This window comes from Podarcis cretensis (assembly GCF_951804945.1).
Source record: "Podarcis cretensis genome assembly, chromosome: 13".
NCBI lineage: Eukaryota > Metazoa > Chordata > Lepidosauria > Squamata > Lacertidae > Podarcis > Podarcis cretensis.
This window is the reverse complement of record NC_137182.1, coordinates 42,629,879-42,873,671: the sequence shown is the minus strand read 5'-3', so window position 1 is coordinate 42,873,671 and position 243,793 is coordinate 42,629,879. Positions and strand designations below refer to the sequence as shown.

Here is a 243,793-nt window from a genome sequence, read left to right as displayed (position 1 = left end):
TGATTTCTGCATATATTTTGTAATTATTGTTGAGCTATGGTCTTCAGCTAGCATTTCTTCATTCTTCATTTTTCATTCATGTATATTTTCTTATGCATCCCTAAGAATATGGCAACCAGGGCAACCAGCCCTGTGGCCCTGCCCATGCTACACCACTACTTACGGTGAAGGTATGGGATTTTGCAGATAACTGGGAATGAATGAATGAATGAATGAATGGAGAAAGAGTTTGTTGGGGGTATGCCAGCGCTTGAAGTAATAAAAACCAAGGTATAGGTATCTGTGGTTTTTTCCTGTGTTTGTTTTATTTATGGTGAGCCCCAGAGTGTCCCAATTCTGTGGGGAAGGTGGAATGTAAGTAAGTACACAAACAAACAAACCCAAAACAGACACACAAAAAATATGTTTGTGGGAGGGGAGGTTATAGGCTTATTTTGTTGTTGTTTTTATTATGTATTTCATAGTTTTCTTTTGTATTTTTGTGCAATGACCTGCCCTGAGATCGTTGGATGAAGGGTGGTATATGAATTTAATGAATTAATTAATCAATCAATTAATAATTATTAATAAAAATAACAATGCTGGCAAAACAGAAAACTAATGACTCATGGAAGTTAAGTTTACTCTCCCCAAAACATTTTAAAAGATGTGTTGGGAGCTATTAGGACCCCCTTTCTCCCCCTTTCGATGGGACCAAGGAAAATGGACTTTTGCAGAAAGGAATCTCCCACTCATGTTTGCCCCTCTCCTGACTGTGAGACTTTGTATACTTAAGCCAGAGTTTTCTGAACAAACAAGAATAAAACACACTGTCCTGTTTATGCAGGGAAAATGTTTATTTTAGCAAAGTCAGAAAGGCCTGTAAACTCACACATTGAGGAAAATAAGCCACAACATACAAAAGCTATGTAGAAACTAGTTAACATGAATGTTGCAAAGGGGATTTAAGGACTTGGCCAAGATGGTGGGTCCAGTTCAAGTGAAATCTATTTCCCATGGTTTCTGGACCCTGCCAGTTGTGGGTCCTAGATTAGGAAAACAGCCTTTGATGGAGCCATCCTGTGTCTTCTGGAACTCATCCTGCAATAAACTGTTGCATTGTGGAGTGCTTTGGCTCATTGATCTAGGCAACCAGTTGTTACATTCTCCTACTCCGTTTTGCTCCCATGCCAGTCTGTGGGAACATCTTGAATTTTGCTTTTACATCTTAGGCTGTGGTTTTCCCCGCCTAAGATTTCTTTTTGTACATCTGTACATGTTGGAGTTTCAAAAAGGATGTTGAGAGGTGTCCCTTGTTTCCCAATGAAGTGGTTCTTTTTCTGAGTATAATCCTGTCAACATAAACCAAGTAAGTTTATGGCGTGCAGCAATAAATCAAAGCAATGCCCATAACCAAAGGACAGTGGAAACTTGGTTTTCGACCGTCTCGGAAGTCAAATGTTTTGGCTTTGGAACGCTGAAAACCCGGAAGTAAATGCTTCTGTTTTTGAATGTACCTTGGAAGTCGAAAGGCTTCCACTGAGTGTTACTCAATTTTTAAATTAAATCTGCAGGCTGCCCTTTGCGCCTTGTTTTGGAAGTCAAACGGTTTTCTGGACTGGATTACGGTTGAAAACTGAGGTTCCACTGTATGCCATGTCTGCTTATCTGAGTCACAAGGTGGAAGAGTTAGAAATGAGGCTGGATTTTAATAAGCATCCAGGGACATGCATTGTACATACATGTCTGCCTTACTGGTTTCTATTTAGGATAAAAGGGGTTTTTTTGGAGTGAAATATAACAAAATAAACAAGACTTCAACTATAATATCAGGTGCTTCAGGCATCTCTTTAGAAAGTTATTCAATTAAAAGGCATCTGAAAAACTAGTTAGGCTTTTCTTTTAAAAATGTATTCAAAAGCAGATCAAAAAATGGTGCTTTTGGAAAAAATGGGGTATTCCTAAAGAAAGGTCAATAATTTGAGGGTGTCCTGCTGGTTATTCATTTCTGAAATATGGCAATCCCATGTCAACCCAGAGTGCAGAAGTCCAAAGAGCTGAATTCCATGTTAGGAAAAAGCTCATTCTATATCTGGAACACTCACATGACTCACGAGACTAGCTTGAAGACCTGAACAGACACCAACATTTATCTTGCTACATCCACAGTGGATGCAATATTTTCATTCATAGATTGTGCAAAAGCACTTCGCCTGCCAAAAACCCTCCAACACTGCCATTAAGAAGCACATGTTCTCCTGTTAATTAGAGCTTAATTTGGAATAAAGTACAGGCGTGTGCTAGAAATGATGAGATCACAAACGTCGGAACAGCACCTGATGCAAGGTCATTAAGGTTTGAGCTTGAGGTAATGTTCCCCTTGACAAATGTTCCCCTTGAAAGTGTGTGGGGATATTCAGACCCACATGGGACTCATACTTCCAAGTCAACTTGGAAGTCTGACATCTTCAAATGGCATCAATATAACACCAACCCCAAGGTCAGAGGTGTCTCTGCGGGAGATATTTCCCTGACTGGTAGACAGGGAGGCACAGGGCAGCCAATCAGAAGCCCTGCCTTGGTTTCTGAACGTTTTGAGAGTCGAACGGAGTTCCAGAGCAGATTCCCTTTGACTTCTGATGTACCACTGTACTGAAGTAGATGGGCCAATGGTCTGACTGCAGCCTCATAACTACCTAATTAGGGAATTAGGATTACAATTTGAGCAGGGTTGTCATAGCCCTTTTCAGATTCTCCCTTGATATGTCCTAGGAAGTGGGTTATATAATAAATCTGATCAAAAAAGGGAGAGCATGAAAATGCCCTGTTGAACTTAACACCGTTTCCTGTTTTTTCTGCGCAGAACAACCACCAAGAGCCACAGAGAGCCATGGCTGCCAAGGGGCCCTGTCCTGTATGGCTGCTCTTGGTTTTGCTCTCCTGGATGCTGCTGGGGACTGAAGCCTCCTGGGACTTCCAATCCTTCAAACACGAGTATGTTGATTACCCGAAGACTGAAGTCAAAGATTACTGCAACTATTTAATCAGGAAAAGAGGCCTGGGTTACCCAATAGAACACACTTTTGTACATGTCTCAGACCAAGATCTTAAAGACATTTGCACTGTTTGGGCATACCAGAAACTGGTCCAATGTCGAGCTCATCTCCTGTTCCAATCACCATGTGTTATAGATATGATTTTATCTACCACACTTATGAATTTACTAAGAAAATTGAACTTTCATGTAGGAATTGAATTAACATTTTGAATGCCATTATTGCACAAGCAGACTTCTGTGCAGGCAACAAATAATCCGCTACCATCCTCTCAGACACTCAGCAGCCCCCTACACTTCCCCCCTCCTGGACTCCATCCCTCTCAAGAAACCTCTCAAGGTGGTCCCCCAATCTTCCAGGGCAGGTCTGGGCAAAGGCAAGAGGATTGCAAGAAGGAGGAGTTGATGAAGTCCTTTTACATAAGCAAATATCTGTTTTACCTGCTCACAGTCACCATTGGATTGCCACCAGGATTCCTGAGGGTGAAAAGGCCACTCTGATCACTTTGGGTCTCCACTTTGTCCCACTGCTCATCTCCTACCTCACTTTTCATCATATAAAAGTATGATCTCATTCCTTTTCTCATGATTCTTGCTGCTGTGGGATCAAGCAGTTATTTGTGGTATCCCTGGTTGCCTATTTAAACCCAGCCTCTTTTCTCACTCTTCCAGATAAGCAGACATAGTATATACATTTCTGATATACAGCTTTGTTCTTTCCCCCTTTTTTTCTCTGAAGCCAGGCTATATCTTGACTCCTGCCTGTCTGCTGGGAGTCCATCTAAGGGTAAACCACCATTAGGCGGCGCCCTATGACATCAATTAGGGACATGCTGAGGGGTCCCCGTAAGGGTTGTGACATGGCCCTAGCCCACATCCCAGCTTTGGACAGAATTCACAACCCCGGATCCCTTTAACAGGATACCCTTACTGAGGAGGGGCAGGCGGAGGCCACAACCTCCCCTCCATACAAACAAAGGCTTACTGCCACTCAAGCCCAAAGGGCTTGCCGCCAACACCCTTACATCTGCAACCAATCCCTGACACACTCTGAAGTGTCATTCAACAGGCTATCATTGCCGACATCGGAAAGGTGTACCCCATCACTGCGAGACAAGACTTCCTTGTCAAAGGGGAAGACAGGTGATTGCTTTCTTTCTGGCTCTATTAATGGCCAGAAAGGAAAGCTTAGACCAGGCACCCACAAACTCAGCCCTCCAGGTCTTCAGGGACTACAATTCCCATCATCCCAGACCACTAGTCCTGTTAGCTAGGAATGATGGGAGTTGTAGTCCCAAAACCTCTGGAGGGCCGAGTTTGGGGATGCCTGGCTTAGACCATTGTTTAAGCTTTGTTAAAGCTGCCAACTGGGAAAGGTGAGCAGACTTATTATAAGGGGAATACTTTTTTAAAAAGAGGGGTGAAAATACAGCATTAAACCACTAGATGGGGGAGCTGTTGTGTGTCCGAATTGCAACATGCAAAAGTGACTCCGATTTAGGTCTCATTAAATGCTACTAGGCAAGGGGAAATTACTTAAACTGTATGTTTCAAAGTTCCGTTTATTGAAAAGGCTATGTGAAATATTGATGATTGAAGGAAAATTTAATAAAAGTTTGCATGCCTACACGTTAGAGTGAATATGCCTCTCCCCTCCCCCCACAATCACCAGCCCCCAAAGATTTAACTTCCATGGACACTGAGGTGGGAGCACCCAACCCTGAATATGGCAACTTCAGAAAAGGAATTATTTCACCTCCACAAATCTCCAACAGATACATGTTTTTCCTAAAATGCAAATGAAATACTAAGCACAGGAATTTGCATATCTGTCCCTTGTAAATGTAGGTAAATGTACATTTTCTCTGTCTCTGGCCAGAGGAGGATAGAACCAAGAGACCCTATTTTTTGTCATCCTACATTAAATCTGCTATATCTGTCTCCCCTCTCTATGGTTTAGGGTCAGAGGTGGAGCTCAGATTCATTCATTCAGTCCCTTGCTCAGATCTCGCTTCAGCGAGAAACTTACACGGTTTATACAAATATCCTATCTCTTGGCCAAATCTCCCTGACCCTCAACAAAGGTCTAAGCTTCTTGTCTTATGTAGCATAATGCCAGAGGCATGGTGGGTAATTAATACAGTAGTCAACATCCGTAAGGTGGATGATGTTAATTATTTCACCGCCCGCACTTGAAATTTGTCCCGTTGTCAAAAACATAATAATAGCCAATATTCTACCCACTTGTGAAGGGTGTGCACAAATGGAGTGGTCATGCTCTATAAAATACACTGTGTGGATACTGTCCTCCATAAACTGTTGTTGCACGACATTCACCACATTGTCGTTTATCAAGTACTGACTGGCAAGTGTCAATATTCACACGGATATGTGATCATAACTAGACAACATCCACCACCACATTTGCACATGAGAATTCGAAATGATATACAGTGGTACCTCAGGTTAAGAACTTAATTCGTTCCAGAGGTCCATTCTTAACCTGAAACTGTTCTTAACCTGAGGTACCACTTTAGCTAATGGGGCTTTCTGCTGCCGCCACACTGCCACCACACGATTTCTGTTCTCATCCTGAAGCAAAGTTCTTAACCCGAGGTACTATTTATGGGTTAGTGGAGCCTGTAACCTGAAGCGTCTGTAACCCGAGGTACATTGCAACCTTATTTTGCTAATGTAAGTACGTGAAGTTTTCAGGAAGGATAAAGCATTAGGAGAGATTTGTGAGGGTTCCAGTTCCATTTTGGCCCAGAGAGTTGAAGATGAGTTAATCATGTGCGTCAACTGTTTTAATTGGAAAGCCTTGGAGTACGTCTTATGATTTGGGTGGTGGATACAGCTTTTACCTCTAGAAATAATATCTTAATACAATAATAATGCTTAAGAATACAGTATAAAAAACACAAAACACATACTGAAAATAAGAACCAAAAATAAATGCATAATCAATAATCCCCCATCCCATGAGTTGGGCCTGGAAATGAGTGCAGTTGGGCTTGGTGTAATATGACCGAAGAATCTTGCCCTGGCCACCAAGTTCTGCACTAATTGAAGATTCTGAATTGTCTTCAGAGCTCTGAGTAGAACACCTGACAGTAATCTAACCTAGAGGTTCCCAGAGCATAGACAATAGTAGTTAGGCTGTGTCCAGATAGTCATAGAGCTAGGCCATCAGCTGAAGTCAATGGAAGGTACTCTGTGCCACTGATGCCACCTTAGCCTCAAGCGACAGCAAAGGATCCTGACGTACCCCTAAGTAGAATATATCTGCCTCTTGGGTCTTCCAGTGAGTCTTTAATAACAAGGGGGAACATTCATGCTATAAGCACTGTATCCACTGTAGAGAATCAGGATTAGCCCTTATCAGTATGGGTGGATGAACACTTTCCCATGCATTGCATTATGTAATATGTCTGTCTAGAGTGAGTAAAAATATTCATGTGAGAATATAGACATCAGCTGTACCATCAACCTGTTGGGTACAGAATGCGTCCTACCAGAACATTCAAGATCAATTAAATTAGACCTACATGTTTTTCTACTAATGATGCTTCATTTCCATCTCCTTGTATCCCCCTCCCCCCGGAATTTTATTTTTGTATGCATATATTCATTTTTGTGAATAAATATTTAACCTTTGTGTGACTCCTTCTCCTAAGTATTAATCATGGCAGCCATATTCTTTACCTGCATTTCACTGGCAGCCAATCATCTTTGAGCACAAGCTCTCTGACTATAGATGTGGTGGCTGAGCTGTGGATTGGCTGCATCAGTTCAGAGTAAAGAAGGCTGATGATAACAGCCATGTTGAAATCTTGGTTACAATGCTTTATCTTGAATTTAAATATTGCTATATGCAGAATTTGTTTAATTTTTGGAGGAAGATTAAGTCATGTAAGTACCACCACCCCTGTACAAGGAAGCCCAGTATGCTTATATACAAATGTCCATCTTGAGAAGGTGTGAATAGCAGAAAGTAGGAAGTAAAGCTCTACGTACATAGAAATGAAGCTTCATTGGAAAAAGCTACTTTCCTAGATTTAGGATAATTTTACAGTCACGAAAGGTGCCCATTTCAAAGGTGTTTACACATTTTTTATCTAGAAATCTAGAAAGTAGATGCCAAGTCATCATTGGGATGTCTCAAAGAGAAAGCAGGGTCTGACTTGAACAAATTTTATAAATTTCTTAGTCCGTCTGTTTGACTTTAAGGATGGGCTCAGAGGTCTGTCTTTTTCTTCTTCACTCATCCCTTTGTCCTTTTGTATCATTACAATCTGCAGCCTGCGAGTAGGGACTACTTTTTTTTCAGTTGGTTGTACTAATGTTGCCCTGGGAGTCAAAGACTGTTCCTTCTTTCTGGCAATAAAAATACATTGGCAATAAAATCAATAAATTGCTATTATTTCATGACAACCTGAAGCAGCTCCCTGAGGAGGCCACCACACTCTGACTAAGGTTAACAGTTTGGCACTTAGGGAATCTCAGTATCCTAATTTGGAGAACTCACGTCTGTTTATTTCTGCTGTTGTGACATGAAGAATAATGGTGTCATTCATTGTCTTTGCAGAGGCTAATTTTTGTGTGATTTTTGAGGTGCTGATTAGTATCTGGAACCGAGCTTTATTTATTTCTTCAATCTGCCTGTCAGCTAAACTATAGTTTCATAGTTGTAATGGGGTGGAGGAGGAGAGATGGGAATGGGGAAGGGCCACAACTCAATGCTAGACAATAAAGGCGTACCTTGGATCCGAACACCTTGCGAGTCAAACACTTTGGCTTCTGAATGCTGTAAACCTGGAAGTGAGTGTTTCAGTTTTCGAACATTGTTTGGAACCCAAACGTCTGATGCAACTTCCCACCTTCCGATTGGCTGCAGGAGCTGCCTGCAACCGATTGGAAGCTGTGCCTTGGATTCTGAACATTTTGGAAGTCAAACGGAGTTCCAGAAGGGATTCTGTTTGACTTCTGAGGTACCACAGTACTGAGATAGATGGGGCAGTGTCTGACGGCAGCATTAGACAGCCTAATAACTACCTAATGAGGGAATTAGGATTACAACTTTCTTTACCTCGCAGGGGGTCGACCTGGCTTGTGTGACGGAGACCTGGGTGCGCGAAGGGGTAACTGTTACCTTACGAGAGATGGCGCCCCCGGGTTTCTCCGTCCTCCACCAGTCACGGACTGTGGGCCGGGGGGGAGGGGTGGCATTATTAATCTGGGAAGATTGTTCTTTCAGGGCTCTACCATCGCCATCGATCCCCGGCATTGAATGTGTTGGCCTAGTGTGGGGCTCCGAGGAGAGCTTGGCTGTCTGGCTGGTGTACCGGCCACCTAGCGCACCAGCAGCCACCCTGTCAGGCCTGCTGGAGGCAGTGGCCAGCTGGGCCTTGGAGTTCCCTAACCTATTGGTATTGGGAGACTTCAACTTCCATGCTGATGCCGCTCCCTCCTCACAGGCTCTGGACCTGGTGTCTTCCATGGCGACACTAGGGCTCTCCCAGTTTGTTTCGGGCCCCACACATCAAGCAGGCCACATGCTGGATTTGATCTTTGGTGCCGGTATAGATGTGATCATGTCTCCTTCGATGAAGGTGCCATGGTCTGATCACTACGCTCTGAAAGCCAGGATTGACTTTCCACCCCCACCCTGCTTAGGTGGCGAGCCGATTTGGGCTCACCCGTAGAGGCTGATGGACCCTGATAGATTCCGTCAAGCCTTGTGGGACCTTGCTCCCCCTGGCGACTCATTGACTGAGCTTGTTGAGGCCTGGAATACCCAGCTCCTGGCAGCCATCAATGAGATCGCACCTAAGCGCCCTCTGCGACCCCGCAGAAACCGGGCTCCCTGGTTTACCGAGGAGCTCCGGAAAATGAAGCGGGACCTCAGACGGCTAGAGCGAGTATGGCGGGGTGCCCGTGACGGAGCCTCAAGAACATCTTATAGGGTTTTTATGAAAACCTATGAGATGGCTGTAAAGGCCGCTAAGAAGTCTTACTTCTCGGCCTCCATTGCATCCGCTAGCTCTCGCCCGGCGCAATTATTTAGTATAATTCGGTCTTTAACGTCCCTTGAAGGACAGCCAAATTTAAATAACAATCTGACACACAGCTGTGAGGCATTTGCGAGCTTTTTTGCGGAGAAGGTCCTGTTGCTCCGCCGTGACCTCCCTGCCAATTTGGATACAATAAAGGAACTGGAGGCCCCTCGACTGTCCTCGGGTCCAGTATTGGACCATTTTGACCGGATATCTCCAGCCGATGTGGACAGACTCCTCCGAGCTGGAAAGCCCACCACCTGTCCTCTTGACCCGTGCCCGTCATGGCTGATTAGAGCGTGTCCAGACGAGGTGCGGGCCCCCCTGCGGGATATCATCAATTTGTCCCTTGGCACCGGGATATTCCCAGGGGAACTGAAGGAGGCAGTGGTGCGTCCGCTCTTAAAGAAAACATCATTAGATCCCTTAGATCTATCCAATTACCGCCCGGTCTCGAATCTTCCATTCCTGGGTAAGGTGATTGAGAGAGCGGTTGCTGAACAGCTTGGTAGGTTTTTGGATGAAACATCTGCTCTAGATCCATTCCAGTCCAGCTTCCGCGCTGGTCATGGGACCGAGACGGCTCTGGTTGCCCTAACAGATGATCTCCGCAGGCAGCTGGATCGAGGTGGGTCGGGGCTGCTGATTCTTCTAGATCTGTCAGCAGCCTTCGACATGGTCGATCACGAACTCTTGGACCACCGCCTTGCCGACGTGGGGATCCAGGGCACAGTCCTTCAATGGCTGCGCTCGTTTCTCTCTGGTCGGGGACAGAGGGTGGTGCTCGGGGGGGAATTGTCATCGAGCCACTCCTTGGTGTGTGGAGTGCCTCAGGGTGTGATTCTCTCCCCGATGCTTTTTAACATCTTTATGCGTCCCCTCGCCCAGCTTGTCCGGAGTTTTGGGCTGGGTTGCCATCAGTAAGCTGATGACACCCAACTCTATCTGTTGATGGATGGCCATCCTGACTCGGCCCCAGACACACTGGCGAGATGTCTGGAAGCTGTGGCTGGATGGTTACGTGGGAGCCGGTTGAAGTTAAATCCTTCAAAGACAGAGGTCCTCTGGCTGGGGCGGGACGATATGGGATTGAGGGGGCAACTCCCATCTCTTGCGGGGGTGCAATTAGTGCCAGCACCATCCATTAAGAGTTTGGGTGTAATCTTCGATACCTCCCTCTCTATGGAGGCGCAGATTACAGCTACAACAAAGGCGGCATTTTTTCATCTCCGCCAAGCTAAGCAGTTGGCCCCTTATCTCTCTCGCCCTGACCTAGCCACTGTGATCCATGCGACGGTCACCTCCAGACTGGATTATTGTAACTCGCTCTATGTGGGGCTGCCCTTGAGACTGACCCAGAAACTCCAGCGGGTGCAGAATGCCGCGGCGAGACTTCTTATGGGGTCTTCGCTGCGAGATCACATTCATCCGGTACTATACCAGCTGCACTGGCTCCCAGTGGAGTACAGGATCAGGTTTAAGGTGCTGGTTTTAACCTTTAAAGCCCTATACGGCCTAGGACCCTCGTACCTACGGGACCGCCTCTCCTGGTATGCCCCACAGAGAAACCTACGGTCTGCAAACAATAACATCCTCAAGGTCCCAGGCCTCAGAGAGGTTAGGCTGGCCTCAACTAGAGCCAGGGCCTTCTCGGCTGCGGCTCCAATCTGGTGGAACGCTCTGTCACAAGAGACTAGGGCCCTGCGGGACCTGACATCCTTCCGCAGGGCCTGCAAGACAGAGTTGTTCCACCAGGCCTTTGGTCAGGGCACAGCCTGACTCCCCCCTCTGGCAACTTGCACAGAATCTTGCTTAATCAGTTGCCATTAATTTGATTTTAATTTGATTTTAATTTGATTTTTATAATGAAATACTTTTAGAATGTGTGATTATCTGATTATTTGAATGTTTGATTGTTGTTAGCCGCCCTGAGCCCAGCTTCGGCTGGGGAGGGCAGGATATAAATAAAATTTATTATTTATTATTATTATTATTATAATTACAACTTGAGCAAGGCTGTCATAGCCCTTTTCAGATTTTCCCTTGATATTTCCTGGGAAGTGCGTTATATAATAAATCTGATGGGGAAAGGGAAAGCATGAAAATGCTCTATTGAACTTAACACCGTTTCCTGTTTTTTCTGCACAGAAAAACCACCAAGAGCCACAGCGAGCCATGGCTGCCAAGGGGCCCTGTCCTGTATGGCTGCTCTTGGTTTTGCTCTCCTGGATGTTGCTGGGGACTGAAGCCTCCTGGGACTTCCAATCCTTCAAACACGAGTATGTTGATTACCCGAAGACTGAAGTCAAAGATTACTGTGACTATTTAATCAGCAAAAGAGGCCTGGGTTACCCAATAGAACACACTTTCGTTCATGTCTCAGACCAAGATCTTAAAGACATCTGCACTGTTATTGGCATACCAGAAACTGGTCCATTTTCGAGCTCATCTCCTGTTCCACTCACATCGTGTTATAGATATAATTTCCTCTACCACGAATATTACATTATTAGGAATATTTCGCTTTCTTGTAAGAATGGATACCCAATTGAATTAAGATTTTGAATGCCATTGTTGCACAAGCAGACTTCTGCTCAGGCAACAAACCTCCGCTACCATCCTCTCTGACACTCAGCAGCCCCCTACACTTCCCCCCCGTCTGCACTGCATCCCTCTCAAGAAACCTCTCAAGTTAGCCCCCCAATCTTCCAGGGCAAGTCTGGGCAAAGGCAAGAGGATTGCAAGAAGGAGGAGTTGAAGAAGTCCTTTTACATAAACAAATATCTGTTTTAAAGGTAAAGGTAAAGGTACCCCTGCCCGTACGGGCCAGTCTTGACAGACTCTGGGGTTGTGCGCCCATCTCACTTAAGAGGCCAGGGGCCAGCGCTGTCCGGAGACACTTCCGGGTCACGTGGCCAGCGTGACATCGCTGCTCTGGCCAGAGCCAGAGCCAGAGCCAGAGCCGCACACGGAAACGCCGTTTACCTTCCCGCTGGTAAGCGGTCCCTATTTATCTACTTGCACCCGGAGGTGCTTTCGAACTGCTAGGTTGGCAGGCGCTGGGACCGAGCAGCGGGAGCGCACCCCGCCGCAGGGATTCGAACCGCCGACCTTTTGATCGGCAAGCCCTAGGCGCTGAGGCTTTAACCCACAGCGCCACCTGCCCCTAAAAAATATCTGTTTTACCTGCCCACAAATCACCATTGGATTGCCACCAGCATTCCTTTCTTCTTGAGGGTGAAAAGGCCACTCTGATCACTTCGGGCCTCCACTTTGTCCCACTGCTCATCTCCTACCTCGCTTTTCATCATATAAAAGTGTCATCTCATTCCTTTTCTCATGATTCTTGCTGCTGTGGGATCAAGCAGTTATTTGTGGTATCCCTGGTTGCTTATTAAAACCCGTCCGCTTTTCTCACTCTTCCACCTTGTGACTCAGATAAGCAGACATGGAATATATATTTATTATATACAGATTTGTTCTTTCCCCCTATTTTCCTATGTATCATTCTATTTCTTTATAACTGAAATTATGTCAATAAAATAAGAACACTGAAAATCCATGAAAATGTCTGTGGCTTTCTGGTGCACTTCCATTTGTTTTTCTCACAGCACTACCAGTTCTGTGTTTTTCTCACTCACCAAAATAATGTTTCCAAATTCCTTCCAAGTACCAGAAATTTAGTTTTCAAGTTGTATTGGCTACTATTACTAAAAAAAACCCAACCCAGATTTGAGCACCAGCAGAAGTATCAGGTCCTCCTGCTCCCTACTTGATGAAAGGTGTCTCCCTGGAAGACAAAACACTAACTTTTTAAAGAGGTGTCTGTTCAGATTTTGAAAGCTGTGCTATGTGGATTGTAGATATGGCCTCCTCTCTTGATGTTTTGACTCTGTCGTTCAGCTCCAAAGCCCAATGTGGATCTGTATGAACATTTCATCCCCATTAATGTAGGGAGATACACCTGGCATCCTCTCTACCTTGCCCCAGACCTTTTCCCCTGGGGTCCCAATCCTACCATTAGGGACTTTGCAAAGGTGTTTTGTGTGTGTGTGTGTGTGTGTGTGTGTGTGTTAAACACTCCTAGTAGGAAATGTCCAGGGCAACCCTGAGATGGAGAAGATGTCACAGGGATGCCACAAGACCAGCCAATGAAAATCTAGACTTTGCTCCTGTGTGAACAAGCCTTACAAAACTACAGAAGGAAGGCAGGGATTGAGCCTAGTGTGGCTTCATTCGATGGGGCGTTGGTGGCTATGCCCTATGCAAATGATGAATGAGGAAGATGTGCCATCCAGTGTAAGCTGGAGATAATGGTGGGACATTCAAGTGGGGTTCAGAAGTATTCACAGCCAGCTTATCTGAATCACAAGTGAGAGGGCCAGGAAAACAGAAAGGTATTAATTCACAACTGGGAAACATGACTGCTGCAAGATGGGCTTTGTGGAAATGGCTTGTACCAGGGTGGACCTGGATGCCTGGTAACTCCCTTCCAGCCTGTGGCCAATGGAAAGAAGATGAGATATTGAGCAGAAGGCAGCCTACCTGTTACCGGAATGCTTTCCCTATGCCAGAATCAACCTCTATAATGATTGGCATCAATAATAATGAAAAATAAATGTGGCTATGTTTTACCCACTATGGGTCACCAATAGTAAATACATTAATGTAGCAGACCGTAACAACATTTGCTTTAATAGCATGTCGGCAACAGTCTATGAATGGAAATATTACTGGCTGCCAGCCCATAAAGTTGGTTTTTCTGTGGTCTTGCCTAAGTTTTACAAGTTGCCTCATTTTTAATTATGTATGGGCTGTAGATAAATGAAAACATTAATTCTGAATTATGATTGCTGAATCATAAATGTAGAGAAGAAAACTTTATATAAAGAAACTGTAGGCTCCCCTGCTCCCACACTGTCTTTTGCACTGAATGAAGTGTTAACTCAAGTTCAAACCTTAATGACCTTCAAGCTGGTTCTGTTCTGCAGTTTGTGATCTCATTACTTCCAGCACATTAATCCAGATTAAGCTCTTATTAACAGGAGAACATGTGCTTCTTAATGGCGGCGTTGGAGGGTTTTTGGCAGGCGAAGTGTATTTGCACAATCTGTGAATGAAAATATTGCTGGGTTTCCCCAGCAGAACACGAGGTTTTTTGCGGTCTTACCTAAGTTCTAAAAGTGGCCTTATTTTTAATTAAGTAGGGGCTAAATAAAAGTATTAATTCTGAAAATTAAAGCCTGTAACCTCAGACATTTTGGCATCCAATGTGGATGTAGCAAGATAAACGTTGGTGTCTGTTTAGGTCTTCAAGCTAGTTTCGTGAGCCATATGAGTGTTCTGGGAAACCACTGACAGTAATTAGCTGCCAGTACAAAATGGAAATACAGAGGTACCTCGGGTTAAGTACTTTATTCGTTTCAGAGGTCCGTTCTTAACCTGAAACTGTTCTTAACCTGATGCACCACTTTAGCTGATGGGGCCTCCTGCTGCCGCCATGCTGCCTGAACACGATTTCTGTTCTCATCCTTAAGCAAAGTTCTTAACCTGAAGCAGTATTTCTGGGTTAGCAGAGTCTGTAACCTGAAGTGTATGTAACCTGAAGCATATGTAACCCGAGGTACCACTGTAGATTTCCTTCAGGTAAATATGGCTGCTTTTTTTTATTGGTACACATCCATGTTTGGGAACTCAGTGCATTGATTGGTAAATCCAAGCACGAGTATTTCCAGATATAGAAGGAGCCTTTTCCTAACATGGAATCCAGCTCTTTTGACTGCGGCACCCTGGGTTGACATGCGACTGCATGATTTGCATCAAATAGTGTAATGAATTCAGGCAGGCAAACAAACCCTGACAAGAATTAATGAGTCTGGCAGTTATATGACATGTTTATTGACAATTAACATCCAGAGAGCAGCTCCGAGCCTGCCACTCTTAGCTATGAGCTGGTCACTTTGAGTTTCGGAAGAAGGTGGGTGAACCCCCCCGCCCCCCCCCCGCTATCAAACGAAGAGCCCTCTAAATGCTGCCTCCCTCCTTGTTGCATAGCAACCCCCTCAATGTCATCCATCTCCTCCCCTCCTTTCTCCTGCGAGCTTTCCGAGGCTGGGACCTATTAGGACCCCCTTTCTCCCCCTTTCAATGGGACCAAGGAAAATGGACTTTTGCAGAAAGGAATCTCCCACTCATGTTTGCCCCTCTCCTCACTGTGAGACTTTGTATACTTAAGCCAGAGTTTTCTGAACAAACAAGAATAAAACACACCATCTTGTTTATGCAGGGAAAATGTTTATTTTAGCAAAGTCAGAAAGGCCAGTAAACTCACACATTGAGGAAAATAAGCCACAACATACAAAATACAAAAGCTATGTAAAAACTAGTTAACATGAATGTTGCAAAGGGGATTTAAGGACTTGGCCAAGATAGTGGGTCCAGTTCAAGTGAAATCTTGATATTTCCCGGGGTTTCTGTACCCTGCCAGTTGCTGGAGCCATCCTGCGTCTTCTGGAACTCATCCTGCAATAAACTGTTGCATTGTGGAGTGCGCTTGTTCATTGATATGGGCAACCAGTTGTTACATTCTCCTACTCCATTTTGCCCCCGGGCCAGTCTCAAGGAACGTCTTGAATTTTGCTTTTACATCTTAGGCTGTGGTTTTCCCCACCTAAGATTTCTTTTTGGACATCTGTACATGTTGGAGTTTCATACGGGATGTTGAGAAGTGTCCCTCGTTTCCCAATGAAGTGGCTCCTTTTCTGAGCACAATCCTGTCAACATGAACCAAGTAAGTTTATTGCATTCAGCAATAAATCAGAGCAATGCCCATAATCAAAGGACAGTGGAAACTTGGTTTTCGACCATCTCGGAAGTCAAATGTTTCAGCTTTGGAATGCCAAAAACCCGGAAGTAAATGCTTCTGTTTTCGAATGCACCTTGGAAGTGCAATTTGCGCTGTGGTTTTCAAATGTTTTGGAAGTCAAACGGTTTTCCGGAATGGATTACAGTCAAAAACTGAGGTTCCACTGTATTCCATGTCTGCTTATCTGAGTCACAAGGTGTAAGAGTTACAAATGAGGCTGGCTTTTAATAAGCAACCAGGGACATACATTGTACTGGGTTCTAGTTAGGATAAAAGGGTCTTATTGGAGTGAAATATAACAAATAAACAAGACTTCTCAAATATAATATCAGTTGCTTCAGGCATCTCTTTAGAAAATTATTCAATTAGAAGGCATCTGAAAGACTAGTCAGGCTTTTCTTTTAAAAATGTGTTCGAAAACAGATTGATAGTCAATCAAAAATGGTGCTTTTGGAAAAAAATGGGGTCTTCCTAAAGAAAGCTCAACACTTTGAGGGTGTCCTGCTGGTTTTTCCTTTCTGAAATATGGCAATCCCATGTCAACCTAGAGTGCAGCAGTAAAAAGAGCTGAATTCCATGTTCAGAAAAGGCTCATTCCAGGGAAGATTCTGGAGCAGATCATTAAGCAAACAGTCTGTGAGCACCTAGAAAGGAATACTGTGATCACCAATAGTCAGCATGGATTTCTGAAAAATAAGTCATGTCAGACTAACCTGATCTCATTTTTTGACAGAATTACAAGCCTGGTAGATGAAGGGAGCGCAGTGGATATAGCCTACCTTGATTTCAGCAAGGCATTTGACAAGGTGCCCCATGATATTCTTGTAAAGAAGCTGGTAAAATGCGGACTTGACTATGCTACCACTCAGTGGATTTGTAACTGGCTGACTGACCGAACCCAAAGGGTGCTCATCAATGGTTCTTCTTCATCCTGGAGAAGAGTGACTAGTGGGGTGCCACAGGGTTCTGTCTTGGGCCCCGTCTTATTCAACATCTTTATCAACGACTTGGATGATGGACTCAAGGGCATCCTGATCAAATTTGCAGATGACACCAAACTGGGAGGGGTGGCTAACACCCCAGAGGACAGGATCACACTTCAAAACGACCTTGACAGATTAGAGAACTGGGCCAAAACAAACAAGATGAATTTTAATAGGGAGAAATGTAAAGTATTGCACTTGGGCAAAAAAAATGAGAGGCACAAATACAAGATGGGTGACACCTGGCTTGAGAGCAGTACATGTGAAAAGGATCTAGGAGTCTTGGTTTACCACAAACTTGACATGAGCCAACAGTGTGATGTGGCAGCTAAAAAAGCCAATGCAATTCTGGGCTGCATCAATAGGAGTATTGCATCTAGATCAAGGGAAGTAATAGTGCCACTGTATTCTGCTCTGGTCAGACCTCACCTGGAGTACTGTGTCCAGTTCTGGGCACCACAGTTCAAGAAGGACACTGACAAACTGGAACGTGTCCAGAGGAGGGCAACCAAAATGGTCAAAGGCCTGGAAACGATGCCTTATAAGGAACGGCTAAGGGAGCTGGGCATGTTTAGCCTGGAGAAGAGGAGGTTAAGGGGTGATATGATAGCCATGTTCAAATATATAAAAGGATGTCACATAGAGGAGGGAGAAAGGTTGTTTTCTGCTGCTCCAGAGAAGCGGACACGGAGCAATGGTTCCAAACTACAAGAAAAAAGATTCCACCTAAACATTAGGAAGAACTTCCTGACAGTAAGAGCTGTTCGACAGTGGAATTTGCTGCCAAGGAGTGTGGTGGAGTCTCCTTCTTTGGAGGTCTTTAAGCAGAGGCTTGACAACCATATGTCAGGAGTGCTCTGATGGTGTTTCCTGCTTGGCAGGGGGTTGGACTCGATGGCCCTTGTGGTCTCTTCCAACTCTATGATTCTATGATTCTATCTGGAACTCTCACATGACTCACAAAACTAGCTTGAAGACCTGAACAGACACCAACATTTATCTTGCTACATCCACAGTGGATGCCAAGATGTCTGAGTTTACAGGCTTTAATTTCCAGAATTAATGTTTTTGTTTAGCTACAGCCCAGACTTAATTAAAAATAAGGCCACTTGTAGAAACTCTGCCAGATTCCCCAACCCACCTGGGGAGGCGTTGCCAAGGTGATCAGGCCAGGTAGGGGGAGAGACCACCCTGTCCACACAATAGATGGAGGAACTTACCTGGGAACCGTCAGTTGGCTCCAGAGCTTCTCCCACCCTAACCACCCTCAGTTATGCCTTCCTTTTCAGGTTAACCTTTTCTAGACAGGTACGTGGGCGCTTTATACATCAAGATTGCTGTTGAATGGCAAGAAAAGAATTTCCCTGCCTTGGCAGGTTATGCCTTTCCCATAGCAAAACATCACAATGTTGGCGGTTTCAGGCCTTGGGCGGAATCCTTTAGTCTATCTTCCCTAGATAGGAGTTGGCGTGTAGCAGTGACCCACACTCCCTTCCTCTTTGAGACAGTGATCACGGGGTTCCCCGTTAAACGGGTTGTTTGAGGGGAGGCATTGGCCGCACACGTACAGGTTGTCATTGCTCTCCCCTGCGACAGCGGCATGACACGGGAGTGGGCTCTCTGCTTGAACATATGTTCTCTAGAGCCAGCCCATCCCCCACACACTCTGGATAAACCTGATGTTCCTCAGATCCCCAGACTGGGAAGGATAACGCCCAGTGCCTAAGCCAAAGTCTACCTTCATCTGAAACATAATAAAGTTGTGGCCAATTTTAATCCCATAGCACGTTGTCTTGAGTCATTATTCCACTCAGGGGCCACCTGGGGTTGGGGGGACTCGGCATGTCCACGCAAAAAAAACCCCCAGCAATATTTTCATTCATAGATTGTGCAAAAGCACCCTGCCTGCCAAATAACCCTCCAACGCTGCCATTAAGAAGCACATGTTCTCCTGTTAATTAGAGCTTAATTTGAAATAATATACAGGGGTGTGCTGGAAATGTTGAGATCACAAACGTCGGAACAGAACCTGATGCAAGGTCATTAAGGTTTGAGCTTGAGGTAACACTTCAATTGGCGCAAAAAGGCGGTGTGGGCAGAGGGGATCCTACAGTTTCTTAATGTTAAGTTTTCTTCTGTATATTTAGGATTCAGCAATCCTCCTTTGAATGCTAGTTCAAATCTTATTTATACAAGAGAGGTGGGAAGAAATTGGTTTCCCAAAGAGCTTCACAGCTGAGTGGGGATTTGAACCCTGGTCTCTCAGTGCTAGGCAGGGGGTCAGAATCACAGTAATGAGTTCCCTCCTCAGACCTCACTTTGGGATGAGGAAAAATCACGTTAGATTATTCCACCAACAAGAAACTTGATTGATTGACTGATTGAAATCTCTACCCCCAGGGTGTTTGAACACGGAATTAGATTTCAGCTGTTTTACTGAAGGTTTCTGACACATGGCTTCTGTTTGCATTTACTGTGCTGTTTTTTGGATACTGTATCTTTAAATTGCCATTTGTATCTCTGTGGGAGCCTGGAGGCCTGGAAATAAATAGAAAGGAGAATGTAAACTCCCTTCTTTGGGAGACAAATGTTCCCCTTGAAAGTGTGTGGGGATATTCAGACCCACGTGGGAATCACACTTCCAAGTCAGCTTGGAAACCAAGAGAGAGAGAAATCTTCAAATGGCATCAATATAACATCAACCCCAAGGGCAGAGGTGTCTCTGCGGGAGATATTTCCCTGACTGGTTGGCAGGGAGGCACAGGGCAGCCAATTAGAAGCCATGCCTTGGTTTCCGAACGTTTTAGAAGTCGAATGGAGTTCCGGAAGAGATACCCTTTCACTTCTGAAGTACCACTGTACCGAAGTAGATGGGCCAATGTCTGACTGCAGCCTCATAACTAAATAATGAGGGAATTAGTATTACAATTTGAGCAAGGTTGTCATAGCCCTTTTCAGTTTTTCCCTTGATATTTCCTGGGAAGTGGGTTATATAATAAATCTAATGGGAAAAGGGAAAGCATGAAAATGCCCTGTTGAACTTTACACCGTTTCCTGTTTTTTCTGCGCAGGGTGTATCTGAAGAAGTGTGCATGCACACGAAAGCTCATACCAAGAAAGAACTTAGTTGGTTTTTAAGGTGCTACTGGAAGGATTTTTTTGTTTTGTTTTGACTATGGCAGACCAACACAGCTACCTATCTGTTCCTGTTTTTTTCTGCGCAGAACAACCACCAAGAGCCACAGCGAGCCATGGCTGCCAAGGGGCCCTGTCCTTTATGGCTGCTCTTGGTTTTGCTCTCCTGGATGGTGCTGGGGACTGAAGCCTCCGGGGACTTCCTTTTTTTTTTATTATATAATTTTTATTAATCAACATCAGCAAACAAAATAAAACAAAACAAAATACATTGATTCACATCATTTTCATAACTTATTTCTCTTTTGGACTTCCCTCAGCTGTCCCGTAAATCATCCACAGTCATAATTTTAATTACACATTTCTCAAATTTATATTGACATTATTTTATCTCTTTTTTTCCTATTCCCTTTAGACAATATTTCTTACTTTTTTACAGAGCTTCTTTGAATCCCTTAAGCGTTTATGGCTGCTCTTGGTTTTGCTCTCCTGGATGGTGCTGGGGACTGAAGCCTCCGGGGACTTCCAATCCTTCAAACACGAGTATGTCGATTACCCGAAGACTGAAGTCAAAGATTACTGCAACTATTTACTCAGGAAAAGAGTCTTGTATTACAAATTGGCACACATTTTCGTTCAAGTCTCTGACCAAGATCTAAAAAATATCTGCACTTTATAGGGTGCCCCAGTAACTGGTCCCAAGTTGAGCTGATCTCCCGTTCGAGTCACCAACTGTATAAAATATAAATTCAGCTACCACACTTTTGAGGCAACTAGGAATATTTCCCTTTCATGTGAGAAAGGATACCCAATTGAATTTAGATTTTGAATGCCATTGTTGCCCAAGCAGACTTCTGCTCAGGCAAAAAACGTAAGCTACCATCCTCTCCGACACTCAGCAGCCCACTACACTAACCCCATCCTGCACTCCATCCCTCTCAAGAAACCTCTCAAGTTAGCCCCCCAATCTTCCAGGGCAGGTCTGGGCAAAGGAAAGAGGATTGCAAGAAGGAGGAGTTGAAGTCCTTTTACATAAGCAAATATCTGTTTTACCTGCTCACAAGTTACCATTGAATTGCCACCAGGATTTCTTCCTTCTTGAGGGTGAAAAGGCCACTCTGATCACTTTGGGCCTCCACTTTGTCCCACTGCTCATCTCCTACCTCGCTTTTCATCATATAAAAGTGTCATCTCATTCCTTTTCTCATGATTCTTGCTGCTGTGGGATCAAGCAGTTATTTGTGGTATCCCTGGTTGCTTATTAAAACCCTGTCTCTTTTCTAATTCTTCCACCTTGGGACTCAGATAAGCAGACATGGAATATATATTTCTTATACACAGCTTTCTTATTTCCCCCTTTTTTCTCTGTATCACTCTGTTTCTTTTAAAACTAAAAATATGTCAATAGAATAGGAACATTAAAAATCCATCAAACTGTCTGTGACTTTCTGGTCCACTTTCATTTGTTTGTCTGGCAGCACTGCCAGTTCTGTGATTTTCTCACCTCACCAAAATAATGTTTCCAAATTTATTCCAAGTACCAGAATTTTAGATTTGAAAATGTATTGGCTACTCTACTAAAAATTCCAAATTTCAGCACCCGCAGAAGTCTCAGGTCCTCCTGCACCCTACTTGTCAGGGAAGTGGCTGAATAGAACACCTGGGAAGAGTCTGACTCTGGAGAGGAGGGACTGCAGCCACAGACACAGCAGAGTGGGTTAGTTCAGTCCCCCTTCATCAAGAGTTCCCAGACTCAGATAGAGCAGCAGACTTGGAAAGCTCGCAGGCAGAGGGAGGGGAGGAGATGGGTGACATTGAGGGGGTTGCTATGGCAACTTCAGAAAACACTCCCCAAAGGCATTATTTCACCCCCACAAAATATCCAACAGATACATTTTTTTTTTCTAAAATGCATATGAAATACTAAGCACAGGAATTTGCATATCATGAGGACTGTCCCTTGTAAATGTAGGTAAATGTACATTTTCCCCGTCTCTGGCCAGAGGAGGATAGAATCAAGAGACCCTCTTTTTCGTCACCCTACTTCAAATGTGCTATTCCTGTATCCCCTCTCTATCGTTTAGGGTCAGAGGTGGAGCTCAGATTCATTCATTCAGTCCCTTGCTCAGATCTCGCTTCAGCAAGAAACTTATGCGGTTTATACAAATATCCTGTCTCTTGGCCTCATCTCTCTGACCCTCAACAATGGTCTAAGCTTCTTGTCTTATGTAGCATAATGCCAAAGACATGGTGGGTAATTAATACAGTAGTCAACATCCGTAAGGTGGATGATGTTAATTATTTCACCGCCTGCACTTGAAATTTGTCCCGTTGTCAAAAGCATAATAATAGCCAAAATTCTACCCACTTGTGAAGAGTGTGCACAAATGGAGTGGTCATGCTCTTTAAAATACATTGTGTGGATACTGTCCTCCGTAGACTGTTGTTGCATGACAGTCACCACATTGTCGTTTATCAAGTTCTGACTGGCAAGTGTCAATATTCACACGGATATGTGATCATGACTAGACAACATCCACCACCACATTTGCACATGAGAATTCAAAAGGATATACAGTGGTACCTCGGGTTAAGAACTTAAATCGTTCCAGAGGTCCGTTCTTAACCTGAAACTGTTCTTAACCTGAGGGACCACTTTAGCTGATTGGGGCTTTCCGCTGCCACCACACCACCACCACACGATTTCTGTTCTCATCCTGAAGCAAAGATCTTAACCTGAAGCATAATTTCTGGGTTAGTGGAGTCTGTAACCTGAAGCGTCTGTAACCCAAGGTACATTGCAACCTTATTTTGCTAATGCAAGTATGTGAAGTTTTCAGGAAGGATAAAGCATTAGGAGAGATTTGTGAGGGTTCCAGTTCCATTTTGGCCCACAGAGTTGAAGATGAGTTAATCATGTGCGTCAACTGTATTAATTGGAAAGACTTGTAGTACAACTTATGATTTGGGTGGTGGATACAGCTTTTACCTCTAGAAATAATATTTTAATACAGTAATAATGCATAAGAATACAGTATAAAAAACACAAAACACATGCTGAATATAAGAACCAAAAATAAATGCATAATCAATAATCCCCCATCCCATGAGTTGGGCCTGGAAATCAGTGCAGTTGGGCTTGGTGTAATATGACCGGTGCCCTGGCCACCGAGTTCTACACTAATTGAAGATTCTGAATTGTCTTCAGAGCTCTGAGTAATCTACAGTAATCTAACCTAGAGGTTCCCAGAGCATAGACAATAGTAGTTAGGCTGTCTGTGTCCAGATATTCATAGAGCTAGGCCATCATCTGAAGTCGATGGAAGGTACTCTGTGCCACTGATGCCACCTTAGCCTCAAGCGACAACAAAGCATCCAGACGCACCCCTAAGTAGAAGATATCTGCCTCTTGGTCTTCCAGGGAGTCTTTACTAACAAGGGGGAACATACATGCTATAAACACTGTATCCACTGTAGAGAATCAGGATTAGCCCTGATCAATATGGGTGGATGAACACTTTCCAATGCATTGCATTATGTAATATGACTGTCTGGAGTGAGTAAAAATATTAATGTGAGAATATAGACATCAGCTGTACCATCAACCTGTTGGGTACAGAATGTGTCCTACCAGAACATTCAAGATCAATTAAATTAGACCTACATGTTTTTCTACTAATGATGCTTCATTTCCATCTCCTACGGGGGGGGGGGGGAATTGGCTTCCAGCCGTTGTCCCAGGACATCCAGTAACAATTTTCCACGTATCATCATCCACCATAGCTGAATTCTCTCTATATAAGGTTTCTCTTCCTGAAGGATGCTCAGAGGCACATACGAGCGAAAGAAGATATTTCGATCAACACTTTGGGAGACCAATTTCTATTACACTAGGTAAGAAAAAGGTTTGGACATGCTCATCTACGAAGCTATGTTCATTGTTTTGTTCAGGAGTGAGAAAGGTGGCCTAGAAGGCACACTGCAGGCGGGTTTTAAATCAGCCAGCTTTTTGAATAGCTAAATTTGTCTGTCATTTCTTTTCTTCCATGCTTGATTTCAATTTCCCCCCGTCTTCGATAGAATAAACCTTTTCCATGTTTAACAACACTTTTCTCCTTGTATTCCCCCGCCCGCCTGGATTTTTATTTCTCTATGCATATATTCATTTTTTTGAATAAACATTTAACCTCTGTGTGACTCCTTCTCCTAAGTTCTAGTCATGGCAGCTGTCAGGGAACTGACATCGGAGCCAAGTGGAGAGGTAAGGCTCCCTAATGATGCCGGAGAGGGAACCAGCAATGATTCCCATTACAGCAATCCGTCAGTCCTCTAAGTTGTGTGTGCGCAGAGCAGCAGAGGCAGCATCATGAGTCAAACCAGAGGAGCCAGGGGAGGACCAACTCTGGAGGAGAGAAACAGAGATTTGGAACAGCAACTGGCTCTACTAGCGGCACGGCTGGATGAAAGGCGGACTCAGGATGCCCAGGGGAAGCCCACCCCCATCGCAAGGAAGGTACCAGGACTAGTGCAGAAGTTTGGGGGCAACCCCAGAGATTATAATGCATTTAAGACAGAAGTGCAGTACGCGCTGGACCTGCAGTATAATGACTTTGTAGACGATGGGGGAAGAGTCGCTTTTGTGGTGGGGCACCTGGAAGGGAGGGCCCGAGATTGGGTCAGACCCTTAATGGCGGCGGAGAATGCTGCCTTGAAGGATTTGAGAAAGTTTTTTAGCGCCATGGATCACATGTTCTCTAGTGATGTGGAGCAAAGCGTGACCCGCAAAGAACTGATGGGGTGCAAACAAGGGAACCAGTCAGTGAGAGAGTACTGGTCGCGATTTGCGATGCTGATCCATAAACTTGGGTGGGAACTGAGTTCAGAACCAGTGCAAATGTTTTTTGAGGAAGGCTTATCCCCTTGGGTGAGAGATGAACTTTCCCGCTCACCCCGTCCGGAATCGATGGACCAGCTGACCAAGTTGGCGCTTGCTGTGGGAGTAAGGCAAGAGACGCGCGCTCTGGAAAGGCGGGAAGGGAGAGCAGAGCGTTGGTATGACAACCGCATTCCGGACGTGCCGTAGCCAACTGCGCCGCCCGCGGAACCAATGGAGATTGGAGGAGCACGCGCGCGGGGTTTCAAACTCCAGAGAGGTTCGTAAGAAGGAGGGGGAAGCGAATTAGAAGTGTTTCCTCTGCCAGCAGCCAGGACATTTTGCCAGAGTCTGCCCTCAGAAAAAGGCATGGCAAGGAATGGTGGGGGCAGTTGGGAGTGAGGAGGAAAGAGATAAGGAGCTGGGAAACGGCAATGCTTGGCTGCAGGAAAGTGGGCACAGCAGCCAGGCGAGCAACCAGTAGAAGTGCCCAAACCAGACCCTCCCCGAGCAGCCATAGCCATAGAGGTGGTGCTAGAACTCCCCAACGGACACCCAATCAAGGTGAAGGCGCTGCTGGATTCAGGCAGCTCTTGCAACTTCTTTAGCAAGGATTTTGCGCTGGAACACCAGCTCCATGTGGTGCCTCTAGAACATCCCTTGCAAGTAACAACTATTGATGGGAGAGAACTCTTGGAGGGGGAGTTACCCACCAGACCCCGCCCATGAAAATGATGGTCTCCAGACACACAGAGACAATTGCCTTTCACGTAGCCACATTAGCAGGACCACCTATCATACTGGGAATCATACTGGGAATAAGTTTGCCGCTGGAGACATTTTCTAATAGGTGCACAGCACAAGATCCAGGTGTGTACGGACCATAAGAACCTGGAATATTGGAGGACTGCGTGAGTCCTGAACCAAAGACAGGTGCGGTGGGCACAGGAGTTTTCCAAGTTTTATTTTGAGATTAGGTACGTGCCTGGGAAGGAAAACGTCAGAGCAGACGCTCTCTCCCGCAAACCCGAGTACTTGGAAGGAGAGGGAGTGCCGGAAGTACGTCACGTCATACCCGAGGACCGATGGGTGTGTGGGGGAGTGTTGGTAGGGAGACAAGAACTAGCCGGGTTGACGAGGGAAGACCAGTACGCCCAAACCAAAATCAGGGAGATCCGAGATGCAGAAGAAAATCAGGGGGGGGGTTGAGGTAAAGGAGGGGGCTTTGTACTATAAGGGTGCATTGTACATACCCGAGGGGGACTTGAGGAGAAGAATACTGAAACAACTTCATGACAACCCCACAGAGGGACATTTCGGTCAACACAAAACAATGCTACTTGTCACCAGGCAGTTCTGGTGGCCAAGGGTGAGGGATGATGTGAATGAATACGTACGGGGGTGCGAGCGCTGCCAGTGAGCTAAGGGGGAGAGGGCAGCACCCGCGGGGTTACTGGAGCCTTTACCCACACCAGAGAAACCATGGGAGGTGGTATCAATTGATTTTATGACCGATTTACCCAAGACCAGGGGGGAAACGGCAGTAATGGTGGTAGCTGACTTGATGACCAAAATGTGCCATTTTATTGCTTGCTCGCATGCAGTGACAGCAGAGGAAACAGCTAGGCTGTTTGTAGAGCATGTTTTCTGGTTGCATGGCGCCCCCTTGAGGGTTTTGTCCGACCGAGGCAGGCAATTTACTTCCAGATTCTGGAGGAAGCTGATGAGCCTGCTGGACGTCGAGGTGAGCTTCTCGACGGCCAGACACCCAGAGACCAACGGACAAGCAGAAAGAGCTAATAGCATACTTCAACAGTACCTACGCTGCTACGTCAACGAAAGAGAGAACGATTGGGTGGACAAACTAGCGTTGGCTGAATTTGCATACAATAATGCGGAACATGTGTCCACGGGGATGAGTCCATTCATGGCCAATTACGGGTGCCATCCCAGGGCCTTCCCAGGGGAGGGGGAGGGAAGGGAAGGTGGAGTGTACCGGCGGCCGAACAATTTGTGGAAGAAATGGAGGCTTTACACCAACAGCTTAAGATTAACCTGGAAAGGGCAAAAGAAGCGTACAAAAGGCAGGCTGACAAGCACCGCAGAGAAGGTGAAACTATAAGAGTGGGGGACCAGGTGTGGTTGTCTACCCAAGGGTTACCGTTCAAAGGGGGGTGTAAGAAATTACGGCCAAGGCGATTGGGACCTTTCGAGGTAACCCAACAGGTGACTCCTGTGACCTTTAGACTCAAATTGCCCTCCAACATGAAACTGCACCCGGTGTTCCACAGGTCCTTACTCTCACCGTACAGGGAGGGGAGGGAATTTCTGGGTCAAGAAAGAGAAACACCCCTGCATCCACAGATGGAGGAAAGGGAACTCAGTGGTCATGCAGCTGAAATTCTCGATTCAAGGTGGAGAGGGAGGCGAGTGGAATATTTGGTGGCTTAGGAGGGGGAGTCAGAATCGGAAAACACATGGGTTCCAGCAGAAGAGATCAGGGATGAGTATTTGCAGGAGAAGTTTCATAGCAGGTTCCCAAGGAAGCCCAAACCACTAGGGAGGTTCTGGGTGGAGCAATTTGGTCCCACGGATGATGAAGAAGAGTTTGTGGCATTTCCCGCCTCCGAAGAGGAGGAAGGGGAGTTATCCGAGGGAGAGGAATCTGACTAGGGAGATTAGGCAGCAGGAAGAGACAGCAGCAGGTGGAGAGCGGTGTTTGAATCATCAGAGGGAGGGGATAGCTCCTTCCAGGGGTTCCCTGCGTCTCCGTCCAAGGAACGGACTGGGGAGGGGGAGGGCCCTGGGAGGAAGGTGGATGTCAGGGAACTGACATCGGAGCCAAGTGGAGAGGTAAGGCTCCCTAATGATGCCGGAGAGGGAACCAGCAAGGAGAGAGAGAGAGAGCTTCCGCTGGGGAAGGTAACCAAGGTGACACCAGGAAGAAAGGAGAGGCTGAGAGTACTTCGGAGGGGAGGCTCCGAGACTCTTCCAGTGAGATCAGTGAGGAGAGTGCAGGACCACTGCTTAGCACACCCACTCTGCGCAGAAGGTTTCCACGCAGAGAAGCAAGGCAGAGACTTGCTGTTAAGGAATTCTTATGTTGGAAGAAGTTTAGGAAACGCCCACTGACGGATTCTGCCAGTGACTGAGACAGTCGTGCTGTTAGGGCTGTCAAAACGGGGAAAGGTCCAGCTATACAACCAGCTCGGAGCAGTTTGGAATTTACGCACAAGCAACCCCAATTCCCATTACAGCAGCCATATTCTTTACCTGCATTTCACTGGCAGCCAATCATCTTTGAGCACAAGCTCTCTGACAATAGATGTGGTGGCTGAGCTGTGGATTGGCTGCATCAATTCAGAGTACAGAAAGCTGATGAGATGACTGTATGTAACAGCCATGCTGAAATTTAGGTTACAATGCTTTCTCTGGAATTTAAATATTGCTATATGCAGAATTTGTTTAATTTTTGGAGAAAGATTAAGTCATGTAAGTACCACCACCCCTGTACAAGGAAGCCCAGCATGCTTATATACAAATGTACATCTTGAGAAGGTATGAACAGCAGAAAGTAGGAAGTAAAGCTCTACGAACAGGGAAATGAAGCTTCATTGGAAAAAGCTACATTCCTAGATTTAGGATAATTTTACAGTCATGAAGGGTGCCCATTTCAAAGGTGTTTACACATTTTTTATCTAGAAATCTAGAAAGTAGATGCCAAGTCATCATTGGGATGTCTCAAAGAGAAAGCAGGCTCTGATTTGAATAAATTTTATGTATTTCTTAGTTTGTCTGTTTGACTTTAAGGATGGGCACAGAGGTCTGTCTTTTTCTTCTTCACTCATCCCTTTGTCCTTTTGTATCATTACAATCTTCAGCCTGCGAGTAGGGACTACCTTTTTTTAGTTGGTTGTACTTATGCTGCCCTGGGAGTCAAAGACTGTTCCTTCTTTCTGGCAATAAAAATACATTGGCAATAAAATCAATAAATTGCTATTATTTCATGACAACCTGAAGCAGCTCCCTGAGGAGGCCACCACACTCTGACTAAGGTTAACAGTTTGGCACTTTGGGAATCTCAGTATGCTAATTTGGGGAACTCACGCCTGTTTATTTCTGCTGTGGTGACATGAAGAATAATGGTGTCATTCATTGCCTCTGCAGAGACTAATTTTTGTGTGATTTTTGAGGCTCTTATTAGTCTCTGGAACTTAGTTTTATTCATTTCTTCAATCTGCCTGTTAACTAAACTATAGTTTCATAGTTGTAATGGGGTGGAGGAAGAGAGATGGGAATGGGGAAGGGCCACAACTCAATGCTAGACAATAAAGGCGTACCTTGGATCCGAACGCCTTGCGAGTCAAACATTTTCCTCCTGAATGATGTAAACCTGGAAGTGAGTGTTTCAGTTTTCGAATGTTCTTTTGAACCCAAACTTCTGATGCAACCTCCCACCTTCCGATTGGCTGCAGGAGCTCCCTGCAACCAATCGGAAGCTGTGCCTTGGATTCTGAACATTTTGGAAGTCAAATGCAGTTCCGGAAGGGATTCTGTTTGATTTCTGAGGTACAACAGTACTGAAGTAGATGGGGCAGTGTCTGACGGCAGTATTAGGCAGCCTCATAACTACCTAACGAGGGAATTAGGATTACAACTTGAGCAAGGCTGTCATAGCCCTTTTCAGATTTTCCCTTGGTATTTCCTGGGAAAGGGGTTATATAATAAATCTGATGGGAAAAGGAAAAGCATAAAAATGTTCTGTTACAATGTTTCCTGCTTTTTCTACGCAGAACAACCACCAAGACCCACAGCGAGCCATGGCTGCCAAGGGGCCCTGTCCTTTATGGCTGCTCTTGGTTTTGCTCTCCTGGATGGTGCTGGGGACTGAAGCCTCCTGGGGTTTCCAATCTTTCAAACATGAGTATGTCGATTACCCGAAGACTGAAGTCAAAGATTACTGCAACTATATAATCAAGAAAAGAGGCCTGGTTCCCCATGCCATACGCGATTTCATTCATGTCTCAGACCAGGATCTTAAAAAAATCTGCACCTTTTATGGCCACCCATACACTGGTCCCATGGAGAGCTCATCTCCAGTTCCAGTCACCTCATGTTTAAAATATAAATTCATCTACTACACTTGGGAATCAACTGATAAAATTTGCCTTACATGTGAAAACGGATACCCAATGCGATTAAGATAATGAATGCCAAGGTTGCACAAGCAGACTTCTGCTCAGGCAACAAACCTCCACTACCATCCTCTCCGACACTCAGCAAGCCCCCTACACTTCCCCGCTCCTGCACTGCCTCCCTCTCAAGAAACCTCTCAAGGTGGTCCCCCAATCTTCCAGGGCAGGTCTGGGCAAAGGCAAGAGGATTGTAAGAAGGAGGAGTTGAAGAAGTCCTTTTACATAAGCAAATATCTATTTTACGTGCTCACAGTCACCATTGGATTGCCACCAGGAATTCTTCCTTCTTGGGGGTGAAAAGGCCACTCTGATCACTTTGGGCCTCCACTTTGTCCCACTGCTCATCTCCTACCTTGCTTTTCATAATATAAAAGTATGATCTCATTCCTTTTCTCATGATTCTTGCTGCTGTGGGATCAAGCAGTTATTTGTGGTATCCCTGGTTCCTTATTAAAACCCGGACTCTTTTCTCATTCTTCCACCTTGTGACTCAGATAAGCAGACATGGAATATACAGTTCTTATATACAGCTTTGTTCTTTCCCCCTTTTTCCCCTCTGTATCACTCTATATCTTTATAACTGAAATTATGTCAATAAAAGAGGAACATTAAAAATCCATGAAACTGTCTGTGACTTTCTGGTCCACTTCCATTTTTTTTCCTCACAGCACTGCCAGTTCTGTGCTTTTCTCACTCACCAAAATAATGTTTCCAAATTCCTTCCAAGTACCAGAATTTTAGATTTCAAGTTGTAGTGGCTAACGTTACTAAAAAAATAAGAACCCAGATTTGAGCACCAGCAGAAGTATCAGGTCCTCCTGCTCCCTACTTGATGAAAGGTGTCTCCCTGGAAGACAAAACACTAACTTTTTAAAGAGATGTCTGTTCAGATTTTGAAAGCTGTGTATCTGAAGAAGTGTGCATGCACACGAAAGCTCATACCAAGAACTAGCTTAGTTGGTCTTTAAGGTGCTACTGGAAGGAATTTTTTTATTTTGTTTTGACTATGGCAGACCAACACGGCTACCTATCTGTAACTGTTTTTAAAGAGATGTCTGTTCAGATTTTGAAAGCTGTACTATGTGGATTATAGACATGGCCTCATCTCTTGATGTTTTGACCCTGTGGTTCAGCTCCAAAGCCCAATGTGGATCTGTATGAACATTTCATCCCCATTAATGTAGGGAGATACACCTGGCTTCCTGTCTACCTTGCTCCAGATCTTTTCCCCTGGGTCCCAATCCTACCATTAGGGACTATGCAAAGGTGTTTGTGTCTGTGTGTGTTTGAAACACTCCTAGTAGGAAATCTCCAGGGCAACCCTGAGATAGGGAAGATGTCACAGGGATGCCACAAGACCAGCCAACGAAAATCTAGACTTTGCTCCTGTGTAAACAAGCCTTACAAAACTACCGAAGGAAGGCAGGGATTGAGCCTAGTGTGGCTTCATTTGATGGGGCGTTGGTGGCTATGCCCCATGCAAATGTTGAATGAGGAGGATGTGCCATCCAGTGTAAGCTGGAGATAATGGTGGGACATTCAAGTGGGGTTCAGACGTATTCACAGCTAGCGTATCTGAATCACAAGAGAGAGGGCCAGGAAAACAGAAAGGTATTAATTCACAACTGGGAGACATGGCCACTGCAAGCTGGGCCTTGCAGAAATGGCTTGTACCACGGTGGATCTTGATGCCTGTGGCCAATGGGAAGAAGATGAGATATGGACCAGAAGGCAGCCTACCTGTTACCGGAATGCTTTCCCTATGCCAGCATCAACCTCTATAATGATTGGCATCAATTAAAAATAAAATAAATGTGGCTATGTTTTACCCACTATGGGTAACAAATAGTAAATACATTAATGTAGCAGACCGTAACAACATTTGCTTTAGAAAGCATGTCGGCAACAATCTATGAATGAAAATATTACTGGCTGTCAGCCCATAAACTTGGTTTTTCTGCGGTCTTACCTAAGTTCTACAAGTTGCCTCATTTTTAAATATGTATGGGCTGTAGCTTAATGAAAACATTAATTCTTAATTATGATTGTTGAATCATAAATGTAGAGAAGAAAACTTGATATAAAGAAACTGTAGTCTCCCCTACTCCCACACCGTCTTTTGCACCAAATGAAGTGTTATCTAAAGTTCAAACCTTAATGACCTTGCAGCTGGTTCTGTCCCGCAGTTTGTGATCTTATCACTTTCAGCACATGACTGTTCTTTATTCCAAATTAAGCTCTAATTAACAGGAGAACATGTGCTTCTTAATGGCGGCGTTGGAGAGTCTTTGGCAGGTGAAGTGCTTTTGCACAATCTGTGAATGAAAATATTGCTGGGTTTTCCCAGGAGAACACGAGGTTTCTTGCGGTCTTACCTGAGTTCTAGAAGTGGCCTTATTTTTAATTAAGTATGGGCTAACCAAAAGCATTAATTCTGAAAATTAAAGCCTGTAACCTAAGACATTTTGGCATCCATTGTGGATCTAGCAAGATAAATGTTGGTGTCTGTTCAGGTCTTCAATCTGGTTCCGTGAGTCATGTGACTGTTCTGGGAAACCACTGACAGGAATTAGCTCCCAGTACAAAATGCAAATAGATTTCCTTCAGGTAAATATGGCTGCTGTTTTTTTATTAGTACACATCCATGTTTAGGAACACAGTACATTGATTGGTAAGTCCAAGCATGAGTATTTCCAGATATAGAAGGAGCCTTTTCCTATAACATGGAATCCAGCTCTTTTGACTGATGCACCCTGGGTTGACTTGCGATTGCATGATTTGCATCAAATACTGTAATGATCTCAGGCAGGCAAGCAAACCCTGATAAGAATTAACGAGTCTCTGGCAGGTATATGACATGTTTATTCACAATTAACATCCAGAAAGCAACTCCAAGCCTGCCATTCTTACCTACGAGTTGGTCAATTGAGTCCCCCTCCCTTTCACAGCACGAAGTGCGCCAAAGTCCAGTCCTTCCTCTCTTCTAATTCTGTTACATTTTAACCATTTCAGCTCTATGGAGAGAATGTGGGTGAACTCCCCCACCACCACCATGAAACAAAGAGCACTCTTAATGCTGCCTCCTTCCTGGTTGCATAGCAACCTCCAAAATGTCATCTATCTCCTCCTCTTCTGCTGCCTTCGAGCTTTCCAAGTGTGCTGCTCTATCTCAGTCTGGTAACTCTTGATGAAGGGGTGCTGAACTAACCCACTCCTGCTCTGTCTGTGGCTGCAGTCCCTCATCTCCAGAGTCAGAGTCTTCCCAGGCATTCGATTCAGTCACATCCTTGACAAGTAGGGAGAAAAAGGACCTGAGACTTCTGTAGGTGCTGAAATTTGGGGGTTTTAGTAGAGTAGCCAATACAACTTGAAATCTAAAATTCTGGTTCCCAAACTGTTTGGGGACAGCAATTCCCTGTAAATTGCCCACTGTCGATCCATATTAACTCTCTTAACTGTAATAGCCTTGATAAGAGATAGCCATAAAGGTGTTTTCCTTTCCAGCAGATTTTTACATTTCTCCCAAACTCTACATAGTTTCTTCCTAAGAGTATGGTCCATACATTTTTTATAAATTTTCACCTTCCCATACTAAAGACATGCCTGCCTGCCTGCCTATTTTTAAGTCGAGGATGTCTGCATTATCCATATATATATAATTTTGCATAATATAATCAATTACACCTTTTGTCATTCTTTACAATACATACTATATATATATGTCTATACCTATCTATCTACATTCCTTATTTATAATGTTGTACTGTATTTGTACCATTGTGACTTCCCTCCACCTCTGCTCAGCTTCCAGTGTTTTCCATTCCTTTAATATTGTGTTAAAGAAGTTAAATACATATTCCCTATTAGTCACTTTTCAACCTAATAGCTGCTCTCATTTTGGCCAATTCTAGAAATTCACAAAGCTTATTTTGCCACTCTGCTACTGAGGGGACAGCATCCCCTTTCCAATTTCTAGCTATCAGTATTCTGGCTGTAGCTGTGGCCCATAAGAACACTTTTTTCTTATCACCTGGATGTCTCTTGAAACTATACCTAATAAAAATGCTTCAGGCTTTTTCTCAAAAGATGTTTTAAACATCTTTTTTTTTAATTCCTCATGAATATTACTCCAGAATTTTTTTTAATTTTCCCACATCCCCATCATACTTGATACATCATTCCCTCTACCCCATGACATCTCCAGCACATATTTGATTTTAATCTGTATATTTTGGCTAGTCTGACAGGGGTCATATACCACCTATACATCATCTTCATCAGATTTTCCCTAATTGTATAGCATGCAGTACATTTAATATCCTGCTTCCACAATTTTTTCCATTGCACCATCTGAATATTATAGCCGATGTCCACAGCCCACCTGATCATCACCTCCTTTACTTCCTCATCCTTCAGTTCCTACTCTAACAATAATTTATAAGTTTTTGATAGTACTTTCTTTGTATTTTGTAATAATTTTATTTGTAGTTTTGATTCCTCTTTCCAAATCCATTTTTTTTATTCCAATTAAATATGTCATTTAATTGATGGTATTGCAACCAGCCAGTACAGTGTTGTTTAATTTCCTCAATGGTTTTCAATTTTAATTGGCCATGAAGTTGCTGATATGTAGCCCAATTATTCTCCCTATATTTCTTCTTTACCAAAAATGCTTCCAGAGGTGATACCCACCACGGTATCTTGGGTTCCAATAAAACTTGATATTTTGTGCACACTTTATACAATGATTTCCTAATTATGTGATTTAGAAACCCTTGGTGTACCTTAACTTTCTTATGGTGGTAGCTTGGTTTATGAACTTAATCCGTTCTGGCAGTCCGTTCTTAAACCAAAGTATTTTTAAACCAAAGCATACTTTCCCATAGCAGTGGGGGACTCAATTTACAAATGGAACACACTCAACAGGAAGCGGAACATGTTCTGCTTCCAAGACAAAGTTCACAAACCAAAACACCTACTTTCGGGTTTGCAGTGTTCTTATTCCAAGTTGTTCATAAACTAAGCTGTTCTTAAACCAAGATAACACTGTATATACAAGGTACGCATGCCATCCATACTGATTATTCCATCCCTCTATAACTAGTATGTCTGTATTGTCTAACAGTATCCAATCTCATATCCAACATAGGCATGCTGCCTCGTAGTATAATATTAGGTCCCGGAGAGCAAAGCCTGTCAGGAGGTCCTACACACAAGTAGGAGTCTGGCAGAGACACATGCCTGACTGGCGGGTTCTTTCCCTCCTGGTCGGTCATTTAGGATATCAAAAATCTTTCACCTCCAAGAAGTCTCCACCCAACTGGTGGATCAGACCCTTCTGTGGTGTAAACGTATCCTTGATGACATCTAGCACCTCTAGCCTTGCTTCATGTCGCCTTTGGAAAACGCTGAAGATCTTCCTGGCCTTTGGACTTTGTCCAAACTTCCCACAGGAATAACTTTCCACTGCTTCGAACTCAGTGCCACCACCTGGTGGTTGCAACGATGGTTGGATGCCTTGGCAGTAAAGCCCCCTTGCTCCTCCTGTGCTGGAGATTCCTCCCCCATTACAGGAAACATCGCCCTTGCGCATTTTTCCTCCAAATGCCTCCCACTGCATGGGGAGCTTTTTTGTCAGGAAAACAGCTCTGCATCTTTACACCCAAGACGCCTCCAGAGCTTAGCATGGCTGTTTAAAAAAAATATTGCCTAATGTTATCCCTTTTATTCCCTGGTCTTCTTTAATGTCCTGATTAAGTATTTCCAAAACCATGATGAACAATAAGGGAAAGAGTGAGCATCCCTGCCTTGTTCCTTTTTCTATTTTGAAAGATTCTGTCATTTCGTTGTTAATTATTTAGTTTTTCTTCTTCCATATATTGCTTTTATTCCTCTGGTAAAACACTCCCCCATTGCCATCAGATATAATAATAATAAATTTTATTTATATCCCGCCCTCCCCAGCCGAAGCTGGGCTCAGGGCGGCTAACAACAATCAAAATAATCCAACGATTCTAAAATCATTTCATTATAAATAGTTCCATAACTTTTTCCAGAAATTTCCTTGATACGTTGTCAAATGCCTTCTCAGCTCCTACAAATATGAAGGCTGCTTTTTTGCTTGGTTTCAAGTCCAGATATTCAATTATTAGTGTTCTCGTATTATTATTCATTCGTCTACCTGGCAACAATCCGGCCTGATCTTCATTGATGATATGCTTCAGTACTACTTTTAATCTATTGGGCACGAATTCTGTGTAAATTTTGTAATCATTGTTGACCATTGGTCTTTAGCTAGCATTTCGTCATTCATATATATTTCCTTTTTAATTTGTTCCACTCCACCCCCCGGTAATCCATTCTTTTAACCAACACAATCCATTCTTTTAACTAACACAAACAGGCTGCCTCATAATACATTTGCACATCTGGCAGGGAATTGCCTCCTCTTTGTTTTATCATAATGTTATGTTTAATTCTTGGCTCCCCCCCCCCAGCCAGATGAATTTAGAAATATCCTTCTTCCATTCTTTGAAGCAGCCTGAATTATTTAGAACTGGAATTTATTGGAGAGAATTTTAAGCACCCTCGATGGCATATTACAGCTCCAATCTTCTGATTTGTTGCTATCTTGCTCTCAGAGTTGTGCTTAATTCTCTTTCCCCACTTCCTGCTTCACCCACTTGGTGACACACTTGAGTGCCCCCAAGGGGTTTCTTATTATCAAGCTGATAACTATTTATTATTACTGTTTTCTGTATTTTCTTTAAAAATTTTGCACCCCTAAGAATTTGGCAACCAGGGAAACCAACACTGTGGCTTTGCCCATGCTACACCACTGCTTACGGGGAAGGTATGGGATTTTGCAGATAACTGGGAATGAATGAATGAATGAATGAATGGAGAAAGAGTTTGTTGGGCGTATGCCAGTGCTTGAAGTAATAAAAACCAAGGTATAGGTATCTGTGTTTTTTTCCTGTGTTTGTTTTATTTATGGTGAGCCCCAGAGTGTCCCAATTCTGTGGGGAAGGTGGAATGTAAGTAAGTACACAAACAAACAAACCCAAAACAAACACACTAAAAATATGTTTGTGGGAGGGGAGGTTATAGGCTTTTTTCCCTCTTGTTTTTATTATGTATTTCATAGTTTTCTTTTGTATTTTTCTGCAGTGACCTGCCCTGAGATCTTTGGATGAAGGGTGGTGTATGAATTTAATGAATTAATTGATCAATTCATAATTATTAATAAAAATAGCAATGCTGGCAAAACAGAAAATTGATGACTGATGGAAGTTAAGCTTACTCTCCCCAAAACATTTTAAAAGATGTGCTGGGACCTATTAGGACCCCCTTTCTCCCCCTTTCGTGGGACCAAGGAAAATGGACTTTTGCAGAAAGGAATCTCCCACTCATGTTTGCCCCTCTCCTCACTGTGAGACTTTGTATACTTAAGCCAGAGCTTTCTGAACAAACAAGAATAGAACACACTATCTTGCTTATGCAGGGAAAATGTTTATTTTAGCAAAGTCAGAAAGCCCTGTAAACTCACACATTGAGGAAAATAAGCCACAACATACAAAATACAAAAGCTATGTAAAAACTAGTTAACATGAATGTTGCAAAGGGGATTTAAGGACTTGGCCAAGATGACAGGCCCAGCTCAAGTGAAATCTTGATATTTCCCGGGGTTTCTGGACCCTACCAGTTGCTGGTCCTAGATTAGGAAAACAGCCTTTGCTGGAACCATCCTGTCTCTTCTGGAACTCAACCTGCAATAAACTGTTGCATTGTGGAGTGCTCTCATTCATTGATCTAGGCAACCAGTTGTTGCATTCTCCTACTCCATTTTGCTCCCGTGCCAGTCTGTGGGAACGTCTTGAATTTTGCCTTTACATCTTAGGCTGTGGTTTTCTCCGTCTAAGATTTCTTTTTGTACATCTGTACATGTAGGAGTTTCATAAAGGATGTTAAGAAGTGCCCCTCGTTTCCCAAAGAAGTGGCTTGTTTCCTGAGTACAATCCTGTCAACATAAACCAAGGAAGTTTATTGCATTCAGCAATAAATCAGAGCAATGCCCATAATCAAAGGACAGTGGAAATTTGGTTTTCGATCATCTCAGAAGTCAAATGTTTCGGCTTTGGAACGCCGAAAACCCGGAAGTAAATGCTTCTGTTTTCGAATGCACCTTGGAAGTCAAAAGGCTTCCACTGAGTGTTTCTCATTTTTTCAATTAAATCTTTGCGCCTTGGTTTTCAAATGTTTTGGAAGTCGAACGGTTTTCCGGAATGGATTACGATCGAAAACTGAGGTTCCACTGTATTCCATGTCTGCTTATCTGAGTCACAAGGTGGAAGAGTTACAAATGAGGCTGGATTTTAACAAGCAACCAGGGACATACATTGTACTGGGTTCTATTTAGGATAAAAGGGTCTTATTGGAGTAAAATATAACAAAATAAAGAAGACTTCAACTATAATATCAGTTGCTTCAGGCATCTCTTCAGAAAGTTATTCAATTAAAGGCATCTGAAAAACTAGTAAGGCTTTTCTATTAAAAATGTGTTTGAAAGCAGATAAAAAAAAGGGCTCTTCCTAAAGAAAGCTCAACACTTTGAGGGTTTCCTGCTGGTTTTTCGTTTCTGAAATATGGCAATCCCATGTCAACCCAGAGTGCAGCAGTCAAAAGAGCTGAATTCCATGTTAGGAAAAGCCTCATTCTATATCTGGAACACTCACATGACTCACGAAACTAGCTTGAAGACCTGAACAGACACCAACGTTTATCTTGCTACATCCACAGTGGATGCCAAGATGTCTGAGGTTACAGGCTTTAATTTCCAGAATTAATGTTTTTGTTTAACTACAGCCCAGACTTAATTAAAAATAAGGCCACTTGTAGAACCTCTGCCAGTTGCCCAATCCCGCCTGGGGAGGCGTTGCCAAGGTGATCAGGCCAGGTAGGGGGAGAGACCACCCTGTCCATACAATAGGGGGAGGAACTTGCCTGGGAACCGTCAGTTGGCTCCAGAGCTTCTCTCACCCTACCTACCCTCAGTTATGCCTTCTTTTTAGGTTAACCTTTTCTCCACAGGTATGTGGGCACTGCTACATCAAGGTGGCTGTTGAAGGGCAAGAAAGGAATTCCCCTGCGTTGGCAGGCTTTGCCTTTCTCATAGCAAAACATCACAATGTTAGCAGTTTCAGGCGTTGGGCGGAATTCTTTAGTCTATCTTCCCTAGATAGGAGTGGGCATATAGCAGTGACCCACACGCCCTTCCTCTTTGAGACAGCGATCACAGGGATACCCGTTAAAGGGGTTGTTTGAGGGGAGACATTTGCCGTACGCCTACAGGTTGTCACTGCGCTCCCCTGCGACGGCAGAGTAACGGGGGGGGGGGCTCTCTGCTTGAACATATGTTCTCTAGAGCCAGCCCATCCCCACACACTCTGGATAACCCTGATGTTCCCCATGTCCCCAGACTGGGAGGGATAAAACCCAATGCCTAAGCCAAGGTCTACCTACATCTGAAACATAATAAAGTTGTGGCCAATTTTAATCCCATAGCATGTTGTCTTGAGTCGTTATTCCGCTTAGGTTGCCGTCCGGGGTTTGGGGGACTCTGCCTGTCCACGCAAAAAAACCCCACAGCAATATTTTCATTCATAGATTGGGCAAAAGCACTTCGCCTGCCAAAAACCCTCCAACGCTGCCATTAAGAAGCACATGTTCTCCTGTTAATTAGAGCTCAATTTGGACTAAAGTTCAGGCATGTGCTGGAAATTTTGAGATCACAAACGTCAGAACAGAACCTGCTGCAAGCTCATTAAGGTTTGAGCTTGAGGTAACACTTCATTCGGTGCAAAAAGATGGTGTGGGCAGAGGGGATCCTACAGTTTCTTCATTTAAACTTTTCTTCTCTACATTTAGGATTCAGCAATCCTCCTTTGAATGCTAGCTCAAATCTTATTTATACAAGAGAGGAGGGAAGAAATTGGTTTCCCACAGAGCTTCACGGCTGAGTGGGGATTTGAACCCTGGTCTCTCAGCACTAGTCGGGGGCTCAGATTCATAGCAATGAGTCCCGTCCTCAGATCTCACTTTGGGTTAATCAGAGAAAACTTGGGATGAAGAAAAATCACGTTAGATTATTCCACCAACAAGAAACTTTGTTGATTTAAATCTCTCCCCCAGGGGGTTTGAACATGGAATTAGATTTCAGCTGTTTCATTGAAGGTTTCTGACACATGGCTTCTGTTTGCATTTACTGTGCTGTTTTTTGGATACTGTATCCTTAAATTGCCATTTGTGTCTCTGTGGGAGCCAGGAGGCTTGGAAATAAATATAATGGAGAATGTAAACTCCCTTCTTTGGGAGACAACTGTTCCCCTTGAAAGTGTGTGGGGATATTCAGACCCACGTGGGAATCACAGTTCCAAGTCAGGTTGGAAGTCTGTTGGAAACCAAGAGAGAGAGAAATCTTCAAATGGCATCAATATAACATCAACCCCAAGGTCAGAGGTGTCTCTGCGGGAGATATTTCCCTGACTGGTTGGCAGGAAGGCACAGTGTAGCAAATTAGAAGCCATGCCTTGGTTTCCAAACGTTTTGGAAGTCAAACGGAGTTCCGGAACAGATTCCCTTTGACTTCTGATGTACCACTGTACTGAAGTAGATGGGCCAATGTCTGACTGCAGCCTCATAACTACCTAATGAGGGAATTAGGATTACAATTTGAGCAGGGTTGTCATAGCCCTTCTCGGTTTTTCCCTTGATATTTACTTGGGAAGTGGGTTATATAATAAATCTGATGGAAAAAGGGAAAGCATGAAAATGCCCTGTTGAACTTTACACCGTTTCCTGCTTTTTCTGCGCAGAACAACCACCAAGAGCCACAGCCTCTTTCCTAACTCTTCCAGATAAGCAGACATGGTATATACATTTCTGATATAGAGCTTTGTTCTTTCCCCCTTTTTTTCTCTGTATCACTCCATTTCTTTTAAAACTGAAATTATGTCAATAAAATATGAACATTAAAAATTCCTGAAACTGTCTGTGACTTTCTGGTCTACTTCTATTTGTCTTTCTCGCAGCACTGCCAGTTCTGTGCTGTTCTCACTCACCATTATAATGTCAGGGATGTGGCTTGATAGAACACCTGGGAAGAGTCTGACTATGGAGATGAAGGAATACCAGTACAGAGGGAGCCAGAATCAAGTAGAAGAGGGGTTCATGATGAGTTCTGGCACCTCTTTATCTAGAAAAATAGGCTTCATGCTTGGGAAGCATAAGTAGAATATAAAACATGTTGTTGCGTGCCAAGGCCCCCATTATTGTCCACCTAATGGACAATAAACACACAGACATGAGTGTTTTGGTTTATGGGTTCCAGTAGGCCACAACTTTATTGGTTACAGATGTGAATGGTTTGGCTTAGGCATTTGGTGAAGCCAGGCTATATCTTGACTCCTGCCTGTCTGCTGGGAGTCCATCTAAGGGTAGACCATCATTAGGGGGCACCCTATGACAAAGATATACCATGTGTCTGATAATAAATGTTGGAAGTGTAAAGAAGCTGAAGGAACATTCTTTCACCTCTGGTGGACTTGCCCTAGAGTGAAGGCATTCTAGGAAATGATATATAATGAGCTGGAAAAGGTATTTAAGTATACCTTCCCTAAGAAACCAGAGGCCTTTCTTTTAGGCATTGTCGGCCAGAGTGTGCAAAAGAAGGATCGAACTTTTTTTATGTATGCTACAACAGCAGCAAGGATACTCATCGCCAAATGCTGGAAAACTCAAGATTTGCCCACACTGGAAGAATGGCAGATGCAACTGATGGACTATATGGAACTGGCGGAGATGACTGGCAGAATCCAAGACCTGGGAGAAGAACTGGTGGAGGAGGACTGGAAGAAATTTAAGGACTATCTACAAAAATATTGTAAATTGTATGAATGTTAAGAAAGATGTAAGATTAGCTATAGAATGGCTCCAACAAATTAGTTATAAGGAATACAAATCTAAATGTAACTGAAAGAAAAGACAAATTTTGGATAAATAGTATGTTATAATTAAGTCTCCAAAAGAGTGATTTAAATTCTAAAATTTGAGATTTAATATTGGAAAAATATATTATATGAATTGAAACAAGTTAATAATTTGCTAGTAAAATCTATGAGTTTGGAATGCAGGAACAAGAGATGTGAGGAAGTCCAAAGATGAGAGTGAAATGTGGATATTGGAAAATACTATGTTATTAATGTATGTCTTTTATTGTTTAAACAAAAATTTAATAAATATCATTATATAAAAAAAAAGAATTCACAACCCCGGATCCCTTTAACAGGATACCCTTACTGAGGAGGGGCAGGCGGAGGCTACAACCTCCCCTCCATACAAACAAAGGCAAACCGCCACTCGAGCCCAAAGGGCTTGCGCCAATACCCTCACACCTGCAACCAATCCCTGACGCACTCTGAAGTGTCATTCAACAGGGTATCTTTGCCGACATTGGAAAGGTGTACCCCATCACTGCGAGACAAGGCTTCCTTGTTGAAGGTGAAGACAGGTGATTGCTTTCTTCCTGGCTCTGTTAATGGCCAGAAAGGAAAGCTTAGACCAGGCACCCCCAAATTTGGCCCTCCATATGTTTAGGGACTACAATTCCCATCATCCCATACCACTGGTCCTGTTAGCTAGGGATGAAGGGAGTTGTAGTCCCAAAACACCTGGAGGACCAAGTTTGGGGATGCCTGGCTTAGACCATTGTTGAAGCTTTGTTTAAGCTGCCCACCAGGAAAGGTGAGCAGACTTATTATAAGGGGATTTTTTTTTAAAAAAAAAAAAGAGGGGTGGACATACAGCATGGTTTAGGGTCAGAGGTGGAGCTCAGATTCATTCATTCAGTCCCTTGCTCAGATCTCGCTTCAGCGAGAAGCTTACACGGTTTATACAAATATCCTATCTCTTGGCCTCATCTCCCTGACCCTCAACAACGGTATAAGCTTCTTGTCTTATGTAGAATAATGCCAGAGGCATGATGGGTAATTAACACAATATCCAACATCTGTAAGTTGATGATGTTAATTATTTCACCGCCTGCACTTGAAATTTGTCCCGTTGTCAAAAACATAATAATAGCGAAAATTCTACCCACTTGTGAAGGGTGTGCACAAATGGAGTGGCCATGCTCTATAAAATGCATTGTGTGGATACTATCCTCCGTAGACTGTTGTTGCATGACAGTGGTCCCATACTGTCAAATGCTGACTCTCCACATTGTCGTTTATCAAGTAATGACTGGCAAGTGTCAATATTCACATGGATATGTGATCATGACTAGACACCATCCACCACATTTGCACATGAGAATTTGAAAGGATATACAGTGGTACCTCGGGTTAAGAACTTAATTCGTTCCAGTGGTCCATTCTTAACCTGAAACTGTTCTTAACCTGAGGTACCACTTTAGCTAGTGGGGATTTCTGCTGCCGCCGCACCGCCACCACACGATTTCTGTTCTCATCCTGAAGCAAAGTTCTTAACCAGAGGTACTATTTCTGGGTTAGTGGAGCCTGTAACCTGAAGCGTCTGTAACCCGAGGTACATTGCAACCTTATTTTGCTAATGCAAGTACATGAAGTTTTCAGGAAGGATAAAGAATTAGGAGAGATTTGTGATGGTTCCAGTTCCATTTTGACCCACAGAGTTGAAGATGAGTTAGTCATGTCCGTCAACTGTTTTAATTGGAAAGCCTTGGAGTACGTCTTATGATTTGGGTGGTGGATACAGCTTTTACCTCTAGAAATAATATCTTAATACAATAATAATGCATAAGAATACAGTATAAAAAGCAAAAAACGCATGCTGAAAATAAGAACCAAAAATAAATGAATAATCAGTAATCCCCCATGCCATGAGTTGGGCCTGGAAATGAGTGCAGTTGGGCTTGGTGTAATATGACCGAAGAATCTTGCCCTGGCCACCGAGTTCTGCACTAACTGAAGTTTCCGAATTGTCTTCAGAGCTCTGAGTAGAACACCTGACAGTAATCTAACCTAGAGGTTCCCAGAGCATAGACAATAGTAGTTAGGCTGTCTGTGTCCAGATAGGCGTAGAGCTAGGCCATCAGCTGAAGTCGATGGAAGGTACTCCGTGCCACTGATGCCACCTTAGCCTCAAGCGACAGCAAAGCATCCAGACGTACCCCTAAGTAGAAGATATCTGCCTCTTGGGTCTTCCAGTGAGTCTTTAATATCGGGGGGGGGGGGACATTCATGCTATAAGAACTGTATCCACTGCAGAGAATCAGGATTAGCCCTGATCAATATGGGTGGATGAACACTTTCCCATGCATTGCATGGTGTAATATGCCTGTCTGGAGTGAGTAAAAATAATCATGTGAGAATATAAACATCAGCTGTACCATCAACCATCAACTCATCTCCTGTTCCAATCACCATGTGTTATGAATATGATTACATCTACCACGAATATAACCTTCTTAGGAACATTTCGGTTTCATGTAAGAATGGATACCCAATTGAATTAAGATTTTGAATGCCATTGTTGCACAAGCAGACTTCTGCTCAGGCAAAAAACCTTCGCTACCATCCTCTCCGACACTCAGGAGCCCCCTACACTTTCCCCCTCCTGCACTCCATCCCTCTCAAGAAACCTCTCAAGGTGGTCCCCCAATCTTCCAGGGCAGGTCTGGGCAAAGGCAAGAGGATTGCAAGAAGGAGGAGTTGAAGTCCTTTTACATAGGTAAATATCTGTTTTAGGTAAAGGTAAAGGTAAAGGTACCCCTGCCCGTACGGGCCAGTCTTGACAGACTCTGGGGTTGTGCGCCCATCTCACTTAAGAGGCCAGGGGCCAGCGCTGTCCGGAGACACTTCCGGGTCACATGGCCAGCGTGACATCGCTGCTCTGACCAGAGCCAGAGCCAGAGCCAGAGCCAGAGCCAGAGCCAGAGCCAGAGCCAGAGCCAGAGCCGCACACGGAAACGCTGTTTACCTTCCCGCTGGTAAGCGGTCCCTATTTATCTACTTGCACCCGGAGGTGCTTTCGAACTGCTAGGTTGGCAGGCGCTGGGACCGAGCAGCGGGAGCGCACCCCGCCGCAGGGATTCGAACCGCCGACCTTTCGATCGGCAAGCCCTAGGCGCTGAGGCTTTAACCCACAGCGCCACCTGCGTCCCCAAATATCTGTTTTACCTGCCCACAAATTGCCATTGGATTGCCACAAGCATTTCTTCCTTCTTGGCAGGCGCTGGGACCGAGCAGCGGGAGCGCACCCCGCCGCAGGGATTCGAACCGCCGACCTTTCGATCGGCAAGCCCTAGGCGCTGAGGCTTTAACCCACAGCGCCACCTGCGTCCCCAAATATCTGTTTTACCTGCCCACAAATTGCCATTGGATTGCCACAAGCATTTCTTCCTTCTTGGGGGTGAAAAGGCCACTCTGATCACTTTGGTCCTCCATTGTGTCCCACTGCACATCTTCAACCTCATGTTGCATGATATAAGTGAGATCTCATTCCTTTTCTCATGATTCTTGCTGCTGTGGGATCAAGCAGTTATTTGTGGTATCCCTGGTTGCTTATTAAAACCCGGCCTCTTTTCTCACTCTTCCACCTTGTGACTCAGATAAGCAGACATGGAATATATATTTCTTATATACAGCTTTGTTGTTTCCCCCTTTTTCCCTCTGTATCACTCTATTTCTTTATAACTGAAATTATGTCAATAAAAGAGGAACATTAAAAATCCATGAAACTGTCTGTGACTTTCTGGTCCACTTCCATTTGTCTTTCTCACAGGACTGCCAGTTCTGTGCTTTTCTCACTCACCAAAATAATGTTTCCAAATTCCTTCCAAGTACCAGAATTTTAGATTTCAAGTTGTATTGGCTACTATTACTAAAAAAAAATAAGAACCCAGATTTGAGCACCAGCAGAAGTATCAGGTCCTCCTGCTCCCTACTTGATGAAAGGTGTCTCCCTGGAATACAAAACACTAACTTTTTAAAGAGATGTCTGTTCAGATTTTGAAAGCTGTACTATGTGGATTATAGACATGGCCTCCTCTCTTGATGTTTTGACCCTGTGGCTCAGCTCCAAAGCCCAATTTGGATCTGTATGAACATTTCATCCCCATTAATGTAGGGAGATACACCTGGCATCCTCTCTACCTTGCCCCAGACCTTTTCCCCTGGGGTCCCAATCCTACCATTAGGGACTATGCAAAGGTGTTTTGTTTGTTTGTGTGTGTGTGTGTGTGTGTGTGTGTGTGTTAAACACTCCTAGTAGGAAATGTCCAGGGCAACCCTGAGATGGAGAAGATGTCACAGGGATGCCACAAGACCAGCCAATGAAAATCTAGACTTTGCTCCTGTGTGAACAAGCCTTACAAAACTACAGAAGGAAGGCAGGGATTGAACCTAGTGTGGCTTCATTTGATGGGGCGTTGGTGGCTATGCCCTATGCAAATGATGAATGAGGAAGATGTGCCATCCAGTGTAAGCTGGAGATAATGGTGGGACATTCAAGTGGGGTTCAGAAGTATTCACAGCCAGCTTATCTGAATCACAAGTGAGAGGGCCAGGAAAACAGAAAGGTATTAATTCACAACTGGGAAACATGACTGCTGCAAGATGGGCTTTGTGGAAATGGCTTGTACCAGGGTGGACCTGGATGCCTGGTAACTCCCTTCCAGCCTGTGGCCAATGGAAAGAAGATGAGATATTGAGCAGAAGGCAGCCTACCTGTTACCGGAATGCTTTCCCTATGCCAGAATCAACCTCTATAATGATTGGCATCAATAATAATGAAAAATAAATGTGGCTATGTTTTACCCACTATGGGTCACCAATAGTAAATACATTAATGTAGCAGATCGTAACAACATTTGCTTTAATAGCATGTCGGCAACAGTCTATGAATGGAAATATTACTGGCTGCCAGCCCATAAAGTTGGTTTTTCTGTGGTCTTGCCTAAGTTTTACAAGTTGCCTCATTTTTAATTATGTATGGGCTGTAGATAAATGAAAACATTAATTCTGAATTATGATTGCTGAATCATAAATGTAGAGAAGAAAACTTTATATAAAGAAACTGTAGGCTCCCCTGCTCCCACACTGTCTTTTGCACTGAATGAAGTGTTAACTCAAGTTCAAACCTTAATGACCTTCAAGCTGGTTCTGTTCTGCAGTTTGTGATCTCATTACTTCCAGCACATTAATCCAGATTAAGCTCTTATTAACAGGAGAACATGTGCTTCTTAATGGCGGCGTTGGAGGGTTTTTGGCAGGCGAAGTGTATTTGCACAATCTGTGAATGAAAATATTGCTGGGTTTCCCCAGCAGAACACGAGGTTTTTTGCGGTCTTACCTAAGTTCTAAAAGTGGCCTTATTTTTAATTAAGTAGGGGCTAAATAAAAGTATTAATTCTGAAAATTAAAGCCTGCAACCTCAGACATTTTGGCATCCAATGTGGATGTAGCAAGATAAACGTTGGTGTCTGTTTAGGTCTTCAAGCTAGTTTCGTGAGTCATATGAGTGTTCTGGGAAACCACTGACAGTAATTAGCTGCCAGTACAAAATGGAAATACAGAGGTACCTCGGGTTAAGTACTTTATTCGTTTCAGAGGTCCGTTCTTAACCTGAAACTGTTCTTAACCTGATGCACCACTTTAGCTGATGGGGCCTCCTGCTGCCGCCACGCTGCCTGAACACGATTTCTGTTCTCATCCTTAAGCAAAGTTCTTAACCTGAAGCACTATTTCTGGGTTAGCAGAGTCTGTAACCTGAAGTGTATGTAACCTGAAGCATATGTAACCCGAGGTACCACTGTAGATTTCCTTCAGGTAAATATGGCTGCTTTTTTTTATTGGTACACATCCATGTTTGGGAATTCAGTGCATTGATTGGTAAATCCAAGCACGAGTATTTCCAGATATAGAAGGAGCCTTTTCCTAACATGGAATCCAGCTCTTTTGACTGCGGCACCCTGGGTTGACATGCGACTGCATGATTTGCATCAAATAGTGTAATGAATTCAGGCAGGCAAGCAAACCCTGACAAGAATTAATGAGTCTGGCAGTTATATGACATGTTTATTGACAATTAACATCCAGAGAGCAGCTCCGAGCCTGCCACTCTTAGCTATGAGCTGGTCACTTTGAGTTTCGGAAGAAGGTGGGTGAACTCCACCCCCCCCCCCGCTATCAAACGAAGAGCCCTCTAAATGCTGCCTCCCTCCTTGTTGCATAGCAACCCCCTCAATGTCATCCATCTCCTCCCCTCCCTTCTCCTGCGAGCTTTCCGAGGCTGGGACCTATTAGGACCCCCTTTCTCCCCCTTTCAATGGGACCAAGGAAAATGGACTTTTGCAGAAAGGAATCTCCCACTCATGTTTGCCCCTCTCCTGACTGTGAGACTTTGTATACTTAAGCCAGAGTTTTCTGAACAAACAAGAATAAAACACACCATCTTGTTTATGCAGGGAAAATGTTTATTTTAGCAAAGTCAGAAAGGCCAGTAAACTCACACATTGAGGAAAATAAGCCACAACATACAAAATACAAAAGCTATGTAAAAACTAGTTAACATGAATGTTGCAAAGGGGATTTAAGGACTTGGCCAAGATAGTGGGTCCTGTTCAAGTGAAATCTTGATATTTCCCGGGGTTTCTGTACCCTGCCAGTTGCTGGAGCCATCCTGCGCCTTCTGGAACTCATCCTGCAATAAACTGTTGCATTGTGGAGTGCGCTTGTTCATTGATCTGGGCAACCAGTTGTTACATTCTCCTACTCCATTTTGCCCCCGGGCCAGTCTCAAGGAACGTCTTGAATTTTGCTTTTACATCTTAGGCTGTGGTTTTCCCCACCTAAGATTTCTTTTTGGACATCTGTACATGTTGGAGTTTCATAAGGGATGTTGAGAAGTGTCCCTCGTTTTCCAATGAAGTGGCTCCTTTTCTGAGCACAATCCTGTCAACATAAACCAAGTAAGTTTATTGCATTCAGCAATAAATCAGAGCAATGCCCATAATCAAAGGACAGTGGAAACTTGGTTTTCGACCATCTCGGAAGTCAAATGTTTCAGCTTTGGAATGCCAAAAACCCGGAAGTAAATGCTTCTGTTTTCGAATGCACCTTGGAAGTGCTATTTGCGCCGTGGTTTTCAAATGTTTTGGAAGTCAAACGGTTTTCCGGAATGGATTACAGTCAAAAACTGAGGTTCCACTGTATTCCATGTCTGCTTATCTGAGTCACAAGGTGTAAGAGTTACAAATGAGGCTGGCTTTTAATAAGCAACCAGGGACATACATTGTACTGGGTTCTAGTTAGGATAAAAGGGTCTTATTGGAGTGAAATATAACAAATAAACAAGACTTCTCAAATATAATATCAGTTGCTTCAGGCATCTCTTTAGAAAATTATTCAATTAGAAGGCATCTGAAAGACTAGTCAGGCTTTTCTTTTAAAAATGTGTTCGAAAACAGATTGATAGTCAATCAAAAATGGTGCTTTTGGGGGAAAATGGGGTCTTCCTAAAGAAAGCTCAACACTTTGAGGGTGTCCTGCTGGTTTTTCCTTTCTGAAATATGGCAATCCCATGTCAACCTAGAGTGCAGCAGTAAAAAGAGCTGAATTCCATGTTCAGAAAAGGCTCATTCCAGGGAAGATTCTGGAGCAGATCATTAAGCAAACAGTCTGTGAGCACCTAGAAAGGAATACTGTGATCACCAATAGTCAGCATGGATTTCTGAAAAATAAGTCATGTCAGACTAACCTGATCTCATTTTTTGACAGAATTACAAGCCTGGTAGATGAAGGGAGCGCAGTGGATATAGCCTACCTTGATTTCAGCAAGGCATTTGACAAGGTGCCCCATGATATTCTTGTAAAGAAGCTGGTAAAATGCGGACTTGACTATGCTACCACTCAGTGGATTTGTAACTGGCTGTCTGACCGAACCCAAAGGGTGCTCATCAATGGTTCTTCTTCATCCTGGAGAAGAGTGACTAGTGGGGTGCCACAGGGTTCTGTCTTGGGCCCCGTCTTATTCAACATCTTTATCAACGACTTGGATGATGGACTCAAGGGCATCCTGATCAAATTTGCAGATGACACCAAACTGGGAGGGGTGGCTAACACCCCAGAGGACAGGATCACACTTCAAAACGACCTTGACAGATTAGAGAACTGGGCCAAAACAAACAAGATGAATTTTAATAGGGAGAAATGTAAAGTATTGCACTTGGGCAAAAAAAATGAGAGGCACAAATACAAGATGGGTGACACCTGGCTTGAGAGCAGTACATGTGAAAAGGATCTAGGAGTCTTGGTTTACCACAAACTTGACATGAGCCAACAGTGTGATGTGGCAGCTAAAAAAGCCAATGCAATTCTGGGCTGCATCAATAGGAGTATTGCATCTAGATCAAGGGAAGTAATAGTGCCACTGTATTCTGCTCTGGTCAGACCTCACCTGGAGTACTGTGTCCAGTTCTGGGCACCACAGTTCAAGAAGGACACTGACAAACTGGAACGTGTCCAGAGGAGGGCAACCAAAATGGTCAAAGGCCTGGAAACGATGCCTTATAAGGAACGGCTAAGGGAGCTGGGCATGTTTAGCCTGGAGAAGAGGAGGTTAAGGGGTGATATGATAGCCATGTTCAAATATATAAAAGGATGTCACATAGAGGAGGGAGAAAGGTTGTTTTCTGCTGCTCCAGAGAAGCGGACACGGAGCAATGGTTCCAAACTACAAGAAAAAAGATTCCACCTAAACATTAGGAAGAACTTCCTGACAGTAAGAGCTGTTCGACAGTGGAATTTGCTGCCAAGGAGTGTGGTGGAGTCTCCTTCTTTGGAGGTCTTTAAGCAGAGGCTTGACAACCATATGTCAGGAGTGCTCTGATGGTGTTTCCTGCTTGGCAGGGGGTTGGACTCGATGGCCCTTGTGGTCTCTTCCAACTCTATGATTCTATGATTCTATCTGGAACTCTCACATGACTCACAAAACTAGCTTGAAGACCTGAACAGACACCAACATTTATCTTGCTACATCCACAGTGGATGCCAAGATGTCTGAGTTTACAGGCTTTAATTTCCAGAATTAATGTTTTTGTTTAGCTACAGCCCAGACTTAATTAAAAATAAGGCCACTTGTAGAACCTCTGCCAGATGCCCGAACCCACCTGGGGAGGCGTTGCCAAGGTGATCAGGCCAGGTAGGGGGAGAGACCACCCTGTCCACACAATAGATGGAGGAACTTACCTGGGAACCGTCAGTTGGCTCCAGAGCTTCTCCCACCCTAACCACCTTCAGTTATGCCTTCCTTTTCAGGTTAACCTTTTCTAGACAGGTACGTGGGCGCTTTATACATCAAGATTGCTGTTGAATGGCAAGAAAAGAATTTCCCTGCCTTGGCAGGTTATGCCTTTCCCATAGCAAAACATCACAATGTTGGTGGTTTCAGGCCTTGGGCGGAATCCTTTAGTCTATCTTCCCTAGATAGGAGTTGGCGTGTAGCAGTGACCCACACTCCCTTCCTCTTTGATACAGTGATCACGGGGTTCCCCGTTAAACGGGTTGTTTGAGGGGAGGCATTGGCCGCACACGTACAGGTTGTCATTGCTCTCCCCTGCGACAGCGGCATGACACGGGAGTGGGCTCTCTGCTTGAACATATGTTCTCTAGAGCCAGCCCATCCCCCACACACTCTGGATAAACCTAATGTTCCTCAGATCCCCAGACTGGGAGGGATAATGCCCAATGCCTAAGCCAAAGTCTACCTTCATCTGAAACATAATAAAGTTGTGGCCAATTTTAATCCCATAGCACGTTGTCTTGAGTCATTATTCCACTCAGGGGCCACCTGGGGTTGGGGGGACTCGGCATGTCCACGCAAAAAAAAAACCCCAGCAATATTTTCATTCATAGATTGTGCAAAAGCACCCTGCCTGCCAAATAACCCTCCAACGCTGCCATTAAGAAGCACATGTTCTCCTGTTAATTAGAGCTTAATTTGAAATAATGTACAGGGGTGTGCTGGAAATGTTGAGATCACAAATGTCGGAACAGAACCTGATGCAAGGTCATTAAGGTTTGAGCTTGAGGTAACACTTCAATTGGTGCAAAAAGACGGTGTGGGCAGAGGGGATCCTACAGTTTCTTAATGTTAAGTTTTCTTCTGTATATTTAGGATTCAGCAATCCTCCTTTGAATGCTAGTTCAAATCTTATTTATACAAGAGAGGTGGGAAGAAATTGGTTTCCCAAAGAGCTTCACAGCTGAGTGGGGATTTGAACCCTGGTCTCTCAGTGCTAGGCAGGGGGTCAGAATCACAGTAATGAGTTCCCTCCTCAGACATCACTTTGGGTTAATCAAAGAAAACTTGGGATGAGGAAAAATCACGTTAGATTATTCCACCAACAAGAAACTTGATTGATTGACTGATTGAAATCTCTACCCCTAGGGTGTTTGAACACGGAATTAGATTTCAGCTGTTTTACTGAAGGTTTCTGACACATGGCTTCTGTTTGCATTTACTGTGCTGTTTTTTGGATACTGTATCTTTAAATTGCCATTTGTATCTCTGTGGGAGCCTGGAGGCCTGGAAATAAATAGAAAGGAGAATGTAAACTCCCTTCTTTGGGAGACAAATGTTCCCCTTGAAAGTGTGTGGGGATATTCAGACCCACGTGGGAATCACACTTCCAAGTCAGCTTGGAAACCAAGAGAGAGAGAAATCTTCAAATGGCATCAATATAACATCAACCCCAAGGGCAGAGGTGTCTCTGCGGGAGATATTTCCCTGACTGGTTGGCAGGGAGGCACAGGGCAGCCAATTAGAAGCCATGCCTTCGTTTCCGAACGTTTTAGAAGTCAAATGGAGTTCCGGAAGAGATACCCTTTCATTTCTGAAGTACCACTGTACCGAAGTAGATGGGCCAATGTCTGACTGCAGCCTCGTAACTAAATAATGAGGGAATTAGTATTACAATTTGAGCAAGGTGGTCATAGCCCTTTTCAGTTTTTCCCTTGATATTTCCTGGGAAGTGGGTTATATAATAAATCTGATGGGAAAAGGGAAAGCATGAAAATGCCCTGTTGAACTTTACACCGTTTCCTGTTTTTTCTGCGCAGGGTGTATCTGAAGAAGCGTGCATGCACACGAAAGCTCATACCAAGAAAGAACTTAGTTGGTTTTTAAGGTGCTACTGGAAGGATTTTTTTGTTTGTTTTGACTATGGCAGACCAACACGGCTACCTATCTGTTCCTGTTTTTTTCTGCGCAGAACAACCACCAAGAGCCACAGCGAGCCATGGCTGCCAAGGGGCCCTGTCCTTTATGGCTGCTCTTGGTTTTGCTCTCCTGGATGGTGCTGGGGACTGAAGCCTCCGGGGACTTCCAATCCTTCAAACACGAGTATGTCGATTACCCGAAGACTGAAGTCAAAGATTACTGCAACTATTTACTCAGGAAAAGAGTCTTGTATTACAAATTGGCACACATTTTCGTTCAAGTCTCTGACCAAGATCTAAAAAATATCTGCACTTTATAGGGTGCCCCAGTAACTGGTCCCAAGTTGAGCTGATCTCCCGTTCGAGTCACCAACTGTATAAAATATAAATTCAGCTACCACACTTTTGAGGCAACTAGGAATATTTCCCTTTCATGTGAGAAAGGATACCCAATTGAATTTAGATTTTGAATGCCATTGTTGCACAAGCAGACTTCTGCTCAGGCAAAAAACGTAAGCTACCATCCTCTCCGACACTCAGCAGCCCACTACACTAACCCCATCCTGCACTCCATCCCTCTCAAGAAACCTCACAAGGTAGTCCCCCAATCTTCCAGGGCAGGTCTGGGCAAAGGAAAGAGGATTGCAAGAAGGAGGAGTTGAAGTCCTTTTACATAAGCAAATATCTGTTTTACCTGCTCACAAGTTACCATTGAATTGCCACCAGGATTTCTTCCTTCTTGGGGGTGAAAAGGCCACTCTGATCACTTTGGGCCTCCACTGTGTCCCACTGCTCATCTTCAACCTCACGTTGCATAATATAAGTGAGATCTCATTCCTTTTCTCATGATTCTTGCTGCTGTGGGATCAAGCAGTTATTTGTGGTATCCCTGGTTGCTTATTAAAACCCTGTCTCTTTTCTAATTCTTCCACCTTGGGACTCAGATAAGCAGACATGGAATATATATTTCTTATACACAGCTTTCTTATTTCCCCCTTTTTTCTCTGTATCACTCTGTTTCTTTTAAAACTAAAAATATGTCAATAGAATAGGAACATTAAAAATCCATCAAACCGTCTGTGACTTTCTGGTCCACTTTCATTTGTTTGTCTGGCAGCACTGCCAGTTCTGTGATTTTCTCACCTCACCAAAATAATGTTTCCAAATTTATTCCAAGTACCAGAATTTTAGATTTGAAATTGTATTGGCTACTCTACTAAAAATTCCAAATTTCAGCACCCGCAGAAGTCTCAGGTCCTCCTGCACCCTACTTGTCAGGGAAGTGGCTGAATAGAACACCTGGGAAGAGTCTGACTCTGGAGAGGAGGGACTGCAGCCACAGACACAGCAGAGTGGGTTAGTTCAGTCCCCCTTCATCAAGAGTTCCCAGACTCAGATAGAGCAGCAGACTTGGAAAGCTCGCAGGCAGAGGGAGGGGAGGAGATGGATGACATTGAGGGGGTTGCTATGGCAACTTCAGAAAACACCCCCCAAAGGCATTATTTCACCCCCACAAAATATCCAACAGATACATTTTTTTTTCTAAAATGCATATGAAATACTAAGCACAGGAATTTGCATATCATGAGGACTGTCCCTTGTAAATGTAGGTAAATGTACATTTTCCCCGTCTCTGGCCAGAGGAGGATAGAATCAAGAGACCCTCTTTTTCGTCACCCTACTTCAAATGTGCTATTCCGGTATCCCCTCTCTATCGTTTAGGGTCAGAGGTGGAGCTCAGATTCATTCATTCAGTCCCTTGCTCAGATATCGCTTCAGCAAGAAACTTACGCGGTTTATACAAATATCCTATCTCTTGGCCTCATCTCTCTGACCCTCAACAATGGTCTAAGCTTCTTGTCTTATGTAGCATAATGCCAAAGACATGGTGGGTAATTAATACAGTAGTCAACATCCGTAAGGTGGATGATGTTAATTATTTCACCGCCTGCACTTGAAATTTGTCCCGTTGTCAAAAGCATAATAATAGCCAAAATTCTACCCACTTGTGAAGAGTGTGCACAAATGGAGTGGTCATGCTCTATAAAATACATTGTGTGGATACTGTCCTCCGTAGACTGTTGTTGCACGACAGTCACCACATTGTCGTTTATCAAGTTCTGACTGGCAAGTGTCAATATTCACACGGATATGTGATCATGACTAGACAACATCCACCACCACATTTGCACATGAGAATTCAAAAGGATATACAGTGGTACCTCGGGTTAAGAACTTAAATCGTTCCAGAGGTCCATTCTTAACCTGAAACTGTTCTTAACCTGAGGGACCACTTTAGCTGATTGGGGCTTTCCGCTGCCGCCACACCACCACCACACGATTTCTGTTCTCATCCTGAAGCAAAGATCTTAACCTGAAGCATAATTTCTGGGTTAGTGGAGTCTGTAACCTGAAGCGTCTGTAACCCAAGGTACATTGCAACCTTATTTTGCTAATGCAAGTATGTGAAGTTTTCAGGAAGGATAAAGCATTAGGAGAGATTTGTGAGGGTTCCAGTTCCATTTTGGCCCACAGAGTTGAAGATGAGTTAATCATGTGCGTCAACTGTATTAATTGGAAAGACTTGTAGTACAACTTATGATTTGGGTGGTGGATACAGCTTTTACCTCTAGAAATAATATTTTAATACAATAATAATGCATAAGAATACAGTATAAAAAACACAAAACACATGCTGAATATAAGAACCAAAAATAAATGCATAATCAATAATCCCCCATCCCATGAGTTGGGCCTGGAAATCAGTGCAGTTGGGCTTGGTGTAATATGACTGAAGAATCTTGCCCTGGCCACCGAGTTCTACACTAATTGAAGATTCTGAATTGTCTTCAGAGCTCTGAGTAATCTACAGTAATCTAACCTAGAGGTTCCCAGAGCATAGACAATAGCAGTTAGGCTGTCTGTGTCCAGATATTCATAGAGCTAGGCCATCATCTGAAGTCGATGGAAGGTACTCTGTGCCACTGATGCCACCTTAGCCTCAAGCGACAACAAAGCATCCAGACGCACCCCTAAGTAGAAGATATCTGCCTCTTGGTCTTCCAGGGAGTCTTTACTAACAAGGGGGAACATACATGCTATAAACACTGTATCCACTGTAGAGAATCAGGATTAGCCCTGATCAATATGGGTGGATGAACACTTTCCAATGCATTGCATTATGTAATATGACTGTCTGGAGTGAGTAAAAATATTAATGTGAGAATATAGACATCAGCTGTACCATCAACCTGTTGGGTACAGAATGCGTCCTACCAGAACATTCAAGATCAATTAAATTAGACCTACATGTTTTTCTACTAATGATGCTTCATTTCCATCTCCTACTGGGGGGGGGGGGGAATTGGCTTCCAGCCGTTGTCCCAGGACATCCAGTAACAATTTTCCACGTATCATCATCCACCATAGCTGAATTCTCTCTATATAAGGTTTCTCTTCCTGAAGGATGCTCAGAGGCGCATACGAGCGAAAGAAGATATTTCGATCGACACTTTGGGAGACCAATTTCTATTACACTAGGTAAGAAAAAGGTTTGGACATGCTCATCTACGAAGCTATGTTCATTGTTTTGTTCAGGAGTGAGAAAGGTGGCCTAGAAGGCACACTGCAGGCGGGTTTTAAATCAGACAGCTTTTTGAATAGCTAAATTTGTCTGTCATTTCTTTTCTTCCATGCTTGATTTCAATTTCCCCCCGTCTTCGATAGAATAAACCTTTTCCATGTTTAACAACACTTTTCTCCTTGTATTCCCCCGCCCGCCTGGATTTTTATTTCTCTATGCATATATTCATTTTTTTGAATAAACATTTAACCTCTGTGTGACTCCTACTCCTAAGTTCTAGTCATGGCAGCTGTCAGGGAACTGACATCGGAGCCAAGTGGAGAGGTAAGGCTCCCTAATGATGCCGGAGAGGGAACCAGCAATGATTCCCATTACAGCAATCCGTCAGTCCTCTAAGTTGTGTGTGCGCAGAGCAGCAGAGGCAGCATCATGAGTCAAACCAGAGGAGCCAGGGGAGGACCAACTCTGGAGGAGAGAAACAGAGATTTGGAACAGCAACTGGCTCTACTAGCGGCACGGCTGGATGAAAGGCGGACTCAGGATGCCCAGGGGAAGCCCACCCCCATCGCAAGGAAGGTACCAGGACTAGTGCAGAAGTTTGGGGGCAACCCCAGAGATTATAATGCATTTAAGACAGAAGTGCAGTACGCGCTGGACCTGCAGTATGATGACTTTGTAGACGATGGGGGAAGAGTCGCTTTTGTGGTGGGGCACCTGGAAGGGAGGGCCCGAGATTGGGTCAGACCCTTAATGGCGGCGGAGAATGCTGCCTTGAAGGATTTGAGAAAGTTTTTTAGCGCCATGGATCACATGTTCTCTAGTGATGTGGAGCAAAGCGTGACCCGCAAAGAACTGATGGGGTGCAAACAAGGGAACCAGTCAGTGAGAGAGTACTGGTCGCGATTTGCGATGCTGATCCATAAACTTGGGTGGGAACTGAGTTCAGAACCAGTGCAAATGTTTTTTGAGGAAGGCTTATCCCCTTGGGTGAGAGATGAACTTTCCCGCTCACCCCGTCCGGAATCGATGGACCAGCTGACCAAGTTGGCGCTTGCTGTGGGAGTAAGGCAAGAGACGCGCGCTCTGGAAAGGCGGGAAGGGAGAGCAGAGCGTTGGTATGACAACCGCATTCCGGACGTGCCGTAGCCAACTGCGCCGCCCGCGGAACCAATGGAGATTGGAGGAGCACGCGCGCGGGGTTTCAAACTCCAGAGAGGTTCGTAAGAAGGAGGGGGAAGCGAATTAGAAGTGTTTCCTCTGCCAGCAGCCAGGACATTTTGCCAGAGTCTGCCCTCAGAAAAAGGCATGGCAAGGAATGGTGGGGGCAGTTGGGAGTGAGGAGGAAAGAGATAAGGAGCTGGGAAACGGCAATGCTTGGCTGCAGGAAAGTGGGCACAGCAGCCAGGCGAGCAACCAGTAGAAGTGCCCAAACCAGACCCTCCCCGAGCAGCCATAGCCATAGAGGTGGTGCTAGAACTCCCCAACGGACACCCAATCAAGGTGAAGGCGCTGCTGGATTCAGGCAGCTCTTGCAACTTCTTTAGCAAGGATTTTGCGCTGGAACACCAGCTCCATGTGGTGCCTCTAGAACATCCCTTGCAAGTAACAACTATTGATGGGAGAGAACTCTTGGAGGGGGAGTTACCCACCAGACCCCGCCTATGAAAATGATGGTCTCCAGACACACAGAGACAATTGCCTTTCACGTAGCCACATTAGCAGGACCACCTATCATACTGGGAATCATACTGGGAATAAGTTCGCCGCTGGAGACATTTTCTAATAGGTGCACAGCACAAGATCCAGGTGTGTACGGACCATAAGAACCTGGAATATTGGAGGACTGCGCGAGTCCTGAACCAAAGACAGGTGCGGTGGGCACAGGAGTTTTCCAAGTTTTATTTTGAGATTAGGTACGTGCCTGGGAAGGAAAACGTCAGAGCAGACGCTCTCTCCCGCAAACCCGAGTACTTGGAAGGAGAGGGAGTGCAGAAACCGGGCTCCCTGGTTTACCGAGGAGCTCCGGAAAATGAAGCGGGACCTTAGACGGCTAGAGCGAGTATGGCGGGGTGCCCGTGACGGAGCCTCAAGAACATCTTATAGGGTTTTTATGAAAACCTATGAGATGGCAGTGAAGGCCGCTAAAAAGTCCTACTTCTCGGCCTCCATTGCATCCGCTAGCTCTCGCCCGGCACAATTATTTAGTATAATTCGGTCTTTAACGTCCCTCGAAGGACAGCCAAATTTAAATAACAATTTGACACACAGCTGTGAGGCATTTGCGAGCTTTTTTGCGGAGAAGGTCTTGTTGCTCCGCCATGACCTCCCTGCCAATTTGGATACAATAAAGGAACTGGAGGCCCCTCGACTGTCCTCGGGTTCAGTATTGGACCACTTTGACTGGATATCCCCAGCTGATGTAGACAGATTCCTCCGAGCTGGAAAGCCCACCACCTGTCCTCTCGACCCGTGCCCGTCCTGGCTGATTAGAGCGTGTCCAGAAGAGGTGCGGGCCCCCCTGGGGGATATCATCAATCTGTCCCTTGGCACCGGGACATTCCCAGGGGAACTGAAGGAGGCAGTGGTGCGCCCGCTCTTAAAGAAAACATCATTAGATCCCTTAGATCTATCCAATTACCGCCCGGTTTCGAATCTTCCATTCCTGGGTAAGGTGATTGAGAGAGCGGTTGCTGAACAGCTTGGTAGGTTTCTGGATGAAACATCAGCTCTGGATCCATTCCAGTCCGGCTTCCGCGCTGGTCATGGGACCGAGACGGCTCTGGTCGCCCTAACAGATGATCTCCGCAGGCAGCTGGATCGAGGCGGGTCGGGGCTGCTGATTCTTCTAGACCTGTCAGCAGCCTTCGACATGGTCGATCACGAACTCCTGGACCACCGCCTTGCCGACGTGGGGATCCAGGGCACAGTCCTTCAATGGCTGCGCTCGTTTCTCTCTGGTCGGGGACAGAGGGTGGCGCTTGGGGGGGAATTGTCATCCCGCCACTCCTTGGTGTGTGGTGTTCCTCAGGGTGCAATACTCTCCCCGATGCTTTTTAACATCTTTATGCGCCCCCTTGCCCAGCTTGTCCGGAGTTTTGGGCTGGGCTGCCATCAGTATGCTGATGACACCCAACTCTATTTGTTGATGGACGGCCACCCGGACTCGGCCCCAGACACACTGATCAGATGCTTGGAGGCTGTGGCTGGATGGTTACGTGGGAGCCGGCTGAAGTTAAATCCTTCGAAGACAGAGGTCCTCTGGCTGGGACGGGACGACATGGGACTGAGGGGGCAACTCCCATCTCTTGCGGGGGTGCAATTAGTGCCAGCACCGTCCGTTAAGAGTTTGGGTGTAATCTTCGATACCTCCCTCTCCATGGAGGCGCAGATTGCAGCTACAACAAAGGCGGCATTTTTTCATCTCCGCCAAGCTAAGCAGTTGGCTCCTTACCTCTCTCGCCCTGACCTAGCCACTGTGATCCACGCGACGGTCACCTCCAGACTGGATTATTGTAACTCGCTCTACGTGGGGCTGCCCTTGAGACTGACCCAGAAACTCCAGCGGGTGCAGAATGCCGCAGCGAGACTCCTTACGGGGTCCTCACTTAGAGATCACATTCATCCGGTGCTATACCAGCTGCACTGGCTCCCGGTGGAGTACAGGATCAGGTTTAAGGTGCTGGTTTTAACCTTCAAAGCCCTATACGGCCTAGGGCCCTCGTACCTACGGGACCGCCTCTCCTGGTATGCCCCACAGAGGAACTTACGATCTTCAAATAAAAACACCTTGAGGGTCCCAGGCCTCAGAGAGGTTAGGCTGGCCTCAACTAGAGCCAGGGCTTTTTCGGCTGCGGCTCCAACCTGGTGGAACGCTCTGTCACAAGAGACAAGGGCCCTGCAGGACTTGACATCTTTCCGCAGGGCCTGCAAGACAGAGCTGTTCCACCTGGCATTTGGTCAGGGCGCAGCCTGACCCCCTCCTCTGGCAATCTTTACAAAGTTTTAGTTTATGGTTGCCATCAATTTTGATTTTAATTCATTTTTATAATGTTTTATAATGTCACACTGTTTTAATGTTGTTAGCCGCCCTGAGCCCGGCTTCGGCTGGGGAGGGCGGGATATAAATAAAATTTATTATTATTATTATAAGTACGTCACGTCATACCCGAGGACCGATGGGTGTGTGGGGGAGTGTTGGTAGGGAGACAAGAACTAGCCGGGTTGACGAGGGAAGACCAGTACGCCCAAACCAAAATCAGGGAGATCCGAGATGCAGAAGAAAATCGGGGGGGGGTTGAGGTAAAGGAGGGGGCTTTGTACTATAAGGGTGCATTGTACATACCCGAGGGGGACTTGAGGAGAAGAATACTGAAACAACTTCATGACAACCCCACAGCAGGACATTTCGGTCAACACAAAACAATGCTACTTGTCACCAGGCAGTTCTGGTGGCCAAGGGTGAGGGATGATGTGAATGAATACGTACGGGGGTGCGAGCGCTGCCAGCGAGCTAAGGGGGAGAGGGCAGCACCCGCGGGGTTACTGGAGCCTTTACCCACACCAGAGAAACCATGGGAGGTGGTATCAATTGATTTTATGACCGATTTACCCAAGACCAGGGGGGAAACGGCAGTAATGGTGGTAGCTGACTTGATGACCAAAATGTGCCATTTTATTGCTTGCTCGCATGCAGTGACAGCAGAGGAAACAGCTAGGCTGTTTGTAGAGCATGTTTTCAGGTTGCATGGCGCCCCCTTGAGGGTTTTGTCCGACTGAGGCAGGCAATTTACTTCCAGATTCTGGAGGAAGCTGATGAGCCTGCTGGACGTCGAGGTGAGCTTCTCGACGGCCAGACACCCAGAGACCAACGGACAAGCAGAAAGAGCTAATAGCATACTTCAACAGTACCTACGCTGCTACGTCAACGAAAGAGAGAACGATTGGGTGGACAAACTAGCGTTGGCTGAATTTGCATACAATAACGCGGAACATGTGTCCACGGGGATGAGTCCATTCATGGCCAATTACGGGTGTCATCCCAGGGCCTTCCCAGGGGAGGGGGAGGGAAGGGAAGGTGGAGTGTACCGGCGGCCGAACAATTTGTGGAAGAAATGGAGGCTTTACACCAACAGCTTAAGATTAACCTGGAAAGGGCAAAAGAAGCGTACAAAAGGCAGGCTGACAAGCACTGCAGAGAAGGTGAAACTATAAGAGTGGGGGACCAGGTGTGGTTGTCTACCCAAGGGTTACCGTTCAAAGGGGGGTGTAAGAAATTACAGCCAAGGCGATTGGGACCTTTCGAGGTAACCCAACAGGTGAATCCTGTGACCTTTAGACTCAAATTGCCCTCCAACATGAAACTGCACCCGGTGTTCCACAGGTCCTTACTCTCACCGTACAGGGAGGGGAGGGAATTTCTGGGTCAAGAAAGAGAAACACCCCTGCATCCACAGATGGAGGAAAGGGAACTCAGTGGTCATGCAGCTGAAATTCTCGATTCAAGGTGGAGAGGGAGGCGAGTGGAATATTTGGTGGCTTAGGAGGGGGAGTCAGAATCGGAAAACACATGGGTTCCAGCAGAAGAGATCAGGGATGAGTATTTGCAGGAGAAGTTTCATAGCAGGTTCCCAAGGAAGCCCAAACCACTAGGGAGGTTCTGGGTGGAGCAATTTGGTCCCACGGATGATGAAGAAGAGTTTGTGGCATTTCCCGCCTCCGAAGAGGAGGAAGGGGAGTTATCCGAGGGAGAGGAATCTGACTAGGGAGATTGGGCAGCGGGAAGAGACAGCAGCAGGTGGAGAGCGGTGTTTGAATCATCAGAGGGAGGGGATAGCTCCTTCCAGGGGTTCCCTGCGTCTCCGTCCAAGGAACGGACTGGGGAGGGGGAGGGCCCTGGGAGGAAGGTGGATGTCAGGGAACTGACATCGGAGCCAAGTGGAGAGGTAAGGCTCCCTAATGATGCCGGAGAGGGAACCAGCAAGGAGAGAGAGAGAGAGCTTCCGCTGGGGAAGGTAACCAAGGTGACACCAGGAAGAAAGGAGAGGCTGAGAGTACTTCGGAGGGGAGGTTCCGAGACTCTTCCAGTGAGATCAGTGAGGAGAGTGCAGGACCACTGCTTAGCACACCCACTCTGCGCAGAAGGTTTCCACGCAGAGAAGCAAGGCAGAGACTTGCTGTTAAGGAATTCTTATGTTGGAAGAAGTTTAGGAAACGCCCACTGACGGATTCTGCCAGTGACTGAGACAGTCGTGCTGTTAGGGCTGTCAAAACGGGGAAAGGTCCAGCTATACAACCAGCTCGGAGCAGTTTGGAATTTACGCACAAGCAACCCCAATTCCCATTACAGCAGCCATATTCTTTACCTGCATTTCACTGGCAGCCATTCATCTTTGAGCACAAGCTCTCTGACAATAGATGTGGTGGCTGAGCTGTGGATTGGCTGCATCAATTCAGAGTACAGAAAGCTGATGAGATGACTGTATGTAACAGCCATGCTGAAATTTAGGTTACAATGCTTTCTCTGGAATTTAAATATTGCTATATGCAGAATTTGTTTAATTTTTGGAGAAAGATTAAGTCATGTAAGTACCACCACCCCTGTACAAGGAAGCCCAGTATGCTTATATACAAATGTACATCTTGAGAAGGTATGAACAGCAGAAAGTAGGAAGTAAAGCTCTACGTACAGGGAAATGAAGCTTCATTGGAAAAAGCTACATTCCTAGATTTAGGATAATTTTACAGTCACGAAAGGTGCCCATTTCAAAGGTGTTTACACATTTTTTATCTAGAAATCTAGAAAGTAGATGCCAAGTCATCATTGGGATGTCTCAAAGAGAAAGCAGGGTCTGACTTGAATAAATTTTATAAATTTCTTAGTTTGTCTGTTTGACTTTAAGGATGGGCACAGAGGTCTGTCTTTTTCCTTCTTCACTCATCCCTTTGTCCTTTTGTTTCATTACAATCTGCAGCCTGCGAGTAGGGACTACTTTTTTTTCAGTTGGTTGTACTAATGTTGCCCTGGGAGTCAAAGACTGTTCCTTCTTTCTGGCAATAAAAATACATTGGCAATAAAATCAATAAATTGCTATTATTTCATGACAACCTGAAGCAGCTCCCTGAGGAGGCCACCACACTCTGACTAAGGTTAAGAGTTTGGCACTTTGGGAATCTCAGTATGCTAATTTGGGGAACTCACGCCTGTTTATTTCTGCTGTGGTGACATGAAGAATAATGGTGTCATTCATTGTCTCTGCAGAGACTAATTTTTGTGTGATTTTTGAGGCTCTTATTAGTCTCTGGAACTTAGTTTTATTCATTTCTTCAATCTGCCTGTTAACTAAACTATAGTTTCATAGTTGTAATGGGGTGGAGGAAGAGAGATGGGAATGGGGAAGGGCCACAACTCAATGCTAGACAATAAAGGCGTACCTTGGATCTCAACGCCTTGCGAGTCAAACATTTTCCTCCTGAATGATGTAAACCTGGAAGTGAGTGTTTCAGTTTTTGAATGTTCTTTTGAACCCAAACTTCTGATGCAACCTCCCACCTTCCGATTGGCTGCAGGAGCTCCCTTCAACCAATCGGAAGCTTTGCCTTGGATTCTGAACATTTTGGACGTCAAATGCAGTTCCGGAAGGGATTCTGTTTGATTTCTGAGGTACAACAGTACTGAAGTAGATGGGGCAGTGTCTGACGGCAGTATTAGGCAGCCTCATAACTACCTAACGAGGGAATTAGGATTACAACTTGAGCAAGGCTGTCATAGCCCTTTTCAGATTTTCCCTTGGTATTTCCTGGGAAAGGGGTTATATAATAAATCTGATGGGAAAAGGAAAAGCATAAAAATGTTCTGTTACAATGTTTCCTGCTTTTTCTACGCAGAACAACCACCAAGACCCACAGCGAGCCATGGCTGCCAAGGGGCCCTGTCCTTTATGGCTGCTCTTGGTTTTGCTCTCCAGGATGGTGCTGGGGACTGAAGCCTCCTGGGGTTTCCAATCCTTCAAACACGAGTATGTCGATTACCCGAAGACTGAAGTCAAAGATTACTGCAACTATATAATCAAGAAAAGAGGCCTGGTTCACCATGCCATACGCAATTTCATTCATGTCTCAGACCAGGATCTTAAAAAAATCTGCACTTTTTATGGCCACCCATACACTGGTCCCTTGTCGAGCTCATCTCCAGTTCGAGTCACCACATGTGTAAAATATGAAGACGGCTACTTCACTTGGGAATCAACTAAGCGAATTTCCCTTACATGTGAGAACGGAATCCCAATGCGATTAAGATAATGAATGCCATTGTTTCCCAAGCAGACTTCTGCTCAGGCAACAAACCTCCGCTACCATCCTCTCCGACACTCAGCAGCCCCCTACACTTCCCCCCTCCTGCACTCCATCCCTCTCAAGAAACCTCTCAAGGTGGTCCCCCAATCTTCCAGGGCAGGTCTGGGCAAAGGCAAGAGGATTGTAAGAAGGAGGAGTTGAAGAAGTCCTTTTACATAAGCAAATATCTATTTTACGTGCTCACAGTCACCATTGGATTGCCACCAGGAATTCTTCCTTCTTGGGGGTGAAAAGGCCACTCTGATCACTTTGGGCCTCCACTTTGTCCCACTGCTCATCTCCTACCTTGCTTTTCATAATATAAAAGTATGATCTCATTCCTTTTCTCATGATTCTTGCTGCTGTGGGATCAAGCAGTTATTTGTGGTATCCCTGGTTCCTTATTAAAACCCGGACTCTTTTCTCATTCTTCCACCTTGTGACTCAGATAAGCAGACATGGAATATACAGTTCTTATATACAGCTTTGTTCTTTCCCCCTTTTTCCCCTCTGTATCACTCTATATCTTTATAACTGAAATTATGTCAATAAAAGAGGAACATTAAAAATCCATGAAACTGTCTGTGACTTTCTGGTCCACTTCCATTTTTTTTCCTCACAGCACTGCCAGTTCTGTGCTTTTCTCACTCACCAAAATAATGTTTCCAAATTCCTTCCAAGTACCAGAATTTTAGATTTCAAGTTGTATTGGCTAACGTTACTAAAAAAATAAGAACCCAGATTTGAGCACCAGCAGAAGTATCAGGTCCTCCTGCTCCCTACTTGATGAAAGGTGTCTCCCTGGAAGACAAAACACTAACTTTTTAAAGAGATGTCTGTTCAGATTTTGAAAGCTGTGTATCTGAAGAAGTGTGCATGCACACGAAAGCTCATACCAAGAACTAGCTTAGTTGGTCTTTAAGGTGCTACTGGAAGGAATTTTTTTATTTTGTTTTGACTATGGCAGACCAACACGGCTACCTATCTGTAACTGTTTTTAAAGAGATGTCTGTTCAGATTTTGAAAGCTGTACTATGTGGATTATAGACATGGCCTCATCTCTTGATGTTTTGACCCTGTGGTTCAGCTCCAAAGCCCAATGTGGATCTGTATGAACATTTCATCCCCATTAATGTAGGGAGATACACCTGGCTTCCTCTCTACCTTGCTCCAGATCTTTTCCCCTGGGTCCCAATCCTACCATTAGGGACTATGCAAAGGTGTTTGTGTCTGTGTGTGTTTGAAACACTCCCAGTAGGAAATCTCCAGGGCAACCCTGAGATAGGGAAGATGTCACAGGGATGCCACAAGACCAGCCAACGAAAATCTAGTCTTTGCTCCTGTGTAAACAAGCCTTACAAAACTACCGAAGGAAGGCAGGGATTGAGCCTAGTGTGGCTTCATTTGATGGGGCGTTGGTGGCTATGCCCCATGCAAATGTTGAATGAGGAGGATGTGCCATCCAGTGTAAGCTGGAGATAATGGTGGGACATTCAAGTGGGGTTCAGACGTATTCACAGCTGGCGTATCTGAATCACAAGAGAGAGGGCCAGGAAAACAGAAAGGTATTAATTCACAACTGGGAGACATGGCCACTGCAAGATGGACCTTGCAGAAATGGCTTGTACCACGGTGGATCTTGATGCCTGTGGCCAATGGGAAGAAGATGAGATATTGACCAGAAGGCAGCCTACCTGTTACCGGAATGCTTTCCCTATGCCAGCATCAACCTCTATAATGATTGGCATCAATTAAAAATAAAATAAATGTGGCTATGTTTTACCCACTATGGGTCACACATTGTAAATACATTAATGTAGCAGACCGTAACAACATTTGCTTTAACAGCATGTTGGCAACAATCTATGAATGAAAATATTACTGGCTGCCAGCCCATAAAGTTGGTTTTTCTGCAGTCTTTCCTAAGTTCTACAAGTTGCCTCATTTTTAATTTTGTATGTGCTGTAGCTTAATGAAAACATTAATTCTTAATTATGATTGTTGAATCATAAATGTAGAGAAGAAAACTTGATATAAAGAAACTACTCCCACACCGTCTTTTGCACCAAATGAAGTGTTATCTAAAGTTCAAACCTTAATGACCTTGCAGCTGGTTCTGTCCCGCAGTTTGTGATCTTATCACTTTCAGCACATGACTGTTCTTTATTCCAAATTAAGCTCTAATTAACAGGAGAACATGTGCTTCTTCATGGCGGCGTTGGAGAGTCTTTGGCAGGTGAAGTGCTTTTGCACAATCTGTGAATGAAAATATTGCTGGGTTTTCCCAGGAGAATACGAGGTTTCTTGCGGTCTTACCTGAGTTCTACAAGTGGCCTTATTTTTAATTAAGTATGGGCTAACCAAAAGCATTAATTCTGAAAATTAAAGCCTGTAACCTAAGACATTTTGGCATCCATTGTGGATCTAGCAAGATAAATGTTGGTGTCTGTTCAGGTCTTCAATCTGGTTCCGTGAGTCATGTGACTGTTCTGGGAAACCACTGACAGGAATTAGCTCCCAGTACAAAATGCAAATAGATTTCCTTCAGGTAAATATGGCTGCTGTTTTTTTATTAGTACACATCCATGTTTAGGAACACAGTACATTGATTGGTAAGTCCAAGCATGAGTATTTCCAGATATAGAAGGAGCCTTTTCCTATAACATGGAATCCAGCTCTTTTGACTGATGCACCCTGGGTTGACTTGCGATTGCATGATTTGCATCAAATACTGTAATGATCTCAGGCAGGCAAGCAAACCCTGATAAGAATTAACGAGTCTCTGGCAGGTATATGACATGTTTATTCACAATTAACATCCAGAGAGCAACTCCAAGCCTGCCATTCTTACCTACGAGTTGGTCAATTGAGTCCCCCTCCCTTTCACAGCACGAAGTGCGCCAAAGTCCAGTCCTTCCTCTCTTCTAATTCTGTTACATTTTAACCATTTCAGCTCTATGGAGAGAATGTGGGTGAACTCCCCCACCACCACCATGAAACAAAGAGCACTCTTAATGCTGCCTCCTTCCTGGTTGCATAGCAACCTCCAAAATGTCATCTATCTCCTCCTCTTCTGCTGCCTTCGAGCTTTCCAAGTGTGCTGCTCTATCTCAGTCTGGTAACTCTTGATGATGGGGTGCTGAACTAACCCACTCCTGCTCTGTCTGTGGCTGCAGTCCCTCATCTCCAGAGTCAGAGTCTTCCCAGGCATTCGATTCAGTCACATCCTTGACAAGTAGGGAGAAAAAGGACCTGAGACTTCTGTAGGTGCTGAAATCTGGGGGTTTTAGTAGAGTAGCCAATACAACTTGAAATCTAAAATTCTGGTTCCCAAACTGTTTGGGGACAGCAATTCACTGTAAATTGCCCACTGTCGATCCATATTAACTCTCTTAACTGTAATAGCCTTGATAAGAGATAGCCATAAAGGTGTTTTCCTTTCCAGCAGATTTTTACATTTCTCCCAAACTCTACATAGTTTCTTCCTAAGAGTATGGTCCATACATTTTTTATAAATTTTCACCTTCCCATACTAAAGACATGCCTGCCTGCCTGCCTATTTTTAAGTCGAGGATGTCTGCATTATCCATATATATATAATTTTGCATAATATAATCAATTACACCTTTTGTCATTCTTTACAATACATACTATATATATATGTCCATACCTATCTATCTACATTCCTTATTTATAATGTTGTACTGTATTTGTACCATTGTGACTTCCCTCCACCTCTGCTCAGCTTCCAGTGTTTTCCATTCCTTTAATATTGTGTTAAAGAAGTTAAATACATATTCCCTATTAGTCACTTTTCAACCTAATAGCTGCTCTCATTTTGGCCAATTCTAGAAATTCACAAAGCTTATTTTGCCACTCTGCTACTGAGGGGACAGCATCCCCTTTCCAATTTCTAGCTATCAGTATTCTGGCTGTAGCTGTGGCCCATAAGAACACTTTTTTCTTATCACCTGGATGTCTCTTGAAACTATACCTAATAAAAATGCTTCAGGCTTTTTCTCAAAAGATGTTTTAAACATCTTTTTTTTTAATTCCTCATGAATATTACTCCAGAATTTTTTTTAATTTTCCCACATCCCCATCATACTTGATACATCATTCCCTCTACCCCATGACATCTCCAGCACATATTTGATTTTAATCTGTATATTTTGGCTAGTCTGACAGGGGTCATATACCACCTATACATCATCTTCATCAGATTTTCCCTAATTGTATAGCATGCAGTACATTTAATATCCTGCTTCCACAATTTTTTCCATTGCACCATCTGAATATTATAGCCGATGTCCACAGCCCACCTGATCATCACCTCCTTTACTTCCTCATCCTTCAGTTCCTACTCTAACAATAATTTATAAGTTTTTGATAGTACTTTCTTTGTATTTTGTAATAATTTTATTTGTAGTTTTGATTCCTCTTTCCAAATCCATTTTTTTTTATTCCAATTAAATATGTCATTTAATTGGTGGTATTGCAACCAGCCAGTACAGTGTTGTTTAATTTCCTCAATGGTTTTCAATTTTAATTGGCCATGAAGTTGCTGATATGTAGCCCAATTATTCTCCCTATATTTCTTCTTTACCAAAAATGCTTCCAGAGGTGATACCCACCACGGTATCTTGGGTTCCAATAAAACTTGATATTTTGTGCACACTTTATACAATGATTTCCTAATTATGTGATTTAGAAACCCTTGGTGTACCTTAACTTTCTTATGGTGGTAGCTTGGTTTATGAACTTAATCCGTTCTGGCAGTCCGTTCTTAAACCAAAGTATTTTTAAACCAAAGCATACTTTCCCATAGCAGTGGGGGACTCAATTTACAAATGGAACACACTCAACAGGAAGCGGAACATGTTCTGCTTCCAAGACAAAGTTCACAAACCAAAACACCTACTTTCGGGTTTGCAGTGTTCTTATTCCAAGTTGTTCATAAACTAAGCTGTTCTTAAACCAAGATAACACTGTATATACAAGGTACGCATGCCATCCATACTGATTATTCCATCCCTCTATAACTAGTATGTCTGTATTGTCTAACAGTATCCAATCTCATATCCAACATAGGCATGCTGCCTCGTAGTATAATATTAGGTCCCGGAGAGCAAAGCCTGTCAGGAGGTCCTACACACAAGTAGGAGTCTGGCAGAGACACATGCCTGACTGGCGGGTTCTTTCCCTCCTGGTCGGTCATTTAGGATATCAAAAATCTTTCACCTCCAAGAAGTCTCCACCCAACTGGTGGATCAGACCCTTCTGTGGTGTAAACGTATCCTTGATGACATCTAGCACCTCTAGCCTTGCTTCATGTCGCCTTTGGAAAACGCTGAAGATCTTCCTGGCCTTTGGACTTTGTCCAAACTTCCCACAGGAATAACTTTCCACTGCTTCGAACTCAGTGCCACCACCTGGTGGTTGCAACGATGGTTGGATGCCTTGGCAGTAAAGCCCCCTTGCTCCTCCTGTGCTGGAGATTCCTCCCCCATTACAGGAAACATCGCCCTTGCGCATTTTTCCTCCAAATGCCTCCCACTGCATGGGGAGCTTTTTGTGTCAGGAAAACAGCTCCGCGTCTTTACACCCAAGACGCCTCCAGAGCTTAGCATGGCTGTTTAAAAAAAATATTGCCTAATGTTATCCCTTTTATTCCCTGGTCTTCTTTAATGTCCTGATTAAGTATTTCCAAAACCATGATGAACAATAAGGGAAAGAGTGAGCATCCCTGCCTTGTTCCTTTTTCTATTTTGAAAGATTCTGTCATTTCGTTGTTAATTATTTAGTTTTTCTTCTTCCATATATTGCTTTTATTCCTCTGGTAAAACACTCCCCCATTGCCATCAGATATAATAATAATAATAAATTTTATTTATATCCCGCCCTCCCCAGCCGAAGCTGGGCTCAGGGCGGCTAACAACCATCAAAATAATCCAACGATTCTAAAATCATTTCATTATAAATAGTTCCATAACTTTTTCCAGAAATTTCCTTGATACGTTGTCAAATGCCTTCTCAGCTCCTACAAATATGAAGGCTGCTTTTTTGCTTGGTTTCAAGTCCAGATATTCAATTATTAGTGTTCTCGTATTATTATTCATTCGTCTACCTGGCAACAATCCGGCCTGATCTTCATTGATGATATGCTTCAGTACTACTTTTAATCTATTGGGCACGAATTCTGTGTAAATTTTGTAATCATTGTTGACCATTGGTCTTTAGCTAGCATTTCGTCATTCATATATATTTCCTTTTTAATTTGTTCCACTCCACCCCCCGGTAATCCATTCTTTTAACCAACACAATCCATTCTTTTAACTAACACAAACAGGCTGCCTCATAATACATTTGCACATCTGGCAGGGAATTGCCTCCTCTTTGTTTTATCATAATGTTATGTTTAATTCTTGGCTCCCCCCCCCCAGCCAGATGAATTTAGAAATATCCTTCTTCCATTCTTTGAAGCAGCCTGAATTATTTAGAACTGGAATTTATTGGAGAGAATTTTAAGCACCCTCGATGGCATATTACAGCTCCAATCTTCTGATTTGTTGCTATCTTGCTCTCAGAGTTGTGCTTAATTCTCTTTCCCCACTTCCTGCTTCACCCACTTGGTGACACACTTGAGTGCCCCCAAGGGGTTTCTTATTATCAAGCTGATAACTATTTATTATTACTGTTTTCTGTATTTTCTTTAAAAATTTTGCACCCCTAAGAATTTGGCAACCAGGGAAACCAACACTGTGGCTTTGCCCATGCTACACCATGGGATTTTGCAGATAACTGGGAATGAATGAATGAATGAATGAATGAATGAATGAATGGAGAAAGAGTTTGTTGGGCGTATGCCAGTGCTTGAAGTAATAAAAACCAAGGTATAGGTATCTGTGTTTTTTTCCTGTGTTTGTTTTATTTATGGTGAGCCCCAGAGTGTCCCAATTCTGTGGGGAAGGTGGAATGTAAGTAAGTACACAAACAAACAAACCCAAAACAAACACACTAAAAATATGTTTGTGGGAGGGGAGGTTATAGGCTTTTTTCCCTCTTGTTTTTATTATGTATTTCATAGTTTTCTTTTGTATTTTTCTGCAGTGACCTGCCCTGAGATCTTTGGATGAAGGGTGGTGTATGAATTTAATGAATTAATTGATCAATTCATAATTATTAATAAAAATAGCAATGCTGGCAAAACAGAAAATTGATGACTGATGGAAGTTAAGCTTACTCTCCCCAAAACATTTTAAAAGATGTGCTGGGACCTATTAGGACCCCCTTTCTCCCCCTTTCGTGGGACCAAGGAAAATGGACTTTTGCAGAAAGGAATCTCCCACTCATGTTTGCCCCTCTCCTGACTGTGAGACTTTGTATACTTAAGCCAGAGCTTTCTGAACAAACAAGAATAGAACACACTATCTTGCTTATGCAGGGAAAATGTTTATTTTAGCAAAGTCAGAAAGGCCTGTAAACTCACACATTGAGGAAAATAAGCCACAACATATAAAATACAAAAGCTATGTAAAAACTAGTTAACATGAATGTTGCAAAGGGGATTTAAGGACTTGGCCAAGATGACAGGCCCAGCTCAAGTGAAATCTTGATATTTCCCGGGGTTTCTGGACCCTACCAGTTGCTGGTCCTAGATTAGGAAAACAGCCTTTGCTGGAACCATCCTGTCTCTTCTGGAACTCAACCTGCAATAAACTGTTGCATTGTGGAGTGCTCTCATTCATTGATCTAGGCAACCAGTTGTTGCATTCTCCTACTCCATTTTGCTCCCGTGCCAGTCTGTGGGAACGTCTTGAATTTTGCTTTTACATCTTAGGCTGTGGTTTTCTCCGCCTAAGATTTCTTTTTGTACATCTGTACATGTAGGAGTTTCATAAAGGATGTTAAGAAGTGCCCCTCGTTTCCCAAAGAAGTGGCTTGTTTCCTGAGTACAATCCTGTCAACATAAACCAAGGAAGTTTATTACATTCAGCAATAAATCAGAGCAATGCCCATAATCAAAGGACAGTGGAAATTTGGTTTTCGATCATCTCAGAAGTCAAATGTTTCGGCTTTGGAACGCCGAAAACCCAGAAGTAAATGCTTCTGTTTTCGAATGCACCTTGGAAGTCAAAAGGCTTCCACTGAGTGTTTCTCATTTTTTCAATTAAATCTTTGCGCCTTGGTTTTCAAATGTTTTGGAAGTCGAACGGTTTTCCGGAATGGATTACGGTCGAAAACTGAGGTTCCACTGTATTCCATGTCTGCTTATCTGAGTCACAAGGTGGAAGAGTTACAAATGAGGCTGGATTTTAACAAGCAACCAGGGACATACATTGTACTGGGTTCTATTTAGGATAAAAGGGTCTTATTGGAGTAAAATATAACAAAATAAAGAAGACTTCAACTATAATATCAGTTGCTTCAGGCATCTCTTCAGAAAGTTATTCAATTAAAGGCATCTGAAAAACTAGTAAGGCTTTTCTATTAAAAATGTGTTTGAAAGCAGATAAAAAAAGGGCTCTTCCTAAAGAAAGCTCAACACTTTGAGGGTTTCCTGCTGGTTTTTCGTTTCTGAAATATGGCAATCCCATGTCAACCCAGAGTGCAGCAGTCAAAAGAGCTGAATTCCATGTTAGGAAAAGCCTCATTCTATATCTGGAACACTCACATGACTCACGAAACTAGCTTGAAGACCTGAACAGACACCAACGTTTATCTTGCTACATCCACAGTGGATGCCAAGATGTCTGAGGTTACAGGCTTTAATTTCCAGAATTAATGTTTTTGTTTAACTACAGCCCAGACTTAATTAAAAATAAGGCCACTTGTAGAACCTCTGCCAGTTGCCCAATCCCACCTGGGTAGGCATTGCCAAGGTGATCAGGCCAGGTAGGGGGAGGGACCACCCTGTCCATACAATAGGGGGAGGAACTTGCCTGGGAACCGTCAGTTGGCTCCAGAGCTTCTCTCACCCTACCTACCCTCAGTTATGCCTTCTTTTTAGGTTAACCTTTTCTCCACAGGTATGTGGGCACTGCTACATCAAGGTGGCTGTTGAAGGGCAAGAAAGGAATTTCCCTGCCTTGGCAGGTTATGCCTTTCCCATAGCAAAACATCACAATGTTGGCGGTTTCAGGCCTTGGGCGGAATCCTTTAGTCTATCTTCCCTAGATAGGAGTTGGCGTGTAGCAGTGACCCACACTCCCTTCCTCTTTGAGACAGTGATCACGGGGTTCCCCGTTAAACGGGTTCTTTGAGGGGGAGGCATTGGCCGCACACGTACAGGTTGTCATTGCTCTCCCCTGCGACAGCGGCATGACACGGGAGTGGGCTCTCTGCTTGAACATATGTTATCTAGAGCCAGCCCATCCCCCACACACTCTGGATAAACCTGATGTTCCTCAGATCCCCAGACTGGGAGGGATAACGCCCAATGCCTAAGCCAAAGTCTACCTTCATCTGAAACATAATAAAGTTGTGGCCAATTTTAATCCCATAGCAAGTTGTCTTGAGTCATTATTCCACTCAGGGGCCACCTGGGGTTGGGGGGACTCGGCATGTCCACGCAAAAAAAAAACCCCAGCAATATTTTCATTCATAGATTGTGCAAAAGCACCCTGCCTGCCAAATAACCCTCCAACGCTGCCATTAAGAAGCACATGTTCTCCTGTTAATTAGAGCTTAATTTGAAATAATGTACAGGGGTGTGCTGGAAATGTTGAGATCACAAACGTCGGAACAGAACCTGATGCAATGTCATTAAGGTTTGAGCTTGAGGTAACACTTCAATTGGTGCAAAAAGACGGTGTGGGCAGAGGGGATCCTACAGTTTCTTAATGTTAAGTTTTCTTCTGTATATTTAGGATTCAGCAATCCTCCTTTGAATGCTAGTTCAAATCTTATTTATACAAGAGAGGTGGGAAGAAATTGGTTTCCCAAAGAGCTTCACAGCTGAGTGGGGATTTGAACCCTGGTCTCTCAGTGCTAGGCAGGGGGTCAGAATCACAGTAATGAGTTCCCTCCTCAGACCTCACTTTGGGTTAATCAAAGAAAACTTGGGATGAGGAAAAATCACATTAGATTATTCCACCAACAAGAAACTTGATTGATTGACTGATTGAAATCTCTACCCCCAGGGTGTTTGAACACGGAATTAGATTTCAGCTGTTTTACTGAAGGTTTCTGACACATGGCTTCTGTTTGCATTTACTGTGCTGTTTTTTGGATACTGTATCTTTAAATTGCCATTTGTATCTCTGTGGGAGCCTGGAGGCCTGGAAATAAATAGAAAGGAGAATGTAAACTCCCTTCTTTGGGAGACAAATGTTCCCCTTGAAAGTGTGTGGGGATATTCAGACCCACGTGGGAATCACACTTCCAAGTCAGCTTGGAAACCAAGAGAGAGAGAAATCTTCAAATGGCATCAATATAACATCAACGCCAAGGGCAGAGGTGTCTCTGCGGGAGATATTTCCCTGACTGGTTGGCAGGGAGGGACAGGGCAGCCAATTAGAAGCCATGCCTTGGTTTCCGAACGTTTTAGAAGTCGAATGGAGTTCCGGAAGAGATACTGTCAGGGACTCAGCGGGAGCGCAGGGAGGAGAGGAGATGGAAAGCGAGGGGGAGCAATCCGAGGGCAGCGTAGGAGAATATGACAGCAGCCCGAGAGATTCCATGAGCCTCTCCAGCGAATCGGAAGTTTCACAGAAGGGGGCGCCTATGGCCAGGGCAAGGGGGGACCCAAGGGGGACACCCCAGAAGCAAGGGGCCAGCGGGGACTCCCAGAGCAGCAGTTGGAAATCAGGACCAGCTTCCCCACCAGAGCGTAGTGGGGGGGAGGAGTCCCAGGTATCAGGGCCAACATATTCACCACCAGCGAGAGAAGATGAGGCAGGGTTGGCCACGCCTCCATCGGAGAGCGAGGGAACGGTCAAGAGGAAAGTTGCCGGCTGGGCGCGCGCGCCAAGTTCAAATGTACAGGCAAGCGGCACAGAAGGTAGCCCGGATAGGGAACCAGGTCCTAAACCCCGCCGGAAGGAGGGGGAAGAATCTGGGGCTCAGCGTCAGAGGAGTCCAGAAAGGATGAAACCCTAGCGGGCAGGAGGGCCCAGAGGAGAAAGGAACTTAGGAAGAGGTGGAGCAAAGCGAGGGTCTTAAACTGGTGTGGAAGGGGCGGAGACTCAGACGGGACTTCGCCGGTCTAAGGTCGGGACGTAGAGCTGCACGCTGCGGCTTTAAAATGGAGACTGAATCTCAATAAAGACTTTTGTACATAACTACAGCCTAGCGTTGGTCCTCTGTGAGCTGGGACCTGGAGGCAGCTCTGACAGTAAGTCCTGTCTCAAATTTCAAAGAACCTCGCAACGTGAGAGGACGCAGCGAGGGGCGAAGATTGGTGCTTCGCGAGCTCACAAAAGCAGCACAAGATGACTACAGAAGAACGACTGGCAGCTTTGCAAGAAGCCGTGGTACAACTTAACGCAGAAATACGAGCGGCAAGGAGGAGAGAAGAGGAATCAGATGCTGTCTGCAAGGATCTGCAAAACAGGTTGGAAATGTTGACTAAACAGGGGCCACCGGCAGCCAAATCAGAAGGGATCGGGCTCGGGAAGAGAGGGGGGAGCCTGGTGTCGCATTTCGATGGGAGTCTGCAGCAATATCCTAACTTCAGAGCAGACGTAGTTTTTGCGCTAAAGTTGCTGGAGAAGGACTTTAGAGATGAGCAGGAGAAAGTAGGCTTCATACTAACGCATCTCCATGGAGAAGCTAAAGCGTGGTTGCGCAATCTGTGGAGAGATAATGATCCAGCCCTCCAAAACGCAAAAGCCTTCATTAAGGCGATGGACGCTTGTTTTTTATCAGAGATAGATGTGGATGTCGCTAGAAAAGAGATTCACGGTCTGAAACAAGGCAGAGCCACTGTAAGGCAATATCATTCCCGCTTTTTTGCATTGGTCAACGCGCTGGGATGGGAAAAGGACTCAGCGTCCGTCAGGGACCTGTTCTGGGAGGGGCTCAACGGGGCTGTGAAAGACGAAATCGCAAGGGGGGAGAGGCCACGGAGCACTCAAGAAGTGGTCCAGAAGGCGCTGACGATTGGTGTGCGGCTGGAAGAACGTCCCTGGAGCAAAGATGAAGGGCGTTGGGGACGCACGCCAGCAAGGGCACCTCCTTTCTTTCCCAGAGACTCAGCGCGCGCTCAATCCACGCCTCCACTGGGAGGGGGAGAGGAGCCGATGGAGATAGGTGGTGCCAAGGCTCAGTCAGCGACCAGAGCCCTCACACCAGGAGCAGCCAAGGTGAAGCCTCCTAGAGGGAACAGGAAGTGTTACATCTGCGAAAGTGCTCAGCATATGGCAAAAGAGTGCCCCCAGAGGCTCCACAAGCACAATGCAGCCTCAGCAAAAGTAACAGAAGCAGCTCAGCAGAGGGAACCGCAGCAGGGAAACGACGAAGTCTGGCTGGAAGCAGAGCCGCTGGGGCCCAGCCAGACGAATCAGTAAAGCAGTCCCCAGGAATCTTACAGCCCACAGACCCCCTCCCGCCCAAACCAGTGGTGCAGCTCACCGCAACACTCCAGCTTCCCAATGGGCTCACCATGGAAGTGCCTATTACCGTTGACTCTGGTAGCAATGCAGACTTTATGGGGGTGGATTTCATCAAGCAACATAGCATAGCGCTCCTGCCTGCCACGATGCCCCTGAAAGTAGTGACAGTCGATGGAAGAGAATTGCTGGGGGGACAGGTGGTACAGCAAACGCCGCCAATGGTGATGCGCATTGGAAATCACCGCGAAGTCATCAGCTTCAACGTCACCCAACTGTCAGACACGCCCATAGTGTTGGGCATGAGCTGGTTGGACAGGCACAGCCCGGCATTGGCATGGTACCAGCGTAAATTGACCTTCTGCTCCTCCTACTGCGCAGAACATTGCATCATGACTAACCAGGAGGACGAGGGGCAAGAGGATGACCCACAGCTACAACTGGGCATGCTGCAAGCTGTACCCGACAAGTACAAGGCGTTTTTGGAGGTCTTCTGCGAGAAGGAAGCGGACAAGCTGCCTCCCCACAGACCCTACGACTGCAAGATTGACCTCCTGCCGGGGGCAACGCTGCCGACCGGAAAACTGTACTCCATGTCTGAAGACGAACTGCAAGAGCTCAGGGAGTTCATAGATCACAATTTGAAGCGGGGATTCATCCGAGAATCCAAAGCAGTGGGGGGCAGTCCTGTGTTCTTTGTGAAGAAGAAGGACACGCCCCAGAAGAGGCTTGTAGTTGATTTCAGAATTTTAAATTCGAAAACCAAGCCCACGGCTTTCCCAATGCCCAAGATCGACGACTTGCTCGCGACGGTGAGGAAGGGACGCATCTTCACCAAGCTGGATCTACGAGGGGCGTACAATCTTATACGCATGCGGGAGGGCGACGAGTGGAAGACGGCCATGTTCACGCCCTTGGGCACCTATGAGTATAGGGTTATGCCCTTCGGTTTACAAAATGGCTCCCACTGCTTCCAAGCCTTCATGCATCACGTGTTAGCGGGGCTCCTCTACAAGAAGTGTGTCTGCTTCCTGGACGACATTCTGATCTTCTCGGAATCGCAGGAGGCTCACGAGGGAGATGTCAAGGAAGTCCTGCAAAGACTACGGGAGCACAGGCTTTACGCCAAGCTGGAGAAATGCCAGTTCGACATGACGGAGGTGGATTTCCTGGGCTACAAGCTGTCCGACAAGGGAATCGCCATGGACAGCGCCAAGGTACGATCAGTACTGGACTGGAAGAGCCCACGCAATCGGAAGGAGGTCCAGAGGTTTGTCGGCTTTGCTAACTTTTATCGCAAGTTCATCAAGGGTTTCGCTATGCAGACGGCGGCCATCACGGACACCCTCAGCTCCAAGAAGAAGAAGTTCATCTGGACGGAGCAGGCGGAGCAGTCCTTTCAGAAACTCAAGCGTCTTTTCGCTTCCGAGGAACAACTGCTGCATGTGAACCCCAGCAAGCCCATGAGGGTGGAGACGGATGCCTCCGACAGAGCCGTGGGGGCAGTCCTGTTGCAGCGAGACCCGCAAGGGGATTGGAGGCCGTGTGCTTTCTACTCCAGGAAACTCAGCAAGTCGGAGCAGAACTACACCATCTGGGACAGAGAGTTGCTGGCCATTCATGCAGCATTCAAGGCGTGGCGGCACTTCCTCATCGGAGCCAAACACACGGTGCAAGTTCGCACGGACCATAAGAACCTGGAGTACTGGCGCACGGCGCGGTTCCTGAACCAGAGACACATCCGCTGGGCGGAGTTCTTTGCGGATTTCGACTTCAGGATAGAATATATCCCCGGAGACAACAACGTCATGGCTGATGCGCTATCCAGGAAGCCGCAGTATCTGGAGGAAGCAGCACCGGTAGCGGCCAAACACATTTTCGCACCCAAGGCGTGGGCATGCGCTTCTGCCACAGTAGACCTGGAAGCGATACGGCGCGAGCTGCGAACAGATTCCTTCGCGCGCTCCAAGATGGAGGAGGTGCGCAGCGGCACGGCAAAGGACGACGAGTTCCAGATACGCGACGGACTGCTCCTCCGCAAGGGGGCCATCTACGTACCGGGAGATGAACTCCACGCGACAGTACTGCAACAGCTACACGACGCACCCAGCGCCGGACATTTCGGCAAGGAAAAGACGGTGGAATTAGTAGCCAGAGACTTTTGGTGGCCCAAGATGCGGGGAGAAGTCGCGGAATACGTCACGAGGTGCGACACCTGCCAAAGGGCCAAGCCAGTACACAGACCGCCGGCGGGACTGTTAGAACCGCTACAGACCCCGTCCGAACCGTGGGAGAGGGTAGCCTTGGACTTTGTCACTGACCTGCCCAGCTCGAGGGGCAAAACAGCAGTACTCGTGGTAGTCGACATGTTCACCAAGATGGCGCACTTCATTCCTTGCGCGAAGGTGGCCACAGCGGAACAGACAGCCAAGCTGTTCATAGACCACGTGTTCAAGGTACACGGCCTGCCACGGTCTATCCTGTCCGACAGGGGGCGCCAGTTCATCTCGAGTTTCTGGCGGAAGCTGATGGGGATCCTGAACGTCAAGGTCAACCTAGCGTCGGCAAGACACCCGCAGACCAACGGACAAGCGGAGAGGGTCAACGCCGTCATGCAGCAGTACCTGAGATGTTACGCCAACCAGCAGCCCTCGACCTGGGTGGACTATCTGCCCCTGGCCGAGTTTGCCTACAACAACACACAACACGTGTCCACGGGGGTGACACCGTTTTTTGCCAACCACGGGCGACATCCCAGGACCTTCCCGGGCTTAGAGAAAGAGGGGGAGGGGGAGCCACAGGGAGCAGAGGCATTGGCAGAGGAGTTACAGGAGGTCCATGAACAGCTCCGTAGACAGTTAGACCTAGCAAAACACGTATACAAGATGCAAGCAGACAAACACAGAAGAGTGGGGGAGGACATACGGGTAGGGGACTGGGTCTGGTTAGCGGCCCAGGCAGTGCCGGCCAGATCCTTAGCTAAGAAGAAGCTAGGACACAAGCAGTTGGGCCCTTACCTAGTCGAGGCACAGATCAACCCAGTGGCTTTCCGTTTGACACTACCGGAGGGTTCCAGAATGCACCCGGTCTTTCATAGATCGGTGCTAACGCCCTACAAGGCACCTCACAGGTTTCAGGAGCCAGGAACAGCTCCCAGTCCGCTTAGAGATGCACCCATGACAGGGGGGTCGCCGAGGGCGGGGCCACTCAACGAGGTGACGGAGATTTTGGACTCGAGATGGGGGGAAGAGGGCGTCGAATATCTCATCGCAAGGGAAGGTGCCCCGGCCAGCGCCAACAGCTGGGTGCCGTACTATGCGGTGGAGGAGCACTACCTCAAAGACGAGTTCCACGCACTCTTCCCACACAGGCCCATGCCGGAGGATTATTTTGATGAATATCTTTTCACCCCCACACTCTCAGCCAGTACGTTTCAGGGGTTCTCCTCGGCTGAGGAGACGGTTCCAGAGACTACCTCGCCGGAGGGGTCGGTCTCAGACTTGGGTGCGGAGCGCTCTTATTGGTGGGACACTCAACCCGAGGAGGAGTGGCGCAGGAGACTGCTCAGAGGGCCCTGGCACGCAGCCTACCCAGAGGAAATGGGGGAACAAGGGGGCATGGACGGGTTGGGGGAGGATCCTGGTTTCGAGCACGCCGGCAACGAGATGGAAGCGGAGGAGAGCGACGTCGATGTACCCGTCACGGACTGGCAGCATGCCAGGGGGGAAGACCGGTATCCGGCAGGCACCCCCATAGCATTGGAGCACCCGGAACCCACACCAGAAGAGGGGGAGGGGGGAAGGGGGGCTTCGAGGGGGGGATGGATGTCAGGGACTCAGCGGGAGCGCAGGGAGGAGAGGAGATGGAAAGCGAGGGGGAGCAATCCGAGGGCAGCGTAGGAGAATATGACAGCAGCCCGAGAGATTCCATGAGCCTCTCCAGCGAATCGGAAGTTTCACAGAAGGGGGCGCCTATGGCCAGGGCAAGGGGGGACCCAAGGGGGACACCCCAGAAGCAAGGGGCCAGCGGGGACTCCCAGAGCAGCAGTTGGAAATCAGGACCAGCTTCCCCACCAGAGCGTAGTGGGGGGGAGGAGTCCCAGGTATCAGGGCCAACATATTCACCACCAGCGAGAGAAGATGAGGCAGGGTTGGCCACGCCTCCATCGGAGAGCGAGGGAACGGTCAAGAGGAAAGTTGCCGGCTGAGCGCGCGCGCCAAGTTCAAATGTACAGGCAAGCGGCACAGAAGGTAGCCCGGATAGGGAACCAGGTCCTAAACCCCGCCGGAAGGAGGGGGAAGAATCTGGGGGGTCAGCGTCAGAGGAGTCCAGAAAGGATGAAACCCTAGCGGGCAGGAGGGCCCAGAGGAGAAAGGAACTTAGGAAGAGGTGGAGCAAAGCGAGGGTCTTAAACTGGTGTGGAAGGGGCGGAGACTCAGACGGGACTTCGCCGGTCTAAGGTCGGGACGTAGAGCTGCACGCTGTGGCTTTAAAATGGAGACTGAATCTCAATAAAGACTTTTGTACATAACTACAGCCTAGCGTTGGTCCTCTGTGAGCTGGGACCTGGAGGCAGCTCTGACAGATACCCTTTCATTTCTGAAGTACCACTGTACCGAAGTAGATGGGCCAATGTCTGACTGCAGCCTCGTAACTAAATAATGAGGGAATTAGTATTACAATTTGAGCAAGGTTGTCTTAGCCCTTTTCAGTTTTTCCCTTGATATTTCCTGGGAAGTGGGTTATATAATAAATCTAATGGGAAAAGGGAAAGCATGAAAATGCCCTGTTGAACTTTGCAGCGTTTCCTGTTTTTTCTGCGCAGGGTGTATCTGAAGAAGTGTGCATGCACACGAAAGCTCATACCAAGAACGAACTTAGTTGGTTTTTAAGGTGCTACTGGAAGGATTTTTTTGTTTGTTTTGACTATGGCAGACCAACACGGCTACCTATCTGTTCCTGTTTTTTTCTGCGCAGAACAACCACCAAGACCCACAGCGAGCCATGGCTGCCAAGGGGCCCTGTCCTTTATGGCTGCTCTTGGTTTTGCTCTCCTGGATGGTGCTGGGGACTGAAGCCTCCGGGGACTTCCAATCCTTCAAACACGAGTATGTCGATTACCCGAAGACTGAAGTCAAAGATTACTGCAACTATTTACTCAGGAAAAGAGTCTTGTATTACAAATCGGCACACATTTTCGTTCAAGTCTCTGACCAAGATCTAAAAAATATCTGCACTTTATAGGGTGCCCCAGTAACTGGTCCCAAGTTGAGCTGATCTCCCGTTCGAGTCACCAACTGTATAAAATATAAATTCAGCTACCACACTTTTGAGGCAACTAGGAATATTTCCCTTTCATGTGAGAAAGGATACCCAATTGAATTTAGATTTTGAATGCCATTGTTGCACAAGCAGACTTCTGCTCAGGCAAAAAACGTAAGCTACCATCCTCTCCGACACTCAGCAGCCCACTACACTAACCCCATCCTGCACTCCATCCCTCTCAAGAAACCTCTCAAGGTAGCCCCCCAATCTTCCAGGGCAGGTCTGGGCAAAGGAAAGAGGATTGCAAGAAGGAGGAGTTGAAGTCCTTTTACATAAGCAAATATCTGTTTTACCTGCTCACAAGTTACCATTGAATTGCCACCAGGATTTCTTCCTTCTTGAGGGTGAAAAGGCCACTCTGATCACTTTGGGCCTCCACTGTGTCCCACTGCTCATCTTCAACCTCACGTTGCATGATATAAGTGAGATCTCATTCCTTTTCTCATGATTCTTGCTGCTGTGGGATCAAGCAGTTATTTGTGGTATCCCTGGTTGCTTATTAAAACCCTGTCTCTTTTCTAATTCTTCCACCTTGGGACTCAGATAAGCAGACATGGAATATATATTTCTTATACACAGCTTTCTTATTTCCCCCTTTTTTCTCTGTATCACTCTGTTTCTTTTAAAACTAAAAATATGTCAATAGAATAGGAACATTAAAAATCCATCAAACTGTCTGTGACTTTCTGGTCCACTTTCATTTGTTTGTCTGGCAGCACTGCCAGTTCTGTGATTTTCTCACCTCACCAAAATAATGTTTCCAAATTTATTCCAAGTACCAGAATTTTAGATTTGAAATTGTATTGGCTACTCTACTAAAAATTCCAAATTTCAGCACCCGCAGAAGTCTCAGGTCCTCCTGCACCCTACTTGTCAGGGAAGTGGCTGAATAGAACACCTGGGAAGAGTCTGACTCTGGAGAGGAGGGACTGCAGCCACAGACACAGCAGAGTGGGTTAGTTCAGTGCCCCTTCATCAAGAGTTCCCAGACTCAGATAGAGCAGCAGACTTGGAAAGCTCGCAGGCAGAGGGAGGGGAGGAGATGGATGACATTGAGGGGGTTGCTATGGCAACTTCAGAAAACACCCCCCAAAGGCATTATTTCACCCCCACAAAATATCCAACAGATACATTTTTTTTTCTAAAATGCATATGAAATACTAAGCACAGGAATTTGCATATCATGAGGACTGTCCCTTGTAAATGTAGGTAAATGTACATTTTCCCCGTCTCTGGCCAGAGGAGGATAGAATCAAGAGACCCTCTTTTTCGTCACCCTACTTCAAATGTGCTATTCCTGTATCCCCTCTCTATCGTTTAGGGTCAGAGGTGGAGCTCAGATTCATTCATTCAGTCCCTTGCTCAGATATCGCTTCAGCAAGAAACTTACGCGGTTTATACAAATATCCTATCTCTTGGCCTCATCTCTCTGACCCTCAACAATGGTCTAAGCTTCTTGTCTTATGTAGCATAATGCCAAAGACATGGTGGGTAATTAATACAGTAGTCAACATCCGTAAGGTGGATGATGTTAATTATTTCACCGCCTGCACTTGAAATTTGTCCCGTTGTCAAAAGCATAATAATAGCCAAAATTCTACCCACTTGTGAAGAGTGTGCACAAATGGAGTGGTCATGCTCTATAAAATACATTGTGTGGATACTGTCCTCCGTAGACTGTTGTTGCACGACAGTCACCACATTGTCGTTTATCAAGTTCTGACTGGCAAGTGTCAATATTCACACGGATATGTGATCATGACTAGACAACATCCACCACCACATTTGCACATGAGAATTCAAAAGGATATACAGTGGTACCTCGGGTTAAGAACTTAAATCGTTCCAGAGGTCCGTTCTTAACCTGAAACTGTTCTTAACCTGAGGGACCACTTTAGCTGATTGGGGCTTTCCGCTGCCGCCACACCACCACCACACGATTTCTGTTCTCATCCTGAAGCAAAGATCTTAACCTGAAGCATAATTTCTGGGTTAGTGGAGTCTGTAACCTGAAGCGTCTGTAACCCAAGGTACATTGCAACCTTATTTTGCTAATGCAAGTATGTGAAGTTTTCAGGAAGGATAAAGCATTAGGAGAGATTTGTGAGGGTTCCAGTTCCATTTTGGCCCACAGAGTTGAAGATGAGTTAATCATGTGCGTCAACTGTATTAATTGGAAAGACTTGTGGTACAACTTATGATTTGGGTGGTGGATACAGCTTTTACCTCTAGAAATAATATTTTAATACAATAATAATGCATAAGAATACAGTATAAAAAACACAAAACACATGCTGAATATAAGAACCAAAAATAAATGCATAATCAATAATCCCCCATCCCATGAGTTGGGCCTGGAAATCAGTGCAGTTGGGCTTGGTGTAATATGACTGAAGAATCTTGCCCTGGCCACCGAGTTCTACACTAATTGAAGATTCTGAATTGTCTTCAGAGCTCTGAGTAATCTACAGTAATCTAACCTAGAGGTTCCCAGAGCATAGACAATAGTAGTTAGGCTGTCTGTGTCCAGATATTCATAGAGCTAGGCCATCATCTGAAGTCGATGGAAGGTACTCTGTGCCACTGATGCCACCTTAGCCTCAAGCGACAACAAAGCATCCAGACGCACCCCTAAGTAGAAGATATCTGCCTCTTGGTCTTCCAGGGAGTCTTTACTAACAAGGGGGAACATACATGCTATAAGCACTGTATCCACTGTAGAGAATCAGGATTAGCCCTGATCAATATGGGTGGATGAACACTTTCCAATGCATTGCATTATGTAATATGACTGTCTGGAGTGAGTAAAAATATTAATGTGAGAATATAGACATCAGCTGTACCATCAACCTGTTGGGTACAGAATGCGTCCTACCAGAACATTCAAGATCAATTAAATTAGACCTACATGTTTTTCTACTAATGATGCTTCATTTCCATCTCCTACTGGGGGGGGGGGGGGGAATTGGCTTCCAGCCGTTGTCCCAGGACATCCAGTAACAATTTTCCACGTATCATCATCCACCATAGCTGAATTCTCTCTATATAAGGTTTCTCTTCCTGAAGGATGCTCAGAGGCGCATACGAGCGAAAGAAGATATTTCGATCGACACTTTGGGAGACCAATTTCTATTACACTAGGTAAGAAAAAGGTTTGGACATGCTCATCTACGAAGCTATGTTCATTGTTTTGTTCAGGAGTGGGAAAGGTGGCCTAGAAGGCACACTGCAGGCGGGTTTTAAATCAGCCAGCTTTTTGAATAGCTAAATTTGTCTGTCATTTCTTTTCTTCCATGCTTGATTTCAATTTCCCCCCGTCTTCGATAGAATAAACCTTTTCCATGTTTAACAACACTTTTCTCCTTGTATTCCCTCGCCCGCCTGGATTTTTATTTCTCTATGCATATATTCATTTTTTTGAATAAACATTTAACCTCTGTGTGACTCCTACTCCTAAGTTCTAGTCATGGCAGCTGTCAGGGAACTGACATCGGAGCCAAGTGGAGAGGTAAGGCTCCCTAATGATGCTGGAGAGGGAACCAGCAATGATTCCCATTACAGCAATCCGTCAGTCCTCTAAGTTGTGTGTGCGCAGAGCAGCAGAGGCAGCATCATGAGTCAAACCAGAGGAGCCAGGGGAGGACCAACTCTGGAGGAGAGAAACAGAGATTTGGAACAGCAACTGGCTCTACTAGCGGCACGGCTGGATGAAAGGCAGACTCAGGATGCCCAGGGGAAGCCCACCCCCATCGCAAGGAAGGTACCAGGACTAGTGCAGAAGTTTGGGGGCAACCCCAGAGATTATAATGCATTTAAGACAGAAGTGCAGTACGCGCTGGACCTGCAGTATGATGACTTTGTAGACGATGGGGGAAGAGTCGCTTTTGTGGTGGGGCACCTGGAAGGGAGGGCCCGAGATTGGGTCAGACCCTTAATGGCGGCGGAGAATGCTGCCTTGAAGGATTTGAGAAAGTTTTTTAGCGCCATGGATCACATGTTCTCTAGTGATGTGGAGCAAAGCGTGACCCGCAAAGAACTGATGGGGTGCAAACAAGGGAACCAGTCAGTGAGAGAGTACTGGTCGCGATTTGCGATGCTGATCCATAAACTTGGGTGGGAACTGAGTTCAGAACCAGTGCAAATGTTTTTTGAGGAAGGCTTATCCCCTTGGGTGAGAGATGAACTTTCCCGCTCACCCCGTCCGGAATCGATGGACCAGCTGACCAAGTTGGCGCTTGCTGTGGGAGTAAGGCAAGAGACGCGCGCTCTGGAAAGGCGGGAAGGGAGAGCAGAGCGTTGGTATGACAACCGCATTCCGGACGTGCCGTAGCCAACTGCGCCGCCCGCGGAACCAATGGAGATTGGATGAGCACGCGCGCGGGGTTTCAAACTCCAGAGAGGTTCGTAAGAAGGAGGGGAAAGCGAATTAGAAGTGTTTCCTCTGCCAGCAGCCAGGACATTTTGCCAGAGTCTGCCCTCAGAAAAAGGCATGGCAAGGAATGGTGGGGGCAGTTGGGAGTGAGGAGGAAAGAGATAAGGAGCTGGGAAATGGCAATGCTTGGCTGCAGGAAAGTGGGCACAGCAGCCAGGCGAGCAACCAGTAGAAGTGCCCAAACCAGACCCTCCCCGAGCAGCCATAGCCATAGAGGTGGTGCTAGAACTCCCCAACGGACACCCAATCAAGGTGAAGGCGCTGCTGGATTCAGGCAGCTCTTGCAACTTCTTTAGCAAGGATTTTGCGCTAGAACACCAGCTCCATGTGGTGCCTCTAGAACATCCCTTGCAAGTAACAACTATTGATGGGAGAGAACTCTTGGGGGGGGAGTTACCCACCAGACCCCGCCCATGAAAATGACGGTCTCCAGACACACAGAGACAATTGCCTTTCACGTAGCCACATTAGCAGGACCACCTATCATACTGGGAATCATACTGGGAATAAGTTCGCCGCTGGAGACATTTTCTAATAGGTGCACAGCACAAGATCCAGGTGTGTACGGACCATAAGAACCTGGAATATTGGAGGACTGCGCGAGTCCTGAACCAAAGACAGGTGCGGTGGGCACAGGAGTTTTCCAAGTTTTATTTTGAGATTAGGTACGTGCCTGGGAAGGAAAACGTCAGAGCAGACGCTCTCTCCCGCAAACCCGAGTACTTGGAAGGAGAGGGAGTGCAGAAACCGGGCTCCCTGGTTTACCGAGGAGCTCCGGAAAATGAAGCGGGACCTTAGACGGCTAGAGCGAGTATGGCGGGGTGCCCGTGACGGAGCCTCAAGAACATCTTATAGGGTTTTTATGAAAACCTATGAGATGGCAGTGAAGGCCGCTAAAAAGTCCTACTTCTCGGCCTCCATTGCATCCGCTAGCTCTCGCCCGGCACAATTATTTAGTATAATTCGGTCTTTAACGTCCCTCGAAGGACAGCCAAATTTAAATAACAATTTGACACACAGCTGTGAGGCATTTGCGAGCTTTTTTGCGGAGAAGGTCTTGTTGCTCCGCCATGACCTCCCTGCCAATTTGGATACAATAAAGGAACTGGAGGCCCCTCGACTGTCCTCGGGTTCAGTATTGGACCACTTTGACTGGATATCCCCAGCTGATGTAGACAGATTCCTCCGAGCTGGAAAGCCCACCACCTGTCCTCTCGACCCGTGCCCGTCCTGGCTGATTAGAGCGTGTCCAGAAGAGGTGCGGGCCCCCCTGGGGGATATCATCAATCTGTCCCTTGGCACCGGGACATTCCCAGGGGAACTGAAGGAGGCAGTGGTGCGCCCGCTCTTAAAGAAAACATCATTAGATCCCTTAGATCTATCCAATTACCGCCCGGTTTCGAATCTTCCATTCCTGGGTAAGGTGATTGAGAGAGCGGTTGCTGAACAGCTTGGTAGGTTTCTGGATGAAACATCAGCTCTGGATCCATTCCAGTCCGGCTTCCGCGCTGGTCATGGGACCGAGACGGCTCTGGTCGCCCTAACAGATGATCTCCGCAGGCAGCTGGATCGAGGCGGGTCGGGGCTGCTGATTCTTCTAGACCTGTCAGCAGCCTTCGACATGGTCGATCACGAACTCCTGGACCACCGCCTTGCCGACGTGGGGATCCAGGGCACAGTCCTTCAATGGCTGCGCTCGTTTCTCTCTGGTCGGGGACAGAGGGTGGCGCTTGGGGGGGAATTGTCATCCCGCCACTCCTTGGTGTGTGGTGTTCCTCAGGGTGCAATACTCTCCCCGATGCTTTTTAACATCTTTATGCGCCCCCTTGCCCAGCTTGTCCGGAGTTTTGGGCTGGGCTGCCATCAGTATGCTGATGACACCCAACTCTATTTGTTGATGGACGGCCACCCGGACTCGGCCCCAGACACACTGATCAGATGCTTGGAGGCTGTGGCTGGATGGTTACGTGGGAGCCGGCTGAAGTTAAATCCTTCGAAGACAGAGGTCCTCTGGCTGGGACGGGACGACATGGGACTGAGGGGGCAACTCCCATCTCTTGCGGGGGTGCAATTAGTGCCAGCACCGTCCGTTAAGAGTTTGGGTGTAATCTTCGATACCTCCCTCTCCATGGAGGCGCAGATTGCAGCTACAACAAAGGCGGCATTTTTTCATCTCCGCCAAGCTAAGCAGTTGGCTCCTTACCTCTCTCGCCCTGACCTAGCCACTGTGATCCACGCGACGGTCACCTCCAGACTGGATTATTGTAACTCGCTCTACGTGGGGCTGCCCTTGAGACTGACCCAGAAACTCCAGCGGGTGCAGAATGCCGCAGCGAGACTCCTTACGGGGTCCTCACTTAGAGATCACATTCATCCGGTGCTATACCAGCTGCACTGGCTCCCGGTGGAGTACAGGATCAGGTTTAAGGTGCTGGTTTTAACCTTCAAAGCCCTATACGGCCTAGGGCCCTCGTACCTACGGGACCGCCTCTCCTGGTATGCCCCACAGAGGAACTTACGATCTTCAAATAAAAACACCTTGAGGGTCCCAGGCCTCAGAGAGGTTAGGCTGGCCTCAACTAGAGCCAGGGCTTTTTCGGCTGCGGCTCCAACCTGGTGGAACGCTCTGTCACAAGAGACAAGGGCCCTGCAGGACTTAACATCTTTCCGCAGGGCCTGCAAGACAGAGCTTATCCACCTGGCATTTGGTCAGGGCGCAGCCTGACCCCCTCCTCTGGCAATCTTTACAAAGTTTTAGTTTATGGTTGCCATCAATTTTGATTTTAATTCATTTTTATAATGTTTTATAATGTCACACTGTTTTAATGTTGTTAGCCGCCCTGAGCCCGGCTTCGGCTGGGGAGGGCGGGATATAAATAAAATTTATTATTATTATTATAAGTACGTCACGTCATACCCGAGGACCGATGGGTGTGTGGGGGAGTGTTGGTAGGGAGACAAGAACTAGCCGGGTTGACGAGGGAAGACCAGTACGCCCAAACCAAAATCAGGGAGATCCGAGATGCAGAAGAAAATCGGGGGGGGGGTTGAGGTAAAGGAGGGGGCTTTGTACTATAAGGGTGCATTGTACATACCCGAGGGGGACTTGAGGAGAAGAATACTGAAACAACTTCATGACAACCCCACAGCAGGACATTTCGGTCAACACAAAACAATGCTACTTGTCACCAGGCAGTTCTGGTGGCCAAGGGTGAGGGATGATGTGAATGAATACGTACGGGGGTGCGAGCGCTGCCAGCGAGCTAAGGGGGAGAGGGCAGCACCCGCGGGGTTACTGGAGCCTTTACCCACACCAGAGAAACCATGGGAGGTGGTATCAATTGATTTTATGACCGATTTACCCAAGACCAGGGGGGAAACGGCAGTAATGGTGGTAGCTGACTTGATGACCAAAATGTGCCATTTTATTGCTTGCTCGCATGCAGTGACAGCAGAGGAAACAGCTAGGCTGTTTGTAGAGCATGTTTTCAGGTTGCATGGCGCCCCCTTGAGGGTTTTGTCCGACTGAGGCAGGCAATTTACTTCCAGATTCTGGAGGAAGCTGATGAGCCTGCTGGACGTCGAGGTGAGCTTCTCGACGGCCAGACACCCAGAGACCAACGGACAAGCAGAAAGAGCTAATAGCATACTTCAACAGTACCTACGCTGCTACGTCAACGAAAGAGAGAATGATTGGGTGGACAAACTAGCGTTGGCTGAATTTGCATACAATAACGCGGAACATGTGTCCACGGGGATGAGTCCATTCATGGCCAATTACGGGTGTCATCCCAGGGCCTTCCCAGGGGAGGGGGAGGGAAGGGAAGGTGGAGTGTACCGGCGGCCGAACAATTTGTGGAAGAAATGGAGGCTTTACACCAACAGCTTAAGATTAACCTGGAAAGGGCAAAAGAAGCGTACAAAAGGCAGGCTGACAAGCACCGCAGAGAAGGTGAAACTATAAGAGTGGGGGACCAGGTGTGGTTGTCTACCCAAGGGTTACCGTTCAAAGGGGGGTGTAAGAAATTACGGCCAAGGCGATTGGGACCTTTCGAGGTAACCCAACAGGTGAATCCTGTGACCTTTAGACTCAAATTGCCCTCCAACATGAAACTGCACCCGGTGTTCCACAGGTCCTTACTCTCACCGTACAGGGAGGGGAGGGAATTTCTGGGTCAAGAAAGAGAAACACCCCTGCATCCACAGATGGAGGAAAGGGAACTCAGTGGTCATGCAGCTGAAATTCTCGATTCAAGGTGGAGAGGGAGGTGAGTGGAATATTTGGTGGCTTAGGAGGGGGAGTCAGAATCGGAAAACACATGGGTTCCAGCAGAAGAAATCAGGGATGAGTATTTGTAGGAGAAGTTTCATAGCAGGTTCCCAAGGAAGCCCAAACCACTAGGGAGGTTCTGGGTGGAGCAATTTGGTCCCACGGATGATGAAGAAGAGTTTGTGGCATTTCCCGCCTCCGAAGAGGAGGAAGGGGAGTTATCCGAGGGAGAGGAATCTGACTAGGGAGATTGGGCAGCGGGAAGAGACAGCAGCAGGTGGAGAGTGGTGTTTGAATCATCAGAGGGAGGGGATAGCTCCTTCCAGGGGTTCCCTGCGTCTCCGTCCAAGGAACGGACTGGGGAGGGGGAGGGCCCTGGGAGGAAGGTGGATGTCAGGGAACTGACATCGGAGCCAAGTGGAGAGGTAAGGCTCCCTAATGATGCCGGAGAGGGAACCAGCAAGGAGAGAGAGAGAGAGCTTCCGCTGGGGAAGGCAACCAAGGTGACACCAGGAAGAAAGGAGAGGCTGAGAGTACTTTGGAGGGGAGGTTCCGAGACTCTTCCAGTGAGATCAGTGAGGAGAGTGCAGGACCACTGCTTAGCACACCCACTCTGTGCAGAAGGTTTCCACGCAGAGAAGCAAGGCAGAGACTTGCTGTTAAGGAATTCTTATGTTGGAAGAAGTTTAGGAAACGCCCACTGACGGATTCTGCCAGTGACTGAGACAGTTGTGCTGTTAGGGCTGTCAAAACGGGGAAAGGTCCAGCTATACAACCAGCTCGGAGCAGTTTGGAATTTACGCACAAGCAACCCCAATTCCCATTACAGCAGCCATATTCTTTACCTGCATTTCACTGGCAGCCATTCATCTTTGAGCACAAGCTCTCTGACAATAGATGTGGTGGCTGAGCTGTGGATTGGCTGCATCAATTCAGAGTACAGAAAGCTGATGAGATGACTGTATGTAACAGCCATGCTGAAATTTAGGTTACAATGCTTTCTCTGGAATTTAAATATTGCTATATGCAGAATTTGTTTAATTTTTGGAGAAAGATTAAGTCATGTAAGTACCACCACCCCTGTACAAGGAAGCCCAGTATGCTTATATACAAATGTACATCTTGAGAAGGTATGAACAGCAGAAAGTAGGAAGTAAAGCTCTACGTACAGGGAAATGAAGCTTCATTGGAAAAAGCTACATTCCTAGATTTAGGATAATTTTACAGTCACGAAAGGTGCCCATTTCAAAGGTGTTTACACATTTTTTATCTAGAGATCTAGAAAGTAGATGCCAAGTCATCATTGGGATGTCTCAAAGAGAAAGCAGGGTCTGACTTGAATAGATTTTATAAATTTCTTAGTTTGTCTGTTTGACTTTAAGGATGGGCACAGAGGTCTGTCTTTTTCCTTCTTCACTCATCCCTTTGTCCTTTTGTTTCATTACAATCTGCAGCCTGCGAGTAGGGACTACCTTTTTTTCAGTTGGTTGTACTAATGTTGCCCTGGGAGTCAAAGACTGTTCCTTCTTTCTGGCAATAAAAATACATTGGCAATAAAATCAATAAATTGCTATTATTTCATGACAACCTGAAGCAGCTCCCTGAGGAGGCCACCACACTCTGACTAAGGTTAAGAGTTTGGCACTTTGGGAATCTCAGTATGCTAATTTGGGGAACTCACGCCTGTTTATTTCTGCTGTGGTGACATGAAGAATAATGGTGTCATTCATTGTCTCTGCAGAGACTAATTTTTGTGTGATTTTTGAGGCTCTTATTAGTCTCTGGAACTTAGTTTTATTCATTTCTTCAATCTGCCTGTTAACTAAACTATAGTTTCATAGTTGTAATGGGGTGGAGGAAGAGAGATGGGAATGGGGAAGGGCCACAACTCAATGCTAGACAATAAAGGCGTACCTTGGATCTCAACGCCTTGCGAGTCAAACATTTTCCTCCTGAATGATGTAAACCTGGAAGTGAGTGTTTCAGTTTTCGAATGTTCTTTTGAACCCAAACTTCTGATGCAACCTCCCACCTTCCGATTGGCTGCAGGAGCTCCCTTCAACCAATCGGAAGCTTTGCCTTGGATTCTGAACATTTTGGACGTCAAATGCAGTTCCGGAAGGGATTCTGTTTGATTTCTGAGGTACAACAGTACTGAAGTAGATGGGGCAGTGTCTGACGGCAGTATTAGGCAGCCTCATAACTACCTAACGAGGGAATTAGGATTACAACTTGAGCAAGGCTGTCATAGCCCTTTTCAGATTTTCCCTTGGTATTTCCTGGGAAAGGGGTTATATAATAAATCTGATGGGAAAAGGAAAAGCATAAAAATGTTCTGTTACAATGTTTCCTGCTTTTTCTACGCAGAACAACCACCAAGACCCACAGCGAGCCATGGCTGCCAAGGGGCCCTGTCCTTTATGGCTGCTCTTGGTTTTGCTCTCCTGGATGGTGCTGGGGACTGAAGCCTACTGGGGTTTCCAATCCCTCAAACACGAGTGTGTCGATTACCCAAAGACTCTAGTCAAAGATTACTGCAACTATATAATCAATAAAAGAGGCCTGGTTCACCATGCCATACGCAATTTCATTCATGTCTCAGACCAGGATCTTAAAAAAATCTGCACTTTGTATGGCCACCCATACACTGGTCCCATGGAGAGCTCATCTCCAGTTCGAGTCACCACATGTGTAAAATATGAAGACGGCTACTTCACTTGGAACACAACTAAGCGAATTTCCCTTACATGTGAGAACGGAATCCCAATGCGATTAAGATAATGAATGCCATTGTTTCCCAAGCAGACTTCTGCTCAGGCAACAAATATCCGCTACCATCCTCTCCGACACTCAGCAGCCCCCTACACTTCCCCCCTCCTGCACTGCCTCCCTCTCAAGAAACCTCTCAAGGTGGTCCCCCAATCTTCCAGGGCAGGTCTGGGCAAAGGCAAGAGGATTGTAAGAAGGAGGAGTTGAAGAAGTCCTTTTACATAAGCAGATATCTATTTTACGTGCTCACAGTCACCATTGGATTGCCACCAGGAATTCTTCCTTCTTGAGGGTGAAAGGGCCACTCTGATCACTTTGGGCCTCCACTTTGTCCCACTGCTCATCTCCTACCTTGCTTTTCATAATATAAAAGTATGATCTCATTCCTTTTCTCATGATTCTTGCTGGTGTGGGATCAAGCAGTTATTTGTGGTATCCCTGGTTCCTTATTAAAACCCGGCCTCTTTTCTCATTCTTCCACCTTGTGACTCAGATAAGCAGACATGGAATATACAGTTCTTATATACAGCTTTGTTCTTTCCCCCTTTTTCCCCTCTGTATCACTCTATATCTTTATAACTGAAATTATGTCAATAAAAGAGGAACATTAAAAATCCATGAAACTGTCTGTGACTTTCTGGTCCACTTCCATTTTTTTTCCTCACAGCACTGCCAGTTCTGTGCTTTTCTCACTCACCAAAATAATGTTTCCAAATTCCTTCCAAGTACCAGAATTTTAGATTTCAAGTTGTATTGGCTAACGTTACTAAAAAAATAAGAACCCAGATTTGAGCACCAGCAGAAGTATCAGGTCCTCCTGCTCCCTACTTGATGAAAGGTGTCTCCCTGGAAGACAAAACACTAACTTTTTAAAGAGATGTCTGTTCAGATTTTGAAAGCTGTGTATCTGAAGAAGTGTGCATGCACACGAAAGCTCATACCAAGAACTAGCTTAGTTGGTCTTTAAGGTGCTACTGGAAGGAATTTTTTTATTTTGTTTTGACTATGGCAGACCAACACGGCTACCTATCTGTAACTGTTTTTAAAGAGATGTCTGTTCAGATTTTGAAAGCTGTACTATGTGGATTATAGACATGGCCTCATCTCTTGATGTTTTGACCCTGTGGTTCAGCTCCAAAGCCCAATGTGGATCTGTATGAACATTTCATCCCCATTAATGTAGGGAGATACACCTGGCTTCCTCTCTACCTTGCTCCAGATCTTTTCCCCTGGGTCCCAATCCTACCATTAGGGACTATGCAAAGGTGTTTGTGTCTGTGTGTGTTTGAAACACTCCTAGTAGGAAATCTCCAGGGCAACCCTGAGATAGGGAAGATGTCACAGGGATGCCACAAGACCAGCCAACGAAAATCTAGACTTTGCTCCTGTGTAAACAAGCCTTACAAAACTACCGAAGGAAGGCAGGGATTGAGCCTAGTGTGGCTTCATTTGATGGGGCGTTGGTGGCTATGCCCCATGCAAATGTTGAATGAGGAGGATGTGCCATCCAGTGTAAGCTGGAGATAATGGTGGGACATTCAAGTGGGGTTCAGACGTATTCACAGCTAGCGTATCTGAATCACAAGAGAGAGGGCCAGGAAAACAGAAAGGTATTAATTCACAACTGGGAGACATGGCCACTGCAAGATGGACCTTGCAAAAATGGCTTGTACCACGGTGGATCTTGATGCCTGTGGCCAATGGGAAGAAGATGAGATATGGACCAGAAGGCAGCCTACCTGTTACCGGAATGCTTTCCCTATGCCAGCATCAACCTCTATAATGATTGGCATCAATTAAAAATAAAATAAATGTGGCTATGTTTTACCCACTATGGGTAACAAATAGTAAATACATTAATGTAGCAGACCGTAGTGACATTTGCTTTAGAAAGCATGTCGGCAACAATCTATGAATGAAAATATTACTGGCTGTCAGCCCATAAACTTGGTTTTTCTGCGGTCTTACCTAAGTTCTACAAGTTGCCTCATTTTTAAATATGTATGGGCTGTAGCTTAATGAAAACATTAATTCTTAATTATGATTGTTGAATCATAAATGTAGAGAAGAAAACTTGATATAAAGAAACTGTAGTCTCCCCTACTCCCACACCGTCTTTTGCACCAAATGAAGTGTTATCTAAAGTTCAAACCTTAATGACCTTGCAGCTGGTTCTGTCCCGCAGTTTGTGATCTTATCACTTTCAGCACATGACTGTTCTTTATTCCAAATTAAGCTCTAATTAACAGGAGAACATGTGCTTCTTAATGGCGGCGTTGGAGAGTCTTTGGCAGGTGAAGTGCTTTGCACAATCTGTGAATGAAAATATTGCTGGGTTTTCCCAGGAGAACACGAGGTTTCTTGCGGTCTTACCTGAGTTCTACAAGTGGCCTTATTTTTAATTAAGTATGGGCTAACCAAAAGCATTAATTCTGAAAATTAAAGCCTGTAACCTAAGACATTTTGGCATCCATTGTGGATCTAGCAAGATAAATGTTGGTGTCTGTTCAGGTCTTCAATCTGGTTCCGTGAGTCATGTGACTGTTCTGGGAAACCACTGACAGGAATTAGCTCCCAGTACAAAATGCAAATAGATTTCCTTCAGGTAAATATGGCTGCTGTTTTTTTATTAGTACACATCCATGTTTAGGAACACAGTACATTGATTGGTAAGTCCAAGCATGAGTATTTCCAGATATAGAAGGAGCCTTTTCCTATAACATGGAATCCAGCTCTTTTGACTGATGCACCCTGGGTTGACTTGCGATTGCATGATTTGCATCAAATACTGTAATGATCTCAGGCAGGCAAGCAAACCCTGATAAGAATTAACGAGTCTCTGGCAGGTATATGACATGTTTATTCACAATTAACATCCAGAGAGCAACTCCAAGCCTGCCATTCTTACCTACGAGTTGGTCAATTGAGTCCCCCTCCCTTTCACAGCACGAAGTGCGCCAAAGTCCAGTCCTTCCTCTCTTCTAATTCTGTTACATTTTAACCATTTCAGCTCTTTTGTTTGGGGAGAATGTGGGTGAACTCCCCCACCACCACCATGAAACAAAGAGCACTCTTAATGCTGCCTCCTTCCTGGTTGCATAGCAACCTCCAAAATGTCATCTATCTCCTCCTCTTCTGCTGCCTTCGAGCTTTCCAAGTGTGCTGCTCTATCTCAGTCTGGTAACTCTTGATGAAGGGGTGCTGAACTAACCCACTCCTGCTCTGTCTGTGGCTGCAGTCCCTCATCTCCAGAGTCAGAGTCTTCCCAGGCATTCGATTCAGTCACATCCTTGACAAGTAGGGAGAAAAAGGACCTGAGACTTCTGTAGGTGCTGAAATTTGGGGGTTTTAGTAGAGTAGCCAATACAACTTGAAATCTAAAATTCTGGTTCCCAAACTGTTTGGGGACAGCAATTCCCTGTAAATTGCCCACTGTCTATCCATATTAACTCTCTTAACTGTAATAGCCTTGATAAGAGATAGCCATAAAGATGTTTTCCTTTCCAGCAGATTTTTACATTTCTCCCAAACTCTACATAGTTTCTTCCTAAGAGTATGGTCCATACATTTTTTATAAATTTTCACCTTCCCATACTAAAGACATGCCTGCCTGCCTGCCTATTTTTAAGTCGAGGATGTCTGCATTATCCATATATATATAATTTTGCATAATATAATCAATTACACCTTTTGTCATTCTTTACAATACATACTATATATATATGTCTATACCTATCTATCTACATTCCTTATTTATAATGTTGTACTGTATTTGTACCATTGTGACTTCCCTCCACCTCTGCTCAGCTTCCAGTGTTTTCCATTCCTTTAATATTGTGTTAAAGAAGTTAAATACATATTCCCTATTAGTCACTTTTCAACCTAATAGCTGCTCTCATTTTGGCCAATTCTAGAAATTCACAAAGCTTATTTTGCCACTCTGCTATTGAGGGGACAGCATCCCCTTTCCAATTTCTAGCTATCAGTATTCTGGCTGTAGCTGTGGCCCATAAGAACACTTTTTTCTTATCACCTGGATGTCTCTTGAAACTATACCTAATAAAAATGCTTCAGGCTTTTTCTCAAAAGATGTTTTAAACATCTTTTTTTTTAATTCCTCATGAATATTACTCCAGAATTTTTTTTAATTTTCCCACATCCCCATCATACTTGATACATCATTCCCTCTACCCCATGACATCTCCAGCACATATTTGATTTTAATCTGTATATTTTGGCTAGTCTGACAGGGGTCATATACCACCTATACATCATCTTCATCAGATTTTCCCTAATTGTATAGCATGCAGTACATTTAATATCCTGCTTCCACAATTTTTTCCATTGCACCATCTGAATATTATAGCCGATGTCCACAGCCCACCTGATCATCACCTCCTTTACTTCCTCATCCTTCAGTTCCTACTCTAACAATAATTTATAAGTTTTGATAGTACTTTCTTTGTATTTTGTAATAATTTTATTTGTAGTTTTGATTCCTCTTTCCAAATCCATTTTTTTTATTCCAATTAAATATGTCATTTAATTGATGGTATTGCAACCAGCCAGTACAGTGTTGTTTAATTTCCTCAATGGTTTTCAATTTTAATTGGCCATGAAGTTGCTGATATGTAGCCCAATTATTCTCCCTATATTTCTTCTTTACCAAAAATGCTTCCAGAGGTGATACCCACCACGGTATCTTGGGTTCCAATAAAACTTGATATTTTGTGCACACTTTATACAATGATTTCCTAATTATGTGATTTAGAAACCCTTGGTGTACCTTAACTTTCTTATGGTGGTAGCTTGGTTTATGAACTTAATCCGTTCTGGCAGTCCGTTCTTAAACCAAAGTATTTTTAAACCAAAGCATACTTTCCCATAGCAGTGGGGGACTCAATTTACAAATGGAACACACTCAACAGGAAGCGGAACATGTTCTGCTTCCAAGACAAAGTTCACAAACCAAAACACCTACTTTCGGGTTTGCAGTGTTCTTATTCCAAGTTGTTCATAAACTAAGCTGTTCTTAAACCAAGATAACACTGTATATACAAGGTACGCATGCCATCCATACTGATTATTCCATCCCTCTATAACTAGTATGTCTGTATTGTCTAACAGTATCCAATCTCATATCCAACATAGGCATGCTGCCTCGTAGTATAATATTAGGTCCCGGAGAGCAAAGCCTGTCAGGAGGTCCTACACACAAGTAGGAGTCTGGCAGAGACACATGCCTGACTGGCGGGTTCTTTCCCTCCTGGTCGGTCATTTAGGATATCAAAAATCTTTCACCTCCAAGAAGTCTCCACCCAACTGGTGGATCAGACCCTTCTGTGGTGTAAACGTATCCTTGATGACGTCTAGCACCTCTAGCCTTGCTTCATGTCGCCTTTGGAAAACGCTGAAGATCTTCCTGGCCTTTGGACTTTGTCCGAACTTCCCACAGGAATAACTTTCCACTGCTTCGAACTCAGTGCCACCACCTGGTGGTTGCAATGATGGTTGGATGCCTTGGCAGTAAAGCCCCCTTGCTCCTCCTGTGCTGGAGATTCCTCCCCCATTACAGGAAACATCGCCCTTGCGCATTTTTCCTCCAAATGCCTCCCACTGCATGGGGAGCTTTTTGTGTCAGGAAAACAGCTCCGCGTCTTTACACCCAAGACGCCTCCAGAGCTTAGCATGGCTGTTTAAAAAAAATATTGCCTAATGTTATCCCTTTTATTCCCTGGTCTTCTTTAATGTCCTGATTAAGTATTTCCAAAACCATGATGAACAATAAGGGAAAGAGTGAGCATCCCTGCCTTGTTCCTTTTTCTATTTTGAAAGATTCTGTCATTTCGTTGTTAATTATTTAGTTTTTCTTCTTCCATATATTGCTTTTATTCCTCTGGTAAAACACTCCCCCATTGCCATCAGATATAATAATAATAAATTTTATTTATATCCCGCCCTCCCCAGCCGAAGCTGGGCTCAGGGCGGCTAACAACAATCAAAATAATCCAACGATTCTAAAATCATTTCATTATAAATAGTTCCATAACTTTTTCCAGAAATTTCCTTGATACGTTGTCAAATGCCTTCTCAGCTCCTACAAATATGAAGGCTGCTTTTTTGCTTGGTTTCAAGTCCAGATATTCAATTATTAGTGTTCTCGTATTATTATTCATTCGTCTACCTGGCAACAATCCGGCCTGATCTTCATTGATGATATGCTTCAGTACTACTTTTAATCTATTGGGCACGAATTCTGTGTAAATTTTGTAATCATTGTTGACCATTGGTCTTTAGCTAGCATTTCGTCATTCATATATATTTCCTTTTTAATTTGTTCCACTCCACCCCCCGGTAATCCATTCTTTTAACCAACACAATCCATTCTTTTAACTAACACAAACAGGCTGCCTCATAATACATTTGCACATCTGGCAGGGAATTGCCTCCTCTTTGTTTTATCATAATGTTATGTTTAATTCTTGGCTCCCCCCCCCCCAGCCAGATGAATTTAGAAATATCCTTCTTCCATTCTTTGAAGCAGCCTGAATTATTTAGAACTGGAATTTATTGGAGAGAATTTTAAGCACCCTCGATGGCATATTACAGCTCCAATCTTCTGATTTGTTGCTATCTTGCTCTCAGAGTTGTGCTTAATTCTCTTTCCCCACTTCCTGCTTCACCCACTTGGTGACACACTTGAGTGCCCCCAAGGGGTTTCTTATTATCAAGCTGATAACTATTTATTATTACTGTTTTCTGTATTTTCTTTAAAAATTTTGCACCCCTAAGAATTTGGCAACCAGGGAAACCAACACTGTGGCTTTGCCCATGCTACACCACTGCTTACGGGGAAGGTATGGGATTTTGCAGATAACTGGGAATGAATGAATGAATGAATGAATGAATGGAGAAAGAGTTTGTTGGGCGTATGCCAGTGCTTGAAGTAATAAAAACCAAGGTATAGGTATCTGTGGTTTTTTCCTGTGTTTGTTTTATTTATGGTGAGCCCCAGAGTGTCCCAATTCTGTGGGGAAGGTGGAATGTAAGTAAGTACACAAACAAACAAACCCAAAACAAACACACTAAAAATATGTTTGTGGGAGGGGAGGTTATAGGCTTTTTTCCCTCTTGTTTTTATTATGTATTTCATAGTTTTCTTTTGTATTTTTCTGCAGTGACCTGCCCTGAGATCTTTGGATGAAGGGTGGTGTATGAATTTAATGAATTAATTGATCAATTCATAATTATTAATAAAAATAGCAATGCTGGCAAAACAGAAAATTGATGACTGATGGAAGTTAAGCTTACTCTCCCCAAAACATTTTAAAAGATGTGCTGGGACCTATTAGGACCCCCTTTCTCCCCCTTTCGTGGGACCAAGGAAAATGGACTTTTGCAGAAAGGAATCTCCCACTCATGTTTGCCCCTCTCCTGACTGTGAGACTTTGTATACTTAAGCCAGAGCTTTCTGAACAAACAAGAATAGAACACACTATCTTGCTTATGCAGGGAAAATGTTTATTTTAGCAAAGTCAGAAAGGCCTGTAAACTCACACATTGAGGAAAATAAGCCACAACATACAAAATACAAAAGCTATGTAAAAACTAGTTAACATGAATGTTGCAAAGGGGATTTAAGGACTTGGCCAAGATGACAGGCCCAGCTCAAGTGAAATCTTGATATTTCCTGGGGTTTCTGGACCCTACCAGTTGCTGGTCCTAGATTAGGAAAACAGTCTTTGCTGGAACCATCCTGTCTCTTCTGGAACTCAACCTGCAATAAACTGTTGCATTGTGGAGTGCTCTCATTCATTGATCTAGGCAACCAGTTGTTGCATTCTCCTACTCCATTTTGCTCCCGTGCCAGTCTGTGGGAACGTCTTGAATTTTGCTTTTACATCTTAGGCTGTGGTTTTCTCCGCCTAAGATTTCTTTCTGTACATCTGTACATGTAGGAGTTTCATAAAGGATGTTAAGAAGTGCCCCTCATTTCCCAAAGAAGTGGCTTGTTTCCTGAGTACAATCCTGTCAACATAAACCAAGGAAGTTTATTACATTCAGCAATAAATCAGAGCAATGCCCATAATCAAAGGACAGTGGAAATTTGGTTTTCGATCATCTCAGAAGTCAAATGTTTCGGCTTTGGAACGCCGAAAACCCGGAAGTAAATGCTTCTGTTTTCGAATGCACCTTGGAAGTCAAAAGGCTTCCACTGAGTGTTTCTCATTTTTTCAATTAAATCTTTGCGCCTTGGTTTTCAAATGTTTTGGAAGTCGAACGGTTTTCCGGAATGGATTACGGTCGAAAACTGAGGTTCCACTGTATTCCATGTCTGCTTATCTGAGTCACAAGGTGGAAGAGTTACAAATGAGGCTGGATTTTAACAAGCAACCAGGGACATACATTGTACTGGGTTCTATTTAGGATAAAAGGGTCTTATTGGAGTAAAATATAACAAAATAAAGAAGACTTCAACTATAATATCAGTTGCTTCAGGCATCTCTTCAGAAAGTTATTCAATTAAAGGCATCTGAAAAACTAGTAAGGCTTTTCTATTAAAAATGTGTTTGAAAGCAGATAAAAAAAGGGCTCTTCCTAAAGAAAGCTCAACACTTTGAGGGTTTCCTGCTGGTTTTTCGTTTCTGAAATATGGCAATCCCATGTCAACCCAGAGTGCAGCAGTCAAAAGAGCTGAATTCCATGTTAGGAAAAGCCTCATTCTATATCTGGAACACTCACATGACTCACGAAACTAGCTTGAAGACCTGAACAGACACCAACGTTTATCTTGCTACATCCACAGTGGATGCCAAGATGTCTGAGGTTACAGGCTTTAATTTCCAGAATTAATGTTTTTGTTTAACTACAGCCCAGACTTAATTAAAAATAAGGCCACTTGTAGAACCTCTGCCAGTTGCCCAATCCCAATCCTATCTTCCCTAGATAGGAGTGGGCATATAGCAGTGACCCACACGCCCTTCCTCTTTGAGACAGCGATCACAGGGATACCCGTTAAAGGGGTTGTTTGAGGGGAGACATTTGCCGTACGCCTACAGGTTGTCACTGCGCTCCCCTGCGACGGCAGAGTAACGGGGGGGGGGGGCGGCTCTCTGCTTGAACATATGTTCTCTAGAGCCAGCCCATCCCCACACACTCTGGATAACCCTGATGTTCCCCATGTCCCCAGACTGGGAGGGATAAAACCCAATGCCTAAGCCAAGGTCTACCTACATCTGAAACATAATAAAGTTGTGGCCAATTTTAATCCCATAGCATGTTGTCTTGAGTCGTTATTCCGCTTAGGTTGCCGTCCGGGGTTTGGGGGACTCTGCCTGTCCACGCAAAAAAACCCCACAGCAATATTTTCATTCATAGATTGGGCAAAAGCACTTCGCCTGCCAAAAACCCTCCAACGCTGCCATTAAGAAGCACATGTTCTCCTGTTAATTAGAGCTCAATTTGGACTAAAGTACAGGCATGTGCTGGAAATTTTGAGATCACAAACGTCAGAACAGAACCTGCTGCAAGCTCATTAAGGTTTGAGCTTGAGGTAACACTTCATTCGGTGCAAAAAGACGGTGTGGGCAGAGGGGATCCTACAGTTTCTTCATTTAAACTTTTCTTCTCTACATTTAGGATTCAGCAATCCTCCTTTGAATGCTAGCTCAAATCTTATTTCTACAAGAGAGGAGGGAAGAAATTGGTTTCCCACAGAGCTTCACGGCTGAGTGGGGATTTGAACCCTGGTCTCTCAGCACTAGTCGGGGGCTCAGATTCATAGCAATGAGTCCCGTCCTCAGATCTCACTTTGGGTTAATCAGAGAAAACTTGGGATGAAGAAAAATCACGTTAGATTATTCCACCAACAAGAAATCTTATAGACATGGCCTCATCTCTTGATGTTTTGACCCTGTGGTTCAGCTCCAAAGCCCAATGTGGATCTGTATGAACATTTCATCCCCATTAATGTAGGGAGATACACCTGACATCCTCTCTACCTTGCCCCAGACCTTTTCCCCTGGGGTCCCAATCCTACCATTAGGGACTATGCAAAGGTGTTTGTGTCTGTGTGTGTTTTAAACACTCCTAGTAGGAAATGTCCAGGGAAACCCTGAGATACGGAACATGTCACAGGGATGCCACAAGACCAGCCAACGAAAATCTTGACTTTGCTCCTGTGTGAACAAGCCTTACAAAACTACAGAAGGAAGGCAAGGATTGAGCCTAGTGTGGCTTCATTTGATGGGGCGTTGGTGGCTAGGCTCCCTGCAAATGATGAATGAGGAGGATGTGCCATCCAGTGTAAGCTGGAGATAATGGTGGGACATTCAAGTGGGGTTCAGAAGTATTCACAGCTAGCTTATCTGAATCACAAGAGAGAGGGCCAGTAAAACAGAAAGGTATTAATTCACAAATAGGAAACATGGCCACTGCAAGATGGGCTTTGCAGAAATGGCTTGTACCAGGGTGGATCTTGGTGCCTGGTAACTCCCTTCCAGCCTGTGGCCAATGGGAAGAAGATGAGATATTGAGCAGAAGGCAGCCCACCTGTTACCAGAATGCTTTCCCTATGCCAGAATCAACCTCTATAATGATTGGCATCAATAATAATGAAAAATAAATGTGGCTATGTTTTACCCACTATGGATCACACATTGTAAATACATTAATGCAGCAGACCGTAACAACATTTGCTTTAATAGCATGTCGGCAACAATCTATGAAAGAAAATATTACTGGCTGCAAGCCCATAGACTTGGTTTTTCTGCTGTCTTACCTAAGTTCTACAAGTTGCCTCATTTTTAACAATGTATGGGCTGTAGCTAAATGAAAACATTAATTCTTAATTATGATTGTTGAATCATAAATGTAGAGAAGAAAACTTGACATAAAGAAACTGTAGTCTCCCCCACTGCCACACCGTCTTTTGCACCAAATGAAGTGTTACCTCAAGTTCAAACCTTAATGACCTTGCAGCTGCTTCTATTCCGCAGTTTGTGATCTTATCCCTTCAAGCCCATGACTGTTCTTTAGTCCAAATTAGGCTCTAATTAACAGGAGAACATTTGCTTCTTAATGGCGGCGTTGGAGGGTCTTTGGCACAATATGTGACTGAAAATATTGCTGGGTTTCCACAGCAGAACACAAGGTTTTTTGCAGTCTTACCCGAGTTCTACAAGTGGCCTTATTTTTAATTAAGTATGGGCAAACAAAAGCATTAATTCTGAAAATGAAAGCCTGTAACCTAAGACATTTTGGCAACCAATGTGGATGTAGTAGGATAAACGATGGTGTCTGTTCAGGTCTACAAGCTAGTTTCGTGAGTCATGTGACTGTTCTGGGAAACCACTGACAGGAATTAGCTCCCAGTACAAAATGCAAATAGATTTCCTTCAGGTAAATATGGCTGCTCTTTTTTTATTGGTACACATCCATGTTTTGGAACTCAGTACATTGATTGGTAAGTCCAAGCATGAGTATTTCCAGATATAGAAGGAGCCCGTTCCTAACATGGAATCCAGCACTTTTGACTGCTGCACCCTGCGTTGACATGTGATTGCATGATTTGCATCAAATAGTTTAATGATCTCAGGCAAGCAAGCAAACCCTGATAAGAATTAATGAGTCTCTGGCAGTTATATGACACCTTTATTCACAATTAACATCCAGAGAGCAACTCCAAGCCTGCCACTCTTACCTACGAGTTGGTCAATTGTGTCCCCCTCCCTTTCACAGCACAAAGTGCGCCAAAGTCCAGTCCTTCCTCTCTTCTAATTCTGTTACATTTTAACCCTTTCAGCTCTTTTGTTTGGGGAGAATGTGGGTGAACTCCCCACCACCACCATGAAACAAAGAGCCCTCTTAATGCTGCCTCCTTCCTGGTTGCATAGCAACCTCCAAAATGTCATCTATCTCCTCCTCTACTGCTGCCTTCGAGCTTTCCAAGTGTGCTGCTCTATCTAAATCTGGGAACTCTTGATGAAGGGGTGCTGAAATAACCCACTCCTGCTCTGTCCTTCTGCAGTCCTTCATCTCCAGAGTCAGAGTCTTCCCAGGTGTTCGATTCAGTCACATCCCTGACAAGTAGGGAGACGAAGGACCTGAGACTTCTGTAGGTGCTGAAATCTGGGGTTTTTAGTAGAGTAGCCAATACAACTTGAAATTTAAAATTCTGGTTCCCAAACTGTTTGGGAACAGCAATTCCCTGTAAATTGCCCGCTGTCGATCCATATAAACTCTTTTTACTGTAATAGCCTTGATAAGAGATAGCCATAAAGATGTTTTCCTTTCCAGCAGATTTTTACCTTTCTCCCAAACTCTATATAGTTTCTTCCTAACAATATGGTTCATAAAACTTTTATAAATTTAACACCTTCCCATACTAAAGACATGCCTGCCTGCCCATTTTTAAGTCGAGGATGTCTGCATTATCCATACATATATAATTTTGCCATAATATAATCAATTACACCTTTTGTCATTCTTTACAATACATACTGTATATATATGTCTATATCTACCTATCTACATTCCTTACTTATACTGTTGTAATGTATTTGTACCATTATGACTTCCCTCCACCTGTGCTCAGCTTCCAATGTTTTCCAATCCTTTAATATTGTGTTAAAAAAGTTAAATACATATTTCCTATTAGTCACTTTTCAACCGAATAGCTGCTCTTATTTTGGCCAATTCTAGAAATTCACAAAGCATATTTTGCCACTCTGCTACTGAGGGGACAGCATCCCCTTTCCAATTTCTAGCTATCAGTATTCTGGCTGCAGCTGTGGCCCATAAGAACACTTTTTTCTTATCTCTTGAAACTATACCTAATAGAAATGCTTCAGGCTTTTTCTCAAAAGATGTTTTAAACATCTTTTTTTTTAATTCCTCATGAATATTACTCCAGAATTTTTTTAATTTTCCCACACCCCCACCATACTTGATACATCATTCCCTCTACCTCATGAAATCTCCGGCACATATTTGATTTTAATCTGTATATTTTGGCTAGTCTGACAGGGGTCATATACCGCCTATACATCATCTTCATCAGGTTTTCCCTAATTGTATAGCATGCAGTAAATTTAATATCCTGCTTCCACAATTTTTTCCATTGCACCATCTAAATATTATAGCCGATGTCCAGAGCCCACTTGATCATCACCTCCTTTACTTCCTCATCCTTCAGTTCCCACTCTAACCATACTTTTTGTTGGTAATTTCTTTGTATTTTGTAATAATTGTATTTGTAGTTTAGATTCCTCTTTACCAAATCCATTTTTTTATTCCAATTAAATATGTCATTTAATTGGTGGTATTGCAACCAGCCAGTACAGTGTTGTTTAATTTCCTCAAAGGTTTTCAATTTTAATAGACCATGAAGTTGCTGATATGTAGCCCAATTTTTCTCCATATATCTGTTCTTACAGAAAATGCCTCCACCCACCACGGTATCTTGGGTTCCAATAAAACTTGATATTTTGTGCACACTTTATACAATGATTTCCTAATTATATGATTTAAAAACCCTTGGTGTACCTTAACTTTCTTATGGTGGTACCTTGGTTTACGTATTTAATCCGTTCCGGCAGTCCGTTCTTAAACCAAAGTAGTTTTAAACCAGAGCGTGCATTCCCATAGCAGTGGGAGACTCAATTTACAAATGGAACACACTCAACAGGAAGCGGAACATGTTCTGCTTCCAAGGCAAAGTTCACAAACCAAAACACCTACTTCTGGGTTTGCAACATTCTTAATCCAAATTGTTCATAAACTAAGCTTTTCTTAAACCAAAATACCACTGTATATACAGGGTATGTTTGCCATCCATACAGATTATGCCATCCCTCTATAACTAGTATGTCTGTATTGTCTAACAGTATCCATTCTCTAATCCAACCTGGGCATGCTGCCTCGTAGTATAATATTAGGTCTGGGAGAGCAAAGCCTGTCAGGAGGTCCAACACACAAGTAGGAGTCTGGCAGAGACACATGCCTGACTGGCATGTTCTTTCCCTCCTGGTCAGTCATTTGGGAGATTAAAAATCTTGCACCTCCAAGAAATCTCCACCCAACTGGTGAATCAGACCCTTCTGTGGTGTAAACATATCCTTGCTGAAGTCTAGCATCTCTAGCCTTGCTTCATGTCGCCTTCGGAAAACCCTGCAGATCTTCCTGGCCTTTGGACTTTGTCCAAACTTCCCACAGGAAAAGCTTTCCGCTGCTTCGAACTCAGAGCCACCACCTGGTGGTTGCAACGATGGTTGGATGCCTTGGCAGTAAAGCCCCCTTGCTCCTCCTGTGCTGGAGATTCCTCCCCCGGAACAGGAAACATCGCCCTTGCTCATTTCCCCTCCAAATGCCTCCCACTGCATGGGGAGCTCTTGGTGTCAGTAAAGCAGCTCTGGGTCTTTACACCCAAGACGCCTCCAGAGCTTAGCACGGCTGTCTGGGATACTGCATCAGCTTCCCCCGCTATTGCAGTTTCGGGAACGTAAACAACTGCTCCCCCATTCCCCTTTCTTTTCAGGCTGATTGCCTTGTCTGCTTTTATGCAGCACTGAGGAATTTCCTCCCTCTGTAGCTAAGAAATCAATAGCTACATTCTTGGCAAAGTCTTGCTGCACCAAGCACCTCTTCTTTTCTCGAAAAGCAGCTTTTCCATTCCGTCTACGTAACTCAGGGACTGGAACTTTTACTCCTTCCTGCTTTCCTTTTTATCTGTTAACAATGCATATTTAATATGGTGCTTCTTCCCCTGCCATTTCATCTTGGTTAGGTCTTTTTTCCATATACTGAAGCATTCCATTTTTCCTATGATAGGGATCATCTGGAAGAGGAATAACTATTTTAGAAGAATATTCATTTTTATGGCTGAAATTCTTCCCCATGGGGTCAATTTTAATCTAGACCAAATTTCCATATTTTTTAAAAAAATCTTTTCCAATTTTGTTGTAAATATCTTCAAATAAATTAAAAAATTTCATTGTGACATATATACCTAAATATTTATTTACTATTTGCAAGCCCATTTTTTCTTGTAATTCCTTTTTCTCCTGATGCCGTATAGTTTTAAGCATTAATTTTGGTTTAGATTTATTAAGTTTAAAACTGGAGACTTTGCCAAAATCTAACATTTTCCCACGGATTTTAAAGATACTTTCTTCTGGATCATCCACCATTAATATTAAGTCATCCGCAAATGCCTTCACTTTAAAAAAATTATTGCCTAATGTTATTACTTTTCTTCCCTGGCCTTTTTTAATGTCCTGATTAAGTATTTCCAAAACCATGATGAACAATAAGGGAAAGAGTGAGCATCCCTGCCTTGTTCCTTTTTCTATTTTGAAAGATTCTGTCATTTCATTGTTAATTATCAATTTAGCTTCATGTCTTCCATAAATTGCTTTTATTCCTCAGATAAAACATTCCCCCATTGCCATCAGTTCCATAACTTTATCCAGGAATTTCCATGATACGTTGTCAAAGCCACTCCCGACCTAAGGAGGGGGGGTTGCGGGCTCACGCCCCCGTCTACATTCTTGCGGGGCTGGCGCCAGCCCCGCAGGACTCAGGGATTCCCCAGTTTCATTAATATTCATCGCCCTCATCTCCAGCCAATCGGCTGGTGGTAGGGGCGGGCTTACTAGGTCCTTTAAGGTCGGGGCAGCCCTGGCTCGCCCCTTTTCTTTCTCCACAGCAGCTGCGGTTTGGATCTCTAGCTTCCTGTGCCTGATTCCGCAGCAAATTTTATCCTTAATTGTGTCTTTTGCTTTGCGCCTTTTTTCATGCCACGCGCGCACGAGAGCCCCCCGGCTTGCTCTTTTAGTCGGCCGCTTTGCTTACCTGTTTTCGCCTGGACCAGCCTACATTTTCTACAGTCCCAACCAGCGGGGCTTCCCTTAGCGTGACCGAGACGCGAGTTGTCGGATCCCTCTAGTCCTTGGCTGTCGCTCGGTTCCTCTGTGCACGATCGGTGGACTCTTCGTGGAGGCTTTCTTCTTCCTGCCCTTTGGAATTGGATCCATCTGCGTGAGCCGCTGCATCGCTCACGGGAGGTTTGACTTACCGAATAGGGCAGTTTGTTGTACTTGGGGGGTTTTAGTTTGCTGCAAAGCGTGTAGCCGTGCCTATTCACCGCTTGCTTCTGCCGCTCTCGAGCCTAGTAATTTTTTTCCACAGCAGAGACCATATCATTTCGGGGGTGGGATAGGGCTCGGAAGAGCGTTCCTGGGCCAATTTAGTTCCTTGAGATCTTTGCTTCCTGGTTTGAAGCAGTAGCCTCGCAGGGCGCTAGGATTAGCGTCTAAACGGCTAGATCGAGTAAAGCGTCCGCGGTTGCCGTGGCTACTGCAGAGCGCAATCGCCATCTTGCGTAGACCACGTGGTCCCATCGGCAGCCATCTTGGGTGAGGCACCCCTCTGTCTGCAGCCTACCGGCTCATACTGAGCAGCAACAAAGGCGAGACTGTATCCTCACTACCTGGAGGCGGTAATTTTGCCCGCAAAATAGTTACTTTAAGCGAAGCGTGCGGGGTTGTCTTGGCAATGAAAGAGGGCAGGCGCCATTTTGTGCGGACCACGTGGTCCCATTGGCAGCCATTTTAAGTGAGGCATACCCTGATCATCTGCAGGTTACCGATAGCTGCACTGCATACATAAAGTTTGTCCTTAATTCATTGGGCTGCCTGATTCATTCAATCCTTTTGCCGCCGGGTACTATTAATTTAGTTAGTGTCACCATAGAGAGGGCTGTCTTCATGCTTTAAATTCAGGGGATTTTAATTAAAAGTCCTGATTGAGTCATCGAAGCTCCTGGTTTTATTTAATTCAAGGAACTGTATTTAATTAATTCAGGGAACTTTAATTCAGGGAACTGTATTTTGCTAGCAAGCTAGTACTCTCCGTGACTGCTTATTTGTCTGATTAGCCTCCTCCTCAAGGTAGAAAGGGGAGCTTATTTGTTGCAAGGGAGGCTTCCTTTCCAGTTTGAATGCTCATATAATTCATTGCTTTTAGGCGGCTTCTAGAGGTCCCAGCTCTTAACGCTTATCTTTAATTTAGTGAACTGCCTGTTTTCATTTACTGGTTTCCACTGCCGGATATTAATTATTCCATCAGCCTCAATTTAGTGGGGGCTGCCTGCCTTTTCAGTTAATAATTCATTTTCTTGTTAAGTGACTGAAATAATTCATTGGTAGCACTGGCTGCATTTCAAACGTGAAATTTATTATAGGTTGGCTGAGATCTTGCATTTCAACTACTGTGCTATTAATTAAATACATGAATAATAAATAAATAAATATTAAATAATAATAAATAAATAAATTTTATATATATAGATAGATATAGATAGATAGATAGCTAAATAGCTAATTGGGTAGCGCGCTAGTACCCATCACGCCCTGTAACCCACAAGCGTTAGCTCAATTCTTTACGGCGATACAAACCTTTTACATGCAATGCAGGCCTCTGGTGGCCTCAACTTCCACTATTGTGGAGGTTTCACAAGATTGCATCCCAGATACACCCCACAGCCAGCAGGGCCAGGCAGGACCCTCTTCAGAGTCGTCTAGCACGATGCAACAGGGCATGGGGTCATCCAGTCACCCCCAAACACGCTTACAAACCGCACGAGCACAGAAGGCCAAGTCTAGTGCGCGGAAGGACAAGTCCAGCGCGCAGAGGTCTCGCGGAAGTCTAAACAACCTAGTGCCGCCCCCTCTAATTCAACCCAGGAAGTAATTGGCATTCCTAGTGTTTTCCAGGATCCTCCAGCTCACCACAGTCCATTGGATGGGTCATCTTTGGATGAGGAGTTGCCCCCCAGCAGGCAGTGTCAACTCCCAATGACCCAGCCCCGCAAGATAGCAGCACCCACGGAGGGATGCAGAAGGCGAAGAAGAAGCACGTGTCCAAGAAGAGCAGGAGGGACAACTCCGATTCCGAGGATGAGACAGGTACCTCTTCTTCTGAGGATGATAGTGATGCTCCCATGGAAACATACTAGGGGGAGGGCGAAGAGACTGGTGCTCCTTTGTGGATGCATGAGAGGAGAGCCAGCTCTCACCGGAAAACCTTTAACGGTACCCTTGAATTAAAAGATGGGGCGCTAGTGGAAGATGTTAAGGTTTCAACTCACTTGTCTACTGATTTTATCTTGGGTAACCACCTTTCTAAGAGAAAAAGGGATAAGATACTGAATGGGGATTTCATAGATATGTTCACGTTGCTACCGCCGGCACAAATAAAAGGAAAAGGGGAGAAAAAGAGGTATTATGGTAAAAAAAGATATAGGTCCCCGCGGGCGGAGCGTATATTCGAGAACTGGCTCAACGGCTACCAGGTATTCATGGGGATAGTGTTAGGATGTTATCCAAAACGTGGGTTGCACCTTGCATCTTATCTGGCGCATGTGAGGAGGGCTCATGAATTAGCGGGAGATGAGGCTGCCATCTCATACGACGAGGATTTTCATAGGAATGCCTCGCTGTTGTCCTCCATGTGCTGGGATCAGAGGGACAATAACTACTGGATGGAGCACGTGGGGCCTTACATTGAAAAGAAAACACACGACCAAGCAAAGTCCGGTAAGGTGGACACAAAACATCGTAAGCAATGCTGGGATTTCAATAAAGGGGCCTGCCAGCACACCGCTTGTAAGTACTTGCGCGAATGTGATAAGTGTTTAGGCAGCCACCCGGCTATTAACTGCTATAAAAGCAGTGGCGTAGCGTGGGTTGTCAGCACCCGGTACAAGGCAAGTAATTTGCGCCCCCTATCCCATGGATTTTAGAGAGAGAGCTGCAAGTGTGCCCCCCAGGTGTTGCACCCGGTGCAGCCAGCCCCCTGCACCCCCCATGCTACGCCTAGTGACGGAGGGCCCAGTCACTACGATGACTTACTTGGGCATTGAACTTGACACAATTGCCCAAACTTCTCGCCTACCTACCGAGAAGTTGGTTGCCCTAAAAGAGCTTATTTCACAGATATTGCCCCTAAGAAAGGTTACCCTGAAGCAAATTCAATCACTCTTGGGTCACCTCAACTTTACGTGTCATGTAGTTTTCTCCGGTCGCCCCTTTTGTGGATGGTTGGCAAAGCTGTCAGCAGGTTTACGATCGCCACATCACAGGGTGCACCTCTCGAAGGCAGTAAAATCGGATCTTCAGATGTGGCTGCAATTCTTAGATGGCTATAATAGTATTTCACTTTGGCAAGATAGCATGGCCCTGCAAGGCGATTTCCAGGTGCATTCAGACGCAGCAGGTTCCTTGGGATTCGGTGTCTACTTCAGAGGTCAGTGGTGTGCACAACGATGGCCCTCTTCCTGGCAGGGAAAACCCATACTACGCGATTTAACATTCTTAGAATTCTTCCCTATCGTAGTCGCAATTCATCTTTGGGCTGAGCAATTTAAAGACCACAGGGTCTGCTTTTGGACAGACAACCAAGCAGTGGTGTCCGTCTTAAATAAGCAATCTTCTCATTCCCCCAGAGTAGCGTCGCTTTTACGGTATTTTGTCCTTTCCTGCCTCCGGCTAAACTTATATGCCTCAGTCAGATTTGTTCCGGGTATTGATAACAACATTGCGGATGCTCTGTCTCATTTCCAGATGGATCGCTTTCGCTCATTGGCGGCGGATTCACAGCAGCTGCCGCAGCTGTTTCCGGAGCACCTCTGGAGTATTGGCAACGAGAAGCGATAAAGGGAGTATTGTCAGCAGTTGCACCCTCAACCCTAAGATCCTATAACAAGGCGTGATTAGATTTCACATCATTTTGCCAGAAGAAAGGTCTGTTTAAACCAGGCAGGCCCCCGACTAAGTCGGAGATTATAGAATATCTTGTGCACCTCCGCGACTTAGGCCGGGCCCCCAAAACCCTCAATATTCATTCCGCAGCAATATTGTTCTTCTCCAAAGCTCTGTTCTCAGTCGACCCCTGTGCACACTTTGTGGTGCGGAAGATGCTGGAGGGCTGGCGTAGGTCCCGGCCTCCTAGCTCCAACAGACCCATAACTTATGACATACTCATGCAAATACGTAAGAAACTCAGGGTCATCTGCTGGTCCAGGTACGAGGCCAGGTTATTATCCACAGCATTTTCCTTTGCCTTCTTTGGCGCCTTACGCATTGGCGAGGTGGTCTGTGAGGACCAACCGGTTACTAATAACAGGGGGCTCCTGTTAGAGGATGTGACCTTGTCAAGCTCAGATGTAATCCTGAAAATCCGCAGCTCAAAGAGCGATCAGCTTGGCAGAGGGGCTCTAACCCGCCTGCAGGCTACTCAGAAGGCCAGCCCTTGCCCAGTAAAAGATGCAAGAAAGTTTCTGTACTTAAGACCAAAAACAAGTGGCCCTTTCTTCATACATGCAGATGGCTCTCGCCTGTCGAAACACCAGTTCACGAGGGTTATGCGCAAGGCGATAGCGGCCATTGGGCTTCCACCTGAGGAGTAGGCTGTGCCCACCGCCGTCCACATGGGTTTACCGGCGGAGAGGATAATGGACATGGGATGGTGGAAGTCAAATGCTTACAGGGGATACATCCGGAAACCACGTTAACTCCCCCTCCCCCCATCGCCCCCCCTGACCCGGCTCTCTTACTCTCTTATTTTCAGGTGTTGGGGCGGTGCATCTCTGGATCATTGGCCACAGCATTGGCCACTGGGCAAGACTGTGGGCAGTTACCAGGGGCTGGTGCGGCGATCTCCAGCTCCTGAACAATGTTGAAGTTTCCTGGATCTCACTTCGGGGAATGCGTTGGGAGGAATTCTTCCCAGCAGTAACGAATAGAATTGCAGTTGAAGGCCCAACCGAGGCGATTGTCAACCAAATGGGTGAGAACGACCTGGCTTACAGAAAGGGGGTGGACTTAATGTGGAATATTTTCAATGACCTGGAGGAGTTGCGGACCTCCTATCCGAATCAAACAATTATATGGTCATCTTTGCTTGAGAGGCGCTGTTGGTGGGACGCCACAAATCCTGTGGCTGTGAATAGAGCCAGGAGGGTCCTGGAGCGCTCGGTGGCGCATAGAGTGGCTGCAATGGGTAGGCGGGTCATTGAACACCCATGCATCCAGTTTAGCAATGAAGCACTCTACCGCAGGGATGGCGTGCATCTCTCCGATGCTGGTAATGATATTTGGCTGGCTGACATTTTCCAGGGGATCAGGGATTGGTTACAGGTCTGAGGGTATTGGCGGCGAGCCTGGCTCGTGTGGTGGTTAGGCATTGGCAGGGGTATTGTTATGCAAATGAAGTCGGGGGGAAGAACGCCATCACCTCCCCCAAATCTTGAAGGGTAGTTTGTTAAAGGACTCCGGGGGGCGTCGCCTTTTCCGAAACCGACGGAGTCTAGGGCCTAAAGCGTGCTCCCGAGCGGTAACCCCTTGGGGAGCGCCTAGGGATGTGCATCTCGGGGGCTCCCCCTGTTGGTGTTTAACCCTTCCCAGTTAGACCGGATAGTCTGTTAGGGCCAATGCCTAAAGCCAAACCTGTAATCAATAAAGTTGTGGCCTTTTTTCGCCCATTAACCTAAATTCTGGTGTCTGGTGTCTTTATTTACTCCATCTGTGGGAGGGGGCAGGAATCACCACGCAAAGCCACTCCCGACCTAAGGAGGGGGGTTGCGGGCTCACGCCCCCATCTACATTGTTGCAGGGCTGGCGCCAGCCCTGCGGGACTCAGGGATTCCCCAGTTTCATTAATATTCATCGCCCTCAGCACCAGCCAATCGGCTGGCAGCAGGGGTGGGCTTACTAGGTCCTTTAAGGTTGGGGCAGCCCTGGCTCGCCCCTTTTCTTTCTCCACAGCAGCTGCAGTTTCCCACCCGCCCTCTAGGTTTGCATTCGGACTTTGCTATGGGCTTCGGCTGGTCGCCGCAAGGGCCTGGTAGGAGTTTTTCCATTTGGCTAATTGGCTGTATTTTAGAAGCCACTTGGTTTTTTCGCCTACCTCGTAGCAAAACGTCACAACTCCTTGGTTTTGGTGGTTAGGCATTGGCAGGGGTATTGTTATGCAAATGAAGTCGGGGGGGAGGAACGCCATCACCTCCCCCAAATAATAATAATAATAATTATTTATTTGTACCCCGCCCATCTGGCTGGGTTTTCCCAGCCACTCTGGGCGGCTTCCATAGAAACCAAAAATACACTAAAATATCACAGATTAAAAACTTCCCTGAACAGGGCTGCCTTAAGATATCTTCTGAATGTCAGGTAGTTATTTATCGCTTTGATATCTGATGGGAGGGCGTTCCACAGGGTGGGGGCCACTAACGAGAAGGCCCTCTGCCTGGTTCCCTGTAGCTTTGCTTCTCGCAATGAGGGAACCACCAGAAGGCCCTCAGCACTGAACCTCAGCGTCCGGGCAGAACGATGGGGGTGGAGACGCTCCTTCAGGTATACTGGGCCAAAGCCATTTAGGGCTTTAAAGGTCAACACCAGCACTTTGAATTGTGCTCGGAAACGTACTGGGAGCCAATGTAGGTCTTTCAAGACCGGTGTTATGCGGTCTCGGCGGCCGCCCCCAGTCACCAGTCTAGCTGCCGCATTCTGGATTAGTTGTAGTTTCCGAGTCACCTTCAAAGGTAGCCCCATGTAGAGTGCATTGCAGTAGTCCAAGCGGGAGGTAACTAGAGCATGCACCACGCTGGCGAGACAGTTCGCAGGCAGGTAGCGTCTCAGCCTGCATACCAGGTGGAGTTGGTAGACAGCTGCCCTGGATACAGAATTGACCTGTGCCTCCATGGACAACTGTGAGTCCAAAATGACTCCCAGGCTGCGCACCTGGTCCTTCAGGGGCACAGTTACCCTATTCAGGACCAGGGAGTCCTCCACACCAGCCCGCCCCCTGTCCCCCCAAAACAGTACTTCTGTCTTGTCAGGATTCAACCTCAATCCATTAGCCGCCATCCATCCTCCAACCGCCTCCAGGACCTTCACTGCCTTCACTGGTTCTGATTTGAAAGAGAGGTAGAACTGGGTATCATCTGCATATTGATGGACACCCAGTCCAAACCCCCTGATGATCTCTCCCAATGGCTTCATATAGATGTTAAAAAGCATGGGGGAGAGGACGGAACCCTGAGGCACCCCACAAGTGAGGGCCCAGGGGTTTGAACACTCATCCCCCACCACCACTTTCTGAACACGGCCCAGGAGGAAGGAGCAAAACCACTGTATAACAGTGCCCCCGGCTCCCAGTCCCTCTAGACGGTCCAGAAGGATGTTATGGTCGATTGTATCAACGGTAACGTATTGAAATTGATTCCATGCAACTTGACCAGACAGAGCTCTAGCACTCTCCCGCCCCAGCCCTGTTCCCACGGTGGTGTCTAGCTCCTTCCGAATATGAGTGATTTTATCTTCAAAAAACTTTGCAAAATCGTTGCAGGAGATCTTGGGGTCTTTACAAGGCCCCGGTGGTAAAGGTGGTTCTGTTAAATTGCGAACCACCTGAAAGAGTCTCCTGCTACTATTTTCTGCAGATGCAATAGAGGCGGTGAAGAAAGTCTTCTTCGCTGTCGCTAGGCCACTTGGTAGGCTCGACGTTGAGCTCTAACCTACCTATAATCTTGAAGGGTAGTTCGTTAAAGGACTCCGGGGGGTGTCGCCTCGTCCGAAACCTACGGAGGCTAGGGCCTAAAGCGTGCTCCCGAGCGGTAACCCCTTGGGGAGCGCCTAGGGATGTGCATCTCGGGGGCTCCCCCTGTTGGTGTTTAACCCTTCCCGGTTAGACCGGATAGTCTGTTAGGGCAAATGCCTAAAGCCAATACCGCTTTTATCTGTAATCAATAAAGTTGTGGCCATTTTTCGCCCATTAACCTAAATTCTGGTGTCTGGTGTCTTTATTTACTCCATCTGTGGAAGGGGGCGGGAATCGCCACGCAAATGTCTTCTCAGCATCTACAAATATGAAGGCTGCATTTTTGCTTGGTTTCAAGTCCAGATATTCAATTATAAGTGTTGTTGTATTATTATTCATTCGTCTACTTGGCAAAAATCCGGCCTGATCTTCATTGATGATATGCTTCAGTACTACTTTAAATCTATTGGCCACGATTTCTGTATAAATTAAGTAATCTTTGTTGAGCAATGGTCTTTAGCTAGCATTTCTTCATTCATGCATATTTCCTTTTTCATTTGTTCCCCTCCCCCGCCCGTAATCCATTCTTTTAACGAACACAATCCATTCTTTTAACCAACACAAACAGGCTGCCTCATAATACATTTGCAGGCCTGGCAGGGAATTGCCTCCTTTTTCTTTTATAGCTATCATAATATTATGTTTAATTCATGGCTACCCCCCCCCCCAGCCAGATGAATTTAGGAATATCCTTCTTCCATTCTTTGAAGCAGCCTGAATTATTTAGAATTGGAATTTATTGGAGAGAATTTTAAGCACTCTCAATAGCATATTATAGCTCCACTCTTCTCATTTGTTGCTATTTTGCTCTCAGAGTTGTGCTTAATTCTCTTTCCCCACTTCCTGCCCCACCCACTTGGTGACACACTTGAGTGCCCCCAAGGGGTTTCTTATTATCAAGCTGATGACTATTTATTATTTATTATTACTGTTTTCTTTACCTTCTTTAAAATTTTGCACCCCTAAGAATATGGCAACCAGGGCAACCAGCCCTGTGGCCCTGCCCATGCTACACCACTGCTTACAGGGAAGGTATGGGATTTTGCAGATAACTGGGAATGAATGAATGAATGAATGAATGACTGGAGAAAGAGTTTGCTGGGGGTATACCAGTGCTTGAAGTAGTAAAAACCAAGGTATAGGTATCTGTGGTTTTTTTCTGTGTTTGCTTTATTTATTGTGAGCCTCAGAGAGTCCCAATTTTGACACATGGCTTCTGTTTGCATTTACTGTGCTGTTTTTTGGATACTGTATTTTTAAGTTGCCATTTGTGTCTCTGTGGGAGCCTGGAGGTCTGGAAATAAATATAATTGAGAATGTAAATTCCCTTCTTTGGCAGACAAATGTTCCCCTTGAAAGTGCGTGGGGATATTCAGACCCACGTGGGACTCATACTTCCAAGTCAGCTTGGAAGTCTGTTGGAAACCAGGAGAAAGAGAAATCTTCAAATGGCATCAATATAACATCAACCCCCAAGGTCAGAGGTCTCTCTGCGGGAGATATTTCCCTGACTGGTTGGCAGGGAGGCACAGGGCAGCCAATCAAAAGCCATGCCTTGTTTTCTAAATGTTTGGGAAGTCAAAATGAGTTCCGGAATCGATTCCCTTTGACTTCTGATGTACCACTGTACTGAAGTAGATGAGCCAATGTCTGACTGCAGCCTCATAACTACCTAATGAGTGAATTAAGATTACAATTTGAGCAAGGCTGTCATAGCCCTTTTCAGATTTTTCCTTGATATTTCCTAGTAAGTGGGTTATATAATGCCCCTTCCGATCTTCAGGAGGAGGGGGGGTTGTGGGATCACGACCCCGCCCACACTCACTCTCGCGAGGCTGGCGTCAGCCTCGCGGGAGACAGGGATTCACCCAATTAGCATACCCTGTGGCGCCAGCCAATTGGCTGGTGGCAGGGGCGGGCCTTCGTAGGGCCACTTAAGGTCAGGGCAGCCCCTGGCTCGCCCCCTTTCTTCCCTGGAGACGACGCGGCTTGCGGCTCGGTGGCGGTAGGCATTTGCCGGGGTATTATCATGCAGATGAGGTTGGGGGGGAGGAACGCCATCACCTCCCCCAATGCTTGAAGGGTAGTTCGTTAAAGGACTCCGAGGGGCGACGCCTCGTCCGAAACCTACGGAGGCTAGGGCCTAAAGCGCGCCCCCGAGCGGTAACCCCTCGGGGAGCACCTAGGGATATGCATCTCGGGTGGCTCCCCCTGTTGGTGTTTAACCCTTCCCGGTCAGACCGGATAGTCGGTTAGGGCCAATGCCTAAAGCCAATACCCTTCTTTCCTGTAATCAATAAAGTTGTGGCCATTTTCGCCCATTAACCTAAAACTCTGTGTCCGTTGTCTTCATTTATTCCACCTGTGGGGGGGAGGGAATAGCCACACAATAAATCTGATGGGAAAAGGGAAAGCATGAAAATGCTCTGTTGAACTTTAGATTGTTTCCTGGTTTTTCTGCACAGAATAGCCACCAAGAGTCACAGCGAGCCATGGCTGCCAAGGGGCCCTGTCCTGTATGGCTGCTCTTGGTTTTGCTCTCCTGGATGGTGCTGGGGACTGAAGCCTCCTGGGACTTCCAATCCTTCAAACACGAGTATGTGGATTACCCAAGGACTGAAGTCAAAGATTACTGCAACTATTTACTCAGGAAAAGAGGCTTGTATTACACAATGGCACACATTTTTGTTCATGTCTCTGACCAAGATCTAAAAAACATCTGGACTTTATAGGGTGCCTAGTAACTGGTCCCAAGTCGAGCTTATCTCCCCTTCTTGTCACCAATTGTATAAAATATGAATTGAGCTACCGCACTTTTCAGACAACTAGGAAAATTTCCCGTTCATGTGAGAACGCATACCCAATTGAATTTAGATATTGAATGCCATTGTTGCACAAGCAGCACTCTTTGACACTCAGCAGCCCCCTACACTTCCCCCCTCCTGGACTCCATCCCTCTCAAGAAACCTCTCAAGGTGGTCCCCCAATCTTCCAGGGCAGGTCTGGGCAAATGCAAGAGGATTGCAAGAAGGAGTTGAAGAAGTCCTTTTACATAAGCAAATATCTATTTTACGTGCTCACAGTCACCATTGGATTGCCACCAGGATTCCTGAGGGTGAAAAGGCCACTCTGATCACTTTGGGCCTTCACTTTTCCCCACTGCTTATCTATTACCTCGCTTTTCATCATATAAAAAAAATCCCTAAGCCTCGGGGTCAGAATTTCAGCAAAAATCTGACCTACTGCAAATCACTCAAAAATGGTGCCAAACTGTTGCAAATGCTCCCCTGAAAAAAAGTATGATCTCATCCCTTTTCTCATGATTCTTGCTTCTGTGGGATCAAGCAAATATGTGTGCATCTTATGGAGCAAATGAAGGCTGTGCAGCTATCACAGATGCCAGAACAGCAAGAGGGATTGCTGCTTTCACTGCACATTGATCCCTCTTGCTGTTCTGGCTTCTGCGATTCAGAATATTTTTTTTCTTGTTTTCCTTCTCCAAACACTAGGTGCTTCTTGTGGTCTGGTGCATCTTATACTGCAAAAAATACTGTAAATGAATCTTGGGTAGGACTGCCATATCCAGAAACAAAGGTTGTTGGCATTTTTTACAAATTAAGTTTTTGAGCTGTTTTGAAGGAAATTCACCTAAATCAACATTTCTGACATGGGTTGCCATGTGTCCAGATTTTACTGGACATTTCAGCAAATTCTCCTCAGACACCGGCCAAATCCCAGCTGTGTCCGGGAAATTCCAGACGTGTGGCGACCCTAATCTTGGGTAACGGACAATTTCAGAGAACATGACATGCTTGTAGGGCTTTTTTCAGCCAGAACTCCCTGGAACTCAGTCCTGGCACCTCTCATGAGGGCACCATTGCCATTTAAAGAGGAGAAGAAGAAGAAGAAGAAGAGGAGGAGGAGGAGGAGGAGGAGGAGGAGGAGGAGGAGGAGGAGGAGGAGGAAGGGGTGTTCATGATGAGTTCTGGCACCTCTTTTTTAGAAAAATAGCACTGCATGCTTGGGAAGTATAGATAGAATGAAAAACATGTTTTTGCATGCCAAGGCCCCCATTATTGCCTACCTAATGGCAAATAAACACATGGACACGAGTGTTTTGGTTTATGGGTTCCAATAGGCCACAACTTTCTTGGTTACATGTGTGAACGGTTTGGCTTAGGCATTGGGTGGAGCCAGGCAATATCTTGACTCCTGTCTGTCTGCTGGGAGTCCATCTAAGGGTAAACCACCATTAGGGGGTGCCCTATGACTTACATCAATTAGGGACACCCCAAGGGTCCCCGTAAGGGTTGTGACATGGCCCTAGCCCACATCCCGGCTTTGGACAGAATTCACAACCCCGGATCCCTTTAACAGGATACCCTTACTGAGGAGGGGCAGGAGGAGGCTACAACCTCCCCTCCATACAAACAAAGGCTTACTGCCACTCAAGCCCAAAGGGCTTGCCGCCGACACCCTCACACCTGCAATCAATCCCTGACGCACTCTGAAGTGTCATTCAACAGGGTATCATTGCCGACATCAGAAAGGTGTACCCTGTCACTGTGAGACAAGGCTTCCTTGTCAAAGGGGAAGACAAGTGATTGCTTTCTTTCTGGCTCTATTAATGGCCAGAAAGGAAAGCTTAGACCAGGCACCCCAAAACTCGGCCCTCCATATGTTTAGGGACTACAATTCCATCATCCCTTGTAAATGTAGGTAGATGTACATTTTCTATGTCTCTGGCCAGGGGAGGATAGAATCAAGAGACCCTCTTTTTCGTCATCCTACAATCAAAACTGCTATATCTGTCTCCACTCTCTATGGTTTAGGGTCAGAGGTGGAGCTCAGATTCATTCATTCAGTCCCTTGCTCAGATCTCGCTTCAGCGAGAAACTTATGTAAAAACTTATGTCTTATGTAGCATAATGCAAGAGGCATGGTGGGTAATTAATACAGTAGCCAACATCCGTAAGGTGGATGATGTTAATTATTTCACCGCCTGCACTTGAAATTTCTCCCGTTGTCAAAAACATAATAATAGCCAAAATTCTATAAAATATATTGTGTAGATACTGTCCTCCGTAGACTGTTGTTGCACGAAAGTCACCACATTGTCGTTTATCAAGTACTGACTGGCAAGTGTCAATATTCACACCGATATGTGATCATGACTAGACAACATCCACCACAACATTTGCACATGAGAATTTGAAAAGATATACAGTGGTACATCGGGTTAAGAACTTAATTCGTTCCAGAGGTCCGTTCTTAACCTGAAACTGTTCTTAACATGAGGGACTACTTTAGATAATGGGGCCTCCCGCTGCCGCCGCACCGCCACCACATGATTTCTGTTCTCATCCTGAAGCACAGTTTTTAATCTGAAGCATTATTTCTGGGATAGCAGAGTCTGTAACCTGAAGTGTCTGTAACCCGAGGTACATTGCAACCTTATTTTGCTAATGCATGTACGTGAAGTTTTCAGGAAGGATAAAGCATTAGGAGAGATTTGTGAGGGTTCCAGTTCCATTTTGGCCCACAGAGTTGAAGATGAGTTAATCATGTACGTCAACTGTTTTAATTGGAAAGCGTTGGAGTACGTCTTATGATTTGGGTGGTGGATAGAGCTTGTACCTCTAGAAATAACATTTTAATACAATAATAATGCATGAGAATACAGTATAAAAAACACAAAACACATACTGAAAATAAGAACCAAAAATAAATGAATAATCAACAATCCCCCATCCCATGAGTTGGGCCTGGAAATCAGTGCAGTTGGGCTTGGTGTAATATGACCGAACAATCTTGCCCTGGCCACCGAGTTCTGCACTAACTGAAGTTTCCGAATTGTCTTCAGAGCTCTGAGTAGAACACCTGACAGTAATCTCACCTAGAGGTTCCCAGAGCATAGACAATAGTAGTTAGGCTGTCTATGTCCAGATAGGCGTAGAGCTAGGACATCAGCTGAAGTCGATGGAAGGTACTCTGTGCCACTGATGCCACCTTAGCCTCAAGCGACAGCAAAGCATCCAGACGTACCCCTAAGTAGAAGATATCTGCCTCTTGGGTCTTCCAGTGAGTCTTTAATAACAAGGGGAAACATTCATGCTATAAGCACTGTATACACTGTAGAGAATCAGGATTAGCCCTGATCAATATGGGTGGATGAACACTTTCCCATGCATTGCATGGTGTAATATGCCTATCTGGAGTGAGTAAAAATATTCATGTAGGAATATAGACATCAGCTATGCCATCAACCTGTTGGGTACAGAATGCATCCTTCCAGTAAAACAATAAATAACACTAAATAACATTCAAGACCAATTAGTAAGTAGACCTTCATGTTTTTGTACTAATGATGCTTCATTTCCATCTCCTAAATAGGTTTCCGGCATTTGTTCCAGTACATCCAGTAACAATTTTCCACGTATCATCATCCACCATAGCAGAATTCTCTCTATATAAGGTGTCTCTTCCTGAAGGATGCTCAGAGGCGCATACGAGCGAAAGAAGATATTTTGATCAACTCTTTGGGAGACCAATTTCTATTACACTAGGTAAGAAAAACAACTTGACATGCTCATCTAGGAAGCTATGTTCATTGTTTTATTCAGGAGTGGGAAAGGTGGCCTAGAAGGCACACTGCAGGCGGATTTTAAATCAGCCAGCTTTTGAAGAGCTAAACTATGTCTGTCATTTCTTTTCTTCCATGCTTGATTTCAATTTCCCCCTGTCTTTGATAGAATAAACCTTTTCCATGTTTAACAACACTTTTCTCCTTGTATTTCCCCCGCCCCCCGGAATTTTATTTCTGTATGCAGCTATTCATTTTTGTGAATAAATATTTAACCTTTGTTTGACTCCTTCTCCTAAGTTAGTAATGGCAGCTTCCTGCAACCAATCAGAAGCTGTGCCTTGGATTCTGAACATTTTGGAAGTCAAACGGAGTTCCAGAAGGGATTCTGTTTGACTTCTGAGGTACCACAGTACTGAAGTAGATGGGCAGTGTCTGACGGCAGTACTAGGCAGCCTCATAACTACCTAATGAGGGAATTAGGATTACAATTTGAGCAAGGCTGTCATAGCCCTTTTCAGATTTTTTCTTGATATTTCCTGGGAAGCGGGTCATATAGTAAATCTGATGGGAAAAGGGAAAGCGTGAAAATGCTTTATTGAACTTTACACCGTTTCCTGTTTTTTCTGCGCAGAACAACCACCAAGAGCCACAGCAAGCCATGGCTGCCAAGGGGCCCTGTCCTTTATGGCTGCTCTTGGTTTTGCTCTCCTGGATGGTGCTGGGGACTGAAGCCTCCTGGGATTTCCAATCCTTCAAACACGAGTATGTCGATTACCCAAAGACTCTAGTCACATATTACTGCAACTATTTAAGAAGCAAAAGAGGCCTGATATACGGAGAATCACACACTTTCATTCATGTTTCAGACCAGGATCTTAAAAATATCTGCACTGTTAAGGGCATACGTGAAACTGGTCCCATGCCGAGCGCATCTCCTGTTCCAATCACCATGTGTTTTAAAGAAGACTTCATCTACTACGCTTATCCATTTACTAGGGAAATTTCGCTTTTATGTGAGAATGGATACCCAATTGAATTAAGATTTTGAATGCCATTGTTGCACAAGCAGACTTCTGCTCAGGCAACAAACCTTCGCTACCATCCTCTCTGATACTCAGCAGCGCCCTACACTTCCCCGCTCCTGCACTGCCTCCCTCTCAAGAAACCTCTCAAGGTGGTCCCCCAATCTTCCAGGGCAGGTCTGGGCAAAGGCAAGAGAATTGCATGAAAGTGGAGTTGAAGAAGTCCTTTTAAATAAGCAAATATCTGTTTTACCTGCTCACAGTCACCATTGGATTTCCACCAGGATTTCTTCCTTCTTGAGGGTGAAAAGGCCACTCTGATAACTTTGGGCCTCCACTGTGTCCCACCTCTCATCTCCTACATCACTTTTCATAATACAAAACTATGATCTCATTCCTTTTCTCATGATTCTTGCTGCTGTGCGATCAAGCAGTTATTTGTGGTATCCCCGGTTGCTTATTTAAACCCGGCCTCTTTTCTAACTCTTCCACCTTGTGACTCAGATAAGCAGACATGGAATATATATTTCTTATATGCAGCTTTGTTCTTTCCCCCTTTTTTTCCTCTGTATCACTCTATTTCTTTATAACCAAAATTATTTCAACAAAATATGAACATTAAAAATCCATGAAACTAACTGTGGCTTTCTGGTCCACCTCCATTTGTTTTTGCGTGTTGAGGTCCCCAATCCACCCCCCAAAATAACTTACAACGGACACGTAATTTTTGTTTAAGATTTTTGGCATGATTTTGGCCACAACTTTATTAAAATACAAACTGTGAGTGGTTGTTTAGGCGTTGGTTAAGACTATCTGTCCCCCCGCCTGGGGACAGAACTGACTTCCGGGCACCACCGAAAGACAGTGCGGGGGAAAGCAAGTCGGGGAAGAATTGGAGCTGAGACACAGACCCTCAACTCTCACCCGCCTGCTCCCCGAAGGCTTGCCGGCCCTAGTCCCATTCCAGGGATTGGACGAAAAAATGGCAAGCCCCAGGATTCCTTTAACGGAATTCCCTTTCCGCAGCAACCATGGAGGGGTAGGCCCAGCCTATCCTAACCCCTCCTCCACCAGATTTATAACCAATGCCTAACCGCCAATCGAGCCCTTTACGCTCGCCGCCAACCACTCACAATCCCAACCCATTCTTCAACCCTTCAATTACCGCATCCAACCAGACATCATTCCCCAGCTCGGAAAGATGTACCCCATCATTGCGGTAAAGGGCTAGAGCCTTGAAGGTAATATCCGGGTGGTAAATCACCAACCCACCAATTCCGTTACCCTCTTGCTCACTGCGGAATTAATGCGCTTCCTGGCCCTTTCAGCAGCCTTGGGTTGAGAAATGCCCTGCCAATTGCTCCTTTGCAGCAATTGTGACCAAAATATTTTAACGGTAGGTATTAAGGTCACCAACTCCTCCAAGTCTCTTTGAATCGTGGAGCGCAAAGTAGAGCAATCAACCTTTGCCATATCATTCTCCCCCAACTGCACCACAATTGCCAAAGGGGGACCATGTGAAAGCACCCTCCGCTTAATTAGTGGGATGAATTCACTCCACCGCATTCCCCGTCTGGATATCCACGACACCTGTACGTGCTGTGGGAAGCCAAGATCCGGTCCCCTTCCAGACTGCCTCGCTCTGATGGCAGCCCAGTAAACGATGCTGTGCCCCACAATCCAGATACGGACTGGAGCGAGACCTACAGGGTGGAGAACAAGCACACATCAAATACAATAATTCAACATCTCTTCCGCACGTAACCCTTGCACGCATCAGACTTCCACCGGCCCAAGTCCTTAATCCTGTAGGCCGACAACCCCCAATGGGCTGCTGTTGTAGCAGCACCAATGCGAAAGGAATGGGGTGCGAAACCATAAGCCGGGACCCCACAAGCAGAAATAACCTTACGCATTACCTTGGAAAATTGATGCCGTGCCAAGGGACGACCATTTTCGTGAATGAACAGTGGACCCTCCCCTGAGGGCCTCACTGCTAAGAATTTCCTCAAATCCTTAACCGGATAAGGACCCGGCTCCCCAGTTACGGGGAGCCTTATAACTGCCCCCCGACCCAATTGGTCCGTTTTCGAGTTACGCACCACGACTCTCACTTCCACAGGGGATAAACATACATCCTGAAGCAGCAGCCCCCTGGAACCGCCATCTCGCCTAGCCTCCATGACCACTTCCCCCACCCGTAATGCGGCAAAGAATGCAATTGAAAAGGACGCCGAAAAAAGGCGGGCCTCATACTTGGACCAACAAACGACCCTTAATTTGGCACGCATTCTACTCAGCAACTCAAAAGTGATAGGCTGCCGAACTGCTTTGCTAGGGGGAGCAAGATGACCCCAACCTTCCAAGGCCTTGCGCATTACATTCCTGCCTGCTGTCCTGTGAAAGTTGGAGCCTATTCCAACCTTCCAAGACCCTGCGCACGACACACTTTTAGAAGGGGCTCTAAAAAATTAAAGCTTTACTCTAGCAGACGTTGCAGCGGACTGAATTCTGATAGTTTTAACACTGCATCCGATCTGCAGCAGGTGGGCGAATTACTGCGGGTCCTGCTCAGAGGATGGGGGCAGGTTCCTCTGAATGGCCGAGGACTGCCAGCTAAATTTTAAGAAATCAGTCCAGGCCTTCTCATAAGACCTGAAAGCAGATGGGGAAACGTAAGCTACTACTCCTCATAATTATTAATTGTTGCCAAGTGCCACAGGAGCTCCAGAAAATCCGGCTATAGCTGGGCGTCCAGAGCCCAGGATCTGAAGCTCTCCAACTGAAAAAACGGGATAGAGCAACAGCAAAAACATTAGATGATCCCAAAATAAAGCGAGCAGAAACACAATATTAAACCTTAAGCAGTGTGAAGACTCTGCCAGAGCATGAGGACCGTTTTGCCAGGACTCTCCTACTGCCTGGTTATCAGACCAAGACAGAGCCGAAGGCCCCTAAACTCCTCAGTCCAGATGTGCACTGACACTACAATGGAGAAAACTTGAGAAAAGTTAGGTTACATGTGATTGCCTTGCCCTGCCAGGCTAAAGGCCACTGTACATGACGATGAAGGGACCCCGGGCCATGAGACCACCTAGCCAAGCAGGAATGGAAGGGGCAGCCTGGAGCAACCATCCTGCATGCAAAATTTAACTAACCTAGGAATGATAGGATCTGACAAAGCAACACTTGCTTCAGAGGAAGCACTACAAGAATAACATCCTTCAAGGCAAACAGCTTTTTTACAGGCAAGCAGATGTTTGAGCAACGGTATCCAGCTAGCCCCCAAATACATTAAAAGGGGCAGTAGGACCCACTGTCCTCCACTGCCAACAGAACACCCAGCTCCTCAGGGAATAAAGGGGCATCTAGTAAGCTAAGCAGAGGCTGGTGTCACATGAATCAGCCAGTAAAATAATCCACATAACGATACCCCCAGTTAAACGAGTCTTGACTTGCAGTGTTTAATCCAGAAAGGCGCTAAAGGACTCAAGTGCTGAGCGACCCACTGGTGTCGCCTTATCAATATAAGGACCATCCAATTAAAGCCTAACTACTTAAAATCTTGAGGGTGAACCGGCAACAGCCTAACAGCCGATTCAATATCGCATAATGCCAACAAGGCACCTCCTCCAATTTGTTGGTAAGCTCAACTGCCTGATCCAAAGATGCATATTTCACGGAACAATTCCGGAGGGATAGCATCATTCACTGAGGTGCCTTTGGGATGTGATAAGTATGGATCAGATGGAATTATATGGGACTTTCTTAGGGAGGATCCCCAAAGGGGATAAATGAAAATCGGGACTAGAAGGAGAATCAAAGGGATCCCACCATACGTCCCAATGCAAGCTGCTTCCTAACCTTCTATCTGGCTACCACAGGTAGCTCTCTAACTGGCTTTTGAATTACTGTATTCTGAGCCACTGGCTGAAAAGCCAGAGGAATCCCAAACCTTGGGAAAAACCCTTCCCACAAGCACAAAGCTACTGACCCATCTAGATAACCTTTTAGCCAGACTTTCAAAGGAGATATTTTTATGGAAATATGGGCGAGAGGTATTGAGTTATTGCTTGCCAGCCCCCGCTTGGACAAGATGCCCTGCCTTGTGTTGCCACCATGATGTGTAAATTTACAGGCCCAACACTGGCCAGAAACCCTAAAGAAGTCCCAACAAAGCTGCCACCGGGCCAGCTTCCTGCATACCGGATTCAGGTTCTATTGCTCAGGGAATTTCCATTCGAAATGTAGAGCTACGCAAGTGGTCCACATGTCCCCGTCCCTGCGATCCTAGCGAGCTAAGGGGATGATGGCAGCCCTGCATCTTAATAATAATAATAATAATAATAATAATAATAATAATCTATTTGTACCTCTGGGCAGCTCCCAACAAAATATTAAAATACAGTAATGCATCAAACAGTAAAAGCTTCCCTAAACAGGGCTGCCTTAGATGTCTTCTAAAAGTCTAGTAGTAGACATCTGGTGGGTGGGTGTACCACAGGGCAGGTGCCACTTCCAAGAAGGCCTTCACCTGGTTCCCTGTAACTTGGCTTCTCACAGTGAGGGAACCACCAGAAAGGCCCTCGGCGCTGGACCTCAGTGTCCGGGTAGAGTGATGAGGGAGCCTGCAGCTGTCCCATACAGGGACCAATCCTGCAACCTAGGCATTACCGGCACCATACGCTGACCAGCTGAGCTATCCAGGATGATCCCTAAAGACCTGGAACAGCCTCACCCCGACCCTTGGAGAGGTCCAAGGTGATGTCTGAATCATCATCAGAGCCCAGGGATGGTTTACCTGCAAGGAGGTGTAAGCATCATCCCTGCTCCGCTTTTTCCTGCCTCTGAAGACGCTTCCTTCTGGAAGCAGGCACCTGGGGCATCAACAAGTCATCCTCTGCAGGAGAGGCAAGCTCTGGAGGCATCTGCAAAGGCCCTGTCATAGTCTGCAAAAAGAAAAAACCTAAACAATGTGAGGAACAGGTGAACCAATGCTTTGTGCACCACATGGGGATGCTATTCAGGCCAGAAATGCTGCCAGAGGCCATCAAATTCTAGGGCCAAGCAGGCCAGACATAAATGTTTCCAATGAGATAACAAACTCGAGGCAGCCCACCACCTGTCCAGGTACCCCTGCTTGCCCTTTAGAGGGAAGCACCTCCTCAAGAAACCCAAAGTTCTTTTTGGGAGCAATATCACAAATGGGCCAAACTACCCAGCAACAAATTAGTCCAAAAGGAGCAGCTTGTTTTGCTTTGTTATAGCAATGGCTAAGTGGGGGATATGAAGCCCGTCTCCCAGGTCCTAGTCCTGTACTCTAGCCACTAAGCCACAATGGCTTGTCTCAAAAATGGCAGTCGCCACTATCAGGGAAGAACAAACTTGAAGAAAATAAACTTCTTCAGAAACAGCATAGTTAAAGAGCATACAAAGAGTGTTCATTGGAGGCACAGAGAGCCTCTGGCTCCACTCTGTCTGCCTAAGACAGTGTTTCCCAACCTTGGGCCTTCAGCTGTTTTTGGACTACAACTCCCATCAACCTTAGCTAGCAAGACCAGTGGTCAGGGATGATGGGAATTGTAGTCCGAAAACAGCTGGAGGCCCAAGGTTGGGAAACACTGGCCTAAGATATACATTAGCAACAAGTGAGCCTGCAAACAAACAGATACATTCTTATAGAGAGAATGAGTCACATGTCACAGAAACTTAACAATTTACTGTACTGCTAACTGTAGCAGGCTTAGGCTTGAGTGATATGTGCAGGCCGAGCAGGCCGTGAAGGCCTCCATGCTTCTGCTCTCTGCCTTTTTTGTCTCATTGCAATATTAAAGGAACACAAAATAGTGCTCCCGCCCAAGGCTAGATTAAAATTCAGCCAACAGCACTGCAATCACCCAAAATAAAGCCAACCTATGAGGATACTATAAACGAAAGTGATTCCAAGTAAGCTGGGAATTTACTGTACTGCTAACTGTAGCAGGCTTAGACCTGAATGATATGTGCAGGCCATGAAGGCCTCCTTGCTTCTGCTCTCTGCCTTTTTGTCTCATTGCAATATTAAAGGTAAAGGTAAAGGTACCCCTGCCCATACGGGCCAGTCTTGACAGACTCTGGGGTTGTCCGCCCATCTCACTTAAGAGGCCAGGGGCCAGCGCTGTCCGGAGACACTTCCGGGTCACGTGGCCAGCGTGACATCGCTGCTCTGGCGAGCCAGAGCCGCACACGGAAACGCCGTTTACCTTCCCGCTGGTAAGCGGTCCCTATTTATCTACTTGCATCCGGAGGGGCTTTCGAACTGCTAGGTTGGCAGGCGCTGGGACCGAGCAGCGGGAGCGCACCCCGCCGCAGGGATTCGAGCTGCCGACCTTTCGATCGGCAAGCCCTAGGCGCTGAGGCTTTAACCCACAGCGCCACCTGCGTCCCTATTGCAATATTAAAGGAACTCAAAATAGTGCTCCTGCCCAAGGCTAGATAAAAATTTGCAAACAGCACTGCATGCACCCAAAATAAAGCCAACCTATGGGGACACTTATAAATGAAAGTGATTCCAGGTAAGCTGGGAACAGCCCTGACTAGCCCCACAATTAAACAGGTGAAAATGGGGAAAACCTTTTTGCAAAAGAAAGCCCCGAATGGGGGCTCTCTCCCTATTGGGAAAAGCAAGCAAAGGAGGATTATGCACAGGCAGTGCTCACAGGTACAGGGAGAATCTTCCCAAAGGGCAGGGTAAGGTGTGGGGTGGGAAATCAAACAGAAAAAAGGGGGGAATTAAATTAATTAAGGGACTAGAGAAGATTAAAAAGAAGGGGAAAATAAAGAAATGTAACCAGACAATGAGAAGATCGCTCCACTGTCCTCCAGACGGTCCAAGTGCTCCAGGTGATCCGTTGCACGCAGCAAAAGAGAAAGTACAAGGCTGCGTGCAGAGTATTTAAACCTTTTACCCCTCCCACCAAAATTGCAACATAACTTTTGCCCCAGCAACTCGGCAATCCAATCAATGCCCCCTGGCCATCTTGGAGAACTTACCCAGCAACAAAGGGGTGGCTCAGTAGACCCCACCGCAACACGTGCTCTCCCTGAAGGAGAACACGCTTTCTCTCTTTTTTAAAAATAATATTTATTAAAGGTTTAAAGATTACAAAAAGAAGAAAGAAAAAATGAAAAATTAAATAGAACAAATCAATACCTTACAATACATAGGAAAGAAAAAAAACAATACAGTAAAACAGAAAAAACCCAAAAGCAGTTAAAAACACATCCAATATTTCCATATCTTTATCTTTCATTTACTTGTTTCATCGACCTCATCACACCTCCCTTTTTTGTATTCTAATTCAATTAGCTGTTTCAGCAAATCCTTTCCTTCTTACTCAATTTTTGTTCTTAACCCAATCTAACCTTAAATTTTCCACTTTGACCCATTAACAATCTATTTTTACTTAATTATTTATAACATTTCTGCTAAAGCCATGTAACTTCATTCCAGCATCCTTCTAACATTCATTAATTTTACAGTATTTCTGTAAATAGACTTTAATTTTTTTCCAATCTTCTTCCACCAACTCTTCTCCCTGGTCTCGGATTCTGCCAGTCATTTCCGCCAGTTCCATGTAGTCCATCAACTTCATCTGCCATTCTTCCCGGGTGGGTAAATCTTGTGTCTTCCAATGCTTTGCGATAAGTATTCTTGCTGCTGTTGTAGCATACATAAAGAAAGTTCTATCCTTCTTTGGCACCAATTGGCCGACCATGCCCAGGAGAAAGGCCTCTGGTTTCTTCAAGAAGGTATATTTAAATACCTTTTTCATTTCATTATAAATCATCTCCCAGAAAGTCTTAATCCTTGGGCATGTCCACCAAAGGTGAAAGAATGTACCTTCAGTCTCATTACATTTCCAGCATTTATTATCGGGCAAATGGTAGATTTTTGCAAGCTTGACTGGTGTTATGTATCACCTGTAGATCATTTTCATTAGATTCTCTTTTAAGGCATTACATGCCATAAACTTCATTCCTGTGGTCCATAACTGTTCCCAGTCAGCCATCATAATGTTGTGTCCAACATCTTGTGCCCATTTAATCATAGCAGATTTCACCGTTTCATCCTGCATATTCCATTTCAACAGCAAGTTATACATTCATGACAAATTCTTAACTTTGGGATCTAAAAATTCTGTTTCCAATTTTGATTTTTCCACCTGGAAGCCTAGTTTTTTTGTCCAAATTATATGCCTCCATTATTTGATAATAATGGAGCCAGTCTCGCACTCTATTTTTTAATTTTTCAAAACTCTGTAGTTTTAATCTGTCTCCCTCTTGTTCCAGAATTTCCCAATACTTCGCCCATTTGGCCTCCATATTGAGTTTTTTCTGAGCCTTTGCTTCCATTGGTGACAACCATCTTGGGGTTTTATTTTCTAGCAAGTCCTTATATCTTATCCAGACATTAAACAGTGCTTTTCTGACAATATGGTTTTTAAACGCTTTATGTGCTTTAACCTTATCATACCACAGATATGCATGCCAACCAAATACATTGTTGAAACCTCCCAAATCCAACACATCAGGATTTTCAAGAAGCAGCCATTCTCTCAGCCAGCAAATGGCGGCTGATTCATAATAAAGTTTAAGGACTGGCAGGGCAAATCCACCTCTTTCTTTAGCATCAGTTAATATCTTAAATTTTATTCGAGGCTTCTTGCCCTGCCAGACAAATCTAGAAATGTCTCTCTGCCACTTCTTGAAACAGTCCATTTGTCCAAAATTTGCAATGTTTGAAACAAAAACAGCATCCTTGGCAGTACGTTCATTTTTATCACAGCAATTCGGCCTAACAGTGATAGCTTCAAATTTGACCATATTTCTAGGTCCTTTTTCACTTCAGTCCAACATTTTTCATAGTTGTCCTTAAATAAGTTCACATTCTTAGCAGTCATATTAACCCCTAAATATTTCACTTTCTTAACCAGTGTTAATCCTGTCTCCTTCTGAAACTTATCTCTCTCAATCACAGTTAATTTTTTCTCTAAGACCTTAGTTTTCATCTAGTTTTCAACTTAAAGCCTGCTACCTGACCAAATTCTTGAATCAGTTCCAGTACTCTTTTAGTATTAGATTCTGGCTCCTGTAAGGCAATACTAAATCATCAGCAAATGCTTTCAGTTTGTACTGTTTAGCTCCCACTTGTATACCTTTAACCAATTGGTCCCTTCTAATCATATTTAACAAAACCTCCAGGACCGATATAAAAAGCAATGGAGAGATTGGGCAACCTTGTCGTGTTCCTTTCTCAATCTTAAATTCTTCCGTCACTACATTATTCACAATTAATTTAGCCTTTTGTTCTGAATAAATTGCACCTATACCATTTCCAAAACCTTGACCAACCCCCATCCCCTGTAGATTCTTCTTCATAAAACTCCAAGAAATATTGTCAAAGGCTTTCTCCGCGTCCACATATATCAGAACTGCTTTAGTATTAATCTTCACTTGTAGTTTTTCTAAGATATTAATTATGTTCCTCGTATTGTCAGACAAATGTCTGCCCGGGAGAAAGCCCACTTGATCTTTATGAATTTCTTCTGCTAACACCTTTTTTAATCTTTTAGCCAAAATATCTGCAAAAATTTTATAATCCACATTAAGCAGTGATATGGGGCGGTAGTTCTTGAGCTGTGTCTTTTAAGTCTCTGTTTTCGGTATAAGTGTAATGTAAGTTTCCTTCCACGACTCTGGTGCCTTTCTCCCTTCCAATATTTCATTACAGACTTCCTTTAAAGGTTGTATTAGCCATTCTTTCAGAGATCTGTAGTATCTTGAAGTCAAACCATCCAGTCCTGGGGATTTACCTAATTGCATACTCTGAATGGCCCCTTCTACTTCCTGCTCTGTTATTTTGTAAATTAGCATTAGCTAATTTTCCTGAGAGATTTTTTGTAGTCCATTAGTTTTCAAAAATCTATCAATGTCCATTTCTTTCTGTGTCTCCCGTGTATATAATTGTTTAAAATACCTCTGGAAGCACTTTCTAATCTCCACTGGATTCTGTATATTCTTTCCTTCCACTTCCAAGTTCGTAATAGTATTAAGTTTTTGTCTTTTTTTCATTTGCCAAGCCAACAATTTTCCGCACTTATTTGCCGATTCAAATGTCTTTTGTCTCATCTGTTTAATCTTCCATTCTATTTCCTGATTCGTCATTTTCATATATTTTACTTGATATAACTTTATATCTTTCAGGATCTCCTGCGACTTTGGTTTCGCTCTCAGTTTCTTCTCTCCTTCCTTTATTTTTTCCAAGATTTTATCTTTTTTCTCATTTTGAATTCTCTTCTTGATAGCATTCTGTTGTATCAGAAATCCTCTCATAACCGCTTTGCTTGCGTCCCAAATTACTCTTTTTTCCACAGTAGTATTCATATTTATCTCAAAATAGTCTCTCAAAGTTTTTTGGGCCTTCTTAGTCACTTCTTCATTCCTAAACAAAGTATCATTCATCCTCCATCTAAAGGAACCAATTGGCGTCAGTTTCATTTCCATCTTCACAGCATTATGGTCAGAGCAAGTTTTAGGGCAGATTTCCACGTTACTAATCTTCGGAACCAGTCCTCTAGTTACCCAAATTTGGTCAATTCTTGTCCATGTCATTTTGGCCTCAGAGAAGAAAGTTCCCTCTCTTCCCAGAGGATTCTTTGTTCTCCAGATGTCAACTAAATCCATATTTTCAGTCATGTCAAAAAAAGTTTTTGGTAGTCTACCATCCTTGGTGACTACCTGTCTCTGTGCCTTGTCCATGTTTGTAGACACCACTCCATTCATATCTCCCATCAGAATCATATTGTAATCCATATAGTCCATCAGGGTCTCATGTAACTTCTTGAAAAATTCCGATTTTCCTTCATTTGGTGCATAAATACCTACTATCAAAAATTTCTCTCCTTGTGATTGAATTTCAATTGCAACAAATCTTCCTTGGTCATCTTTAAATATAAATTTCGGTGATAGGCTCTCCTTTGCACAAAGGACTACTCCTCTTTTTTTTACTTTAACTTTTTTTAACTACCAGCTCTGTGCTTTTCCCACTGACCAAAATAATGTTTCCAAATTCCTTCTGTAGTAAAGGTCCCAGCCACTCGCCCCTCCCTCACCTGCTCCTGCCCTCCAGCTGAGTCAGGTTTCTGGAGCACTGGCCGGGGACCCCTTTACTTTTTTTACAGATACAAAACGCAACAGGATTAGGTAGGCTGCCACCACTCCCTCGTCTTCCGGGGTGCCTAGAGCCACAGTCCGAGGAAGAAGACTATGCTCTTATGTTACCGGCTGCCCCACTCTACAGGTTGCATCCACAACTTGCAGAGAGAAATTATTTAGGTATAGCGTAACCAAGAAGTCAGGCGTTGGATTTAGCTTTTCCCTCAGAAAGGCAAATTAGGACAGAAAAGAGTTTCTTTTCTAAAATTTATTTAAAAAACATAAAGTTAACATGCTTACAGAAGCAGGAACATCTCTTGTGGATTACATGCAGATATAAATAAGAACATTGCTTAGTATAGCTGACTAAATACTCACTTCTACACATTAAGGCAAAGACAGGATAGTTCAGAGTCCTTCAGTTGATCCACATTCAGAAGTCTTAGAAAATCTTCATCACAAAGAGACAAAAGATGGCTGCCAGGTCAAACGTTAGCACTGGGCGGATTTCAGAGTGCTTTCCCCAGCCATTCCTAAGATCTTTATTCACAAATTGCACGTGGAACCAGAAACCCAGGTCCAATCACAATCCTAGGTTACATTCAAATTCTCCAATGACCAGCTTGTGGGCTAATAATTTTAACCTGTGACAGCTGGGCCAATTAAGGCTTCAGAACCTAGATCAAAGGTTTTTCCTCCCTTCCGGAAGCTTATGCAGATGCACATTCTCAGGCAATTAAACAATTGATAACAACATGGAGGGAATGTGCATAACTTCAACCCCAGGTGTCAAACCCTTAAATCAGCCAGAGAGTTCCTTCCTGCGATATCTCTTTCACACCCTTAGAGCCTGCTGGTCTATGGGTTAAAGCAACAGGACCTAGTTCCCATAATTCTTGTGGCTTACTGGTTTCCCACAAGGCCTTGCTCTTTACATGACCAAAGAACAACTTCTTGAAATGTATTAACGTTACTACACCTTCCAAGTACCAGAATTTTAGATTTCAAGTTGTATTGGCCACCGTTACTAAAAAAATAACAACCCAGATTTGAGCACCAGCAGAAGTATCAGGTCCTCCTGCTCCCTACTTGATGAAAGGTGTCTCCCTGGAAGACAAAACACTAACCTTTTCAAGAGATGTCTGTTCAGATTTTGAAAGCTGTGCTATGTGGATTATAGACATGGCCTCCTCTCTTGATGTTTTGACCCTGTGGTTCAGCTCCAGAGCCCAATGTGGATCTGTATGAACATTTCATCCCCATTAATGTAGGGAGATACACCTGACATCCTCTCTACCTTGCCCCAGACCTTTTCCCCTGGGATCTCAATCCTACCATTAGGGACTATGCAAGGGTGTTTGTGATCTGTGTGTGTTTTAAGCACTCCTAGTAGGAAATGTCCAGGGCAACCCTGAGATAGAGAAGATGTCACAGGGATGCCACAAGACCAGCCAACAAAAATCTTGACTTTGCTCCTGTGTGAACAAGCCTTACAAAACTACAGAAGGAAGGCAAGGATTGAGCCTAGTGTGGCTTCATTTGATGGGGCGTTGGTGGCTAGGCTCCCTGCAAATGATGAATGAGGAGGATGTGCCATCCAGTGTAAGCTGGAGATAATGGTGGGACATTCAAGTGGGGCTCAGAAGTATTCACAGCTAGCTTATCTGAATCACAAGAGAGAGGGCCAGTAAAACAGAAAGGTATTAATTCACAAATAGGAAACATGGCCACTGCAAGATGGGCTTTGCAGAAATGGCTTGTACCAGGGTGGATCTTGGTGCCTGGTAACTCCCTTCCAGCCTGTGGCCAATGGGAAGAAGATGAGATATTGAGCAGAAGGCAGCCTACCTGTTACCGGAATGCTTTTCCTATGCCAGCATCAACCTCTATAATGATTGGCATCAATAATAATGAAAAATAAATGTGGCTATGTTTTACCCACTATGGATCACACATTGTAAATACATTAATGCAGCAGACCGTAACAACATTTGCTTTAATAGCATGTCGGCAACAATCTATGATTGTTGCCAGCCCATAAACTTGGTTTTTCTGCGGTCTTACCTAAGTTCTACAATTTGCCCCATTTTTAATTATGTATGGGCTGTAGCTAAATGAAAACATTAATTCTTAATTATGATTGTTGAATCATAAATGTAGAGAAGAAAACTTGACATAAAGAAACTGTAGTCTCCCCCACTGCCACACCGTCTTTTGCACTGAATGAAGTGTTACCTCAAGTTCAAACCTTAATGACCTTGCAGCTGCTTCTATTCCGCAGTTTGTGATCTTATCACTTCAAGCACATGACTGTTCTTTAGTTCAAATTAAGCTCTAATTAACAGGAGAACATGTGCTTCTTAATGGCGGCGTTGGAAGGTCTTTGGCAGGTGAAGTGCTTTTGCACAATATGTGACTGAAAATATTGCTGGGTTTCCCCAGGAGAACACGAGGTTTTATGCGGTCTTACCTGAGTTCTAAGGGACGCGGGTGGCGCTGTGGGTAAAAGCCTCAGCGCCTAGGGCTTGCCGATCGAAAGGTCGGGGGTTCGAATCCCCGCGGCGGGGTGCGCTCCCGTTGCTCGGTCCCAGCACCTGCCAACCTAGCAGTTCGAAAGCACCCTCGGGTGCAAGTAGATAAATATGGACCGCTTTCTAGCGGGAAGGTAAACGGCGTTTCCGTGTGCAGCTCTGGCTCGCCAGAGCAGCGATGTCATGCTGGCCACGTGACCCAGAAGTGTCTTCGGACAGCGCTGGCCCCTGGCCTCTTGAGTGAGATGGGCGCACAACCCCAGAGTCTGGCAAGACTGGCCCGTACGGGCAGGGATACCTTTACCTTTACCTTTTTACCTGAGTTCTACAAGTGGCATTATTTTTAATTAAGTATGGGCTAAACAAAAGCATTAATTCTGAAAATGAAAGCCTGTAACCTAAGACATTTTGGCAACCAATGTGGATGTAGTAGGATAAACGATGGTGTCTGTTCAGGTCTACAAGCTAGTTTCGTGAGTCATGTGACTGTTCTGGGAAACCACTGACAGGAATTAGCTCCCAGTGCAAAATGCAAATACATTTCCTTCAGGTAAATATGGCTGCTGTTTTTTTATTGGTACATATCCATATTTTGGAACTCAGTGCATTGATTGGTAAGTCGAAGCATGAGTATTTCCAGACATAGGAGCCTTTTCCTAACATGGAATCCAGCACTTTTGACTGCTGCACCCTGCGTTGACATGTGATTGCATGATTTGCATCAAATAGTTTAATGATCTCAGGCAAGCAAGCAAACCCTGATAAGAATTAATGAGTCTCTGGCAGTTATATGACACCTTTATTCACAATTAACATCCAGAGAGCAACTCCAAGCCTGCCACTCTTACCTACGAGTTGGTCAATTGTGTCCCCCTCCCTTTCACAGCACAAAGTGCGCCAAAGTCCAGTCCTTCCTCTCTTCTAATTCTGTTACATTTTAACCCTTTCAGCTCTTTTGTTTGGGGAGAATGTGGGTGAACTCCCCACCACCACCATGAAACAAAGAGCCCTCTTAATGCTGCCTCCTTCCTGGTTGCATAGCAACCTCCAAAATGTCATCTATCTCCTCCTCTACTGCTGCCTTCGAGCTTTCCAAGTGTGCTGCTCTATCTAAATCTGGGAACTCTTGATGAAGGGGTGCTGAAATAACCCACTCCTGCTCTGTCCTTCTGCAGTCCTTCATCTCCAGAGTCAGAGTCTTCCCAGGTGTTCGATTCAGTCACATCCCTGACAAGTAGGGAGACGAAGGACCTGAGACTTCTGTAGGTGCTGAAATCTGGGGTTTTTAGTAGAGTAGCCAATACAACTTGAAATTTAAAATTCTGGTTCCCAAACTGTTTGGGAACAGCAATTCCCTGTAAATTGCCCACTGTCGATCCATATAAACTCTTTTTACTGTAATAGCCTTGATAAGAGATAGCCATAAAGATGTTTTCCTTTCCAGCAGATTTTTACCTTTCTCCCAAACTCTATATAGTTTCTTCCTAACAATATGGTTCATAAAACTTTTATAAATTTAACACCTTCCCATACTAAAGACATGCCTGCCTGCCCATTTTTAAGTCGAGGATGTCTGCATTATCCATACATATATAATTTTGCCATAATATAATCAATTACACCTTTTGTCATTCTTTACAATACATACTGTATATATATGTCTATACCTATCTATCTACATTCCTTACATATACTGTTGTACTGTATTTGTACCATTGTGACTTCCCTCCACCTCTGCTCAGCTTCCAATGTTTTCCATTCCTTTAATATTGTGTTAAAGATGTTAAATACATATTCCCTATTAGTCACTTTCAAACCGAATAGCTGCTCTCATTTTGGCCAATTCTAGAAATTCACAAAGCATATTTTGCCACTCTGCTACTGAGGGGACAGCATCCCCTTTCCAATTTCTAGCTATCATTATTCTGGCTGCAGTTGCGGCCCATAAGAACACTTTTTTCTTATCACCTGGATGTCTCTTGAAACTATACCTAATAAAAATGCTTCAGGCTTTTTCTCAAAAGATGTTTTAAACATCTTTTTTTTTAATTCCTCATGAATATTACTCCAGAATTTTTTTTAATTTTCCCACATCCCCATCATACTTGATACATCATTCCCTCTACCCCATGACATCTCCAGCACATATTTGATTTTAATCTGTATATTTTGGCTAGTCTGACAGGGGTCATATACCACCTATACATCATCTTCATCAGATTTTCCCTAATTGTGTAGCATGCAGTACATTTAATATCCTGCTTCCACAATTTTTTCCATTGCACCATCTGAATATTATAGCCGATGTCCACAGCCCACCTGATCATCACCTCCTTTACTTCCTCATCCTTCAGTTCCTACTCTAACAATAATTTATAAGTTTTTGATAGTTCTTTCTTTGTATTTTGAAATAATTTTATTTGTAGTTTTGATTCCTCTTTCCAAATCCATTTTTTTTTATTCCAATTAAATATGTCATTTAATTGATGGTATTGCAACCAGCCAGTACAGTGTTGTTTAATTTCCTCAATGGTTTTCAATTTTAATTGGCCATGAAGTTGCTGATTATTCTCCCTATATTTCTTCTTTACCAAAAATGCTTCCAGAGGTGATACCCACCACGGTATCTTGGGTTCCAATAAAACTTGATATTTTGTGCACACTTTATACAATGATTTCCTAATTATGTGATTTAGAAACCCTTGGTGTACCTTAACTTTCTTATGGTGGTAGCTTGGTTTATGAACTTAATCCGTTCTGGCAGTCCGTTCTTAAACCAAAGTATTTTTAAACCAAAGCATACTTTCCCATAGCAGTGGGGGACTCAATTTACAAATGGAACACACTCAACAGGAAGCGGAACATGTTCTGCTTCCAAGACAAAGTTCACAAACCAAAACACCTACTTTCGGGTTTGCAGTGTTCTTATTCCAAGTTGTTCATAAACTAAGCTGTTCTTAAACCAAGATAACACTGTATATACAAGGTACGCATGCCATCCATACTGATTATTCCATCCCTCTATAACTAGTATGTCTGTATTGTCTAACAGTATCCAATCTCATATCCAACATAGGCATGCTGCCTCGTAGTATAATATTAGGTCCCGGAGAGCAAAGCCTGTCAGGAGGTCCTACACACAAGTAGGAGTCTGGCAGAGACACATGCCTGACTGGCGTGTTCTTTCCCTCCTGGTCGGTCATTTAGGATATCAAAAATCTTTCACCTCCAAGAAGTCTCCACCCAACTGGTGGATCAGACCCTTCTGTGGTGTAAACGTATCCTTGATGACGTCTAGCACCTCTAGCCTTGCTTCATGTCGCCTTTGGAAAACGCTGAAGATCTTCCTGGCCTTTGGACTTTGTCCAAACTTCCCACAGGAATAACTTTCCACTGCTTCGAACTCAGTGCCACCACCTGGTGGTTGCAACGATGGTTGGATGCCTTGGCAGTAAAGCCCCCTTGCTCCTCCTGTGCTGGAGATTCTTCCCCCATTACAGGAAACATCGCCCTTGCGCATTTTTCCTCCAAATGCCTCCCACTGCATGGGGAGCTTTTTGTGTCAGGAAAACAGCTCTGCGTCTTTACACCCAAGACGCCTCCAGAGCCTAGCATGGCTGTTTAAAAAAAATATTGCCTAATGTTATCCCTTTTATTCCCTGGTCTTCTTTAATGTCCTGATTAAGTATTTCCAAAACCATGATGGGAAAGAGTGAGCATCCCTGCCTTGTTCCTTTTTCTATTTTGAAAGATTCTGTCATTTCGTTGTTAATTATTTAGTTTTTCTTCTTCCATATATTGCTTTTATTCCTCTGGTAAAACACTCCCCCATTGCCATCAGATATAATAATAATAAATTTTATTTATATCCCGCCCTCCCCAGCCGAAGCTGGGCTCAGGGCGGCTAACAACAATCAAAATAATCCAACGATTCTAAAATCATTTCATTATAAATAGTTCCATAACTTTTTCCAGAAATTTCCTTGATACGTTGTCAAATGCCTTCTCAGCTCCTACAAATATGAAGGCTGCTTTTTTGCTTGGTTTCAAGTCCAGATATTCAATTATTAGTGTTCTCGTATTATTATTCATTCGTCTACCTGGCAACAATTCGGCCTGATCTTCATTGATGATATGCTTCAGTACTACTTTTAATCTATTGGGCACGAATTCTGTGTAAATTTTGTAATCATTGTTGACCATTGGTCTTTAGCTAGCATTTCGTCATTCATATATATTTCCTTTTTAATTTGTTCCACTCCACCCCCCGGTAATCCATTCTTTTAACCAACACAATCCATTCTTTTAACTAACACAAACAGGCTGCCTCATAATACATTTGCACATCTGGCAGGGAATTGCCTCCTCTTTGTTTTATCATAATGTTATGTTTAATTCTTGGCTCCCCCCCCCCCCAGCCAGATGAATTTAGAAATATCCTTCTTCCATTCTTTGAAGCAGCCTGAATTATTTAGAACTGGAATTTATTGGAGAGAATTTTAAGCACCCTCAATGGCATATTACAGCTCCAATCTTCTGATTTGTTGCTATCTTGCTCTCAGAGTTGTGCTTAATTCTCTTTCCCCACTTCCTGCTTCACCCACTTGGTGACACACTTGAGTGCCCCCAAGCGGTTTCTTATTATCAAGCTGATAACTATTTATTATTACTGTTTTCTGTATTTTCTTTAAAAATTTTGCACCCCTAAGAATTTGGCAACCAGGGAAACCAACACTGTGGCTTTGCCCATGCTACACCACTGCTTACGGGGAAGGTATGGGATTTTGCAGATAACTGGGAATGAATGAATGAATGAATGAATGAATGGGGAAAGAGTTTGTTGGGCGTATGCCAGTGCTTGAAGTAATAAAAACCAAGGTATAGGTATCTGTGGTTTTTTCCTGTGTTTGTTTTATTTATGGTGAGCCCCAGAGTGTCCCAATTCTTTGGGGAAGGTGGAATGTAAGTAAGTACACAAACAAACAAACCCAAAACAAACACACTAAAAATATGTTTGTGGGAGGGGAGGTTATAGGCTTTTTTCCCTCTTGTTTTTATTATGTATTTCATAGTTTTCTTTTGTATTTTTCTGCAGTGACCTGCCCTGAGATCTTTGGATGAAGGGTGGTGTATGAATTTAATGAATTAATTGATCAATTCATAATTATTAATAAAAATAGCAATGCTGGCAAAACAGAAAATTGATGACTGATGGAAGTTAAGCTTACTCTCCCCAAAACATTTTAAAAGATGTGCTGGGACCTATTAGGACCCCCTTTCTCCCCCTTTCGTGGGACCAAGGAAAATGGACTTTTGCAGAAAGGAATCTCCCACTCATATTTGCCCCTCTCCTGACTGTGAGACTTTGTATACTTAAGCCAGAGCTTTCTGAACAAACAAGAATAGAACACACTATCTTGCTTATGCAGGGAAAATGTTTATTTTAGCAAAGTCAGAAAGGCCTGTAAACTCACACATTGAGGAAAATAAGCCACAACATACAAAATACAAAAGCTATGTAAAAACTAGTTAACATGAATGTTGCAAAGGGGATTTAAGGACTTGGCCAAGATGACAGGCCCAGCTCAAGTGAAATCTTGATATTTCCCGGGGTTTCTGGACCCTACCAGTTGCTGGTCCTAGATTAGGAAAACAGTCTTTGCTGGAACCATCCTGTCTCTTCTGGAACTCAACCTGCAATAAACTGTTGCATTGTGGAGTGCTCTCATTCATTGATCTAGGCAACCAGTTGTTGCATTCTCCTACTCCATTTTGCTCCCGTGCCAGTCTGTGGGAACGTCTTGAATTTTGCTTTTACATCTTAGGCTGTGGTTTTCTCCGCCTAAGATTTCTTTTTGTACATCTGTACATGTAGGAGTTTCATAAAGGATGTTAAGAAGTGCCCCTCATTTCCCAAAGAAGTGGCTTGTTTCCTGAGTACAATCCTGTCAACATAAACCAAGGAAGTTTATTACATTCAGCAATAAATCAGAGCAATGCCCATAATCAAAGGACAGTGGAAATTTGGTTTTCGATCATCTCAGAAGTCAAATGTTTCGGCTTTGGAACGCCGAAAACCCGGAAGTAAATGCTTCTGTTTTCGAATGCACCTTGGAAGTCAAAAGGCTTCCACTGAGTGTTTCTCAATTTTTCAATTAAGTCTGCAGGCCGCCCTTTGTGCCTTGGTTTTCAAATGTTTTGGAAGTCGAACGGTTTTCCGGAATAGATTACGGTCGAAACGGAGGTTCCACTATATTCCATGTCTGCTTATCTGAGTCACAAGGTAGAACTATAATATCAGTTGCTTCAGGCATCTCTTTCGAAAGTTATTCAATTAAAAAGCATCTGAAAAACTAGTCAGGCTATTCTTTTAAAAATATGTTCGAAAGCAGATTGATAGTCAATCAAAAAATGGTGGTTTTGGAAAAAGATGGTGTCTTCCTAAAGAGAGCTCAACACTTTGAGGGTGTCCTGCTGGTTTTTCCTTTCTGAAATATGGCAATCCCATGTCAATCCAGAGTGCAGCAGTCCAAAGAGCTGAATTCCATATTAGGAAAAGGCTCATTCTATATCTGGAACACTCACATGACTCACGAAACTAGCTTGAAGACCTGAACAGACACCAATATTTATCTTGCTACATCCACAGTGGATGCCAAGATGTCTGAGGTTACAGGCTTTAATTTCCAGAATTAATGTTTTTGTTTAGCTACAGCCTAGACTTAATTAAAAATAAGGCCACTTGGAGAACCTCTGCCAGTTGCCCAATCCCACCTGGGGAGGAGTTGCCAAGGTGATCAGGCCAGGTAGGGGGAGGGACCACCCTGTCCACACAATAGGGGGAGGAACATACCTGGGAAGTGTCAGTTGACTCCAGAGTTTCTCCCACCCTACCCACCCTCAGTTATGCCTTCTATTTCAGGTTAACCTTTCCTCCACTGCTACATCAATGTCACTGTTCAAGGGCAAGAAAAGAATTCCCCTCCGTTGGCAGGTTTTGCCTTTCCCGTAGCAAAACATCACAACGTTGGCAGTTTCAGGCGTTGGGTGGAATCCTTTAGTCTATCTTCCCTAGATAGGAGTGGGCGTGTAGCAGTGACCCACGCTCCCTTCCTCTTTGAGGCCGCGATCACAGGGATCCCCGCTAAATGGTTTGTTTGAATCATAGAATCATAGAATCATAGAGTTGGAAGAGACCACAAGGGCCATCGAGTCCAACCCCCGGCCAAGCAGGAAACACCATCAGAGCACTCCTGACATATGGTTGTCAAGCCTCTGCTTAAAGACCTCCAAAGAAGGAGGGGAGGCATTGGCCGTACGCCTACAGGTTCTCATTGCTCTCCCCTGCGACGGCGGCATTCCCCAAATCCCCAGAGTGGGAGGTATAATGCCCAATGCCTATGCCAAAGTCTACCTTCATCTGAAACATAATAAAGTTGTGGCCAATTTTAATCCCATAGCATGTTGTCTTGAGTCGTTATTCCACTAGGGGGCCAGCCGGGGTTTGGGGGACTCTGCACGTCCACACACAAAAACCAGCAATATTTTCATTCATAGATTGTGCAAAAGCACTTCGCCTGCCAAAAACCCTCCAATGCTGCCATTAAGAAGCACGTGTTCTCCTGTTAATTAGAGCTTAATTTGAACTAAAGTACAGGCGTGTGCTACAAATGTTGAGCTCACAAACCTCGGAACAGAACCTGCTGCAAGGTCATTAAGGTTTGATCTTGAGGTAACACTTCATTTGGGGCAAAAGGACAGTGTGGGCAGAGAGGAGCCTCAGTGTGGGCAGAGAGGAGCTTAATATAAAGTTTTCTTCTCTACATTTAGGACTTCTGAAGTACCACTGTATTGAAGTAGATGGGCCAATGGTCTGACTGCAGCCTCATAACTACCTAATGAGGGAATTAGGATTACAATTTGAGCAAGGTTGTCATAGCCCTTTTCAGATTTTCCCTTGATTTTCCCTAGGAAGTGGGTTATATAATAAATCTGAAGGAAAAAAGGGAAAGCATGAAGATGCCCTGTTGAAGTTTACATCATTTCCTCTATTTTCTGCTCAGAAAAACCACCAAGAACCACAGTGAGCCATGGCTGCCAAGGGGCCCTGTCCTTTATGACTGCTCTTGGTTTTGCCCTCCGGGATGGTGCTGGGGACTGAAGCCTCCTGGGATTTCCCATCCTTCAAACCAAAGGACTACAATTATTTACTCAGGAAAAGAGGCTTGTATTACACAATGGCACGCATTTTCATTCATGTCTCTGACCAAGATCTAAAAAACATCTGCACTTCATAGGGTGCCCCAGTAACTGGTCCCAAGACGAGCTCATCTCCCGTTCGAGTCACCAACTGTATAAAATATAAATTCAGCTACCACACTTTTGAGGGAATTAGAAAATTTCCCTTTCATGTGAGAACGGATACCCAATTGAATTTAGATATTGAATGCCATTGTTGCACAAGCAGATTTCTGCTCAGGCAACAAAAGTCTGCTACCATCCTTTCCGACACTCAGCAGCCCACTACACTAACCCCATCCTGCACTCCATCCCTCTCAAGAAACCTCTCAAGTTAGCCCCCCAATCTTCCAGGGCAGGTCTGGGCAAAGGCATGAGGATTGCAAGAAGAAGGAGTTGAAGTCCTTTTACATAAGCAAATATCTATTTTACCTGCTCAGAAGTCACCATTGGATTGCCACCAGGATTTCTTCCTTCTTGAGGGTGAAAAGGCCACTCTGATCACTTTGGGCCTCCACTTTGTCCCACTGCTCATCTCCTACCCCACTTTTCATCATATAAAAGTATGATCTCATTCCTTTTCTCATGATTCTTGCTGCTGTGGGATCAAGCAGATATTTGTGGTATCCCTGGTTGCCTGTTTAAACCCAGCCTCTTTCCTAACTCTTCCAGATAAGCAGACATGGTATATACATTTCTGATATACAGCTTTGTTCTTTCCCCCTTTTTTTCTCTGTATCACTCTATTTCTTTTAAAACTGAATTTATGTCAATAAAATATGAACATTAAAAATCCCTGAAACTGTCTGTGACTTCCTGGTCTACTTCTATTTGTCTTTCTCGCAGCACTGCCAGTTCTGTGCTTTTCTCACTCACCATTCTAATGTCAGGGATGTGGCTGGATAGAACACCTGGGAAGAGGCTGACTCTGAAGATGAAGGAATGCCAGTACAGAGGGAGCCGGAATCAAGTAGAAGAGGGGTTCGTGATGAGTTCTGGCATCTCTTTTTCTAGAAAAATAGGCTTCATGCTTGGAAATGTAAAACAAGTAGAATGTAAAACATGTTGTTGCGTGCCAAGGCCCCCATTATTGTCCACCTAATTGCCAATAAACACACGGACATGAGTGTTTTGTTTTATGGGTTCCAGTAGGCCACAACTTTATTGGTTAAAGATGTGAATGGTTTGGCTTAGGCATTTGGTGAAACCAGGCTATATCTTGACTCCTGCCTGTCTCCTGGGAGTCCATCTAAGGGTAAACCACCATTAGGGGGTGCCCTATGACATCAATTAGAGACACCCAGAGGGGTCCCCGTAAGGGTTGTGACATGGCCCTAGCCCACATCCCAGCTTTGGACAGAATTCACAACCCCGGATCCCTTTAACAGGATACCCTTACTGAGGAGGGGCAGGCGGAGGCTACAACCTCCCCTCCATACAAACAAAGGCTAACCGCCACTCGAGCCCAAAGGGCTTGCCGCCAACACCCTCATACCTGCAACCAATCCCTGATGCACTCTGAAGTGTCATTCAACAGGGTATCATTGCCGACATCGGAAAGGTGTACCACGTCACTGCGAGACAAGGCTTCCTTGTCGAAGGTGAAGACAGGTGATTGCGTTCTTCCTGGCTCTATTAATGGCCAGAAAGGAAAGCTAAGACCAGGCACCCCCAAACATGGCCCTCCATATGTTTAGGGACTACAATTCCCATCATCCCAGACCACTGGTCCTGGTAGCTAGGGATGAAGGGAGTTGTAGTCCCAAAACACCTGGAGGACGAAGTTTGGGGATGCCTGGCTTAGACCATTGTTGAAGCTTTGTTTAAGCTGCCAAGCGGGAAAGGTGAGCAGACTTATTATAAGGGGAATGGTTTTTTTTAAAGAGGGGTGGACATACAGCATGGTTTTGGGGTTAGAGGTGGAGCTCAGATTCATTCATTCAGTCCCTTGCTCAGATCTCGCTTCAGCGAGAAGCTTACACGGTTTATACAAATATCCTATCTCTTGGCATCATCTCCATGACCCTCAACAATGGTATAAGCTTCTTGTCTTATGTAGAATAATGCCAGAGGCATGATGGGTAATTAATACAATAGCCAACATCTGTAAGTGGATGATGTTAATTATATCACTGCCTGCACTTGAAATTTGTCCCGTGGTCAAAAACATAATAATAGTCAAAATTCTACCCACTTGTGAAGGGTGTGCACAAATGGAGTGTCATGCTCTATAAAATGCATTGTATGGTTACTATCCTCCGTAGACTGTTGTTGCATGACAGTGGTCCCATACTGTCAAATGCTGACTCTCCACATTGTCGTTTATCAAGTAATGACTGGCAAGTGTCAATATTCACACGGATATATGATCATGACTAGACAACATCCACCACATTTGCACATGAGAATTTGGAAGGATATACAGTGGTACCTCGGGTTAAGAACTTAATTCGTTCCAGAGGCCCACTCTTAACCTGAAACTGTTCTTAACCTGAGGTACCACTTTAGCTAATGGAGCTTTCCATTGCCGCTGCACTGCTACCACACGATTTCTGTTCTCATCCTGAAGCAAAGTTCTTAACCCGAGGTACTATTTCTGGGTTAGTGGAGCCTGTAACCTGAAGCGTCTGTAACCCGAGGTACATTGCAACCTTATTTTGCTAATGCAAGTACGTGAAGTTTTCAGGAAGGATAAAGGATTAGGAGAGATTTGTGAGGGTTCCAGTTCCATTTTGGCCCACAGAGTTGAAGATGAGTTAATCATGTGCGTCAACTGTTTTAATTGGAAAGCCTTCTAGTACAACTTATGATTTGGGTGGTGGATACAGCTTTTACCTCTATAAATAATATTTTAATACAATAATAATGCATAAGAATACAGAATAAAAAAAATGCATAGTGAAAATAAGAACCAAAAATAAATGAATAATCAATAATCCCCCATCCCATGAATTGGGCCTGGAAATGAGTGCAGTTGGGCTCGGTGTAATATGACCGAAGAATCTTGCCCTGGCCACCGAGTTCTGCACTAACTGAAGTTTCCGAATTGTCTTCAGAGCTCTGAGTAGAATACCTGACAGTAATCTAACCTAGAGGTTCCCAGAGCATAGACAACAGTAGTTAGGCTGTCTGTGTCCAGATAGTCATAGAGCTGGGCCATCAGCTGAAGTCGATGGAAGGTACTCTGTGCCACTGATGCCACCTTAGCCTCAAGAAACAGCAAAGCATTCCAGACGTACCCCAAAGTAGAAGATATCTGCCTCTTGGGTCTTCCAGTGAGTCTTTAATAACAAGGGGGAACATTCATGCTATAAGCACTGTATCCACTGTAGAGAATCAGGATTAGCCCTGATAAATATGGGTGGGTGAACACTTTCCCATGCATTGCATGATGTAATATGCCTGTCTGGAGTGGGTAAAAATATTCATGTGAGAATATAGACATCAGCTGTACCATCAACCTGTTGGGTACAGAATGTGTCCTACCAGAACATTCAAGATCAATTAAATTAGACCTACATGTTTTTCTACTAATGATGCTTCATTTCCTTCTCCCACTGGGGGAAAAATAGGCTTCCAGCCTTTGTCCCAGTACATCCAGTAACAATTTTCCACGTATCATCATCCACCATAGCTGAATTCACTCTATATAAGGTTTCTCTTCCTGAAGGATGCATACGAGGAGAGGAGCATACGAGCGAAAGAAGATATTTTGATCGACTCTTTGGGAGACCAATTTCTATTACACTAGGTAAGAAAAAGACCTCAACATGCTCATCTACGAAGCTATGTTCATTGTTTTGTTCAGGAGTGGGAAAGGTGGCCTAGAAGCACACTGCAGGCAGATTTTAAATCAGCCAGCTTTTGAATAGCTAAACTTTGTCTGTCATTTCTTTTCTTCCATGCTTGATTTCAATTTCCCCCCGTCTTTAACAGACTAAACCTTTTTCATGTTTAACAACACTTTCTCCTTGTATTCCCCGCCCCCCCGGAATTATATTTCTCTATGCATATATTCATTTTTGTGAATAAATATTTAACCTCTGTGTGACTCCTTCTCCTAAGTTCTAGTCATGCCAGCCATATTCTTTACCTGCATTTCACTGGCAGCCATTCATCTTTGAGCACAAGCTCTCTGACAATAGATGTGGTGGCTGAGCTGTGGATTGGCTGCATCAATTCAGAGTACAGAAGTCTGATGAGATGACTGTATGTAACAGCCATGCTGAAATTTAGGTTACACTGCTTTCTCCGGAATTTAAATATTGCTATGTGCAGGAATTGTTTAATTTTTGGAGAAAGATTAAGTCATGTAAGTACCACCACCCCTGTACAAGGAAGCCCAGTATCCTTATATACAAATGTGCATTTTGAGAAGGTATGAACAGCAGAAAGTAGGAAGTAAAGCTCTACGTACAGGGAAATGAAGCTTCATTGGGAAAAGCTACATTCCTAGATTTAGGATAATTGCCCATTTCAAAGGTGTTTACACATTTTTTATCTAGAAAGCTAGAAAGTAGATGCCAAGTCATCATTGGGATGTCTCAAAGAGAAAGCAGGGTCTGACTTGAACAAATTTTATGAATTTCTTAGTTCGTCTGTTTGTCTTTAAGGACTGGCACAGCAGTCTGTCTTTTTCTTCTTCACTCATCCCTTTGTCCTTTTGTATCATTAGAATCTGCAGCCTGCGAGTAGGGACTATTTTTTTTTCAGTGGGTTATACTTATGCTGCCCTGGGAGTCAAACACTGTTCCTTCTTTCTGGCAATAAAAATACATTGGCAATAAAATCAATGGGGTGTAATGGGGTGGAGGAAGAGAGATGGGAATGGGGAAGGGCCACAACTCAATGCTAGGGGTACCTTGGATCCGAACGCCTTGCGAGTCAAACACTTTGCCAACTGAATCCTGTAAACCTGGAAGCGAGTGTTTCAGTTTTCTGCGCAGAACAACCACCAAGAGCCACAGCGAGCCATGGCTGCCAAGGGGCCCTGTCCTGTATGGCTGCTCTTGGTTTTGCTCTCCTGGATGGTGCTGGGGACTGAAGCCTCCGGGGATTTCCGGTCCTTCAAACACGAGTATGTCGATTACCCGAAGACTGAAGTCGCAAAATACTGCAACTATATAGTCCAGAAAAGAGGCCTGGCTCCCTACGCCGATCACACTTTCGTTCATGTCTCAGACCAAGATCTTAAAGACATCTGCACTGTTATTGGCATACCAGAAACTGGTCCATTTTCGAGCTCATCTCCTGTTCCAGTCACCACGTGTTATAGATATAATTTCCGCTACCACGAATATTACTTTATTAGGAATATTTCGCTTTCTTGTAAGAATGGATACCCAATTGAATTAAGATTTTGAATGCCATTGTTGCACAAGCAGACTTCTGCTCAGGCAACAAACCTCCGCTACCATCCTCTCTGACACTCAGCAGCCCCCTACACTTCCCCCCCGTCTGCACTGCATCCCTCTCAAGAAACCTCTCAAGTTAGCCCCCCAATCTTCCAGGGCAGGTCTGGGCAAAGGCAAGAGGATTGTAAGAAGGCGGAGTTGAAGAAGTCCTTTTACTTAAGCAAATATCTGTTTTACCTGCCCACAAATTGCCACTGGATTGCCACAAGCATTTCTTCCTTCTTGAGGGTGAAAAGGCCACTCTGATCACTTTGGGCCTCCACTGTGTCCCACTGCTCATCTTCAACCTCACGTTGCATGATATAAGTGAGATCTCATGCCTTTTCTCATGGAGATAATGGTGGGACATTCAAGTGGGGTTCAGAAGTATTCACAGCTAGCTTATCTGAATCACAAGAGAGAGGGCCAGGAAAACAGAAAGGTATTAATTCACAACTGGTGGGAAACATGGCCGCTGCAAGATGGGCTTTGTGGAAATGGCTTGTACCAGGGTGGACCTTGGTGCCTGGTAACTCCCTTCCAGCCTGTGGCCAATGGGAAGAAGATGAGATATGGACCAGAAGGCAGCCTACCTGTTACCGGAATGCTTTCCCTATGCCAGCATCAACCTCTATAATGATTGGCATCAATAAAAAACAAAATAAATGTGGCTATGTTTTACCCACTATGGGTCACACATAGTAAATACATTAATGTAGCAGACCGTAACAACATTTGATTTAGAAAGCATGTCGGCAAGAATCTATAAATGAAAGTAATACTGGCTGCCAGCCCATAAACTCGGTTTTTCTGCGGTTTTACCTAAGTTCTACAAGTTGCCTCATTTTTAATTATGTATGGGCTGTAGCTAAATGAAAACATTAATTCTGAATTATGATTGCTGAATCATAAACGTAGAGAAGAAAACTTGATATAAAGAAACTGTAGTCTCCCCTACTCCCACACCGTCTTTTGCACCAAATGAAGTGTTACCTCAAGTTCAAACCTTAATGACCTTGCAGCTGGTTCTGTTCCTTGGTTTGTAATCTCATCACTTCAAGCACATGCCTGTTCTTTAGTCCAAATCAAGCTCTAATTAACAGGAGAACACCTGCTTCTTAATGGCGGCGTTGGAGGGCTTTTAGCAGGCGAAGTGCTTTTGCACAATCTGTGAATGAAAATATTGCTTGGTTCCCCTGCAGAACACGAGGTTTTCTGCTGTCTTACCTAAGTTATACAAGGGCCTTATTTTTAATTAAGTATGGGGTAAACAAAAGCATTAATTCTGAAAATTAAAACCTGTAACCTAAGACATTTTGGCATCCAGTGTGGATGTAGCAAGATAAACACTGGTGTCTGTTCAGGTCTTCAAGCTTGTTTCGTGAGTCATATGAGTGTTCTGGGAAACCACTGACAGGAATTAGGTGCAAGTACAAAATGCAAATACAGTGGTACCTTTGGTTAAGTACTTAATTCGTTTCAGAGGTTCGTTCTTAACCTGAAACTGTTCTTAACCTGATGCACCACTTTAGCTAATGGGGCCTCCTGCTGCCGCCGCGCCACCGAAACGCGATTGCATGATTTGCATCAAATAGTGTAATGAATTCAGGCAGGTGAGCAAACCCCGACAAGAATTAATGAGTCTGGCAGTTATATGACATGTTTATTGACAATTAACATCCAGAGAGCAGCTCCCAGCCTGCTACTCTTAGCTATGAGTTGGTCACTTTGAGTCCCCGCCCCTTTCACCGCATAAGGGTGCCAAAGTCCAGTCCATCCTCTCTTGTATTTCTGTTGCATTTTAACCCTTTCAGCTCTTTTGGTTTGGGAAGAAGGTGGGTGAACTCTCCCCCCCCGCTATCAAACGAAGAGCCCTCTAAGTGCTGCCTCCCTCCTTGTTGCATAGCAACCCCCTCAGTGTCATCTATCTCCTCCTCTACTGCTGCCTTCGAGCTTTCCAAGCGTGCTGCTCTATCTCAATCTGGGAACTCTTGATGAAGGGGTGCTGAACTAACCCACTCCTGCTCTGTCTGTGGCTACAGTCCCCCATCTCCAGAGTCAGAGTCTTCCCAGGCGTTTGATTCAGTCACATCCCTGACAACTAGGGAGAAGAAGGACCTGAGACTTCTGTAGGTGCTGAAATTTGGGGGGTTTAGTAGAGTAGCCAATACAAACAAACAAACCCAAAACAAACACACTAAAGATATGTTTGTGGGAGGGGAGGTTATAGGATTGTTGATAGTTGTTTTTATAATGTATTTCATAGTTTTCTTTTGTATTTTTGTTCAGTGACCTGACCTGAGACCTTTGATGAAGGGTCGTATATGAATTTAAAGAATTAATCAACCAATTAATAATTGTTAATAAAAATAGCAATGCTGGCAAAACAGAAAACTGATGTCTCATGGAAGTAAAGCTTACTCTCCCCAAAACATTTTAAAAGATGTGCTAGGAACTATTAGGACCCCCTATCTCCCCCTTTTGATGGGAACAAGGAAAATGGACTTTTGCAGAAAAGAAATATGTACTCCCACTCACGTTTGCCCCACTCCTGTCTGTGAGATTTTGTATACTTAAGCCAGAGTTTTCTGAACAAACAAGAATAAAACACACTGTCCTGTTTGTGCAGGGAAAATAGTTATTTTAGCAAAGTCAGAAAGCCCTGAAAACTCACACACTGAGGACAATTAGCCACAACATACAAAAGCTAGGTAGAAACTAGTTAACATGAATGTTGCAAAGGGGATTTAAGGACTTGGCCAAGATGGTGGGCCCAGCTCAAGTGAAATCTTGATATTTCCTGGTGTTTCTGGACCCTGCCAGTTGCTGGGCCTAGATTACGAAAACAGCGTTTGCAGGAGCCATCCTGCGTCTTCTGGAATTCATCCTGCATTAAACTGTTGCATTGTGGAGTGCTCTCGTTCATTGATCTGGGCAACCAGTTGTTACATTCTCCTACTCCATTTTGCTCCCATGCCAGTCTGTGGGAACGTCTTGAATTTTGCTTTTACATCTTAGGCTGTGGTTTCCCCGCCGAAGATTTCTTTTTGTACATCAGTACATGTTGGAGTTTCATAAGGGATGTTGAGAAGTGCCCATCGTTTCCCAATGAAGTGGCTCATTTTCTGAGTACAATTCTGTCAACATAAACCAAGTAAGTTTATTGCATTGAGCAATAAATCAGAGCAATGCCCATAATCAAAGAACAGTGGAAACTTGGTTTTCGACTGTCTCGGAAGTCAAATGTTTCAGCTTTGGAATGCCAAAAACCCGGAAGTAAATGCTTCTGTTTTCGAATGCACCTTGGAAGTGCCATTTGCGCATTCGTTTTCAAATGTTTTGCAAGTCAAACGGTTTTCAGGAATGGATTACAATCAAAAACTGAGGTTCCACTGTTTTCCATGTCTGCTTATCTGAGTCACAAGTTGGAAGAATTAGAAATGAGGCTGGATTTTAACAAGCAACCAGGGACATACATTGTTCTGGGTTCTAGTTAGGATAAAAGGGTCTTTTTGGAGTGAAATATAACAAATAAACAAGACTTCTCAAATATAATATCAGTTGCTTCAGGCATCTCTTTAGAAAGTTATTCAATTAAAAGGCATCTGAAAGACTAGTCAGGCTTTTCTTTTAAAAATTTGTTCGAAAACAGATTGATAGTCAATCAAAAAATGGTGCTTTTGGAAAAAATGGGCTCTTCCTAAAGAAAGCTCAACAATTTGAGGGTGTCCTGCTGGTTTTTACTTTCTGAAATATGGCAATCCCATGTCAACCCAGAGCACAGCAGCCAAAAGAACTGAATTCCATGTTAGGAAAAAGCCTCATTGTATATCTGGAACACTCACATGACTCACAAAACTAGCTTGAGGACCTGAACAGACACCAACATTTATCTTTCTACATCCACAGTGGATGCCAAGATTTCTGAGGTTACAGGCTTTAATTTCCAGAATTAATGTTTTTGTTTAGCTACAGCCCAGACTTAATTAAAAATAAGGCCATTTGTAGATCCTCTGCCAGTTGCCCAATCCCGCCTGGGGAGGCGTTGCCAAGTTGATCAGGCCAGGTAGTGGGAGGGACCACCCTGTCCACACAATAGGAGGAGGAAGTTACCTGGGAATCATCAGTTGGCTCAAGCTTCTCCCACCCTACCCACCCTCACTTATGCCTTCCTTTTCAGGTTAACCTTTTCTAGACAGGTACGTGGGCGCTGCTACATCCAGGTCACTGTTGAATGGCAAGAAAAGAATTTCCCTGCATTGGCAGGTTTTGTCTTTCCTGTAGCAAAACATCACAACGTTGGCGGTTTCAGGCCATGGACGGAATCCTTTAGACTATTTCCCTAGATAGGAGTGGGCGTGTAGCAGTGACCACACTCCCTTCCTCTTTGAGACGGTGATCACGGGGTTCGCCGTTAAAGGGGTTGTTTGAGGGGAGGCATTGGCCGCACACGTACAGGTTGTCATTGCTCTCCCCTGCGACAGTGACGTAACGGGGGGGGGGGCTCTCTTCTTGAACATATGTTCTCTAGAGCCAGCCCATCCCCCACACACTCTGGATAACCCTGATGTTCCCCCAGATCCCCAGACTGGGAGGGATAACGCCTAATGCCTAAGCCAAAGTCTACCTTCATCTGAAACATAATAAAGTTGTGGCCAATTTTAATCCCAAAGCACGTTGTCTTGAGTCATTATTTCACTCGGGGGGCCACCCGGTGTTTGGGGGACTCTGTCTGTCCACACAAAAAAACCAGCAATATTTTCATTCATAGATTGTGCAAAAGCACCCTGCCTGCCAAAAAACCCTCCAACGCTGCCATTAAGAAGCACATGTTCTCCTGTTAATTAGAGCTTAATTTGAAATAATGTACAGGGGGGTGCTGGAAATGTTGAGATCACAAACGTCGGAACAGAACCTGATGCAAGGTCATTAAGGTTTGAGCTTGAGTTAACACTTCATTCGGTGCGAAAGGACGGTGTGGGCAGAGGGGATCCTACAGTTTCTTAATATTAAGTTTTCTTCTCTACGTTTAGGATTCAGCAATCCTCCTTTGAATGCTAGCTCAAATCTTATTTATACAAGAGAGGAGGGAAGAAATTGGTTTCCCACAGAGCTTCACAGCTGAGTGGGGATTTGAACCCTGGTCTCTCAGTGCTAGTCAGGGGCTCAGATTCATAGCAATGAGTCCCGTCCTCAGATCTCACCTCGGGTTAATCAGAGAAAACTTGGGATGAGGAAAGATCACGTTAGATTATTCCACCAACAAGAAACTAGATTGATTGCTTGATTTAAATCTCTACCCCCCAGGGGGTTTGAACACGGAATTAGATTTCAGCTGTTTCATTGAAGATTTTCTGACACATGGCTTCTGTTTGCATTTACTGTGCTATTTTTTGGATACTGTATCTTTAGATTGCCTGAAATTGTGTGTGATTCAATACACCTGCGGATAGCCTTTATACTACTAGCGTTCCTCCTACACTGGTAAGTGATTGCAGATCCATTGGTATTTGTTGTAGCTGTGAGGACAATTTAGTTGGCATGTATTTATTATTGTTTATTAGTTGTGTAAATGCAGGTTGGTTATTTCTATTTCTCTTTCACAATTGAATGTAATGTACTTTACTTTGTTGTCAGCTGATGAAGAATCATCTTTGATACGGCTCATTTTTCCAGGAAAAACTGCTCTGTTTGTTGCTGGAGCACCTATCACCACATTATTGTGGATATTGACTATTGAAAGGCAGCGTCTTCATCACAGTGTGCCTTGATAGCGACTGTCTTTGCCTACCATTTTGCTTAATGAACTTTTACACAATTACGCACATAATACATGTTGCTGTCTATGATGTGTGAAATATTATAGTATTATCAATTTATTGTTAATATAATATTAGCCGCGTGTTCCTTGTGGTGTGTTCAGATCTCACTTCAGCCAGAAACTTAACTGAGCTTCTACATATATCCTTTCTTCTGGCCTCTTCTCCCTTACGCTCAACAATGGTCTAAGCTTCTTGTTTTATCCCCGCCACGTGGATTCAAACTGCTGACCTTACAATCAGCAAGCCGAAGAGGTTCAGTGGTTTAGATCACAGTGCCACTCACGTCCTGTTTTTATAGACACAGTCAGTTGTCATCATGTGATCAGGCACCACAACCCTAGGGCTGCTTCTGAGCACATCCCAAGGGGTGCATAATAAATAGTTATCTTGCCATTTGTGTCTCTGTAGGAGCCTGGAGGCCTGGGAATAAATATAATGGAGAATGTAAACTCCCTTCTTTGGCAGACAATTGTTCCCCTTGAAAGTGTGTGGGGATATTCAGACCCACATGGGACTCACACTTCCAAGTCAACTTGGAAGCCTATTGGAAACCGAGAGAGAGAGAAATCTTCAAATGGCATCAATCTAACTTCATCCCCAAGGTCAGAGGTGTCTCTGCGGGAGATATTTCCCTGACTGGTTGGCAGGGAGGCACAGGGCAGCCAATCGGAGGCCATGCCTTGGAAACAGATTCCCTTTGACTTCTGATGTACCACAGTACTGAAGTAGATGGGCCAATGTCTGACTGCAGCCTCATAACTAAATAATGAGGGAATTAAGATTACAATTTAAGCAGGGTTGTCATAGCCCTTGTCAGATTTTCCCTTGATAGTTCCTAGGAAGTGGGTTATATAATAAATCTGATGGAAAAACGGAAAGCATGAAAATGCCCTGTTGAACTTTACACCGTTTCCTGTTTTTTCCGCGCAGAACAACCACCAAGAGCCTCAGAGAGCCATGGCTGCCAAGGGGCCCTGTCCTTCATGGCTGCTCTTGGTTTTGCTCTCCTGGATGGTGCTGGGGACTGAAGCCTCCTGGGACTTCCAATCCTTCAAACACGAGTATGTGGATTACCCAAGGACTGAAGTCAAAGATTACTGCAAATATTTAATCACGAAAAGAGGCGTGAATATTGAACAACCACACACTTTCATTCATGCCTCTGACCAAGAACTTAAAGACATCTGCACTTTTTATGGCTCACCAGTAACTGGTCCCATGAAGAGCTCATCTCCTGTTCCAACCACCTTCTGTTTAAAATATAAATTCATTTACTACAGTATGTACATACGTAAGGAAATTTCCCTTTCATGTGAGAATGGATACCCAATTGAATTTAGATATTGAATGCCATTGTTTCCCAAGCAGACTTCTGCTTAGGCAACAAATGTCCACTCCCATCCTCTCCGACCTTCAGCAGCCCCCTACAGTTTCCTGTACTGCATCCCTCTCAAGAAACCTTTCAAGGTAGTCCCCCAATCTTCCAGAGAAGGTTTGGGCAAAGGCAAGAGGATTGCAGGGAGGAGGAGTTGAAGAAGTGCTTTTACATAAGCAAATATGTATTTTACCTGCTCACAAGTCACCATTGGATTGCCACCAGGATTCCTTCCTTCTTGAGGGTGAAAAGGCCACTCTGATCACTTTGGGCCTCCAGTTTGTCCCACTGCTCATCTCCTGCCTCGCTTTTCATAATATAAAAGTATGATCACATTCCTTTTCTCATTATTCTTGCTGCTGTGGGATCAAGCAGTTTTGTGGTATCCCTGATTGCTTATTAAAACCCAGCCTCTTTTCTAACTCTTCCACCTTGTGACTCAGATAAGCAGACATGGAATATATATTTCTTATATACAGCTTTGTTCTTTCCCCCTTTTTTCCTCTGTATAACTCTATTTCTTTATAACTGAAATTATGTCAATAAAATATGAACATTAAAAATCCATGAAACGGTCTGTGGCTTTCGGGTCCACTTCCATTTGTTTTTCTCACAGCACTGCCAGTTCTGTGCTTTTCTCACTCACCAAAATAATGTTTCCAAATTCCTTCCAAGTTCCGAAATTTTAGATTTCAAGTTGTGTTGGCTAACGGTACTAAAAAAATAGCAACCCAGATTTGAGCACCAACAGAAGTATCAGGTCCTCCTGCTCCCTACTTGATGAAAGGTGTCTCCCTGGAAGACAAAACACTAACTTTTTAAAGAGATGTCTGTTCAGATTTTGAAAGCTGTACTATGTGGGTTATAGACATGGCCTCCTCCCTTGATGTTTTGACCCTGTGGTTCAGCTCCAAAGCCCAATTTGGATCTGTATGAACATTTCATCTCCATTAATGTAGGGAGATACACCTGACATCCTCTCTACCTTGCCCCAGACCTTTTCCTCTGGGGTCCCAATCCTACCATTGGGGACTATGCAAAGGTGTGGTTTGTTGTTGTTTTTTTGTGTGTGTGTGTTTTAAACACTCCTAGTAGGAAATGTCCAGGGCAACCCTGAGATAGGGAAGATGTCACAGGGATGCCACAAGACTGGCCAATGGAAATCTAGACTTTGCTCCTGCGTGAACCAGCCTTACAAAACTACAGAAGGAAGGCAGGGATTGAGCCTAGTGTGGCTTCATTTGATGGGGCGTTGGTGGCTATGCCCCAGGCAAATGATGAATGAGGAGGATGTGCCATCCAATGTAAGCTGGAGATAATGGTGGGACATTCAAGTGGGGTCAGAAGTATTCACAGCTCGCTTATCTGAATCACAGGAGAGAGTGCCAGGAAAACAGAAAGGTATTTATGCACAAGTGGGAAACATGGCCGCTGCAAGATGGGCTTTGTGGAAATGGCTTGTACCAGGGTGGACCTTGGTGCCTGGTAACTCCCTTCCAGCCTGTGGCCAATGGGAAGAAGATGAGATATGGACCAGAAGGCAGCCTACCTGTTACCGGAATGCTTTCCCTATGCCAGCATCAACCTCTATAATGATTGGCATCAATAAAAAACAAAATAAATGTGGCTATGTTTTACCCACTATGGGTCACACATAGTAAATACATTAATGTAGCAGACCGTAACAACATTTGCTTTAACAGCATGTCGGCAACAATCTATGAATGAAAATATTACTGGCTGCCAGCCCATAAAGTTGGTTTTTCTGCAGTCTTTCCTAAGTTCTACAAGTTGCCTCATTTTTAATTTTGTATGTGCTGTAGCTAAATGAAAACATTAATTCTGAATTATCATTGCTGAATCATAAACGTAGAGAAGAAAACTTGATATAAAGAAACTGTAGTCTCCCCTACTCCCACACCGTCTTTTGCACCAAATGAAGTGTTACCTCAAGTTCAAACCTTAATGACCTTGCAGCTGATTCTGTTCCGCAGTTTGTAATCTCATCACTTCAAGCACATGCCTGTTCTTGGACTTCCGGTCGGCGCCGGCGCTTAATGGCGGTCCTCTCTTTGAGCTCCGGAGGAGGACTACTTCACGAGTTCGGGTCTGACCGCTACGGCGAAGCGGGGACCCCTAAAATCACAGGCGCGGAAGCCTGTGAACAAGGAGACTCGGCGGGCACCATTCGCGCCCCCCCCTTACTGTTAAGGAGCCTTTTTAAAGGCTCCGGAGTGGCATCGGGGTGCGTGCGGTACTGAGAGTCGCTACCCAGCCCGTGAAGTGAAGCCGCGTCGCCATTAGCGGAGAGCGCCGATTCCTTCCTGAAATTTGGACTGAAATTGAACACCCGTAAGTAGGATTGGAAAACTTACTGGGACTTTAAAATACTTGAAATTTGGCCGAAAGTGGGGATGGTAAATAAAGGAAGTCTGCCTCCCCCGGACTACATGAATCTTAAAGCAACGGAATTAGAAAGCTGCAATTGAAGGAAAAGCAACTTTGAATTGTCTGAACTGTTTAACTTTGACATTGAATTTGAACTACCCCCCCAGCAAGCAGGAGCAGGGGGGGGGGAGAAAAGGGATTTAGTCTTAACCTGCATGAGAGAAAAATTAAGTGAAAATTTCTGCTGTCTCTGACTTTGGGAACGGACTGCCTGGGTGAAGCACTTTGACAGGGGACTGTCAGATAAGAACTGCTGTAAAGCGGAGACTTTATTGGATACAGTTTTCTTGGACTTTACAGAAATAACATTGTTGCAATTAGAAGACTGAAAGATTGTTGTTAAAAACTTTTTTCCCTCTGAGGGCTTTGGGTTTCTTTGTTTCGCCTGCTTATTGGATACAATGATTTGCTCCCTCTAGAGGGCTGAAAGGTAACAGTTGTAACATAGACTGTTAAAAAACAAGTCACTGGATTTTTCCACTTAAGCTGTTCCTGTGGGAACGACCTTGGGACATGAGCGGCCCTGTAGAAGAGATAGCAACAAGATCTAAGGCTAAAGCACAAAAGAAAAGGGCCTCAATATCAGGCTTACTGTCAACAGGCGCAGCTGGACAGGAGAAAGGAATAAACGCATTTATGGATTCAGTGACACAAGCACTACTTAAAATAAATGAATCTTTAGAAAATTTGACAAAGCAGAGCACAGAGAATACTAAACAACCGACAGAACTTACAACAAAATTGGACTTAAATACTAAGAGCATCACATCTAATACAGAGACTATAAACAAATTGGTCCAAGAAAACGCTACAATCCAAAAAATTGCGGAAGAAGCCAAACTTACTGCAGAAACCACACAGGAAAGTTTAATACCAGTTTGTAAGAAGCTTGACCAGCATGAGGTGGCCTTGTCTTTGTGGGAGATGCAGAGGAAAGAGAAGAATTTAAGATTTAGGTTGGTCCCTGAAAGTGAAGGGGACAACCTGGTGGACTTTCTCACAAAAGAACTTTCAGATTTTTGGCAGGTAAACTTAGAGGAAGAAGAATTTAAGATAACAACCGCCTTCAGACTGGGCAGAAGGCAAGGTAGGAAGATTCCAAGGGATTGTCTGATAACTTTGAGATCTAAAGAGGAAAGAGATAAAATACTAAACTTGCATTACCAGAGAACTCTTCAGATTGATAACGCTTCTGTGCAGATTTACAAGGACATCCCAAAATATATTCTGGAGGTAAGAACATATTTTAAGAATCTGGTTGACCTGCTGAAGAGGAACAACATACCTTTCAGGTGGGAATTTCCACAAGGCTTGTCTTTTAATTTCAAAGGAAAGAAAGTCAAAATAAGAACAGTGCAAGATAAAGAACAATTCCTGGACAGAAACGAGGAGGACCTTCTGAAAGGAGTGTTAGAATCAACGTCTGAAACAGATCTTGGAAACTTGACATTTGGACTCAAGTCACCAACGGAAGAAGAACAGCCGCAGGGAGCGGTTGGAGGTAACTAAATAACAATGTCTCTGCAATTTCTAACCTGGAACTGCAATGGACTGAACCTTCCCAGAAAAAGGCATGAGGTTTTCCATATTTTGAAAAGAGAACAATTGGATTTGATTTGCTTACAAGAAACCCACGTGACAAGGGCACACAGAAGACTGCTTATAAACAAAAGATTAGGACAGGAATTCATTTCGTCAGATAAAGTTAAGAAAAGAGGAGTGGTGATCTATGCAAAGGAGAAATTGGCTCCAAAATTGATCTTTAAAGATGAACATGGAAGAATTTTGGCAATTGAGATACATATCCAAGGAGAAAAAATTTTGACAGTTGGCATTTACGCACCAAACGAAGGGAAGGCAGAATTTTACAAGAAATTGCATGAGACATTAATGGATTATCTGGATTACAAGGTGATCTTGTTAGGAGATATGAACGGCGTCGTTTCTACTAATATGGATAAAGCACTAAGACAGGTGGTTTCTAAAGATGGGAGACTACCTAAGACCTTCTTTGAAATGACTGAAAATATGGACTTGATTGATATCTGGAGAACAAGAAACCCTCTTGAGAGAGAGGGAACATTCTTTTCAGAGGCACAGATGACATGGACAAGAATAGATCAAATATGGACTACTAGTGGAATGGCTCCAAGGATAAAAAAAGTGGAAATCTGCCCAAAAACATGCTCCGACCATAACGCAGTGAAGATGGAAATGAAATTGACAACGGCTGGTTCCTTCAGATGGAGAATGAATGACACCCTATTCAGAGATGTTGAGATTTACAAAAAGGCCCAAAAAACTTTGAAGGACTATTTTGAGATAAATCTGAGGACAGAGGTTGAGAAAAGAGTGATCTGGGACGCAAGCAAGGCCGTGATGCGAGGTTTCCTTATACAACAGAATTCTTTAAAGAGAAAGAAACAAAATGAGAAGAAAGATAAGATTTTGGAAAAAATAAAAGGAGAAAAGAAACTGAGGTCCAAACCAAAGTCTCATGAGATTCTGAGAGAAATCAAGTTTTACCAGATGCAATATATGGAATTGATGAACCAGGAGATAGAATGGAAAATCAAGCAAATGAGACAGAGGACATTTGAATCAGTGGACAAATGTGGGAAACTTCTATCATGGCAATTGAAGAAGAGACAGAAATTAAATACAGTTACAAGCTTGGAGGTGGATGGAAAGAACATTTTTAAACCAAATGAGATCAGCAATTGTTTTCAGAGCTATTTCAGAAGATTATATGCACAAGGGCCAGAAAACGAAGGAGATATAGAAGATTTTCTTAAGAAATATGGACTACAAAAAATTTCGCAACAAAGTATGCTGATTTTAAATGAGAAAATAACAGATAAAGAAATAGAGGGTGCCATTCAAAATATGCAATTAGGGAAATCTCCAGGGCCAGATGGACTAACCTCCAGATACTATAAAGCATTGAAGGAATGGTTAATACAGCCGCTTAAGGAGGTTTGCAACGAAATATTAGAGGGGAAAAAGGCACCTGAATCGTGGAAAGAAGCTTTTATCACACTTATACCAAAGACTGAAACTGGAAAAAATCAGATTAAGAGCTACCGCCCTATATCACTACTTAATGTGGATTATAAAATATTTGCTGACATTTTGGCAAAAAGACTGAAGAGGGTGTTAGTGGAGGAGATTCACAAAGACCAGGCAGGCTTTCTCCCAGGAAGACATTTATCAGAGAATGTAAGGAATATAATTGACATTATGGAGCTGTTAACTGTAAATATTAACACAAAAGCAGTGTTGATTTTTGTGGACGCGGAGAAAGCCTTTGATAATATCTCTTGGAACTTTATGAAGAAGAATCTCCATGGGATGGGGGTAGGACAAAGGTTTGAAAATGGTATAGGTGCAATATATTCTGAACAAAAGGCAAAGCTAATTGTAAACAATGTGGTTACTGATGAACTTTCTATAGAAAAAGGGACACGGCAAGGGTGCCCAATATCCCCATTACTTTTTTATATCAGTCCTGGAGGTTTTGTTGAATATGATCAGGGGGGACCAGCTGGTAAAAGGAGTTCAGGTCGGAGCCAGACAATATAAATTGAAGGCATTTGCAGATGACTTAGTATTGACTTTACAAGAGCCGGACACTAGTACAAAAAGAGTTTTAGAGTTAATTCAAATCTTTGGTCAGGTGGCAGGATTTAAGCTGAATAAACAAAAAACTAAAGTTTTGGAAAAAAATTTAACAAATGCTGAAAGAGAGAAATTTCAAAATGAAACTGGGTTAATGGTGGCAAAGAAAGTAAAATATTTGGGGATTAACATGACATCTAAAAATGTGAATTTATTTAAAGACATTTATGATAAATGTTGGACAGAGGTTAAGAAAGATTTAGAAATATGGTCGAACTTGAAGCTTTCCTTGTTAGGCCGAATTGCAGTGATCAAAATGAATGTATTGCCTAGAATGTTATTTTTGTTTCAGACATTACAAATTGTGGATAAACTAGATTGCTTCAAGAAGTGGCAGAAAGACATATCTAAATTTGTCTGGCAGGGCAAAAAGCCCACAATAAAATTTAAGATACTTACTGATGCAAAAGAAAGAGGGGGGTTTGCCCTGCCGGACTTAAGATTGTATTATGAATCGGCAGCTTTTTGCTGGTTGAAAGATTGGCTACTTCTTGAGAAAGCAGACATTCTGGATTTGGAAGGATTTGATAATATGTTTGGTTGGCATGCATATATATGGTATGACACGGTTAAAATTCACAAGGGATTCAAAAACCATATTGTTAGGAAAGCACTATACAATGTTTGGATTCGATATAAGGATTTGCTGGAAAATAAAACCCCTAGGTGGTTATCACCAATGGAAGCTAAGGAGGTGAAGAAACTTAATATGGAATCTAAATGGCCAAAATATTTTGAAATTTTAGAACAAGAAAGTGGCAAATTTAAACTACAGAGTTTTGAGAAAATAAAGTCTAAAGTACGAGATTGGCTCCATTATTATCAAATAATGGAGACTTTTAAACAAGACAGGAAAATTGGCTTCCAGGTGGAGAAATCGAAACTAGAAACAGAATTGTTAGAACCCAATACTAAGAATTTATCAAGAATGTATAACCTGTTGCTGAAGTGGAATACAATAGATGAAACAGTTAAGTCAACTATGATTAAATGGGCACAGGACATAGGTCATGACATTATGTTTGCTGACTGGGAACAGTTATGGACCACAGGTATTAAATTTACGGCATGCAATGCCTTAAAAGAAAATATTATGAAAATGATTTATAGGTGGTACATGACCCCAGTCAAGCTTGCGAAGATTTATCACTTGCCCAATAATAAATGTTGGAAATGTAATGAAGCTGAAGGCACCTTCTTTCACCTTTGGTGGACCTTGCCCAAGGATTAAAGCCTTTTGGGAAATGATTTATAATGAAATTAAGAAGGTACTTAAATGTACCTTCCATAAGAAACCAGAGGCATTTCTTCTGGGCATGGTCGGCCAATTGGTGTCAAGGAGGGATAAGACTTTTTTTATGTACGCCACTACAGCAGCAAGGATCCTTCTAGCAAAGTATTGGAAGACACAAGAACTACCCACACTGGAAGAATGGCAGACGAAAGTGATCGACTTCATGGGATTGGCAGAAATGACTGGCAGAATCCGTGACCAAGAGAAAGAGACGGTGGAGGAAGACTGGAAGAAGTTTAAAGTATATCTTAAGAACTGTTGCAAAATTGAGGAGTGATAAAATGTCAAGGGGAAGGAAGTTGCAGAATTACAGCTGAAATTGTTTGATGAATTAAGATGAAATTGAGAAAGATAATAAGTTTTAATTAACTGGAGTAAAGGGTTGCTGAAAAACTGTAAAATAAGGATGCAAAAAGGGTGAGGTATGGGGAAGTCCGAGAAAGAAGGTTTATGAGAATGAGGCTAAGAAATTATATTTGTGTGTTTGTTTTTGTATGTTGTTTTGTATGTTGTTTTGTTTTAAAATTGGAAAATTAATAAAAAATTATTAAAAAAAAAAAAGCACATGCCTGTTCTTTAGTCCAAATTAAGCTCTACTTAACAGGAGAACACCTGCTTCTTAATGGCGGCGTTGGAGGGTTTTTGCAAGGCGAAGTTCTTTTGCACAATCTGTGAATTGTGCACAGATTGTGCAAAAGTACTTCCCCAGCAGAACACGAGGTTTTTCTGCTGTTGTACCTAAGTTCTACAAGTGGCCTTATTTTTAATTAAGTATGGGCTAAACAAAAGCATTAATTCTGAAAATTAAAGCCGGTAACCTCAGACATTTTGGCATCCAGTGTGGATGTAGCAAGATAAACGTTGGTGTTCGTTCAGGTCTTCAAGCTAGTTTCGTGAGTTATGTGACTGTTCTGGGAAACCACTGACAGGAATTAGCTGCCAGTACAAAATGCAAATACAGTGGTACCTCACACAGTGGTACCTCCAAGTCAGCTTGGAAGTCTGTTGGAAAACAAGAGAGAGAGAAATCTTCAAATGGCATCAATATAACATCAACCCCAAGGTCAGGTGTGTCTCTGTGGAAGATATTTCCCTGACTGGTTGGCAGGGAGGCGCGGGGCATTCTTGTCATGACAGCATAAGTCTTTCAGGTCTCTGGCAGCCTCCCCTTACCCCCCACCCCCAGCTGGCTATGCCTGGGTTAATGTACCCAGCTGATTCTGTGGCTGGATCTAGACCCATCAAAGAAGCGTTTCAGTTTAAAGCATTGTAAATTTAAACTGCAAAACAGGTAGAGAAAAACAATGTTATATCACACATACAACACATATCAATCACTTTTTCTTTCATATTCATTTTCTTTTCTTTTCCGATTTCACTTATGTCTTTTACACCTTTCAGTGGCTGGCATAGGCAATGTTGTGAGCACGATCCACCTACTTATATGATTCCTTTCAGAACACACAAAACTCATACAAAACGGTGACTTTTTAAATTTCAGCAGCCGTTTTAAATGACACCCCCTCCCAAATTTTATTTTCAACTTGATTTGATTTTGTATGTTGTATTGCTGCTGCACACAGCTAGGAAACCATGCTTTTAAGTAAATTAAGGTAAAGGTACCCCTGCCCGTACGGGCCAGTCGTGTCTGACTCTAGGGTTGTGCGCCCATCTCACTTAAGAGGCCGGGGGCCAGCGCTGTCCGGAGACACTTCCAGGTCACGTGGCCAGCGTGACGAAGCTGCTCTGGCAAGCCAGCACCAACACAGCACACGGAAACATCATTTACCTTCCCGCTAGAAAGCGGTACCTATTTATCTACTTGCACTTAGGGGTGCTTTCGAACTGCTAGGTGGGCAGGAGCTGGGACTGAAAGACGGGAGCTCACCCCGCCGCGGTGATTCGAACTGCCGACGATGCAATCGGCAAGCCCTAGGCACTGAGGTTTTACCCACAGCGCCACCCGTGTCCCTAAGCAAATTATACCTTATTAAAACAGCACGAACCAATACATTTGTTGATTTTTTTCTATCAGGCGTTCATCTGACTCAGTCAAGAGGCTAAGAAACATACATTGGACAGGCAGATCAATCTCTGTTCCTCATTTGAAGATGTACCTTTTTTCTCAAGCTGTCCCTGAGACCCTGTGGTAGCATCCTCAATACCTGTCCCAGGTGGGACATAACTGGCCAAGACTAAGATATGAAGCAAGGGCACCATTGGGTGATCTTTATTAATTTCTGCAGCAACTTCCAGACTCTCCCTATCCAGGCTTCCTCAACCTCAGCCCTCCAGATGTTTTGAGACTACAATTCCCATCATCCCTGACCACTGGTCCTGCTAGCTAGGGATCATGGGAGTTGTAGGCCAAAAACTTCTGGAGGGAGTGAGGTTAGGAAGCCTGCGCTGCACAATTCTTTTATGCTTTTTTGGGGGGTGTATTCCATCCATGCACACAAGTTTGTTTATCACGTCTTAATATTTATAAATTTAGCATTGCTATTTGTCAAGCAAGCTGATGGTTAGTTGCTGTGGTTAGGCTCCTGTGGATTTGTTAAGCAAGCCAACGATTTACTTTTTGTGGCTCAGATTCTGTAACATCTGATTTGCTCACCAGAAACAGCCTAATACTTACTTCTGCTTCTTGCTGGGTAGCTGCCCACGTGTCTTGTCAGTACTTTTGCTATAGTTTTAACCAGTGCTTTTTTTCTTAAAAAAAAATTGTTTAAGGGTACTCTCATTTTCCTACTCATATTGAAATACTGCCCCTCAATGAGGCCAAACTTCAATTCACAAAAAGCTTAGGGGTATGCCCCATGATATTCTTGTAAAGAAGCTGGTAAAATGTGGACTTGACTATGCTACCACTCAGTGGATTTGTAACTGGCTGACTGACCGAACCCAAAGGGTGCTCATCAATGGTTCCTCTTCATCCTGGAGAAGAGCGACTAGTGGGGTGCCACAGGGTTCTGTCTTGGGCCCGGTCTTATTCAACATCTTTATCAACGACTTGGATTATGGACTCAAGGGCATCCTGATCAAATTTGCAGATGACACCAAACTGGGAGGGGTGGCTAACACCCCAGAGGACAGGATCACACTTCAAAATGACCTTGACAGATTAGAGAACTGGGCCAAAACAAACAAGATATATTTTAACAGGGAGAAATGTAAAGTATTGCACTTGGGCAAAAAAAATGAGAGGCACAAATACAAGATGGGTGACACCTGGCTTGAGAGCAGTACATGTGAAAAGGATCTAGGAGTCTTGGTTGACCACAAACTTGACATGAGCCAACAGTGTGATGCGGCAGCTAAAAAAGCCAATGCAATTCTGGGCTGCATCAATAGGTGTATAGTATATAGATCAAGGGAAGTAATAGTGCCACTGTATTCTGCTCTGGTCAGACCTCACCTGGAGTACTGTGTCCAGTTCTGGGCACCACAGTTCAAGAAGGACACTGACAAACTGGAACGTGTCTAGAGGAGGGCAACCAAAATGGTCAAAGGCCTGGAAACAATGCCTTATGAGGAACGGCTAAGGGAGCTGGGCATGTTTAGCCTGGAGAAGAGGAGGTTAAGGGGTGATATGATAGCCATCTTCAAATATATAAAAGGATGTCACATAGAGGAGGGAGAAAGGTTGTTTTCTGCTGCTCCAGAGAAGCGGACACGGAGCAATGGTTCCAAACTACAAGAAAAAAGATTCCACCTAAACATTAGGAAGAACTTCCTGACAGTAAGAGCTGTTCAACAGTGGAATTTGCTGCCAAGGAGTGTGGTGGAGTCTCCTTCTTTGGAGGTCTTTAAGCAGAGGCTTGACAACCATATGTCAGAAGTGCTCTGATGGTGTTTCCTGCTTGGCAGGGGGTTGGACTCGATGGCCCTTGTGGTCTCTTCCAACTCTATGATTCTATGATTCTATTCTATGATTCTATGCATACCCCCGCGTATCCCCAGAAAAGAAGCAATGTTTTAACTCAGTTAAATTCCCACTATGCACAAGCAGGTATAACCAATATGGCTCCTGTCACAATCCTAAACTGTGGTATTTTGTAATGCTGTATTATAATCGTTCCCATTCTTTGATGTTGTTTTTAGTGGTTTATAGTCACAATTGTACGGTACATTTCACAATCATATGGTTGGTACAAGTTCTCTAGTATCTGGATGTTTTAATACTCACCTATTTCTTTTTATTGATGTAGAGGGAGCAAGAAATAAAAATTAAGAATTAATTAGACTGGTTTGAATGGATTTTGAAAGATCCATCACTTCCCATGTCAAACTTTTTTGCTGCCATTTAGTGAGAGCTGTTTCAATTCCCTTTCCTCACTTTTCTACTTGAATTCTATTAAACAGAAGAAAGAAATTCAAAGTCTTGGAGGCCTGGGCAATTATTCTACAGGATGGAGTGGTTTTTTTCTTTCTATAGGGAAGGGACAGAATAAAATACTGAAAATGGAAAAATAGGTTTATTTATCACAGAGGGGAAAAGAAAATTGGCGTTTCACAGGCCTTGTTATATAAATGCTAGGAATCTGTTTTTTGTTGTTTAAGGAGAAAAACTGGTAATCTGGGGATTACTGCTAACTTGAGGCACAGAATTTTCATTCCTCCCCACTTGGAAAGTATTTTTGAGGGAAAATTGTATTAATAAATTTGAAAAATGCTACTATTTTAGATACATCTGAAGAGGTGGATTCTAAGCAGTGAACTCTTATCCTAATATCCAGATGTTTTCTAACTGTGATCCATTGGTGTGTCTGTGAATTCCACTGAATTATATACAATCCAAATTGTAATGCAATAAAATACAATATAAGAAACAAAACAAGCACTGAAATACAATTAAAAACAACAGAGCACTTGTTGCCATGTGTTACAAATACTACAACAGATAGGAAAAAAATTATTAAGTGGTCTGACAATATCCTCAGCAATTTTCAAGTAGCCATGGGAGAAATTTAAGAATGACCGCTATATTAAATTTGTGAACATATCAGGTGCGGCATGACCCCTTTGGCTTTTGCTGCTATAGAATATCCTGCTGGAAAGAGAAGGCAGGACATAGTTACACATAAAAAGAGGCGATGTGAAAGTGAGAAGAGGCAAAGGGGGAATTAAATGAGCAAAATTCAAAATAATAAGCTCCTTTTGTTTTATTTCAAGGCAAGGTGATAGAGCTATGTTTGGTTTTTTAAAATAATAATTCCAGTTGTGTAGCTTCCAGACTAAGCTGGACTTTAGGTTCCCTGGGATCAGCTAACTTCCCATGTTTCCATGGCAGAAATTTCCAGCCTTGCTTAGCTGGCTTTGCATTTTCCTTTCTAGCACAGATTACAACACTAGCAAGGAAGAATTGATATTTTGACATCATGGTGATGTCAGGTGAGGGACACTTGTTAAAAAGGCATACCAAGGGTGGGGAAAACCAAGGACCTGCCCCCACCAGCTGAACCCAGCTCCACATCCCAGTGGCGTAGCGTGGGGGGTGCAGGGGGGCCGGCCGCACCGGGCGCAACATCTGGGGTTAGGGCAAATCCACGGGTTAGGGGGCGCAAATCCACGGGTTAGGGGGCGCAAATTACTTGCCTTGCCCCGGGTGCTTACAACCCACGCTACGCCACTGCCCCATCCTTGGCCTATGCCAGAGGTTGACAACCTAAGGCCCATGAGGGTCGCTTAACCGGCCCATGAGCTGCCCCCGAACCCAGCCACCTGCTTGGCGAGTCCCCACGTGCTGCGCTAAACCAGCACAGTGCAGGGACTCTCTTCCGCAGCTCCAGAAATCGCTCCTACGCATGCCCAGATGCCAAAATCCTTCTGCGCAGGTGCGATTTTTGGCATCTGGGCATGCGCAGAAGAGATTTCCGGCATCGTGCTGCGCCTGCCCGTCCCACGGGGATCTCTGCGGGAGTGATCCTGCCCATGCCTAGTAAGCCTTGCCGACCCCTGGCCTATGCTTATAAAAGGTTGGACAAAGCATTCATCTTTCAGTTGGTTGCCTTGTGGGCAATCAGTTGCATTTTCAGGTTTTTGTGTTGTTGTTTTTGAAGTATTAATTGAGTTGTATCTTATGACTTTGCCCTTTTTGAGTGTGGATTTCTCAGTAGTGACTAAGAAGGTGTTCCTAGTGATTACAGTTGCAACTCTGGCCCTTTTCCAGAATCGTTGTGAAGGCTTTTCATCAGCTTTGGCTTTCGAAAACACATTTTGGCATATCTGAGCTGCTTTGCAAAATTGCATTTAATTCTCCATTCATGACTAGCATGATCTGATACTGAGGAAGAGGAAGTTGACAGCTAGGGGCATGCTCTGGGCTGGCTGGAGGAAGTGGCTAGGATCATGATGTTGTTGCTGGGGGCATTTTTCATTCATCCCAAAGGAGCAGCCTTCAATGGTTTGTGCTGGCACTAGCAGGGACCAATCCAATTGGTGTTCTGAGGGTCACTAAAGTATTCCTATTGGACCTTGGCTGAAGTCCAATAGAAGACTGTCTTGCAACCTGGCTGTGTGCTATTGGCCAGAAGCTGTGGCCGCTAGATTATAAAAGGTTGGACAAAGCATTGACAGGGTATCATCTGGAGCTGAGCAAAACAGAAGAGAGGCTAAGAGAGAAGATAGGAGGCTAAATTGAAGAAATTGTAAGTTATTGGGTCTGGTGGTTGATGCCTAAGAGCGTAACAGTTATTGAAAGGTCAGAGCAATGGTGGATTTATGACCATGTAATTAACGAGGAGGCAGGTTTAGTCGTAGTTTGAAGACTATCCCTGCCTCCAGGTCTGGTCTTGACCGCAAGGATACTGGATTCAACAAGGGAGACTCACATGACTTTAAGGTGCTGCTGTGCAATGCCAGGTCAATGATTCACAAGACGGCTGTCATCCACAACTTGATTGTGGATGGAGGACTTGACCTGGCATATGTAACAGAGACTTGGCTGGATGAAGCAGATGGGCCTGATATTGCCGCTGCTTGTCCACCAGGTTTCTCTTACACACAGCAACCCAGCTCATATGGGTGGGGAGGCGAGGTTGCAGTGAGTTTTAGGAAGTCATTAGTTTGTACCAGGTGTCCTATTGGGAAGACCCAATTCTGAGCTGTTGTTGACCCATGTTCTGGAGGTTGGGCAGTAAGGAGGTAAGGGCAGTACAGGATTCCTTTTGGTGTACCGACCTCCCTGCTGCACCAAGGATTCCCTGCCCGAGCTGCTTCAGGTCATGGCAGATGTTCTCCTGGAGACACCTAGTTTGGTTGTCCATGGGCATTTTAACATTCATGGTGACACGATCTTACAAGGGGCACTTGGGACTTTGTGGAAAGCATGGCCTCCATGGGGCTTTCCCTATGGCCCAACTCATAGTTGCAGTACTTGGCTGCCCCCCACCCTCTCATGGGCCTGGATGGGAGTAATAATCTACACTAAGGAAATTCAAAGCACATTACATTCCACACAAAGGAATCTTAGAAAAAGGGAAATGTCAGAGAACATTACGTGCCTGGGAAACATAAGCAGAATATAAAGCAAGCCGTTATTATTAGGGGAATATATATTTTTAAGAGGGGTGAACATACAATGTTGAACCACAAGATGAGGGAGCTGTTGTGTGCACAAATTGTAACATGCAAAAGTGACTCCAATTTAGCTCTTACTAAATCCTACTACAAAAGGGGGGGGGGCTTAAGATGCATTTATGTAAAAGGCTATGCAAAAAGATTATAGCAACAATTGTTTAAATCTACTGATGCTGCAACACCAACCCAGCTACTTAAAGCTCATGGCGTTCCCAGGTGTACAGCACTTTAACCTAAAGGTTAAGAAATAAATCTTATACCCCGCTGTCTTGTTGAGCTACTGGTGGCGCTTTATGAAGACTTTCAGAAGGATTTTAAGGGAGTTTATACAAAAGGGAGATTGGTTGGTTGGTTGGTTGGTTGGTTGGTTGGTTGGTTGATTGGTTGATTGGTTGATTGGTTGATTTATACCCCACCTTTTCCCCAAGGAGTTCAAGGCATCATCCATCGTTCTCTTCCTTCAGTCAGTCCTCTCCTCAATCCTGTGAGGCAGGCTAGGGTAAGAGACTGAGACTGACCCAGGGTTTCCCAATGAGCTTCACGGCTGAGTGGGAATTTGAACCCTGGTCTCTCAGTGCTAGCCTGGAGCTCAGATTCATACCAGTGAGTCCTTTGCTCAGATCTCACTTCAGCCAGAAACTTAACTGAGCTTGTACAAATATCCTATCTTCTTTGCCTCCTTCTCTCTGACCCTCAACAATGGTCCAAGCTTCTTCTTTTATATTGGTTTTTTTTTTAATTGGGTTTTACAAACAAGAATGATGTTATACAAATAAGTATACCAAGTTTTCTCACGTCATTTGCATACCACAAAAAAAGCATAATAATTGTTGAAAAATATCTACAACATGTGTTTCATTATTAGTGGTGAATGCATAAATTCTTGGTTTATGAATTGGTTTAAACAATTAGGAAGAAGAAGAGGGGAAGGGGAAGACTGGGAGTGGCGAGTGGGTTGGGTGGGTGGTTGTGCTTCATTATTCTACTTAGAGTGGTTTTAAAAAATATTTAAATTGTGTCTTAAACTTCTGCTATAAGAAGATGCATAAGCTGCAATGTGACTGGTTTGTATCAATATTCACATGGTTATGTGATCATGACTAGATAACATCCACCACAACATTTGCAGATAAGAATTTGCAAGGATATACAGTACATCATTCATTTGAACTCCAAGCTGTTTCACAAAGCACCCTCTGGTGGCAAACAGAAAGCATTTACACACCCACTTTACTTTCTCCCCAGGTATCTCTTTCAGGCAGCGGTCGCCCATGATGATGCCTTTCAAGGGATTTGGCCTTGTGCTCCTCACCTTTCTGGTGTCTGTTCTGGCACTGGGAGCCTATTGTGAAACCCCCTATGAGAAGTTCCTAATGCAGCACTACGATAATCCCAAGAGCAACGTTGGAAAGCAGTATTGTGACGTCATGATGAAAAGACGTGGGCTGGACAGACCATGCAAGGAAGTGAACACCTTCATCCACGGCACCAAGAATAACATCAAAGCTGTGTGCACTGATACTGGAGGGAAGGATTATGGAAATGGGCTGAGGATCGCTCTCCGTCCCTTCACTGTCACCACCTGCAAGCACAAAGGCGGCTCAACTCGCCCACCTTGCAAGTACTCTGATAACAAGTCATCCAGATACATTGTCATTGCCTGTAATCAGAATAATGAGCCTGTGCACTTCGACGAAAGCATCATTGTCACAGTGTAAGATTTCCAACGCCCAGATCCCAAATATTCAGGTTTTTAACAATTATGCCATCCCTTGCAACTCCACTGAACCCCACCCCCCTTTGCTGCCATTCTGTCCAGCTCTGCTTTACTGCAATTAAAAAAACAAACAAAAAAAAAACACCCCTAAACCATAGTGGCAAAGAAACCTGTTTTGATTCTGTTAAACCAGCAATGTCTGTCACTATTAAACTCAGGAGAAAGTTGCATAGCATTTGATGTGTGTTTAATTTCATTTCTTTTTCTTATTGCATCCAAGGGAGGAAATATGGAATGCAGTACTGCACTGTCCGAGATTTTCTTTCGTGTTTCCGTCCACATGGGTGGTAGGCTACAACCAAATCAAACCAAGCCTTTATTACGGTCATAGACCAGCATAAGGAGGGAAGGGTACAATCATTTAAAGTCTAAAAACGTTTTGGTTTTGGTTTGTTTTTTTTAAAAAAAAGCAGTTAAAGCAGAAAGTATATATATATATAAAAGTCTATCAGAATCCCAAAGAAACAAGGAGTCTAAAAGAGGAGTTAGGAACATTAGACAAGAATGAAAGAGCAGAAAAGGTTAGTATATATAAGACTATAGCTGTCAGTCTACAGAGCACTCTAATATGAGTGCTCATTATATCTAGTTTGTGTCACAGGTCATCATCCGATGAATTTTGAGCGCTGCTGTGCAGAATCTGGAATGTATGTTGTAGCAGGATTGGTATCTGAAAGCAGCAGGGAGGTATAGAATTGCCCTGTGCACCCTGGGTACTTATGCAGTAATGGTAAGATGAGGGTAGTACAAATGTCTCTATAATAGAGACATTGGAGAAGCACATGCTCTGTTGTTTCCATTTGTCCAGAGTCACAGGCGCATTGTCTCTCCAGGTAAGCAATCTTCCTGTATCGGCCTTCAAGGACAGCTGAAGGGTGGGCATGACATCGAGCCAAGGTAAAGGCCCTCCAGCACTTAGGGACTTCGAGTTTAGCTAGACATACCATAGGGGAGGCAGAGTACCTGGACGATTCATTGGCAGTAAAAGTTGAGGCCCTGGCTAGATCCAATTGGTGTCTGCAACACATTTTATGAGAGCACGCAGGCCACAACCATTTCCTGTCAGGAATTATGGTGTGGTGGCATACAGTTATTCCAAGTGAATCATGGTTGGGGGGAACATAGTGTCTGCTGGGAGATGGATAGGAGGTTTTTTGATGCTCATGACTGAAGCAAAACCAGGTTTCAGCTAGAAAGGTATAGCAGTCAAATATTAGGGTGGGGAGCTGTCACCACTGCCTTTCTCCTTTTTTCCATTTCCCCATGCCCAAATGTCTAGATTTTCTCCTTCCATTTGACCCCCACCCATATGGTATTCACAATATAGAGTGCATATGGTTCAGCATTAATGTCTGGCAGCTTGGAATGCTTCCCCCAACACTTTCGCAACTCTGGTTCCCCACTCAGTTCTGTCCCAGTGTGCAAAGTTCATGTTTATGGACACAGCCAGTTGTCATCATGTGATCAGGCACCACAACCCCAGGGCTGCTTCTGAGCACATTCCACAGGATGCCTAATAAATAGTCATCTTGCCGTTTGTGGCTCTGTGGGTGCTTTGAGGCTGGGAGTAAATATAATGGACAATGTAAACTCCCTTCTTTGGGAGACAAATGTTCCCCTTGAAAGTGTCTGGGGATATTCAGACCCACATGGGAATCTAGCTTCCAAGGCAGCTTGGAAATCTGTTGGAAACCGAGAGAAAGATAAATCTTCAGGTGGTATTGTTATCAATAGAGCATCAACCCAAAGGTCAGAAGTGTCTCTGCAGGAGATATCCCCCTGACCATTTTTTGAGACAGTGTTTTTGAAGTGGAAGAAGCGGGGAAGAGGGAGATACTGAACCTTTACCCACCAGCTATTTTGCCCTCCTGGACCCCCTTCTAACAAGCCATTTCATTTCATTTATTGAATTTATATGCCGCCCTATGCCCAGAGGTCTCAGGGTGGTTCACAAAAAGGATTGCAATATATAAAATCAAAACAATAATGCCCCACCCCAAAAGAGCCACATTTTAAAGGGTATAGGGTGTTGATCAGGTCAGCCAAGGTAAAGGTAAAGGTAAAGGACCCCTGACAGTTAAGTCCAGTCACGAACGACTCTGGAATTGCGGTGCTCATCTTCCTGGACAAGGGAGCCGACGGTTGTCCGCAGACAGTTTTTTTGGGTCATGTGGCCAGTACTTATTTATCTACCTATTTATCTACTTATTTATCTACTTGCACTTTTTGGCGTGCTTTTGAACTGCTAGGTTGGCAGGAGCTGGGACCGAGAAACGGGAGCTCACCCCATCGTGGGAATTCGAACTGCCGACCTTCCGATCGGCAAGCCCAAGAGGCTCAGTGGTTTACACCACAGTGCCACCCGCGTCCCTCAGGTCAGCCAAAGGCCTGGTTAAAAAGGAATGTTTTTGTCTGGCGGCCAAAGGTGTATAATGAAGGCGCGAGGAGAACCTGCCTGGGGAGAGTGTTCCACAGATGGAGAGCCACTGCAGAGAAGGCCCATTCTCATGTTGCCACTCTCTTGACCTCTTGAGGAGGAGGCATATGAAGGAGGGCCTCAGGAGGTGATCTCAGGCTCCAGGTGGGTTGATATGGAAAGAGGAGGTCCTTCGGGTATTGCCTCATGGAGCACACACACACCATTATAGAGGAATGAAAAATGTGTATGTGAATAACTTCAACTTTTACAGCAAGTTAATAAATTACTAAAGCTATAAGTTAATAATTCACAGCAGCATGTGAAAGTTACAGAGAAGGTTTGTTTTGAACAAAGAAAGGGCTCTCTCTCTCTCTCTCTCTCTCTCTCTCTCTCTCTCTCTCTTTCCTTCCCCAGAGAGTTGAAGTTGCAAGGAGGACCAGTGACAGTGCACCACTGAGCAGAGTTCATTAGTGCATACAGTGCCGGATTTATGTATAAGCTAAACAAGCTATAGCTTAGGGCCCCACTCTCTTGGGGGCCCCCAAAAAAATTAAAGGAAAAAAACTGGATGTACATTTCCAAAATATAAGATACAATGAAATAAAATAAAACCTACATACAGCAAGAGTGTTTTGTGTTGTGTAGGCTCCTATTTGTTGTGTGTAAATGGCTTAAGATACCTATTAGGTCCATAAATTACCATATAGGATATATTCAACACAAAAAACAGAAACAATTTGTTGTTGACAAAGGACAAGTGGACCTATAAGGGGCCTAATTACCTTCAGTAGCTTAGGGCCTCATCAAACCTAAATCCGGCCCTGAGTGCTCATGTTGATGTCACTGGTCACCCTTGCACATTCTTAACTTAAGATAACTTAAGTGCCCAACTAGATCAGGCCAAAGGAACAACAGAAGGTGTTTTATACTGAGTCAGGTCACTGGCCCACCTAGCTCAGTCTACACTGACTGGCAGTGGCTTTGCTTTGCATACAAATAGTCCTGTGTTCAATCCCTGAAATCTCAAGGTAGGGTGGGGAATGTCCCCTGCCTGAAATCTTAGAGAACCATTGGCCTCACTCAGTATAAGGCAGAGAAAGCGTGTTCTCCTTCAGGGAGAGCACGTGTTGCGGTGGGGTCTACTGAGCCACCCCCTTTGTTGCTGGGTAAGTTCTCCAAGATGGCCAGGGGGCATTGATTGGATTGCCGAGTTGCTGGGGCAAAAGTTATGTTGCAATTTTGGTGGGAGGGGTAAAAGGTTTAAATACTCTGCACGCAGCCTTGTACTTTCTCTTTTGCTGCGTGCAACGGATCACCCGCCCACCCGCCCTAGAATAAGGGGTTTGTTGCGTTGACCTTGCTATGCCTGTCATGGGGTCGTCTGCCTTTGAGCAGGGGCCTGGTAGGAATTTTTCCACCTGGCAAATTGGCTGGCTGGGTGGTTTTTGCCTACTGCGTAGCAAATCGTCACAACTTGTAAGGTTGTGGTTAGGCATTGGTTATAAATCTGGTGGAGGAGGGGTTAGGATAGGCTGGGCCTGCCCCTCCATGGTTGCTGCGGAAAGGGAATTCCATTAAAGGAATCCTGGGGCTTGCCATCTTTTCGTCCAATCCCTGGAATGGGACTAGGGCCGGCAAGCTTTCTGGGAGCAGGCAGGTGAGAGTTGAGGGTCTGTGTCTCAGCTCCAATTCTTCCCCGACTTGCTTTCCCCCGTACTGTCTTTCGGTGGTGCCCGGAAGTCAGTTCTGTCCCCAGGCATAGTGCCTAAACAACCACTCACAGTTTGTATTTTAATAAAGTTGTGGCCAAAATCATGCCAAAAATCTTAAAACAAAAATTACGTGTCCGTTGTGAGTTATTTTGGGGGGTGGATTGGGGACCTCGACACGCAATGCAAGACTATCAACAGCACAGACCCATGCCACAAGATTCAGGTTTCAGCGAGGGAAGATGGACAAGTTCTGCGCCATTTCCCTTTCAGAGGGAGAGGAGGCTGATCTGAACTGCTCTTCCTTAGCTTCAAAACGCAGTCATCTTCTTCAGTCTAATTTTCTCAGCAGCGGTTATTTACTCCTCCCTGGGTCCTCCTAACTTGGTTGATGTGTAACAGAATAAAGTGGCCAGCGTGTTTTCCTTTCCAAATATTATCAGTTCCAGATGCTCTGCATCTTTTCTTTCCTTAGAAACATGAAACAAAAGTCTCTCCCCCCTCCTGCTGCCCTTGATCAGCAGGGTGCGGTTTTCAGCCTTGTCCTGGCTTTGTCAACACTGAGGCCCTGACACATTTTGGCAGCACAGCACCTTTTCAAGGGCGAGATGATGATGTTGATTTTTTTTATTAAAAAAAATTGAACCAGATCCATTTGTTAATAAGCAACGAGTGGTCTAGAACCAGCCAATTTGCCTCAAACAGCTTTGCAATGGAGCCTCCCACTTTTCCACACAGTCCAGAGGATTGCAAAATATGCTATTTTTTTTTTTTAAAAAAAAAGGTTTTCTGGGAACTTGATCTGTTTCGCCATCTCGGTAAAACAAGATCTCGAGAAGGGCAAAACACAGCTCAGAAGGGGACCATTTTGCTCTGCAAGGCAGGTAGGATCTGCTGAAAAAAGTGAGGGGATTAGGGCCCAAGCATTCAAATGAGTTTCTATAATTAAATGTTCTGGAGTGTATGGGGTGTTAGGGGAGGGGGTAGTATCTGTGGTGTCATGCTCCTTCTTCTCCCCTTTCCTTTGGTCCCCACCCTGCACTCAGCTCTCACCTGTGGCTCCCAGAAGCTGTCAGCATGTGACAGCAGCCACACCCCAGAACAGTTTTGACTGGCAAGCTAAACCAGGTGAGGGCAGCCGATGGGCCTCAAACCCTCAGTGAGTTAGGGGCTTCCGCTGCATGTGAACAGTGCCAGATTTAAGGTAAAGGTAAAGGTACCCCTGCCCGTACGGGCCAGTCTTGACAGACTCTGGGGTTGTGCGCCCATCTCACTTAAGAGGCCAGGGGCCAGCGCTGTCCGGAGACACTTCCGGGTCACGTGGCCAGCGTGACAAAGCTGCATCTGGCGAGCCAGAGCCGCACACGGAAACGCCGTTTACCTTCCCGCTGGTAAGCGGTCCCTATTTATCTACTTGCACCCGGAGGTGCTTTCGAACTGCTAGGTTGGCAGGCGCTGGGACCGAGCAGCGGGAGCACACCCCGCCGCAGGGATTCGAACCGCCGACCTTTCAATCGGCAAGTCCTAGGCGCTGAGGCTTTAACCCACAGCGCCACCATATACGCTAAACAAGCTATAGCTTACAGCCCCACTCTCTTGGGGGCCCCCCAAAAAATTAAAGGAAAAAAGCAACTGGATGTACATTTCCAAAATATGATAAAAAACAAATAAAATAAAACCTACATACAGCAACAGTGTTTTGTGTTGTGTAGGTTCCTATGATGTAAGTCATGGGCCCCGCCTGCTAGCCTGCTCCCTAAAATATCACTGGTTTGCTCATTTCTATATATAGGGTGCCTAAATTCTGCATGAGGGACGCGGGTGGTGCTGTGGTCTAAACCACTGAGCCTCTTGGGCCAATCAGAAGTATAAAAAATAATCATTTTTTTCCATCTTACTGTAGGTTTTGTTTCATTTTAAAAAATAAAATTTTATTTTACGGTTTATTGTTGTTTATATTTTGAATGGCATGTATATGGGGACAGTTAGGGAGGTGAGGGCTGTCTGAGCACATGGAGCCTGAGTTCCCATTTGCTCTGCTGCACCAGCCTCCAGTGGTGCTTATCACTGATCGATCAATCTCTCAATCTATGCTATGGCCCCGCTTCTCTACCTGGAGCTATGACAGGAGATGAGGGAAAACCCCAACTATCTAAACTATGTGTTCAACACAGATGAAAAAGCTTGTGACCTCATAAACAGCTTTCTAGATTGTACTCATTTGTTATCCTGGCATAAGACTAAAGCAGAAGACTAAAGAATCAACTCAACCTCCCTGCTTTTTAACATGTTCTACACTGAGCTTTTTGCAATCGGCTTTGGTGAGCTGAGCCATCCTTTCTGTGACACTTCCTCCTTCCTGCAAAGAGCTTTCAGCTCCTTCTCTTCCCAGATATTGGTGGCCCTTACATGCTGCTCAAGCGACCTTTCTTTGTAGAAGCCGCATTTTGTTAACATTCCATGAGCACCTCTTTCCCACTCAGAGGTTAGAACACTCAGGAATGACATCACAGAAGGCCAGCCAATGCCTGCGGAGGATCTGTGTTGATATTCAACCTAGCCAATCAAAGCAGTGGCCGTTCTTCAGCTTTTACTGTAAAGTGGTACCTCGGGTTAAGAACTTAATTTGTTCCGGAAGTCTGTTTTTAACCTGAAACTGTTCTTAACCTAAGGTACTACTTTAGCTAATGGGGCCTCCCACTGCCGCCGCACCACTGCTGCACAATTTCTGTTCTCATCCTGAAGCAAAGTTCTTAACCTGAGGTATTATTTATGGGTTAGCGGAGTCTGTAACCTGAAGTGTCTGTAACTTGAAGTACCACTGTATATAGTCACACAAAACTATATACAAATTGCCTTACAATTTTTTTTAAAGAAATAAATAATAATTCCCTTCTCCATTCCTAAGTGCAGCGGACACCATGGCTCAGATGACTGCCTGCTGGCTGCTGCTATTCCTGATGGTCCTGCCAGCGCTTACCCAGAGGGAATCCCGTTACGAGAAATTCTACCGGCAGCACATCGACTTCCCAAAGACCAGAAGCGACTTGGATGCCCGGCGCTATTGCAACCTCATGATGCAGAGAAGGGGGATGACCGACAGTGTTTGCAAACCTTCCAACACCTTCATCCATGGGGACCCCATGGCCGTGGATGCCACCTGCAGTGACGGGGGGACCTACGCCAGCGAGAATTACTATGACAGCAACACACCCTTTGACCTCACAGCTTGCCGCATTCTTGGGGGAGGCTCCCAGAGACCCCCCTGTAACTACAGAGGCAGGTCCACCTCCCAGCGCATTCGAGTGGGCTGCACTAACGGGGTGCCGGTTCACTTCAAAATGCCTCTTTAGATGTCTCTGTTTACTTGTATTGAATCACAATGCTTTAAATCCCTTTTTAGAACCGGGTAGAATTTTTAAAAAATCTATTTCTGTTTGTGTATCTCAACTGCAATTTGCCTTTTCAAATGCTGCTGTTTGCTTTCTCTGAGGCGCAGTCCCTCCAGTCTTTACCTCCTGCTTTTGTATTTTAATAAAATGCATGCCATCTAGTGGTCATAAAGCAATATGAATGCATTTTCCTATCCTTGCATTTTAACACCCGCTAAAGATTAAGGCTGAGATCTGAGAACACCTGTGACTGAATGGTCTTCTCTTGCAGTTTCATGCAATAAAATATTCCTTTGCATATGTAGAACTGTGTTGTTATTTGCAATAAAAGACAGCAGTGAAGTGGCAGCCAGCTAAACATGCCCTACTCCCGGACACTCCATTCCACCCCTCTTTGAACTTTTTAAAGGTCCTCAAAACTTAAGGTCTCCCCGCTTGGGCACCTTAGTAAACTTTGGGGTTTCCCAGGACCTCTCCTTTTGTGTGTGGATAGTGTTTGTTTGACTATGGAGTTTAAATGTGTTTACTATATATACCAGTAGCCTCATAAAGGGCATTGTTCAGGAATACAAACAAACAAACAAACAAACAAACAAACAAACAAACAAATCCAATCTTGAAAAGCTTCAGTCTACCATTTTGTTGCATGATGATGTAGTATGAGTGTATCCAAACAAAGAGCCGAATTTCTCCCGCATCTCTTCCAGGGACGTCAGGTGTTGATTCTGGTTCCTGGGGAGTAGTCAATTTGGAGAACAAGTTATAGTTCATTGTTAAGAGCACAATAATGTCCCCAGTTCAGTCCCTGGCATCTACAGATTTTGCTTTGTTTTTAAAGTTATCAGGTAGTTTGAATGGCCTCTGCCTAGAATGCAATATTGAACTAAGTAGGTGACCTGCTAGAAGGCAACATGTTCCATTCTAACAGGCTCAAAAGCAGCAACTTAGAATTCATTATTGAAAGTTGTTAAAACAAATTATTGTAACATGAATAGGATGAGCCATGAATGCACAGGAACCTATGAAAACATGGGTTCTGGTGGCTGATTTTTTGTGATGTTTTCTAGTCTGCACCACACAAATTTTCTTTTAGCAGTTTATTACCAGTATCAAAATGGGACGTGGGTGGCGCTATGGGTTAACCCACAGAGCCTAGGACTTGCCGATCAGAAGGTCGGCGGTTCGAATCTCTGCGACGGGGTGAGCTCCTGTTGCTCGGTCCCTGCTTCTGTCAACCTAGCAGTTCAAAAGCACGTCAAAGTGCACGTAGATAAACAGGTACCACTCCGGCGGGAAGGTAAACGGCGTTTCCGTGCACTGCTCTGGTTCGCCAGAAGCGGCTTAGTCATGCTGGCCACATGACCCGGAAGCTGTACGCCGGCTCCCTCAGTCAATAAAGCGAGATGAGCGCCGCAACCCCAGAGTCGGTCACGACTGGACCTAATGGTCAGGGGTCCCTTTACCTTTACCTTTACCTACCAGTATCAAGAGGTGTGGTTCTCAGTGTTGGCAACAGCAAACCTGTTCAATGACGCCATTACTCTGAACAAGCTAAATTGGCTTGTGAAAGTCACCTTTTGTAATCTCAAGTGTTTGCACACTTCCCCCCAGAAGAGAGGCCTCCATTTGACCACAGAAGTTGGTAGGGGTGTTTGGAAACAGGCCAACGACCAAATGATTGATATGTTTCTAGACATTTTTCAAAGGGGAGGTAGGAAGTTGCAAGGCAGCGGTTGGCATGCCTCATGAGGCAACGTATCTGCCAAGATTGAACAGTCTTGTTTGTTCCTCTAAAGAAAACAGAAATGACAAAATCAACCAAACACTGAAAACATAACTGAATCAGAGCCCCAAATGAGTACAGGGAAGAAAAACACCAAAGTAGTTAAAATGAACGTAAGGAACGTAATGTAATAATAGCCCTGCTGGACCAAACTGAGTATTGCAGGGAGATTAAAAAGCACTAATTGTCCATTTGTTTCTTTTAAGTGACTGCTGGAAATGGGGCAGCCCCTCCTAGTGAGGCAGGCCAGCTACAACCTGTTTCGCCTGGAAAAAATCTTAGGCAGTGAAAAGGCTTTTGGCTTTACCTAGATGGGTTTGCCCCAGCCATCACCTTTGGGATAAGAAATGGGAGACTGGGTAAGAGATAAGCAAGAGAGTGGCTCCAATAGGCTGGTGAACAATAGCTTATGATAAATTCAGAAAATCCTCCTGCCTACAATGGATTGCTCCTGTTTGCTACTCCTTTATTAGTGGCCAAATATTGACCGACTCAGGAGACAATGGTGTTCCCATCTCAAGACAAGGCCTAGGATCAGAGCTAAGCATGTCCAGAATGTTGCTGAAGAAATCTAGCGTTTACACTTCAGAGTTCAACAGAAGTGCAACCCTCTGTGAAACTGTACTGTCCTTTGTGTTTCATGGAGTTCTGTTGCTCTAATAATTATACAGTTGGAGTGTAGAGAATAGGGAGTCATAGAGTTGGACCCAGCTGTTGTTCCTCGTAAGAAGGGAACGTCTATCAAAAATCAGTGAGGAGAATATTGAGCTACAGTCGTACCTTGGTTTTCGAATGGAATCTGTTCCGGAAGTCCGTTCGACTTCTGAAAACGTTCAAAAACCAAGGCGCAGCTTCCGATTGATTGCAGGAGTTTCCTGCAGTCAATCAGAAGCCACGGAAGCCGTGTTGGATGTTCGGCTTCCCAAAAACGTTCACAAACCGGAACACTCACTTCCGGGCAGAGCCGTAGCTAGGTGATCTTGTGCCCCTAGCAAAACTGTCCAGATTGCGCCCCCAGCCACTGACAAATTAGCTCTTCTTTCCGCCTCTCCTCCAAACCTACCCCCATTCAATTCACCCTCTATTTAAAACCTTTTCTTAAGAGACAATAATCAATATTTTTATTTCTAGACATATTTATGGACATATTTTCAGCCAAATTTGCACGCACCCCCCTCGCCTGCATCCCTGGAACGGCCCTCCTCACCACTCCCTAGCTACAGCTCTGCTTCTGAGTTTGCGGTGTTCGGGAGCCAAAACGTTCCGAGTTGCAAGGCGTTCGAGAACCAAGGTACAACTGTACGTCTTTTTGCCACTGCAGGAGAAAAAAAGCATTGATGTATGTTTGCTCCATGCTACTAACAGGTTTCTTCATTTCCACCAACCTCATCCTACTTAGCTTCCTCCCTTGCAAGATGAAGAAATACAGAGGTGTCTTAGTTTCTGGGATGTCTGTTCACAATGCACATGATCGCTTTTATCTTGGAGGTGTGTCTTTTACAGCTCCATGGAAGGTTTTTTTCTCTCTTTCTCTACATATATATACACACTTTATAAATTTGATAATATTGGAAAGAGGGCCCCAGTTAAAATCACCCTTGACTCTCTTGCAGCTTGGCACAAATTCATTTATAAGCCCTGAAATCTTTTATTCCTCAAGTGGCGTTTCTCAAGACCTGTTGACAGTAAACACAGTTTCAGAGCTACAAAGGGTTCGTCGTAAGAATTAATATGCATGTTTGATGAGTGAGTGTTTCACTGCATGCATATGTAACCTGTGAACTGCAGGGTGAAGCCAGGGTGAACTGCAGTTTCTCAGTCTGGATACGTATGCATAGTAAAATGCATGCATTGCAACCAGCAGCATGCAGTGGATGACTTGCCGGGTCCAACATGAAAGTGCTGTCTGCTTTGTAAAACTCACCGAGTCCAGTATGTACAAAATGCAAATCCTATTTTGTCAGTCCCGTAGCACATTCGTATTCTAATTTCTTCATCTTCTCTTGTCTTTTTCTATCTGATGTATTCCTTAGAAGAGTACAACATTAAATCATTTGAACACTGGCACTGGTTGATGCTGGCACAGGCAAACAAGATGAGGGTTTCTAGATATTTCCCTGTTTCGCCCCAAGGGGCTTCAACAGCTGTGCGTGGTTCTAAATCATATAAACATAGACACTTTGTAATATATCAGCTGTACACATTACAAAGAAATATACAAGCATATAATAAGTGTACATACCGTTACTGTATATAACAGCTACATGGAACTTATTCGTGATAGATTTTCAGTTGTGGTAAACCTGTAAGCCTGAGTACTCTTCCTTTAAGATTGAATTAATACGAATTATCAGCACCTGTCGCCTTAGCTAGTGTTGCCCCCTTATACAGTACTCAAGCTTACAGGTTTACCATGACTGAAAATCTATCGCAAATGAGTTCCATGTTATGTACATTTATTATATCTTTGTATGTTTATTTGGAATTTGTACAGCTGATATATTAGAAATTAGAATATGAATGGACTACAGGACTGACAAAATAGGAACTGCATTTTGTACATCCTGGACTCGATGGTCAACTGAATAAGCTACATTTTGATATGTTATGTCACGATGTTCATTTTGACATTATGAGAAGCTGTATCTAATTTTGAGAAGTAGTTTCTAGCAAATAACTTTATTTAAAATTTAAAGATTTAAAATTTACGGCTTGTAGTGCTTTAAAAGAAAATTATATGAAAAGGATGTATTGATGGTATTTATCTCCAGTAAAGTTAGCTAAAATGTATAAGAGTGTTTATTGCGGGGGAGGAAGGGAAAGGAGGTTGTGAGCCGCTTTGAGACTCCTTAGGGTAGTGATAAAGCAAGATATCAAATCCAAAATCCAAAAATCCAAATCCATAAGAATTTATCTAATGTGTGCTGGAAGTGTAAAGATAAAATAGGTACATTTTATCATATGTGGTGGTCATGTAAAAAGGCAGTAGGCTTCTGGGAAATGATTTATAACAAACTGAAAAAAAAATGTTTAAGATAACTTTTGTTAAAAAAAAACAGAGGCATTTTTATTAGGAACAACAAGTGAAGGCTTACCAAGAAATGTTAAAAGATTATTTATGTATGCAACCACAGCAGCAAGGATGCTATTTGCCCAAAGATGGAAGGAAGATAAAGTTCCAGTGATGGAAGAATGGATAACAAAGAGGACAGACTATGCTGAAATGGAAAAGATGACAGGGAAGATCCGCGAGCAAGATGAAGAAAAGTTTGTACAAGACTGGAAAAAAATTATAGAATACCTTAAAGTTCACTGTGAAGAGTTAAAAACTTTAGGAGGATTCATACAGCATCTATGAAGTACCATGTACAGTAGAACCTCAGCTTATGTTACCCTCAGGTAACGTAAACTTTGGGTTGCGAAAGCAGCAAACCTGCTTCTGGGTTTTGCTGCTTGCACAGGAGCAGAAGCTATCTCTGTGCCACAGCCATGTGTGTGCGCAGAAGTGGTACCTCCAGTTGCAAAACCTCAGGATCCGGCCAGAGCTCCGTAACGGATCCTGTTTGGACCAGAGATATCACTGTATTAAGGTGATTAATGGATTTGAGATTGAATGGAAAACAAAACAAAGGGGAGACATTGGCAACCGGGGGGGGGGGAGTCAAGAAGTGGAAAATAATTAATTAGCTTTAATTTGTGTTATGTTGAAAATTTCGAATAGTTTTTTTTTTTTTAAAAAAAGACAGTTCTAGCATCCACCCAAACAGGGAATAATTAGGGGGTAAGCAAATCTGTCAGTTTCATTTTCTCTCCAGTTCTCATTTTTAAATCCAATCTTAAATTCACCACCACAGCAGTTTCATTTTTTAAAAAGTCTCCATGAAAATTCATTCATTTTGTGTGAATTTCTCCTAATACATACATGTTTTATGCCATTTTGCCCAATGCATACTTTTTTTTGCAAAGCAATTTGCCCTTCTTTAATGCCAGTTTAATGTGATTCTCAATCATATGTGCATTTATTTATTTATTTTAATTATTTTACATATGCATTTATAAGCACACTTTACTCCAGCACATGCATTCTTGCACACATTGCCTGGCAGCAGAACTGCACTGAAAAATTCATGTGCGAATTTTAAGGTCGATGTGCGAATTTTAAGGTCGGCCATTTTTCAATAGGCAGAATGTTCCAGAAAGTGTGAATTAAGTATGTTGACCATTAAGTGCGAATTGAATCAAATTTCTTTCCCATTCCCAGTAACAGTATTGTTTAAATCAATCAAGAAGTAATGATGATGATGATTTGCAGGATTCACACACCCAGGAGAAATATTCAGAAGGATTCAGGAAGTAGTGTTATCTTTACTGGTTAACAGAGAGACTTCAAACCACGATGAGGTCAACTGTGTCTTGATCCTCAGTGCATTTGTTCTTCTTAATCCCTACCCTCCATCTCAGTGATCCACACATTGTCTGCCTGTTCAATCCAGCTGCATGTGATCAGTACTAACCTTTTACCAGCAGCTGGCTAGGCTGGGTATAAAGATCCCAAGGGGAAATGTTCAGTTCTACAGGAAACCAAATTCACTGCTCTGACAGCCCCCTGGGTGATTTGGAGGCATTTCTGAGTAGTGCTGGCTGAGAAGATCGCGTAAGTTGGTGCAGAAATCGTTCTGGGTGATAAAATTGTGGTCCTTAGCTTGTGTCAGGGAGTGAGGCTGAGTTTGTTGCCAAAGGAAACATTGGTTGCAACCCAGCTAGACTTACACCGTGTAGGCTAGGGGTGGGGAAGCTGCCAACCTATGGATACTATTGGACTTCAAACCCCATCAGTGCCAGCCAGCATGCTGAGTGGTCAGGGATGATGGGATTTGTAGTCCACAACATCTGAAGGGCCACAGGTTCGCTCTTCTTGCTGCGAAGGGAGAATGGAGGGGCCCTTGCTGTGACAATTTACAGGTCAAACTACGTGAGGCGGTGGCAGCCCTGTTTGTTTCCTCGTGCGCATTTGTGACGCAGAAGATGGAGAGGAGAGATTTTGTGTTTGGCATAAAAATAAACACGAACGTTTGCAGGGACCCTTCCCAGCACCACCTCCCTATGGGCCAGTGCCTGCTTTCTCCCCCATCCCAGCTCCAGTATCAACTAGGCGGTAAAGAAGGGGAGAGTGGGAAGGCTTAGGTCCCTTCAGCTGCATGTGTGTTATTTGGCCTTAAAAGCACCTCCCTCCCTTTTTAAATACATTTTTATTAATTTTTTAACATATCATTTCCAACAATCATTTAACATAAATTCTTATGCAATATTTTAGACTTGGGTCAACTACCTACCCCTGAAGATTTTCCATTCTTTATCACTTAATCTGCATTTCTTAATTTCTCTATTACTTTTGATTGTCCTTAACTGATAAATCTCTTCATAGTCTTCCTTGCAATATTTCACATAGTCCTCCTTACAAAACTTCTTGCAGTCCTACTAGCGTAATCTGTTTATTACCATTGCTTTTCAAATAGTTCAAATATTTACTCCAGTCCTCTAAGAATCTCTGGTGCCGCAGGTTTCGAATCCTTCCTGTCAGTTTGTCTAATTCTGCATAGTCCATCAATTTCATCTGCCACTCTTCTTTCGTCGGTAATCCTTTCCGGTAATCCTTTCCATTTCTGTGCCAATAATATTCTTGCTGCGGTTGTGGCATACAAAAACAATTTACAATCCTGTCTATTAATATAAAAGCACCTTTCTCAGCTTTGTAAATGTGAAGAATATTCACTGACTAGAAGCAGAAATCATCCTTTCCTATCACTGAACACCCGTTATGCTGGCTGGGGCTTATGGTAGTTGGCGCTGAAAAGCTTCTAGAGGGGGGCACAGGATACCCAGACTCTGTGCTCCCCCCAGACTAAAAAAAAAGATTCTAACAGTATGTGCTTTGCAGTCATGACACACAAGAAGGTCTGAAGTGTGTGACTGTGTGTTGTGTGTGAGAGAGAGAGAGAATAAGGCATCCACGACTGTCCCTCAGAGGAAAGGGGGTCTCATGTAGCACTGATTCCCTTCCACACAGCAGAATTATCCAGAAAGTAAACCTCTATTGCTGAGCCTCTGACTAACTGAGCAAAAGGGTGAGGAATGTGTGAGACCCCTGAAGGTCTAGTTCCTTGTTACAATGGTAACAATACCTAAGTTTTTTTGGGGGGGGGGGTTGGTTTTTTACTTGTTCGAAAGAAGTTATTTCCCCTCCCACATTTAGTGCTTCTTCTCTTACAAAATGGTAAATAAATAAATAATGGTAAACCCTTTTGTTCTCCAGGACTGTTCCCTTTCTTTCTGTCTTTTTTAAAATTACCTGTTATGTCCCAGAGCTGAGTCTTGCCAATGAAACCCACCTGTGGGTTTGTTCTAGTCCATGCAGAGCAAGAATTTGTGTGTGTGTGTGTGCGAGAGAGAGAGAGAAAGAGAGAGAGAGAGAGAGAGAGAGAGAGAGAATAAGAAATTGCTAAAAGAGCACCTTTAAGATGATCACTTGGTGTAATGTTGAAAACACAGTCCTTGTGCCTTTCAAAAAGTGGGAATTCCGGCGTGTTTGACTTTTCTTTTCCCTGCCACCAAGCTATGCCTGATACACACCCTGCTTTGATAGAGAACCCTTAAAACATATGAGAGACTTTGCCCTCTTTTGCATACGGGCACCGTAAAAACATTCCTGAACAGAAATTGAAGGCTATCACAATCTCTCTCACACACAGTTTCTGCTTCATGACAGGCTAGCTATTGTTCTCTGTTGCCATCTAGCGTCAACTGCACTGACCTAGCCTACTTTTGCGGCAGGTGTCTTGAGACTGGGGCAAAGCAGCTCTCTCACATTGGTACTGTACAGCTAGATGCAACCATTTGACTTAAACCCCACAGAGCAGCTGCCAGTCAGTGTGGACAACATTGATTTAGATGGACCAATGGTCTGTGTTTGATGGTAAACAATACTTCTTATGGTATTGTTCAGTGCTTTTTTATAAAAAAATGTTTAGGGGTACTCTCATTTTAACTCAAGAAAATCCCCATTTTATAGTTCAGATCAGGAAAGATAAATACAGTAAATGGACAAAAGTACAAAGATTCACAAAATGTTTAGGGATATGCATATCCCTGCATCACCCCCAGAATAAAACCACTTGTATTGTTCACTGCATCGCCAACGATGCAAGCAAAAATCAAGTAAAACAAGTAAAAAAACTCCATGCAGAGTTTCGATTTTTCTGTTTTGTTTTCCTGTCAGTCACGCTTCTTTAAATGCTATTTTTTATCTTGACCTTCATTTGCAATGCGTATTTGTTTTACGACACACTGCAACCCATTTTTTTAAAATGTAACATGATGCGAAATAAACATTTCACTTGCTTCCTTTCGATGGCTGCAGGTTCGTCAGAAATCAGCAGCAACAATGATCTCCCTGAGAGGAAACGAAGCGCTATTGCTGCTCCTGTTGGCCTCCTGCCTGATCGTAAGCCGCGTCTCCTCACAGAATCCTCGGCACGAGAAGTTCCTGAGGCAGCACAGCGACTTCCCCCGGACCAATGTGGCCGGGCAGGATTACTGCGGGGCCATGATGCTGCGCCGGGGGATGACGAGGCCTTGCAAAGACACCAACAGCTTTGTCCATGCGCCCAGGAGCAACGTGAAGGACATCTGCAACAGAGGCGGAACCCATTACCGCCGGGCCCTGAGGCTCAGCAGGGCACAGTTATCCGTCACCACCTGCAAGCTGCAGGGAACTTCGCGGGGCCAGTGCCGCTACTGGGCCCACACGGGACAAAGGCATATTCTCATAGGTTGCGATGCATCAGGATGGCCTGTCCATTTTGAAGAAAGCAATTTCATGTAGGGCAGGCTTGCTTTTTCCACTTGCAGCGAGAGCACTAAACAGCTGTAAAAATCTTTGAAAGCAGGCGTTCCACGGAGCTCACTCACAACAGAATTGTCACTTGAATCTCACTTACCCAAAGTTCTCAGTTAACGTATGTATAGTGTAGTAAGAATTCGCCTATTATTTCTTGGGAAATAATTGTGTACAGCTGGAAATGTTGGCAGCGTTAAGATGAATTCAACAGTGTAAATAAGTTTTGATGGATGCTTTTTTCTGGGGTGCGCATACCCCTAAACATTTTTTGAATCTAAGTTTGGCCTCATTGAGGGGCAGTATTTCAATATGAATAGGAAAATGAGAGTACCCCTAAACATTTTTTTTTTTAGAAAAAAAGCACCGGATGGATGTAATAATGGAATGCTGAATGGTTTAGTTTTTTGTAAAATATGCAGGGATTTATGATATGTAAAATGAACCATAGAAAGAGAAGAAGGGAAGTCATTGATATTTTAAGGATGTAAAAATGAGTATATTCAACTGTAAAACACAAAATTTAATAAAAATTATATACAAAAAAAGAAAGAAAAGAATTCACCTATTATTTATTTTACAGAGGCTCATCAATGTAACGAAACATGGCATTGTCCATGCCTTGGAACATTGCAGGGCTGCTCACTATATAACCCATTAAGCCGGAGATTCCATTTGGCCACTTGCCAGGGACATTAAAATTCAGATTAAGGTGTTATCAGATACCTGTCAGGCCACATAATACAGGGGTAGGGAACCTGTGGCCCTCCAGATATTGCTGAACTCCATTATCAGATCCAAAACTGTGGGATTGAATCATCCAGAGATTTCATGCCACATCGAACAATGTGTTGCCCAAATTCAACTGATATACAGTGGTACCTCAGGTTACATATGCTTCAGGTTACAGACTCCGCTAACCCAGAAATAGTGCTTCAGGTTAAGAACTTTGCTTCAGGATGAGAACAGAAATCGTGCTCCGACGGCGCAGCAGCAGCAGGAGGCCCCATTAGCTAAAGTGGTGCTTCAGGTTAAGAACAGTTTCAGGTTAAGCACGGACCTCCAGAACGAATTAAGTACTTAACCCGAGGTACCACTGTACATGGATGGGCAAAAGAGAGCAGCTGTTTTCCTGCCCTGTCTCTGATACTACTGGCAGGTGTCCATGCTGAGGTTCATTTGCATATGCCGTAAACCCACAAGATCCAAGACACATAAGGTCAATCCGCATGGTAGGTTACCCAATTCTATCCAGAGCCGTCTCTCCTCCGCACATATGGGACATACTGGAGATAGGTATCGATCTAATCTGGCCCACTGATGTTCCTCCTCTTTCTCCAGCCATTAGTACAGTGGAACCTTGGTTCTCGAACTTAATCCGTTCCGGAAGTCTGTTCAACTCCCGAAACGTTGGAAAACCAAGGCGCAGATTCCGATTGGTGCAGGCGCCCCAGAAACAATAGCCAACAGCCACATCAGACGTTCGGCTTCTGAAAAACATTTGAAAACCAAAACACTTACTTCTGGGTTTTCGGTAATCGGGAGCCAATTTGTTCATCAACTAAGCTATTCGAGAAGCAGGGTTCCACTGTATAAGAAAAAACTTGTCCTGTTCTACATACATCTTTACCTCCCTGACCCCCATCATTACAAAAATTAAAACTGGATTTCCCACTGCTTTACAAACACACACAGTTACTATGTTAGACAATTATAGGGTTAGTGGCGTCAGGTCAGGGTCACCACAGATGTCTTTCCAGATGCCTTCAAGTTCCCCCACTCCACCTACTGAAATGAGGCTAGCAAGAAACATTCTTTTGTAGTCAGTACCATAGGCTGCAGCTTTTGCTTGGTTGCAGTGCATCTGTGGTGCCCACAACACACACATTTGCAAACATGACCTTGAGGCCCAAAAGGTAGACAGCCTCTGCATTAGGCTGCCTGCCCAATAGCTGAGGAAACTATTAAACTGTTGTCATTTTGGATTCAACAGTTTCTGATTAGAGTGAAAATGAAACATAAGCCTGCATTTGAAAGTTGGCAACATTTTTGAACATTTGCATTTCAATACGTTTTCCTGTGTTTTTTTTTTCTTGGATGATAATAGAACATATTACATGTATGATGATAATCTCAGCCTCATTCAACATTTGAACGAGGGATGCTCTAGGAATACAGGCCTAATGCAGATTTGTGGATACAGATGCACTCAAGCTTTGTCCTGTGTCAGATCACCATGTACACCCAAGTGCTCACTTGTTTCTGTTACTCTAATATAGTTTTGTTTTTTTACAAGTCCAGGAATTATGTTTAAAAATAAAATAAAATACATAATGCGATATATGCACAAATCTATAACTTACGCACATGCTGCTCTTTATTCACATAAATGACCATGAGCGTAATGTGTGGGATTTCATGGTTTATGTGACCACCTAAGTTTGGTCCTTTCCTATTAATAATAATAATAATAATAATAAAATTTTATTTATATCCCGCCATCCCCAGCCGAAGCCGGGCTCAGAGCAGCTAACAACAGTAAAATAATACAGCATTATAAAAACAATTCATTATAAAATCAGTTCAAATCAAATTGATGGCAACCATTGGGCTAGAGTTCTGTGAAGAATTACCAAAGGAGGGGGTCAGGCTGTGCCTTGGCCAAAGGCCTGGTGGAACAGCTCTGTCTTGCAGGCCCTGCAGAAAGATGTCAAGTCCCGCAGGGCTGTAGTCTCTTGTGACAGAGCGTTCCACCAGATTGGAGCCACAGCCAAGAAAGCCCTGGCTCCGGTTGAGGCCAGCCTAACCTCTCTGTGGCCCGGGACCTCCAAAGTGTTTTTGTTTCAGAACCGTAAGGTCCTTCCTGGGACATACCAGGAGAGGCGGTCCCATAGGTAGCCCATTGCTGTTCCACCCTGTTTTTTTTCACAGGCAGCATAATATATTGGCCAATGTGCATTCAGTACATATAATTTCAAAGGCGCAAAAGAAACTGAGCTCTGGAGGATCTCAGCTTTTTGGGAGGATAGATTTCTGCTATAGAGATTTGTTTTATCCATCTGTGCTTAATATAGTATGTATTCCCAGAGATGTCTAAAATAAAAGATTATATTGACTGGGGTCTTTGTTTTATTTCATCATTCTACCATGCTTCGTGATTGTATCAATATTTCCCTAATTTTCATCCTTCCCCCGGAATAACTTGAAAACTATAACGCACAGGAAATTTTTATTCACATCAGTGACTCTGAAATGTGAAATAATCCAGTACAGCCATTTTAATCAAAGTCTGGCATGTAGTAGCTAATTAAAAATAATAATGTGGTGAACTGTTGTGGAACAACTTCACTGAAGAAGATAACAGTGGTTATCCAGAGCGGCTTGCTACTTGCGAATGGGACTCTGTAACAGTTCAAGCTTTATTCAATGCATTATTATTTTTTACTCTCTTAACTTGCGAAAAGAAAACATAATAATATGCCCGCTCACGCAGCCAGCCTCACACGAGCATACAGGCTCAGAACTCCTCAAAGAGAACAAACTACCGTATCCCTGGAAAGCTAAAGGAAGAGGGCGCGCACATCCCTGCCTTAGAACGCCAAACGAGCGAATCAGCGAGCAGTATGCAAATACACCGCTCTTCTTTTTCTTTAAAAAAAAAGTGACCAAAAATACAACAACTGAGGGGAGGCAGCTGCTGATGATTGGTGACTCTGGGGCCAATCAGCAGCTTAGGGGGCGTGGACACGGGGCCTGCCTCTCTGGTTTGCGCTCGCTCTGCGTCCCCGCGAGCAGCTTGTAGGAACGGAGTGGAGAGTTACGCGCATGCGCTTGTACGATGCAGCTTGGGTCAGTGCCCTACCCAAGATGGCGGCTGCGGTGCGACGCGGCGGGGGAGAGGAGCGTTGATGCGACGGCGCGACGAGCACCAATTCCCTTCCGAAGATGGCGGCTGCGAGGTGCTTGAGGAAAACGTGGAATTATCCTATGGCATTTAGGGTGGGTTTTCCCCCCTTCGCCCCCGTTTATCCGCGAGAGGGCTGGGAGCGCTGTAAGCTTTGCATTTCCAGGCTTTCTTTAGGCTTGAGTTTCTTAGGAAGCCCGTGCCATTAATTTGCGGGTGGTCAGACTTTCCTGAACTGTGGCTTATAGGAGAATGTGATGCTCTCGGGTTGCAAACCCGCCTCAGTGTCGACCCAGATAAACCTAAAATGCTGGTGTGTTTTTCTTGTTTTCGGGATTTTTTTTTTTGGGGGGGGGGCTGTTTTGAATTGGTTCCGCTAATAATTTTATTGCTTTATTCTCTTTTTGAAAACGCGCTTTGAGGGTGATTATTTTTGGGGTTTTTTTAAGCAACCCAGCAGCATGCAAATGTTATGAAATTGCATGCAGCCTTAATAATTGCAATAATAGTGGTGGTGATTAAGACCAGCCACCCCACCCCCCCTTAACTAAAATGTGGATTCATCAATAACTGGTTATTTTTATTCTTTTGGGGCACCACTTGCCTTGCTCTGGATTCTGCTTAATTTTATTTTGTTCGTTTGTTTCATGAAATGTATGTAAAATTCAGACATCCTCAAAGCGGCTTGCAAATGGATAAGACACAAATGTTCAACCCCCAATCTTTGCCTCTGTGACTTGTTTGTTAGCCCACCGCTCTCCCCTCACTTGGAAATAATGAAGTTCATACTTCCACCTGGTGGTTATTTATGCCATGCTAGTCTTGGTTGTTTACACTTATCTTCTCTTTCTCTCTGTGTATGTATTGTATGTATATCTTTCCACTCAAAGATATGGGCGGGGCATAAATAAATTGTTGTTGTTGTTGTTGTTGTTGTTGTTGTCAAAGCAGCTCACAACAGTAGCAAAATTGTTTTATGCCAACATAGCTTTGCAACTCTTAATTAGACAGACATTCTGATGATTTTTAATATTTTCCCCCCCCCAAGGTGTTTTTTATTGTTGCCCTGATACTTTATGATATGGTGACATAGATACACTTCTTTGAATAAAAGAAAACATTGTGAAATGCATAAAAGCAAACAAAAATTGTTTTGAAAATTAGCAAGTTGGTTTCTCTGAGCTTCTAATGGATGTGGATGGTCACTGTTTGGCACAGACATGCTGGATTGGGCCTCTCTAGCTTAGCAATGTTGTCCTCCTCCTACCTTCCTTGGCCACATAAACCTGCATTACTCCCTGTAGTTCAGTGTTCGAAACTACCATTGTTCTAGGCACATTTTGCGACAGGGAATTTCATTAGCATGAGCCGCTTCTGAGTTTAGTACTGAGCCTGAGATTTCAGATTTAAATTGCAGAGTGGAAGGAAAGGAGGACCTTTTTCTGTCTCCCACTTCCAGCTACTCTGAGGAATATAAGGACTAGACTGCTTAGCTGCAGATCATTCATTTTCAGCTTCGTATTCTTGTTTTAAAAAAGTGCCTAGACATGTTGTTGTGCCCATAACCTAGTGTTAAGGGTCCATTTAGCTCCTGGCTTTCATATCGCAGTTTGTAACACTGCTGTAGTTCTGCCTGGCTGTGAACATGTCTATGGGTCTCATAACTAGCCTTTTTTTCCTGTTTGTCTACCCTCAGGGCCTGGCAACTGTCATACCCAAGGTCTCCCAAGTAGATAATTCTTCTGATTTCTTGGGCAAAATTCCACATCGTCAGCACCCGGGCATCCTCCATCTCAAAAATGTCAGGCTTCCTTCTGAACTGGTAGAAGTAGCTCAATTTCTGGTAACTGGTAAGTAAAACCCATTAACAATGGCACCTCTGTGATATGTGGGGTGGGATGAAGGGTAGTGGACTCATATGCACTTCATAGATTTGTTGGGTGGGCTGAGTTCACTCTTCCCAACTCCAGAGATGCAGAGTTAAAGAATGATTTTGTAATAAACTATTGTTGTTTTCTTGGTCCCGTGATGTTGTATATCGGGGCTGGAGAATACGTGACCCTCCAGGGTGTGTTGGACTACAACTCCCAATCAACACGGACAATAGTCAAAAATGAGAGTTGTAGACCTGTAAACTCTGGAGGACTACAGGTCTCCTAGCCTTGAAGACAGCCTTGGGACTTCGTTTTCTTATTTTGGTGTTAGATAGGTAGAGAGAGAGAGTGTGTGTGTATACACACTACACACATATGCAGTGATTGCATTTTATTGTATTGCTCCTCTGAGCAATGCAAATGTATTGGAAAGGCAGGATATAAATCATCTGCATGAATAAACAATAATAATAAAGATAATATTTTGTAGCTTATACCTCAAGGAGGTGCAGGGATTTGGACTTGCATCAATGAGAAGTTAAGCCTTCAAGTGTTGTGGGCCTAACTCTGTGCAGCTGCCTCTTACAAAAAGTTAGACAGGCACCATCCCTACTGAGTTTCAGTTGCTTTGTCAAAACTCTTGTTTCAGGAGGCCTTTGCACCATGAATGTTTCTCAGATGTTTTCCTTTTCCTTTTAGTTTTTAAATTATTGATGTTTTAAAATTTTTGAAGCCTTAATTTATGGTTTTAATTGTGTAAATGGTATATTTTATAGCTGTAAGCTTCCTGGAGACCGACACTGGGAAAAGCAAGTTATACATTTTTAAAATCAATACACAATTAAGTGCTTCCCCGCCCTTGTTGTACAAGTACAGTTGTACCTCCAGTTGCAGACTTAATCTGTTTCAGGGTGCCATTCTCACCCCGAAAAGTCCGCAACTAGAGCGGAACGCAACACGAGGTATGACTGTATACATCTACATTTTGAGTTGGTGACAGATCAAGGACTCATACAGACTGGATTGGGGAGCAAAAGACTTCTGTTTTGTTGCTGCTTCTATTAAATACTTAGAATTCAAAATCCCTTGCTTATCTACTGCAGATTTTTTTGGGGGGGGTACTTACTACCTGTTGCTCATCCCCTGATAATAAAGTTCACTGCATGTTGATAGCATCATAACAAGCTGAGAAAGTGCTTTGGGTCTTCAAGTGAGAGCTGCTGTAGGTGCCCCTACCCTGACTAGCTTTTCGTTCCCCCCAGAATCCTCTATGCGGAATCTGGAGCAACAAACCAAGGCCCTCACCAACTACCTGTGGAGCCGCAAACGCCCCCTGGAGGCTGCAGATCTGCGCAGGAAGGCTTATGAATTGGAGCAGAAATTTCGGGAGAAGAAAAGTGAGTGCAGATTTGTGGGTTGGTTGTGGAGGAGACAGTACCTATTCCCAGAGAGTGAGGATATGACGCTATTCCCAACTTAGCTATGTAACCTGCTGGGCGATCTTGAGCTAGTCACACTCTTTTAGCCTAACTTACCTTACATGTTGTTGCATGGGGGTGGGTGGGAGAAAGGGGGTTGAATAATGACTGATACTAGTGTGGGAGAAGAGTGGGATTAAATAAAATAATTCAACTTCTTCTGTCTCAGATACCACGGGCCCTCTGGATGAGGAAGCCGAGGCGAAGCTGCAGAAAAAGGTCTTGGATGCCCTCCGAAAAGCAACTTACCACTGGGAGGAGCTGAAGTGAGTGTCCTGGGGACCTTGCCAGAAACCAAGGACCTGATTCTCTTCGGAAGATTTGGTGCGAACATAGCATGCCGTCTCATATTACTGAACACAGACTGGCAGATAAAGCCCTTTTTTTGCAGAGCCTTTCTCTTTTTGTTTCATGTTCTAAATATGGAGAATCAATATGGTGACTTATTCCAAACAGTAATCTACAGCAAACTTACGTGGTCCTGGACATGCATTCTTACATGGCTTTAGATAAATTCATGGAGAGTAGCACTGTCTGTTGGTGGCTACTATGCAAATGGATGTTTACTGCTTCTAGTGCCAGAGGTAAAGTGGGTCTGAATATCAGCTGCAAGCAGAATAGGGCTATCACCCTCATTTCCTACTTCTGGGCTTTGCACAAAAATTTTGTTAGCCATTATGGGAGTGTGATAGGAGAAGAAGGCTGGAGCAGATGGGCCATGGTCCTGATCTGTTCTTTTGATGACTATATGCTACCATATCCATATCCAAATATTTTATGTATACTTTTTTTGCTGTTGCCTGCCTTTTGTGACTCACACCCGCCTCTGTTCAGATCTTGTCTTAACGCTAAGAACTAGAGGATTGTTCATTGTCACTTAAATGGAAAGTGAGATTCTCAGAAGGTTGAATTAAATTTGGCCAGCCTGCAGAAGACACCCGGCTCTTTATTGTAATAGGGATAAGTCAATAGCAACAACTGGTAGTAGAGCAGATATGACTCATTACACAGCTTAGACCAGCAGGGAGCTCTCGCTCAGCCCTTTTTTGTGGTGCTGTGCTTTCCCTTTTCTCTTTGTGGCACAGGCTGTGAGAATTGTGCTCCTTGCTGACTTGGTTATGTGGTTTGTCTTTTGCTAGGTACACTGAAGAGCTCAGCTTTATATACATGGCAGCCCGGATGGATGGGGTTTTTGCAGCTGTGACCCGAGCTTTCCATGAAGTGAGTTGACGTTTCATGTTTTTAGTGGGTGGAGCAGGGTGAGAAGATGGCTGTGTACTACATGTTCAAAATAACTTGGTGGCTATTAATTTACTAGTAGTTAAAACATCACCAACAAACATTCATTTGATAAAACTCTGGATTATTCAGGCCTCTGACTAGTGCAGCATCATTTAGATATGAGAACCCCAGGTTCTCATCCCCTTTGAGCAAAGGATTTGCTTTGTTGGGGTCTTCTGGCAAGCCCTACCTTTATGTAAACAAAACAAAAAAACCAGAGGGATTCTGTCTCCATCCATTGGCTCAAAGGAACAGGAGCCATGAATAGTTTCAAGAGAAGATCAGCCTGACCTGAGCTGCATATAAATGCCTTGCTCTGGGTCACCACTTTGTCCTGGCCTTGAATAACAGATCATCCCTCTCTACATTTTCCCTCAGCACTTCTTCCTCATACGTCTTGCCTTTTTATTTTTGGATTTGTAAGACGGTTTGCAAATGCCCCACCCCCACCCCGCCAATTGGTATGAGCGAATTTGGCAAACAGTAATTTGCCTCTGCAAACAGGATTAAAAATACAGGAAATGAATAAAATAGATATGGCTTGGGTTCCCTGCCCCTCATATAAAATGCTTTCTGAGCCTGTGGTCAGTATTTCATTCTTGGTGACCTTCTGGGGGCCATATGACAGTGGATAGGGTGAGAGGCAAAAGTACGCAGATCAGGAAAGAAAAAGTTTCCCTTTGTTCAATAGGCTAGTTTCTATACGCATCCACATGCACACTCCTCTGTCCTCCACCCTGGTGAGCAGGAGCCATTATTGGAGTTCAAGGGCACATTTCCAGACAGGTTAAGAATAATCAAGGAGGGTATTATTTGTGATGTGGTGTGAGAGTCTTGGGGAGCAAATGGAGAGAGATTCCCCATCCTTGATTTATACACTGCCCATTAAATGACCAAACTGCTTCACCTGCATTGTTTCTGCAATGGTTAACAACAGCTCTATAAGGTAGGCTAGCATTATTTAGTATGATTCATAACCTGAGACTCTTATACCTGAGTGGCTTCTGCTCGCTCTATTAGCCCATGCACCAGCTGCAGTTAGGTGATCAAAGTTGCTTTGTACACTCTCCCTGCTGTGGCAGTGCAAAGCAAGTGTATTCTGTAAGGTTTGCAACATTCCTTTTGAATTTCTAGGTATATAAAAACTTTTTGGGCTGTGTGGTATTCCGCTAAGCTTTCCTCAGTGTAGACCCCTAGAAATTGATATACATTAGGTCCATTAATTTTAGTAGGCCTACTCTTGAGTAAAACTTGGTTGAATGCCATCCTGTTTTGTTTTTGCATAGTTAATTACTTTGGTGTTGCTTTTAAAGTGATCGTTATCGCACTGCAGGGTGCATTTGTAAATACCGTACCCTACTTTCGAATGGAGAACGGGGTCATATGTTTTTTATTTTTTTGTATATAATTTTTATTAAATTTTCTAAATTACATTTCAAAATATTCATTTAAACAACCTTAAATCAATGGCTTCCCTTCTTCCCTGTCCGTGGTTCATTTTGCATACCATACATCCCTACATATTTTACGTCAACTAAACCATTCAGTAATCCATTGTTACATCCATCAAAACTTATTTACACTGTTGAATTTATCTTAATGCTACCAGTGTTTTTAAATGAACACAATTTTCACCCATATATTCAGTAAACGTTTTTCAGTCTTCTTTAAACATGCATTCTTCTTGTTCTCTTATTCTATATGTTAAATCTGCAAACTGTGTGTATTCCATCAATTTAAGTAGCCATTCTTCTTTGGTTGGGACCTCTCTCGTTTTCCATTTTTGGGCTAAAAAGACACCAGCCGCAGTAGTAGCATACATAAATAGTCTCTTTTAACACCTGGGAATTTCCCTCTGAATTATCCCCCAACAAAAAGGACCCTGTTTTTTTTTTTTGGAAAGGTTCATATGTATCTTCAGTTGACAGCAGTCCTTGGTTTACGAATCAGTTTCTCTTTTTGCCTCCTTCAGATCCAGAAGAGAGTCTCGGACTTTGAGCCGCGCACCCTGTTGGATTTCGGCTCAGGAACGGGCACTGTCACCTGGTGAGAAACCATGTCAATTTCTGAGCAGCATTGAGGGAGGGAGGGAGGGAGGAAAATATTGATGTAAATAGGGGTGGGGAACCTGTGGCCCTCCTGCTGCTGGACTCCTAACTCCCATCAGCCAGCAGGTTAAAAGGTAAAGGTAAAGGTACCCCTGCCCGTACGGGCCAGTCTTGACAGACTCTGGGGTTGTGCACCCATCTCACTTAAGAGGCCAGGGGCCAGCGCTGTCCGGAGACACTTCCGGGTCACGTGGCCAGCGTGACATCGCTGCTCTGGCCAGAGCCAGAGCCGCACACAGAAACGCCGTTTACCTTCCCGCTGGTAAGCGGTCCCTATTTATCTACTTGCACCCGGAGGTGCTTTCGAACTGCTAGGTTGGCAGGCACTGGGACCGAGCAGCGGGAGCGCACCCCGCCGCAGGGATTTGAACCGCCGACCTTTCGATCGGCAAGCCCTAGGCGCTGAGGCTTTAACCCACAGCGCCACCTGCGTCCCAGCCAGCAGGTTAGTGGTCAAGAATAGTAGTAGCTGTAATCCAGTATCTGGAGGGTCACAGGTTCTTTATCCCTGGTCCAGGAGTCTTCCCATCCCAGCAGCTTAGATCTTTTAGAAGAGACCATTCATAGACGTTCCACCCTGCTCCTTTCTTCCCTCTCCTCTCCCTTCACTTTAGGGCAGCACACGGCATCTGGGGCAAGAGTATCAACGAGTACATGAACATCGATAGTTCGGCTTCAATGTTAGCCTTAGCTGAGAGGCTGATGAAAGGTGAGAGTTGTGAGTGGTGCTATATGGAGAACTTCCCTTGAAATGAAATGTAACCCTACTCTTTAAGCATCAAACCTGCTTCTGGGCCGTATGGCTTCAGTCCCTTTCTGTACTGCACTTCCCACCCATTGCCACTAGAATCATGGGAGCATAGGAAACTGCTCCATCTGGTACGTAGGCTGAGACCCAACCTTCCCGCGGACTGTCTCGCCAGAGTGGTGCATGCTCTGGTTATCTCCCGCTTGGATTACTGCAATGCGCTCTACGTGGGGCTACCTTTGAAGGTGACCTGGAAACTACAACTAGTCCAGAATGCGGCAGCTAGACTGGTGACTAGGAGCAACCGGTGAGACCATATAGCACCGGTCCTGAAAGATCTACATTGGCTCCCAATGAGTTTCCAAGCATAATTCAAGGTGTTGGTGCTGACCTTTAAAGCCCTAAGCGGCCTCAGCCCCGTATACCTGAAGGAGCGTCTCCACCCCCATTGTTCAGCCTGGACACTGAGGTCCAGCTCCAAGGGCTTTCTGGCAGTTCCCTTGCTGCAAGAAGTGAGGTTACAGGGAACTAGGCAGAGGGCCTTTTTGGTAGTGGCAGCTGTCCTGTGGAACGCCCTCCCATCAGATGTCAAGGAAATAAACAACTATCTGACTTTCAGAAGACATCTGAAGGCAGCCCTGTTTAAGGAAGTTTTTCATGTTTGATATTTTATTGTGTTTTTAATATCCTGTTGGAAGTCACCCAGAGTGGCTGGGGAGGCCCAGCCAGATGGTTGGGGTATAAGTAATAAATTATTATTATTATTATTATTATTATTATTATTATTATTATTATACAGAGTAAGGCCATTGGTCCATCTTTCTCAGTACTGCAGACACTGGCTGGCAGTCGCTCTCCAGGGTTTCAGCAGGAGTCTCTCCCAGCCCTAGCTGGGGATATCAGGGATTGAGCTTAGCACCTTCTGCATGCAAAACGTACATTCTACTCACTGAGTTATAGCACTTAACCTGTTGTATTTGAGCTCTCACAAACCTCTCCGTGCTTCTACCTTTGTTTTTGTTCTTTTTTAAAAAAAACAACAACTACCCAGGCATTTCTGAGGACAAGAATCTCTGCATCCCAGGAGTCTACTTTCGGCAGTTCCTCCCAGTCTCACCAAAGGTAATAATAACAACTCATCTTAATTTCCTCCCAATGGGAGCTGCACTCAGAGCAGCATGAGTCCCAGGGGGTCTCGTTAAATCCGCATTCAGGTGCCTACAGTCCCCCGTTGTTCCGTTGACTGGGTACCATTGTGTGTTTTCCAGAATCCCACAAGGATTTCCCACATGAACTGGTTAATTTCCCCATCTAACCAGGTTTCCCCTCCCATTCCCCAGGCTTAATGATTGGAACTGGTCTTCACCCGAGTTTGTTTTTAAATACTTCTTATGCTGTGTAAATTTTCCATTTAAAAAACCCTGCAAGTAGCCAACATTTGCCACACTTAAGTGCACGTAAGAATAATCAGATATTTTATCGAATAATACCAATGGCTTGAGCCATAAGGAAGTTCATGGGAGGAATTTTTCACGTCTTCTGCTACTTCCACCAAATTGACAACATATCTGTTACAGAGGGCCCTTAAAAATTTCCATTATACAGAGGCCTCTTCTGCCCTCCCCAACTGCTGCCAGCCACCACCAGTTGGATCATTGCCCTGTGAAGTAGGTTAAGCTGAGAGTGTACCTTTGTCACAGTCACCTGGGAAACTTCATGGCAGAGCAGAGAATGGACTGATCTTCCCGGTATTAAGTCCAACAGCTTGACTGTTACACTGCAGAAGTTGTCCACACTGGCTCTAAATTAAACTTTTGGGCTTTTTCCTTTCTTTTTTAAAAGACCCTAAAATTTGTAATTGAATATACCGTTCCTACATATTCCAGCCACATCTCTCTCTCTCCCTTTGCTCCACATGTAGGTGAAATTTGACCTTGTGGTTTCTGCTTTCTCACTCAACGAACTCCAAAGTTATGCTCAGAGAGTGGAGACAGTGCAGACACTCTGGAGAAAGACAGGTGGCTTTTTGGTAAGTGGACAAACAGCTTACCCATCTGATACTGTGTTTCTCCCCCTAAATACGTGCACCTGAAGCAACCACATATACCTTCCCTGTTAACCTTGCCTTCCATTCTTCTGTTCCAGGGATAGGGAATAACTGGGTGTGGCCCATGTGGCCTCCCTACCCATCCTGCAGCATATCCTTGCCTCCTCTCTGCCCTCACTCCCTGTATTGTAGTAAGGCTTGGAGAAAGCTACCTATTTGGACCCTGCACACATATTACACGCTCACCATAATTAGAGGTGAGGGTGTGTGGAGCTCCTATTGGCTCCAGTAAATGGAGGGGGATATGCAGTTTCTATGGGACACAGGTGGCACTGTGGGTTAAACCACAGAGCCTAGGGCTTCCCGATCAGAAGGTCAGCGGTTCAAATCCCCGCGACGGGGTGGGCTCCTGTTGCTCGGTCCCTGCTCCTGCCAACCTAGCAGTTAGAAAGCACCTTCATGCTCCGGCGGGAAGGTAAACGGCGTTTCCATGCACCGCTTGCGAGAAGTGCCTTGGTCATGCTGGCCACATGACCCGGAAGCTGTATACCGGCTCCCTCAGCCAATAAAGCAAGATGAGTGCCGCAACCCCAGAGTCGTCCGCGACTGGACCTAATGGTCCGGGGTCCCTTTACTTTTACCTATGCAGTTTCTATCGTCTCTGCAATTCTCTCTTTTTCTCCAACTGTGACCTGGATTCCTCTGTACATTGAATGAAAAGGGGGCTCCTGATTCTTAGGGCAACTCAGAGGAAACTCTGTGAGCTGCTGTTCCTGGATCACCAAGTCACGGCACTGAGAGAGCAGCAGAAAGTGGAGGCACCTGCTTCCTCTGTATAAAATCTTAATATTGTAAGCTCCCCAGGACAGGGATTTATTCTCGTGTGCCTTGCCCACTGGTGGTGCTATAGATAGTAACAACTTTCCCTTGCATTCCATGCACTGCAGAAGCCTGCTCTTCTTTGGGAATGGGGGGTGGGGCTGTTGCTCAGCACCACCCAGTGTATAGTCTCTCCCTTGCCTTCATTTTTCCAGGTTCTGGTAGAGAATGGGACCAAAGAAGGTCATCAGATGCTCATGGAAGCCCGGGATCTTATTTTAAAGGTGAGGCACTTCTCTGTGTTTGTGGCCTTTAAATAAATGCACGCAGGGTATAAAATAGGAGTTGATGGCCTTTTTAGACCTGCGAGCAAATGCTGGGGGTGCAACCCCTGACTTCTTCCTGCTCCCCAGAGACAGAAAATGTGTGTGCGCGCATACGCACAGCCTTTAAAAGTGCTGAGTGAGCAAGTGGGAATGGGTGTCATTCTTCCACCTTCCCCTTCCAGTTCTGCATACTCTCCATGGGACAAAAGGTGATGGCCTCATAACCAAGGGGGGCTGTAAGTGTGGGCACCAGAAGAAGACATCAAGGGTGCCGTTACACCAATGGGTGCTGTGTTGGTGACCCCTAAAATAAAACGATTGTTTAAAGAAGGATATCGTGCCAGGAAGCATGTCAGCCTCCTCCTCTTAGACTGATGATTGCTTTATGTCTTCCCCAAAGTTTTTCTCTGGAGCGTGGACTGTAATTAATGAGTTTAAGATTCATAATTTCCCTCTTGAAGACCTTTAACCCCAAGCTCTGCTAATTAACAAAACTGCTCCAGATTGTCACTCTTATTTGCACAGATACTTAAGAATCCAGTTTTAATTAAAGAAGGAAAGTTCATTCCCACCCACCCCATAATTGTAGCAGGCATTTAGGCTTGTCTCCATTTCAAATGGGCTTGAACTTTTAAACAAGTTGCTAGGCCTGTTCCTGTGGTAGCTGCACCTGCCCGACCTCTGGCCCCTGTATTTTCCTCAATATTTAGCTTCCTTGCCCATGATTCAGGAAGGACTGTGAGAATGACATGCGTGACTGTTTAAATGAATTATGTTTTTCTACCCCCACCCATCTTCTTCTGTAGGGCACAGATGAAGTGGTTCATGATCCAACAGAGCCTTCCGTTTTTGCCCCGGTGAGTTTTGAAATTTTCCTGAAGCTAGATTGAGTGAAAAGGAGCTGCTGCTGCTGCTGCTGCTGAATCTTGAGAAGAAGGAGATCTTGTAGATGGTTCCTAGGGCCAGGAATTAGGTGATTTACCTGTTCTGGACAGAATTGTATTCCCCTCCCCTGAAAGGAACAGGTGCCTCATTTGGGAGTGATCCACAATCAGTCTTCATTGCTGAAGTGCTTAGGAGCACCTTTTGCCATCTTCGTCTGATTTGCCACATACAGTCGTTCCTGTTGTTAACCTCAAGTCTGGACTACTGTAATGAACTGTCTGTGGGCCTGCCCTTGAGGCTGGTCTGCAAGCTGCAGCTAGGTTGCTGAATGTGGTGCAGCATAGCTAATGCTCCTCTTGAGAATTGCACTGGCTGCCAGTATACAACAGAGCCAGGTGTAAGCTTCTTGTATTGGCATAGAGGGCCCTGAGCGACTTGAGACCGGACTCCTTGAGGAACCGTTTTCTCCCACATCGAGCTGCTCTGTCACAGAGATCAGATAGTGACATACTGTTGATCAAGTTTTGCATTGCAGTAATTGGGATAGGGCATTTTCTGTTGTGACACCACCTCCAAGGAGTGAGCTGGTTAATGTCCCTTTGGCACTTTCTGAAAACCTTCTACCCCATCTTCTGGCAACTGGAACCTATCTGTTTTGGTTTGAATATATTATTGTTCCTTGTTTTATATTGTATATGTTTTTTATTGCTGTGTTTTTAACAGTGTTGCTGTACACCTGCCCTGTGATTTTGAATGAATGCCAGTCTAGAAATGTTTTAAATGTGCAATATAAATAACAGTACCAAAACTGTCAAACAGATACGTGTGAGTAGTGGGAAGCTAGTATGTAGTTCAGATATAACCATCTCAGTATGATAAACCAAGAATGAACAACTTGATGCCGCCCAGATGTTGCTGAACTACAGCTCCCATCATCCTAGCCCATTTGCCATGTTGGCTGGGCTGATGTGTTTTGGGAGTCCCAACAATATCTGGAGGGCACCAACCCCTAAGGTAAAGCAAGGTGCTGTTTCTGCAAGTTCCCTCTACCCATCTCTTGTGTGTTTGAATTCAATATTTGGGGGGCTTGTTAAACCACAATTTCCTGTTTCATCCTAACTGAAGCCTCGCTTGCAACCTTGGAAAAAATACTGTGATTTGCAGTCTGTTTTAGTGGGTGGAACATAAACCACGGCTTCTAAATTGTACCAAGTGTGTAAGAAACGCGAGAGGTTTTGAAATGAGATGCAGGAAACAGGCTGTGCATTTGGCTTATTGGACTGAGATTGTTTCATCTGGACCAGGTCTAATAAATTCTTCCACTTAGAGCATTGAGGAGTAGATAGGATGCGAAGGCTTGTTAATTTGGGGAGGCCTGTGGGCAAATTAGACTTTGGTTGTCTTCTATTCCCAGAGAGATAAATAACCCTACCATAACCTGAGACTAACAGATACTTTCTACTCTTTCTCTCTTATGCTCAGTGTCCGCACCATTTGCCATGCCCTCGTTTGTCGCCTGACCGTATCCTGCCATGTAACTTCACCCAGACGTATTTCCCGCTGCCTTTCAGTTGGGTGAGTTTCTGCTTATTCCATGTGCAATGCTTTTCCACGTTGTATGTTGATCAACCTCCTGTTGTGTTCAATTAGCTTGGATTGCTTGTGTAGTTACAAGCAATAGGCTGGTTGGCTCAGCTTCCCTCATTTCCAATATAATTTAACTATGTTTTCCTACCCTATAGACTGCAGAAAAGCATACTGAGCCCTTTTGTTAGTTGTCACCATTCATGCAGGCAGTTCCCCTGCACAGCGGGGGCACAAAACTATGACATAGCACACTTGAGAGCATGCACAGAGCAGAAAGCAAGAGGGGGAGGGGGTCAAATTGTGTCCTCACTCAGGGTGCCAATAAAACCTGCTCACTTGTCCACGGTGATGTTTTGTATTTTTGTTACATATACGCTTTTCCCGTGCATGAACGATATAGGTCAAAGAGGCATTTTATTAGGCTCCATTAACAGCATCTGTCAAATACCCTGCCCTTCTCCCTTCACCTCTCTCATCCTGGAGGATCAGGGCTGGGAAATGCTGGCATGCTGAATCGGATAGGGAGTCGGGCATCAGTTAATCCACACCCGATTAAACATGAAGCCAACTTCAAGAGTTGGATCGCCCTTTAGCAAAGGCTGGGAAGCAGATTAGTGAGGGGGGGGGGGGAGCTGTATTCTGCAGAGATCCATTTTCCCCTTCCCAAACTTCTGTGTCTTCCTCCAGAACCCACCAAAGAAGGAGGAGAAATTCTCATACCTGATCCTACGCAGAGGATCGGGGGAACTGGAGCAGCCCTGGCCTCGGATCACAAAGCCTGTCCTTTGTCGTACCCGCCATGTCCACGTCCACCTGTGCTGTCCCGATGGCAGCCTTCAGCACGCAGTGATTACTTCAAAGAAGCACAGCAGGTACTGGATCTCTTCTCCCGAAGGTGGGGGGGGCCTTGGTTCTAGACTCTCATTCATTCTCTGGTGGCACATTGGGTGTAGACTTTCCCCCTACTTCTAATATTTTTATTTTATTTCAAGATTCAAAGTTATACTTTGTCACTCAACAGTTATAATCCTATTCTACTTTGATTCTCTGGACAAAGTAACTGCAAGAATGGTCAAGGCACCAGAGTAATATCCCTTTGAGGAAGATTATATCATTTGGGGCTTTTAGCTTAGAAAAATAGCCGGTAAAGTGTCTGTTTGTGTGTAACACAATAGAGGTTTGTAATATTATGTGTGGTGTGGAGTTATGTAAACAGGGAGAGGTTTTTACGCCCTCTCTCATGTAGGGATCATCTTCACCCATCATTCTCTCTTACAGGGATATTTACAGATGTGCCCGGAACTGTGAATGTGGAGACCGCCTCCCTGTTTTGAACCTGGATAGCGAGCCAGACTTGGGAGAAGAGAGAGGCGACATAGATGAAGATCACAGTTGATGGGAGCTCTGTACAGCCACCCTCCTCATCCCAGCATATACCACATCCTCTAAGAGACACCTTGCATCAGATTGGCTTACAAATGCTGGATGGCTTTCCAGAATCCATGAGCTGGTCGGATAAACTGGTGCCACAAGTCACATTTCCAGGCCTTCCTGGCCTAGTGGGGGAATTGTGGCATCTTAGAGAGCAAAAGGTTTCAGTAAGCTTCAGGCAGTTTTATATCAGTGTTAAACATACGGAAGTTGTTCCTGCTCCTTGGAGACACACTGTACTTGTATTTAATGTCGATCTGTTTTTGCTGTGGTCTTACATGGCTGCATATTTATTCATAAACTCCAAAGAGTCATTTTCTACTTAACCAGTCACCAGAGGTTCTTTGCCCGTCTATATTCTCTGTCCGAGATGTGCAGATTGCAGGCTGAAAACAAAACATCAAGCTCTCTGGTGTGTCTGTTTCTGCTGCTACCCCTTTTCAGCTGGTAAGGTGTACAGGGTTGAACCTTTAAATCCCTCCCCTGTTCTCACTTCTCTAAAATCTATCTGTTCAAGACCCCTGTATTGTGGAAAGAATAGCTCCAAACCTCCCTGTTATTGTATTCATAGGAGGAATGTTATGGGAGAAAAGATCTCCAGAAAGATCTCCCCTCCCATGCAAAAAAAAAAAGGATTGCAAGGTGCTTCTGCCTGTTTTTCCTAGTTCTTAGGTAAAGTCCCTGTTTGAAGAGACTGAGTAAACCTGTTGGTGCAGTTACTTTCATAGGAACCCAGTAGGAGGCTTAATGCAGCTGGACTGCATGGGAAGCCTTGCCTATGTGTGGGGAACCTGTGAGTCTCTGGAGATTAGACTTCCATCGGCCTCCCATGGTCAGGGATGATGGGGGTGGTTGTCCAGCACTATCTGGACTGCCCAAGACAAGCCACCTTTAGGCTGGGAGGACCTGCCTCTGGGGCTTAGTGCAGATGAATTTCTCCTTTAGAATGTGGACAGTCAGGTTGGATAAAGAATGTCAAAGCAGCAGAGATCCTTTCCCTTTCCTTAAAGGCAGGCTCATGGGCGGAAGAATGTGGTTCTAAATAGAATTCGTGGGGGTGAGCCTGAAACAAGGAGCTGGTAGATCTTTAGTTTTGGTCCAGGGCTGAAGGGTGTGATCTTGACTCTTGGTTTCATTCTCAGCTCTGGAATTAGAGGTTTGAAATAGGGCTAGTAGGGATCCTGGATTCAGTTTCTTGTTTTGGAATTGGGGCAGAGAGTGGAGAAGAGCCAAGTGTGTGGGAGCTGGGATTCCTGAGGTGTGCAAACAACTCTAGGATGAGTGCTGGAATTAATGTATTATTAGGTGATTTTTTAAAAAAATAAAATCCTGTCTTCAATGGTGTTCGTTCTCCCAAAATGGCTTAGCAACAGATAAGAAAATATAGCGAAGTTTATATAGAGCAAGAACATTAAAGTAAGAGCAGCAGGCTGCACAGATGTTACTGGCCCAGAGATGGAAAGAAGACAGTTCCCACCAGAGTGGCAGATGAAGTTAATGGACTATGCTGAAATGGCTAAAATGACTGGAAGAGTCAGAAATCAGGAAGACCAAAACTTTAACAAGGAATGGGGGGAACTTATAATTTACCTTAAGGACCATTGTAAACAGTTAAAATTGTTAATAGGATTGGAATATCACTTGTAGTTTAAGTTTGAATTCTGGACATACTGGAAGAGGTTTTGGATTATCATAAAAGAAGCGGGAGGAAAGGATTAATAACAGGGCCCACAAAGAGGAGGATGGAAGTCCCTGGAATCTTGTTTTTATGATACATTTCTGTAAGATTTTAATTTGAAAAACCAAATAAATTTTATAAAAAATAAATAAAGTAAGAGCAGCAGATGTAGTGTGATAAAATTGAAAGGATACAGGCACAGTGACGTAAAATTATTACAAACCAAACTGGAATTGAACTCAGTTTTTAAGGCTCTTGTAAACGTCAGGGTTTCATTCTTATCTCCCACAGCTGGAGGGTGTGTGTGTATGAGTGAACACAGTGAAGTCCCTGTCCATGGTACTTACTGTCATTAAAGGTCTCGGCAGTAGACCAGAGAAGAGCGCCAGGGTTAAGGTTCAGGCAGGTACAGATGAGTGTGGATGGGCCTTCAGGTAGCTAGTTCCAAACCATACAGGGCTTCTTAGATTACTACTGCCCTGCTGAAGCTAAGGAGGTCTTGGTCTGGTCAGTACCTGGTTGGCTGACGACTGCTTTGGGTTTCATGATGGGGAAAATGAGCTATAACAGAGTATTAAAGTAACATTTCACTCCTGCTTGCCAAGTCCAGGTTTTCAGCACTTCCTGCCTCGGGTGAAGCAGATGAACTTGGTTCTTTGCTCAAGATTCACAGCCCATGTGCCTGGGGATCCCGAGACTATGGAATGTGCAAGTGCCCCACTGACTCAGGTTGCAATCCTGGTCATCCTTTATAAAACCCGCTAACTCTCATCACTAGGGCATACTGCTGAATTCCAATCTTCTGCGCCAAACAGATGGAAGAGGCAGCTATGCTTTAATGTGCCACCAGGGGGGAGTCTATGATCTTGCTTCTGAATTCTATCAGAAGAGCTTGGCTACAAGGCCAGGCTCATATTTTAAGGCTTCATTCTCATTGCGGAGTGAGTGATATGAGAAAAAGGTGCATGGACCAGACAGCTTCATTCAGCTGGTCGTTTGGAAGAGTGCAGAACAGGTGGTAGGATCCTAGCTGCTAAGGCAGCCTGGAATTGCATTGTGGGAAAATGACACCCTCCCAGCATCACTGGTCCCTGGTATGTCAGGATGAAGGGAGGCCTCTGGATCTTGTGGCTGGCTCTAGGTCAGAATGAGCGAATGTAGCTCAGCAGTCATACATGTGCTTCACCTGCATTTAGAGCTGGGAACGCACCGTTTCAAAAACCCTGCAGAGTCCCTACCAACCAGTGATGTCAACCCAAAATCATTGCATTTTATATCCCATCTTATATGGAGTTGCCACACAAAGGATTTCTTGCTGTTCTCTGGGCACCAACTAGTCTCAAACCTACTAAGCATCACTGGGACTTTTGCATCCTGTGTTCTGCATCATGAAGACCACAGATGTGTTACAAAAGGAGGGACAACTCAGAATACCTCTGCTTGCAAATTCTATAATGTGAACAGAGTTCCAGAGCCCCCTCCCATCCAGACTTCCCTGGTTTGGCTCATGATTTGAGCATGGGGAAAATTCCACCACCCACTGCCATTTCCCATTCTGGGACACAGGTAGATTCCTCATACTAAGCCAAGGGGAGGGGGGGAAATCAATCTAGCTCCGTATTTGACTATGGTTATCTCCCGCTTGGACTACTGCAGGGGTCAGCAAACTTTTTCATCAGGGGTCTGGTCTACTGTCCCTCAGACCTTGTGGGGGGCCGGACTGTATTTTGGAAAAAAAAAATGAATGAATTCCTGTCCCTACAAATAACCCAGAGATGCATTTAAAATAAAAGGACACATTCTACTCCTGTAAAAACACGCTGATTCCCGGACTGCCCACAGGCCAGATTTAGAAGGCGATTGGGCCGGATCCAGCCCCGAGGCCTTAGTTTGCCTACCCATGGACTACTGCAATGTGCTCTACATGGGGCTACCTTTGAAGGTGACCCAGAAACTACAACTAATCCAGAATGTGGCAGCTAGACTGGTGACTGGGAGCAGCTGTCAAGGCCATATTACACCTGTCCTGAAAGACCTGCATTGGCTCCCAGTACATCTCTGAGCACAATTCAAAGTGTTGTGGTGGTGATGACCTTTAAAGCCCTAAACAGCCTTGGCCCAGTATACCTGAATAAGCATCTCCACCTCCATCGTTCAGCCCAGACACTGAGGTTCAGCTCTGAGGTTCCCTCCCTGCAAGAAGTGAGGTTGCAGGGAACCAGGCAGAGGGCCTTCTCGGTAGTGACACGCTGATTCCCGGACCGCCCACAGGCCAGATTTAGAAGGCGATTGGGCGCCCGCCCTGTGGAACGCCCTCCCATCAGATGTCAAGGAAATAAACAACTATCTGACTTTTAGTAGACTTCTGAAGGCAGCCCTGTTTATGGAAGTTTTTGATTTTATATCAGTTTATTATTAATAATATTAATTATTATTAGTAGTAGTAATAATACTCTGTTGGGAGCCACCCAGAGTAGTTGGGGAAAGGAGAGGCCTCCCTCCATCCTGGTGCACCAGGGACCAGTGATTCTGGGAGGGTATAATTTCTTCCCTGGATGTTGACCTTCCACTTTACCAAACAGGTTTACTGGGTCTATATATTTGAAATGCGGTTTTGTGGAATTTAAAATGACGCCCAGAAGTAGCAATTTCCATCACAAAGAAACCCTTACATGTTTTTTCTTTCATCGCCACTTCAGTTCCCTTCCTTGTTTTTAGAATGTCTTTTCCATCTATTGCAAAGTTGTGCAATAGCAGGGAAAATCGTTTCCACAAAACCCCACGCATTGTTATGCTACTCCTTGTTGTTGTGCAGTTTGCGGAATAGGAAGAACTTTTGAAAAACTGAAAATCCCGGGGGCAGGGAGGACAGAATGGTGACTTAATACAAGGGGGGAGGAAACCTCCAGTCCTCCAGATGTTGCACAACAACTCCCATCATCCCTCACCTTTTGCTGTGGTGGCTGGAACTGATGGGAGTTGGTAGCCCAATAACATCAAGAAGCCCAGTCTCTCTCTCTCTCTCTCTCTCTCTCTCTCTCTCTCTCTCTCACACACACACACACACACACACACACCCACACACACGTGTCAAAGGAAATCACTACTTTTCATCTGCAATGTTAAAATAGGCAAAGGGTGCCCCCCTATTTCAAGTCCTGAAGCCAATGATTGTGTATTTCAAAAAACAATAATATAAATAAATCTTCATTCCAGGTACAATTGCTTTTCTACTATAAGGCTTTCGGAGGGGCAATATTTGCTTCAAGCAAATGGCTCGTGGCTATGTTTTCTTTAGTGCTAGGTCAGTGCGCATGCCTGCAGTCCGTTCTGACATTCACAGTTCCTGCCCGAAGAAAAATAGAGCAGTGCTGGGAGAACCCCATTTTTCTCTCCTACTCTCAAGCGTGTCTCAATCCAGCCTTAATCTCACCTGCTGGTGCTGTTGTGAGCCAAAGGACTTGGGTGCAAAAAACGTGAGCCTCTGGTCTCCACTTGAGAGTCCTTTTGTAGATTTGTTTCCTTGGCTTCAGACAGTGGAGGAAAAGTCCTGTGTTTTTCTTAGCTGTGGTGGAGTAATGAAGCTAATGTAGCAATCCAAACTTGTTGGTTTGCTCTCAATGAAACCAAGTTTGAAAAGCGAAGGCTCTTGGGTGCGGCTCCAGCCAGCCTGCCAAACCAGTCTTGGAGCTGGCAGGCAAAATAAAGGCAGGTGGGATAGCCTAGTTAGCTCCAGTCAGAGTTAGCTTGAAGGGTCTTTATCTTGAACTGTGCCAGTATGGTGAATAGCTCAGGCTCCTTGACTAAAGTTGCCTCATTTGGTTGATTATTGCATAACCTCAACAGAATAGATCTTACTGATTTAGTACAAAGGTGGAGGTTCTGTAGCCCAACTATTGCTTGACTCCCAGCTCCCAGCAGCCCCAACCTGCATGAAATCTTGCTGCTCTGCTGTTCCACATTTACAGAGCCACCAAAAGGCAGGGTAGAAGGTGGGGGAAATCCAAGATAGGCCAGATAACAAATTCACAGCCCTGCCAGTCTTAACACCATTCTTGCAGAAGAGGGATACACCGTCCATTTCTGTCCTGTGGGTTCTTAAGGGAGGAACATTTCCTATATCAGCTCCAGGACAGGTGTGGTTAGTCTCTGGTTTCTTCTCAGGGAGGGAGTTTTGTAAGCCTCCCTCAGTCTATTCCAAGGTGTGCCCCTTTCTGCCTCTCCTTTGTGCCATCAGAGCAGTGGGGGAGGAGAAGGGATGGTCTTGGAGCCAGAATAAGGGGGCCTCTGAGGGTGGGTCTCCTTGAGTGGGCAGAAGTGGGCCCCTGTTTGTTTCTACCCCCTGCCCCCAGTGCAGGTGCTCAACACCATAGAGACAGGTGCCCAGCAGCAGTGGGGAATAATAAAACCAAAAGCCCAGAATTCACCCCCCCCCTACTGATCAGTATTCAGAAGGGTCCAAGAGCATCTGACCAACACAATCTACATGATTAAAGCTGACTGAAAGTCCAGAGGTAGCATTATTATCAATTTATGATGGGGTGGAACTTTTGCAGGCTATGAAGGACAGCTGCACGAATTGTTATAGCTAGGAAGTGGAAGGGGCAAGCAGAATACAAAATGGAAGAATGGTTTAAAGGGGTGTGGGATATAGCTATTAATGATAAATTAACATGTGCCATTAAGGTAAGACAGGGAATACGCATTTTGAGGAGATATGGAAGGTGTTTGTAGAATTTGTACTGTTAAAACGGACCAAACCATCGCAAGAGGTATTGAAATTTTGGGAGGGTGGATAGTTAACAATGGAATGGTCTCAGTGGTGAGGTGCACATTTTTTAATTATTTATTTATTTATTTATTTATTTATGATTATTACTTTGTCAAAATAAAATAATAAATAAAATAAAAATAAACAACCTACATGCGTTCATTGGCAGAGGCAGATGGTCAAGCGTCTTGCTTAGCAGAGAGGGAGATCTGCTGTATCCTGTGGCCCCTGGGCTATCCTGCCAAGGCTCATAAGATTGTGCTCTGAGGTTTTTTGCAATGTTTTATGCTTGTTTTTCCCTCTCTTCCCCCTTATCCACATCTGAAGCAAAACGTGAAGGTGCAGCTATTGAGACCCACGCACTTGTTAGCCTTGACCTGCCAGCTGGAAAACAATCTTCAGCTAGATCAATAGACTCCCGTTTTTTAATGAGCATTTCTTATCGAGAATTTGAGGTGGAGCCCTCGACTGTGGCTGCTATGGCCCAGTGACCTTAAAATTAATGACGAAACGATCGCTTGTAGACTGTTTATTGTAAATGAAATTACGCGTTTGCATAATGAAGGGGAGGGGATGGGATGGGACAACACCAAAGTGGGCGGGCGGCTTTCTGGAGTATCGGGGTGATTACTCACTCCCTAGAAGGCGGCTAGGATTAGACCGAGGTTGGATGGAAGCAGGAATCTGATGAGGGAGGTAGAAAAGAGAAGGAAGGAAGGTGGAATGCAAGAGAGAACATCTGCAGGACAAGAGACCAGAAAGCTGGATCAATGAGGGAAATAGCAGAGGGTAAGGAACAAGGAAACAAGGTGGGGAGTAGAAGGCTCCATGAAATATATCTAGAAGGCAGAGGTTGAAGACAGCACCATATACCCGACTGCTGCTGGAACATCTAGTTGCTTTTGATCTTGCTATATATGGATGCTCAGTTCATGAAGACTCCATAGTGTGAGGCTTTCTTCCTACACTTTCCCCCACTCATACTTCCAAAGGGGAGAGCTTTATTGCACCAGAAGAGTGTGAAGAGAGGTGGACTTCTCTGTTTGGGACTAGTTACTAACGCTCATAAGACGTTTTGGAATCAGACTGGCCCGAAAAGTGTCCAGAGATACGACGGATAAGCCTTTGCCTCTCCTCCCGGTGTGATTTTCCCTACCCTACGCTGCAGAGATGGATCAATTGTTGGAGGTCAAGATCGGCTGCCTGGCAGGTCTGCTGGTGGTCACGCTCATTTGTGGCCTCATCCCGGCGCAGGTTAGATGGTTCCAGAGCAACATGGCCAGAGGTGAGCAGTTGGTGGAAGGGATTGGAGTGGGCATGGATCTTCAGAAGGGCTTGATGCAATGTGACTATCAGAACTTGTGCAGGAGTGCAAATACTGTGCTGTGCAACACCAGGGAGTCTTGAGACCTCAGCTTTGTTTTTAACTCTCTAGGTGGCCATATATTGAGGTGGGTCCCTCTTTACCACTCTTGATCTTTCTGGTGAATCAATGCTCACATGTTCCTTTTACAGATTAGCGTTCCTTCTACTTCCACACCCAGAATAAGTAAACAGGGCTTAAGTGAGCTGAACAAGCAAATTGACTCTGTTAAAAAACACTACATTTCATTGGGCAAAAAAAGCTCTATCCATGGTGCTGGAACTGAAAGGGTGCTTTACACCTCCAGATTATCTCTTTATGCTGGTGGACCTTGAACTCTTGAGCATGCACTGAATTCTGAGCATGCAGGTGTTACTCTCCTTTATTAGTAGTATTAGTATTGATTAGTATCCTGCCTTTCAGGAACCAAATCTATGCAAGGTGGCTTACATTAAGATATATTTTTAAGACATGGATTGGCAGCCTCTACATCTGACATAATCCTTCATATTTCGTCCTGCGTCTCTTCTAGGGAAGCATCGGCGCATCCTCAGTTTCATAGGCTGTTTTGCCGCCGGAGTGTTTCTTGGGGCCTGCATTATGCACATGGTGGCCGACGCACTGGGAGACATCCAGGAGGAACTAAAAAAGAGACGGCAGCAGGTGAGTGCCATCGCAGCAGTCTCTTAAATCTGAATTCCACTGCAATGAATTTGGATGGGCCACAGCTTGGTGGGACAACATCTGCTTTAGATGCAGAAAGTCTGAGCTTCAGTCCATAGCATCTTCAGTTAAAAAAACATCATGGGAGATACCACTGTCTGAGACCCTGGAGGGTCACTGCCAATCAGAGCAGACCAATGTTCTTCAACCTTGAGTCCCTATATGTTGTTGGACCACAACTCTTCTTATTCTCACCCAGCTTAGCCAAGGTTGAGCATTAGGGGAGACAATACTGGACAAACGTAAGCCAGTATCCCGCCTCTGACCTTGGCTGAATTGTACAACTGGACTTCAGTGTTCCATGCTTTAGTAAATAGCTGTTTGGACCAATGTAACCCACTGTACATGGGGCAGCCTTTGAAGATGGTATGGAAATGTCGGCTCAGAACATGGTACCAAAAATTTGAATGGGACTGGCCATTATAAACATATTGCACAAGTTTTGTTTGGGTTGTTGTTGTTGTTGTTGTTGTTGTTGTTGTTTTGCTTTCACCGCTTCATCTGACTTGTCCAATTCAAAATACTGGGTTTTTTCTAACCTATAAAGCTGGCTTAAGACCTAAAAGATCACATCTTCCTAGATGTACCTCCTTTTATCATAAGGTCATGAATAGAGTCCCTTCTTCTAAAAATGCCTGCACACTATGAAGTGAACTACTGTCCATGAATGCTTATGCCACGGGTTCCTAAACTGTGATCAAAGGACCACCCATGGTCCACAAGCTTCATTCAGGTGCTTCAAGGTGTATCTGTAAAAATACAATCAGAAATCACAGCACACCGTAACTGCTACAACAGGCAGAAAAATCATTAAGTAGTCCATCAAGACCACCAGCAATTTTCAAGTGGTCTGGGGGGGGGGGGAGTTTGGGAACCACGAGCTTATGCCATAATAAATTTAAGACTCACTCATTTTGCTACAAGAGATTAACACAGCCACCCCTTTGGAAATTGTTCTGCTAATTAGGGGTACTGTTGTTGTTGTGGGGGAGGAAGGGAAAGGAGAATGTTAGCCGTTTTGAGACTCCTTCGGGTAGTGATAAAGCGGGATATCAAATCCAAACTCTTCTTCTTCTTCTTCTACTGTTGCACTGGGATTGAGAAAGGAACAACAAGAGGCCAAAGAAAGAAAGAAAGAAAGAATATTGTTTGTGACATGCAAAAGAAGTTCATGGTTCCAAAATTTGACAGATCTTCAAGATCTGAGCTCCCGCTGCTTGAATAGGGAGAAAACGTGATTCCACCACCATGATAGCCAATGACTGAGCCATTCTTATCCCCAAAATGTTTCCAACTCAGCTGTTTGTTTCTTTCTTTCCCCCCAGGGAGCTTCTATGCATAAGCAGAACAGCACCTCTGAAGGTGATGATGATTCTGAGGTATGTTTCCCCTTGTTGTTCTCCCACCTTTGAGATTGCTGATCAGGCTAGCTTTGGATAGGCACGAACTGCCATTGTGATCAATTATGGATTATTTATTTTGGTACCTTGGGTATTGGCAGGGGAGTTGAAAAAGTTTTTATCCATCCTCTGACTCTCCCCCAGGGAATGGGGCTGTGAATTTGGGTGCAGGATCCACACAGTCCATGATTTTGTTTTCTAGTCAGCTGCAAAAGACTCTCAAATTTTGCAAGAGTGTATGGGGGTGAGATGGTTGATTAAAATCTCAGGCTTGGCCTCTGCATATTTCACAATATTTTAATGACTGTTCTAATCTTGCTTGGCTCTGGTCTTGGTTTTGGTTACTTATTTAAGGATCTGTGAACAGAACCATAACAAACCTTTTAAAACACCTACCTAGAGTATTACATTCTCTTGTAAAATTTTGTTATGGTTATAGTTGTGTTTGCATTTTTGCATTTTTGAAATTAATTGCTTCCTGCTGTGAGGAGTTTCTTAAAGCTGGAGAGCAAGATACAAAGGCATATCTGTCTGTCTGTCTGTCCATCTATGAAGAAAATAGACTGGGGATGCTGGTGGCGCTGTGGTCTAAACCACGGAGCCTCTTGGGCTTGCTGATCAGAAGGTTGGCAGTTCAAATCCCCACAACGGTGTGAGCTCCCGTTGCTCTGTCCCAGCTCCTGCCAACCTAGCAGTTTGAAATCACGCCAGTTCAATTAGATAAATAGGTATCTTTGTGGTGGGAAAGTAAATGGTGTTTCCATGCACTCTGGTTTTTGTCGTGGTATTCCTTTGCACCAGAAGCAGTTTAGACATGCTAGCCACGTGGCCTGGAAAGCTGCCTGTGGACAAACGCCGGCTCCCTCGGCCTGAAAGCAAGATGAGTGCCATAGACCCATAGTCGCTTTTGACCGGACTTAACCATCTATGATTCTATGGAGGTCTTTAAGCAGAGGCTTGACAACCATATGTCAGGAATGCTCTGATGGTATTTCCTGCTTGGCAGGGGGTTGGACTCGATGGCCCTTGTGGTCTCTTCCAACTCTATGATTCTATGATCCTGGGGTCCTTTACCTTTACCTTACACTTCCTAGGCACAGGTCTGAGCCATTTTCCTTTTGCCTCACTTCTTTCCCAGGGAAAACCCACTCTTTGTTTTGCTCCAGTTGAGCGCAAAGGAAAGCAGCAGAGCAGCAGTGGAACATGAAGAAGTGTGGAAAATCACTTTGTCACTCCAATGTCATACTCAACTAGCTCCTTCTTATTAATGTGGGGGGGGGGGATATAGAGTCAATGGAATAAAATATTTCCCATCTTGCAGATACAGTGGTACCTCTAGTTATGAACTTAATTTGTTCCAGAGGTCCGTTCTTAACCTGAAACTGTTCCCTCGGCCTGAAAGAGAGATGAGCGCCACACCCCATAGTCACCTTTGCCTGGACTTAACCGTCCAGGGGTCCTTTACTATTTTACTTTTTTTGGGGGGGTGACCTGCCAGCTTACTGGGCAAGTCACTAGCTCTCAGTCCAGTCCGGCTCACAGGGTTGTTGCTATATATCTATCTATCTATATATCTATATCTATACAGTGGTACCTCAGGTTAAGTACTTAATTCGTTCCGGAGGTCTGTACTTAACCTGAAATTGTTCTTAACCTGAAGCACCACTTTAGCTAATGGGGCCTCCCGCTGCCACCACGCCACCGGAGCACAATTTCTGTTCTCATCCTGAAGCAAAGTTCTTAACCTGAAGCACTTTTTCTGGGTTAGCGGAGTCTGTAACCTGAAGCGTATGTAACCTGAAGCGTATGTAACCTGAGGTACCACTGTATATAGATATATATATATAATTTGTATATCGCCCTTCATTCATCCAAATATCACAAGGTGGTTCACAACATATTATTAGGGTGATATGAAAAGGGAGAAGATCCATGTATGCCACCTTGAGCTCTTTGAGGGAAGGAATAGATACAAATGTGAAAAACAAATTTAAAAAGAGGGGTGCTGTTGTGTACCTGATGGGGGGAACACAGCCAATTCCGATACATTACCAAACAGTGAGCTGAAACACATTTTATTGTATTGTATTGTACTTTACTATTTATTTATATTTTCATTGCATTTATATCCCACTTTTCTTCCAAAGAGCTTAGGGTAGTGCATGTTTTTACCCACACGCCCAGCTCTCCATTTAATCATTGCAAGAACTCTGTGAGGTTGGTTAGGCTGACAGACTGTCTCTAGACTTTTTGCCCAGGTGTGGATTTGAACTCTGGTCTCGCAGGTCCCACACGCTGCACCGCCCTGCTTCTATTTTTCACACCTCTCTTTCCAAAGCCAAGTACTGTGAGCACCTTTTTTTCCCTCCCTTCAGGGAGGCAGCGTTGCAATCTAAGACTAAGAAGCCTGCCAAGACAACCTCTTTCCAGCTGAGAAATCCTATGGTGGCCCTTGATTGCCACCTGGTGGTGCAACTTCAATTTAAAAAACCCCAGGAACCAAGGAAAGCTCTTTGAAGACCGGAGCGCCTCTTAGGTTTAGATAAAGTCCCTGGGTAAATGAATAGAAGAGCAATAAACAACACCTGGTTTTATAAAACACACATGTGCAGAAACTGCACCATAAATGGAATACTATTCCAATACTATTTGCCCTGGGCTATGTAAGGATGCTGTTTGAGAAATAACATGTTCAAAGACTCACTGGGTTTGCAAAGTTAATTGTGCAGCTTGCTAAACTGTAGCAGGAGAGCAATAGGTGGGGTGAAGAGTATTTTCATCTACTGAGCTCCAGGCAAAAGAGGGGGGGCGGGGAGAGAGAACATTGATACAATAGGTGCCCTTCAATACTGGAATTTGCTATTTTGTATACAATTCATTTTTTGTGGTTTTTAATTATTTTATTTGTGTACCTGTGTGCATTTTTGAGATTTATTGTTGCTTAAGTTACTTAAAATGTGGCTTTTAAAGTATTAGCAGTTGCAGCAATGTGACACATGCATTTCTCATACGGTTTTTTGGGGGGAAATATGTGTCACTTTAAGATCTCTGTTCAAATAAAAAGTTGTAAGCAATATAAATATGCAAGCAAGCAGACCTGGGCCCCATCGGCACTAAGCATATAAAGCGCTATCAGGAGTTCCCTGGAAGTGTGTGTGATTGTTAAACCCAGGGCTTGGTCCCCCGTGAGGTGAGATGAGGCAGTTGTCTTGGGTTGTAGAAGCTCAAGAGAAGGCCCCCCACCCCACAGTGGTCCCACCAACCCGGCCACCTCTCCTGCCGATCTTGCCAAAATATTGTAAGATCTTGCTGAAATCACATGAGAACCCACCGAAATCTCACAAGATCTTGCAAGAACTTGCCAACCACACAACCCAGGTAAAGGATGCATGGCTGTGGTGGCGCAGTGGGTCAGCACATTCCCATTTTGCCTCAGGCAGTGAACAGTGGCATGCCCCCTGGTTCATACCACTTTGGGAATTTTATTTTATTTTATTTTATTTTATTTTATTTTATTTTAGTTTAGTTTAGTTTAGTTTAGTTTAGTTTAGTTTAGTTTAGTTTAGTTTAGTTTAGTTTAGTTTAATACCACCCTATACCTGGGAGTCTCAGGGCAGTTTACAGAATAAAAGCAAGATATAAAACCACAAAGTACATAATAAAAATAAAAAAGAACAACTCAATAGCGCCCCCCTCCCCCCCCCAAAAAAAATCAAAAGGGCATAGGAGGTCAATCAGATCAAATGGTTAAAAAGGAACGTATTTGCCTGGTGCCTAAAGGTGTATAATGAAGACGGGGAGAGGTTTTTACACCCTCATCTGGTCCATCCAGTGAAGCTGAATGTTGGAAGATGCAGAATAGGCAAAAAAAAAAAAAGTATTCACATAGTATGATTGATTGATTGATTGAATTTATAAACCGCCCTATACCCAGGGATCTCATGGCAGTTCACAGAATAAAATCAAGATATAAAACCACAAAATACATAATGAAAATAAAAAGAACAACCCAATAGCCCTTCCCTCCCCCTCGCAGCCACGAAAACACATTTTAAAAACACATTTTAAAAGGGCTTAGGATGTAAATCAGATCAACCAAAGACCTGGTTAAAAAGGAACGTTTTTGCCTGGTGCCTAAAGGTATATAATGAAGGCACCAGGCAATCTTCCCTGGGGAGAGCATTCCACAGATGAGGAGCCAGTTCAGTAAAGGCCCGTTCTCATGATGCCACCCTCTGGACCTCTCGAGGAGGAGGCACACAAAGGCAGGCCTCAGAAGGTGATCTCAGGGTCCAGGTAGGTTCATATGGAAAGAGGTGGGCCTTGAGGTATTGGAGCACTGAGCCGTTTACTGTAGTTCTGTGCATAGCTGTCAACTTTTCCCTTTTCTTGCGAGGAATCCTATTCGGAATAAGGGAATTTCCCTTTTAAAAAAGAGAAACCTTGACAGCTATGGCTCTGTGGCAGCGGGAATAGAGGTCTCCTAACAACTCTCAGCACCCATAATAAACTTCCTAGGATTATTTGAGGGAAGCCATGATTATTTAAAGGGGTATGATACTGCTTGAAATGGACATTGCAGATGGGGCCTTAACTCACGTCCAACTCTTTCTCTCCTCCCATGGCAGATGTACCCATTTGGGGAGCTCGTCATCTCAGCTGGCTTCTTCCTGGTGTTCCTTATTGAGAGCATGGTGCTCCATTGTTGCCCCAGGGCCGTGCACTCCCACGGCGACCACAACACCGAAGAGGATCACAAGGACCCGCCGGAATCCCACAGCTCTTTCCGGGCGTTCGTGCTCTTCCTGTCGCTCTCCTTCCACTCGGTCTTTGAGGGCCTCGCCATCGGCGTCCAAAAGCAGGAGACGGCGGCCATTCAGCTTTGCCTGGCGGTGCTGATCCACAAGGCCATTGTGGTCTTTAGCCTGGCTTTGAAGTTGGTGCAGAGTGGCACGCCGGCCCGGTGGAGGTTGCTGTACTTGGTGGTGTTTGCTTTGATGTCTCCCGCTGGCATCGGTGTGGGCATTGGCGTCTCCCTTTACAACAGTGACGGGACCAGCCTGGCTCAGGCTTTATTGGAAGGGGTGGCCGCGGGGACCTTTCTCTACGTCACCTTCCTGGAGATCCTCCCCTACGAGCTGCGCTCGCATGAAAGCCCCCTCACCAAGTTCTTCTTCATTGGACTGGGCTTCTCCATCATGGCCATCATTGCCATTTGGGCATGAAAGAGTGGCTCTTCTATGTTCTCCATGAAAGCCAATCACAACTGCACTCATAGACTCCTCTCTTTCCAGAACCTCCTCTTATCAGCCATGAGGGCCGTCACCTTGGGTGGTGCTATATATACACATATGTACTAAGTGAAGGGAAATAACCAGCAACCCACATGGATGAAAATGCAAAATATGTGAAGCAATGGAGCCTGAGCAACAAATACATCATTTTTAGCTTTGCTCCCTGAACTACTGGAAAGCCACAACCATCAGCACAATATCCTAGCGGCAGTGATAATTAACGCAGCCAAGAGACCTAACACAAGCAATGGCATTGCTTCTTTCAATCATTGTGAAAGACTAAATGTACAGTATGTAGGGTTTACCTGCAAGGAACTCCGGAACAAGTAGGATATTGGCTTAGGGGTAAATGGGACATTTTAAAAGAGGCTGTTGGGTTTTGTGTATGTGGATGGAAATATACACTGAGTTGTTTTGTTTTGTTTTGTTACCCTTTTGTCTGTCTTTGGGGAAGGTATGTGTGCGAAGGATGTTCCTATGTGTGAGGAAGAGGATGTGTGTGTGTGTGTGTGTGTGTGTGAGAGAGAGAGAGAGAGAGAGAGAGAGAGAGAGAGAAGGGGAAGTATCCCATGTGAAGTGTGTGTGTATGTTTGATGGTGTCCTGGTTCTCACTGCTAGATGTATGTTTTGTGGATGTGGATGGAAATATACACTCAGTGTTTTGTTTTGTTTTGTTTTGTTTTGTTTTGTTTGTTTGTTTTGTTTTGTTTTGTTTTGTTTTGTTTTGTTTTGTTACCCTTTTGTCTGTCTTTGGGGAAGGTATGTGTGCAAAGGATGCTCCTACATGTGTGAGGAAGAGGATGTGTGTGTGTGAGAGAGAGAGGGGGGGAGGGGAAGTATCCCATGTGAGGTGTGTGTGTGTGTGTGTGTGTGTGTGTTTGATGGTGTCCTGGTTCTCACTGCTAGATATATGTTTTGTGGATGTGGGTGGAAATATACACTCAGTGTTGTGTTGTGTTACCCTTTTGCCTGTCTTTGGGGAAGGTATGTGTGCGAAGGATGTTCCTACATGTGTGAGGAAGAGTGGGGGGGGGAGTATCCCATGTGGTGTGTGTGTGTGTTTGATGGTATCCTGGCTCTCACTGCTAGATGAAGAACTCAAACTTCCATCTTAGTTTCTACCAAAGGCTTAAATGTTTAGATCAGAATGTTATGTAGGTCAGTTTTCGAGTCATAGAAACCAGTGGGTGCATAAGAGGTTAGAAATAATGGCTAAGCACAAGCGACATGCCCTCTGTGCTCTACTTTTGAAGGTGCAATTGGTGTGGCAGTTGTCCCAAATCTTGGAACTTGGCTTTCAAATGAGCCCTCATCCAAGTGATTATGCAAGGCATGCTTTTGCTGCTGGTGACAGCACCGCATCCTTTGAGATGGGGGTGGACTCAAGAGTCTGCTTGGCATCCAACTTATTCCCAGAAGGGAATTTAAACTTGGTTTTAAAGGCTTTAAACTTGGAATAGCCAATGTTTTGGGGGCAGGGTGCTTTTCTAACAGCCCAACAGCCCCCTACCCCACCTGCCTATGAGGCTCAGTAAGGCAGTCAGCTGGGAGGGGTACTGCCACCACTGCACACAACCCCATCCCCTACCGCCTGCTCCTCTCCAGCCTCCTTTTGCTCCCCGTGCAGCCTCCAGGCAGCGGGTGTAGAGGAGGCGATGTGTGTGTGGCCATTTTCAATTTTGACTGGAGTGGCAAAATGTCCTGGGCCAGCTCTGGCCAGGCCCTTTCACAGAATCCAGATCTCCATCTTCCATCCCGCTGCAACCCTCTTCTGGATCAGACTTCTCTTGGTGTCCTGATTTCAACTGTTCCAGCTTGCTAGGAGCTTCCATGGGATCATCCAACTCTTCACCAGTTCCTCCTCAGCACCCAACTGCCCTCTCCATGTCTCATGACAGACAGGGTATCCCCCTGTGTGTGTGTGTGTGTGTGTGTGTGTGTGTGGAAGAAAGGTGGAGAGAAAACCCAGAAGGAAACCATTGTCTATTCCTTCCTTCCTTCCTTCCTTCCTTCCTTCCTTCCTTCCTTCCTTCCTTCAAATCACTACACCACTCTAAAGTAGATAAGGTCCTTAACTGGGTGTAGTGGGCTATATGCAGGATAGATCAAGGCCCTGTGCTCTTGAGGGTGGAGGTGAGGCAAAAGCAACAGACAGAAGCCCTTCTAATTGCTCAAGCCAGTCAGCTATGTAGCTCAGCAATTGTATACTTTGGCCTTAATGATCTACCAGGGGCACCCTTCTTAAGATTGCCATGTGCATTATTTGAATGAGCAGGGGATGGACTAGGCCTTTGAAGTCCCTCCCAATGATACAATGCAGTGATTCGGGGCTCTCCTGCTCATTCTTAAACAGTTGTGAGGCAAGAAACCTGTTGATCTACAGCAGGGGTGACCAATTCCCGAGAGACTGCGATCTACTTTCAGAATTAAAATCTGGCAATGATTCAGGTCAAAGTTTCAAAGTTGTTGAGCTTTTTTTTTTTAGGGAGGAGGACTTTCTTAGGAGGGAAGTTCCGTTTTGGAGGGAGTTAAAACCAAGGGTCTAAGGGAGAGAGACTTTCTCTCTCACAGTAATATTGCTTTGAATGAAAACAGCCACAGAGAGAAAGCTCTGTCTTCCCTTCCACTGATCACACAACGGCAGGAGTCCGTTTCAATGATGCTGAGGAAAGGGAGCCAGAGATCGACCTGCGATCTACCAGTAGATCCCCATCGAGCTGCTGGACATCCATGATCAATACCCAACCATTAATAGAGCTACCAGTGGGATACCAACCTACTTCTACTGTAGGCAATGCGAAGATGTTGTCATACCACAATGTAAAGGTACACAAAGCCAAGTCAGAGTGAGGGCAGGAAATATTTCCTTCACTGAAAATAAAGAGTTCCCGGACAGCACCATGCAAATGATCTGATTTGTTTACATGGAAGTTTGGATGCCCCATTTTAACATACTCAAAGAATGCATGAGAGGAAGGTGAGGGTTTAGCTCCATGTGTATACATAAGTAAGTCTGCAGAGCGCAAGCTAGTGTTTGCCTTGATTTGCATTAACTTGCTGTCACCTGCCCAGTGATGTGTTAGTGAAGCATTAGTGAAGCATCAATACAGCTTAATCAAGAAAATAAATGGCTTAAGAATAAAACCTCTGTATACCTGAAGGAGCGTCTCCACCGCCATCATTCATCCCAGTCACTGAGATCCAGCACTGAGAGCCTTCTGGCGGTTCCCTCACTGTGAGAAGTGAAGCTACAGGGAACCAGGCAGAGGGTCTTCTCGGTAGTGGTGCCCGCCCTGTGGATCACCTCCCATCAGCTGTCAAGGAGATGAGTAGCTATATAAACGTTAGATTACATCTGAAGGCAGCCCTTATTAGCCTTGTAAGATTTACATCACGCATCCTGCATAGGTGCCTACCAGTAGAAAAAATCAGGCTGGTGGGCATTCATAACAGGGTCTTCTAAACTGTGGCTTTGCAGCTATAGAACTCAGTTCCTTCTGAGACTGAAAAGGCTCCATTTCTCATGTCAATTAAACAGAACTTAACAATTTCAAAAGCACCCCTCTCTGGCTTGTAATGGCTAATATAAACTGGGGTTATAAGTGGGGGCTTTTTGTACTGGGGTCTGGCTGGCTGATAACTAATTATGTGCTGATATTTAGGCATTAGTATTATTATGGGTACATGTGACAGAACCTTTAGTGTTATCATCCCAAACTTGTGGAAAGCTCTGGTGATACAGATTTAGCAGGCACCTTCTGTTTCATCCTTTAAATGCCTGCTGAAAACTTTTTATGCCACCAGGCTCTTGCATGCAATTAAGAAAATATATTTCCATAATGATTAGTTTATCATCTCAGATTTTTAATTTGTATATAGTTTTATTGCGTTGTTGTAAGCAACTTTGATATTTATTTATGACACAACGAAATATAAATACTTTTATAAATAAATAAGCTCATTTTCAAAAAAGTGGCTTATAAACAAACTACTAGATAAAAGATAAAACTACTAGATAAACTACTGAGTAAAAGCCAAACTGGCTGGAATTTTACATCATCGGAAGTACTTTCCAAACATAAAAGAAGGCATTGCATGTATTTCGGTTAAGGTGGTTTTAAAAAGACAAAACAACCAGAAAAGTGAGTGGGAAAGAAGCTACAAAAAGCAAGGAGGAAACCTATCAGATTTCACAGTTCTTTTTTCTCACAAGCTGATCCCTGGTGTTCAGCTCAGGCCTCAGAACAATGATATAGAATTTGGGGAGGAAGATGCAACCCAGCAACCCAGAGCTAGAAGTCAAGATAGAGAAGATCTCCACAGCCACCATATATTTTCCTTTGGTGCTCAGATAGGTGGGGACAAAGGACAGCCAAACACTGCAGAAGACCAGCATGCTGAAGGTGATGAGCTTGGCTTCATTGAAAGTATCAGGCAATTTCCTGGCCAAGAAAGCCACAGTGAAGCTGATAATGGCCAGAAGACCCATGTAGCCCAGGACAGTATAAAACATGGGGCCTGATCCCTCATTGCACTGCACAATGATTTGGGTAGTCTGTGAATGCATGTCAAACTCTGGGAAGGGAGGAGAGGTTGCCAACCACAGTGCACAGATGCCAGTTTGAATAAGAGTGCAAAGGATGATGACTGACACTGCCAGTCTCTTCCCCACCCATTTCCTCATCCTGTTTCCTGGCTTGGTGGCCATGAAGGCCAGAACCACAGTGATGGTTTTTGCCAGCACACAAGAAACAGCCAGGGAGAAGATGATTCCAAACATCGTTTGACGGAGAAGGCAGGTCACCTTTGCAGGCTCCCCAATGAATAAGAGGGAGCAGAGGAAGCAAAGCAAGAGGGAAATGAGGAGGGTGCAGGTGATGTTCCAGTTGTTGGCCTTGACGATGGGAGTCTCCTGGTGTTGAATGAAGATCCACATTACCACAAGTGTGATCAGAAAAAGGGAAAGTGCAAATGAAACCAGAATTATTCCCAAGGTCTCTCCATATGATAGAAAACTTATAGTTTTAGCGATACAGCCATCCTGATTTCTATTTGGATGTTGATCCTCAGGGCACTTGTTACAGTGGTCTGCATCTGAAAGTTATAAATCTTAATCATTGAAAATGTGCATGGATCTTCTTCAGCATCAACTGTTTCATGGTGTGGCATGAAATATGGCCTCTGTAACATTTCTCTTGGACAAGAAGAACAGAATCCCTTCCCCTTTTTTGATAATAATGTGATAAAACAAAGGAATCCCCTTTCTAAGGAACACCCTTTCTAAGGACTATCTGCAATGGCCCATTCACACATCAGAGTCATGGGCCTTTGAGAACATTTATTTTACAGACACCTGGATTAGCATTCCCCATGTAACTGTGCAGTCTCTACTTACCTGTCAAGGCTGAAATCATGCCTTCAGAGCACTGAGGACAATCATAACAACAAATCTGTTCCCCCTGCCGTGCCATCTTGCTTTGTCCAGGGTGGCAACTCTCAACACATGTGGATTGTGGTGTGATCTAAGAATATCCAGAAAGAAAGAATTTAAAGTATAAACAATTGGTATTGAATTGCCAGCTCACAGGGCTACTAAGGCCCAACATGAATGTATATAGATTACCCAGTCCTTACACCTCCTCATCCCCTCTCCTGGATTTCTGCAGATTCCTCCTGAAATACCTGCATGGAACCAGAACAGGTTGGACTTTACACTATTCTGTGTGAAACGAGGGGCAGGCAGGATTTGTTCAGAATCTATTGTTCTGGAGAAATATCTGTGTTTCCCACCTGGTTAAACTTGTGATTCCACACAACAGCACTTCTATTGATGGTGAACTTCTTTCCTTCAGGAGCCTTTGGATCAAGTCTTCCAACGCAAACTCTGTGTATGGACAAATTGGGGAATGTGACAGTATTGACGATATCATATCCTGTTGCCCAGTCTCCATTTTCATCAAAAAAAAATTCTTCTCCAGCACTGTTGTTGAAATGGATGTGTTTCAGGAAGGAGTGAAGCTACGTAGATTGGAGAAGAAAAGGACATGTTACTGCCAATTGCAGTAACAGTTACTGTGATTTACCTGGAATTTACTTTCTTGTTTGGTGGGACGCGGGTGGCACTGTGGGTTAAACCTCAGCGCCTAGGACTTGCCAATCACATGATCGGCGGTTTGAATCCCCACAGCGGGGTGCGCTCCTGTTGCTCGGTCCCAGCGCCTGCCAACCTAGCAGTTCGAAAGCACCCCCGGATGCAAGTAGATAAATAGGGACCGCTTACTAGCGGGAAGGTAAACGGCGTTTCCGTGTGCAGCTCTGGCTCGCCAAGAGCAGCTTTGTCACACTGGCCACGTGACCCGGAAGTGTCTGCGGACAGCACTGGATCCCGGCCTATAGAGTGAGATGAGCGCACAACCCCAGAGTCTGTCAAGACTGGCCCGTACGGGCAGGGGTACCTTTACCTTTACCTTTTTACTTTCTTGTTTGGGGGCTTGTAGACACTTCCACTTGTCCCATTCCTTGAAAGTGTGTGTCTGTGTGTTTCCACTTGACCTACACTTCCTAGGCAAGTGACGTGGGTGGTGCTGTGGTCTAAGCCATGGAGCCTCTTGAGCTTGCCGATCAGAAGGTTGGCGGTTTGCATCCCCATGATGGAGCAAGCTACTATTGCTCTGTCTCAGCTCCTGCCAACCCATCTATGAAGAAAATAGAATGGGGATGCAGGTGGCACTGTGGTCTAAACCACGGAGCCTCTTGGGCTTGCTGATCAGAAGGTTGGCAGTTCGAATCTGTGCGATGGGGTGAGCTCCTGTCACTCTGTCCCAGCTCCTGCCAACCTAGCAGTTCGAAAGCACACCAGTTCAAGTAGATAAATAGGTACCGCTGCAGCGGGAAGGTAAATGGAATTACCAGATTCTGAACATGCACTCTGGTTTTTGTCATGGTATTCCTTTGCACCAGAAGCAGTTTAGTCATGCTAGCCATGTGGCCTGGAAAGCTGCCTGTGGACAAACGCTGTCTCCCTTGGCCTGAAAGCAAGATGAGTGCCGTGGAACCATAGTCACTTTTGACCGGACTTAACCATCCTGGGGTCCATACACTTCCTAGACATACCATACACTTCCTAGGCACAGATCTGAGCCATTCTCCTCTTGCCTCACTTCTTTCCCAGGGAAAACCCACTTTTTGTTGTGCTCCAGTTGAGTGCAAAGGAAGGGTTTTCCCCCGAGGAAAGCAGCAGAACAGCAGCGGGACAAGAAGAAGTGTGGAAAATCACTTTGTCACTCTAATATCATACTCAACTAGCTCCTTCTTACTATTGTGTGGGGGATAAGAGTCAATGGAATAAAATATTTTCTCAATTTTCATGGTTGCCATAACAAGATATGAGGCCCATTCACAACCTTTATAAACTCCCTGAACTTTGTCAGTTCCAGATGCCTTGGACTTCAGGCCACATCATTCCTGACTGTTGGTCATTTTGGCTGGTGCAAAAAGGAAACTGTAGTCAACAACATTTGAGGAATACCAGGTTGGGGAAAGCTAGCAGAGAACATTTCAAAATTCTGCGAAGAAACACAGCATCCTAAATCAATATGGTTCATCAGGGCAACCTCAGTATTTGTATATGTATGTGTGTTGTTGCTGAATCAAACTCAGTCAATTGCTAAGTAAGAATCCTGAATCCAGCATTCATGGTCATATATTAAGTAGAGGTGGGCATGAGTTTCCTACCTGCCATGGGTAAACATTTGAGCCATTTCTTGTGGCACCATTGAGTGTTGCCTTCTGCCTAGATCTTGATGAAAACATGGCGTGGAGAGCATGTGCAACAGCGTAAACTGCATTGTAAATACTGTAGCTCTGACCAGACATTCCCATTTCAAAAACCAATCCAGAGATGCTCTTCAAGGTTTCTTTTCCAGTACAGTTTTTTATGTCTTCTGCAACAATGCCCAGTGACGGAAATGCACACATAAATGAGACAGACCAGAAATGATGGATGTAATAAAGTGTAGATTGATTAGGATGTACAGTCTCAAGGAACTCTTCATATTTTGCCATATAATTTGTGTGGCGTGTGAAGGACAAGGTGCCATTGAAGGTTTTTGGTGTGAATGCTAACTTATCCAGCACAGTTGTGAAATCCCACTGAGCTGTTATGATCCAAACCCTCTCTTCTGGCTTCCTTTCAGGAAATTCATGCAGCAATAGAACCATTCTTAAGCTCTCCATAGTCCGTGACTCCCCATGAACGAGAATCACCTTGGTTGCAGCCGAAAACAGAACTGTGCTTATTCTTGCCAAGTTCTTATTTTTTAGCAGTGCTTTATCCCAGGCCTCCTTCGGCGTTGGAATAACTTCCTTAAAAGCCACACAAATATTGTTCTGATGCAGCCAAGGCATGAGAGTCCTCAACAGTATTTCTCCAATGTCGTCATCTGAAATAATAAGGCCAATCCAAGTCCATCCAAAATGCTGAAGCAGCTGAACAATCCCAGCATACTGAGGATGTTCATTTGGCATCATCCGATAGACAGAAGGGAACTGTGTTTTGTCGCTCAGTGCAGGGTCAAAAGATTTATAGCTGAGCTAAAAAACAGGAGCAACACATTTTTTTTTTTAGACCTAACCAAAAATTTAGATTTTTCCTTTGGTGATCTGGCAGGAGAGAACGTTGAGGTCATTTTATATTTGATACAAATACTGCAGAGACTATAAACTCTCCAATACCACAAACTAGACATGATTACTGAGCTGATTAAAGATGAAAAACACATAAATTAGGTGGGCCGGGGAGAGAGGGAGAGCATATATACATGCCGACACTTTTACACTGGGCATATCTTAAAAAGAAAAGTTAACAAAAGCTTCCAGTTCTATTCCTTGTTATTTATTAATTTTTTTATACTACACTCCATCCGAAAAGGACAGGGTGGTTTACAAGATAAAAACACCAAAATATGTACCATAACGACAAACAAAAACAATACCCACCCCCGTTTTAAAGGCCATAGGTTGTTTAATTAGCTAAATGCCTGGGAGAAGAGGAATGTTTTCGCCTGGTGCCTAAAGATATGTAATGAAGGCATCAGGCAAGACTCCTCGGGGAGAACATTTCCCAAGAAGGGAGCCACCACAGAAAAGGCCCATTCTTGTGTTGCCACCTGTCAGACGTATCCTGGGGAGGCACATTACAAAGGCCCTCAGATGATGAGCTCGGGGTTTGTGTCGGTTCAAAGAGGCAGTCCTTGAGGTATTGGGGTTCTGAGCCATTTAAGGCTTTATAGGTCAAAACCAGCACCTTGAGTTTGGCCTGGAGACTAATTTGCAGCCAGTGCTGTTGGGCCAGAATTGGTGTCAAACTGTCTTGCCCCATATGTGAGAAGAGCATTGTGAACCTGACTTTTTATATAAAAATTCAGAATATTTCTTATTACAACTTACTATTCATTATTATAACTTAGGGAGAAAATGTTAAACTGTAAGGAGAATGGAGAAAGAAGAAAATAAGTGCAGATTAACTGGACTGATTAAATCCAGGGTTGTTCTGGCCTTTAATGAGATGGTGCTGGCCAAACCACTCAAAATGGCTTCTGATGTCACACTGTTCATTCACGTGGGTTGATAGTGAGGCCTTCTGGAACCCAGCTTCTATTACATGCATTTCCCCATAGGGTCAAGTTAGTCCCTGTGTTAAACACAAGGAAGGTCATGGGTACACAAATGTGCTTGTTCCACTAAATACTCCTACTGGTTGCACCTATGTATACAGTACACACCTGTGGCATCTTATAGATATTTAAGATGTGGGGCATCTGCTTAGAGTTATGAGAGGTGAGCCCTCCAATGATGGCCATTAGTTTGTATGTCTTGTCACAGATGTAGTTAATGGGGTTCCCCTGGTTTTGGAAAAGGAGTTGCATGGTCCCAGAACAGGATCCCGCTTCATTGAGAACAGTATGAGTGATGATGGATGATAATGTTGTGTTAGGCAAGAGGTGGTCGTTATTGTTGATCTCATTCATGGCCAAAATGAAGGCAAGGACTTGATGGTAGTAATTGTGTATTATACTGCAATGATATTTCAATATAGACTTAGGGCTGTTGCATATCCAATGATTTAATGTACAAAGTGGACTTATTGACCATTGGAAGCTGTTCCTGAACTACAGTGGTACTTCAGGTTAACTACTTAATTCGTTCCGGAGGTCCGTTCTTAACCTGAAACTGTTCTTAACCTGAGGTACCACTTTAGCTAATGGGGCCTCCCACTGCCACCACGCCTCCGGAGCACGATTTCTGTTCTCTTTTTTTTCCTTTTTTTTCTTTTTTAATAAAATATTTATTAGAGTTTTACAGAAAGACAAATACATACATACAACTTTCTGTTCTCATCCTGAAGCAAAGTTCTGGACCCGAGGTACTATTTCTGGGTTAGCGGAGTCTAACCTGAAGCGTATGTAACCTGAGGTACCACTGTACCAGGCACGGGGTTGTTCTGTGGGAATTAGCTCTATAAATTAGGGTTGCCATATTTCAAAGAGTGAAAATCCAGACACAAAAGTTGTTGTGCCCCAGATGTATGGCGGCCCTAAAGGTAAAGGGACACCTGACCGTTAGGTCCAGTCGTGACCAACTCTGGGATTGCAGTGCTCATCTCGCTTTACTGGCCAAGGGAGCCAGCGTACAGCTTCTGGGTCATGTGCCAGCAGGACTAAGCTACTTCTGATGAACCAGAGCAGAGCACAGAAACGCTGCTTACCTTCCTGCCAGAGCAGTACCTATTTATCTACTTGCACTTTGACATGCTTTCAAACTGCTAGGTTGGCAGGAGCAGGGACCGAGCAACCGGAGCTCACCCCGTCGCGGGGATTTGAACCGCCGAACTTCTGCAAGTCCTAGGCTCTGTGGTTTAACCCACAGCGCCACCGGCATCCCTAGGCTCGTTACCTATGTAAGCATAAATCAGACTACAATTCTCCCTTTTAGTATGTAGGCTTCAGAACTTTAGTAAGAAGCAGCAGCAAAGCAAGGGGCCCTCAAAGAGCTGCCACGTCAAGGTGCAGACTGGACCCCTCAGAGAGTTGTATCCAATGAGTGTTCTGCCAGCTACCCTCTGCAAATGTCTGCAGCGTTTTGACTGGATTTTATATGAATTCTTTGCCTGTAAACCCTATAAAAGGTTCAGGGGGGTAACACACACACACACACACTGTTCAGCCTTTGTGGAAGTGACAGTGCTGAACCTATTTACTGTAGTAAATAATTTTTGGACTCTTTCTTCAAACCAACTCACAAGTAGTTAATGGCACTAGTGAGACAGCAGATTTGCCCTACAACAGAGGTAGAATGTAGGCGTCGTATCTAAAGGTAAAGGTAAAGGTACCCCTGCCCGTACGGGCCAGTCTTGACAGACTCTGGGGTTGTGCGCCCATCTCACTTAAGAGGCCAGGGGCCAGCGCTGTCCGGAGACACTTCCGGGTCACGTGGCCAGCGTGACATTGCTGCTCTGGCGAGCCAGAGCCGCACACGGAAACGCCGTTTACCTTCCCGCTGGTAAGCGGTCCCTATTTATCTACTTGCACCCGGAGGTGCTTTCGAACTGCTAGGTTGGCAGGCGCTGGGACCGAGCAGCGGGAGCGCACCCCGCCACAGGGATTCGAACCGCCGACCTTTCGATCGGCAAGTCCTAGGCTGAGGCTTTAACCCACAGCGCCACCTACGTCCCCTAGGCGTCGTATCTAGTAGCCATCAATAATCTTATTCTCCATGAATTTTGTCAACAAGGCCTAGAATACCATCTTTCACTTGCCTTGGCTTCCCAGACTCCCTGCAAAAGTTAGTTCAGGAATCAACATCTGCCCTATCAGAGGCAACAGTTTGTGAAGGCAATTGAGGCAGGGCCAATGCCATGTTTGTGATGTGAGGATATCGGGAGGATCTGGGCACAGACCCCCAATGTGGTGGCCATGTGGCTCATTTCTCCTCTGGGTGTGGTCACTGGCAGGAGGCTGCTTCAATCATTCCTTACTTCTGCGGTAGGAGGGGGAAGAGAAGGAGCTGGCTGCTGGAGGCACGTCGTGCTTGGCTCCAATGTTTGACACACCGTGCTTTGGGGGCATAGCAGGGCCTTGGCCCTTACCCCCAAAATATAGGGGGACACAGAAGGGCTCAGTCCCTAGGAGCCGGTGCCCCCTGTGCCCTAGATATTCTACTGGGAAGAAAGATGCAAATAATTCATTCAGCTGCTTATTGCTGCTTTTGCATACTATTGACTAACTTGTTATGCAATGGATCATTCACCCACTGTAGCCAGTGTCTTCCAAATAATGTATTTAATTAAATGCGCTCTTCAAATTCTTTTGAAGAATCCTTTATTGACTTATTGCATTTCTTTTGTCAAAAATTGTGTTCTTGTTCATTCTCATTTAGACAAGACTTTTATTTTCTACACTTGATCTTAGCCAAAAGGCCGAGAAGCGATATCCTGTTTTAATGAAAGACTGGGGGAAATTATGAAAAATAGATTTAAAATTTACCGTGTGTTATCTGATAAAGGAAAATTTTATGAAAATGATTTATAGGTGGTACTTGACTCCTAGTAAATTTGCTAAAATATATAAAAACAACACCAACACATGTTGGACATGTAAGCAGGGGGAAGGAATCCTATTTCATATGTGGTGGACCTGTCCCCAGATTAAAAAATTCTGGGACATGGTGTATGAAGAATTAAAGAAAATGCTCAGACAAACAATCTCTAAGAGCTCAGAGACCTTTTTACTGGGCATTATGACAATAAACATCCCAAGAGAAGCAAAAGAGTATTTCTATACACAACAACTGTGGCTAGAGTATTAATTGCCAAATGCTGGAAAGGGGATTTGATACCAACTATGGAAGAGTGGCACATGAAATTGTGTGAATATGCTGAGCTAGCCAAAATGACAGAAGCAATAAGAAATCACTCAAACTTAAGGGTTAAAAAAGAATGGGATTATTAAAAAAATTATATGTGTAAACATGGTTCCCAAATCAAAACTTGGATGTGTCCAGAGTAAATTTCACAAAATAAAAGACTATTAGAGAAGATATCCTATATAAATAGAAGGTCGAAAGTATACTAGAACCCAGTACAAAAGAATATGAAATAAAGAGAGAAGCTGTTAAGAGGTAGGGGGAAGTCAATTATTATACAGAGGATACGAACATGTATAGAATAAATAGATTATGTATGTAAATGTAAAGGAAAAAGGGGTGATAGCATGTTCATTGTACTAAATTACATTTGAGGTCCAATATCACTATTCCCAAAAATTCTGTGGAGGAGTCTGCCCCTTTTGGGACTTCTAGATTGTTGTGCTTTGTCCTCTTTCACAGTGTGACAATATCTCTAGTAGGTCCTTCACTATCCTTTCTATAGAGTTTGTATCTATCATCTATCTATCTATCTATCTATCTATCTATCTATCTATCTATCTATCATCTATCTATCATCTATCTATCTATCACACATCCTTTCTGGATAAAGAATTGTATTAAGGGTTTGGATTTTCACAAGAACATTTAGAATCATTTTTACCAGTGGAGAGCAATAGTTCTTTCACAATAAGGACTTCTTTTCATCGACCCTCTTCTGATTCCGTGTTCACACTATGCTATTTAGTTGGATGTCTTACTTACGTGGAATGTACTTTCTCATCTGGAGTCGTATTAAATGGAATCTCCTCAAGGCTATTAATTAGAAATGAAGCAAATTCACCAATGACAATATTCTCTGGGATGCTGAACCCATTTCGAACCTTTGGCTGCTGCCCCATTGCATTTTGCACATTCTTGTTGACAACCTGAGGCAGGTGCATCAGCAAAATGAGCAACAGGAATGATGTCCATCTGGCTACCAGAAAATCTTGCCCCCAGCTGGTCATATTCATTGTGACAGAAAAACAGAACATGAGTATTTGGTGGGCGGCAAGGGAAAAGAATGCTTCAAAGCCTCATCAGAGTTAATTTTCAAACATATTTGACAGAATGTTTTAAAGAGCTGTGGGTGAAAAGTTGTTTTTAGACTCGCCTTTATAGATGTGGAGTAGCATTCCACCAATATTTAAGGTGGATACATCTATTGTTCTCTTTCTGATTGTTTTGGGATCACACTACAATTACATGAGGACTGTGATTATGATAATTATAGGGTAGGTAAGTACCTTTTCCAAGATTCTCACCTCTCAGCAAAGTTAAGAAAAACATCTTTCACTTCCTCTTATTCATGTCTGCTAATGAAATGTTCAGTGCTGAAACTGAGGGCAGGCTAGGTTTTTAGTAGGGTAGGAATGCTCCTATAGCTAAGTAGAGTAATAAAACCCAGATTCTGTAATAAGAAGCATAAAATTTCTATAACTTAAAAAAAACTATTCGTCTAGTATTGTGAAACATGGAATATATCTTCTATGTGATTTGGTCTATGAAAGAAACAAGTTCTTTTCTCTTATTCATTGACAGGTTCAATTAGCTGAATCCAACTGTTAATCAAGCTCAGGAAAGTTTGCAGATTATTACCGTATTTTTCGCCCTATAGGACGCACTTTTTCCCCTTCAAAAATGAAGGGGAAATGTGTGTGCGTTCTATGGGGCGAATGCAAGCTTTCGCCGAAGCCTGGAGAGCGAGAGGGGTCAGTGCGCACCGACCCCTCTTGCTCTCCAGGCTTCAGGAAGCTATCCCCCCAGCCCAGCAAGCTCCGGGAGCGATGGCAAGGTTGCACGCAACCTCGCCATCACTCTCAGACCCGTTCTGGGGGCTGGGGTCAGAGGAAGCTCGGGCTTTCCCCGCCCCCAGCCCCTCAAGCTCCGAGAGCGATGGCGAAGCTGCGTGCAACCTCGCCATCACTCTCGGACCCATTCTGGAGGCTGAGGTCAGGGGAAGCTCGGGCTTTCCCCACCCCCAGCCCTGCAAGCTCCGAGAGCGATAGCGAAGCTGCGTGCAACCTCGCCATCACTCTCGGACCCATTCTGGAGGCTGAGGTCAGGGGAAGCTCGGGCTTTCCCCACCCCCAGCCCTGCAAGCTCCGAGAGCGATAGCGAAGCTGCGCGCAACCTTGCCATCACTCTCGGACCCGTTCTGGGGGCTGGGGTTAGGGGAAGCTTGGGCATTCCCTGCCCCCAGCCCCGCAAGCTCCGAGAGCGATGGCAAAGTTGCGTGCAACTTCACCATCACTCTCAGACTCTCCAGGCTTCGCGCAGCTCTCCGCAAGCGGTGGGAGCCCGGCACTGGGCTCCTACGGCTTGCGGAGAGCTGCCTGTTCTGGGGGCTGGGGTCCAGGGAAGCTTGGGCTTCCCCCACCCCAGCCCCGCGCCTGGGGGGGAAATAAATCTTTCCCCTTTATTTCCCCCCCAATAAACTAGGTGCGCCTTATGGGCTGGTGCGTCCTATGGGGCAAAAAATACGGTAATATGGATGTCCTAGGATGTATAAGAAAGGCAAAGGTGTGCTTATTATGAATTAGAAACAGTAGTTCTCAAACAGCATGATCAAATTTGTCTTCCCCATCCCCACATACACTTTAGATGCTAAGTGGAAGCAGATGAGGCAACAAAGTAAAAGGGGAAAAGGGGAAATTTAACAC

General features: G+C 44.5%; 5 protein-coding genes, 1 long non-coding RNA gene and 1 pseudogene across 13 annotated transcripts; 5 read left to right on the top strand and 2 right to left on the bottom strand.

Annotated features, from left to right (window-relative positions):
• The first annotated feature begins 4,511 nt into the window (after nt 1-4,511).
• On the top strand, nt 4,512-179,199 carry LOC307201265 (angiogenin-2-like). Of its 4 annotated transcripts, none has more exons than XM_079950324.1 (2): nt 4,512-4,520; nt 176,722-179,199. In XM_079950324.1, the coding sequence occupies exon 2, from the start codon at nt 176,748-176,750 to the stop codon at nt 177,192-177,194; it is 447 nt and encodes a 148-aa protein (XP_079806450.1). In that variant the 5' UTR covers nt 4,512-4,520; nt 176,722-176,747; the 3' UTR covers nt 177,195-179,199. The 4 variants fall into 4 exon arrangements, with proteins under 4 accessions (XP_079806450.1, XP_079806451.1, XP_079806449.1 ...); XM_079950325.1 differs by lacking the exon at nt 4,512-4,520 and adding an exon at nt 151,593-151,639 and having other exon boundaries at nt 176,735-179,199; XM_079950323.1 differs by lacking the exon at nt 4,512-4,520 and adding an exon at nt 174,328-174,545.
• Nucleotides 131,336-132,829, bottom strand: LOC307201352. Its single transcript, XR_013832685.1, has 3 exons — nt 132,456-132,829; nt 131,546-131,847; nt 131,336-131,401 (listed from the first exon to the last, which is right to left on the bottom strand). It is a non-coding gene; the product is annotated as an uncharacterized lncRNA (long non-coding RNA).
• Nucleotides 179,200-182,078: 2,879 nt separating the features above from the next.
• LOC307201777 (ribonuclease-like) lies at nt 182,079-185,080 on the top strand. The gene is made up of 2 exons (XM_079951198.1): nt 182,079-182,265; nt 184,295-185,080. The coding sequence occupies exons 1-2, from the start codon at nt 182,094-182,096 to the stop codon at nt 184,732-184,734; spliced, it is 612 nt and encodes a 203-aa protein (XP_079807324.1). The 5' UTR covers nt 182,079-182,093; the 3' UTR covers nt 184,735-185,080.
• Nucleotides 185,081-189,660: 4,580 nt separating this feature from the next.
• On the top strand, nt 189,661-194,964 carry LOC307201276 (ribonuclease pseudogene; annotated as a pseudogene). 4 transcript variants are annotated; one of them, XR_013843906.1, is made up of 2 exons: nt 189,661-189,823; nt 193,974-194,964. The product of XR_013843906.1 is annotated as a ribonuclease pseudogene (transcript). The 4 variants fall into 4 exon arrangements; XR_013843907.1 differs by lacking the exon at nt 189,661-189,823 and adding an exon at nt 189,975-190,146; XR_013843908.1 differs by lacking the exon at nt 189,661-189,823 and adding an exon at nt 190,720-191,210.
• A 3,295-nt stretch (nt 194,965-198,259) lies between these two features.
• Nucleotides 198,260-215,220, top strand: METTL17 (methyltransferase like 17). Its single transcript, XM_079950281.1, has 14 exons — nt 198,260-198,449; nt 200,051-200,204; nt 201,491-201,625; nt 201,876-201,972; nt 202,846-202,927; nt 204,960-205,033; nt 205,710-205,804; nt 206,895-206,965; nt 207,765-207,872; nt 208,925-208,993; nt 209,842-209,892; nt 211,403-211,495; nt 212,195-212,379; nt 212,786-215,220. The coding sequence occupies exons 1-14, from the start codon at nt 198,396-198,398 to the stop codon at nt 212,901-212,903; spliced, it is 1,386 nt and encodes a 461-aa protein (XP_079806407.1). The 5' UTR covers nt 198,260-198,395; the 3' UTR covers nt 212,904-215,220.
• A 4,787-nt stretch (nt 215,221-220,007) lies between these two features.
• On the top strand, nt 220,008-228,591 carry SLC39A2 (solute carrier family 39 member 2). The gene is made up of 4 exons (XM_079950297.1): nt 220,008-220,672; nt 221,283-221,413; nt 222,799-222,852; nt 227,502-228,591. The coding sequence occupies exons 1-4, from the start codon at nt 220,558-220,560 to the stop codon at nt 228,096-228,098; spliced, it is 897 nt and encodes a 298-aa protein (XP_079806423.1). The 5' UTR covers nt 220,008-220,557; the 3' UTR covers nt 228,099-228,591.
• A 3,604-nt stretch (nt 228,592-232,195) lies between these two features.
• On the bottom strand, nt 232,196-236,177 carry LOC307201309 (vomeronasal type-2 receptor 26-like). The gene is made up of 4 exons (XM_079950368.1): nt 235,902-236,177; nt 233,958-234,185; nt 233,563-233,689; nt 232,196-233,261 (listed from the first exon to the last, which is right to left on the bottom strand). Exons 1-4 carry the CDS (start codon nt 236,142-236,144, stop codon nt 232,351-232,353), a joined length of 1,509 nt encoding a protein of 502 aa, XP_079806494.1. The 5' UTR covers nt 236,145-236,177; the 3' UTR covers nt 232,196-232,350.
• Nucleotides 236,178-243,793: the final 7,616 nt, after the last annotated feature.

Excerpts from the sequence above, each read along its gene's own strand:
- LOC307201265 (XM_079950322.1), top strand. The coding sequence starts at position 175,478 with ATGTTGAACCACAAGATGAGGGAGCTGTTGTGTGCACAAATTGTAACA. Across the intron at positions 175,533-176,721 it reads ACAAATTGTAACATGCAAAA|GTATCTCTTTCAGGCAGCGG; the intron begins GTGACTCCAATT and ends CTTTCTCCCCAG.
- LOC307201777 (XM_079951198.1), top strand. The coding sequence starts at position 182,094 with ATGGAGCCTCCCACTTTTCCACACAGTCCAGAGGATTGCAAAATATGC. Across the intron at positions 182,266-184,294 it reads CATTTTGCTCTGCAAGGCAG|CGGACACCATGGCTCAGATG; the intron begins GTAGGATCTGCT and ends TCCTAAGTGCAG.
- METTL17 (XM_079950281.1), top strand. The coding sequence starts at position 198,396 with ATGGCGGCTGCGAGGTGCTTGAGGAAAACGTGGAATTATCCTATGGCA. Across the intron at positions 201,626-201,875 it reads GAAATTTCGGGAGAAGAAAA|ATACCACGGGCCCTCTGGAT; the intron begins GTGAGTGCAGAT and ends CTTCTGTCTCAG. Across the intron at positions 208,994-209,841 it reads CCCGGGATCTTATTTTAAAG|GGCACAGATGAAGTGGTTCA; the intron begins GTGAGGCACTTC and ends CTTCTTCTGTAG.
- SLC39A2 (XM_079950297.1), top strand. The coding sequence starts at position 220,558 with ATGGATCAATTGTTGGAGGTCAAGATCGGCTGCCTGGCAGGTCTGCTG. Across the intron at positions 220,673-221,282 it reads CCAGAGCAACATGGCCAGAG|GGAAGCATCGGCGCATCCTC; the intron begins GTGAGCAGTTGG and ends CGTCTCTTCTAG. Across the intron at positions 222,853-227,501 it reads AAGGTGATGATGATTCTGAG|ATGTACCCATTTGGGGAGCT; the intron begins GTATGTTTCCCC and ends CTCCCATGGCAG.
- LOC307201309 (XM_079950368.1), bottom strand. The coding sequence starts at position 236,144 with ATGTGTGCATTTCCGTCACTGGGCATTGTTGCAGAAGACATAAAAAAC. Across the intron at positions 234,186-235,901 it reads CAAATGTTTACCCATGGCAG|CTTCACTCCTTCCTGAAACA; the intron begins GTAGGAAACTCA and ends CAATCTACGTAG. Across the intron at positions 233,690-233,957 it reads GGAATCACAAGTTTAACCAG|ATCACACCACAATCCACATG; the intron begins GTGGGAAACACA and ends GGATATTCTTAG.